General features: G+C 44.0%; 3 protein-coding genes across 26 annotated transcripts; 1 reads left to right on the forward strand and 2 right to left on the reverse strand.

Annotated features, from left to right (window-relative positions):
• Positions 1-1,439: 1,439 nt before the first annotated feature.
• CEP70 (centrosomal protein 70) lies at positions 1,440-115,636 on the forward strand. Of its 11 annotated transcripts, none has more exons than XM_073023569.1 (19): positions 1,440-1,578; positions 3,846-3,948; positions 28,012-28,137; positions 29,320-29,410; positions 29,530-29,653; positions 30,486-30,666; positions 69,501-69,670; positions 74,341-74,397; positions 77,460-77,547; positions 77,635-77,723; positions 87,058-87,132; positions 96,394-96,499; positions 99,502-99,672; positions 101,156-101,215; positions 104,086-104,232; positions 104,403-104,571; positions 105,051-105,165; positions 107,160-107,239; positions 110,197-115,636. In XM_073023569.1, the coding sequence occupies exons 3-19, from the start codon at positions 28,069-28,071 to the stop codon at positions 110,256-110,258; spliced, it is 1,854 nt and encodes a 617-aa protein (XP_072879670.1). In that variant the 5' UTR covers positions 1,440-1,578; positions 3,846-3,948; positions 28,012-28,068; the 3' UTR covers positions 110,259-115,636. The 11 variants fall into 11 exon arrangements, with proteins under 11 accessions (XP_072879670.1, XP_072879672.1, XP_072879675.1 ...); XM_073023571.1 differs by having other exon boundaries at positions 28,064-28,137; XM_073023574.1 differs by lacking the exon at positions 28,012-28,137.
• A 10,284-nt stretch (positions 115,637-125,920) lies between these two features.
• On the reverse strand, positions 125,921-170,238 carry ESYT3 (extended synaptotagmin 3). Of its 7 annotated transcripts, XM_008008964.3 has the most exons (23): positions 168,362-170,235; positions 151,093-151,134; positions 147,580-147,714; positions 145,258-145,334; positions 143,687-143,753; positions 142,905-142,994; positions 142,273-142,328; positions 140,714-140,834; positions 138,411-138,581; positions 137,496-137,578; positions 135,297-135,345; positions 134,691-134,780; positions 134,165-134,227; positions 134,001-134,063; positions 133,373-133,441; positions 132,736-132,822; positions 131,841-131,990; positions 130,008-130,504; positions 129,216-129,314; positions 128,540-128,671; positions 126,571-126,676; positions 126,407-126,456; positions 125,921-126,083 (listed from the first exon to the last, which is right to left on the reverse strand). In XM_008008964.3, the coding sequence occupies exons 1-23, from the start codon at positions 168,668-168,670 to the stop codon at positions 126,047-126,049; spliced, it is 2,643 nt and encodes an 880-aa protein (XP_008007155.2). In that variant the 5' UTR covers positions 168,671-170,235; the 3' UTR covers positions 125,921-126,046. The 7 variants fall into 7 exon arrangements, with proteins under 7 accessions (XP_008007155.2, XP_072879667.1, XP_008007158.2 ...); XM_073023566.1 differs by lacking the exons at positions 125,921-126,083; positions 126,407-126,456 and having other exon boundaries at positions 126,575-126,676; positions 128,540-128,609; positions 130,421-130,504; positions 168,362-170,238; XM_008008967.3 differs by lacking the exons at positions 125,921-126,083; positions 126,407-126,456 and having other exon boundaries at positions 126,575-126,676; positions 128,540-128,609; positions 168,362-170,237.
• A 31,189-nt stretch (positions 170,239-201,427) lies between these two features.
• Positions 201,428-259,573, reverse strand: MRAS (muscle RAS oncogene homolog). Of its 8 annotated transcripts, none has more exons than XM_073023579.1 (7): positions 258,895-259,264; positions 257,835-257,986; positions 233,829-234,039; positions 209,451-209,604; positions 208,365-208,464; positions 206,319-206,398; positions 201,428-204,755 (listed from the first exon to the last, which is right to left on the reverse strand). In XM_073023579.1, the coding sequence occupies exons 3-7, from the start codon at positions 234,019-234,021 to the stop codon at positions 204,656-204,658; spliced, it is 627 nt and encodes a 208-aa protein (XP_072879680.1). In that variant the 5' UTR covers positions 234,022-234,039; positions 257,835-257,986; positions 258,895-259,264; the 3' UTR covers positions 201,428-204,655. The 8 variants fall into 8 exon arrangements, with proteins under 8 accessions (XP_072879680.1, XP_008007163.1, XP_037858735.1 ...); XM_008008972.3 differs by lacking the exon at positions 258,895-259,264 and adding an exon at positions 258,451-258,605; XM_038002807.2 differs by lacking the exon at positions 258,895-259,264 and adding an exon at positions 258,187-258,369.
• Positions 259,574-269,593: the final 10,020 nt, after the last annotated feature.

A 269,593-nucleotide genomic window follows, 5' to 3' on the forward strand; every position in this document is an offset into this window, starting at 1 on the left:
CTCTTCTCCTTTACAGGTCTCCACCTTGCAACTCATGTGACCCTAAGAGCACTGACACCATTGCCAATTCCAATTGTCATAGCTCCCTTTCACTTCTGGAACCCAGGCTTAAACTGTCTGTACATTTCCCAGGCAGTTACTGGTAAAGAGGAAGAGTGTGTACCTGTGTGACCTAATTGGCTCAAAAAACCAGAAGGAAAGGTTTTGGATGAAAAAGAAAGCATGTGGTCCTGATTTCTCCAAGTAGACATCTGGAAAATCACGTTAGTATGAATTTGAAGTCTACCTTTTTTTTTTTTTTTTTTTTTTTTTTTTTTTACAACAGAGCAGAGACTAATAGCAACTGGGTCCTTGTTAACTTGCTGAGCCACTGAATTAAAGCCTCCCTTGCTTCTGGGCTTTCTGTTATGCGAGATAAGCAACTTCCTCATTTATTAGGAAGACAATTTAACTCAGATTTCATATCACATGCATCCAAAATAATCACAACTGACCCAAAGATGTTTGGCCTCTACAGTTAGGGCAGCCATGCTCAGAAGAGTATGCAAGGGTACCCTATTGTCTTGGAAAAGGGAAGCACTGAGACTATTTGCGATTTGAGAATTGAAAATGCAAATCTGCTAACCATCGTTAGAGTCAATATCCAGGTATAGAAAGCACAGTGGGTGGGCGTAGGTTGTGGTAGGGACATGTTTGTATGGGGCAAAAACAGAGATTAAACTTAAGTGTAGTCCCAGCTGCCTAGAAGAAGGCTAAGAAGGGTCTGAAAGTATTGAGCTCCAAGAGCCCTTGGACCTTCTGATGAGAGACCGTTGGCTGATGCCCTCGATGGGACATCCCTGCTGGCTCCTGTGGGATCTGCATCTACGCACACCTACATCATTTGACTGATTTGAAAAGACAGGTTGTCAACAGCGACACCATGTGGCTATAAGATACAATCACAATGGTGGACATTTACAGCCTGAGGTAGGGCCTGAAGCTTCGTCGAGATGTGGAAAATGCTGAATGGGAAGATGAAATGTCATCAACAAACATTTATTGGGGTCCTCCAAATGTCAGCTGCTACAGTGGTCAGCCAGGTCTGGAACATCGAGAACATGCTGACCCGTACCCCAGCAAGAGCTCGTAGTCGCGGCGGGGTAGGAGGCGAGAGAGAGGGCAGTCTCTGGTGGCCAGGTAACCCAGGCTTCACTTTCACCCACGGCCACAAGTATGTTTGACATCTTCCAGGCAAATAAGGCTCCATGTAAGTGACAGGGTACTTAAAGAGAGCGATGGAAACGCCAGCTTGCCCACGACTAGCATGTCGCACCGACGCCTGCGTTTGCGATAAGCCCCGCCCCCAGTAGCTGAGCCAACCGGAGGGCGCGGGGCGGACCCAGCTTCCGGGTGAGGCTGGAGAGAATCGTTTGGGGGCATTCGCAGGCTAAAGAGGGGCTGGCCCTCGACGCGCTCGGGCTTGATTGGCCGCCCTTCCCCGGCGGCGGTAACGGTCGCGGAGGCGGGGCCTGATGTAGTAATCCCAGCCTAGCCAGGGCCGGGCTGGCTGCTGGTGGGAGGCGGCGACTGAGGAAGGTGAGTGGCGCTCGGGGCTCTCAGAGGCGTAGTCGTGAGCCCCTTCTCGGAGCACCCCGGACTTGACCTCACCTGGGCCTAACAGTGGTCAGACTGACCCTTGTCAGGGAGGAGCCGCCTGGGATAGGGTCGCGCCAATTAAAAATCCCTGCGTAAGGGTTTGGGGATGGGACAAACCTGCGTGCAGTCCCAGCTCCCCAGGCTTTGTGTTCTTTGGCTTCTCCTTTAATGTTTCAGCGCCTCGGATTCTTTATTTGTATACTAAAGCTGGTAATTCTCGCCTTACAAGGTGGTTGTGTGGGTTAAATGAGGCAGTAAGAGTAAAGCTTAGAATCACAGCGGGCACAGATTCGATTTAAGCTGTAGGTAATTACTCCATCCCCCAAAATCGACCCGGACTGAAGCGCCCGTTTTGTGTCAAACAACCGCGAAGGTTGTTTGGGGAGTGAGGACTCGGAGCAGAAGGGGGCGGTTAGGCGAATAGCACAGGTGAATATCTCTTTCTCCGGTTTATTAACCTCATTCCGGATTCAGGAGACCTCTGACTTTATACAGGGCCTAATAGGAGTTTTTCAAGGTGAAAAATGTCGGAAGGCTAAGACACCTGTAACAGAGAGACCTGAGTTTCCTTTTTTACTGCCACTGTTTTTCAATCAGTGTTTCAATCACTGTTAATATTAAACAGGCCGGGCGCAGTGGCTCACGCCTGTAATCTCAGCACTTTGGGAGGCCGAGGTGAGCGGATCACCTGAGGTCAGGAGTTGGAGACCACCCTGGCCAACATGGTGAAACCACCATGTCTCTACTAAAAATACAAAAATTAGCCGGGCGTGGTGGTGCGCGCCTGTAATCCAGCAACTCGGGAGGCTGAGGCAGGACAATCGCTTGAACTCGGGAGGCGGAGGTTGCTGGGAGCTGAGATTGTGCCACTGCACTCCAGCCTGGGGAGCGAGGTTCCGTATCAAAAAAAAAAAAAATATATATATATATATATATATGTATGTATATTATATTAAACACTCTGCAGGCATTATCCATATTGGTTTCAAGCCTCTGCAATGCGTTTTGTACTTTAAATATTGCCAAGTAGACTCTGGCCTCCCCTAACCCTGCCTTTTGGGGAAGAGGTGGCTGACTTGGAGTTTTCCCTACAGCTTTTGCTTCAAAGCAAGGTTCTGCCCCTTCATGTCACCTCTCGCGAGACAGAATGATTTGGTTGAGATGACATTCCATTTTAACTCTTTCCTATTTGGGGTAGGTTCAGCTCTTTCTTAGGAACATTAAACAGCAAGTTGCCATATTTTCAGAATAGAGCTTTTGCATTTAATAAGGAATAGAGACTTCGAAAGGGTTACATGTTCATTTATTGCAGTAATTTGAAGTATATGCTTTTGAAGACGCTTACAGATTTTGGTGTGATTCAGTTGAGAAGGAACAGTTACTGGACATGGTTTATTGTCAGCTCCCCTCCCCGACCCCAAATGGTGAAAAGATAATTAAATTTTAAGGTATGGAGCATGTTACAAGGGACTTCAGACCTATAAAGGGCAATTTGGCTGAAACACTCGGGAAACCTAGAAAGTGTCAGAAGATACAATTATGTTTTTGCTTTTCTATGCCTGGCTTACTATGCCATGTACAAGACAACTCCTACCCTCTGACTCCTACCCCCACCATCTTATTTTAAGTGTATTATGACACTAATTAAAGCTGTAGCTTCTGTTTTGGCCCTAGAAGGCATTTGGTCTCTTCCTGTGACTTTAAAAGTTCCAGACCTTTGTCCTGGAAGTGGGGACAGCCTGTAGTGGGGAAAAGGCTGCTGCAAACTATTGGCCTGTTAATTTCATAGAATGGACCTCTGAAAAGGAGGGTTTGGTCACAGCTGCAAATGAGGAGTAGTTTTGTTCCTGTGTTTGCTTTTGTGATCAGTTGTAGTTTGTCTGAGGATGCTTCATTTTAGTATCCTTGCAAATGAGAATATCCTACCTGTGGAGCCGGAAGTCAGAATTGATGATAGATGATGATAGATTTGGATACCCAGCTAAATGTCTTAACAAGGTAGGGAGAGGAAAGATAAGGGGAGAGAAGAGAAGGGAAGAGGTGTATGGTGGTGAGCTGGGAAGGGCGTTAGCAATTATTTCAGTTGTGCCTGGTTTATCTGTGATTACCAGTACCATGGATGCCTGCTCTGGGAGTAACACAAGACCATTCTTACTAGGAAGTTGAACATTTCAAGATTTTCTTCTTTTTGTCTTTTTGAAACCTAGATGAAGATCCAGTTTCAGACATGAGACTTGTTGGGTGATCATTTCATTGAGATCAACCTGAATGACCAGGTGTAAAGTGCAAGAGTAGTATGCTATGACTGAGGTATGTCTAATGTAACGGATGACTCCAGATGTTGGGAGACCACGGAAAAGTATGTAATCTGTTGAGTACTATACTAGGTTCATTACATATATTTCCTTTTGACTTCCTGATAATCCTATCAGGTAGATATTTTACAACGTAGCAAAGAAGCTGAAGCTCAGAGAGGTTAAGTACCTACTTAAGATAACACAGAAAGCTGATCACCAACTCTAATCACTGTCTCCATCCTGCTGTGTGCCAGGCAATGCTTTATGTTCTTTCTGTATTAACTCTCCTAATCTTTAACTTGTGAGCTGAGTACTTTTATTATCCTCATTTTATGATGAGGAAATTGAAGCACACAGAGATTAGTACTGTACTCTCCTGGCTGTGTGGCAGAATCCATGATTTGAACCCAGGCAGTCTGGCTACAGAGCTCTCCAGGTTACTATCCCTTATCTGCACTGCTTGGAACTATGTTTTGGACTTTTGGATTAAAAAAAAAAATTGGAATATTTGTATATACATGAGTTATCTTGTTTAGAGTTGGGTAACTCTAAACACAAAATTCATTTATTGTTTCATGTACGCCTTATACACATAGCCTGAAGCTAATTTTATATGTTTTTAATAGTTTTATGCATGAAACCAAGTTTTGACCGTGACCTGTTACATAAGGTCAGGTGTGGAATTTTCTACTTGTGGTGTCAAGTTGGTGCTCAAAAAGTTTTCGATTTTGGAGCATTTTGGATTTCAAATATTCATATTAGGAATGTTCAACCTGTACCAGCTTTCTTTTGATTAGCATTTCCTTTACTTTACTGTTTTTGTTATTTAACAAAATCTTTTTATTGTAAAATGAAATTTTTATTATAAATCACATACCAAATGTATAGCTTAATAAATTATTACAAGACCATACCATTCAGCTATGCCAGATCCCCTCTGTTACCCTATCCCAGTCACAACTCCTGTGTTCCCATTTAGTCACCATTCTTCTGGGTTTTATAGTTTTGTAGTAATCACTTCTCTGTTTCTTGTGGTTTTTTTGTGAGATGGAGTCTCACTCTGTTGTCCAGGTTGGAGTGCAGTGGCGCAATCTCAGCTCTCTGCAACCTCCATCTTCTGGGTTCAAGTGATTCTCCTGCCTCAGCCTCCTAAGTAGCTGGGATTACAGGCACACACCACGAGGACCGGCTATTTTTTCGTGTGTGTATTTTTAGTAGAAACGGGGTATCACCATGTTGGCCAAGCCGCACCGTGAGCCTGGCCTCCTAGTTTTTGATAGCTTCCTTGTTATACAATATATTGAACAATTCGTATCGCAGATATGAAATCAGCCATTTCTTTAAAATGCCCTGGTTTTTTTTTAGAAGGAAATGATATTTCAGTTACAGTCTGAATGCTAAAGATCCTGAGTTAGTCACTGTTTCAGGTATTTCAGTAGACAGAGCTAGGATACCTATATATATCTATAGACATACATGTTAAAAGATACCTAATGTGTTCTGCTGCCAGTCTTCAGATTGAGACTACAGAGCTTTTACTTAACAACTTCTCTATCACAACTGTAACTCCTTTTTTCCATACTGAGAATCATGATTCTCAAGAATATAGGAGATAATTGAATATTCCATATTTACTCATTATTCTGTATTATACATATGACCGTATCAGAACTGTATTTCTAAAATCACCATCAGTATGATTACTGAAAACATTAAACCTTTTTTTTTTACTTATGTTCTTCCAATTTTTTCTTCTCTAACAGTTGTGCTCTATCTGCATTGTCAGAGTATATAGCCATTTCATGTTCTGCTTTTTCCCTCTTAGCCTATTAGTTCTATTCATAATTTAATGTTTACCACCAGTGTTTATGCTGAGGTCTCTGTAGGCATTTTGGCTACCTGACGCTAATACATTGTTTAGATTCCTCAGGAAGGAATATTGTCTGAGTTCTTATATATTGATAAAAGTTTGTTCTTTTTATACTTGAAAGTCAATTTTGCAGATATAAAGTCTTGGGCTCACACTTCTTTTCCTTGATTTTCTTAAATACATTACTCCTTTTTCTTCTGGAATAAAGTATTGGTATCAAAGTCAGATTATTATCTAATTTTTCTTCTTCTTGTAAGTCATGTGGGGTTTTTTTTTGTAGATGACCAAATAATTTATTTATTTTTTTTCTTTTTGAGATACAGTCTTACTCTATCACCCTGGCTGTAGTGCAGTACTATGAACTTGGCTCACTGCAGCCTCCACCTCCTGGGTTCAAGCAGTCCTCCCACCTCAGCCTCCTGAGTAGCTAGGACTACAGATGTATGCTGCCACGCCCAGCTAATTTTTTTTTTTTTTTTTTTTTTTTTGAGAGACAGAGTTTTGCCATGTTGCCCAGGCTGGTCATGAACCCAGGCTCAAGTGATCCACCTGCCTCAGCCTCCCGAAGTGCTGGGATTACAGGCATGAGCCACTACGCCTAGCCAAATTTTTTCTTTTTCATTGAAGTCTGGTAATATTAGAATGTATCACTGTGTCGGTTGTTTTCGGTCAGTATTCTCAGGTACTTGATATTTTCTTTACATTTGTAGTTTCAAATCTTTTTTTAAATTTCAGGAAAACTTTATTTTTAAGACAGCTTTATTGAGATATATTTAATATACAACAAGCTGCACATATGTAGTATAAAATATAAGTTTTGACATACATATACACCTATGAAACCATCACCCCAATCAGGATTATCAATATATCCATCATCCCCCCAAACTCCCTTGTTCTCGTTAGTAGTCTCTGTGTCTAGCCTCCAATTATCTCAGCAACTACTGATCTGCTTTCTGTCACCACAAGTTGGTTTTCATTTTCTAGAGTTTTATATAAATGGAATGTTGTAGTATGTACTATTTTATGGCTGGCTTTCAGCATAATTATTTTGATGTTTATCCATATTGCACATATTCTTTTTTATTGTTGAGGGGTATTACATCCAATGGGTATACCACAGTTTGTTCACCTGCTGCTGGACATTTGAGTTGTTTCCAGTTTCTGGCTATTATAGATAAAGCTCTTATGAACATTTGTGTACAGTCTTTGCATGGACATAATGCTCTCATTTCTCTTGGGTGAATTCTAGGAATTGCATGGCTGGGTCTTATGGTAAGTGCTTAACCTTTTAAGAAATAGCCAAAGTGATTTACAAAGTGGTTGTACTAGTTAAATTCCCATCAGCAGTATATGAGAGTTCTAGTTCCCTCACATCCTCGAAAACACTTGGTATAGTCATTCTTAGCCATTCTAATATGTGTAGTGGTGTCACATCGTGTGTTTTAATGTGCATTTCCCTCCTGACTAACAATGTTTAGCATCTTTTTGTGTGCCTACTTGCCATCTGTATGTCTTCTTTTGTGAAATGTCTATTGAAATTTTTTGACCATTGTTTACTTTTTGTTGATGTTAACTTCCTTACTGAGTTTTGAGAGTTCCTTATATATTCTGGATATGAACCTTTTCTGATTCCTGATTATTTTCTCTGAGTATGTGGTTTCTTTTTTCATTCTCAGAATGGTACCTTTTAAAGAGCAGACATTATTTTTGTGAAGCCCCGTTTGTTCTTGAATTGTATCATGCTTTTGGTGTCATATCATAGACATGTTTGCCTAACTCAAGGTCATACAGTTTTTCTGTGTTTTTCTAGACATGTTGTGATTTTAAGTTTTAGATTTATGTCATTCATTTTAATTTTTGGTATATGGTGTGAGATATGGCTGAAAGTCCTTTTTCTTTCTTTCTTTTTTTTTTTTTTTTGTATATGGCTATCCCATTGTTCTAGCATCATTTATTGAAAAACAAAACTGATTTTTTCTGCTAAATTACCTTCATATCTTTGGTGAAAATTAGTTGTCCATATATGTATGAGTCTGTTTCTGGACTCTATTTTGTTTCATTAATCTGTTTGTCTACCTTGATATCAATGCTACATTGTCTTGATTACTGTAACTTTATAAACCTTGAAATGATGTAGTATTAGTCCTTCAACTTTGTTCTTCTTTTTCATTCATTCATTTATTAATTTAGAGATAGGGTCTTACTTTGTCACCCAGCCTAGTGTGCAGTGGCACAATCATAGCTCACTGATTAAACTCCTGGGTTCAAGTTGTCTTCCCACCTCAGGCTCATAAGTAGCTAGGACTACAGGTTCATGCCACGATGCCTGGCTAATCTTTATTTTTTTGTAGAGATGGGGTCTTGCTGTATTTCCCAGTCTAGTCTTGAACTCCTGGACCTCAAACCATCCTCCTGCCTCAGTCTCCCAAAGTGCTGGGATTACAGGTGTGAACCACCATGGACAGCCTGTTCTTTTTCAAAGTTATTTTGGCTATTATAAGTCTTTTGCAGCTCTGTATGAATTTTAAAATCAGGAAAGTTTCCTGAATTATAGTTTTTTTTTTATTGGTTCTGTTGTTTTAGTTTTCTTTTCCAATTACCACTATTATATGTATGTTTGAGCTTCTTTGCCTATCTTTGTCATTTTCATATTTCTTCATTTCTTTTTAATTTTTAAAATTGTTTTCCTTTTAATCTCTATTTCTCTTAAGGCATTGTCTGTAGTCTTTACTCATTCATTTTCCTTCTTTAATCTTCATTTCAGAAATAGTTTTTAAAAGTTACTAATTTCTAGATTCTATCAACTCATTTCCAAGTTTTTCTTATTTCTAATTATGTTGTTCATATATTACAGAGTTTTCCATGTATTTTAGTTTGTTTTAATATAGAGGTTATAGTTACTATCTTTTTTGTGAGCATGTCTTTCTAGTACATTTTTCTTGTCTGTAGAGGTATTAGTCTCTTTTTTAATATGAACTTTTACAATTAAAAAATTTTTTAATTTCATAGGTGCATAGATGTGTATATTTATGGGTTACATGGGATATTTTGATACAGGCATATAATATATAGTAATCATATCAGGGCAAGTGAGGTATCCACCATCTTAAGCATTTATCCTTTGTGTTATAAACAATCCAATTACTGTCTTTTAGTTACTTAAAAGTGTGCAATTATATTATTATTGAATATAGTTAACCCGTTGTACTAGCAAATACTAGATCTTATTCTATTTTTTTGTACCCATTGAACATCCACTCTTCCTCTCAGCCCACCTGTTACTCTTCCCAGCCTTTGTAACCATTCTTCTAGTCTCTGTCTTCGTGAGTTCAATTGTTTGGATTTTTGGATCCCACAAATAAATGAGAACATGCGATGTTTGTCTTTCTGTGCCTGGCTTATTTCACTTAACATAATGACTTCCAGTTACATCCATGTTGTTGCAAAGGACAGGATCTCATTCTTTTTTTATGGCTGAGTAGTACTCTATTATGCATATGTACCAGATTTTTTTTTTTTTTTTTTTTGAGACGGAGTCTGACTCTGTCACCCAGGCTGGAGTGCAGTGGCTGGATCTCAGCTCACTGCAAGCTCCGCCTCCCGGGTTTACGCCATTCTCCTGCCTCAGCCTCCCCAGTGGCTGGGACTACAGGCACCGGCCACCTCGCCTGGCTAGTTTTTTGTATTTTTTTAGTAGAGACGGGGTTTCACCGTGTTAGCCAGGATGGTCTTGATCTCCTGACCTCGTGATCCGCCCGTCTTGGCCTCCCAAAGTGCTGGGATTACAGCCTTGAGCCACTGCGCCCGGCCAGATTTTCTTTATCCATTTGTCTGTCGAGGGACACTTAGGTTGCTTCCAAATCTTGGCTGTTGTGAATAATGTTGCAGTAAACATGAGAGTGCAGATATCTCTTTAATATGCTGATTTCCTACCAAAAATATAAAAAATTGGCCGGGTGTGGTGGCATGTGCCTGTAATCTCAGCTACTCAGGAGGCCGAGGCAAGAGAATCGCTTGAACCCAGGAGGCGGAGGTTGCATTGTGCCGAGATTGTGCCACTGCACTCCAGCCTGGGCGACAGAGTGAGACTCAAAAAAAAAAAAAAAAAAGTTGTCTGAGATCCTTATACATCCTGGTTATTAACACTCGTCAGAAGGGTAGTTTACAAATATTTTCTCCCATTCTGTGGGCCGTCTCTTCACTCTGTTGTTTCCTTTGCTGTGCAGAAGCTGTTTAACTCAATGTGATCCCACTTGTCTATTTTTGCTTTGGTTGCCTGTGCTTGTGGTCTATTACTCAAGAAATCTTTGCCCAATCCAATGTCCTGGAGAGTTTCCTCCATTTTTTTGTAGTACTTTCATAGTTTGAGGGCTTAGATTTAAGTCTTGATTCATTTTTATTTGATTTTTGTATATGGTGAGAGATAGGGGTCTAGTTCCATTCTTCTGCATATCGATACCCAGTTTCCCAGCACCATTCATTGAAGAGACTTTCCTTTCCCCAGTGTATGTTCTTGGCACCTTTGTCAGTAATGAGTTCACTGTCAGTATGTGGATTTGTTTCTGGGTTTTCTGTTCCGTTCCATTGGTCTATATGTCTGTTTTTGTGGCAGTAGTATGCTGTTTTGGTTAATGTAACTCTGTAATATAATTTGAAATCAGTTAATGTGATTCCTCCAGTTTTATTCTTTTTGCTCAGGATAGCTTTGGCTATTCTGGGTCTTTTGTGGTTCCATATAAATTTTAGGATTATTTTGTCTATTTCTGTGAAGAATGTTACTGGTATTTTGCTAGGCATTTGCATTGAATCAGTAGATTGCTTTGAGTAGTATAGATATTTTAACAATATTGATTGTTTCAATCTATGCACATGGAATATCTTTTCATTTTTTGTGGCCTCTTCAACTTCTGTCATCAGTATTTTATAATTTTCATTGTAGAGATGTTTTACTTGATTGGTTCAATTAATTCCTAGGTGTTTAATTTTCTTTGAGGCTATTGTAAATGGGGATTACTGTTTTGATTTCTTTTTCAGATTGTCATTGTTATTTTATAGAAATGCTACTGATTTTTGTAAGCTGATTTTGTATCTTGCAGCTTTACTGAATTTATCAGTTCAAATAGCTTTTTGGTGGAGTCTTCAGGTTTTTCCAAATATAAGATCATACCGCCTGCAGACAAGGGTAATTTGACTTATTTCAAATTTTGATGCCCTTTTTTTCCTTTCTCTTGTCTAACTGCTAGCTAGAGCAATTCCAGTCCTTTTTCATCTCTAGCTAGAGCAATTCCAGTCCTAGCTAGAGCAATTCCAGTCCTTTTTCATCTCTGATATTGTTTGAATCTTTTTTCCTTCATTAGTCTGGCTAAAGGTTTGTCAATTTTTTATCCTTATTCTGTTCCAGATCTTAGAGGAAAGGCTTTCAGTTTTTCCCGATTCAGTATGATACTGCCTGTGGGTCTGTCATATATGGCTTTTATTATGTGGAGGTATGTTCCTTTTATACTCAGTTTTCTTAAGTTTTTTTTTTTTTTTTTTTTTTAATCATGAAGGGATGTTGAATTTTATCGAGTGCTTTTTCAGCATCAATTGAAATGATCATATGGTTTTTGCCTTTCATTCTGTTGATATGATGTATTACATTGATTGATTTGCATATGTTGAATCATCCTTGCAATCCCTGGGATAAATCCCACTTAGTCATGGTGAATGATCTTTTTAATGTGTTGTTGAATTTGGTTTGCTAGTATTTTGTTGAGGATTTTTGCATCAATATTAATCAGGGATATTGGCCTGTAGGTTTTTTTTTTTTCCTCTCTCTTTTTTTGATATGTCTTTGTCTGGTTTTGGTATCAGGGTAATACTGGCCTCAGATAATGAGTTTGGATGTATTCCCTCCTCTTCCATTCTTCAGAATGGTTTGAGTAGGGTTGGTATTAGTTCTTTAAATGTTTGGTAGAATTCAGCAGTGAAGCCATCGAGTCCCAGGCTTTTCTTTGCTGGAGGACTTTTTATTATAGCTTCAATGTTGTTATTGTTATTGATCTGTTCAGGTTTTGGATTCTTTGTGGTTCAATCTTAGTAGGTTGTATGTGTCTAGGAATTTATCCATTTCTTCTAGATTTTCTAGTTTATTGGCATGTAGTTGCTCCTAGTAGGCTCTAATGATCCTTTGTATTTCTGCAATATTGATTGTAATGTCTCCTTTGTCATCTCTGATTTTATTTGAGTCTTTTCTCTTTTTTCATCATTAGTCTGGCTAAGAGTTTGTCAGTTTTCTACATCTTTTCAAAAAACCAACTTTTTGTTTCATCGTCCTTATGTCTTGTTTTATTTGTTTCAATTTCATTTATTTTTCCTGTAACCTTTATTATTTTTTCTACTTTCAGTTTGGTTTGCTCTTGCTTTTCTAGTTCTTTAACATGCATTATTAGGTTGTTTATTTGAAGTTTTTCTTTTTCATATAGGCACTTACAGCTATAAATTTCTCTCAGTACTGTTTTCACTATATCCCATAGGTTTTGGTATGTTCTGTTTCCATTCTCATTTGTTTTAAGAAATTTTTCAGTTTCCTTCTTAATCTCTTCATTGACCCACTGATGATTCAGGAGCCTATTGATTAATTTCCATATGTTTGAATAGTTTCCCAAATTCCTCTTGTTACTGATTTCTAGTTTTATTCCATTGTGGTCAGAGAAGATACTTTATGTTATTCCAGTTTGTTTTTAATGTTTTAACACTTGTTTTGTGGCCTAACCTATGGTCCATACTTGAGACTGATCCATGTACTGAGGAGAAGAATGTGTATTCTTCAGCCATTGGATGAAACATCTGTAAGTATCTATTAGGTCCATTTGTTCTATAGTGCAGATTAAGTCAGATGATTCTTTTTTGATTTTATGTCTGGATGATCTGTCTGATGAAACTGTGGTGTTGAAGTCTTCAACTATTATTGTATTGGGAATTATCTCTCTCGAGCCCTGGTAATATTTGCTTTATATATCTGGGTACTCCAGTGTTGGGTGTATAATATTTACAGTTGTTACATACTCTTGCTCAATTGACCGTTTATCATTATATAATGACCTTGTTTGTCTCTTCTTACAGTTTTTGTCTTAAAATCGCTTTTGTCTGATGTAAGAATAGCTACTCCTGATATACTGGATTCCATTGGCATGTAATATCCTTTTCCATTTCTTAATTTTCAGTCTATATGTGTCTTTATAGGTGAAGTATATTTCAGTTCGGCCACTCTAGTGTTTTGATTGTAGAGTTTAGTCCATTTATGTTCAATGTTATTGACAAATAGGGACTTACTACTGTCATTTTGTTGTTTTCTGGTTGTTTTGTGGTCTTTTTCTTTCTTTCCTACCTTCCTTTAGTGAAGGTGATTTTTCTCAGATGGTATGTTTTAATTTCTTGCTTCTTATTTTTTGTGTATCCATTGTATGTTTTTGGATGTAAGGTCACCATGAGGCTTGAAAATAGTATCTTATAATCCATTATTTTACCTATTTATTTATTTGTATTTATTTTTTTTTGAGATGGAGTCTAGTTCTGTCACCCAAGCTGGAATGCAGTGGCATGATTATGGCTCACTGAAACCTCCGTCTTCTGGGTTCAAGTGATTCTCCTGCCCCAGCCTCCCAAGTAGCTGGTACTACAGGCACGCGCCACCATGCCCAGAGAATTTTTGTATTTTTAGTAGAGTCGAGGTTTCACTATGTTGGCCAGGCTGGTCTTGAGCTTGACCTTGTGATCTGCCCACCTCAGCCTCCCAAAGTGCTGGGATTAAAGGCCACCGTGCCCAGCTCATTATTTTATTTTTTATTTTTTAATTTTTTGAGATGGAGTCTCGCTCTGTCATCCAGACTGGAGTGCAGTGGCACTATCTTGGCCACAAAACAAGATATCTTGGCTATTGCTCCACCTCCTAGGTTCAAGCGATTCTCCTGCCTCAGCCTCCCGAGTAGCTGTGACTATGGGCATGTGTCACCATACCTGGCTAATTTTTGTATTTTTCGTGGAGATGGGGTTTCACCATGTTGGCCAGGGTGGTCTCGAACTCCTGACCTCAGGTGATCCACCCATCTTGGCCTCCAAAAGTGCTGGGATTACAGGCGTGAGCCACCGCACCTGGCCTATTCCATTATTTTAAACAACACTGATTGCATAAACAAACTAACAGGCAAAAGGAAAACTAATAAAAACTCTACACTTTAATTTCGTCTCCCTGCATTTTTAACTTAGTCGTTTCTCTTTATGTCTTATTGTACTATCTTGAAAAGTTGTTGTAGTTATTTTTATTGTTTTATATTTTTATCTTTCTACTCAAGATCTGAGTAGTTTACACACAATTACAGTATTATAATATTCCATTTTTCTGTTTTTTTTTTTTTTTTAAGATGAAGTCTCGCTCTGTCACTCAGGCTGTAGTGCAGCGGCACGATCTCGGCTCACTGCAACTTCCGCCTCCCGGGTTCAATCTATTCTCTGCCTCAACCTCCCGACTAGCTGGGATTACAGGCACCCACCACCAAGCCTGGCTAATTTTTTTGTATTTTTAGTAGAGACAGGGTTTCACCACATCGGCCAGGCTGGTCTTGAACTCCTGACCTCATGATCCACCCACCTCGGCGTCCCAAAGTGTTGAGATTACAGGCGTGAGCCACCGTGCCTGGCCTCTGTTATGTTTTATTACCAGTGAGTTTTGTACCTTCAAATAATTTCTGCTCATTAACGTCCTTTTCTTTCGGATTAAAAAAATTCCCTTTAGTGTTTCTTGTAGGACAGGTCCGGTGTTGAAATTCCTCAACTTTTGTTTGTCTGGTAACAAACTTATTGCTTCTAGGGTAAAATTTTTTTTTTGCGTCAGCATTTTAAATATGTCATGCCACTCGTGGCCTATACAGTTTACACTGAGATGTCTTCTGCCAGATGTATTGGAGCTCCATTGTATATTATTTGTTTCTTTTCTCTTGCTGCTTATAGAATTTTTTTTCCTTGACCTTGGGAGTTTATTAAATGCCTTGAGGTAGTCTCCTTGGGTTAAATCGGCTTGGTTTTCTGCAACCGTTTTGTACTTGAATATTGATATCTTTCTCTGGGTTTAGGAAGTTCTCTGTTATTCCTTTGAATAAACTTTCCTTCTTTTCTTTTTCTTTTTTTTTTTTTTTTGAGACAGAGTTTCACTCTTGTCACCCTGACTAGAGTGCAATGGCGCGATCTCGGGTCACTGCAACCTTTACCTCCTGGGTTCAGGTGATTCTCGTGCCTCAGTCTCCCGCATACCTGGGATTACAGGTGTATGCCACCACACCTGGCTAATTTTGTATTTTTAGTAGAGACAGGGTTTCACCACGTTGGCCAGGCTGGTCTCGAACTCCTGACTGCAGGTGATCCACCCGCCTTCGCCTCCCAAAGTGCTGGGATTACACGCGTGAGCTACTGCGCCCAGGCTGAATAAACTTTCTACCCTTATCTCTCTCTACTTCCTCTTTAAGGCCAATAACGCTTAGATTTGCCCTTTCGAAACTATTGTCTAGATCTTATAGGCATGATTCATTCTTCCTTCTTTTCTTTTCTTTTCTTTTTTTTTTTTTTTTTTGAGATGGAGTCTCGCTCTATTGCCCAGGCTGGAGTGCAGTGGCGGGATCTCGGCTCAATGACCTCCACCCCCCGGGTTCAAGTGATTCTGCCTCAGCCTCCTGAGTAGCTGGGATTACTGGCACATGCCACCACGCCCAGCTAATTTTTGTATTTTTAGTAGAGATGGGGTTTCACCATATTGGTCAGCCTGGTCTCGAACTCCTGACTTTAGGTGATCCACCCTCCTCGGCCTCCCAAAGTGTTGGGATTATAGGCATGAGCCACCGGGCCCAGCCTCTTTTTTATTCTTTGTTTCTCTTGTCTCCTCTGACCATGTATTTTCAAATAGCCTGTGTTCAGGCTCACTGATTCTTCTGCTTGATCAATTATGCTATGAAGACGCTCTGATGTATTCTTCATTATGTCAGTTGCATTTTTCACACTCAGAATTTCTGCTTGAGTTTAAAAAATTATTTCAGTTTCTTTGTTAAATTTGTCTAATAGGATCCTGAATTCCTTCTCTGTGTCATCTTGAATTTCTTTGAGTTTCTTCAAAACAGCTATTTTGAATTCTGTCTGAAATGTCACATATCTCTGTCTGTCTAGGATTGGTCCCTGGTATCTTATTTAGTTTGTTTGGTGAGGTCATGTTCTCCTGGATGGTCTTGATACTTGTGGATGTTTGTTGGTGTCTGGGCATTGAAGAATTAGGTATGTATTGTAGTCTTTGTAGTCTGTGCTTGTTTGTACCCATCCTTCTTGGGAAGACTTTCCAGAGACTTGAGTGCTGTGATCTGAGGTTTTGGTCACTGCAGCTATATCTGAGTTAGGGGATACCCCAAGCTCAGTAATGCTGTGGTTCTTGCAGACTTATAAAGTTACCACCTTGCTGGTCTTGGACGAGATCTGGAAGAATTCTGTGGATTACCAGGCAGAGACTCTTGTCTTCCCTTGCTTTCTCTGAAACAAATGGAGTCTCTCTGTGCTGAGCTGCCTGGAACTGGGGGAGGGGAGGGACACAGGCATCCCTGTGGGCAGCCCCACTGGGACTGTACTTGGTCTGACCAGGGCCTGGAATCAGAATTCTTAGAAGCCTACGTGGTGCTCTGTTTTACTGAGGCTGTGCTGGCGCCACAACCATGAGAAAAGGTTCTTCCCATTTTTCCCTCCCCTTTCCCGAGGCAGAGAAGTCTCCTCTTGTCTGCTGCCACCACAGACCCATGGGGAGTATGCCAGGATACTGCCTGTGTTCACTTAAGGCCCAAGGCTCTTTAGTCAGCTGGTGAATGCTACCAGACCTGGGACTCATCTTTCAGGGCAGTGGCTTCCCCTCTGGTCCAGAGTGGGGTCCAGAGAAGCTAAGAGCCAAAACCTGGAATTGAGAACCGCGAGAGCTTTCTTAGTGCTCTTCTCCACTTTGGCCAAGCTGGTATTTAAGCTCAGGAAAGTCTTCTTTACTCTTCCATCTACTTTTCTTAAGCAGAAGGGGTCTGTCCTCATAGCCACCACAGCTGTGAATGTGCTGGATCACACCTGAAGCCAGCATGTCTGAGTCTCACTCAGTACCCATGGCGTATACCACCTGGTTCCTGCTGCTGATTATTCAGGGCCCAAGGGCTCTTTAATCAGCAGATGATGAATCCTGCCAGGAGTGGGTCCTTCTCTTCAAGGCAGTGGGCTCCTTTCTGGCCAAGGATGTGTCTAGAAATGTTGTTTGGGAGCTAGGGTCTGGAATGGGGGCCTCATAACTCTGCCCAGTGCCCTGTTCTACTGTGGCTGAGCTGGTATCCAGGTTGCAAGACAAAGTTCTCTTTACTCTTCCCTCTTGTCTCCTCAAGCGGAAGGAAAGGTTTACTTTTGGAACTGCAAGCTGCACTGCCTGGGGTTGGGGGAGGGGTGATGCAAGCGCTCCTTTAGTTGCCCTGGCTGTTGTCTCACTGGGTCACATGCCCCTCAAGAGCACTAGCTCTGAGCCCAGCATAGCACTAGGACTTTCCTTGGAGTTGCAGTTCTTGTGGCCTAGATAGCATTTCAAGTTTATTTAGGACCCCAGAGCCCTTTAACTCAGGTTGGCGAGGCTTGCTGAAACTCAGGTTCTGACTACTGGGGTGGGTGATTCCCCTCTGGCTAGGACTGGTCTAAATGATCCCTCCAGTGGATGCCAGTTGACTTCTTCCTGGTGGTGTTGGTACTGCCTTTCAAAATGCAAAGTTCCACAGTCATTGCACTCTACTTTCCCTGAGTGCACAGATTCTCTGTCTGCGCCACATGGCTGGCCGTTACTGGGGGATTGGGGGAGAATGGTATTGGCAATTTATAAATGTCTTTCTTACCCTCTTTGGTGCCTCTTTCAGCCATATGAAGTTAAAACCAGTTACTGTGATTGCTCACCTGATTTTTGGTTCTTATGAAGGTGGTTTTTGGAAAGATAGTTCTTAAATTTAGTGTTCCTATTGGAGGACAATTGGTGGAGGCTTCTTTTTGGTCATCTTGCTCTGCCTTCAATATTAACTTTTGATGGGGTTAGACCTCAGTGCTTTTCTTTGCTCACTTTTATGTAAAATTAGTTTTTCTGAACTTTTATGATGGTTGAGAGTTCAGGAAAGCTTTTCTAACATCTTAGACTTCTATTATTTTTGTGTAGTGTTTGAAAATATGACAGTTTGTTTTCTGAGACTTCCTGCTTCTATTATCTTCCCTATTTTGGTGTGAATCTTCCCTTCTCTCATCCCTATGTTGCTCAATTTTGATTCTATTCCCAGAAGTTTCTTCTCATCACGGGTTCTGTCATGGAACTGTAACATGTCCATTTTGAGTTTTTACAGGGTTCCAGCATGTTCTGTTTTTCTTCTAGGAAAGGGTAAAACCGCTTCTGGTTTCACCTCCTGTTTCATGTTAGTGCCATAGTGAATATTAGTGATACCAATGAATTCGGAAGTTCTCTCATTCTCATAACCTGTAGCTGCCTGTAGCTGTTTTTGATTCCTGCACAGATGCTGGTACCATGCAGCTTTTATGGCTGTTAGTGGTTTGCCCTCCTCCACTTATATTTTAGTGTTTGTAAGAATAACTTTTCACCAGCTTTTGATATAAATACAGTTAGCTCTCTATATCTGCCAGTTTTGTATCCACAGATTCAACCGACTGCAGATTGAAACCTGCAGATAAGGAAGGCCAACACCATTTAATAGAAGGAACTTGAGCATCCATAGATTTTGGTACTTGCAGGTGGTTCTGAAACGAATCCCCAATGTATAGGGAAGACCCGCCGTATTGCTTCTGGGTTTTTAACTTTGCTCTCTAGTTGCTTCTGTTTTAATGTGGGATGCAGAGATGAAAAAACTATGCTGTGGCCATGCCATCGTCCCAGAATTGTTTCTTTATTCTCTTTTAACTGCTTTAATGTTTTTATTTTAAATGGCTTTTTAGTATTTTAGATGTCTTTTTTCCCTTCAAGAGCATATAGCTTGATTTTTAAAAATCTAGTTTGACAGTCTTTCTCTTAACTGGAGCCATTCATGATTAATGTAATTACTGATGTGGATTTAAATCTACCATATTGTCAAGTACCATGTGCTTTTCTCTCTGTTTTATCTCTTCTCTGCTTATGTTTCTCTTCTTTTGGGTTTATTTTTAGTTTTATTTATTTTTTATTTTTTCCGAGGCAGAGTCTCTCTCTGTCGCCCAGGCTGGAGTGCAGTGGCACGATATTGTCTCACCGCAACTTCCATCTCCCAGGTTCAAGTGATTCTCCTGTCTCAGCCTCTCAAGTAGCTGGGATTACAGGCGTGAGCCGCCACACCTGGCTAATTTTTTCTATTTTTAGTAAAGATGGGGTTTCACCATGTTGGCCAGGCTAGTCTCGATCTCCTGACCTCATGATCTGCCTGCCTTGGCCTCCCAAAGTGCAGGGATTACAGGTGCGAGCCACTGCACCCGGCCCTTGGGTTTATTTATACATGTATTTATTATACTTTAAGTTCTAGGGTACACGTGCACAGTGTGCAGGTTTGTTACATATGTATACATGTGCCATGTTGGTGTGCTGCACTCATTAACTCGTCATTTACATTAGGTATTTCTCCTAATGCTATCCCTCCCCCATCCCCCCATCCCATGACAGGCCCCGGTGTGTGATGTTCCCCACCCTGTGCCTAAGTGTTCTCATTGTTCAGTTCCCACCTATGAGTGAGAACATGTGGTGTTTGGTTTTCTATCCTTGCGATAGTTTGCTCAGAATGATGGTTTCCAGCTTCATCCATGTCCCTACAAAGGACATGAAGTATTCTTTTTTTATGACTGAATAGTATTCCATGATGTATATGTGCCACATTTTCTTAATCCAGTCTATCATTGATGGACATTTGGGTTGATTCCAAGACTTTGCTATTGTGAATAGTGCTGCAATAAACATACCTGTGCATGTGTCTTTATAGTAGCATGATTTATAATCCTTTGGGTATATCCCCGGTAATGGGATGACTGGGTCAAATGGTATTTCTAGTTCTAGATCCTTGAGGAACCACCACACCGTCTTCCACAATGGTTGAACTAGTTTACAGTCCTACCAACAGTGTAAAACCTTTCTATTTCTCCATATCCTCTCCAGCACCTGTTGTTTCCTGACTTTTTAATGACCGCCATTCTAACTGGTATGAGATGGTATCTCATTGTGATTTTGATTTGCATTTCTCTGGTGACCGGTGATAATGAGCATTTTTTCATGTGTCTGTTGGCTGCATAAATGTCTTCTTTTGAAAAGTGTCTGTTCATATCCTTCACCCATTTTTTGATGGGATTGTTTGATTTTTTCTTGTAAATTTGTTTAAGTTCTTTGTAGATTCTGGATATTAGCCCTTTGTCAGATGGTTAGATTGCAAAAATTTTCTCCCATTCTATAGGTTGCCTGTTCACTCTGATGGTAGTGTGTTCAGAATTGGTGGGTTCTTGATCTCACTGACTTCAAGAATGAAGCCGTGAACCCTCGCGGTGAGTGTTAACAGTTCTTAAAGATGGTGTGTCTGGAGTTTGTTCCTTCAGATGTTCAGATGTGTCTGGAGTTTTTTCCTTCTGGTGGGTTCGTGGTCTCACTGATTTCAGGTGTGAAGCTGCAGAACTTCGTGGTGAGTGTTACAGCTCATAAAGGCGGTGCGTCTGGAGTTGTTCGTCCTTCCCGGTGGGTTCGTGGTCTCGCTGGCTTCAGGAGTGAAGCTGCAGACCTTTGCAGTGAGTGTTACAGCTCATAAAGGTGGCGTGGACCCAAAGACTGAGCAGCAGTAAGATTCATTGTAAAGAGCAAAAGAACAAAACTTCCACAGCACGGAAGGGGACCTGAGCAGGTTGCCGCTGCTGGCTTGTGCAGCCTGCTTTTATTCTCTTATTTGACCCCACCCACATCCTGCTGATTGGTCCATTTTAACAGATATTTGATTGGTCCATTTTACAGAGAGTTAATTGGTCTGTTTTGACAGGGTGATGATTGGTACGTTTACAAACCTTGAGCTAGACAGAGTGCTGATTGGTGCATTTACAATCCTTTAACTAGACACAAAGTGCTGATTGGTGTGTTTACAATCCTTTAGCTAGACATAAAAGTTATCCAAGTCCCCACCAGATGAGCTAGATACAGAGTGCTCATTGGTGCAGGCACAAACCCCAGGCTAGAGGCAGAGTGCTGATTGTTGCATTTACAATCCTGTAGCTAGACATAAAAGTTCTGGAAGTACCCGCGCTGCTGCGCCTCAGGAGCTCAGCTGGCTTTGCTTAGTGCTGGCACTCCTCAGCCCTTGGGCGGTGGATGGGACCAGGCGCCACAGAGCAGGGGGCGGCGCCCGTGGTGGGAACCCATGGGGGAGGGGGCTTGGGCATGGCAGGCTGCAGGTCCCGAGCCCTGCCCCCTGGGGAGGTGGCTGAGGCCTGGCGAGAATTCGAGTGCGGCGTGGGTGGGCCAGCAGTGCTGGGGGACCTGGTGCACCCTCCACAGCTGCTGGCCTGGGTGGTAAGCCCCTTATTGCCTGGGGCCAGCATGCCAGCCAGCCGCTCTGAGCAAGGGGCCACAGAGCCTGCACCCACCTGGAACTCGCGCGGGCCTGTGAGTGCTGGGGACATTCCTGTTTCCCTCCCGTGCCTCTCCCTCCACACCTCCCTGCAAACAGGGAGCCGGATCTGGCCTCAGCCAGCCTAGAGAGGGGCTCCCACAGTTCAGTGGTGGGATGAAGGGCTCCTCAAGCACTGCTAGAGTGGACGCTGAGGCCGAGGAAGCGCCCAGAGTGAGGGCTGCTAGCACGTTGTCCCCTCTCAGTAGTTTCTTTTGCTGTGTAGAAGCTCTTTAGTTTAATTAAATCCCATTTGTCTATTTCGGTTTTTGTTGCCATTGCTTTTGGTGTTTTAGTCATGAAGTCCTTGCCCATACCTATGTTCTGAATGGTATTGCCTAGGTTTTCTTGTAGGGTTTTTATGATTTTAGGTCTAACATTTAAATCTTTAATCCGTTTTGAATTAATTATTGTACAAGGTGTAAGGAAGGGATCCCAGTTTCAGCTTTTTACGTATGGCTAGCCAGTTTTCCCAGCAGCATTTGTAAATAGGAAATCCTTTCCCTATTTCTTGTTTTTGTCAGGTTTGTCAAAGATCAGATGGTTGTAGATGTATGGTGTTATTTCTGAGGCCTCTGTTCTGTTCCATTGGTCTGTATTTCAGTTTTGGTACCAGTACCATGCTGGTTTGGTTACTGTAGCATTGTAGTATAGTTTGAAGTCAGGTAGCGTGATGCCTCCAGCTTTGTTCTTTTTGCTTAGGATTGTCTTGGCTATGAGGGCTCTTTTTTGGTTCCATATGAACTTTAAAGTATTTTTTCCAATTCTGTGAAGAAAGTAATTGGTAGCTTGATGGGGATGGCATTAAATCTATAAATTACCTTGGACGGTATGGCCATTTTCACGATATTGATTCTTCCTATCCATGAGCATAGAATGTTCTTCCATTTGTTTGAGTCCTCTTTTGTTTCATTAAGCAGTGGTTTGTAGTTCTCCTTGAAGAGGTCCTTCACATCCCTTGTAAGCTGGATTCTTAGGTATTTTATTCTCTTTGTAGCAATTGTGAATGGGAGTTCACTCATGATTTGGCTTTCTGTTTGTCTGTTACTGGTGTACAGGAATGCTTGTGATTTTTCTTTGATTTTGTATCCTGAGACTTTGCTGAAGGTGCTTATCAGCTCGAGGACATTTTGGGCTGAGACAGTGGGGTTTGCTAAATATACGATCAATGTCATCTGCAAACAGGGACAATTTGACTTCCTCTTTTCCTAATTGAATGCCCTTTTTTTTCTTTTTCTTGCCCGATTGCCCTGGGCAGAACTTCCAACACTATGTTGAATAGGAGTGGTGAGAGAGGGCATCCCTCTCTTGTGCCAGTTTTCAAAGGGAATGCTTCCAGTTTTTGCCCATTCAGTATGATATTGGCTGTGGGTTTGTCATAAATAGCTCTTATTATTTTGAGATACGTTCCATCGATACCTAGTTTATTGAGAGTTTTTAGCATGAAGCGCTGTTGAATTTTGTCAAAGGCCTTTTCTGCATCTATTGAGATAATCATGTGGTTTTTGCCTTTGGTTCTGTTTACGTGATGGATTACGTTTATTGATTTGCATGTGTTGAACCAGCCTTGCATCCCAGGGATGAAGCCAACTTGATCTTGGTGGATAAGCTTTTTGATGTGCTGCTGGATTCGGTTTGCCAGTATTTTATTTAGGATTTTCACATCGATGTTCATCAGGGATATTGGCCCGAAATTTTCTTTTTTTGTTGTATCTCTGCCAGGCTTTGGTATCAGGATGATGCTGGCCTCATAAAATGAGTTAGGGAGGATTCTCTCTTCTTCTATCGATTGGAATAGTTTCAGAAGGAATGGTACCAGCTCCTCTTTATACCTCTGGTAGAATTCGGCTGTAAATCCATCTGGTCCTGGACTTTTTTTGGTGGTAGGCTGTTAATTATTGAGCCTGTTATTGATCTATTCAGGGATTCCAACTTCTTCCTGGTTTAGACTTGGGAGGGTGTATGTGTCCAGGAATTTATCCATCTCTTCTGGATTTTCTAGTTTATTTGTGTAGTGGTGTTTATAGTATTCTCTGATGGTAGTTTGTATTTCTGTGGGGTCGGTGGTGATATCCCCTTTATCATTTTTTATTGCATCTATTTGATTCTTCTCTCTTTTCTTCTTTATTAGTTTTGCTAGCAGTCTATTTTGTTGATCTTTTCAAAAAACTAGCTCCTGGATTCATTGATTTTTTTTTTTTTTTTTTGAAGGGTTTTTTGTGTCTCTATCTCCTTCAGTTCTGCTGTGATCTTAGTTATTTCTTGTCTTCTGCTAGCTTTTGAATTTGTTTGCTCTTGCTTCTCTAGTTCTTTTAATTGTGATGTTAGGGTATCTATGTTAGATCTTTCCTGCTTTCTCTTGTGGGCATTTGGTGCTATAAATTTCCCTGTACACATTACTTTAAATGTGTCCCAGATATTCTGGTACATTGTGTCTTTGTTCTTATTGTTTTCAAAGAACATCTTTATTTCTGTCTTCATTTTGTTATTTACCCAGTAGTCATTCAGGAGCAGATTGTTCAGTTTCCATGTAGTTGTGCAGTTTTGAGTGAGTTTCTTAATCCTGAGTTCTAATTTGATTGCACTGTGGTCTGAGAGACAGTTCGTTGTCATTTCTGTTCTTTTGCATTTGCTGAGGAGTGCTTTACTTCCAACTATGTGGTCAATTTTTGAATAAGTGTGATGTGGTGCTGAGAAGAATGTATATTCTGTTGATTTGGGGTGGAGAGTTCTGTAGATGTCTATTAGGTCTGCTTGGTGCAGACCTGAGTTCAAGTCCTGGATATCCTTGTTAACTTTCTGTCTCGTTGATCTGTCTAATATTGACATTGGGATGTTAAAGTCTCCCATTATTATTGTGTGGGAGTCTAAGTCTCTTTGTAGGTCTCTAAGGACTTGCTTTATGAATCTAGCTGCTCCTGTTTTGGGTACATATATATTTAGGATAGCTAGCTCTTCTTGTTGAATTGATCCCTTTACCATTATGTAATAGCCTTCTTTGTCTCTTTTGATCTTTGTTAGTTTAAAGTCTCTTTTATCAGAGACTAGGGTTGCAACCCCTGCTTTTTTTTTTTTTTTTTTTTTTTTGCTTTCCATTTGCTTGGTAGATCTTCCTTCATCCCTTTATTTTGAGCCTGTGTGTGTCTCTGCACGTGAGATGGGTCTCCTGAATACAGAACACTGATGAGTCTTGACTCTTTATCCAGTTTGCCAGTCTGTCTTTTAATTGACACATTTATCCCATTTATATTTAAGGTTAATATTGTTATGTGTGAATTTGATCCTGTCATTTTGATGATAGCTGGTTATTTTGCCTGTTAGTTGATGCAGTTTCTTCCTAGCATTGTTGATCTTTACAATTTGGCATGTTTTTGCAGTGGCTGGTACTGGTTGTTCCTTTCCATGTTTAGTGCTACCTTCAGGAGCTGTTGTAAGGCAGGCCTGGTGGTGACAAAATCTCTCAGCATTTGCTTGTCTGTAAAGGATTTTATTTCTCCTTCATGTATGAAGCTTAGTTTGGCTGATATGAAATTCTGGATTGAAAATTCTTTTCTTTAAGAATGTTGAATATTGGCCCTCACTCTCTTCTGGCTTGTAGGGTTTCTACCGAGAGATCTGCTGTTAGTCTGATGGACTTCCCTTTGTGGTTAACCTGACCTTTCTCTCTGGCTGCCCTTGACATTTTTTACTTCATTTCAACCTTGGTGAATCTGACAATTATGTGTCTTGGGGTTGCTCTTCTCAAGAAGTATCTTTGTGGTGGTCTCGGTATTTCCTGAATTTGAATGTTGGCCTGTCTTGCTAGGTTGCAGTAGTTCTCCTGGATAATATCCTGAGGAGTGTTTTCCAGCTTGGTTCCATTCTCCCTGTCACTTTTGGGTACACCAATCAAATGTAGATTTGGTCTTTTCATATAGTCCCATATTTCTTGGAAGCTTTGTTCGTTCCTTTTCACTCTTTTCTCTAAACTTATTATCTCGCTTCATTTTATTAATTTTATCATCAATCACTGTTATCCTTTCTGCCACTTGATCAAATCGGCTACTGAAGCTTGTGGTGCATGCGTCACCTAGTTCTCATGTCATGGTTTTCAGCTCCATCAGGTCATTTGAGGTCTTCTCTACACTGTTTTTTCTAGTAAGCCATTTGTCTAATCTTTTTTCAAGGTTTTTAGCTTCCTTGTGATGGGTTTGAATATCCTCCTTTAGCTTGGAGAAGTTTGTTATTACTGATCTTTTGAAGCCTACTTCTGTCGACTCATCAAAGTCATTCTCCATCCAGCCTTGTTCCGTTGCTGATGAGGAGCTGCGATCCTTTGGAGGAGAAGAGGCGCTCTGATTTTTAGAATTTTCAGCTTTTCTGCTGTGGTTTCTCCCCATCTTTTTGGTTTTATCTACCTTTGGTCTTTGATGATGGTGACTTACAGATGGGATTTTGGTATGGATGTCCTTTTTGTTGACGTTGATGCTATTCCTTTCTGTTTGTTAGTTTTCTTTCTAACAGTTAGGTCCCTCAGCTGCAGGTCTATGGGAGTTTGCTGGAGGTCCACTCCAGAACCTGTTTGCCTCGGTATCACCAGCGGAGGCTGCAGAACAACAAATATTGTAGAACAGCAAATGTTGCTGCCTGATCCTTCCTCTGAAAGGTTCGTCTCAGAGGGGCACCCGGCTGTATGAGGTGTCAGTTGGGTCCTACTGGGAGGTGTCTCCCAGTTAGGCTACATGGAGGTCAGGGACCCACTTGAGGCAGTCTGTCCGTTCTCAGAGCTCAAAGACCGTGCTGGGAGAACCACTGCTGTCTTTAGAGCTGTCAGACAGGGATGTTTCAGTCTGCAGAAGTTTCTGCTGCCTTTGTTCAGGTATGCCCTGCCCCCAGAGGTGGAGTCCACAGAGGCAGGCAGGCTTCGTTGAGCTGTGATGGGCTCCACCCAGTTCGAGTTTCCTGGCTGCTTTGTTAACCTACTCAAGCCTCAGCAATAGTGGATGCCCCTCCCTCAACCAGGCTACCACCTTGCAGTTCAATCTCGGACTGCTGCACTAGCAGTGAGCAAGGCTCTGTGGACGTGGGACCCGCTGAGCCAGGCATGGGATATAATCTCCTGGTTTGCAGTTTGCTAAGACCATTGGAAAAGTGCCGTATTTGGGTAGCAGTGTCTCGATTTTCCTGGTACAGTCTGTCATGGCTTCCTTTGGCTACGAAAGGGAAGTACCCTGACTCCTTGTGCTTCCTGGGTGAGGTGATGCCCCGCCCTGCTTTGGCTCGCCCTCTGTGGTCTGCACCTGCTTTCCAGCCAGTCCCAATGAGAAGAACCAGGTACCTCAGTTGGAAATGCAGAAATCACCCGTCTTCTGCATCAATCACACTGGGAGCTGCAGACTAGAGCTGTTCATATTTGGCCATCTTGGACTTGGGTATATTTTTTAAAATCCATCATTATAGTCTTGTTTTTCCCCTTTACTAGTTAGAAAATTATATGCTTCTGTTTGATTCTTCAGTTGATGTCCTAGAAATTCTCAAGCATCCTTAACTTATTCAAAAGCCCAATGTTATCAGATACCTTTACCAGTGTCCACCTGGATTGTAAACAAACTTAGAACACTGTTACTCCATTTGCCGTACTCTCAGCTAATATATTTCTGTTATTGTGTACTTTAATTGTATATTTTAAACTTCACAAGATCTCGTTATGTAGTCTGTGTTTAGACTCATTTTTTTGCTCTATTTTTTTCTATATCTCTGCTTTTCTATCAGGGAGTCTTCTGCATGAAGCATCTTCTTTAGAATTTTTTTACAGAGCAGATTTGATGAACTCTCAGATTTATTTTGTGTCATGTATTTGAAAATATATTACTTTTGCCTTTATTATTCATTAATGAATGTTTTCACTGGCTTTAGAATTAGATCAGCAATTATTTTCTTTCAGCACATTAAAGATATGTCTAGGTATGACTGACTTTTTTTTTCTTTTTTCTTTTTTACTTTATCCCAGTTGCAGTATGTTGGGTTTCTAGAATGTGTGGATTTGTGTCTTTCATTGATTCTCAAATTTTTCTTAGCCATTAGCTCTTCAAATGCTGCTTCCACTCCATTCTTTCCTTTGTTCTTGGGTACCAGTTATGCATTATACTTCATCAGTGTATCCTCTATTTGGAGGAGTATGTCTTCTGTATTTTTCTGAATGCAGCATAAAGAACTGAAAGAAGCATCTTCCAAAAGTTAACAGTTTATTAATGTCACATGCTTTTCACATTATACAGTTAGATATTTCCTTCATTCTGTGGTGGGGGGTGGGACAGGACAGAGTATGTGTGTGTGTGGTATATGTGTAAAATCCCAGAATGCTTTATTTCCAGAGGAGAACATTATAAGATAGGGTTTATTCAAATGAGTCTTACAATCTGCTATCTAAGAAGTCATGAAGTTTTGACGCAGGAATGACCTGAATTGCCCTGCAAGAGAAGTGGATTCTTTTAAATATACTTTTCTTTAACTCCTATTGCACTTTTTGTCTTTTTTCATTCAGGCAACTCAAATTTTTTAATTGCCAATTTCTGTTTCTTTTGATTCTACAAAAGAAACTATGTTTCCGGTAGCCCCTAAACCTCAGGATTCCAATCAACCGTCAGATAGACTCATGACTGAAAAACAGGTAAACTTAAAATAGTTAAGACATTGCTTCTCAAAATATGTGCCAAAGAATGCTACATCTGCAAACAGGAAAATTTGACTTTAAAAGGATGCTTTTCTCATAATTTTGGGAAATGCTGGGTTAAAGACTATGAAATGGTTTAATTACTCTAAGACTTCACAATATTAGTCTCCAAAGGGAGGATTTAGTATACAACATTTCATACCTACTTAACACTAGTTTGATGAACATTTCATTAGACTAGTGTTCTGTAGCATGTACTTTGGAAAATGCCATTCCCAGCTATTTTCAGAATTTACAATTACTTTACCTTAAAGTGTAAGAGGTATCAGGGAACAATATGTATAAGTTAATCATTCAAAATATGTGACTTTATTATGTATAGAGCATTTTATTTTTATGAGTTACAGTAGATGTTCTGAGACACTAACTCAGAGCTTTTGGTTCCTAAAACAAACCTCAGTGATAATTTTAGTTGTGTCTACCACGTAGTTAAACTCTGTGATCAGAAAGACTAAAGCATAAATGAGGGAAAAGTTATGAATGGGAGGAGGTGTCAAAAAAAAGGAGGAAAAAGTCAACAGTCAAAAAGAAAGATTTATTTGACTTTGAGAGCATCTTTCAGTATGATTCTGTTAGAGTCAGTTATCCAGATGGACAGGCTCCTTTTTATAGTTAGACCTTGTCCATTTGACAAGGAGCTGTCTGAAATATTGGCTCCAACTAGTCAGGTATGTTTTGATTTTTTTGTGACCCTAGTCATTATGAAATTGATACTTAGAAGTGACTCACCTTTTCTTTACTATTCAGTTATTATAGCCTAGTGTGCAGATGTTTATTCTGAGCAGGGCGTGGTTTGGCTTATTAAATCTAAAACCTTAGAGTTGTTTGATTCACTGAAATTACAAGGTGTTTTTATTGTTGTTGGTTTTGTCCATTGAGGCCTACATGTGAGTATTCTGTATAATGCAATAATTTGTGCTTATTTACATACTTCTAGTCTATTGCTAATTTTGCTAGAAACAATAAATGTGTTTTTTGGATATTGTATATGCATAAACATTTATACTTAAAACTTTTGAAGAAAATGTTCTATTCTGAAAATGCAGGAAATTATGTATGAGAGAATTTCTTCACTTTATATCTTAAAGTTGACCCTTTTTCCTTTCTTTGTAATTGTAGCAGGAAGAAGCAGAATGGGAAAGCATAAATGTGCTATTGATGATGCATGGCTTAAAACCTTTGTCTCTAGTCAAAAGAACAGATCTCAAAGGTAATTAGATCCTATTCTTGCTGCTTAAGGTAAAAAGTATTTTTCCTTAAAAATTTTTTTATCTTAAATCTTTTGCCTTTTATTTTTACTATCTGTATTACATACTTTTTAAAATGTAGATCTCATCATTTTTGACAAGCAGTCATCACAAAGGATGAGACAGAATTTGAAATTGTTGGTGGAAGAAACATCACGTCAACAGAACATGATACAGGAGCTTATAGAAACTAATCAGCAGCTTAGGTAAGAAAATGGAAAATATTTCTTTTGAATTGTTTGTATGCATTCTAAAAATAACTGCATTGAAAACAATCTTGAAATTTAATTTCCCATTTTGATTAAATATTAAACTAAAAAATATTTTTGGCTGGGCGCGGTGGCTCAAGCCTGTAATCCCAGCACTTTGGGAGGCTGAGACGGGCGGATCACGAGGTCGGGAGATCGAGACCATCCTGGCTAACACGGTGAAACCCCGTCTCTACTAAAAAAAAAAAAATACAAAACACGAGCCGGGCGAGGTGGCAGGCGCCTGTAGTCCCAGCTATGTGGGAGGCTGAGGCAGGAGAATGGCATGAACCCGGGAGGCGGAGCTTGCAGTGAGCTGAGATCCGGCCACTGCACTCCAGCCTGGGTCACAGAGCGAGACTCCATCTCAAAAAAAAAAAAAAAAAAATTTTGTAGGTAAAATTTTAATAGGTAAATCTTTTGGTAATAGCTTAGCATGTATGTTTAATGGTACCCTGTATTTCTTCTATTAGTTTCTGTTGCAGGATGAGCATCTCAAATCTGAAATTTTGAAAGGCTCCAAAATTTGAAACTTTTTGAGCACCAACATGATGCTTAAAGGAAATGCTTATTGGAGCATTTTGGATTTTGGATTTTCAGATTTGAGATACTTAACTAGTAAGTACGATGCAAATATTCCCAAATCTGAAATATGAATCACTTCTGATTCCAAGCATTTTGGATAAAGAGAATGCAAAGAAACTTTAGAAAGTCAATATGTTGTTATATGGATATGTTTGGTAATTTGATTTTAATACTAAGGGAAGAAATTGTATGTCTATTAACTTAGAAATGAACTTCAGCTAGAGCACAGCCGAGCAACCAATCAAGAACAACGAGCTAATGACTTGGAACAAATTATGGAGAGTGTGAAATCCAAAATTGGTGAATTGGAGGATGAATCACTAAATAGGGCTTGCCAGCAACAGAATAAAATAAAAGATCTTCAAAAGGAGCAGAAAACTTTACAGGTACTGAGTTATGAATTCCTAGATGATAGTTAGTTAGTACTAAAACAGCTTATTATGGTCCCAGGTGACTTCCATGTTGTTTGATTCAGTGGTTTTTACCTTTTTTGGCCTATCACTGCTACCTTGAAATTTTCTTCACTTGATTTCCAGAATGTCCTCTTTATTTCCCTCTGACCTTACTGATCATTCTCTAATTTCTTTTGCTGTTTTTTTTCCCTCATCTCCCTAGCCTCTTAGTGTTGGAATTCCCCAGTGCTCAGGCTTTGGATCTTTTCTCTTTCCTATATACTTTGATTCCCTTGGTAATCTCAATCTAATATAGGATCCAAAATTTATATCTGTAGCCCTGTCCTCTCCCCGAATTCCAGACTCATATCCAGTTGCCTACTTGATATCTCTACTGGATATCTAATAGGCATCTACAACTTTATTTATTTACTTTTTTGAGTCAGCGTCTGGCTCTGTCACCCACGTTGGAGTGCAGTGGCGCAATCACGGCCCAGTGCAACCTCTGCCTCCTGAGCTCAGGTGATCCTTCCACCTCAGCCTCTAGAGTAGCTGGGACTACAGGCACATGCCACCATGCCTGGTTAATTTTTATATTTTTTATAGAGACAGGCTTTTGCCGTGTTACCTAGGCTGGTCTCAAACTCCTGAGCTCAAGCGATGCGCCTGCCTCGGCCTCCCAAAGTGCTGGGATTACAGGTGTGGGGCACTGCACCTGGCTGGCATCTACAACTTTTTATGTCTAAAACAGAAATGGCAATTTTATGACATTAAATAATTAACTTTCTAATTTTAAAAACTTAAAACTTGGGTGTTTATTGTGATTAAAGGAAATGAATCTTGTGCTGGTAACTAATGTTTAGTTGTGTGAGATGTTTCTGATCTTTACCAACATTATATCATTATAAACATTAAGTTCTTATTTTAGTGGTTTTGCTGACACAACACTATATATACCTTTGCATATGTGAGTTCAGGCTATCTAAAAGGGAGCAGTATTCATCAGGCAGGGTCTGGAAGTCCCCTCAGTGTATTCTGGCAGTATTGGAAGGATCAGATGAGTTAGTATAAATTCCATGGAGTCCGAGAGAATTAACCAGAGATACTAGGGAGCTCTAGTATGAGGATAGAGGCAGTTGGTGCTCTGACCTTGTTTATGTGCCAGCTTGGGGCAGGCAGTACTAGAGCTGCTGATATTGATCATAGTTTCAGAGAAGACATTGTTTGACAAACTCCTCTACTATTAGAATGCTATATTTTTAGGTTGGCTTTTTTTTTTTTTTTTTTTTGAGACAGAGTTCAGCTGTGTCGCCCAGGCTGGAGTGCAGTGGCATGATCTAGCCTCACTGCAATCTCCGCCTCCCAGGTTCAAGTGATTCTCCTGCCTCAGCCTCCCAAGTAGCTGAGACTACAGGCATGCACCACCATGCCTGGCTAATTTTTTGTGTTTTAGTAGAGACGGAGTTTCACTATCTTGGCCAGGCTGCTCTTGAACTCCTGACTTCATGATCCACCCGCCTCAGCCTCCCAAAGTGCTGAGATTATAGGCGTGAGCCACTGCGCCCGGCCTAGGTTGGCTTTGTTAACAAGGTTGCTTTCCTCATCGATAATATATTTATAACATCTCTCTGAAAGGAGGGGTATTTTGGAAATATTTTCTGTATGCATTGGTTTTGACCTTGCTCTTATAGAGCAAGTAGAAATCTGAAGCTCTTTAAATCATTGACTTATTGGTGTGAAAAAGCAGCCATCAGAAGCTGTAAAGGTGCTGTGCTGGGTCTTTGGCTGAGTGAACAAGTTCAGAGCAGGGAAGACCAGTGGTCTTTGTTGGGGAAGATATCTATTTATCTTTCAGAGAGGTTGCGATATAATTAATAACAAAATTAAATTATTAGAAATACAAGGCTTACAAATTTACCAGGGTTTTAAGCACTTCAAAGAACAGATACATGAGAGTTCATTGGTAAGGGGTGACTTGAATGTAATGCCATGTATTTTCTATCAAATGGTTTCATCTATCATAAATGATTTATCATGCCTTTAGCTCTTTGTTCCACATCCCAAAGATTTGTCCTGTAGCTTATAAATTGATACAGAGGAGGTTTCATGTTTCAGTCATCCATAGAAGGGGAAAGGCAAATAGGATTGAGGAGTGGATACCTGGGGTTGGGGAAGGCTATCTGTCCTAATAGGATCAACTGAAATTAGTTGTTTGTTTTTTTAAGTCTCTGATGGGTACTTTATAGAGTGTCAACAGAAATCACAAACCCAAGGAATTGCTGTCCCTGAATGTTGCTAGGTTGCCTCATTTCATACTAGTCAAACATCTCATTCTATTATAGAGAAGGAAAAAATATTTCTACTTCTATCCTTTCAGATTCTCAATCAGGGCTCTATAACAAAAGCCTAACAAGTGAAAAACAAACAAGTTTATGAATATGTTTGTATCATATATACATGGGAGAAACCCATGGATGTTGGGCTCAAAGAGATTGCTAGAACTTGGACTTCTATAGCATCTTAACAACAGCCACCACCAGTAAATTTTCAGAGAAGTGGCAAGACAAAGGAAAAAGACTTTGAGTCTCTAGGGAAGCAAATTGTGGGAAGGTAAATATATCAGGGACTAATGGAAGATAAGGGCTAGTCAGTAAAGTTGGTTATGTAGAATCCTCTAGTGCCACCTCTGGGCTAATAAGGATCCAGGGTTGTCACTGGATTAATTTCTGTACAAATTTATGTACTCCTTTAGGCTAATAAAGGAAGGGCAGAGAGCTTTTCTCGTGTTATTGTTTTAGTTGCCTTCAACTCAGAATAATCCTTATACCAAAGTGGCATGTTTTGAGGTGTCAGCTTCTATTCTTGACCATACTAATCAATCTTTGCTTTCTTGAGAAGATGAAAGTGCCTGTGGAGAATAATTATTTCATAGTTTAAGACACATTCTTCTATTTTTGGTATACAGTTGCTTCCAATTTTAGAATGGTTTAGTGCTGCATGTTTTGTAGTTGGGAGAAAGGAAACATTGGTTTTGTATGTATATGCAAAGAGGTCAAGGAAATTTGCAAATGTTTGAGGTATATTGAAAGACTTTTGGGAAAAGACAATTCAGATGGCATGGGCTATTGATATAATTGATATTCAGTTTTTTTCATTCAGCATAATTATTTCAAGATTCACCCATGTAGTTGCACATATCCATAGTTTATTCCTTTTTATTGCTGAGAAGTACTCCATTGTATGGATATACCACAGTTTGTGTATCCATTCATCTGTTGATGGACATTTTAGTTGTTTCTAGTTTTTGGCTATTACAGAGAAAGCTCTTGTAAACTGTATGTTCAAATATTTGTGTGGACATATGCTTTCAGTTTTCTTGGGTAGATACCTAGAATTGGAATTCCTGAGTTATATGGTAAGTATACATTTTTTTTTTTTTTTTTTTTTTAATACTTTAAGTTCTGGGGTACATGTGCAGAACGTTCAGGTTTGTTACATAAGTATACACTTGCCATGGTGGTTTGCTGCACCCATCAACCCATCATCTACATTAGGTATTTCTCCTAATGCTATCCCTCCCCTAACCCCCCACCCCCCGACAGGCCCCAGTGTGTGATGTTCCCCTTGCTGTGTCCATGTGTTCTCATTGTTCAACTCCCACTTATAAGTGAGAACATGCAGTGTTTGGTTTTCCATTCTTGTGTTAGTTTGCTGAGAATGATGGTTTCCAGCTTCAAAGGACATGCACTCATCCTTTTTCACAGCTGCGTAGTATTCCATGATGTATATGTGCCACATTATCTTTATCCAGTCTATCACTGATGGGCATTTGAGTTAGCTCCAAGTCTTTGCTGTCATAAATAGTGTTGCAATAAACGTGTGCATGTGTCTTTATAGTAGAATTATTTATAATACTTTGGATATATACTCAGTAATGGGATTGCTGGGTCAAATGGTATTTCTTCTGGTTCTAGATCCTTGAGGAATTGCCACACTGTCTTCCACAATGATTGAACTAATTTACACCCCCACCAACAGTGTAAAAGTGTTCCTATTTCTACACATCCTCTCCAGCATCTGTTGTTTTCTGACTTTTTAATGATCACCATTCTAACTGGTGTGAGATAGTATCTTGTGGTTTTAATTTGCATTTCTCTAATGACCAGTGATGATGAGCTTTTTTTCACATGTTTATTGGCCATATAAATGTCTTCTTTTGAGAAGTGTCTGTTCATATCCTTCACCCACTTTTCCAGGGGGTTGTTTTTTTCTTGCAAAATTGTTTAAGTTCTTTATAGATTCTGGATATTAGCCCTTTGTCAGGTAGATAGATTGCAAAAATTTTCTCCCATTCTGTAGGTTGCCTGTTCACTCTGATGGTAGTTTCTTTTGCTGTGCAGAAGCTCTTTAGTTTAATTAGATCTCACTGGTCTATTTTGGCTTTTGTTGCCTTTGCTTTTGGTGTTTTAGCCATGAAGTCTTTGCCTATGCCTATGTCCTCAATAGTATTGCCTAGGTTTTCTTCTAGGGATTTTATGGTTTTAGGTCTTACGTTTAAGTGTTTATTCGATCTTGAGTTAATTTTTTGTGTAAGGTATAAGAAAGGAGTCTAGTTTCAGTTTTCTACATATGGCTAGCCAGTTTTCCCAACACAATTTATTAAATAGGGAATCTGTTCCCCATTGCTTATTTTTGTCAGGTTTGTCAAAGATCAGATGGTTGTAGATGTGTGGTGTTATTTCTATGGCCTCTGTTCTGTCCCATTGATCTATATATCTGTTTTGGTACCAGTACCATGCTATTTTGGTTACTGTAGCCTTGTACTATAGTTTGAAGTCAGGTAGTGTGTTGCCTCCAGCCTTTTGCTTAGGATTGTCTTGGCTATGCAGACTCTTTTGTGGTTCCATGTGAAATTTAAAGTAGTTTTTTCTGATTCTGTGAAGAAAGTCAATGGTAACTTGATGGGGATAGCACTGAATCTATAAATTACTTTGGGCAGTATGGCCATTTTCACGATATCGATTTTTCCTATCCATGAGCATGGAATATTTTTCCATTTGTTTGTATCCTCTCTTATTTCCTTGAGCAGTAGTTTGTAGTTCTCCTTGAAGAAGTCCTTCATATCTCTTGTAAGTTGTATTCCTAGGTATTTAATTCTCCTTGTAGCAATTGTGAATGGGAGTTCACTCATGATTTGGCCTTGTTTGTCTCTTATTGGTATATAGGAATGCCTGTGAGTTTTGCACATTGATTTTGTATCCTGAGACTTTGCTGAAGGTGCTTATCCGCTTAAGGAGATTTTGGGCTTTTCTAAATATACAATTATGTCATCTGCAAACAGAGACAATTTGACTTCCTCTTTTCCTCTTTGTAATACCCTTTATTTCTTTCTCTTGCCTGATTGCCCTGGCCAGAACTTCCAATACTGTGTTGAATAGGAGTGGTGCGAAAGGGCATTCTTGTGCCAGTTTTCAAAGGGAATGCTTCCAGTTTTTGCCCATTCAGTATGATATTGGCTGTGGGTTTGTCATAAATAGCTCTTATTATTTTGAGATACGTTCCATCGATACCTAGTTTATTGAGAGTTTTTAGCATGAAGCGCTGTTGAATTTTGTCAAAGGCCTTTTCTGCATCTATTGAGATAATCATGTGGTTTTTGCCTTTGGTTCTGTTTACGTGATGGATTACGTTTATTGATTTGCATGTGTTGAACCAGCCTTGCATCCCAGGGATGAAGCCAACTTGATCTTGGTGGATAAGCTTTTTGATGTGCTGCTGGATTCGGTTTGCCAGTATTTTATTTAGGATTTTCACATCGATGTTCATCAGGGATATTGGCCCGAAATTTTCTTTTTTTGTTGTATCTCTGCCAGGCTTTGGTATCAGGATGATGCTGGCCTCATAAAATGAGTTAGGGAGGATTCTCTCTTCTTCTATCGATTGGAATAGTTTCAGAAGGAATGGTACCAGCTCCTCTTTATACCTCTGGTAGAATTCGGCTGTAAATCCATCTGGTCCTGGACTTTTTTTGGTGGTAGGCTGTTAATTATTGAGCCTGTTATTGATCTATTCAGGGATTCCAACTTCTTCCTGGTTTAGACTTGGGAGGGTGTATGTGTCCAGGAATTTATCCATCTCTTCTGGATTTTCTAGTTTATTTGTGTAGTGGTGTTTATAGTATTCTCTGATGGTAGTTTGTATTTCTGTGGGGTCGGTGGTGATATCCCCTTTATCATTTTTTATTGCATCTATTTGATTCTTCTCTCTTTTCTTCTTTATTAGTTTTGCTAGCAGTCTATTTTGTTGATCTTTTCAAAAAACTAGCTCCTGGATTCATTGATTTTTTTTTTTTTTGAAGGGTTTTTTGTGTCTCTATCTCCTTCAGTTCTGCTGTGATCTTAGTTATTTCTTGTCTTCTGCTAGTTTTTGAGTTTGTTTGTGCTTGCTTCTCCAGTTCTTTTAATTGTGATGTTTGGGTGTCTATTTTAGATCTTTCCTGCTTTCTCTTGTGGGCACTTAGTGTTATAAATTTCCCTGTACACACTGCTTTAAATGTGTCCCAGAGATTCTGGTACGTTGTGTCTTTGTTCTCATTGGTTTCAAAGAACATCTTTTTTCTGCCTTCGTTTTGTTATTTACCCAGTAGTCATTCAGGAGCAGGTTGTTCAGTTTCTATGTAGTTGTGCGGTTTTGAGTGAGTTTCTTAATCCTGAGTTCTAATTTGATTGCACTGTGGTCTGAGAGACTGTTACGATTTCTGTTTTTTTTTTTTTTTGCATTTGCTGAAGAGTGTTTTACTTCCAATTATGTGGTCAGTTTTAGAATAAGTGTGATGTGGTGCTGAGAATGTATATTCTGTTGATTTGGGGTGGAGAGTTCTGTAGATGTCTATGAGGTCCGCATGGTCCAGAGCTGAGTTCAAGTCCTAAATATCCTTGTTAATTTTCTTTCTCATTGATCTGTCTAATATTGACAGTGGGGTGTTAAAGTCTGTCACTATTACTGTGTGGGAGCCTGAGTCTCCTTGTAGGTCTCTTTAAGAACTTAACTTTATGAATCTGGGTGCTCCTGTATTGGGTGCATATATATTTAGGATCGTTAGCTCTTGTTGCACTGATCCCTTTACCATTAGGCAATGCCCTTCTTTGTCTCTTTTGATCTTTGTTGGTTTAAAGTCTGTTTTATGAGAGAATAGGATTGCAACCCCTGCCTTTTTTTTTTTTTTTCTTTCCATTTGCTTGGTAAATATTCCTCCATCCCTTTATTTTGAGCCTATGTGCGTCTTTGCAAGTGAGATGGGTCTCCTGAACATAACACACCAATGGGTCTTGAGTATCTAATTTGCCAGTCTGTGTCTTTTAAATAGGGCATTTAGCCCGTTTACATTTAAAGTTAATATTGTTATGTGTGAATTTGATCATGTCATTGTGATAGTAGCTGGTTATTTTGCCTGTTCGTTGATGCAGTTTCTTCGTCAGGACTGTGGTCTTTACAGTTTGGTATGATTTTGTGATGACTGGAACCAGTCGTTCCTTTCCATGTTTAGTGCTTCCTTCAGGAGCTCTTTAAGGCAGTCCTGGTGGTGACAAAATCTCTCAGCGTTTGCTTGTCTGTAAAGGATTTTATTTCTCCTTTACTTATGAAGCTTAGTTTGGCTAGATATGAAATTCTGGGTTGAAAATTATTTAAGAATGTTGAATATTGGCCCCCACTCTTCTCTGGCTTGTAGGGTTTCTGGAGAGAGATCTGGTGTTAGTCTGATGGGCTTCCATTTGTGGGTAACCCCGACCTTTTCTCCCTGGCTGCCCTTAACATTTTTTCCTTCATTTCAATCTTGGTGAATTGGACGATTATGTGTCTTAGGGTTGCTCTTCTTGAGGAGTATCTTTGTGGTGGTCTCTGTATTTCCTGAATGTGAATGTTGGCCTGTCTTGCTAGGTTGGGGAAGTTCTACTGTATAATATCATGAAGAGTGTTTTCCAACTTGGTTCCATTCTCCCCATCACTTTCAGGGACACCAATCCAACGCAGATTTGGACTTTTCACATAGTGGCATATTTCTTGGAGGCTTTGTTCATTCCTTTTCATTCCTTTTTCTCTATCTTGTCTTCTTGCTTTATTTCATTAAGTTGATCTTCAATCTCTGATATCCTTTCTTCTGCTTGATCAGTTCGGCTGTTGATACTTGTGTATGCTTCACGAAGTTCTTATTTATTTATTTATTTATTTATTTATTTATTTATTTATTTATTGAGACTGTGTCTTGCACTGTTGCCCAGGCTGGAGTGCAGTGGTACGATCTCGGCTCACTGCAAGCTCCATCTCCCAGGTTCACACCATTCTCCTGCCTCAGCCTCCCAAGTAGCTGGGACTACAGCTGCCTGCCACCATGTCTGGCTAATCTTTTGTATTTTTAGTTGAGACTGGGTTTCACTGTGTTAGCCAGGATGGTCTTGATCTCCTGACCTTGTGATCTTCCTGCCTCGGCCTCCCAAAGTGCTGGGATTACAGGGGTGAGCCACCGCGCCTGACCAGCTTCACGAAGTTCTTATGCTGTGTTTTTCAGCTCCATCAGGTTATTTATGTTCTTCTCTAAACCGGTTATTCTCGTTAGCAATTCGTCTAACCTTTTTTCAAGGTTCTTAGCTTCCTTGCATTGGGTTAGAACATGCTCCTTTAGCTTAGAGGAGTTTGTTATTACCTACCTTCTGAAGCCTACTTCTGTGAGTTTGTCAAACTCATTCTCCATTTGGTTTTGTTTCCTTGGTGGCGAGGAGTTGTGATCCTTCGGAGAAGAGGTGTTCTGGTTTTTGGAATTTTCAGCCTTTTTGTGCTGGTTTCTCCCCATCTTCGTAGATTTATCTACCTTTTGTCTTTGACGTTGATGACCTTATGATGGGGGTCTCTGAGTGGACGTCTTTTTTGCTGATGTTGATGCTACTCCTTTCCGTTCGTTAGTTTTCCTTCTAACAGTCAGGCCCCTCTGCTTCAAGTCTGCTGGAGTTTGCTGGAGGCCCACTCCCGACCCTGTTTGCCTGGGTATCACCAGCAGAGGTTGCAGAACAGCAAAGATTGGTGTCTGTTCCTTCCTCTGGAAGCTTTGTTCCAGAGGGGCACCCGCCAGATGCCAGCTGGAGCTCTCCTGTATGAAGTGTCTGTCGGCTCCTACTGGGAGGTGTCTCCCAATCAGGAGACCCGGGGTTCAGTGATCCACTTGAGGAGGTAGTTTGACCCTTAGCGGAGCTTGAATGCTGTGTTGGGAGATCTACTGCTCTCTTCAGAGCCATCAGGCAGGGACGTTTAAGTCTGCTGAAGCTGTGCCGACAGCTGCCCCTTCCCCCAGGTGCTCTGTCCCAGGGAGATGGGGGTTTTATCTATAAGCCGCTGACTGGGGCTGCTGCCTTTTTTTCAGAGATGCCCTGCCCACAGAGGAGCACTCTAGAGAGGCAGTCTGGCCACAGTGGCCTTGCTGAGCGGCGGTGGGCTCTGCCTAGTTTGAACTTCCAGGCGGCTCTGTTTATTCTCTGAGGGTAAAACTGCCTACTCAAGCCTCAGCAATGGCAGATACCCCTCACCCCACCAAGCTCAAGCATCCCAGGTTTACCTCAGACTGCTGTGCTGGCAGCGAGAATTTCAAGCCAGCAGATCTTAGCTTGCTGGGCTTCATGGGGATGGGACCCGCCTACCCAGACCACTTGGGTCCCTGGCTTCAGTCCCCTTTCCAGGGGAGTGAACGATTCTGTCTCACTGGAATTCCAGGTGCCACTGGGGTATGAAAAAAAAAAAAAAAATTCCTGCAGCTAGCTCAGTGTCTGTCCAAATGGCCACCCAGTTTTGTGATTGAAACCCAGGGTCCTAGTGGTGTAGGCACTAAAGGGAATCTCCTGGTCTTCGGGTTGTGAAGACTGGGAAAAGTGCAGTATCTGGGCTGGAGTGCACTGTTCCTCACTGCATAGTCCCTCCCAGCTTCCCTTGGCTAGTAGAGTGAGTTCTCTGACCCCTTGTGTTTCCCGGGTGAGGCAACACCCCACCCTGCTTCAGTTCGCCCTCTGTGGGCTGTACCCACTGTCCAACCAGTCCCAATGAGATGAACTTGGTACCTCAGTTTGGAAACACAGAAATCAATCGCCTTCTGTGTCGATCTCACTGGGAGCTGCAGACCGGAGCTATTCCTTTTCAGCCATCTTGGCAGCAATCCTCACATTTAAGTTTTTAAGAAACTGTCAGACTTTTTCAAAGTAGTTCTATCATTTTACATTCTGACCAGTGTATGAGATTTCTAGTTTCTTTTTGTTCTTATCAACCCTTGGTATTTCTCACCTTAATTTTGATGAATATTTTCACTGGGTATAGAATTATACTTTCTTTAGTTACTTTCTTTCAGCATTTGAAATATTCCATTATCTCTTAGATTCCATTGTTTCTGCTGAGAATTCAATTGTCAATCTATTTGCTGCTCCTTTGAAGGCAATTTATAATATCTCTGACTACCTTTACTATTTTTATCCTTGTTTTTGGTTGTTTGTTTGTTTTTTGTTTTTGGTGCAGAGTCTTGCTCTGTTGTCCAGGCTAGAGTGCAGTGGTGCAATCTTGGCTCACTGCACCCTCCGCCTCCTGGGATCAAGTGATCCTCTCACCTCAGTCACCTGAGTAGCTGGGATTACAGGTGTGTGCCCAGCTAAATTTTGTATGTTTAGGTAGAGATGGGGTTTCACCATGTTGGCCCGGCTGGTCTTGAACTCCTGGACTCAAGTGATCTGCCCGCCCTGGCCACCCAAAGTGCAGGGATTACAGGCATGAGCCACCATACACAGCTTGTTTTTGTCTTAAAGCATTTTTACTTTGTGCCTAGGCAAGTTTTCTTTTGATTTATCTTCCTTTGATTTTGCAGCATTTCTTGAATGTGTAGCTTGATGTCTTTTATCAGTTTGGGTACATTCTTAGCTATTATGTCTTCAAATATTGTTTCTGCCCCATTTTCTCTTTTCAATTTCCCCAGGAGTGCAATTCCATTAGTATTTATCATTGACTACCCTATGTCTTTCATGTTTATTCTTTTTTGTGTTTTTGTTACTCAAAGCTCATTTTGGAGTGAAACTTTCCAGCTTTTTTTTTTTTTTTTAATACTTTAAGTTCTAGGGTACATGTGCACAATGTGCAGGTTTGCTACATATGTATACATGTGCCATGTTGGTGTGCTGCACCCATTAACTCGTCATTTACATTAGGTATATCTCCTAATGCTATCTACCCCTCTCCCCACAATAGGACCCGGTGTGTGATGTTCCCCTTCCTGTGTCCAAGTGATCTCATTGTTCAGTTCCCACCCATGAGTGAGAACATGCAGTATTTGGTTTTCTCTTCTTGTGATAGTTTACTGAGAATGATGGTTTCCAGCTGCATCCATGTCCCTACAAAGGACACGAACTCATCCTTTTTTATGGCTGCATAGTATTCCATGGTGTATATGTGCCACATTGTCTTAATCCAGTCTGTCACTGATGGACATTTGGGTTGATTCCAAGTCTTTGCTATTGTGAACAGTACTGCAATAAACATACGTGTGCATGTGTCTTTATAGCAGCATGACTTATAAGCCTTTTGGTATATCCCCAGTAATGGGATGGCTTGGTCAAATGGTATTTCTAGTTCTAGATCCTTGAGGAATCGCCACACTGTTTTCCACAATGGTTGAACTAGTTTACAGTCCCACCAACAGTGTAAAAGTGTTCCTGTTTCTCCACATCCTCTCCAGCACCTGTTGTTTCCTGATTTTTTAATGATTGCCATTCTAACTGGTGTGAGATGGTATCTCGTTGTGGTTTTGATTTGCATTTCTCTGATGGCGAGTGATGATGAGCAGTTCTTCATGTGTCTGTTGGCTGTATGAATGTCTTCTTTTGAGAAGTGTCTGTTCATATCCTTTGCCCACTTTTTGATGGGGTGGTTTGTTTTTTTCTTGTAAATTTGATTGAGTTCTTTATAGGTTCTGGATATTAGCCCTTTGTCAGATGAGTAGATTGCAAAAATTTTCTCCTATTCTGTAGGTTGCCTGTTTACTCTGATGGTAGTTTCTTTTGCTGTGCAGAAGCGCTTTAGTTTAATTAGATCCCATTTGTCAATTTTGGCTTTTGTTGCCTTTGCTTTTGGTGTTTTAGACGTGAAGTCCTTGCCCATGCCTGTGTCCTGAATGGTATTACCCAGGTTTTCTTCTAGGCTTTTATGGTTTTAGGTCTAACATTTAAGTCTCTAATCCATCTTGAATTAATTTTCATATAAGGAGTAAGGAAAGGATCCAGTTTCAGCTTTCTACTTATGGCTAGCCAATTTTCCCAGCACCATTTATTAAATAGGAAATCCTTTCCACATTTCTTGTTTTTGTCAGGTTTGTCAAAGATCAGATGGCTTTAGATGTGTGGTGTTATTTCTTAGGGCTTTGTTCTGTTCCATTGGTCTAGATCTCTGTTTTGGTACCAATACCATGCGGTTTTGGTTACTGTAGCCTTGTAGTATAGTTTGAAGTCAGGTAGCATGATGCCTCCAGCTTTGTTCTTTTGGCTTAGGATTGTCTTGGCAATGCGGTGTCTTTTTTGGTTCCATATGAACTTTAAAGCAGTTTTTTCCAATTCTGTGAAGAAAGTCATTGGTAGCTTAATGGGGATGGCATTGAATTTATAAATTACCTTGGGCAGTATGGCCATTTTCACAATATTGATTCTCGCTATCCATGAGCATGGTATGTTCTTCCATTTGTTTGTGTCCTCTTTTATTTCACTGAGTGGTGGTTTGTAGTTCTCCTTGAAGAGGTCCTTTACATCCCTTGTAAGTTGGATTCTTAGGTATTTTATTCTCTTTGAAGCAATTGTGAATGGAAGTTCATTCATGATTTGGCTCTCTGTTTGTTATTGGTGTATAAGAATGCTTGTGATTTTTGCACATTGATTTTGTATCCTGAGACTTTGCTGAAGTTGCTTATCAGCTTAAGGAGATTTTGGGCTGAGATGATGGGGTTTTCTAAATATACAATCATGTCATCTGCAAACAGGGACAATTTGACTTCTTCTTTTCCTAACAGAATACCCTTTATTTCTTTCTCTTGCCTGATTGCCCTAGCCAGAACTTCCAACACTATGTTGAATAGGAGTGGTGAGAAACGGCATCCCTGTCTTGTGCCAGTTTTCAAAGGGAATGCTTCCAGTTTTTGCCCATTCAGTATGATATTGGCTGTGGGTTTGTCATGAATAGCTATTATTTTGAGGTGCGTTCCATCAATACCGAATTTATTGAGAGTTTTTAGCATGAAGCGCTGTTGAATTTTGTCAAAGACCTTTTCTACATCTGTTGAGATAATCATGTGGTTTTTGTCTTTGGTTCTGTTTATATGCTGGATTACGTTTATTGATTTGCGTATGTTGAACCAGCCTTGCATCCCAGGATGAAGCCCACTTGATCATGGTGGATAAGCTTTTTGATGTGCTGCTGGATTCGGTTTGCCAGTATTTTACTGAGGATTTTTACATTGATGTTCATCAGGGATATTGGTCTAAAATTCTCTTTTTTTGTTGTATCTCTGGGCAGGCTTTGGTATCAGGATGATGTTGGCCTCATAAAATGAGTTAGGGAAGATTCATCTCTTTCTGTTGGTTGGATTAGTTTCAGAAGGAATGGTGTTAACTCCTCCTTGTACCTCTGGTAGAATTCAGTTGTGAATCTGTCTGGTCCTGGGCTTTTTTGGTTGGTAGGCTATTAATTATTGCCTCAATTTCAGAGCCTGCTGTTGGTCTGTTCAGGGACTCAACTTCTTGGTTTAGTCTTCGGAGAGTCTAAGTGTCCAGGAAATTATCCATTTCTTCTAGGTTTTCTAGTTTATTTGCATAGAGGTGTTTGTAGTGTTCTCTGATGGTAGTTTGTATTTCTGTGGGTTGGTGGTGATATCCCGTTTATCATTTTTTATTGCGTTTATTTCATTCTTCTCTCTTTTCTTCTTCATTAGTCTTGCTAGCAGTCTATCAACTTTGTTGATCTTTTCAAAATACCAGCTCCTGGATTCATTGATTTTTTTGGAGGGTTTTTTGTGTCTCTATCTCCTTCAGTTCTGCTCTGATCTTAGTTATTTCTTGCCTTCTGCTAGCTTTTGAATGTGTTTGCTCTTGCTTCTCTAGTTCTTTTAATTGTGATGTTAGGGTGTCAATTTTAGATCTTTCCTGCTTTCTCTTGTGGGCATTTAGTGCTATAAATCTCCCTGTACACATTGCTTTAAATGTGTCCCAGAGATTCTGGTATGTTGTATCTTTGTTCTCATTGGTTTCAAAGAACATCTTTATTTCTGCCTTCATTTCGTTATGTACCCAGTAGTCATTCAGGAACAGGTTGTTTAGTTTCCATGTAATTGAGCGTTTTTGATTGAGTTTCTTAGTCCTGAGTTCTAGTCTGATTGCACTGTGGTCTGAGAGACAGTTTGTTATAATTTCTGTTCTTTTACATTTACTGAGGAGTGCTTTACTTCCAACTATGTGGTCAATTTTGGAATAAATGTGACGTGGTGCTGAGAAGAATGTATATTCTGTTGATTTGGGGTGGAGAGTTCTGTAGATGTCTATTAGGTCCACTTGGTGCAGAGTTGAGTTCAATTCCTGGATATCTTTGTTAACTTTTTGTCTCGTTGATCTGTCTAATGTTGACAGTGGGGTGTTAAAGTCTCCCATTATTATTGTATGGGAGTCTAAGTCTCTTTGTAAGTCTCTAAGGACTTGCTTTATGAATCTGGTTGCTCCTGTATTGGGTGCATATATATTTAGGATAGTTAGCTCTTCCTGATGAGTTGATCCCTTTACCATATTGTAATGGCCTTCTTTGTCTCTTTTGATCTTTGATGGTTTAAAGTCTGTTTTTTCAGAGACTAGGATTGCAACCCCTGCTTTTTTTTGTTTTCCATTTGCTTGGTAGATTTTGCCTTATTTTGAACCTATGTGTGTCTCTGCATGTGAGATGGGTCTCCTGAATACAGCAAACTTGACTCTTTATCCAATTTGCCAGTCTGTGTCTTTTAATTGGACCATTTAGTCCATTTACATTTAAGGTTAATATTGTTTTGTGTGAACTTGATCCTGTCATTATGATATTAGCTGGTTATTTTGCTCACTAGTTGATGCAGTTTCTTCCTAGCATCGATGGATGTTACATTTTGACATGTTTTTGCAATGGCTGGTACCGGTTGTTCCTTTCCATGTTTAGTGCTTCCTTCAGGATCTCTTGTAGGGCAGGCCTGGTGGTGACAAAATCTCTAAGAATTTGCTTGTCTGTAAAGGATTTTGTTTCTCCTTTACTTATGAAACTTTGTTTGGCCGGATATGAAATTCTGGGTTGAAAATTCTTTTCTTTAAGAATGTTGAATATTGGCCCCCACTCTCTTCTGGCTTGGAGAGTTTCTGCTGAGAGATCCGCTGTTAGTCTGATGGGCTTCCCTTTGTGGGTAACCCAACCTTTCTCTCTGGCTGCCCTTAACATTTTTTACTTCATTTCAACTTTGGTGAATCTGACAATTATGTGTCTTGGAGTTGCTCTTCTCGAGGAGTATCTTTGTGGCGTTCTCTGTATTTCCTGAATTTGAATGTTGGCCTGCCTTATTAGGTTGGGGAAGTTCTCCTGGATGATATTCTGAAGAGTGTTTTCCAACTTGGTTCCATATTCCCCGTCACTTTCAGGCACACCAATCAGATGTAGATTTCGTCTTTTCACATAATCCCATATTTCTTGGAGGCTTTGTTCATTTGTTTTTACTCTTTTTTCTCTACACTTCTCTTCTCACTTCATTTCATTCATTTAATCTTCAATTGCTGATACTCTTTCTTCCAGTTGATTGAGTCGGTTACTGAAGCTTGTGCATTTGTTATGTAGTTCTCATGTAACGGTTTTCATCTCTATCAGTTCTTTTAGGGTTTTCTCTGCATTGATTATTCTAGTTATCCATTCATCCATTCTTTTTTCAAGGTTTTTAGTTTCTTTGCGCTGGTTACGTGGTTCCTCCTTTAGCTCTGAAAGTTTGATCGACTGAAGCCTTCTTCTCTCGACTCGTCAAAGTCATTCTCCGTCCAGCTTTGTTCCGTTGTTGGCGATGAGTTACGTTCCTTTGGAGGGGGAGATGCGCTCTGATTTTTTGAATTTCCAACTTTTCTGCACTGCTTTTTCCCTATCTTTGTGGTTTTATCCGCCTTTGGTCTTTGATGATGGTGATGTACTGATGGGGTTTTGGTGTGGGTGTCCTTTGTGTTTGTTAGCTTTCCTTCTAACAGTCAGGACCCTCAGCTATAGATCTGTTGGAGTTTGCTTGAGGTCCACTCCAGACCCTGTTTGCCTGGGTATCAGCAGTGGAGGCTGCAGAAGATAGAATATTGCTGAACAGCAAGTGTTGCTGTCTGATTCTTGCTCTGGAAGCTTCATCTCAGGGGTGTACCCTGCCATGTGAGGTGTTGGTCTGCACCTAGTGGGGGATGTCTCCCAGTTAGGCTACTCAGGGCTCAGGGACCCACCTGAGCAGGCAGTCTGTTCGTTCTCAGATATCAACCTCCATGCTGGGAGATCCAATGCTCTCTTCAAAGTTGTCAGACAGGGGCATTTACCTCTGCTGAGGTTTCTGCTGCTTTTTGTTTAGCTATGCCCTGTCCACAGAGGAGGAGTCTACAGAGGCAGGCCGGCCTTCTTGAGCTGTGGTGAGCTCCACCCAATTCGAGCTTCCCTGTGGCTTTGTTTACCTACTTAAGCCTCAGCAATGGCATGCGCCCCTCCCCCAGCCTTGCTGCTGCCTTGCAGTTAGATCTCAGACTGCTGTGCTAGCAATGAGGAAGGCTCCGTGGGCGTGGGACCCTCTGGGCCAGGTGTGGGATATAATTTGGTGTGCCGTTTGCTAAGACCCTTGGTAAAGCACAGTATTAGGGTGGGAGTTACCCAATTTTCCAGGTGTTGTGTGTCTCAATTCGGTTGGCTAGGAAAAGGAATCCCCTTCCCCCTTGTGCTTCCCAGGTGAGGCGATGCCTCGCCCTGCTTCAGCTCTCGCTGGTCCACTGCAGACCAGCGCCAACTGTCCGACACGCCCCAGTGAGATGAACCTGGTACCTCAGTTGAAAATGCAGAAATCACCCGTCTTCTGGGTCGCTGATGCTGGGAGCTGGAGGCTGGAGCTGTTCCTATTTGGCCATCTTGGGCGCGCTCGTGTTTATTCTTTATGTTTCTTCCTTTTGTCTTTTGATACTTTATTCTGGATATTTTCTTTTGGTTATTGTGTTTTTTAGTTTTAGAATTTCTAGTGTCTTTGCTTTGGTTTCCAGCTTTCTGCTGAAATTCTCTGTTTTGTGTCTCTGAATATATTAAGTGTACTTATTTTTAAAATCTGTGTCTGATTTTGGGAACAAGATAGAGGTGGTAGCTGCATAATATTGTGAATGCCCTAGATGCTACTGAATTGTTCACTTTAAAATGGTTAATTTTATGTTATGTGAACTTCACCTCAATTTTTAAAAGTCAGTATGTCTGATAATTTGACTCTGGTTCTCAGTGGATTATTTTTTATAGCCTCTTGTTTTTGTAGGTTTCCTTTTATGTTGTTTTTACTCCTGGTGTGCCTGGTTGTTTTTTACTGAGCGCTGAGCTTTGTATAGGAACTGCTGTAGAAATAAGTTGAGGTCTGCTGTGGTGTTATTTTACCCTAGAGGTAATCATGATTGCTTCTGGTAGACATCTAGGTGTACTAGTAACCTGGGATCATCTTAATCCAGCTTTAGAGATTGTGATGATTTGAAATATACCTCAGTCCCAAAGAAAACTAGTATATTTCTAGTTCATCATTATTCCTAGGGTGTAGTGTGAAAAGTTTCCTAGGACCTTCCCTTCTGTTAGGCCTTTGTGTCTAATTTTTCTTTCATATCCCTGCCAGGCATAAGTGAAAATATCTCTGGTCACCTTCTTAGCTTCTGACACCTTTTCAGGTGTCTGAAAACACACTTGTGGGAAATGTGACTCCAAAAGCTAGACTCACTACTTTGGGTTTCCTTTTTCTTTTCTTTTCTTTCTTTTTTCTTTTTTCTTTTTTTGTTTTGAGACGGTGTCTTGCTCCGTCTCTCAGCCTGGAGTGCAGTGGTGCGATCTCAGCTCACTGCAACCTCCACCTCCCAGGTTCACACGATTTGCCCACTTCAGCCTCCTGAGTAGCTGAAATTACAGGCATGCACCAGCATACCCAGTTAATTTTTGTACTTTTAGTGGAAACAGGGTTTCACCATGTTGGCCAGGCTGGTCTCGAACTCCTGACCTCAGGTGATCCACCTGCCTCAGCCTCCCAAAATGCTGGGATTACAGGCATGAGCCACCGCACCTGGCTGATTTTCCTTTTTCTCCAGAATCATGGCCCTGTAATTTTCATTTCCTTGTTAGCACTTTCAAACGGATTTACAAATTTTTTGATCATCTTTTTGAAGTTTTTCTCAATAGGAGAATTGGTCTGAATTACCTAGTCTATTATTTACAGAACAGGAATTCTCTTTTACTTCCTTAAGAGCTAGAGTGCAGTGGTGCACTCCTGGGATCCCTCCTGGGATCAAGTGATCCTCTCACCTCAGTCACCTGAGTAGCTGGGATTACAGGTGTGTGCCCAACTAATTTTTGTATATTTAGCTGGGCACTAAATTGTCTGTGTCTGATAATTCTAATGTTGGATGTTCTTTGTGGGCTTGATCTGTTATGTCTTGTTTCTTTTTTCTTTTTTTTAAAATTTTCATAGGCTTTGGGGGAACAGGTAGTTTTTGGTTACATTTATAATGTCTTTAGTGGTGATTTGTGAGATTTTGGTGCATCCATCACACAAGTAGTATATACTGAACCCAATTTGTAGTCTTTTATTCCTTACCCCCTTTTCACCCTTTCCCCCCTGAATTCCCAAAGTCCATTGTATCTTTTTTATTTATTTTATTTTATTTTTTTTTGCGACAAAGTCTCACTCTGTCACCCAGGCTGGAGTGCAGTGGCATGATCTCAGCTTACTGCAACCTCTGCCTCTCGGGTTCAAGCAATTCTCCTGCCTCAGCCTCCTGAGTACCTGGGACTACAGGCTCCTGCCACAATGTCCAGCTAATTTTTGTATTTTTAGTAGAGATGGAGTTTCACCATGTTGGCCAGGATTGTCTTGATCTCCTGACCTCATGATCTACCCACGTTGGCCTCCCAAAGTGTTGGGATTACAGGTGTGAGCCACCGCGCCTGGCCCGTTGTATAATTCTCATGCCTTTTCATTCTCATAGCTTAGCTCCCACTTATGAGTGAGAACATATGTTCAGTTTTCCATCCCTGAGCTACTTCACTTAGAATAATAGTCTACAATCCTGTCCAGATTGCTGCGAATGCCATTCATTCATTCATTTTTATGGCTGAGTAATATTCCATTGTGTATGCATACCACAGTTTCTTTATCTACTTGTTGATTGATGGGTGTTTTGGCTGGTTCCACATTTTTGCAATTGTGAATTGTGCTTTTGTATAATGTTATACATTATATGAATTGCGTGTTTGTATAATGACTGCTTTTCCTCTGGGTAGATGCCCAGTAGTGGGATTGCTGTATCAAATGGTAGTTCTACTTTTAGTTCTTTAATGAATCTCCAGACTGTTTTCCATAGTGGTTGTACTAGTTTACATTCCAACCAGTAGTGTAGAAGTTTTCCCTTTTCACCACATCCACATCAACATTGATTGTTTTTTGATTTTTTGATAATGGCCATTCTTGTGGGAGTGAGGTGGTATCACATTGTGGTTTTGATTTGCATTTCACTTTTGCATTGGTGATGTTGAGCGTGTTTTCATGTGTTTGTTGGCCATTTGTATATCTTCTTTTGAGAATTCACTATTCATATCCTTAGCTCACTTTTTGATGGGATTGTTTTTTCTTGCTAATTTGTTTGAGTTTCTTGTAGATTTTGGATATTAGTCCTTTGTCAGATGTATAGATTGTGACCATTTTTTCTCACTCTGTGGGTTGTCTGTTTACTCTGCTGACTGTTTCTTTTCCCGTGCAAAAACTCTTTAGTTTAATTAAGTCCCACCTACTTACCTTTGTGTTTCATTTGCTTTTGGGTCTTTGGTCATGAAATCTTTGCCTAATCCAGTGTCTAGAAGGGTTTTTCCAATACTATTTTCTAGAATTTTTATAATTCAGGTCTTAGATTTAAGTCATTTAAGTTCTTGATCCATCTTGAGTTGATTTTTTTTTTTGAAATGGAGTCTCAATCTGTCACCCAGACTGGAGTGCAATGGTGCAGTCTTGGTTCACTGCAACCTCCACCTACTGGGTAGAAGTGATTCTCCTGCCTCAACCTCCCAGGTAGGTGGGATTACAGGTGCCTGCCACCATGACCAGCTAATCTGTGTATTTTTAGTAGAGACGCAGTTTTGCAGTGTTCGCCAGGCTGGTCTTGAACTCTTGACTTCAGATGATCCACCCACCTCCGCCTCGTAAAGTGCTGGGATTACAGGCATGAACCACTGCGTAAGGCCTTGAGTTGATTTTTTCATAAGGTCAGAGATGAGGATCCAGTTTTATTCCTCTTCATATGGCTTGCCAATTATCTCAGCACCATTTGCTGAATAGGATGTCCTTTGCTTACGTTATGTTTTTGTTTGCTTTCGTTATGTTTTTGTTTGCTTTGTTGAAGATCAGTTGGCTATAAGTATTTGGCTTTATTTCTGAGTTCTCTGTTCTGTTCCATTGGTCTTTGTGCCTATTTTTATACCATGACCATGCTGTTTTGGTGACTATAGCATTATAGTATAGTTTGAAGTCAGATAATGTGATGCTCCAGATTTCTTTTTGCTTAGTCTTGCTTTGGCTACGCGGGCTCTTTTTTGGTTTCATGTGAATTTTAGGATTGTTTTTTCTAATTATGTGAAGAATGATGGTGGTAGTTTGATGAGAATTGCATTGTATTTGTAGATTGCTTTTGGCAGTGTGGTAATTTTCACAATATTGATTCTACCCATCCATGAGCATAGGAGGTGTTTCCATTTGTTTGTGTTGTCAGTGATCTTTTTTCAGCTGTGTTTTGTAGTTTTCCTTGTAGAGGTCTTTCACCTCCTTGGTTAGGTATATTCTTAAGTACTTTATTTTAGTTTAGTTTTGCAGCTGTTGTAAAAGGGGTTATTGATTTGATGCTCAGCTTGGTCACTCTTGGTGTAGAGCAGAGATACTGATTTGTGTACATTAATTTTGTATCCTGAAACTTTGCTGAATTCATTTATCAGTTCTGGGAGCTTTTTGGAAAAGTCTTTAGAGTTTTCTAGGTGTACAATCATACTGTCAGTGAACAGCAACAGTTCGACTTTCTGTTTACTGATTTGGGTGCCCTTTATTTCTTTCTCTTGTCTGATTGCTCTGACTAGAACTTCCAGTAGTATTATTGAATAGAAGTGGTAAGAGTAGGCATCTTTGTCATGTTCCAGTTCTCAACGGAAGTGGTGAGAGTAGGCATCTTTGTCTTGTTCCAGTTCCCAAAGGGAATGCTTTCATTATACTTTTCCCGTATTATGTTGGCTGTGGGTTTATCATAGATGACTTTTATTACTTTAAGGTATGTCCCTTGTATGCTGATTCTGCTGAGGGGTTTAATCACAAAGGGATGCTGGATGTTTTTTTTCTTCATATGGAGTCTCACTCTGTTGTCCAGGCTAGAGTGCAGTGGCATGATCTTGGCTCACTGAAATCCCCACCTCCCAGTTTCAAGTGATTCCCGTGCCTCAGCCTCCTGAGTAGCTGGGATTACAGGCATGCACCACCATGCCTGGCTATTTTTTGTATTTTTAGTAGAGACAGAGTTTCACCATGTTGGCCACGCTAGTCTTGAACTCCTGACCTCAGGTGATCCGCCCACCTCGGCCTCCCAAAGTGTTGGGATTATAGGTATGAGCCACCATGCCTGGCCTGGATTTTGTCAAATGCTTTTTCTGAGTTTATCAAGATGATCATGTGTGATTTTTATTTTTAATTCTGTTTATGTGGTATATCACATTTATTGACTTTTGTATGTTAAACTATCCCTGCATACCTGGTATAAAACCCACTTGATCATGGTGGATTATCTTTTTCATATCCTGTTGAATTCATTTAGCTCATATTTTGTTAACGATTTTTGCATCTTATGTTCATCAGGGATATTTGTCTGTAGTTTTCTTTTTTTGTTATATATTTTCCTAGTTTTGGTATTAGAGTGATACTGGATTTATAGAATGATTTAGGGAGGATTCCCTCTTTCTCTGTCTTTTGGAATAGTATCAATAGGATTGACACCAATTCTTCTTTGAATGTCTCGTAGAATTCAGCTGTGAATCTGTGTGGTCCTGTACTTTTTTTTTTTTCTTTTTGAGATGGAGTCTCGCTCTGTCGCCCAGGCTGGAGTGCAGTGGTATGATCTCAGCTCACTGCAAGCTCCACCTTCAGGGTTCACCCCACTCTCCTGCCTCAGCCTCCCAAGTAGCTGGGACTACAGGCGCCCACCGCCATGCCTGGCTAATTTTTTTGTATTTTTAGTAGAGATGGGGTTTCACCATGTTAGCCAGGATGGTCTCAATCTCCTGACCTTGTGATCTGCCTGCCTTGGCCTCCCAAAGTGCTGGGATTACAGGCATGAGCCACCGAGCCCGGCAGGTATTTTTTTAAATTAGTATTTCATTCTCACTTCTTGTTATTGGTCTGTCTAAGGTTTTGAATTCTTCCTGATTTAAACTAGAAGTTGTATCTTTCTAAGAATTTATCCATCTCCTCTAGGTTTTCTAGTTTATGTGCATGCAAGTTTTGATAGTAGCCTTGAATGATCTTTTGTATTTCTGTGGTGTCGGTTGTGATATTTCCCATTTCACTTCTAATTCAGCTTATTTGGATCTTCTCTCTTCTCTTGGTTAATCTTGCTAGTGGTCTATCAATTTTATTTATCTTTTCAAAGAATCAACTTTTTGTTTCCTTTATCTTTTGTATTTTTGTTTGTTTGTTTCAGTTTCATTTAGCTCTGCTCTGATCTTGGTTATTTCCTTTCTTCTGCTGGGTTTGGGTTAGGTTTGTTCTTGTTTCTCTAGTTCCTTGAGGTGTGACCTTAGATTGTCTATTTGTGTTCTTTCAGACTTTTTGGTGTAAGCATTTAAGGCTATGAGTTTTCCTCTTGGCACCACCTTTACCGTATCCCAGAGGTTTTGATAGGTTATGTCACTATATCACTCAGTTCAAAGAATTTTTTAATTTCCTTTATGATTTCATTGTTGACCCAATGATCATTCAGGAGCAGGTTATTTAATTTCCATGTATTTGTATGGCTTTTAAGGTCCTTTTTGGAGTTGATTTTCAGTTTTATTTCACTGTGGTCTGAGAGAGTACTTGATATAATTTCAATTTTCTTAAATTTTTTGAGACTTGTTTTGTGGCCTATCATATGGTCTGTCTTGGAGAAAGTTCCATATGCTGATGAATAGAATATATATTCTACAGTTGTTGGGTAGAATGTTTTGTAAATATCTGTTAAGTTTATTTGTTCCAGGGTGTAGTTTAAATCCATTGTTTCTTTGTTGATTTTCTGTCTTGATGACCTGTCTAGTGCTGTCAGTGGAGTATTGACGTCCCCCACTATTATTGTGTTGCTGACTATCTCATTACTTAGGTCTAGTAGTAGGTGTTTCATAAATTTGGGAGCACCAGGGTTAGGTGCATATATATTTAGGATTGTGATATTTTCCTGTTGGACAAGGCTTTCTATCATTATGTAATGTCCTTGTTTGTCTTTTTTAACTGCAGCTGTTACTTTAAAGTTTGTTTTGTTTGATATAAGAATAGCTACTCCTACTCACTTTTGGTGTCCATTTGCATGGAATGTCTTTTTTCACCCCTTTACCCAACATTTATGTGAATCCTTATATGTTAGGTGAGTGTCTTGAAGGCAGCAGATAATTGGTGAATTCTTATCCATTGTGCAATTCTGTATCTTTCAAGTGGAGTAGTTAGGCCATTTACATTCAACGTCAGTATCGAGATGTGAGATACTATTCCATTCATTGTGCTATTTGTTGCCTGTATACTTTGTGTGTTTTTGTTTGTTTGTTTGTTTTTGTTTTTGAGATGCAGTTTTGCTCTTGTCACCCAGGCTGTAGTGCAGTGGCATGATCTCGGCTCACTGCAACCTCTGCCTCCTGGGTTCAAGTGATTCTCCTGCCTCAGCCTCCTGAGTAGCTGGGACTACAGGCACATGCCACCACGCCCAGCAAATTTTTGTATATTTAGTAGAGATGGGGTTTCACTATGTTGGCCAGGCTGGTCTTGAACTCCTGACCTCAGGTGATCCACCTGCCTCATTCTCCCAAAGTGCTGGGATTACAGGCATGAACCACTGTGCCCAGCCACATTTTTTAATTGTATTTTTGTTTTATAGGTCCTGTGAGATTTATGCTTTGAAAAGGTTCTGTTTTGATGTGTTTTCAGGATTCGCTTAAAGATTTAGAGCTCTTTTAGCAGTTCTTGTATTGCTGGCTTGGTAGTGGTAAATTCTCTCAGCATGTGTTTGTTTGAAAAAGACTGTATCTTTCCTTTGTTAAGCTTACCTTCGCTGGATACAAAATTCTTGGCTGATAATTGTTTTGTTTAAGGAGGCTAAATATACGGCTCCAATCCCTTCTAGCTTATAGATTTTCAACTGAGAAATCTGCTGTTAATCTGATAGGTTTTCCTTTATAGGTTACCTAGTGCTTTTGCCTCACAGCTCTTAAGATTCTTTCCTTTGTCTTGACTTTAAATAACCTGATGACAGTGTGCCTAGGCGATGATCTTTTTGTGATGAATTTCTTTGAGCCTCTTGTATTTGAATGTCTACGTCTTTAGCAAGGCTGGGGAAGTTTTCCTGTATTATTCCCTCAGATATGCTTTCCAGACTTTTAGATTTCTCTTCTTCCTCAGGCATGACAACTATTCTTAGATTTGGTCGTTTAACATAATCCCAAACTTCTTGGAGACTTTGTTCATTTTCTTTTATTCTTTTTCTTTGTCATTGTTGGATTGGGTTAATTCAACCTTGTCTTATTCTTCTTATGTTCTTTTTTTCATTGTTGTTGTTGGACTGAGTTAATTCATAAACCTTGTCTTCAAGCCCTGAGGTTCTTTCTTCTGCTTGTTCGATTCTATTGCTGAGACTTTCCAGAACATTTTGCATTTCTCTTTGGCCTTTATTTCCTGAAGTTGTGATTGTTTTTTAATTTATTCAGTCGGCCAGGCATGGTGGCTCACGCCTGTAATCCCAGCACTTTGGGAGGCCGAGGCAGGTGGATCACCTGAGGTCGGGAGTTCGAGACCAGCCTGGCCAACATGGAGAAACCTCATCTCTACTAAAAATACAAAACTAGCCGGGTGTGGTGGCACATGCCTGTGATCCCAGCTACTCAGGATGCTGAGTCAGGAGAATCGCTTGAACCCAGGAGGCGGAGGTTGCAGTGGACTGAGATCATGCCATTGCACTCCAGCCTGGGCGACAAGAGTGAAACTCCATCTCAAAAAAAACACAAAAAACAAAAAATGTATGCAATCTGTTTCACTGAAGATTTCTCTCCTCATTTCTTGTATCATTTTTTGAATTTTTTAAAAGTTGGACTTCACCCTTCTCTGGTGCCTCCTTGATTAGCTTAATAATCACCCTTCTGAATTCTTTTCAGGTAAATCAGGAGTTTCTTCTTGGTTTGGATCCATTGCTGGTGAGCTAGTAATTTTGGGGGAGTGTTAAAGGGCCTTGTTTTGTCATATCAGAATTGTTTTTCTGGTTCCTTCTCATTTGGGTAGGCTATGTCAGTGGGAAGGTCTAGGGCTCAAGGCTGCTGTTCAGATTCTTTTGTACCACGGGGTGTTCCTTTGATGTAGTACTGTCTCCCTTTTCCCAGGGATGTGGCTTCCTGAGAGCTGAGCTGTAATGATTGTTATTTCTCTTCTGGATCCAACCACCCAGCAGGGCTACCAGGCTCCAGGCTGATACTGGGGGTTGTCTGCACGGAGTCCTGTAATGTGAACTGTCTTCATGTTTCTCAGCAGTGGATACCAGCACCTGCTCTGGTGGAACTGGCATGAGAGTGAAATGGACTCTGTGAGGATTTTTAGTTTTGGTTGTTTAATGCACTATTTTTATGCTGGTTGACCTCCTGCCAGGAGGTGGCACATTCAAGAGAGCATCAGCTGTGGTAACATACTGGGGATCAGGCAGTAGGCAGGGCCCTAGAACTCCCAGGATAATATGCCTTTTGCCTTCAGCTACCAGAGTGGATAGAGAAGGACCATCAGGTTGGGGCAGGGTTAGGCTGTCTGAGCTCAGATTCTCCTTGGGCGGAGCTTGCTGCAGCTGTTGTGGGGCATGGGGGTATGGTTCCTGGGTCAATGGAGTTCTGTTCCTAGGAGGATTATGGTTGCCTCTTCTGTGTCATGCAGATTGTCAGGGAAGTTGGGGAAAGCAGGCAGTTATAGGCCTCACCCAGCTCCCACACAACCCAAAAGGCCAGTCTTACTCCATCATGCCCACTCCCCTCAACCCAACAGCACCAAGTTTGTTTCCAGGCAGTGAGTGAGCAGAGCTGAGAATTTACCTCAGGCTACCAGCCTCCCAGCTGAGAAAGCAAGAAGGGCTTCCGTGCCTCCCCGCTTGTCAAATCTGCACACAAGATTCATGCCCTTCCCCGAGTTTGGCCAGGAAGTTTCATGTCTGGTTGGAGTTGTTAGGAAGTTCATCTGGAGGTTTCCATCTCTGTGTGGTCTACTACCAGTTCCTCTGTCAGCCCTCCCAAAGGACCCCTGTGAGACAAGCCAGAAATGGCTTCCCAGAGGACCCAGAGAGCCCACAGGGCTTTTCCCATTCCTTCCTCTACCCCTTTATTTTGCTCAGCTCTCTAATTTGACTCACCTCCAGGTAAAGTCAAATCCTGTCCCGTGAGCTAGACCTTCAGGTTCCCCAGTGAGGGTGTGGATTCATGTGTGGACAATCCTTCCTTTCCCACTTTCATAGCTCGGGCATTCACAATATTTGGGGTGTCTCCTAGGTCCTGCAGGAGCAGTCTGCTTCTTTCAGAGGATCTGTGGATTTTCTCTTCTTTTCTGGTGTATTCCTGTAGTAGTTTTGGAGCAAAAGTTCATGATGTGAGTCTCCACCCACTGCTTTGTTCATCTGAGTGGGAATTTCAATCTAGTCCTGCCTCCTATCTGCCATTTTCCCCTAGAATTTACATGTCTTGTTTCTTTAGGCTGTAGTTCATGGTGTCTTGTTTCCTTATGTGCCTGCTTATCTGCATATGCAGGGAATAGCATTTAAAAAAGTATTAATGGGAATTATTTGAAGCCTACGATTAAGGCATCTTATTCCAAAGAGTGAGCTGGGTTGCAACCTGGTTTCCAGTCTCCTGGATATAACCAGGGAAGCTCAAGCCAAAATCTTAGTTTAAGGAGTTGGAGAAATGATAGTTTATATATTGCATTTTACATAAAATCAAACTCCTATTTGGAGGAAGATGCTATGCACATACCATGATCTTAGAAAGGAAACCCAAAGAAGTGAGTTTAGCTTTGGGGACTAAAGTTCCCCCAAGGGTGTTTTCGGATTTTTGAAAATTGAGATGATTATACGGCTTTTTTCCTTTATTGTGCTAATGTGATGTATTACATTGATTGATTTTTTTGTATGTTGAGCCATCTTTGCATTAAGGATAAATTCTACTTGGTTGTGGTATATAATCCTTTTAATATGCTGTTGAATTTGGCCTGCTAATATTTTGTTGAGGATTTTTGCGTTCATATTCATAATAGATATTCATCTGCAGTTCTCTTCTTTTTGTAGTATCTCTGGCTTTGGTATCAGGATAATGTTGGCCTGGTATAATGAATTAGGAGACACCCAACTGATTTTTGTATACAGTAGTTCCCCCTCATCCATGATTTTGCTTTTTGTGGTTTCAGTTCCCTGTGGTTGGTAAATTGCAGTCTGAAAATATTAAATATAAAATTCCAGAAATAAATTTAAAATTGTACACTATTCTGAGTAGCGTGATGAAATCTCACACAATCTTGTTCAGTCCCTTTCAGGATGTGAATCATCCCTTTTCCACCTTATCCACACTGTACGTGCTACCTGCCCATTAGTCACTTGGTAACTGTCTTGGTTATCAGATCTACTGTTGCAATATCACAGTACTTGTATTCAGGTAACCCTTATCTTACTTAATAATAGGCCCAAGGTGCAAGAGGAGTGATGCTGGCAATTTGGATATGCCAAAGAGAAGCTGTGAAGTGCTTCCTTTAAGTGAAAAGGTGAAAGTTCTTGGCTTAATAAGGAAAGAAAAAAATTGCTGAGGTTGCTAAGATCTATGGTGAGAACGAATCTTCTATGTTATCCTGACAAAGGAAAAATAAATTAGTGCTAGTTTTGCTATCACACCTCAGACTGCAACTGTTATGGCCACAGTGAGTGATAGCGCACAGTTAAGATGGAAAAGGCCATTAATTTGTTGGTGGAAGTCATAAGCAGAAACTCATAAACTCGTAATTTCCAAATGATGGCAATTGGGTTCAGTACTATTTGAAGTTTTGCGCATCCACTGAGGGTCCTGGAATATATCCCCCATGGATAAGGAGGACTGCTGTATTGCTTTTCTATCCTACAGTTTTGCAAAACTCAATTTCTAGTTCTAGTTCATGGCTTAACCTGTAGAAACAGGTGGGAATGACACCCTCATCACTTGGCCACAGAGGCCCTGCCTGACTTCTAGGGAGGGCTGAGGCAGAGGATTCCTTCTGGATGTAACCCATGGTACTGGAGTAGCCACAGGTCACATCCATTTTTTTATTTCATTTCAGTTTCGTTATTTCATTTCAATTTCATTTCATTTCATTTTTCATCTTATAAGATGAAATAGTACCAGAAGCTGAGAACCCTTTTTCCTCTGAGGGTTGCTAAGTCTCAGCAAACATTACACCATGGGCACATGAACATGTGCTTAGACATGGGTGTCCTGTTCCGTAAGAGATTTGTGTTAGTATTGTACAGGCCGGGTAGGGAAAAGGGTTTTCAGTGACTCTTTTTCATTTATGAAAAGTATATTAATAAGGGTGATAGTGTTTTTTGTTTTTTGTTTGTTTATTTGTTTTGAGATGGAGACTTGCTTTGTCGCACAGGCTGGAATGCAGTGGCACCATCTCAGCTCACTGCAGCCTCCACCGCCTGCAATTCTTGTGCCTCAGCCTCCCGAGTAGCTGGGACTACAGGCACCCACCACCACGCCCAGCTAATTTTTGTATTTTCAGTAGAGACAGGGTTTCACCTTGTTGGCCAGGCTGATCTCGAACTCCTAACCTCAAGGGATCTGCCCGCCTCAGCCTCCCAAAGTGCTGGGATTACGGGCATGAGCCACCATGTCTGGCTATGATAGTGCTTTTTGATAATGAGCTTTAAAAGGATACTGAGGGATGGAAGCTAGAGAGTAAGGGGAAACCAGGCAAGTGATATCTTGCTGATGACAAGAGAATAAATTGTTGAAGATAAATATTCCTTTGTATAAATCTTAGGGTACATACTGACTTTTTTTTAATTGATACATATAGCTATACATATTTTCTATTGGGGGAACCTGCCCCCAATATTTCAACATAGGTTCTTTCTTTATCCCTAAGTGTCAGCTGGTCTGAGAAATAAAGAGAAAGAGTACCAAGAGAGGAATTTTACAGCTGGGCCTCCGGGGGTGACATCACATATCAGTAGGTCTGTGATGTCCCCTGAGCCGCAAAACCAGCAGATTTTTATTAAGTACTTTACAAGGGGAGGAGGTATATGAACAGGGAGTAAGTCACAAAGATCACATGCTTTAAAGGGCAATAAAGACCACAAGGCAAAGGGCAAAGCAAAGATCACAAGGCAAAGGGCAAAATTAGAATACTAATGAGGGTCTGTTTTCAGCTGTGCACATTTTGTCTTGATAAATACCTTAAACAACAGAAAACAGGATTCAAGAGCAGAGAACCAGTCTGACCTCAAATTTACCAGGCTGGAATTTCCCAATCCTAGTAAGCCTGAGGGTACTGCAGGAGACCAGGGCGTATTTCAGTCCTTATCTCAACTGCATAAGACAGACACTCCCAGAGCGTCCATTTATAGACCTCTCCCAAGGAATGCATTCCTTCCTCAGGGTATTAATTATTAATATTCCTTGCTGGGAAAATAATTCAGTGATATCTCTCCTACCTGCACGTCTATTTATAGGCTCTCTGCAAGAAGAAAAATATGGCTGTATTCTGCCCGACCCCGCAGGCAGTCAGACCTTACGGTTGTCCTTGTTCCCTGAAAATCATTGTTCTGTTCTTTTTCAAGGTGCACTGATTTCATATTGTTCAAACACACGTTTTACAATCAATTTGTATAATAGTGGCCCTGAGGTGACATACATTCTCAGCTTATGAAGATAACAGGATTAAGAGATTAAAGTAAAGACAGGCATAAGAAATTATAAGAGATTTGGGAACTGATAAATGTCCATGAAATCTTCACAATTTTTGTTCAGAGATTGCAGTAAAGACGTAAGAAATTATAAAAGTATTAATTTTGGAAACTGATAAATGTCCATGAAATCTTCACAGTTTATGTTCGTCTGCCACGGCTCCAGCTGATCCCTCTGTTTGGGGTCGCTGACTTCCCGCAACAATTTTCATGCTACATGAGATATTTTGACATATTCATATAATGTGTAATTATCAAAGGGTAAATGAGATGTCTATCACCTCAAATATTTATGTTTTTAATGTTGGAAACATTAGAATTCTTCTCTTCCAACTATTTTGAAATATATAATAGATTATTGTTAATATGGTCAACCTACTGTGCTATCATATACTACATCTTATTCCTTCTATGTATCTGTATTGTTGTACCCATTAATCAACCTCTCTTCATTTCCCCATTCCCTCCTACTTTTTGTAGCCTCTGTTAACCACTGTTTTGCTCTGTCTTTCTGAGATGTGCTTTTTTGGTTTCCACATTTGAGTGAGAATGTGCATGAGTTGTCTTTCAGGGCCTGGCTTATTTCATTTAACGTAACGACTTCCATTTTCATCCATGTAGCTGCACGTGACAGGATTTCATTCCTTTTTATGACTGAATAATATTCATTTGTGTACATATACCACATTTCCTTTTTCCAATCATCCATTGATGGATACCTAGGTTGAATCCATATTTTGGCTGTTGTGAATAGTGCTGTAATAAACAAGAGAGTACAGATCTCTCTTCAATATGTTTATATTATATATGTAATATGTGTGTATGCATACATACATACATACATACGTACATACATACATACACACTCAGTAGTGGGTTTGCTGGATCATATGGTTTAGTTTTTTGAGGAACCTCCATACTGTTTTCCATGGTAGTTGTACTAGTGTTCATTCCCACCTATAGTGTACAAGGATTCTTCTTTCTCCATATCCTCACCAGTATTTTTTTTTTTTTGTCTTTTGAGTAATAGCCATTCTAACTGGAGTGATACGATATCTCATTGTGTTTTCTTCCTTTTTTGTGGTCAAGTGATTTTCTTCTTTTTTAGTTGTTTTAATTTTTTTGCTTTTTTTTTTTTTAGTGTACCTGTTATATTTTTGCTTGGTAGTTAACCATGAGGTTTTAAAAAAGAAACATTTTATAGATGTAACAAGTTATATTTTAAGTTACAGAGTTTTTAAAAGAGATGGGGATCTCACTATGTTGGCCAGGTCGGTCTTTAACTCCTGGCCTCAAGCAGTTCTCCTGCTTTAGCCTCTCAAAGTGTGGAGACTACAGGCGTGAGCCTGTGCCTGGACAAGTTACTTTAAACAGATATCTTGCCTTGATCACAAATAATAGAAACAAACAAAGGAAAAACTAAAACATTCTACACTTCTACTCCATCACATTATGACTTTTTGTTGTCTCAGTTTACATCTTTTTATATTACCTATATCTTAAAAAGTTACTGTAGTTATTTTTTGGGAGGAGCTTTTTGTTTTTTGTTTTTTATGAGATGGGGTCTCTGTCACCCAGTTTGGAGTGCAGTGGTACAATCTCGGTTCACTGCAACCTCCACCTCCCAGGCCCAAGCTATCCTCTTGATAGAGGTGGCAGCAAATCTGAAGCAGCTGCTGTGAGGAAGCCAGCAGTGGAGGGGTGTGGCCAGGGCTGCGTGCTTCATGGAGCCATCAGGGGCTAGGAACAGGTGATCCCAGTGGGGACCCTGTGCTCCCAGGCATAGCTGCAGCTGCCTAACCACAGCTTTGGACTTGGGCATCCCTGCGCTCTTATGGGCCTGGAAAGCCCCCTGCCCCCTCAGACTTGGAAGTACTTGCTCCCACTCCCTGGCCTCCCTTCACTACCAGTACCCACTCTGGTGTAGAGCAAAGTTGTGGCTGAGCGCAGGTGCTGTCATGACCCAGTCAGGTGTGTGCACACTCAGGGCGGTACTGACCTGCCAGCCCCCTACTACCTTGGCTCCCCACAGAGTTTGGGCGCCAATGAGTGCAGAAGGGAGACGGGGAGGTTGTAGGCAGCTTCACGTGGGCCTGTGGGTACCCCTCAGTGCGGACAGCCTGGGTACCACAGATGGCATGTTGATGGCGGTGAAAGGCAGACAGGTTCCTAGGTGGAAGGGGCAGGTCCTCAGTGAAATCTCACCTTCAAGCCAAGGAAAGCCTGAAGCCTGGAGGCCAGGCTGCCAGTGCCAGGTGGAGTCTGCAACCTGGAGTGAGAACTTACTTGATGCCTTTTGGCCAATTGGATGATGCTTTTTCCAGGCCTTCCTATGGCTGCCCATGGAGCAGTCAGCACATACTTCCTCCCTTCTGAGCCTATAAAAATCCAAGGCTCAGCTAGACTCAGGGACTCATCAACTCATTGGGACTACCTAGCTGTGGATAGGAGCTGCCCACTCAGGGTCTCCTCTCTACTAAGAGCTGTTCTGTCACTCAATAAGGCTTCTCTCCACCTTATTCACCTTCCAGTTGTCTGTGTAACCTCATTCTTCCTGGACACAGGACAAGAACTTGGGACTTGCTGAATGGCGAGAGTGAAAGGAGCTATAACACATTCCTGGCCGACTTGCCAGGTTGTGGGTGGTGACACACACATACTGCATGAGTGAAGAGTGGTGACCTTTCTAGGGGCCCAGACCTCAGGATTCCTGAGCCAGAGCTGCTGTCACACCATAGGCCTCCCACCCTCCACTGGCACCTGGTGGCTGCCCCATGCAATGGGAAGCAGCTGTGGGGCCAGGCCAGTCCCAGAGCCACTGGCCAGAACAGGGCAGTGGGACTGAAACAGCGGTAACACAAATGGGCTGAAACATGTGCCACCTGAAACACATCCCCCAACTTCTTGTGCTGCAGATGACAAGGAGAGAAGAGTTGTGACTCTTCTGGGATCCCAGACCTCAGGACTCCCAGAGCCAGGGCTCTGACACACTGTAACACCCTCTTTGGGGCTTTGTGGTTCCTGGCATCTCTGAGCTTTCAGGTGCCACTGCATTCCCCTTTTCCAGACATTGGTGCCCACAGTGGAAGCCGCTTGTAGTACATCTGGTCCAGTCCACAGCCTTGCATGGAGCCAGTGCCTATGCTGGTGGCTGGAGCTGCCTGCCTCACTGCAACAGTCAGTGTGCCTGGCTGTGCACGTAGCCGGACCCCACACTTGCTCACTCACACACCCCTCACTACTCTGCACCTGGCTTGCCCTTGATAGGTGTGGGGTCTGGGCTGGTAGCACAAGCTGAGTACAGCCTGCTGGGCTGAGTGGGCAGAACAAGCCCAGCAGGTGTGAGCAAAACTCAAGCAGAGGTACCACTGGCCACAGGGGTTTCTGACTGGTGAAGTGACACCCTAAGGATCCTGACACTCCCACTTCAGCCTCTTAAGTAGCTGAGATCATAGGTGCGTGCTATGACACCCAGCTAACTTTTTGTATTTTTGGTGGAGACGGGGCTTTGCCATATTGCCCTGGCTGGTCTCAAATTTCTGAGCTCAAACAGTCTGCCTGCCTCTGCCTCCCAAAGTTCTGGGATTATAGGCATGAGCCACTATGCCCAGTCTATTGTTTTAAGTAGATTTGTCTTTTAGTATTCATACCAGAGATATGACTGGATTACATACCACAAGTATATTATTAGAGTATTCTGCATTTGTCTGTATACTCACTTTTACCAATGGGTTTTATACCTTCAAATTTTTTTTGTTTTTGCATGTGGTGTCCTTCTCTTTCGTAGTGAAGAACTCCCTTTAGCATTTCTTAATGAGTCCGTTTCAAGTGTTTGCTTGTCCTGGTAAAGGCTTTATCTCCTTCATATTTCAAAGATAGCTTTGTTGAGAATAATATTCTTGGTTGACAGGTGTTTCTTTTTCTTTTTCTTTCAGTACCGCTTTGAATGTCATTTCACTCCCTCCTGGTCTATATGCTTTCTGCTGAGGATTCTATTGCCAGATAAATCAGAGCTTCTTTATATGTTGTTTACTTGTTTTCTCTTGATGATTTTAGGATCTTCTCTTTGTGCTTGACTTTGAGAATGTACTTATTTATTAAAATTTTAGATTTGGGTAAATGTGAAGTTTTGTTACATAGGTAAACTTGTCCCATGGGGGTTTGTTGTACAGATTATTTCATCACCCAGGCATTAAGCCCAGTACCCAATAGTTATATTTTCTGCTTCTCTTCCTTCTCCCACCGTCCACCCCAGTGTCTGTTGTTACCTTCTTTGTGTTCACAAGTTCTCATCATTTAGTTCCCACTTATAAGTGAGAACAAGTAGTATTTGGTTTTCTGTTCTGCATTAGTTTGTTAAGGATAATGCCCTTCAGCTCCATCCATGTTCTTGCAAAAGACATGATCTTGTTCTTTTTTTATGGCTGTATAGTATTCCATGGTGTATATGTACCACTTTATCCAGTCTACCATTGATGAGTATTTCGGTTGATTCTATGTTTTTGCTGTTGTGAATAGTGCTGCAGTGAACATTCATGCATGTGTCTTTATGGTAGAATGATTTGTATTCCTCTGGGTATATACCCAGTAATGAGATTGCTGCATCAAATGGTAGTTCTGCTTTTAGCTCTTTGAGGAATTGCCATACTGCTTTCCACAATGGTTGAAATAATTTACACTCCCACCAACAGTGTATAAGTGTTCCCTTTCCTCTGCAACCTTGCCAGCATCTGTTATTTTTTGACTTTTTAATAATAGCCTTCTGACTGGTGTGAGATGGTATCTCATTGTGGTTTTGATTTGCATTTCTCTAATGATCAGTGATATTGAGCTTGTCTTTTTCTTTTTTCTTTTTTTTAAACATAGTCTTGCTCTGTTGCCCAGGTTGGAGTGCAGTGGTGTGGTCTCAGCTCACTGCAACCTTCTGGGTTCAAGCGATTCCCCTCCCTCAGCCTCCTGAGTAGCTGGAACTACAGGCGTGTGCCACCACATCTGAATAATTTTTAAATTTTTAGTAGAGAGTGGGTTTCACCATGTTGGCTGGGCTGGTCTCAAACTCCTGGCCTCAGGTGATCCACTCGCCTCAGCCTCCCAAAGTGTTGGAATTACAGGCATGAGCCACTGCACCCTGCCTAAGCTTTTTTTTTTTTTAATGCTTGTTGCCTGCATGTATGTCTTCTTTTGAAAAGTGTCTATTCATGTCCCTTGCCGACTTTTTAATGAATTTGTTTTTCTCTTGTAAATTTAGTTCCTTATAGATGCTGGCTGTTAGACCTTTGTCGGATGCATAATTTCAGATGTTTCCTCCCATTCTGTAGGTTGTCTGTTTGTTACTTTTGCTATGCAGAAGCTCTTAAGTTTAATTAGATCCCATTCGTCAATTTTTGCTTCTGTTGCAATTGCTTTTGGTGTCTTTGTCATGAAATCTTTACTCATTCCTATGTCCAGTATGGTATTGCCCAGGTGAGAATTTGTTCTATGCCTTGCGGTAGGCTTATTTGAATTGAATCTGTTTGGTGATCTTTGACCTTCCTGTTCATGGATGTTTACATCTCTGTGTAAATTTGGATAGTTTTCTGTTACTATTTCTTTGAATAAGTTTTCGACCCCTTGCTCTTTCTCAACTCCCTCTTGAAGGCCAATGATTCTTAGATTTGCTCTTTTGAGGTAATTTTCTATATTTTGTAGGTATTCTTTTTTCTTTTTCTTGTCTGTGTATTTTCAAGTAGCCTGTCTTCAGGCTCACTGATTCTTTCCTCTGCTTGATCCATTCTGCTATTAAAAGCCTCTAATGCATTTTTCAGTTCAAGGAATGTATTTCTCAGTCCCAGGATTTCTGTTTGATTTTTTTTTTAAAGTTATTATTTCAATGCCTTTTAAAAATTTCACTGATAGATTTCTCAATTGATTTCCTGTGTTATATTGGAGTTCACTGAGTTTTTGAATCCTGGGCAGACAGGGATTAGGAAGAAGCAATGATTAAGGGATATACAGATATAACATTAAAATTCTTTAACAGTGGGCCGGGCGCAGTGGCTCAAGCCTGTAATCCCAGCACTTTGGGAGGCCGAGACGGGCAGATCACGAGGTCAGGAGATCGAGACCATCCTGGCTAACACGGTGAAACCCTGTCTCTACTAAAAAATACAAAAAACTAGCTGGGCGAGGTGGTGGGCGCCTGTAGTCCCAGCTACTTGGGAGGCTGAGGCAGGAGAATGGCGTAAACCTGGGAGGCGGAGCTTGCAGTGAGCTGAGATCCCGCCACTGCACTCCAGCCTGGGCGACAGAGCGAGACTCCGTCTCAAAAAAATAAAAAAAAATTAATAAAAATAAAAATAAAATAAAATTCTTTGACAGTGATAGAAAGGGCTGGGCATGGTGACTCACGCCTATAATCCCAGCACTTTTGGAGGCCAAGGCAAGAGGATCACTTGAGGTCATACCAGCCTGGCCAACATGGTGAAACCCTGTCTCTACTAAAAATACAAAAATCCAGGTGTGATGGTACATGCCTATAATCCCAGCAACTCAGGTGAGGCAGGAGAATCACTTGAACCCAGGAGGTAGAAGATGCAGTAAGCCGAGATCATGCCACTGCACTCCAGCCTGGGCGACAGTGAGACTCTGTCTCAAACAAACAAAAACAATGATAGAAAAGATTTAACATCACTGAAAGTTGTAAGGTAGTAAACCCTAAACCTCCACCCCTCCATTAAAGCAATGATTGTAAGACTATACTTTGAACAATTATATGACAACAGATTAGCTAACTTAGATGAAATGGACAAATTTCTAGCAACACAGAAATTGCCAAAACTGATTTAAGAAGTAAAAAACTTTAGTAGATGTGTAACAATGGATTATGTCAATAATCAAAACCTCTGAACAAATAAAGGCCCAGAACCAGATGACTTAAAAAAGAAGAAGAAAAAGAATTCTTGATCTGAAGAATCTCACCTCACTGTCTCGTTAGGGTCAGTCACTGGCTTCTTTTTCCATCGTGGGGGGTCATGGTTCCTTGTTTGCTGTTGTTTCCTGTGGACATATATCTATGTCTTCTCATTGAAGGATTAGTTATTTCAGTTTTCACTGTCTGGCTTGTTTGGGTTTTTCTTGGATATGTTTACATAGAGGTTCTTTACAATTCACCTGTTGAATTTCCTTTATGCTAGGTCACTGCCTCCTCCTTGGTACTAGATGGCAGCTCATGTCCAGGTTTGCCACAGCTCTGGCAAGCGTTCAGAGTACTGATGGTCCTAGGTTGGGGAGATCCCAAATGGGATACTCCAGCTGTGTGGAAAAGCTGGCTAGGGTTTCATACCCAGCGAGCCTATAGAGTGTATCTCCTACAGTGAGATACACTGCTGCTGAACAGCCCTCTGATTTAGCATCTTCTTTGGCTGAGAAACCAAGCAGATTTTGCAAACTGGGGTTGCTGCTATTCCCACCTCCCATCTTTGTCTTTGGTTGCTCTCAGGAGTTTTTCTTCCTACAGGCACTTGTGATGCTTTCTGTGGGTTGAGGCAGGAACAGTTCTCCTGCAAGGAACCCAAGATGGTGGGGAAGTTGGTCTTGATCTCACTTTTTCCAGTGTAGAAACTGAGTCTGGGGAAAATTTTCCACAGGCAGTTCCTTGCAGATTAGGGGAGAGGCATCACAGTTACAGAAGTCCGATTCTCCTACCATCTGCTTGAAATTTTTTCACTTCTTTTTGTGGTTCTGGGGATTGTCCCATCCTTAGATTTGAGTTCTGGGATATTGCTGGTAATAATCTTGGCATTGGATATTGGCTTTTGGTTTTCTGTTGGGGGAAGTGAAGTCAGATTGCTTCAACTCTGCCATTTTGGTGATGTCGTTCTCCCTGATTATTTCTTGATGATAATTTCTTGATTATGGACTTGTGAGTTTGCAGTTGCCCACATTGCATGAATGCCTAAGTTGACTACACTATTTGCAATCCTGAATTAATATTCTTTCCTGATTATTGTTTTAATGTAAACTTAAACATAAAATTAATCCAGTTTTATGGAAATTCTTGAGTTCCTTACTTGGTAAGAAATGTCTTGAATGCATGCAATTATGAACTGTAGTTTCCCCATTTTATAGCTATTTGACTTGTATTTTTTCAGGTTTATGATATATTAATGTTCCTAGAGCTTATACTCACTTAAAAACAGCCTCAATACTGAAGTTCTTGAATGAAACAGCTCAATAGAAACTATGAAGATGCCTTTGTGTACAATATGGTTAGGATAGCATGTCCTAGATGTACATATCATAATTATGTTTTTAAAAAATATCTTATAGGTGAAGTGCCAGCATTATAAGAAAAAACGAACGGAGCAACAAGAAACTATTGCTTCTTTGCAAATGGAAGTCTGCAGATTAAGAAAGGAGGAAGAAGATCGCATTGTCACTCAAAACAGAGTGTTTGCCTATCTGTGCAAAAGAGTTCCTCATACCGTCTTGGATAGACAGTAATTTCGCTACATAAATTGATATGTAGCTAGATTCATGGTTTTGTTTGTTTGACCTGATTTTATCTTGGGAGTGGTTATAACTCTTATAAACTAGAAAAGCCTCTCTCTCCTCTTCTTCTGCATTGTTTTTCCGTGCTCATCCCTGTTTTTTGTTTGTTTGTTTGTTTGTTTGTTTGTTTGTTCTAGAGGTCCTTTGAGGAATGGAATTGAACATTTACTAAAAATAACACTAAACTTTTAAATAAATTTATAATTAGACATTTCTCAAAATAACTGATCCTTTTAGTGAAGAATAATATTTAGAGATCACTGTATGGGTTTTGGGGTTGCTTAGTTTTATTATGTTATTGATTTTAGGAGTTTTTAGTGGAAAGAACCAGGGACTAGATATTTTGGAGGGGACGATATATATTTAACCCAGCTGAAGTTAAGATAGTATTTTTATTTAAATTCTGATTTTACATTTGTAACTGTTGTCTTTTCTACTGAAAATCATTCTTAAGAACAATATTATAATTATTTGCTATATCTAATAATACATAAAAATAGTTTCAAAATATTAAAACTAGAATTACTAACAACAAGCCTACTGAATGAAATTTAAATTTCTGGCATTAGGAGATATACCTCATGTAAATGATGAGTTAATGGGTGCAGCACACCAACATGGCACATGTATACATATGTAACAAACCTGCACATTGTGCACATGTACCCTAGAACTTAAAATAATAAAAGAAATTTCTGGGCAGCTCTCTTGGACATTAATATATTCCACTATGTATGCAGTCAAGATGTATATTTCTAAAATATCTTGAAATACTTGTTTCTCTGTGTGTTTGCATCACCAAATGCAGTTAGATTTGTTTCAATTTCTTTTTAATTTTCAGGGATTGCTTTTTGAATTTTTACTTTTGAATGTATGAGCATTTATATAATTCCAAAATCAAAACTATTCGTTATTTATCTTTAGAGAAGTTGTGTTTTCATTCCTGTCCCCTTTATTCCATCCTATCCTTACCTCCCCTGTAGGTAATTGATTTTAAATGTTTAGTGTTATTTTTAGCAATATAAGTAGTATGGGTATTATGTTCATATTCTCTCTTGTTTACATGCTAGCACCTTCTTTTTTTCTCTTAACAGTTTAAACTGATTGCATTTTAAGCGGTATTATAGGCTTACTTAGTAGGACTGGAAATCTTGAATATTTAGATGTTTCTATTTTACTATAAAAATAAATGAGGTCAGATATAAAGTAAAAACAAGTTAAAACTATAGGTTTTTTTGATAATTATTTCAGAGATAATACACATATATACATATATAATTTTCATCCTCTTGAAGGAAAAGTAAGGACAAACATATAACAAAAACAACATAAAAATGTTAGTGAAAGATGTGAATAAAGAGAAGAGGGAGGCAAGGTAAGAAAAATAGGAGAGGTAAGGAAGAACAGAAAGGAGAGAGGCAGGGGAGAGAGAACTACAGTGGGAAGAAGAAGGAGAAGAGAGAAATTGGAAGGGAAGAATGAAAAAACAAAAAAACAGCTAAGATAACTGGGTACGAGGGTGAGAGAAGCACTGAGAGAACCTGCAGTGTAGCAGATGAAATCAGGCTAATTCAGGTATGAATTTGTCCAGTGGACCAGAGATTTTCCACTCTGTTTGATTTTTATCAATACAAACTTTCAGTTTGAGACACTGAAATAAAAAATTGTGAATTAAACCTATTGGAAATACATGAGTTGTAGCCACTACAGATATTATTAAAAGTTACATGGGTACAGGGCTGATTAATAGGGCACACACAGATGAATAAAGCCATGATTCCTGCATTCGGTGACCTGATAGTCTAGTTGGGTAGATAGATACATATGCAGGTAAGTAAAATATAAAGCAGTTAGTGGTATGTACTAAAAGGTGGGGGAGATAGGATGCTAAGTGGGTATGACATAGGGAGAAATTAGTGAAAGGTAGTACTGACTACATAGGCTTCATGAATGAGTTATCTTTTTAGCTGGACTACTAGGAACTATAGAATATTAATAGGCAGAGGTGAGAGAAACGGTGTTTCAATTAGAGGAATATGGTAACAGAAAAGTGAATGTGTTTGGGACGTTAAGAGTCCAAGAGGTCTGGAGCATAGGATACTTGAGATTCTGGGAAGAGTCTTAAGAGACAATATGACAATATGGAAAGTGTGCTGTAACTTTGAGAGACTTAAATTGGCCGAAGAGTTTGAGTTCTACTTTCTGTGTGACAGGAAACATACCCAAAGATTTCTGAGCAAGGAGATTAAACCCAGAGACAGAAAGACAAGTTAGTAATCAGTTGTAGTAGTCTAGGTGAAGGCTAATGAAGGTCTTAACTAGGACCAAAAAAAGGGAGAGACACTGCAAAGATGGACAGGAGTTGTCCAGATGAATTGGCTATAGATGTTGAAAGGAGTGGAGGAGTCAAAGATGGCCAGTTTTTAAGCTACATTTGAAGGAACGGGGAAGAAACCGATGAATTCATTTATGGATATATGCTTTGGCACCTTCAGTCATCCATGTAGACATATCAGGCCTATTGTTAAAAGGGCCAAACTCCAGAGAACTTCCAAATTCCATATACAGAAAGAAGAGGCAGAAGAGGAATTGTGTTTGGGTATCATGATAACCAAGGAACAAAAGTGTTTCGAGGAGAGGGTGATCAGCAGTGTTGCATGCTTCCTTATTGGTTAACTTGTTTACTTTTCCACTATTTTATTTGCTCAGAATTCCCAGTACTTAACATGTAATAAGTCTTCCCTAAAACTTTATTGAAGATAATTGGTTACAATCACTCAGAATGAATGAAGTTTGCTGTGAAGGAAAAGATTAGAAATAGAAGCGTAGCACAAGGGGGAAGTAGGTCAAGAGGATTTGTGTGGGATATAAAGATTAAAGCATATTTTCAGGAAAATAGAAAATGTGAAAGCTGGCGTTTGTCAAGATGGGGAAGGGTTGAAGAGAAAAAGAGTAATCTAGAAAGTTGTGACATTAAGAGCACAATTGGCTGAATTAGGTCTGAAAAGGGGGATGGGTTGGTAATGTTTTCCCAAGATAGGAGGGAAACAGTATAAATTGTTCCTTTAGAAAGAATAACACATGAAAGCATAGTATTATTTTGTTTTTCTCTCATTTTTTAAATCACAAAAGCAATAAGTGTTTATAAAAATTCAAACAATATAAAAGTGTATAGGGTAAAATGTAACAAATCTGCTTGCTTTCCTAATCCCCACATCTCAGAGATAACCTCCTCTCCTAACAGTTTGGTGTGTGTCCTTCCTACTGTTTCTCAAAAGGAGTGCTGTTGGCATTTTGAGTGAGACAGTTCTTCTTTGTGTATTGTTGTGTTGTTCACCGGTGAATTTTTAGCATTCTGCCCCCTCTCCAACTAGTCAATATGGCAACATTGCCCCTCCATACACCCACTAGGTTACAATTTATTCCCTGGTTAAGAACCCATAGAGTTCTTTTTCAATATATATACATATTCACATCTAACTTTTTTCTTTTCTTTTTAGACAAAGGTAAAAAATATACATTTGATTATGCAACATTAATTTTTTCCATCATCGTTCCTTGTTAAGGACATACAAATTTACATTATTTTTTCTACTTCTCCATTATTTCCTTTTTCTTTTTTTTTTTCTTTTTCTTTTTTTTTTGAGACGGAGTCTTGCCCTGTCACCAGGCTGTAGTGCAGTGGTGTGCTCTTGGCTCACTGCAACCTCCGTCTCCCAGGTTCAAGTGATTCTCCTGCCTCAGCCTCCCAAGTAGCTGGGACTACAGGCGCGCACCACGACGCCCAGCTAATTTTTTGTATTTTTTGTAGAGATGGGGTTTCGCCATGTTGGCCAGGATGGTCTCAAACTCCTGACCTCGTGATCCACCCACCTCAGCCTCCCAAAGTGCTGGGATTACAGGCTTGAGCCACTGTGCCCAGCCCATTATTTATTATTATTATTTTTTAATTTATTTATTATTATTATACTTTAAGTTGTAGGGTACATGTGCATAACGTGCAGGTTTGTTACATATGTATACTTGTGCCATGTTGGTGTGCTGCATCCATCAACTCGTCATTTACATCAGGTATAACTCCCAATGCAATCCCTCCCCCCTCCCCCCTGCCCATGATAGGCCCCGGTGTGTGATGTTCCCCTTCCCGAGTCCAAGTGATCTCATTGTTCAGTTCCCACCTATGAGTGAGAACATCCAGCCCATTATTTTCTATAGTATGGATGTGCCATTAACCTTTCTCCTGATGGAGAGTTAAATTATTTCTGGCTTTTCACTCTTATAAATAATGGTGCAGTGAACAACTTTGTTCATATTGAGTTGCATCCTTTGACATATTTGTGTGGGAGATATTGCTAGAGGTAGAACTGTTGGGACAAGGAGGATATGCATTTAATATGTTGAGATATAATGTTTATAGTTATTTTTAAATCTATAGTTTGAAATTAATATAACATATGGCTTAGTATAGTATTTGCTTTCTGGTAAGAATCACTTAAATTTTTTAAAGCCTGCCAGATAATCTGTACTTACTTTTACACTGTAATTTGAAATTATGTAGTGAAACTAGTAGTTGCTCTAATACTGCATTTTGAAAATAATTCAATATTCTGTTTTCTAGGTTGCTTTGTCTAATTGATTACTATGAATCTAAAATTAGAAAAATTCATACACAAAGGTACGAATAATCCTGTATTACAGTTTTTAAAGTTTTTAATCCAGTAATCACACCAGAAGTTTCTGTAGCTTTTGAAACTTTAAATATACTATGGAAATCCACCTAATATGTCACTGTGAAGTTCTTTTTTATAAAGATCTTGAAGACTGTATTTTACAACTTAAGTCAAGATGTTTTGTTGTATTTATGTTAAATTATGTATACTTATTTATCACCGAAGTATTGGTCACAATGGAAATGGTGTTACCCTTTATTTTCTTGAAGTATTACAATTTTTTCTACTGATGTGATCTAGCCCCTGGGTAGTTACTGAGTATATCCACAAAGTGCATAGAATTAGATTGGCTGCCTACCAAAGTGCAACCTAATTAGTATGCAGATTTATGTGAGATAAACATAAAATGTCAGTGAAAAATCAAGCTTATAGATTAAAACACACTTATCACATGATTAAATAAGCATAGAGATAAATGGTTTTTGGCTAAACTAAAATAGCTGAAGGATATCTAAGATATAATTTAAAATGCTTTAATGTCAGGTCACTAAAACAGTAGCTAATCTTTTTATTATTTATAGATGGAACAGTTCTTTTAACAAATATGTATTTGAGTACCTATTTTGTACCATGTTCTAAGTAATTAGGATCCCATAATACAGCAGATAATTCTTCATTTTAATGAAGCGTACGCTCGAGTAGTTTTGCCCCAAGAATAGTGACTTTCCAAAATCTTGGAGAGAACAATGGCAGAGCTCTGTGGGTTGCTGGTTGCTGATTATCTGTAGTACCATGGGGACTCCAAAAAAGAAAAAAAAAAAAGAAGAAAGGGAAAAGAAAAGGAAGAAGGAAAGAAGGGAGAAGAGAGCAACTAATTAAAAAGCAACTTCTTGCTTTATATTCTTTTCAGAAAGCAGCATTTTATCAAGTAGCATCAGGGACCTTCTGACTTCCAAATGAAACTGTCATTTAGATGGTAGAGATTCTACAAAGATAGGACAACTACTCAACTAGGCTGTTGTAGCACAAAATCAGACACAGATAATATGTAAATAAATTGGCACAGGTGTGTTACAATAATAATAGTTACAAAACCAACAGCCTGCTGAATATAGCCTGCAGATAGCAGTTTGCTGACCCCTGATCTAGATGATGAAGAGAGGGGATTTGGGGTTTTTGGTAAGAGTAGAATAGATTTAACATAACATAGCCATCAGGAAATTTTTCATGTAGAATATGATGTGAGAGGTACTTGTAGAGTTCTGCAAATGGGGTTCTCTGACTAAAGGTGACAAAAGGATTGAGGCCATTGGAGTGGTGGTATTGAATTTAGTTGTCATGAATTTGTAATGAAAATCTGGGGTTGAGGAACGAGCGACTTGGAGAAGAATCACTTTTTAGCTTAAAAAGCTTTTCATTAGTTGTCTAGCTGAAGTAAAGTATTTTGGCCTATGCAGATTATCCTTGGGTCAGATATTTGGATTGAATGTCTTATTGAGGGAAGTGGAGGATAGGAAGAAAATATGAGATACATTAATAAATAATATTCTACAAATGAGAAAATTTGCAGCAACAAAAAGAGTCTCCTAAGGAGGGGGTTTTTCAGGATTCATTGACTGACCGGAGTTTATATTATAAACTCAGTCTCCTTTCTAAGAGTGAGTACTAACTTGAAAGTGAGATTCTGGCAATTTCAGGATAGATTTTGAGATCTACCAATAGGATATAAGTATCATCTAAAGAAGTAGGAGTACTGTAAAAAGGGGATGTAACAATTCATTGACAAGTATTACATTAGTAAAGAAGATGAAAGAGGAGAGAGGGGAAGACAGGCTAAGATTTGGAGGCCTAAGTAGGATGAACAGGAAGCACAGGAGAAGAGCTATGAACCTGTAGAACTGAAGCAGCAAGACCAAAGGAAGAAGACAGGTGGGACATGGGCCTCTTGCAGTGGCAAAAGCTTCTCTGCTTATCCATTTTTTTAAGGCCAGTGTTGTCCAAAGTTTTTTGTTGTTGTTGTTGTTGTTTTTATCATCAGACTATATGCACATGCATAAAATAAACACATTGGGAATAAATAAATCATTTGAACTGAATCAATCCATTGACAACTTACTAGACTGGTGATATGTTTATGTGTAATACTAGAAATCATGCATATACCCAGTGCACACTAGGCTACAATACTAATACTTTATGCAACAGTTAAAGCGAAATGTAGTCCTTAAATAATAAAGTTGTATTGAACAGAAAAGTATTTTATACTGCTTCAATTTTTAAATTTAAGATTTAATGAAATTCAAAGTTTATTTCTTTGGTGGCATTACCCATATTTCGAGTGTTAAGTGGTAGCCACTAGCTCATGTAGCTGTTGGTTACCATATAGGACATCACAGTGATAGTTAATCAAGATTGCTAAAAATAATCATATGTATTTGCTAGCACTTTGCATTTCACAGAGTCCTTCAGTATCTTTCGTTTGCTTTTTACATCAGTCCTGTAAAGTAGATGTGACAGATACTGTTTTACAGATGAGAAAATAAATTCTGAGAGATTGACTTATTCAAATAATACAACTCGTTAGTGGTGTTATCAAGGCTTGAACCAAGACTATTAAATCTGTTGCTTTTTCCACTTATGATCCGCATTTTTTCATATAGGTTTTTTGGTTACCTAAAAGTACTAGAAGGAAAAAATAGTATGTGAATGCATTTTTTGAAAGAACCTGGATGTTCCACCTATGTTTCGTTTTGTTTATTCAGCAGTGCTTTTTCACCTCTTATAGTCCATAGTTTTTCTAGGCAGTGAGATACAGTGGTGAATAAGACAAAGTTCTGGTCCTCATGGATCATATATTCTAAATAAAAAGAGAGTAAACGGATATTGTATGTCCTATAATAATAGATAGTAGTAGTGTTCTAATACCATTCTCTATGAGAACAAGTAGGAAATTTGAATTAATTTTAATTCATGTTTAGATGATTAAACCCTCATTACATTGGTTTAATTAGATTTTTTTCTTTGAAGATAGATTTTTCATAAGTATACTGCATGCATATTTTCATAGGCAATATAAAGAAGATGAAAGTCAGTCAGAAGAAGAAAACGACTACAGAAGTCTGGATGCCTCACCAACTTATAAAGGCCTTTTAATGGTATGGGGACTGTATAACCAATAAATACTTTTTAATAAAGTAAGTAATCTAAGAAAGTTAATTATTTTTCTATGAAATGTGTTGCAGTCATTACAGAATCAACTCAAGGAGTCAAACTCTCAGATTGATGCACTTTTAAGTGAAAAGCTGAACCTCCAAAAAGATTTGGAAACCAGGTGAGAGAAACTTAAGTATTTTTTTTTTTTTCTGAGACAGGGTTTCACTCTGTCACCCAGGCCAAGTGCAGTGGTGTGATCATGTCTCACTGCAGCCTTGACCTCTACTGCTCAAGACTAATCAAGTCCCTTAGCTGGGACTATAGGTGCAAGCCACCACACCCAGCTACTTTTTAAAATTATTTATTTTTAATTGAGACAGAGTCTCACTCTGTCCCCCAGGCTGGAGTGCAGTGGCGCGATCTCGACTCACTGCAACATCTGCCTCCCAGGTTCAAGTGACTCTCCTGCCTCAGCCTCCCGAGTAGCTGGGATTACAGGTGCGCGCCACGACGGCTGGCTATTTTTTGTATTTTTAGTAGAGATGAGGTTTCGCCATGTTGGTCAGGCTGGTCTTGGACTTCTGACCTCAAGTGATCCTTTCTCCTTGGCCTCCCAAAGTGCTGGGATTACAGGCATGAGCCACCACGCTCGGCCTCTTATTTTTTAATTTTTTGTTTGGTAGAGATGGGGTCTCCCTGTGTTGCCTAGGCTGATCTTGAACTCCTAGGCTCAGTGCCGGAATTCCCAAAGTACTGGAATTACAGGCATGAACCACTGCATCCCGGTCAATTTTTCTTCATCCTTTGAAAAGTAAACATATACTGGAATTTGGAATATTAAATGCACCATTCTATCTCCTTTGCTTTAAAGCTAATCATGAGTACATAATATTCTTATACTTACTTTAGTAAGTTCTCTCCCACGATAACTTATGAAAGGAACAAGAACACAGGGGTAGGCAAGGGAAATGAGAAAATAGGAGTCCACATGGAAGAAGTTAAAACTAGCTAAGAACTTCAAATAAGCTGGGCACAGTGGGTTTCGCCTGTAATCTCAGCACTTTGGGAGGCAGAGGCAGGCGGATTGCTTGAGGCAGGAATTCAAGACCAGAGTGGGCAACATGGCAAAACCCTCTTCTCTACAAAAAATATAAAAATTAGCCGGGTGTGGTGGTCTGTGGCTGTAGTCCCAGCTACTCAGGAGACTGAGGTGGAAGGATCACTTGACCCCAGGAGGTCAAGGCTGTAGTGAGCCATGATCATGTCACTGTACTCCAGCCTGGGTGACAGAGCGAGACCCTGTGTCAAAAAAAAAACAAACAAAAAACTTCAAATAGATCCAGTCTTTTTTTTTTTTTTTTTAAAAATAGCTTTAATGAGTTACAATTGGTGTACAGTACACTGCATATATGTAAAGTACACAATTTATTGAATTATGTGTATACACCTGCGAAACAGTTATAATCCACCTTGGAGGCTAGGTGCAGTGGCTCATGCCTATAATACCAGCACTTTGGGAAGCCCAGGTAGGAGGATTGTTTGAGGCCAGGAGTTCAAGACCAGCCTGAGCAACACGTGAGACCTCGTCTCTAGAAAAAAATTTAAAAAATTAGCCAGGCATGGTAGTGTACTCCTGCAGTCCCAGCTATAAAGGAAGCTGAGGTGAGAAGATCGCTTGAGCCCCAGAGGGAGGTCAAGGCTGTAGTGAGCTGTGTTCATACCACTACACTCCAACCTGGGCAACAGAGACCCTGTCTCTTAAAAACAAAAAAAAAAAACACCCTAAAAGTTATCTCTTGCCCATTTTATAATCCCTGTTGCCTCTCTTTGCCTTTGCCTCAGGTAACCACTGATTTGCTTTTAGTCAATATGCATTAGTTTATATTTCCGAGACTTCATATAAGTGGAGCTATACAATATTTACTTTTTTTTGTCTATTGTCTTTCACTCAGCATGATTATTATCTTAAATTTTTATTTTAATTGCTAATTGACAAATTACAGCTGTATATATTTATGAGGCACAAAGTGATGTTACGATTCATGAATACAATGCAGAATAATTAAATCAAGCTAATTAACATATCCATCATCTAATACCTTTTGTGGTTGAAAACATTTGAAATTTACTCTTAGTGATTTTGAAATGTACAATACATTAATATTTACTATATTAGATTCAGTCTTATACCAGCAGAGTTCTCATTCTCAAATTATACTGGAATGCCTTGTTGTTCTTATTCCTGTGCTGTGGGATGAGAAGAAAAGTAAAATTTATAATGGCACACAACAGAAAGTTATATCCAGCATAGCTACAAAAGGATGACACTCTCTATGTTGACAGTAATAAAGAATGAACATTTTTGAGCCTTGTTTTCATTCAACAAGTATTTGAATACCTATTGTAAGTTAGACATTGTCCCAAACTCTGGAATGAAGAAGAGACCAAAACAAATTTCCTGTTCTCAATAAGCTTATACTTTAATGGCTGGGCACGGTGGCTCCCGCCTGTAATCCCAGCACTTTAGGAGGCTGAGGTGGGCCTCCTGAGGTCAGGAGTTTGAGACCAGCCTGGCCAACTTGGTGAAACCCTGTCTCTACCAAAAAAATACAAAAATTAGCCAGGGGTGGTGGTGCACATCTATAGTCCCAGCTATTCAAGAGGTCAAGGTGGGAGAATAGCTTGAACCTGGGAGGCGGAGGTTGCAGTGAACTGAACTCGTGCCACTGCACTCCAGCCTAGGCAACAGTGTGAGACCCTGTCTCAAAAGAAACAAACAACAACAACAACAAAAACTTACACCTTAATAAAGAGAGGGACCTGATACCTAGCATAAGTCATTTATATAAAATGTGAAAACCTTGAACACAATAATATGAAAATTTATGACTAAATAGTAAAAATTTAAAAACATACATGGGAATAATGAACAGTGAATTAAGGATAGTGGTTATCTATGGTATGGGAAGGAGAAGAATGACATTAATGAGGGACATGTGGAATTTTAAGTATATGAATAAAGTTTAAGATTTGAATTGGGGGGCGGAGCAAGATGGCCGAATAGGAACAGCTCCAGTCTCCAACTCCCAGCGCAAGCGACACAGAAGACCGGTGATTTCTGCATTTTCAACTGAGGTACTGGGTTCATCTCACTAGGGAGTGCTGGACAGTCGGTGCTGGTCAGCTGCTGCAGCCCGACCAGCGAGAGCTGAAGCAGGGCGAGGCATCCCCTCACCTGGGAAGCGCAAGGGGGAAGGGAATCCCTTTTCCTAGCCAGGGGAACTGAGACACACAACACCTGGAAAATCGGGTAACTCCCACCCCAATACTGCGCACGTGGACACACCAGGAGATTATATCCCACACCTGGCCGGGAGGGTCCCACGCCCACGGAGCCTCCCTCATTGCTAGCACAGCAGTCTGCGATCTAACCGCAAGGCAGCAGCGAGGCTGGGGGAGGGGCGCCCGCCATTGCTGAGGCTTAAGTAGGTAAACAAAGCCGCTGGGAAGCTCGAACTGGGTGGAGCTCACAGCAGCTCAAGGAAACCTGCCTGTCTCTGTAGACTCCACCTCTGGGGACAGGGCACAGATAAACAAAAGCAGCAGAAACCTCTGCAGACACAAACGACTCTGTCTGACAGCTTTGAAGAGAGCAGTGGATCTCCCAACACGGAGGTTGAGATCTGAGAAGGGACAGACTGCCTGCTCAAGTGGGTCCCTGACCCCTGAGTAGCCTAACAGGGAGACATCCCCCACTAGGGGCAGTCTGACACCCCACACCTCACAGGGTGGAGTACACCCCTGAGAGGAAGCTTCCAAAGCAAGAATCAGACAGGTACACTCGCTGTTCAGCAATATTCTAGCTTCTGCAGCCTCTGCTGCTGATACCCAGGCAAACGGTCTGGAGTGGACCTCAAGCAATCTCCAACAGACCTACAGCTGAGGGTCCTGACTGTTAGAAGGAAAACTATCAAACAGGAAGGACACCTACACCAAAACCCCATCAGTACGTCACCATCATCAAAGACCAGAGGCAGATAAAACCACAAAGATGGGGAAAAAGCAGGGCAGAAAAGCTGGAAATTCAAAAAATAAGAGTGCCTCTCTCCCGGCAAAGGAGCGCAGCTCATCGCCAGCAACAGATCAAAGCTGGACAGAGAATGACTTTGACGAGATGAGAGAAGAAGGCTTCAGTCCATCAAACTTCTCAGAGCTAAAGGAGGAATTACGTACCCAGCGCAAAGAAACTAAAAATCTTGAAAAAAAGGTGGAAGAATTGATGGCTAGAGTAATTAATGCAGAGAAGGTCATAAACGAAATGAAAGAGATGAAAACAATGACACGAGAAATACGTGACAAATGCACAAGCTTCAGTAACCGACTCGATCAACTGGAAGAAAGAGTACCAGCGATTGAGGATCAAATGAATGAAATGAAGCGAGAAGAGAAACCAAAAGAAAAAAGAAGAAAAAGAAATGAACAAAGCCTGCAAGAAGTATGGGATTATGTAAAAAGACCAAATCTACGTCTGATTGGGGTGCCTGAAAGTGAGGGGGAAAATGGAACCAAGTTGGAAAACACTTTTCAGGATATCATCCAGGAGAACTTCCCCAACCTAGTAGGGCAGGCCAACATTCAAATCCAGGAAATACAGAGAACGCCACAAAGATACTCCTCGAGAAGAGCAACTCCAAGACACATAATTGCCAGATTCACCAAAGTTGAAATGAAGGAAAAAATCTTAAGGGCAGCCAGAGAGAAAGGTCGGGTTACCCACAAAGGGAAGCCCATCAGACTAACAGCAGATCTCTCAGCAGAAACTACAAGCCAGAAGAGAGTGGGGGCCAATATTCAACATTCTTAAAGAAAAGAATTTTAAACCTAGAATTTCATATCCAGCCAAACTAAGTTTCATAAGCGAAGGAGAAATAAAATCCTTTACAGATAAGCAAATGCTTAGAGATTTTGTCACCACTAGGCCTGCCTTACAAGAGACCCTGAAGGAAGCACTAAACATGGAAAGGAACAACCGGTACCAGCCATTGCAAAAACATGCCAAAATGTAAAGACCATCGAGGCTAGGAAGAAACTGTATCAACTAACGAGCAAAACAACCAGTTAATATCATAATGGCAGGATCAAGTTCGCACATAACAATATTAACCTTAAATGTAAATGGACTAAATGCTCCAATTAAAAGACACAGACTGGCAAAATGGATAAAGAGTCAAGACCCATCAGTCTGCTGTATTCAGGAGACCCATCTCACATGCAGGGACACACATAGGCCCAAAATAAAGGGATGGAGGAAGATTTACCAAGCAAATGGAGAACAAAAAAAACCAGGGGTTGCAATACTAGTCTCTGATAAAACAGACTTTAAACCATCAAAGGTCAAAAGAGACAAAGAAGGCCATTACATAATGGTAAAGGGATCAATTCAACAGGAAGAGCTAACTATCCTAAATATATATGCACCCAATACAGGAGCACCCAGATTCATAAAGCAAGTCCTTAGAGACTTACAAAGAGACTTAGAGTCCCATACAATAATAATGGGAGACTTCAACACTCCACTGTCAACATCAGACAGATCAACGAGACAGAAAGTTAACAAGGATATCCAGGAATTCAACTCATCTCTGCAGCAAGCAGACCTAATAGACATCTATAGAACTCTCCACCCCAAATCAACAGAATATATATTCTTCTCAGCACCACATCGCACTTACTCCAAAATTGACCACATAATTGGAAGTAAAGCACTCCTCAGCAAATGTAAAAGAACAGAAATTATAACAAACTGTTTCTCAGAACACAGTGCAATCAAACTAGAACTCAGGACTAAGAAACTCAATCAAAACCACTCAACTACATGGAAACTGAACAACCTGCTCCTGAATGACTACTGGGTACATAACAAAATGAAGGCAGAAATAAAGATGTTCTTTGAAACCAATGAGAACAAAGATACAACATACCAGAATCTCTGGGACACATTTAAAGCAGTGTGTAGAGGGAAATTTATAGCACTAAATGCCCACAAGAGAAGGCAGAAAAGATCTAAAATTGACACTCTAACATCACAATTAAAAGAACTAGAGAAGCAAGAGCAAACACATTCGAAAGCTAGCAGAAGGCAAGAAATAACTAAGATCAGAGCAGAACTGAAGGAGATAGAGACACAAAAAGCCCTCCAAAAAATTTTGAAAAGATCAACAAAATAGACCGCTAGCGAGACTAATAAAGAAGAAAAGAGAGAAGAATCAAATCGACGCAATTAAAAATGATAAAGGGGATATCACCACCGACCCCACAGAAATACAAACTACCATCAGAGAATACTATAAACACCTCTACGCAAATAAACTAGAAAATCTAGAAGAAATGGATAATTTCCTGGACACTTACACTCTTCCAAGACTAAACCAGGAAGAAGTTGAATCCCTGAATAGACCAATAGCAGGCTCTGAAATTGAGGCAATAATTAATAGCCTACCAACCAAAAAAAGTCCAGGACCAGATGGATTCACAGCTGAATTCTACCAGAGGTACAAGGAGGAGCTGGTACCATTCCTTCTGAAACTATTCCAATCAATAGAAAAAGAGGGAATCCTCCCTAACTCATTTTATGAGGCCAACATCATCATGATACCAAAGCCTGGCAGAGACACAACAAAAAAAGAGAATTTTAGACCAATATCCCTGATGAACATCGATTCAAAAATCCTCAATAAAATACTGGCAAACCGGATTCAGCAGCACATCAAAAAGCTTATCCACCATGATCAAGTGGGCTTCATCCCTGGGATGCAAGGCTGGTTCAACATTCGCAAATCAATAAACATAATCCAGCATATAAACAGAACCAAAGACAAGAACCACATCATTATCTCAATAGATGCAGAAAAGGCTTTTGACAAAATTCAACAGCCCTTCATGCTAAAAACGCTCAATAAATTCGGTATTGATGGAACGTACCTCAAAATAATAAGAGCTATTTATGACAAGCCCACAGCCAATATCATACTGAATGGGCAAAAACTGGAAAAATTCCCTTTGAAAGCTGGCACAAGAGAGGGATGCCCTCTCTCACCACTCCTATTCAACATAGTGTTGGAAGTTCTGGCTAGGGCAATCAGGCAAGAGAAAGAAATCAAGGGGATTCAGTTAGGAAAAGAAGAAGTCAAATTGTCCCTCTTTGCAGATGACATGATTGTATATTTAGAAAACCCCATTGTCTCAGCCCAAAATCTCCTTAAGCTGATAAGCAACTTCAGCAAAGTCTCAGGATACAAAATTAATGTGCAAAACTCACAAGCATTCTTATACACCAGTAACAGACAAACAGAGAGCCAAATCATGAATGAACTTCCATTCACAATTGCTTCAAAGAGAATAAAATACCTAGGAATCCAACTTACAAGGGATGTAAAGGACCTCTTCAAGGAGAACTACAAACCACTGCTCAGTGAAATAAAAGAGGACACAACAAATGGAAGAACATACCATGCTCATGGATAGGGAGAATCAATATCGTGAAAATGGCCATACTGCCCAAGGTAATTTATAGATTCAATGCCATCCCCATCAAGCTACCAATGACTTTCTTCACAGAATTGGAAAAAACTGCTTTAAAGTTCATATGGAACCAAAAAAGAGCCCACATCTCCAAGACAATCCTAAGTCAAAAGAACAAAGCTGGAGGCATCACGCTACCTGACTTTAAACTATACTACAAGGCTACAGTAACCAAAACAGCATGGTACTGGTACCAAAACAGAGATATAGACCAATGGAACAGAACAGAGTCCTCAGAAATAATACCACACATCTACAGCCATCTGATCTTTGACAAACCTGAGAGAAACAAGAAATGGGGAAAAGATTCCCTATTTAATAAATGGTGCTGGGAAAATTGGCTAGCCATAAGTAGAAAGCTGAAACTGGATCCTTTCCTTACTCCTTATACGAAAATTAATTCAAGATGGATTAGAGACTTAAATGTCAGACCTAATACCATAAAAACCCTAGAGGAAAACCTAGGTAGTACCATTCAGGACATAGGCATGGGCAAATACTTCATGTCTAAAACACCAAAAGCAACAGCAGCAAAAGCCAAAATTGGCAAATGGGATCTCATTAAACTAAAGAGCTTCTGCACAGCAAAAGAAACTACCATCAGAGTGAACAGGCAACCTACAGAATGGGAGAAAATTTTTGCAATCTACTCATCTGACAAAGGGCTAATATCCAGAACCTACAAGGAACTCAAACAAATTTACGGGAAAAAAACAAACCACCCCATCAAAAAGTGGGCAAAGGATATGAACAGACATTTCTCAAAAGAAGACATTCATACAGGCAACAGACACATGAAAAAATGCTCATCATCACTGGCCATCAGAGAAATGCAAATCAAAACCACAATGAGATACCATCTCACACCAGTTAGAATGGCGATCATTCAAAAGTCAGGAAACAACAGATGCTGGAGAGGATGTGGAGAAATAGGAACTCTATTACACTGTTGGTGGGATTGTAAACTAGTTCAACCATTATGGAAAACAGTATGGCGATTCCTCAAGGATCTAGAACTAGATGTACCATATGACCCAGCCATCCCATTACTGGGTATATACCCAAAGGATTATAAATCATGCTGCTGTAAAGACACATGCACACGTATGTTTATTGCGGCACTATTCACAATAGCAAAGACTTGGAATCAACCCCAATGTCTATCAGTGACAGACTGGATTAAGAAAATGTGGCACATATACACCATGGAATACTATGCAGCCATAAAAAAGGATGAGTTTGTGTCCTTTGTAGGGACATGGATGCAGCTGGAAACCATCATTCTTAGCAAACTATCACAAGAATAGAAAACCAAGCACCGCATGTTCTCACTCATAGGTGGGAACTGAACAATGAGATCACTTGGACTCAGGAAGGGGAACATCACACACAGGGGCCTATCATGGGGAGGGGCGAGGGGGGAGGGATTGCATTGGGAGTTATACCTGATGTAAATGACGAATTGATGGGTGCTGACGAGTTGATGGGTGCAGCACACCAACATGGCACAAGTATACATATGTAACAAACCTGCACGCTATGCACATGTACCCTAGAACTTAAAAGTATAATAAATAAATAAAGATTTGAATCATAATCTGTTAATATTCAAATTTGATAAAGCTAGGTGGTGGATACACCAGGATTTGTTATAACGTTCTCTGTTTTTGTCTGTATACTTGAAATATTTCACTATAAAAACAAGTAATAGATTAGCAGCAAAAAATAACTAAAAGGCTTTGAATAAGGGATAACAGAGAAGAAGAAATCTAAATAGCTGGTAAACACCAAATTAGCAATCATGAAATATTTTCAGAAGTTTAATAAGTATATTTGTGACGAGTAACAAAGTATTGTATGTCGTTTATTTAAGTACCTTTATGGTTTTATTCAGTAAATTGAATTAATTTATCATTATTTATTTTCCACAGGCCCACACAGCATGAATTAAGACTTTATAAACAGCAGGTGAAGAAGCTGGAAAAAGCCCTTAAGAAAAGTGTCAAGTAATTATATTTTTATCGAAATTACTGCTTTTATTAGGATTTTTAATTTTATTTATTTATTTATTTATTGAGATGGAGTCTTGCTCTGTCGCCCAGGCTGGAGTGCAGTGGTGCAATCTGGGCTCACTGCAAGCTCCACCTGCCAGGTTCACACCATTCTCCTACCTCAGCCTCCCAAGTAGCTGGGACTACAGGAGCCTGCCACCACCCCTAGCTAATTTTTTTTTTTTTTGTATTTTAAGTAGAGACGAGGTTTCACCATGTTAGCCAGGATGGTCTCGATCTCCTGACCTCGTGATTCGCCTGCCTCGGCCTCCCAAAGTGCTGGGATTACAGGCGTGAGCCACTGTGCTCGGCCTTATTTTATTTTTATTACATGTCAGCTTATGCTACCTCCTAGTGGCTTTGACTTGGACCTACCAGGCTGATGGGGAAAATGACATTAAAAGGGGGTATTTCTGGTTTCACAGTTTAAGAGCAATTTCCACTATGCCGGATTTGGCTATATATTTATCTTAAGTGAGAACAAAAAAAGGTAGTTGCCTGAAGTATTAAAGGACAAAGATTTTAAACAGAAAATTGTCTTTGGAAGTAATGGAAGAATTGCAAGAGAATCAATGAAATTAGAAGTGACAAGCCTCCAATTTTTGTTGTTGGTAGTTATGATCTGAATGTTTTAAAGTGAGCCTTATCACACTTTAAAAGTACCAGAGGGAATGCAGTGAGCCATTTATATCTACTGCTTGTACCCTTCCTGACTTTGGAAAGCAAGTGCTCAGTGTTTCAAAGAGTTGATCTCAAACAGTGATTGTGTTTTCTGAAGATTATCTATGTGTACTCTTTGATTCAAGGAAATGGGATTTGAGAAAGTAGTTTGGGGAGTGTTGGGATGAAATATTTTGAAAGCTATGAGTTAATATATGCATTAAATGTATTAAGTCAGTTGTATTAGCATATATCATTCAGTTCAGTGACAGCTGTGTTTCCTCCTTCCTGTGGCAACACATAACACAGTGACAGGCAAGTATCATGAGTAACGAGTAATTACATACTGGGTTAAAATAATAGGAGCCAGGTGCAGTGGCTCACACCTGTAATCCCAGCACTTTGGGAGACTAAGGCAGGAGGACTGCTTGAGTCCAGGAGTTTAAGACCAGCCTGGGCAATGTAGTGAGTCCTTGTCTCTACAAAGAATTTAAAAATTAGCCAGGTGTGGTGGTGCTTACCTGTAGCCCCAGTTACTGAGGAGGCTGAGGTAGGAGAATTGCTTGAGCTCAGGAGGTCAAGGCTGTAGTGAGCTGTGATCACACCACTGTACTCCAGCCTGGGCAACAGAGCAAGACCCTGTCCCTCCGCCCCTCCTCTCCCCAAAAAAAAGATAATAGAGGAGGAAAACTAAAAAAGAAAAGAGAAGTGGCAGGTTCAGAAAGGATGCATGCATATTCAATGAACAATTATTCCCTTCCTACTATTCCTTGATATTTTGTGTACTTCCAATTCTTCTTACATCTGTTTGGCATTCTAGGCACTGGTTGCAGTGGTAAACAAAATAGAAAAGGCCCCCAACCTCATAGAGATTACATGCAGGGAGAAAGATAATGAAAAAATAAATAAGACAATTTCAATATACTATAAGTACTAAACGTACACTACTGGGTGAGTAGCCATTATATGAGTTTGGAGAAGAGATGGTAGTGACATGGTCAAAGGTGGCAGTAGTGGAGGTGATGAGAAGTATTTGGAATTGGAGAATGGAGGTAGAACCAATAGGACTTCATGATGGGTTGAATATAGGGAGTTGTGGGGAAAAAGGAAGAATCAGAAGTCTTCCAAGTTTTAACCTTGAATAACAAGGTGGTTGTCGGTGCCATTAATGAGATAGGAGATTGAGAGAGAAGCAACTGGGAGGAGGAGGATGTAGGGAAGTAAAAAGAGAAGGAAACCTGTTGACTCTAAAGCAAGTATATAAGATACACACACACACGTACACACATGCATGCACTTATGCATACATAGAGATAGTCTTCATTATTCATAGATTCCATATTTATGAATTTGCCTACCTGCTAAAATTTATTTATAATCACAAAATCCGTACAGCACCTGCAGTCATTCATGGACATGTACGGGGCGGAAAATAATTTGGGTCACCCAACACACACATGCTTAGTTTTCAAACCAGATGATGCCCTGCCCTGTTGTTTGAGCTGTCACACTGTAAACAAATGTCCTTTTCTCCTATCTATTTAGTGATACTTTTTTTTTTTTTGCATTTCTATGCTTTTTGTTGGTGATTTCTTTAAGATGGCCCCTGAGTTAGTGCTGAAGCGCTGTTTGGTGTTCTTATCCACAAGAAGGCTATAATATGCCTTGTGGAAAAAATATACCTATTAGATAAGCTTTATCAGGTATGACTTATAGAGTACTGTTGTCCATGGGTTTAATGTTAATGAATCAACTATATATATATTTTAAAGGTGTCTTTAAATAGAAACATACATACAACAAGGTTATATATTGATTATTTAAGGAAAATGTGACCAGACTTGCAGGAACCTGACCCTGTATTTCCCCTAGGAGCAAGTGGTTCAGTATTTGCTAATTCAGCATTCATGGTGATTTTATAGAACATAACTACCATGAATAATGAGAATTGACTGCATATAGATATATATTGTTGTTGTTTATTTGAGCTCTGGTCTTTAGAGTGACTTTTATTATCATCCTTTAAAATTATGATTCAGACCCAATTTCTGCTATATTTTTCCTCTAAATTTTGAAGAAATGATGTGTTTTTGTTTTTAAATCTCTTTTTAAAGTTTAAAACTTTGGTAGTATCTAGACATGGAAACATGGAAACAAATTTGGGAGTGTTATATAATTTAGCCAAGTTATACAAGTTACTCGTATATGGAAGAACTTGAATAGAAATCAGATCCTTATCCAATCATTCTGACTCCAAAACTTATACTCTTAGATACCATACAGTTAGAAGTAAACAGAACACTCAATGAAACAAAAATTTTTAAGGTAAAACTTACAAAATTTTTACTTTGCAAGGTAAAACTTAAAAAACAGAAAATATTTTTAAAACTTAAGAAATTTAAAATTAAAGAAACTTAAAAAACTTAAAAAATTTTACTTTTCAAGGTAAAACTTAAAAAAATTTATTTCTGTAGTGCCAGAGGTAGAATATTTTTTCAGAGTACTACTGATGCTGGGGAAATAATTAAAACTAAAATCTCCTGTCCATCCAGTGAATTCTCTTTACAAATGTAGGAAAAAAAAAAAGAAACAGTTTTATTACTGAATTCAGTCAGATTCAATCAGATTGTGACGCACATTACAGGCAATCTGTTAGAGATATTGCAAGGACAGAAAGAAATGTCACCTTTTTGTATAGCCAGGCAGATACAATCCATTATATACATGTTAATTATCTGTATTAAAGGAAAAATAAAAACTTCTATTGTTTTTTGATAAGTAAGAGGTTACAGCTTGGGGCCAGGAGCCTAGACAAAATTCCAACAGAGTCAGGGAAACAAGGTACCATCTTCCGAGATGTTCACATTTCAAAGAAATTATTCCAAAGCCCCCAAGAAGGACATTGCTGAAATTCAAAACTGGCAAGAGCCTTATTTAGCTCTTAATAAGATTTATGTACATCTTAAAGAGAGTAAAGGATTTATAGTTACAGATTTTCCAAAGGAAATGCTACAAGAAATGGAAGAGGGTATAGTCTCTTTTCTTTTTGGAACCAAAGAAAATTGAGTTAGTTTGTGTTTTTTTTTTAGATTTGTAGTTAACAAACTTTCAATGTCAAATAAGGCTATTAATAATTTAATGTGGGAGAACATGGACTCTTCTTGAGTTATTATTACAAACAGGCTGATTATAAAATTACCTTGTTAGGAAGTGATTAAATAAGTCTGCCTCTGTAAGATAAACAAAGGTACTACACTAATTTCATTTAATTTTTCAATAGTATTTATGTTTTGCTAGGGGAAAAACAAAATCTTACAGCCACTCTGTATTGAGCTGACAGTCCTTGAAGTGGTTAGGCCAATGAGCCAAAGTGAAATTAACAGTCAAACTGTTAACTTACTGCTATAGGATAAACAAGAGGCCAAAATGAAAAGGGCTGACTCCTCGATGTTGCATTTTTCCCTATTGGAATAGCACCAGGCGAGGAACAGTCTGACATACACCCAGATGGGGGGAACCATCTCACTGCCTAGGAGCCCTGCACAAAAGATTCCTACTGTTTTAAGGTGTAGGGAGAAGAAAGGCTAGGAGTGGAAAAGTACTGAGTCAGAGTGGAGAAAAGTATTTTAATTAAGGCTTCTCCACCAATGAGATGATCTTGGATAGAGGTACTTGACACATGACTCAGTCTAAGCTCCAAGAGGCCCCTAATGGAGGTGCCTAGGGTAGGAATGCAGAAATGCTTGTGGCAAGGCACTAGAATAACAGTAGTAGTAGTATAGCTTTCAGGAAGGAAAGGAGGTGGTGTGTCCTTGACTGCAACTGTCTCCAGAGATTGCAGTGCACAGGCTGTGCATCATGTCTGGTGTGGAGAGGACAGCTTTCCCCGCAAGAGATCTTCTAGGCAAAGCCTTTGTAATTACCTATGGCTGTGCCTGAAATATAACACATTGGATTTTAGCCAGGAGCTGGACTTTTCAACTAGAAAAACACTTGCCTTCAGAGTTTGGCACTGGTGCTGGGTTGAAGTGAACCACCCCTCTTTTCATCACTAACTGTCTTAGGAAGTCCTAAGATTGTAGGGCAAAAGACTCGGCGAACAATATAGCTTTGAAAAGCTCACACTGATGCACCTATGTGTTTTGCATTAATGTAGCTAAATTAGTGGAATTTTTAAAAACAAAATTGGCAGTCCTTTTTTTAACTTGTTCCTCATCTCCAGCATGGATCTTATTCCACTGTGATATCACAGAAAAGCTCCAACAGAACACAGTTAAAAGCTGTAAAGTTTCTGCACATGGAAAGTTATCTTATGGAGATGGCTATACAAAATAGATAACATAGCATATTTTAAGTTGGAGGTACAGTTTTCTGTTTTCTCAGTGTCCACAAAAAAACATAATTGCTGCTGCTGAATACATGGAGTAAGAGTCTGCAAAGCATGCAGAGTACCCCTTAGCCACTCCTAGGGGATTTTTATTATCTTTCAGGCCCTTCCTGACTACTCCGGATACTGTAGAACAACTCTACCATATTTCTGAGTACAGCCCAGGCAGCTACAACACAGGTTTCTAAAATGACAATTAAGTCATGCAGATAGAAAATGAGGAAATCATCAGCAATATAACATGGAAGTTATATCGTACATGTATCGTTTTTCCTAGACTCGAGGCACTATAATAACAGCAGTAATAGTTATAGCCTTCAGGAAGGGTGCAAACTTTGCTAGTACATAGACAAGTGCCCTTTTAGCTCTCATTTAAGAAAATTTAGAATGAGCCAACAGTACCCTGGGCTTCTTCCCTGACCCCCAGCATTAGACAGACTGTAGGCTGGAAGCAAGTTGTACTTCCTCCCTTGCCCATTTTAACCTCAGCTTCTTTGGCCCAGGGCTTCACTTCAGTCTTCTTGTGTTGGCATGGGTAAGCCAACATTTCTTCTTTGTTGTCTGTGCATTTTTAATATATCCTGAGGCAACCTCCAGACATGCTTGATCTGTCCAACTTAACTCCTGAGGCACCAATTATTGTTTTTATTCTCCAGTTCTAAAGCTACATCAGTTGTAAATAGTTTGGTTTCTAATACTGTTTTCTCCTGAGCCCTGTTAATTACTTGCATGATTTTGCAGAATGTGAAGTTTTTCAGTAGTACTGTTAATGGCAGATATTTTCTGTGAGACTAAGTGAAACAGTTTCCTGAGTTCCCAGCTTTTACTAATCATTGTCTTATATAAACTTAGAAAAACAATGGGACTAAATGAGTTAATATATGTACAGTGCTTAGAATTCCTGCATAGAGAAGGCTCTCAGTACCTACTAGTTACCATCATTAGGCTCCCAGTAAATTTTAGTTACTGTAATTATTAAGTGAGGATGTATCTCTTTATTCATCTGGTTAATAGAATTACATTTCATTTCCCAGAGTAACTAATCAGTACATGCAATTATATATTTAGATTATTGCACTGACAGCAAAAATGTTGTATATCTACAGTGTAACATTTATTAATCAGATTTGCAAACAATTCATTGATAAGTTGAACATTTTCACCTAAGTGAAAGGAACTAACATTTAAATTCAGATGTATCACTTTTCTTCTAGTCCTTCTAGAGGCCACATCAGCTTTTCTGTGTCCTTTTTTGTTCTGGATAATATGCTCTTGGCACTGCCTTTAGGCAAAACTGAAGAATGTGAATGTAGTAAATAGATAGAAAGTAATTTATAATTTGGCTTGGGCCAAATATATATATACTCACTAGAAAGCAGAGAATAGCAATTGAGTGAATATAAGGGGAACATATGTAACTGGAGTGGGTAATTGTAGGGAAGTAGTAGAATCAAGTAAGAAAGGAGTCAGGAGAAATACTGTGTTAGGACTGGCCGGGCGCGGTGGCTCACTCTTGTAATCCCAGCATTTTGGGAGGCTGAGGCGGGTGGGTCACCTGAGGTCAGGAGATTGAGACCAGCCTGGGCAACATGGTGAAACCCCCTCTCCACTAAAAACAAACAAACAAAAATACAAAAATTAGCTGGGTATGGTGACGCATGCCTGTAGTCGCAGCTACACTTTGGGAGGCTGAGGCAGAAGAATCGCTTAAACCTGGGAGGCAGGAGTTGCAGTGAGGCGAGGTCATGCCACTGCATGACCCAATTAGCTTGGGTGACAGAGTGAGACTCCATCTCCAAAAAAAAAGAAAGAAATACTCTGTTAGGACTAACAGCATGGAGAGTTTTGAATGCTAGCCCAAGGAAATTAGATTTAGCACATAAAGGAATGGGAAATCATTGATTGTTTTTCAACAGGAAAATGACATGATAGAGTTTTACTATTCTGTTTTTACAAACAGCAGGCAGAGCGCATCATTAATGAGTCATAGGAGTCAGTTTAGTGGGTTGAAAGTCCCAGCAGGAAACTGATGGCATACTCAAATTGAAGAGGGGTAATTTGAAGGACTATTAAGAGACTACAGTAGTCCCCCCTTATCAATGGGGGATACATTCCAGGACCTCCAGTAGATACCTGAGATCTCAGAACCAAACCCAATTGCCATCAATTGGAACATATTTATGTCTATGTATTCCACCCACAAATTTAATGCTTTTTCCATCTTTTTTTTTTTTCCTCGAGATGGAGTCTCGCCCTGTTGCCCAGGCTAGAGTGCAATGGCATGATCTCAGCTCACTGCAACCTCTGCCTCCTCCCGGGTTCAAACAATTCTCCTGCCTCAGCCTCCTGAGTGGCTGGGATTACAGGCACACACCACTATGCTTGGTTTTTGTTTGTTTGTTTGTTTGTTTGTTTTTAATGGAAACGGTGTTTTACCATGTTGGCCAGGCTGGTCTCCAACTCCTGACCTCATGATCCTCCCGCCTCGGCCTCCCAAAGTGCTGCGATTATAGGCGTGAGCCACCGTGCCCAGCCACTTTTTCCATCTTAACTAAGCATGTATCACACACTGTGGCTGTAACTTTTGCAGTTTGAGGTCCAACAGCAAAACTAGCCCGGATTTCTTATTCCTTCTTCACAATTTCACAGGTAGAAGATTCATTCATACTGTATATCTTAGCAAGCTCAGCATCCAATTTTTTTCTTAAGTGGAGAACTTTCACCTTTTCACTTAAAGGATGCGCTTTATGATTTCTCTTTGGCATATCCAAATTGCCAGCATTGCTGCTGTTGCATTTTGGGGCCATTATTAAGTTAAATAAGGGTTGTTACTTGAACATAAGCACTGTGATACCCAACAGTTGATCTGATAACCAAGATGGCTACTAAGTGACTAATTGGTAGGTAGTGTATACAGTTACAGCATGGATAAGTTGGACAAAGGGATGAATCACATCCTAGGTGGGATGGAGTGGGACAGTATGAGATTTCATCACACTACTCAGAGTAGTGCGCATTAAAAAATAATAATAAATTTTAAAACTTATTTCTGGAATTTCCCATTTAGTATTTTTGGACCCTGGTTTACCTTGCATAACTAAAACCATGGAAAGTGAAACTATGGATCAGCATGTACTACGGTACTGTTTTCAAAGGCATGAGGAGGGAGGAGAAAGATTATTACAAGCTGTCTTCTAGATATTTGGAGAAGGACAAGTGTTTGCTACTAGGTAGATACTCTTATACATAGTTGTATTTCTGGGTAAAGAGACTCTCCTTTCCCCCAGCATTCTAGCAGCCACCTGGAATAATGGTCTCTTGGATCTCCATGCCCTCTTGACTGGCCCAGGCATCACCGTTGTCTGTTCTTTGCTGTTAGTAGAATACAAAGAGAGAGGGACCAAATGTCTAGCTGTTCCTGCTATAGTACCCAAACCAGTGGCCCTTCCCACGCTTCCTGCTCCCTTTATCTATAGTCTGTAAGCTTGGAGCACCTTGGATGGAAGTCGCTTCCATCCTTTGTTGTATTTCTCTCTTGTGCTGTCTTTTGTGGGTGTTAGGGGCTGGTTAGAACTTTCTTCTTCAATCCGATCTCTTCTGTCTTCAGAGATTCCTTCAGGTTTGCTATTTATTGAGAGGGCCTTCTTGTTTTCCAGTGACAATATGATTTAAAATTTTTTAAACTCTGGTCGGGCTCAGTGGCTCACGCCTGTAATCCCAACACTTTGGGAGGCGGAGGCGGGCAGATCACGAGGTCGGGAGATCGAGACCATCCTAGTTAACATGGGGAAACCCCGCCTCTACTAAAAACACAAAAAATTAGCCGGGCATGGTGGTGGGCTCCTGTAGTCCCAGCTACTCGGGAGGCTGAGGCAGAAGAATGGTGTAAACCCGGGAGGCGGAGATTGCAGTGAGCCAAGATCGCGCCACTGCACTCCAGCCTGGGTGACAGAGCGAGACTCCGTCTCAAAAAAAAATTTTTTTAAACTCTATATAGGCATATATGTATATGTTTATAAATATACACACATATATGTGTGCACACATACATATAAGTGAACTGATATAAGGCTGTTGGGAGGGTGACTGGATCATTTACTTAGTTTATCATCTTGGTCCAGTGTCTAGGAAATAATTTTGCATTATCTTGATTTTTTTCTCCCTTTTAGATTACAGGAGCTTATGAGTCCTAAGAAGCCTGAGGACACAGAGAAAAAAGATGAGCCCAGCAAATATAATCAGCAACAGGCCCTAATTGACCAGAGATACTTTCAGGTATTGAATTGATTTTTCATGACAAAAAGACTGATGTTCGTCATGAATCTTGGTTATCAGTTGCAGTGTAATAAATTATCAGTTGGTAAGGAATACTTGCACCTCATATTTATGTATACTTATTCTGTTTTGTCTTTCTGTGATATAACTAACTGTTTGACTAAAAACATTGTAGACTTCATCTTACTACTTAAAGGAGACTCTGGGCCTAGTTCAAAGCAGGTTAGTAAAGAGCTTTAAGATTTTTAAAAGATTTTATAATCCTTTTCCTTCCTTCCCCCTGTAAGCCATTTTCCCTCTTCTTGTTTCTTTTGTTGCTATTATTATTATATAAGTAAATCTATTTTCTTAGGGTCCTTGTATGGCTTTTGTTTTTGTGTAGAGACCTTAGTTCATCTGAAATTAATTTTCTATATGGTGTGATATAGGGAATCTCACCTTCCTAGTTTTACAGATCATTTATTGAATAGCTGAGCAGTTAAACCTAGTAGTTTAGTGACTGAACTGGACTTTCACTCATATTTTATTGGGTACACATAAGATTTTTAAATTTTAGATTATTCATTTTTAAAAAAATTAAGATATTTTATTTTTTCTAGGCTGCTATTTCTAATTTCTCTTAAAAAGTCAGAAGATCTGGCAACAAATTCCTGCATGGTTATTATCACAGCAGAATTAGGCCTTTACCTTGTCAGATATGAGCATGTGTTCTGTAGTTAGCCAGTTGCTATTCATCCTTACTTCACTCATTTATACTCGTACCTGGATTCTCTGGGTGTCTGTGTTTGCAGTCTCTAATACGCTACTTTTTTCTCTACTTTATTGAAATAACATTTTATCATAGATCATATTCCTTTGTATGCACAGATTTGTTTTTAGATTCTCTAGTCTGCTGCATTTCTCAACTGTTTCCATATTTTAATTTCTATAGTTACAAGTTTTAATAGCCTTTGAGGCAAGTATCCTGTCATTTAAAAAAAAATTTTATTGGCTATATTTTTAGCACATTTATTCTTCTGGATGAACAGTTTTCAAATTAAAAACTAAATCCCATTGAGATGAACTAAAACTGAATTGACTTTATGGATTAATATTTGGAGAAATGACACCTTAACCTTTTTGAATCATCACATTCAGAGAAATATGTACTTTCATCAGGGTCATCTTTTGTAGTCTTCAATAAAGTGTTGTGTATTTTTAAATTTAGCTCTTGCATATTTCTTGTTAGGAAATACTTTGCTATTTCCTAGGTATTTTATAACTTTTATTGCTATTGTAAATGGGAACCAAGCACCTTTCTGAAAACTGTTTTGTTTTAGACTTTCTTGTACCAATATGTAACTGGATTTCATTTTGTTTCTGAGACTCAATTTGAGAGACTTTGTCCTTTAAAGGGGGAATTCAGGCCGGGTATGGTGGCTCACGCCTGTAATCTTAACACTTTGGATGACCGAGGCAGGAGGATTGCTAGAGGCCAGGAGTCTGAGATCAGCCTGGGCAATATAGTGAGACCACATCTCTAGAAAAAAAAATTAATTAGTTGGGCATGGTGGCGTGCGCCTGTAGTCCTAGCACTTGAGAGGCTGACATGGGAGGATCACTTGAGCCCAGGAATTCAACACTGCAGTGAGCTCTGTTCACACCACTGCACTCCATCTTAGGCCACAGAGTGAGACTCTGTCAAATAAATAAGTAAAACATATATACATACATCAATCTGAAGTGAAATATTGAATTACACTAATTTGGACTTAAAAAGCTTCTAAATAAACATCTGAAGTAATATAATAAACATATTAAGTCATATTACCAGGAGGCCTATTAGTTATATCTTGAAGTATGACCAGGGACGAAGATTCAGGAGCAAAATGCTATCTTTATATTGTGAAACTTTTTATTAAATAGGCTGAACTTGATGGTGGTAATAGGAAATGGCTTTATTCTTCTCTCTTTAAACATGCTTTTTGGGGTCTCCCTTTTTTTCCTTGGATGATATGTAAGGTAGAACTCATCACTTATGGGGAGAGGGTTATAGTCAAATAGTATACTATCTTAATATATTAAGATATTTAAAATTCAATCCGGGCATCAATGATATTATTTTTGGAGACAGGGTCTTGCTCTGTTGCCCAGGCTGGAATGCATTATCATAGCTCACTGCAGCCTTGAATTCCTGGGCTCAAGTGATCTTCCTGCCTCAACCTGGGATTACAGGCATGAGCCACCATACTCAGCCTGGGGATTACTGTTAATTTCCTTAAATAGTCTGATAACGGTCTTGTAGGTTTGTAGGAGAATATGCCTACTTTTAAAAGATGCACGCTTTATTATTTCAGGGTGCAGAGTTTCTTCAAATGGTTCACCTAAAAATATAGATAGTGAGCAAATATGGCACAATACTAACAATTGTTGAACCTAGGTAGTGATTATATGGGTGTTTGTAATAGTTAATTTTGTTTCAACTTTACTGTGGCATAGGATGCCCAATATTTGGTTAAACATTATTCTGGATGTGTCTGGGAAGATGCTTCTGGATGAGATTGACATCTGAATCAGTAGACTTAGTGAAGCAAACTGCCTTTCCTAATGGGGTAGGCCTCATCCAATCATTTGAAGGCCTGAGTAGAATAAAAGGCTGAATAAGAGGGAACTCCTTCCCGCTGACTGCTTTCAAGATGGGACACTATTTTTTTCCTGCCTTCAGACTCAAACTGAAACATTAGCACTTGCAGGGGTCTCAGTATGCCTGTGTTTGGACTGCAAATATCCATTAGCTTTTCTGGGTCTTCACTTAACTCACTGCAAATCTTGAGACTTGTCAGTCTTCATAATTGCATGAACCAATTCCTTGTGATAATTCTTTGTATATTTAATGAAATGCATGTATATAATATATATAGACATAAAGCACTCCTTTAAAATATATAACTTTGTAAACGATCAATAACTATCCATTAATGTGATTCTTCCCTTTGTCTTCTTCACTATGTTTTTTTTTAAAGGTGCTGTGTAGCATCAATTCAATTATCCACAATCCAAGAGCTCCAGTAATAATTTATAAACAGAGCAAAGGGGGAGCCCAAAATTTTAATAAAGATCTTATTCAAGATTGTGGATTTGAGCATCTTGTTCCTATAATAGAAATGTGGGCAGATCAACTGACATCCTTAAAGGTAAGGGGTTGACTATTCTTTATATGCTTTGAACATCTATTGGACTCTATGTGCTTTATTTATAGGACTTAATTTAGGGCTAAAAATTAAATAGGGTTTAATTTTTTTGTTTGTTAACTGTAAAGCTAAAAAAACTTATCTAAAACTGAAATCTTCCTACTTACATATCTATTTTACGTACTGTTTTGATATTGTCATTACTGTAAGCTTTACTTCCTCTAAGGCTCTACCAAACAAGAAATTTTTGGGTTAATTTCCTTATTGAAAATCGATAGTGGATCCACTTTGTACTTCTAGGCTTTTCCCTGTTCTACCTTCATCTGCCTCCTTTTGGTATGTCCATGCTACGATTTTCCTGGCCCTTATTCCTCTTCAGATATAATGTCTTATCCTTCATTTCGTTATAATTGGGGATATTTTCTCTCTCTTCACACTTTATTTTCTGTCTCTCAGAACTGAGCTTGTCTCCATTTCTGCTTATTCTCTAGAACAGATAGTAAGCTAGCAGCCAACCCTACCCTTCCCTATCCTATCTATTCATGGAAGACTACATTTTATTTACTTTATACAGTTATTGCGTATTGCATGGTTTCAGGTTTCTTCAGTTTTAACTAGTTTGCTGAAAGGTAAATAGTTGAAATCAGTAGTATTTAACTTCTTTGCTCTTTAAACTTTAGATTTCTGAGTAACTAATATAATACATAGCATACACCTGTTAATGAAAATGTGATTCAATAATAGTGTTTGCAACAGAAGTCTTATTACATGAAGTACAAGTGATGCAGAAGATATCTGTTAAGAATGTATAAGCTCCCTGAAGACAGTGTTTTTATTTGTTCTGATATGTCCCCAAGATCCTTCTGATGAACGAGTGCTCAATTAATATTTGTTAAAGGAATGAAGCAGAATAATATATTCCAAGACAACAAAATTGGGGGTGGTGATGTTAATTTTTAAAAAATTTCTACTTGCCTTTTTATATAGGGCTCAGACAGAGCTACATAATACACAAACATTTTGATTGAGTGACAGTGCTGGATTAATATACTTACTTTATAGGCCGGAGTTCCTCCAGTCTGTATCTCAGAAGAGTGTAAAATAATTAGTAATCATGTAAATCATGGTATTTCCTCAACATTGCCTGTCAGAGGGTTCTCCCAGCAGGAGGGAACAGTGCTGACTCCACCTTTCTCCTTCTCAGAAGGGAAGGACTAGAAAAAGCCCTAACCTTCCTAGAAGAAAAGACTAGAAGAGGAAGAAGACAAAGGGAAGAATCACATTAATGGATAGTTATTGATCGTTTATCATGCTAAGCCATTATGGGATGAACACAAGATTCACACTAATTAGAGAGACAAAATATACTTAAAAATATGAAACAAAATGTAATCATTTATGATATCATTAAAATAAATGAGTGACATAAAAATAGATTACCTGTGATGAAGTTCTGAGTGAATGATGCAGATAACTTGTGTTCTAGAGTCTGGAGGAGAAAGAGAACACTCTGATTATAGTCCCCAAGAAAGGCTTTGCCGTGGTGGTGAGTTCTTGCTATTGTACAGTTTTCTGAGTAGGAGGAGGCAAGGAATTCACTTTATAATTAGAATATTCTGAGGACACCCAAGAGGAAATTATTAAGAATTAGTTACTTCTGCCGTTGGAGTAAGTCATGGGTTTTGAGCAGTGCTTCAGATATTAATACTACAGTTTCAGGGTCCGAATTAAGAAACTGCATGAGATTCTCTAAGGCCTCATATTAAAGGTTATTTGATATGTAACAACCTCTAAGTTTGGGACAACCATCTTCCCTTATTAGTTTTTTTGCTCAGTTTAATTTGGCTTTAAAGAGTAGGATAGGTTTGAGGAATGAGTGGATAGGCAAAATGTGGTATATACATCTATTGCAATATTATTCAGCCATTAAAAGAAAAGAAATTCTGACCCATGCAACATGGGTGAACATTAGGAGGACATTATGCTAAGTGAAATAAGTCACAAGAAGATTCCACTTATATAATTCCACTTATATGAGATACTTAGTGAAAATCATAGAGACAAAGTAGAGTGGTGATTGCTAGAGGGAGGAGGGAAATGGGAAGTTATTGTTTAATGGGTATAAAGTTTCAGTGTTACAAGATGAAAAGAGTTATGGAGATGGATGGTGGTGTTGGTTGCACAACATTATGAACATATTTAATAACACTGAACTTACATTTAAAAATGGTTAAGATGGTAAATTTTATGTGTATTTTATTAGTTTTAAAAATTGGAAGAAAAGAAGGCTGGGAAAGACATGGAGCCAGCCACCTCCATCCTTGTGTCTTTTCCCTCCTGCCTTTCCAAGAAAGGTGAACTACAGATGTTGTAGCTTTCCCCAACCCGGTACACTCTTGAATACTTTCGCTTTCCTATTCTCCAGTGCTTCAGAGGCCAGACATACACGGTAGGCTGGCCCATGGTAGTACTTCTACATCTCCACAACTGGGCAATGTAAAGAACCTAGGAGACTCTCTTATATTTTTCAGAGCTTACTTGTTAGACTGTGCTACAACCATCCTGTCACTGCTTAGGAGACCAGAACATCTTTTCTTCTCAGCTTTGTAATACTCTTTTATTCTGAAGCAAAAATGTATTAGATTGGGTGTGCTTTTTACCATAGATTACTTTATTAAATGTGCCTTGTTGCTGGAGCATTGGTTAATAAAGGTATCATTATGCTGTTATTTGCTGACTTTTTTTTTTTTTTTTCAAATTCTAGTGGCACTGATGGTAAAACATTCATTTGACATGAAATTTATTGCTATGAATTACTATAATAGTAACTGCCTTCCTACCAATTGAAAGGTTAAAGATACCAATATGTGAAGTGTGAGCCTTAAGTGGAGAATGCCAAGTGAAGTACTAAAATAAGTTAGAAAAAGAAGGAACTTCTTGTACTTCTTTCTGTTCTCTAGAGCTATGCTGTCTAGTATGGTAGCCTCTAGCTGCATGTGGTTATTGATCACTTGAAAGGTGGCTAGTCCTGATTGACATGTGTTATAAGTGTAAAATATACACTGGATTTAAAAGACTTTGTATGGAAAAAAATAAAATATTGCTTTTATATTGAAATGATAATATTTTGGATATATTGGGTTAAATAAAATATACTATTATAGTTAATATCACATGTTTCTTTTCACTTTCCATACTATGGCCCTAGACAACTTAAAATTCCTGTGGCTCACATTACATTTCTTTTGAACAGCGTTGTTCTGAAGGACCAAGCACTGTGCCATACACATATGGATTGAGTATCGCTTATCCACAATGCTTGGGCCTAGAAGTGTTTTAAGAATTTTTTCAGATTTTGGAGTATTTGCAGAATATATGCCATTTGAGCATCCCTGATCCAAAACTCCGAAATTCAAAACACTCCAATGAGCATTTCTTTTGAGTGTCATGTTGTTGCTCAAAGTTTCAGATTTTAGAGCATTTCAGATTTTTGGATTAGGGATTCTCAACCTGTAGTAGATGTTCAGTAAATATTTGTCAGTTGATCAGTTTAGAGCTCTAAACTTTCAGTAGCCTTGCCCATTGTGCACAGTTTAAAATCAATTAGGGCACCACAACTAGGCCAAGAAAACTGAGTATTATAATGTAGAATAAATTTGGGGAACCTTTCACACTGAAAACTTGCCTGGAGATACATGTTATAACATGGATAAATCTCAAAAACATTATGCTAAGTGAGAGAAGCCATTCATCAAAGACTACTTATTGTATAATTCCATTTATGCAAAATGCCCAGAATAGGCAAATCCTTAGAAATATAATATAGTTTAGAAATCAACCCTAGGAACTGCAGGGAAGGGAAAATGGGGAAGGAGGGACTGTGAGTGGGTCTGAGATTTCTTTTTGGAGTAATGGATATGTTCTGAAATTAGATAGTGCTGATGTTTGTACATGTGTGAAAATATTAAAACTACTGAATTGTATACTTAATGAGGGTAAATTTTATGGTATATGAATTACATCTCAATAAAGCTGTTATATAACATACTCAAAACCAAAATACAAAGGCAGGTTTATTCTTTGTGTATCAACAATTCAAAATAATGAAATAATATGGAACAATAATAAATAACATAAAATTACTTAGAGCACCCAGATTCAGAATAATCAGTGTATAATGTTTTCTGTCAAGCCTGTGTTTACCTGGAGAAACCTAATTTTAACTGACTTGTTCTAAATCGGTAATCGTGTTTTTATTAAACAATACTGATGGTTATATATATATAATTTAACCTGTGTAATTGTTTTATTAATTTTATAAAACATATATAAAACTTATAATTTTGTTATGTTCTATTATGTTACTATTGAAATTATTTAAATCAGTAATACCATATAGTTTCTTCTGTTATAAAGGATTTGTATAAGTCCTTGAAAACACTATCTGCAGAACTGGTACCTTGGCATAATTTGAAGAAGCAGGATGAAAATGAAGGTATCAAAGTTGAAGATTTGTTGTTTATAGTAGATACTATGTTGGAAGAAGTTGAAAATAAGGAAAAGGTAATACTTACATAAATGGTCACATTCTAATGTTCTCTTATCTCAAAAATGGATCATTTGATGTGGATATTAATATTTGTTCTACTAGAGTTCTGTTTGTCTTTTAAAAGTTTTTATTTGGGATTATTTTAAGATATGAACTCTTTATTTTTTACCTCTCTTTTGGACAGGACAGCAATATGCCAAACTTTCAAACTTTGCAAGCTATTGTCTCTCACTTCCAAAAGTTATTTGATGTGCCTTCTTTAAATGGAGTCTATCCCCGAATGAATGAAGTTTATACTAGGCTTGGAGAAATGAACAATGCTGTGAGAAACCTCCAAGAACTCTTAGAATTAGGTGATGACCTAGTTTGTCATTTTTGGCCCCCATTTAAGAATTTTTAGTAAATTAACAAAAAGTAGATAATTTTTTTTTTTTTTTTTTTTTTTGATATGGGGTTTTGCAGTTTTTGCCCAGGCTGGAGTGCAATGGCACAATCTCGGCTCACCGCAACCTCCGCCTCCCGGGTTCAAGCGATTCTCCTGCCTCAGCCTCCCGAGTAGCTGGGATTACAGGCATGTGCCACCATGCCTGGCTAATTTTGTATAGAGATGGGGTTTCTCCATGTTGGTCAGGCTGGTCTTGAACTCCCGATCTCAGGTGATCCACCCGCCTCAGCCTCCCAAAGTGCTGGGATTACAGGTGTGAGCCACCGCACCTGGCCGATAAAAAAATTTTTAAGTGAAAAAAATTGAGGATAACTGAAGCATAAAATGTTTGATGTATGTAATTTTGAAAATTCTCTGTTAAAATATCCTTTTATTTCTCTTTTGCAGATAGTTCATCTTCATTGTGTGTGCTGGTAAGCACTGTTGGAAAACTCTGTAGGCTGATTAATGAAGATGTGAATGAGCAGATTATGCAGGTATTAGGACCTGAAGACCTCCAGAGGTATTTGTTTTAAAAGTTTACAAAGTATCATCCAGAATGGCCGGGTGTGGTGGCACACGCCTGTAGTCCCAGCGACTTGGGAGGCTGATGTGGGAGGATCACTTGAGCCTAGGAGTTTAAGTCCAGTCTGAGCAATGCAGTGAGACCCTGTCTCTAAACAATAAAAATAAAAATAAATATTATCCAGAATTCATGGAGGAGTGAAATTAAAGACTTTTAAAACTTATTTACCTTCCCTGTTTGGAATAGCATCTTTTCTGTGTGTGTGTGACTATAGGCACACACCACCACGCCCAGCTAATTTGTGTGTGTGTGTGGGTGTGTGTGTGTGTGTGTATGTGTAGAGAGAGAGAGAGACAAGGTTGCACCATGTTGCCCAGACCAGTCTCAAACTCCTGGGCTCAAGTGATCCACCTGCCTTGGCCTCCCAAAGTGCTGGGATTACAGGTGTAAGCTACCGTGCCCAGCCTTGGAATAGCATCTTTTAAATAACTTGACAATCTAAGATAATCTCAAACCCTTAGGGCTGGAGGAAATGCCAAGTATTTTCAAGATAAAAATAGATTGTAAAGCCTATAAAGAAGGTCAGGAACTCTTCAGCATAAGCCTGTTCTCAGGGAATATTATATATGGAGAAATTCAAACTTTGTTAGCAACATCATATAAGTTCTGATCGTATCAATAAGTCCTATTTTTAGGACACTACCATAGACCACTGAATAATCATTAATAGCATATTTATTTGATTAGAAGATAAATGCTAAGGATTTTTTTAAAAGACTAGGCATCTCTAACATAAAACCTGGTATTTTTAGAAAATTATCAAAACATTGTAGCTATAGTTAAAGCAACTTTCCCCACACCTGACCCCCAGTTTTATATTACAGCGTATGTGAAGGGAAACACACAATGTATACCACATAAACCACGTTTTGCAAGTTTTCCTAGAAGAACCCTTACATAATCTGACAGTTGGTGCTTTTAAAAGGAACATATATCTTATTACTGGCCTATTTCCTCTGTCCCGCAGTTTTACTGACTACTGATTTTTTTTTTTTTTTGAGACAGAGTCTCACTCAGTTGCCCAGGCTGGGGTGCAGTGGCTCAGTCTCAGCTCACTGCAACCTCTGCCTCCCAGGTTCAAGCAATTCTCATGCCTCAGCCTCCCAAGTGGCTGGGGTTACAGGCGTGCGCCACCACGCCCAGCTAATTTTTGTATTTTAGTAGACATGGGGTTTCACCATGTTGGCCAGGCTGGTCTTGAACTCCTGACCTCAAGTGATCCTCCTGCTTTGGCCTCCAAAGTGTTGGGATTGCAGGCGTGAGCCACCACGCCTGGCCTGATATTTTTCCTTAATGTTTAATAGGATACTGGGTGTAAAAGCCAATTATTTTTAGAAAATGCTGTAAAAGCATGGTCTCTCTAAGAAGCCTTGAGCTTAATGGAAAGTTTGCCATATTAAGAATGTTATATATTGGCTGGGTGCAGTGGCTCACGCCTGTAATCCCAGCACTTTGGGAGGCCCAGGTGGGCGGATCACAGGTCAGGAGATCGAAACCATCCTGGCTAAACACGGTGAAACCCTGTCTCTACTAAAAATACAAAAATTAGCCGGGCGTGGTAGCAGGCACCTATAGTCCCAGCTACTTGGGAGGCTGAGGCAGAAGAATGGCGTGAACCCAGGAGGTGGAGCTTGCAGTGAGCCGAGATCGCACCACTGCACTCCAGCCTGGGCAACACAGTGAGACTCCGTCTCAAAAAAAAAAAAAGTTATATATGAATTTAACAAATTTTACATTGATATTTAAATGCTTTTTAAAGAAAGGCCATATTAGATTAACAAAAAGCTCAGAAAGGAAGGACTGTAGTAAATGATCATTGAGTTTATATTTAAATTAGGAGCATAGTTTCTATTTTGAAAATGTTCTGTTTGCAATCAGATGCAAGAACTCTAAGTTAGAAATTAGGTTTAAATTGTGCATTTTTTAAACAGCATTATCTACAAATTGGAAGAACACGAGGAATTTTTCCCAGCATTTCAGGCATTTACTAATGATCTACTTGAAATCTTAGGTAAGATTTCTGGCGGTGATGGTTAAATTTTGAGTCTTAAAATGTCAGTGCATTTAAGAAAAGGGTGTTCCTTAGTCACTGGATTAGTATTTTTATCTAGTGGTTGGAAGCCACTAACAGTTCTGGAAACACATTCCTTACAAGCAGTTAGAGTTTGTTGGGATTAGTCCACAGAACAGAAACACAGACCCTTAACAGTGATAGGAACTGCCTTTGTTGGAGGACCTTATCATGAGAGATGGCATTACTCTGGCCATGCCTAGTTTAACCCTGGCTCTGTCATTGTCTACTGAGAAATATTCATTGGATTTATGATCTTAGAAGATCCTTCCTTCCTCTTTTTTTTTTCTTAAGATACCACCTGTCTACAAAATGTTTTAAATGTACAAATAACATTTCCTCTCTGGTGATATGAAGTAACATAAAGTCATAAATATCTATGGAAAGCAAAAGATGAAATATTACACTCATACCAAGGGTCAGATTGAGGGCTTCATTAGTAGTAGTGTCTCCTAAAAGGAAAAAAATTGCTTAGGACTCATAAGGCAAAATAGAGACCTTATCTAGTTTAAATATAATTATATATGGCTATAAAATTACTTATCTTACTGTTAAGAATAATGTTTAAAGTGACTGATGCACTAGTGAATTCTTTTTTTCTGTATAGCTCATTCGAAAGATTTTTTTTTTTTAAAGAATGGCTTTTGCTTTTAGAAGAGGAGATGAAGCTTGGTAATGAAGATAAGGGAATGAGTCAATGAAAACTTGATAAGAAGAATAAGTGAAAGAAGTATCTAATTAGAATATATAGCCTAGTGAACATAAAGGAAGTTTTGTGACCAGTTTTATGTGCACTGGGGAAGCAAGGGAGACAATGAGTGAGCATGCTTTAGGCTTGTCCTCATATTTAAAAAGATCATGGCAAGTGAAAATGTAATTTGAAAGTTAAACTTGAGATGAGGTATGAAATTGTGTAAGTGTGTTGTCTGATATCCTGAAGAGCCTGGTTTCATAGAATAATATGATTCTACTTGCTTTGGGATTGCTATTAACTTAAGCAGTGATGTTCTCATCATTCATAAATATTTGACACATTAATAAACATATTTTAATAGGGTGTGCTGGTAACACTTATTTCAGAATGCTTCTATAGAAACTTCCTTTCAGATATTATGACATTCAGCATGGTTCATAAAGATCATTTGCTTCAGAAAGCCAAGTTTCTCTGGAGATGAATTCTGTATTTTGGTCAAAGTTGAAATTCTGAGATTAAACATTATATTTAACATTGGGAAAGTTAAATCTGGCAAACATGACTTTTTTTAATTAATAGGTGTCACTCAGCATGTAGGTGCAGGGTGGTAGACTGAATAACAGATATGGAGAGTACCTTTAGCGAGTAAAAAAAAAAAATCCATTCTTTTTCTCATGTAAGTGGTGTGATTGACTGAGGAAATTCCCATATCAGCCAAGGTCCTTTGCTGTGAGGTTCATTTGTAAGGCAGGTTTCTCACTTAATGAGAAAACAGGTAATTTCAGAATGGGCAGAGGGCGGAGTCAAGGAATAACTTGATCTTGTACCTTACCACAATGTAAGCGACTAAACAAATTCTATGTTGTAGGTTTGCTTATATTGTTTCCGTTCCCATATCTTGATGCTTGGTTAGTGGATTCAGACTGGTATTCTGACTGAAGTTGGGAGCTTAAAAAACTAAATGAATAGTAGGAGAGTATGGGCTATGTGTGTAGGCTAAATGAAGAGCGACCAATATCACCAATATCCAGCTAAACAGTGGAGAGAGCTGGAATCCAAGAAAGCATGTTTTATGTAAAGGAATGTGTTTATTAATGATGGCTTAATAGAACAAGCTAGAAAAATGTAGTGGGTATCTAGAGAACCTGCCATTGTGGCTTACCTTAAGTAGGCCTGGGATCTGGATAATGAGAAAAAGGATTTTGCTCCCTTGGTGGCCAGGAGCTTCAGAGAGTGAATTCTAACTTAGGCTGGTTGGAATAAGATAGTCTTAGAAAGAAAAATCATTCAGAAAGAGCCTGTCAAAGAAGAGCCTGGATTGGTTTATCTGGTAAGCTGGACCAGGCTAAGCTCTATAATACATTGTACTTGAGGTTTGTATTCTTGATGAGGCTCTCTTTTTGATTAGGCAGATAATTGTTTTTTTGAGACATAGTCTTGCTCTCTGTCACCCAGGTCAGAGTACAGTGATGCAATCTCAGCTCACTGCAACCTCCGCCTCCCAGGTTCAAGCAATTCTCCTGCCTCAGCCTCCCAAGTAGCTGGGATTACAGGTGCCCACTACCACACCCAGATAATTTTTGTATTTTTAGTAGAGATGGGTTTTCACCGTGTTGGCCAGGCTGGTCTTGAACTCCTGACTGCAAATGATCTTCCCATCTCGGCCTCCCAAAGTGCTGGGATTACAGGCATGAGCCACTGCACCCAGCCGGCAGATACCTTTCATCTTAGAGTGATCCGCTACTAAGAAATCTTCCCAAGAAAATTAAAGAGGACAAGACTGTTCTATGAGTAGAAATTCCTAAGTCCTCACATGGAGACCCAGGGAGGAGATGCCTCTACCTGGGATTTCATCATGTAGGTACACCCATGTAGTGATACAGATCTAATGAGACACTAACATACCACACACATGGGCAGTTGGATCTGTTAATAAGGGCATGCTGCTAATGAAGTTAATACTAGAATCAGAGAATACTTGTAGGTATGTGGTAACCTTTATAAACAGAGCCCCTGTGAAGCATCTGTATCCAAATCAGTGATAATCTGTCATCACTATTGGAGAAAAACTTCATGTGCACAAAAGCACCAGTATTGTTGCCTTTATGTTTGCGGTTTGCCTTTACATATAGGTTCTTGTTTCATGTGAGTTTACCACTAGAAAAAGTTACTCTCTTTTATTATTACTGTTTTTGTATTACAGAAATTGATGACTTGGATGCCATTGTACCTGCAGTAAAGAAATTAAAAGTACTTTCATACTGAAAACAAATCAAATCATTTTTACTGTGTAAATTGTATTCTTAACATTTTGTATTTTGTAGGATTGATCTTATTTTGAGACAAGGGTTGTAAAATGTATTTGCTCTCAGAATTCATCCCCTTCTTAGTATTAGGTCATTCTTCATCTCTATAATTTTTATTAACTTTGAGATTCTTATACAGAAAATAGTTGCGAGGGTAAAGTAGTTAATTAACTTTAGATCTCTTCATTTATTAAGCAATTATTGAGTGCTTAAAATTTAAGGTTGTTTTAGAGTGGAGTTTGTGAGTAAAAGAGGAGGCCAGGGAGACAGATTACAAGTAGTAGGTTGCAATCTTTTAGATTCAGGTTGTAGTAATCTTTGAGCCACGACAAAAGGAATGCCAAGAGCTCTCTAAATTTAGCTAGTAGGAAGCTACTGCTCTCCTGGCAAGGATTAATTGGCATATTCTGTTAAGATACCCCTCATGGGTATCTTTCAAATAGGAAGAAGCAGGAAGAAGAAAAGGAAGAAAGAAAAACTGTTTAATCATTTCTGTTAGGGTAGGAAATGAATCATAGGGTAAAATGGATGAGTAGATAGATGTCTCTCATTTAAAAAGTGTCTTTTGCAATCTTGATGTAATGCACTTTTTATAAGGACTTGAGATCTCAAATAAAATTTCTGTAAAGAATTTCCAAATGTAAGTGTCCTCAGTGATGTGCTTGTATATTACTGACAAATAATGAGTCATATTCTCTTCCTAGGCTGAACCTTCCTTGGGCAACTTGTACATCCTTGCTGCATTTTATGTAAGAGTACTTTACTTGCTGCCTTCTATTTATTCTGTATTCTCAATATTCAGTCACATTTTCTTAAGGGTCAGTGTTCTGCCTCATACCCATGAGAACAAGCCACTTTGGACTATTCTTCCCCACTTTTATAAGTAGCAGGTCTAGGAAGATTTCTCTGTCATTCTTGTTGGTGGGCATATAGAATATTATAACACATTTCCAGGAAGCAGCATGGTGGAATGGTGAGTAAACGTCAGCAAACAAGCATCCACATCCTTGGTGTTATGACCTTAGGGATCAGACATAAGATAATAGGCTCCTTCTAGGTTTAAAATTCTTTGTCATGATAGCCTGCAGTTATATTTCTAAACACTAACTTACAATTTGTGGAAGAACTGTGTCTTGAGGGTTGGGTACAAAAAATATTTGGATACTCAATAATATAACTACTAAATATTGATTAAATTATTCCAAGAAATTGAAGGCAGGGCAAGATGGCAGAATAGAAGCCTACACTATTGATCCCCATTGCAGGAACACCAAATTTTAACAACCATTTACACACAGAAAAGCACCATCACAAGAACCAAAAATCAGGTGAGCAATCACAGTATTGGTTTTAACTTCATATTGCTGAAAGAGGCATTGAAGAGGGTTAGAGAGATAGCTTTGAATCACTGATGCCACTCCTCCCTGACCCCCTGGCAGTGGCTGCACTGTGGGGTCTGAGTCTGTGCAGTTGGGGGAGGGAGAGCACAGAAACTGGGGGACTTCACATTGAACTCAGTGCTGCCTTGTCATAGTGGAGAGTAAAGCCATGCTAGGCTAAGCGAGAGCAAATGCACGGAGGGAGCATTTGGACCAGACCTAGCCAGAGTGGAATTCTCCATTTCAGCTACCAGAACTTGAGTTTCTTGGCAAGTCTTGCCACCGTGGGCCAAAGTGCTCTGGGGTCCTAGGTAAACTTGAAAGGCAGTCTAGGACACAAAGATTGCAGTTAATTCCTAGGCAACTCCTACTGCTGGATGGGCTCAGAGCCAGAGGACTAGGGTGACAGATGACCTAGGTAGACAACAGCCAGTGCAGCTAAGGGAGTTCTTGCACCACTCCTCCCCCAAGCCCAGGCAGGCCGCAATGAAAGTGACTCCTTGCTTCTGCTTAAGGAAAGGAAAGCAAAGAGTAAAGAGGACTTTGCCTTGCATCTTGGATACCAGCTTAGCCACAGTAGGGTAGAGCACTGGGTAGAGTCGCAAGGCCTTCATTCCAGCCCCTAGCTCATGGACATTTCTAGGCACACCTTGGGTCAATAGGGAAGCCACTGTCTTGAAGGGCAGGACCTTGTTCTGGCAGGATTCATCACCTGCTGACTAAAGAGTCCTTGGGCTGTGAACTACCAGCAGCAATACCCAGATAGTATGCTGTGGGCCTTGGGCTCTGAGACGTGCTGACTTCAGGTGTGACCTAGCACATTCCCAACTGTAGTGGCTATGATGAAAAACTCCTCTTGTTTGAAAAAAGCAGAGGGAAAAGTAAAGAGGACTTTGTCTTGTCACTTTAGGTACCAGCTCAGCCACAATAGAGCTTTTGGGGTCCCTGAGGCTTTTGGGGTCCTGAATCCAAGCCTAGGCTCTTGCATTTCTGGACCCTGCCCTGGGCGCCCACTGCCCTTCAGGGTGAGTCCCAGGCCTGGCAGCATTCACCACAAGCTGGCTGAGAAGCCCTTGGGCTTTAAGTGAACATTGGTGGTGGCCTAGCAGAACCCTCTGTGTGCCAGTGGTGGTGGCCACAGGGAGAAGCCCCTCTGCCAATGGAAAGGGGAAGGAAGAGCAGGAAGGACTTCATATTGTGATTTGAGTGCCAGCTTGGCCACAGTACAATAGAACATCAGGCAAAATTTTGTGGTTTTTGACTTTAATCCCTGGCTCCCAGACAGCATCTCTGTACCTGCCCAGGGCCTGGGGATACTTGACACCCTGAAGGGAAAGACACAAACCTAGTTGGCTTCACCACCTGCTGATTGTAGAACTCTTGGGCCTTGAGTGAATATAGGTGGTCAAGTAGTGGTTACAGCAGACCTTGGGCAAGACCCAGTGCTGTGCTGGCTTCAGGTCTGATCCAATGCAGTCCCAGTGGTGGTGGCCACAGTGGGAGAGAGAGAGAGGTAGGTGATGGTCAGGTAGTGGTTACAGCAGGTCTTTGGCAAGACCTGGTGCTGTGCTGGCTTCAGGTCTGATCCAGTACAGTGCCAGTGGTGGTGGCCACAGTGTGAGAGAGAAAGGGGTAGGTGATGGTCAGGCAGTGGTTACAGCGGGCCTTTGGCAAGACCTGGTGTTGTGCTGGCTTCAGGTTTGATCCAATGCAGTCCCAGTGGTGGTGGCCATGGGAGAGGGAGGGCGGAGGGTGAGGGGGGAGAGAGGTTTTTTTTATTTTATTTTTGCTTGTTTATGCAATCAGTGTTGTCAGTTTAAAATAATGAATTATAACTTGCAGTAAGCCTTTCAGTAACCTCAAATCTAAAAATATGCAATGGATTTAAAAAACAAGAAATTAAATCATACCACCAGAGAAAACCACCTTCACTAAAAGGAAGACAGGGAGGAAGGCAAGAAGGAAAACACTACAAAACAACCAGAAAACAACAAAATGGCAGGAGTAAGTCCCTACTTATCTATAATAACATTGAAGGTAAATGGACTAAACTCTACAATCAAAGCACAGTGGCTGAATGGATGAGGAAACAAGACCCAATGATCTATTGCTTGCAAGAAACACATTTAGCCTATAAAGATACACCTAGACTGAAAACAAAGGGATAGAAAAAGATATTCCATGCCATTAGAAACTAATAAAGAGCAGTAGTAGCTATAATTATATTAGACAAAATAGATTTCAAGGCAAACACTGTAAGAGACAAAAAGGTCATTATATAATGATAAAGGGGTCAATCCAGCATACAGGATATGCTTGTAAATACATATGCTAATACTGGAGCATGCAGATATGTAAACTAAATATTACTAGAGCTAAAGAGAGAGCTCCCAATACAATAGTAGCTGGCGTCTTCACCACACCACTTTCAGCATTGGACAGATCTTCCAGGCAGAAACTCAACAAAGAAACATCAGATTTAATCTGTGGGACAAATGAATCTAATAGATATTTACCAAACATTTCATCCAAAGGCTGAAGAATACTGAAAATTATTCTCCCCAGCACATGAATCATTATCAAGGATAGAGCATATGTTATGTCACAAAACAAGTCTTAAAACATTCAAAACATTGAAATAATAAGCATCTTCTCTGACCACAATGGATTAAAAGTAGAAATCAATAGTGAGAATCTTGGAAACTATACAAACACATAGAAATTAAACAGTATGTCCCTGAATGACCAGTGGGTGAATGAAGAAACTAAGAAGGAAATTGAAAATTTTCTTGAAACACATCTCAAAACCTATGAGATACAGCAAAAATAGTAGTATGTATGATGGGAATTTATAGCTATACGTACCTACATCAAAAAAGAAGAAAAACTTCAAATAACCTAATGATGCATCGTCACTCTTTTCCCATTTGCCCCAAGAATACTTGCCAGGGGTCCTTACGACTGCAGTGTTTACCTTAAGATAACTTTGCGATGAAATAGCTCATTTTTATTATTTTCACATTGCTGTAGTGTATTTACTTTGGAAACAAAACACATCCTTCTATTTGTAACATTGTTTTTAGTAGTGGTATTTCTATTTACAAAATGCAGTAATTCTCGATTGCTGAAATTGTCAAAGCCTAGAAAATGTAGCATTCCTACGGGTGATGTTTAAGATCATTCTCAAGCAGTTGTTGACTGAAGATTTGTTTGGCGAATCTAATTTTTCTGAAATAGTTGATTCTGATGATTCCAATGATTCTGATGTTAGTTTTGTTTAGAAATAACTCCAAGAACAGTTTGTATATTTTATTATCACATTGAAAATCAGTCAGATTTGCCTCAGCCTCAGAGAACATGTTTATGTAAAATTGAGCACTGGCAGCAAGCTGCACTTTTTTTTCTAAACAGGAAAGGGTTAAAGAACTAGAAAAGGAAGAGCAAACTGAACCCAAAATTAGTAGAAAAATAATAAACAGGAATATATGAATTAGAAATGAAGAAAATAATACAAAAGATCAATGAAACAAAAGTTGGTTTTGTGAAAACATAAAATTGACAAAACCTTTAGTCAGACTTACAAAGGAAGACTCAAATAAAATCAGAGATGGTAGGAGACATTACAACTGATATTGCAGAAATTTAAAGGATTATTAGTGGCTACTGTGAGCAACTATATGCCAATAAATTGGAAAATCTAGAGCAAATGGATAAATTCCTAGACTCATACAACTTCCCAAGATTGACCCATGAAATTGAAATCCAAAACCTGAACAAACCAGTACAAGTAATGAGATCTGAGCTGTAATAAGTTTCCCAGTAAAGCCTGAGACCCGATGGCTTCACTGCTGAATTCTACCAAACATTTAAATAACTAATACCAATTCTCAAATTATTCTGAAGAATGGAGGAGGAGGGAATACTTCCATACTCATTCTGTGAGGCCAGTATTACTCTGATAGCAAAACCAAAGACACATCAAAAGGAGACTAGCCCAGGTGTGGTGGCTTCACACCTGTAATCCCAGCACTTTAGGAGGCTGAGGCAAGTGGATCACTTGAGGTCAGGAATTTGAGACTAGCCTGGCCATAATGAGGAAACCCTGTCTCTACAAAAAATGCAAAAATTAGCCAGGCATGGTGGTGTGCACCTGCCAGGCCCAGCTACTCGGGAGGCTTGTGTGGCAAAAAAAACAAAACAAACTACAGGCCAGTATCTCTGATGAATATTGATGGAAAAATCCTCAGCAAAATCTAGCAAACTAAATTTAACACATTAAAAAGATCATTCATCATGGTGAAGTAGGATTTATCCCAGGGATGCAAGGAAGATTCAACATAAGAAAATCAATCCATGTGATACATAGCAACAGAATGAAGGGCAAAAACCATATGATCATTTCAATTGATACTGAAAAAGCATTTGATAAAGTTCAAAATCCCTGCATGATTAAAAAGAAAACCCTCAAAAAATTGCATGTAGAAGGAACATACCTCAACATAATAAAAGCCATATATGACAGACTCACAGCTAGTATCATACTGAAAGGGGAAAAACTGAAAGCCATTCCTCTAAGATCTGGAACACAACGAGGATGCCCACTGTTTTTAAAAATAGTAGTAGAAGTCCCAGCTAGAGCAATTAGATGAGAAAGAAAGGGCATCCAAATTGGAAAGGAAGAAGTCAAATTATCCTTATTTGCAGATGAATATGATATTTGGAAAAACCTAAAGACTCCACCAAAAAACTAGAACCAATACATTCAGTAAAATTGCAGGATACAAAATCAGCATACAAATATAAGTAGACTCTCCCTCTACTGCTCCCCGTCCCCCTCTTCTTGATGGAGTTTTGCTCTTGTTGCCCAGACTGGAGTGTAATGGCACAGTCTCGGCTCACTGCAACCTCCGCCTCCCAGGTTCAAGTGATTCTCCTGCCTCAGCCTCCTGAGTAGCTGGGATTACAGGCGCCTACCACCATGCCCAGCTAATTTTTGTGTTTTTTTTTTTTACTAAAGACTGGGTTTCACCATGTTGGCCAGACTGGTCTTGAATGCCTGACCTCAGGTGATCCACGCACCTCGGCCTTCCAGAGTGCTGGCATTACAGGAATGAGCCACTGTGCCAGGCCAGAAAATAAGTAGACTTTCTATATGCCAACACTGAACTATCTGAGAAAGAAATTGGAAATTTACTCTTGTAAATCCCATTTACAGGAGTCACAAATACAATTAAATAGGGATTAACTGAACCAAAGATGTGAAACATCTCTACAATGAAAACTATAAAACACCAAAAAACACTGATGACAGAAATCGAAAAGGACACCAGAAAATGGAAAGATATTCCATGTTCATGGATTGGAACAATTAATACTGTTAAAATACATACTGCCCAAAGCAATCTACAGATTCAATGCAATCCCTATGAAAATATCAGTGACATTCTTCACAGAAATAGAAAAAACAATGCTAAAATGTATTATGGAACCATAGAAGACCCAGAATAGCCAAAGCTATGCTGAGCAGAAAGAACAAAACTGGAGGAGTCACATTTCCTGACTTCAGATTATATTACAGAGCTACAGTCACCAAAACAGCATGGTACTGGCATAAAAGCAGACACATAGACCAATGGTGCAGAATAGAAATCACAAAAACAAATCCACACACCTATAGTGAACTCATTTTTGACAAAGTTGCCAAGAAGATACACTAGGAAAAGACAGTCTCTTCAATAAATTGTGCTCAGAAAACTGGATATCCATATGCAAAAGAAGGAAACTAAACCCCAAACTCTCTCTCGCCTTATACAGAAATGAAATAAAAATGAATCAAAGACTTAAATCTAAGACCTCAAAACTATGAAACTACTACAAGAAAACATTGGGGAAAATCTCAAATACATTGGTCTGGGCAAAGATTTCTTAAGTAATACCCCACAAGCAGAAGCAACCAAAGCAAACGTGGACAAGTGAGGTCACATCAAGTTAAAAAGCTGCTCCACGGCAAAGGATACAATCAACAAAGTGAACAACAACTCACAGAATGGGAGAAAATATTTGCAAACTCCCCTGTTGCGTGAAGGCAGGGACCCTGAATGGAGGGACCAGCTGGAGCCGTGGCAGAGGAACATAAAATGTGAAGATTTCATGAATATTTACCAGTTCTCAAATAATACTTTCATAATTTCTTATGCCTGTCTTACTTTAATCTCTTAATCCTGTTATCTTCATAAGCTGAGGATGTACCTCACCTCAGGGCCACTATGATAATTGTGTTAACTGTACAAATTGATTGTAAAACGTGTTTGAACAACATGAAATCAGTGCACCTTGAAAAAGAACAGTAACAGCAATTTTCAGGGAACAAGGGAAGACAACCATAAGGTCTGACTGCCTGTGGGGTCAGGCAAAATAGAGCCATATTTTTCTTCTTGCAGAGAGCCTCTAAACAGATGTGCAAGTAGGGAAGATATCGCTAAATTCTTTTCCTAGCAAGGAATATTAATAATAACCTGAGAAAGGAATGCATTCCTGGGGGGAGGTCTATAAACGGCCACTCTGGGAGTGTCTGTCTTATGTGGTTGAGATAAGGACTGAAATATGCCCTGGTCTCCTGTAGTACCCTCAGGCTTACTACCCTCAGGCTTACTAGGGTGGTGAAAAACCCTGCCCTGGTACATTTGAGGTCAGACCGGTTCTCTGCTCTCTGTTTTCTGTTGTTTAAGATGTTTATCAAGACAATATATGCACCACTGAACATAGACCCTTATCAGTAATTCTGCTTTTGCCCTTTGCCTTGTGATCTTTGCTTTTTCCCTTTGTCTTGTGATCTTTGTTGGACCCTTATCAGGAGTTTTTGATTTTGTCCTTAGAAGCATGTGATCTTTGTTTTCCTTTTTGCCCTTTGAAGCATGTGATCTTTGTGACCTACTCCCTGTTCTTGCACCCCCTCCCCTTTTGAAATCCTTAATAAAACTTTCTGGCTTTAAGGCTCAGGTGGGCATCACAGTCCTACGATATGTGATGTCACCCCCAGAGGCCCAGCTGTAAAATTACTCTCTGTACTCTTTCTCTTTATTTCTCAGCTGGCCAACACTTACGGAAAATAGAACCTACATTGAAATATTAGGGGTGGGTTCCCCTGATACTACCCATCTGACAAGGGATTAATAACCAGAATATATAAGCTGTATGTTCAAACACCTCTATAGGAAAAAATCTAATCCAATTAAAAATGGGCAAAAGATTTGAATAGACATTTGTCAAAAAAGAAGAGATAAATGGCAAACAGGCATATGAAAATGTGTTCAACATCACTGATCATCAGAGAAATGCAGATCAAAACTACAATGAGATATCATCTTAACCTAGTTAGAATGGCTTTTATCCAAAAGACAGGCAATAATAAATGCTGGTGAGGATGTGGAGAAAACAGAACCCTTGTACACTGCTGGTGGAAATTTAAATTAGTACAACCACTATGGAGAACAGTTTAGAGGTTCCCCCAGAAACTGAAAATAGAGCTGCTGTAAAATCCAGCAATCCCACTGCTACGTATCTACCCAAAAGAAAGGAAATCAGTATATCAAAGAGATACCCACACTCCCATGTTTGTTCACAATAGCTAAGATTTGGAAGCAACTTAAGTATCCATCAACAGATGAGTGGATAAAGAAAATGTGGTACTCATACACAATGGAATACTATTCAGCCTTAAAGAGAATGAGATCTTGTCATTTGCAAAAACATGGATGGAACTCGAAGATCATTATGTTAATTGAAACAAGCCAGGCACAGAAAGACAAACATCGCATGTTCTCATTTATTTGTGGGATCCAAAATCAAAACGATTAAATTCATGGATGGTTACCAGAGGCTGGAAAGGGTAGTGAGGGTGAGGGTGGAGGGTAGGTGGGGATGGTTGATGGTATTAAAAAAAAATAGAATGAATAAGACCTACTGTTTGATAGCCCAACAGGGTGACTATAGTCAAAATAATTCAGTTATACATTTTAATATAACAAAGTATAATTCGATTGTGTGTAAAACAAAGGATAAATGCTTGAGGAGATGGCTACCTTCATTTTCCATGATGTGATTGTTACACATTGCATGCCTGTATAAAAATATCTCATGTACTCCATAAATATGTATACCTATGTACCCACAAAAATTGAAAATTAAAAACTATTGGCAGTATCAAAGTTTGCATGTATCTCCAAAAAAATTATTACAGGAAATTGCTGTGAGACAATTTGGAAAGAAATGTAATTTAAAAATTAAATTTTGTCAGCTGGCTTAAGAGCCTGTGGTTAAGACTTAGTTTAAAACAGAAGTTTTCAAACTCTTCTTCAGAGGCTTTATTGAAGGTGCCTCAAGGGCCACTGAGAAGGATAGTGCCACTAATAGAAATAGCTTTAAGCTTTCCCTATCAGATCCACTTTTATCCAATTTTTATTAAAAATATAAATAAGAATAGTGCAGTTATTGTTTAACAATATTTAAAATGTAAAATGTTGATTTAAAAAATTTTATTGATATATCCTTGACATATAATAAACTATACATATTCAAAGTATACATACAATTTGGTAAGTTCTGATATATACCTGTGAAATAATCAGCACAATCTAATAGACATACCCATCATTCCAAAAGTTTTCTTTGCCCCTAGTAATCCTTTCCCACCTTCTCCCCTCCCTCCTGTTATCCTGACTTTCATCACTTCCTTGGTTTTTTTCCTAAATAGCTCTGCCACTTTTGTGTGTGTGTATATGCCTAAACCAATGTAGTTGCGACTGTTTTTATAAAACTGGAATCATTGTGTATATTCAGAATATTTCTTTTGTTCAGTATTATGTTTGTACTGTACATCAATGTTGTTTTTGTTAGGTCCAGATAATTCGTTTTCATTGCTATATGGTATTCCATCTATGAATATTCCACAATTCATTTGTTCTAGAAGTTGGCATTTGGGTCATTTTCAGTTCTTGGCTACTGTAAATAGTACTGCTATCAATGTGCATCATCATATGCTTGTATGCAAGTTTTCTAGAGTATATATCCAGAACTGAGATATACACAACTGGGTCATAGGGGAAACAAAGGGGAAATGTGTATAGCCATACAGGCCATGTACTACTGTACAAGTTGAAGCAGTAGCATTTCTATAGATAACAATGTGAATGAAGCTTCTGGAGGTGTACAGAGTGGTGACTTTGGTAGGGAATGTGTATCTTCAACTTTAGGAGAAAATGCAAAACTATTTTCCAAAGTGGTTGTACCCATTTATACTCCTCCCACAGCAATGTATGAAATCTCCCACTTTTCCACATCCTTTTGCCAATGTATAGAGCTACTATTGTAGTTTTAATATTTATTTCCCTGATCACTAATGAAGTTAAGCAACTTTTCCATTGTTTATTGGACTTTTGTATGTCATTTTTGAAGTGCTTCTGTGGCTTTCGCCCATTTTTCTATTGGATTGACTTAGTAATTTGTAAAAGTTACTTATATATTCTGGACATGAACCCTTTGACAGTTATATGTGTTACAAATGTCTTCTTCCATTCTGTGACCTATCTTTCCATTTTCCCATAGTGTTTTTGTTTTTTTGTTTTGTTTTGTTTTGAGATGTGCAGTGGCGGGATCTCGGCTCACTGCAGCCTCTGCCTCCCAGGTCCAAGCAGTTCTCCTGCCTCAGCCTCCTGAGTAGCTGGGACTGCAGGCGTGTGCCACGATGCCTGGCTAATTTTTTATATTTTTGGCAGAGGCGGGGTTTCACTGTGTTAGCCAGGATGGTCTCGATCTCCTGACCTTGTGATCCACCTGCCTCGGTCTCCCAAAGTGCTGGGATTGTAGGTGTGAGCCACCGCGCCTGGCCATCCCATAGTGTTTTTTTTTTGTTTGTTTTGGTTTTGTTTGTTTTTTTTAAGAGATGGGGTCTCGGTCGGGCATGGTGGCTCATGCCTGTAATCCCAGCACTTTGGGAGGCCGAGGCGGGCAGATCACGAGGTCAGGAGATCGAGAACATCTTGGCTAACACAGTGAAACCCCATCTCTGCTAAAAATACAAAAAATTAGACTGGCATGGTGGCACGCACCTGTAGTCCCAGCTACTCAGGAGGCTCAGACAGGAGAATCGCTTGAACCTGGGAAGCAGAGGTTGCAGTGAGCCAAGATCATGGCACTGCACTCCAGCCTGGGTGACAGAGCGAGACTCCATCTCAAAAAAAAAAAAAAAAAGAGATGGGATCTCACTGTGTTAACCAGGCGGGCCTTGAACACCTGGGCTCAAGTGATGCCTCCCACCTCAGCCTTCCAAGTAGTTGGGACTACAAGTGTGTGCCACCACACCAGCCTATAGTTTATTTTTATGAACAGAAGTACCTAATTTTCATGGAGAGATGTGTGGTCTTTTAGTTGGTGCTCTTTGCATATTACGAAATCTTGCCTTAGTCACTTGTAAAATTATTCTCCTATATTATCTTACAGCTGTATAGTTTTTGCTTTACACACTTAGTCTAATACATCTGGAGTTGACTGATTTTTTAATGTGGTATGAGTAAAGGACCATTTCATATTTTCTCACATGAATATCCAGTTGTCCCAGCACCTTTTATTGCAAAGTCTATCTTTTCCCTTTGTTCACAGTGCTTCCTCTGTCATAAATTGAGTATCTATATGTGAATGGGTTTGTTTCTGGGCTCTTTTGGCCCAGTTGTCTCCCTGCACTGGTAACCTTCTGTCATAGTTATTACACCTTGAAAATGAACCTTAGCGTTGAGTAGGCGGCTTTCTACCCTTTGTAGTTCCATGTACATTGAATCTGCTTATCAAGTTACACACACATACAACCTGTTGACTTATTGGGCTTTCATTAAACATATAGATTAGTTTGGAGAGAAGTGGCATTTGTTGGGTTTTCCAACATCAAACGTGGCATAGCTCTCCATTTTAGGTTTACTTTAACATTTCTTTAAAAAGTTTTAGTTTTCTTATAGGGGTTGTTGAATGTATTCATATAGTTTGATATTTTTACGCACTTATTTTCTCTTAGGGAAGAGAACTACCTGAAGACTTTTTTGTTAATTGTAGCAATTTAGATTATCTTGGATTTCATGCTCATGATATCATATGCACATAGAAGTTTTGGTTAGATATACCTATTTTTGCCCTGTTACTCAGGCTGCGAATTGTTGAATAGAAGTGGCAATAGGAAGCATCTGTTTCTTAATATGTTTGCTGCCATTAATATAAACAGAAATCTAAACGATTCTTCGATGGATCTTTTAATCTTTTTACTTTCAATATTTCTGTGTTTGATGTGAACCTCTTATAAACAGCACATAACTGCTTTTTACTTTTATTCCATTTAACATTCTAGATTTTAATAGTGTTTATTGTAATTACAAATACATTTAGAAGTCTTTTGACCATCTTTTGTATTGTCTAATTATTTCTTTGCTTTCCTCTCCTACTTTCTGCAGGGTTGATTTTTCCTAATAACCTTTTCTCCTTCACTGCTAATTTGGAAGTTTTATATATCAACTTTATTGGCTTTCTGCTATTACTCTATTTTCATAGTCATCTTGCAATTCTGAATACATACTTAGGAGACAGAAGCCACATTGCACAGGTAACCAAACATGAAAATCTTAACCACCTTTTACTAGTTAGCAATTCTTGTGGTGTTTACTACTAAACGGGGTAGAAGTGGGACTCTAGGGGATACAGAATATCAACTTCGGGATGCAGATCCTTCCCCCCAGGGGTAAGGGAGAATGAACAAGAAAGGAGGTTAGAAACTAAGTGCCTCCCTACCAGGCTGAGATTTAGATTTCCTCTGGCAGCCATAGGACCATGCAACCCACTTGTGGCTAAGAAACTTGCCAAAAGGTGTTGCCTGCTGATAAAACATGAAGGCCATGGTTCTTAGGGCATTAGCCAAGGGTTAACTGGGGGGTACGTAGGTGATTGAGAACAGCTCTATACACCAGTTAGCTAGCAGCCATGGAAAACATCAGAAGAAAAGCCCCTTCTTCCTGCTGTAGCCCTGCAGTGCCCTTCCGTCACCCTGTATTGGCAAAGCCAAATATCAAGCCCGCCGGGAAAGAGGCAAAGGAGACAGACGTCAATTTGAAGCTGAGAGGTAATGAATTCGTTACTGACTGACTCACAGTTATATTTTTAAGATAAGTATCTTTAGCTTCCTAAATAAGGTATGGTCTTGAATAGTTTCTTCTGAATCAGCCTAGCTGCCCCTTCTTAGTTGTTAGTACTAGCATTTTAGTTCTACTGTGTTTCTGAACCCTTGTAAAAATCTTTGGTTATTTGTTTATATCTTGTGAACAATCAAAACTTGCTTAGGTTTGCCAACGTATTTTACAGGTTTCTTTGCTCTCCACTGCTTCTCACGTGCTATTTCTGCCTTACTGGTACATTTTCCTTCTTGCTGAAATATTATCTATGGCTATTTTTCAGTTTGATATTCCTGTGCACTTTATATTTTTTTTAAAGTCTGTTTTTGTTTTGTTTCATAAGTTTTGCCCGTGAGTTTCCCTTTAGTGACAGTTATCTGCTGCAGTTGTCACACATATACCCTGGATATATTCAATTGACCATGTTTAAAATAAATGTTTGTGGTTTAAGTTTGGAAGAAGAGGGGTAGGTTTTCACTTATCTGCCATTTTGATTAGCTGTTTTAGGGTGGCTAATGTTTCAGATGTACATATGATACATTCCCTTATTTCTCTGGTGCTTCTCCATTTTCAAGGCACTTATCTATTTAGGGAGCAATTAGAATGCCATCATGAGGTAGACGGGATAGGCATCAATGCTCCATTTTATAATGAGAATTTGCCATTTAAAATAGAAACCTCAGCAGAAACAGATTTCACCATGCATCTTCTATGTACTTAACACGGTCTAGGGTGGTGAGGGTGGAAAACAATTCAGGTAGCTTGAATTTTGTTCCCTACTGTTCAGTTGGAGAGTAAACAAATATTAAATACCAAATACAATATAAGTAGCTGCTTAGCATGTAACCTTAGCAGGTGCCTAACCAACATTTCTTAAAACTTAGTGTTATAAAGGCTGGGAACTATTAAAATGGAAAATACTCAGTATCAACAGTAAATGCTACAGGCGGTGGGAAGAGGCCATTTCACTATTGATTGACTTAATAGAGGAAATAGGTTTGAGACAGGACTTGAGTCGGCAGAGCATAGTATTTGGACTATTCTGGAATAGAACATCTGCATGTGAATAAGGTGGCAGAAAACTGGAATAAGAGTAACATGACAAAAGCTTTGTTTTTGAATGTTGCCCTGCTTCAGAAAAGTGGCAGTGAAGGCAGTGGCAGAGACAGAAAACTGATGGCAGGTAGTGTTGTCTGAGTCGGTAAGAGAGAAGAGGAGGTCCAGGAATGTTAGAGGGAATGAGAAGTATATTTGGTCTTGTAAAGTCTGAAATGTAAAAGAGGCACTTGTTTAAGTATATAATTTATATATTTTGCTTTTAACATGTCATTTAGGTGAACTAACCATCTCTTTAGAAAAGCTGAATAGCCTAAACTTATCTGAAAGCTTCCTTTTCTCTGACGGTGAAACTCTTCAGCAGTCTCCAGTGCTTTGCTATGAGAGTCAGACATAGACCTGGGTTTGGAAGTTGGTTTGCATTTTCCTAGGGAAATAATGCTACATGCTGGAATTTGGCCCTTAGACTACACAAGAGTATTTAACTCAAGGTATTTAAGTATATCAGTATAACATTTTTGCCAGTAGGGAAATAACATTTTTAGCTCCAGGTCAAATAAAAGAACAAATCTCCAGGCATACAAGTACCACAGGTGGCAGCCAGAAGAGCTTTGGCAGTGTTAGCTCTTGGCAGTTTTGAGTTGGGTCACTTTCTGTTTCCATAAAAAAGTGACTTCCCTTTGGCCAGTCACTGCCCAGGAATGCTGGTAGTGGCTCCAGAAACAGATCTCCCCCATCCCCTATGCCAGGGGCAGGACACTTTCTGGTACATACATTCAGATAAGTCCTAAATCAGATGGTATACAATTACCTACTAAAAGTGAAAAATAACCACTGAGGTTTGGATAATTTAGTAGGCACAAATATATCATTTCTTGCTGGACTTGAACAAAAAAATCCAACCAAAAAAAGTAGTTCTTGCTTTTAAGTAACCTCTTCCTTATGCTATTCAGTCATGCAGTTAAATTCCACACAAGAATGTATAATTTCAAGTGGTTCTGATTTAAATGACAAACTATACATATATTTGATGTAAGTGATCCAAAGGAAAAATATATATACATATATACACATTTTAATATAAAGGTGAGTGATAAGGATTCTCATCATCAGCTTCTGGGCTGTCCATTTGGAGTCAGCTCATACCTGTAAGACAGTTAGGTTTGGACTTAACGTTAGTAATGACAGTGTGTTGTGGTAACAGGACAAACTGCCTAGTCCTGCCTGCCTGGGCCTCTGTAAGACCAACAGAACCTGTCTCTGTAAGTTGGCCAGCCAGGGTTCAGGGTTAAGGCTAGAGTTTACAGGTGTCTTTTAGGGTATCAGTGAGATCTGCAGGCAGTAAAGCCTTAAATAAAGGTATTCATCTCTCTCCCTTCTTGATAACCAAAGTAGCTGAAATAGTACTGAAAAGGGAAAACTGTCTTGAATAGCAGGGTAACAGTAATAAAATGAAAGGGCACACTTACCATTGTGAAAAGCCCTTAATCAGATCTTCTTTTGATAAGTCAATCAGTACCTAAATAATCACAAATAATTAGTTTCCCTCCAAAACACTGCATTAAGGAAAGAAATTGGGATAAAGCAAGTTGATCATAATCTCCTTGGTATATCAAATCTCTCTTGTACTTACTTTTCCTAACTCCTTTCTTCTGTGTGAGCCAAGTGGCCTACTATTTTTCACTGCAACATCTAGTGACCTCTTCTTTACTTCTTCCATGGGAACAAAAAATTCAAATCTTTAGGAAGCAAAAAGTCAGGAAGTGAGAATTACGCATTTCATTCAGTTTTCTTGAAAATCTAAAGTGCTTCATCCATTTCCCTACTAAAACACAAGATACAGACTATTAGGAGCACCTAGAGCAGGACTGGCTCGTAAACTACTCACAATGTTTCATTATTACAGATAATCACTGTCCAGTGTTGTTCACAAAACCCAGAAGTATTAAGAGGCTGTTTGCCTAGAAGTGCCTCAGACTGCTGTGGCTTAGTTTGCATCTATCTTTCTCCAATTCTACCCTTGCTACCCTTCTGTTCTTTTTTGTTTTGTTTTTGTTTTTTTTGAGATGGAGTTTCACTCTGTCACCCAGGCTGGAGTGCAGTGGCATGATCTTGGCTCACCACAACCTCCGCCTCCTGGGTTCAATCAATTCTTCTGCCTCAGCCTCCTGAGTAGCTGGGATTACAGGCATGCGCCACCACACCTGGCTAATTTTTTGTGTTTTTAGTAGAGACAGGGTTTCACCATGTTGGTCAGGCAGGTCTTGAACTCCCAACCTCAGATAATCCACCTGCCGTGGCCTCCCAAAGTGCTGTGATTACAGACGTGAGCCACCATGCCCGGCCCTGGCTACCACTCTTTTAGCTGGCCCTCCTCACCCTGAACAGTACTTATTCATAGGACCACCTCAACCCCCTTCTCAGTTTTTTCTCACCAGCTAAGGGCTAGAACACTGAACAGTTAGGTTTGCTGCAGTTGCGTGGAAAATAGTGGCCACCTCCTGTGGAGTAAGGCGGAGGAAACCTCTTACTTTTAGGTTTTAGGGTGGAGGTTGCCAGCTCTGCCTTCCAGATAGTCCAGGGTTATCTTGCTGTCATACTTCTGAGAATTATTAACAGGTTTAGGTTTGTCAGAAAAGTCAAATGTTAAACCTCTCCTATATTCCCACATAATTTTTTTTAATCCCTTAGCCATGTAGTAGCCACCACACCACAATTTTGACATCTTTTTATAATTATGTCAGCTTCCTTTGAGGGCAAAGTATCTTACTTGTGTGGCTCTAGAGTATAGGATGGTGCCTGGCATAAAGCATTCAGTAAATGTTGAATGAATAGTCTCTCTCTTCCTCATACCCTTTTCTTGATACTGATGAACTCAAAGTGTAGCTGTTAAAGGAACATAATAGTTCTTAGACATGGCCCAAAGAGGACTCAGTGTAACCCTTTTTGAAAAAGTTATTGGCCAGGAAAATTATGAGATGTAATATTTTCCTAAGCTGGCTAGAAATGTCTTTAGAACCCTGAAGCAGAAGGTACACACTGGTAAGATTCAGACTTCTAAGAATAAAAATATTTGGGATAAGATTTGCTACCACTGGCCCATCAAAAGCAATTAATATGATCAGAGTCACCTTTGTCCCCAAGGACACAGGTGGACAAGCCTTTGTGGAGAAGGGGAGGGTATCTTCTCCACTTGTCACCTATGTTTTGTTGCAGGAGGGAAGACAGGCCAAAGAGCTTCAAGCTTTAAAGGAAATTTTAGGTCCTTAGGCTCAAGGAATGTTTAACTGCTGGAATTAAAACAGATCAAAAAAATATTTGAATAGATTCAAATCTTTTTACTACCAGAGAGACCTCATTTAAACAGAAAGAACAGGGAACATTCCATATTCAAGAACACTTTAGCCTCTATGAGCAGTAAATGTAGGTAGCCATTTTGATAAACTTCTCTGGCACTCCATTTTTCCCACTAAAGTACAGAAGCTTCATGAAGTCATAGACTATGTTGTCTTGTTCAGCCATAGGCTGCCAGGCAACGTAACAGGTACTTGGCAAATACCTGAATCGATGAGGCATTCTAGGCAGGCTAGCAGCCCACTTACGTCTCATCAAACAGAGGTTCCAAGGTCTTCCGCTTCACTGAAGTCTTCTTACGACATGCCCACTTCCTTTCTGGCAACAAGTAGACACGGACGTAGGGATCAGCTCCACTGCTGGTACATGGTGTCAGGTTTCTGATTTGGTGTCAAAGACATTAGGAAAAAAAAAGGCCCCTGGTTTTCAAACACTGAAAATACTCATTTGAGAGAAGGCTGTATTCGCCATTCAGCATTAGATACGCTTGAGGATAAAAATGCTTAGTGGTCCTGATGATCAAAAGTAATAGTCTGTAGAATTTAGAGGACAAAATATCAGGCGCATGATTTTGAAAACATGCATCTTTATAAAGCTTGGAGTAGAGCAAGTACTTTCCTTCTAAGGGAAGTTGGAGATTTTCACTTGGAAAATGTACTGGCTACCAGCCACTCCAGACAGTCTTGCAGTGGTTGCATCTGAGCAAAGCCCTTGGCTCTTGAGCCCATCAGCACCACTAAAGAATGATGGCCAGAGTGCCTCTTTGAGGACTTGATTACAGTGTTCAGGCCTTCAAATCTCATTTTTTTCCCCAAAGTGTTATCTTGGGACTATGTGCCCTGTTCATTGCTCTGAGTGTCCCTACTCTGATTTATAGTCACCTGATGCTCCCAAAGGACCTCCCTGGCCCTAGAATCCCTTTACCTGCAGCCATTGATTAGCACGCTGAGGCAGCGCCGCAGACACACGTAGCGCACTGTGAGTTGAATCTCGCCCAGCTGCTGTCGCCTGAGGTCTCCGCCTCTGTAAAGAAAGAGCCCGTCACTTCTCTTGCTATAACAGGCATTGGCCCTCTTCCCCCACCCCAAAAGACAAAGCATTCCTGCTTGAGGAGCATAGAGCCATGTGGGATAATAATTTGCAGTGAGTTTACTTTCAGTTGGAACTGGAATTCAGTTCCATCCAGCATTCATGTATAATTATCCTACTTCGCAGTAGGAAGAACGGGAACCCTGAAGTGGGATCTGCCTTTGTATCATGATTCCTTTTGGGGCCTTGAATGAATTTATTAAACTTTTATGATAGTTCCATCTTGTAGGGTTATTGTGAAGGTTGAATTAAATCAGATAACATGCTAAGCCCATAGTAAACCCTTCATAAATGTCAGCCATTTATTATGTAATTCTACATATTAAGCTTTCCATGTCATCCCAGTATAACTCTTTAGAATTCAGGAAATGGTTCTGCTGGAAGGGACCTTACCAACCAGAGTCCAGCATCTATTTTATAGTCAGTGTACAGCTAGAGCCATAACCAGCCTGTTTGGCTCTCTCTCCCTCGTCCTGTGTTCTTTCTACCACACCATGCTGCCTCTTAGGAAGATATTTTGTGAAAAAACAACTTGCACAGAAATGTAAGTTCATATCTACTTTTCCATCCAGTGAGGTATTTTTCATACAGACCATTTTAGAAAAGATTAAGCAGAGAGGTGCATACTCAATGTTGAGGCTGCTATCTGCCAGGTCAAAGCAAGAAGAGGCCAAGGAGTTGAGCGAGGACATGCTGGGAGGCAGCCTCTTGGGCGGCCATGCGAATGGGGAGGCAGGGCATTTCATGGGTCTGGGTGACTTGATGGGCCCTGGAGAGTGGGGACCCGGGACAGTCAGGAAGATGGTGGCTGAACTCTTCTTCTCCCCCATGGGCTCACAGAACCTTTTGGCACTGTCCTTGCCTTTAGGCTCTGGGCCTGTCTCTTGGGGTGTGGGCTCAGTGGCAACGGTGGTAGCACTGGTGGTGGTTGTGGTACTCTTGGATGTGTCCTTAGTACCATACGCAGGGTCTGGGGGACAAGGCAAATCTGTAGGGCCTTCTTCCTGAGGTGGGGCTTTGGGATCCTGGTTGGTAGCCACCTTCTTGATGAGCAGAGGGCCTTTCTTTAGGGCTTCAGGTCCTGTGTATGGGCTCCCCAGCTCTCGTTCCTCCACTCGCAGGAACTGCAAGCAGATAAGATAGATAACAGGGTGGCTTATGAGCTGGGTCACCACTTCCACAACCTCAGCCATTGTTTCTCATTCTCCCTTTCCCCTCAGTTGTGAATTATAAAGACCCTTCCTAGGGAACGTCCATTTCCAGTAACATATGGTATTCCAAACATTCTGAAAAACTTGTTAGAAATGCCAAATAAAATGAAGCAAACATCCTTTGAAATGCATAGCCAAATTCACAAGAAAATAAGGATAATTCCGTTTAAAAAAGAAAAAAAATCTAAAAAATAAAAGTTAAGCTTTGCTAGGGTTGTATATCAACCTTGGAATTCAGGGAGTTAGGAGAAGAGAGGCTGTGAGGCTAGGAGCTGAAGGGAAGATCCATGAAGGTGGGATCTCTTTAGTTAAAAAAGTAGTTTAGGATAAAAATTATTCTGCCTACCGGCAAAGACTGATGACAAGAACATGTGTTTGTCACAGCCTGTACTCTGGTTGAGGGGACAAAGTCTTCCCTAATAACATGACACCTCATAGGCCTGTCCTCATAGGAATTTTGAGTATAAATATGAGCTACCTATGGCATCTTGAAATCCAAAGTTAAGAAATGTACATAAAAATGGACTCAGGTTTGTAATGCACCTGAGGTACTGCGCTGCAGCAAAAGCAGAAACTCCTTGGAAGAAAACAACCTCAATCCAGGTCATAAAGGAACACTGAACATATGTTTGCAATCCAAGTTATGAAACAGAAATGAGTCACCATCAAAAAGCATCAACAGACAAAACAAACATCAAAATTCCCAAGATCTTCAAATAATAGTACATATTAATACATTGTAACATATTTTCAAATGACCAAAGATGGAATATAAACATGAGAAGATAATAAAATGCTATGAGAAAATATCAAATAGATTTGGAAAAGATAAAAATAGAAATGAAAAATCACCAATGAAAAAACCATGAACAGGTTAAACAGCAAACGAGGCATAGCCAAAGAAAGAATTAGTGGCCTGGAAGATAGCTCTGAGGGAATTAGAATGTACCACCATGAATACAGAGATGGGAAATATTTAGGTGAGGTCAAGAGACATGAAGAATAGATGAGAAGGTACATTACAGAAAATTCTAGAAAGAAGAATTTGAAAAGAATGGAAGAGAGGCAATACTTGAAGAGCCACTCTCTCTTCAAATACTGATTCAGTATTTCAAAATTGATGAAAAACATGAATCCATCTCCTGGCTTCTTACAGGCATAGAGCAGGTGCTTAGTGCTGGGACAGTTCACCCTGCTCCACTGCCAGAGCTCTATTCCTTCCCTCCCCCAGGGGACAGGAGAGATTTACCCGAAGCACCAGCCTCATGGAGATGAGGCTATCCAGGCCTGAGTGGTCCAGCTGAAAGCGCTGCTCAAGAGTGAGGTCAGCATAGGGGAGGATCTGGCACAGGGGGACGTCCAGCGTTCCCAGAGCACACTCCTGGTCATCATCAAGCACCTGGGCAGTGGGCCAGTTACAAAACAAGAGAATAACCAAGCCCCAACCACACCACACCACTACTAGTATCTGGGCCCCAGCCAAGTTTGGGTTTACTTCAGTCTGTACTGTGCTTCTATGGGCATCTGGTCCTATTCTGAAAACTAGAATGGGATCAGGCCAGACCTGATCCTTGTCTTCTGTCAGGGAAGATACTGACTCAGAGTAAGAGGCAATTATGATCTGTATGAGCTAGTCTGTTAAATGCCCAGAGCCAGGGGGCTTTGGGGACTGATGAGCTGTGCTGCTCTCCAGGCAGGGCTCAGGACCCCAAAAGATCCCAGCTCCACCACTTGTTGGTCAGGAGATCTTGGACAAGATATTGTTTTTGCCTCTCTCTGCTCGCTCTACAGATCTTTTGTGAGGATTAAATGAAATATATGTTTTTTAAAGTGTACCATTATTAATGTCTTGTGTAGATTCCAGCACAGGCTTCTCTGGATGCTGTGTAGCAAATATAAAGACCCTTTTGCAGGGAAAGTCGAGGGACTTGAGGATTTATCCTCCCACATCCCCCTATACAATGACCTCAGGCACTAGCCTCAAGGAGATGAGGCCTTATGGGGCCTCAGTGTCCTCTCTCACATAAAAGGGCCTGACTTTAAACACTGCCAGGAGAACCTGCTCAAGGTGCACTTCAAGCTTCCCACCCCGCCTGGCTTAGAAACCTCTTAACTCTGTTTCAAGAGCCCATCGTCCAGCAAACCTTCAGATGGAGCTGCTCAGTGGCCACATTGTGCACAAAGAAGGAGAAAACCTGGCTCCAGACAGGGTCCTTGTTGTGGGGACAAGTCTGGGAACAGAAGAGGGAGAGTTCATTGAAGGGTTAGGTTGGGCAGAGCTGGATACCGGCACCCTCTGCTACCACTCTGGCCACCATTGGGAACCTTACCTATTTGCCCTGAGATCAGACCCAAACACACTACAGCTAGTGGGGGGCACTAGGACAGGACAACCACACTCAAAGGCAGGGAGTGGTCTGCCAGGAAGTTTTACAGGGGAGCTGAAAATCATATTGGCCTTAGAGCTCACTTCAGGAGAGGAGAGGCCAACAGAATTTCGGCTGCTGGACTGGGAAAATTCATGATTGGTGGAAAGGACACAGGCTTCAGAACCATGCCCACACTTGAACCCTAGTTCCATGTCCTTGGTCAAGCCATTTATCTCTGATCCTCAGATTCTTGAATTATAAAACTATTCTGTGAGGTTATTCTGAAGACTAAATAACATCAAGTGCCGCCTAGGCATTCACCATAAGTTAATTCCCGTCCCTTTTGCCTCTCTCCCTGAGAAGGGCTGGGTCCTTGTTTCCTTACCCCAGGGCTACCACCAAGCTGTCTTACCTTACTTGTATGTGTCTTCTTGCCTACAGATAGTTTGACATAGGAAGAAGGGTCTTTGCTGACCTTGTTCTGTGAGGAATCAAATCCATAACAGTGAAAGTGGCATAGTCAGAATCAGCTTGAGACAGTCCTACCCCCAACCCCCAGGAGCATTTGGGGGAACTGGGACCACCCAATTACTTCTCTTTGAGAGAAAGCTACTCTAATGCCCCAGTCCCCTGGGCTGTCATTACTGTGTAAGCCCCAGGACAGGACCAACCCCAGAAAGCAGTTCCAAGTTAAAAGACCAGAAGCCAGAGCTGGGCCTGGCCAGGCACAGCCTCTTGTTCCCTGGGGCTATGAAAACAGAGTAGAATCAAGTTTTGGCTCCTCCTCTTAGCTGTGCGACTCAAAAAATTGTAATAAAAATGAATGACACAGTCATCATGAGACTCGGGGATAACAAATGTGGGGGATGAGTTGCCAAGCCTAGTGCCTGGCACACAGTAGACTCCATAATCAGCACCTCTTGTTATCCCTAGGCTGTGTGTGCACAGACTGTGGCCCAGAAGACACGGGGTTGTGGTTACTCTGGGGAGAGAAGCTGTGATACGCCCTCCCTGGAGTTTTTAGCCACATACTCACTCACTCTGGCAAACCTGGAGAGTTTTTTGGCTCGATATTCACCATTCAGGTAGTCAAAAGGGTTTCTCTGAAGCACAGGAATAACGGGGTTAAAGCAACACAGGACAATTTGAAAGTGATGGGCACTTTGTTGTGTATGTGTGACACTCTGGACATGTCACTACTCACCGGCAAGTTGCAGGCGCTCTCCAAGAAGACCACGAGAATGGCAGTGGAAAGGCCACCATGGTCCTGCAAACAGACACAGACCCTCACTGGGTACTCCCAGCAGCAGGAGAGAAAGACTGGTTTTGGAGAAGCCTACTCATGGCAGAAGAAAGTCAGCTAGCCTTCACACTCCAGACTAGCTGCCAGAGGACATCTCACAACCTAGCCTTTTGTTGAGGTTAGGAATATAACTGGTGCGTGACAGATTCAAGTTAGACACTGAGTGGATTTCCCTGTGAACTGGGAGGACAGGCATTGTCACAGAGTTCTGAGGACCCCATCATCTAAAGATGATGGAGATGCTCAGAGGACATTTGCTGAGAGCCATCAGGAGCTGCCCTGTGTGGAGACGGGCTGAGTGACATGTTCTTCAGGAGGTGAGCAAGAACAGGGGGCATCATCTCCCTCCCTTCCTTCCACCTGCACACAGCTCGCACGTGTGCGCCTCCACCTTTCTGCTAGGGAGCCCTTGACACCCCACACTCACCTCGGTCAGAGCTTCCTGGTCGGTAAGCAATGAAAGCCACTCCAGCCGCAGGTGCAGCTGCCCGCTGGTTGTGTCATTCAGGACAAACCACTGTGGGGCAGGGGCGGAAAGCTCAGGGCAAGGGCCAGGGAGATGCTACTGATGCTCTCTGGGCAGCCCAGTCCTGGGACCTGGTATCCTAGTAGGGACAGGGAAACCCAGTCCTAGTATGGGAAAAGGAGGACCAGCCCAGACAGGGTATGCTCTGGGCTCAGAGGGACTGGGAGATGTGGTTATAGGAAGACAGAAGTGCTATGCTGTGGGATTAAAAAAAACCCAGGCCCAGCCTGCCCTCCCCTATAATGTGACTGTCCCCTGCTGGGGTCCTTAGTCTGTGGGTATTTCCCAGGGAAACTTCTTCCAGCCGGGGCCCTGGAGAATACCCTGGGGAGTTTCCTGGAGCCATCAGTGCCTCACCCAGCTCTTGCCCTGAGGAGGGACATGTGTGCAGCCCAGCACAGAGGGGGCCACAGCATAGGAATAGCTGGGCTGAAGCAACCTGCTAGAGATGTCCACAGGAAAGGGCTACCTTGAAACTCCCCCGAGGGTTGCAAGCACCAACTGTACCTCATCCACCACTCTGTTGGTCATGACATCTCCAAGGCAGATCTGCAGGCTGGAATATATAGGGAGAGGAGAATGGGTCAGTTCTGAGGAAGAAAGCAGCAGAGGGCATGGAGGCCCACACTGGACTCGGTTTTCAGATATCTGAGTGCGGCCATTAAGACAAAATCTTACTCACCCCAAGGAACCAATGGGAGACCAGCATCAGCTTGAGTGAAGGAAAGACTACCTACCATCAGGGCTGCTCCCATTGGGTGTGCTACCCGGGGAGGAAAGGAGCTCCCATACCGAGAGGGGATAAGCAGAGGCTGCTGGACACATCACCTCTGGATTTCTCAATGACAGTGCAACTAGCATTTTGAGTGAGATGATTCTTCATTGTGCAAAACTACCCATGCATTGCAGGAATTTGGCCTCCTGGTCCTATGCCCTTTAAATGCCAGAGCACTACCCCTCACAGCCATGTTAATAACCCCAAATGCCCCTTCATTTCCAAAACCACCCCAGGTGCCCTACAAGGGATAAGTATAGTTGGCATGTGATGTAGTTTGGATGTCTGTCCCCTCCAAATCTCATGTTGAAATGTGATCCCCAACGTTAAAGGTGGGCGGGGCCTAGTGAGAGGCGTTTGGGTCACGGGGGCAGATCCCTCATGAATGGCTTGGTGCCCTCCCCACAGTAATGAGCTCATGCAAGATCTGGTTGTTAAAAATAAGCTGGGACATTCTCACTCTCACTCCTCTTGCGCTCTCTCTCTCTCGCCATGTGACATACCTGATCCCCCTTCACTTTCTGCCCTGAGTAAATGCTGGCACTGTGCTTCATGTACAGCCTGCAGAACCATGAGCCAGATAACCCTATTTTCTTTATAAATTACCTGGCCTCGGGTATCCTTTATAGCAACAAAATATGGACAAACACAGCATGTGTGTGTGAGAGGAGGTAACACTCTCACCACAGCTTGCCCCTAACTCACCCTGAGCCAAGCCCAACCAGAAGGTCCTGATAGCCAGAGGGGAAAATGTAATTCTATATAACTGTAAGAAATGTGCTTAAGCTCAAAACACACCTGAAATCAGTTATTAATACATAAAGCATGACCCACAAGCCACACTTCTAATCTGCAACATTACAAAAATTGCAACTGTTTCAAGATAAAAATACAAAATGATAAGCAACATCTAGTGGTGAATCTATGTGTGTTAACATCCAGGCTAATACACACAGATTCTGCGTGTTTCTTAAACTGTCAGATTGTGTCCCTCCCAGTTTGGTTTCCACTTTTCAAAATTACATGATCATGGAAACAAGCTAAACAACACAGGAATCTGAAAATGTGGGTGAAACTGCCTTTTCTGCTTCCTCATCTGATAAGCGGTGTTAACAGCCTGCCTTTCTCTGCTAACATGAACACATGCAGAAATACGCATTCAAGGTTCCTCTCCCATTTGAGGATGACTCAAATGACATGTTATGCCCAGCTGCTCTCCCCCACTTCGTAATGGGTGTCCTCCGGGTTAAGACACAGAGATTCTACTTGTTTTTCAGAGCTGCAGAATATTCTGTAGTTTGGCAATGGAAAATTTATTCAAACATTCAGCCAATGTCCTCTGAGGTTAGATATTCATTTCGGGGATGGGGGTGTTGGTTTTCTTCTATGGATAGTTCTGTAATAAACATTTCAGATACTAGGGCTTTTATTTTATAGGAGATCCTGGAAGTGGGACTGCTGGATCAAAATATATGTAAGTTTTAAGTTTTGATAGCCAGCCCCACCCTGATCATTTTAGTTCTCCCATACCCCTGAAGGGCTGAGTTCTACCCCCTAAAGCATGGCCCAGGGTTCCTTAGAACTGGGCATCTGGCCATCCGTGCCAGCCTTGTCCACTACTCCAAATGGGGACTTCATACATTATCAAGAAGGCAGAAAGCAGAGCCATAATATACAAATCTTGGGGTCCTCTCTGTACCTCCCAGGGCCTAGGTCAGGGCTGGGCACTTGGGAGACATCTGGGAAGGTTTGTGGTAGGAATGTAGAATGGTGAGGCAGGTTGCCTGGCACAGTCACCATGTCAGGGTGACCAGAGAGGATTGCTAGTCATTAAGAGGTAGGAGCAGGGTATTTATGTCCCAAGGCCCAGCCCAGCACCCTACAGGGAGGGAAGGCTGCCTCCAGGCCCAGCTGTGCGCCCTCCTCCTCACCTGCCCAGGAAGTCATCCCTGTCGGTATCCTCATCATACAGGTCTACCTCCAGGTCCTGCCCAGGGACTTCGTACACCATGAACTGGAAGGAAAAAGAGGTGTCGTGACCTGCAGGCAACAGCTGACCTTATGTATGACCCAAGGGGAGCCAAATCGTGGCTCAGAATGCTAGCAGGGTCCTGATCTCCTCAGTGCCTCGAGAACCCCACCCATAAGGGAGTGAAGTCCCTCCCCTGTGGGGGGAAGAGAAGATTAGAGAAAACATGTGTAAGCCATGGCAGAGCAGGTGCCCAGGAGACAGTGGCTGTTTGTTCTGCATGGGCTCTGTGGTGTCCAGAGCACCTCTTCATGACATTCTCGTGCCCCTCTGTGGGTCTGCAATACCAGGAAGCTCCAAGCTGCCTTTTAGTACCCCTGCTTTCACTGCCTCACCCCAAATGTAACAGAGCATCCAGATGGTGTATTAGGAGGGGAAGTTCAGAGGGGTCACCTAGGATGTGTAATCTGGGGGCCTTAACAGGCTGTGGGTCCCACCCTTCAAACAGTAGGGATTGTGGTTGAACTTAAGGAAGAACTTCAGGATCCTGATGTTTGACTGACAGGGGAGGTTGAGAGGAGTGGAGCAGAAATGCCTCTAAGGCTCTTTCTCTTTGATTTGGAAACTTCTTACAAAATTGGAAGGGGAAAGGAGGTAGGAATTTACCTTCAGGCTGGCCCTTTAGTCGGGCCAGAGTAACCTACTCTGGAAGCCTGGTAGATATGGGAGCGGGAATCCCACAGACCTGCCTGTCTCCAAGGCCTACTCCCTGCCTAGTGTTGCCCCTGGATTGCCTCTGCCCAGCATGACTCAGAGTGAAGGCTGGAGGGTATCAAGGGATTCAAGGGATTCCAGGAGCAGCCAAGAAGACCCTTACCTCAAACACCTCGTTCCAGGTGGGGTTCAGGTTCCTGTAGATGGTTCTACTCCGGAAATGCTGCAGGCCAATGCTCACCTTGGCGTAGGGATCTGACTTGCCTCGGAGCCCCAGGAAGTTGTCCTTCTGGGCCAGCTTCTCTGCCTCCAGCAAGTGCACTCTGATCACCCCCTGGAAAATGTCCAAGCCCAGGGCTCACAGCTGCTTCCTGGGGCCTCCAAGTCCTGGAGTATCAGAGCTAAAGCCATCAGAGATCACTGCTTCCCCCACATTGCCCCCTCCATGGTCTGGACCGGGAGATAGAAGCCAGATACGGCAGTGACCTGGCCAAGGCCACACAGCAAGTGATGGCAGGGCTCTCTCCATCAGTATGCCCTGCCCACAGCCCTGGCCTCCCCACTCCCTACCTCCAAACTGCCACATGAATGGCTTACACAACTGCAGCTGTTCATCTCCCTCCTGTGCCAACAATCATGACACCTAAGGAAGCTTCCTCCTTTACTCTAGTCCCCTCTGTTGTGTGTCCTACATGTAGACTTCTACAAGGGAGTTCTAGCATCCCTTCTCCTGGCCCCTGTGGGCAATGCCGGCTGCTGACAGGAGGTCCCTGCACTCCTAAAGGCCCCAACACTGCGCCTCATCCCCACCACACTCTGGACTGTGCTATAGGGCAGACCTTCCCCCAACACTTGCATGGACAGATGTTTAAAAGGAAATGAAAGAGATATAACTCTGTTAAAAATAAAGACAGGAGCACAGGAATTAGGAAAGGCATAGTTCATGGGCTTTGAGGTATATCTCCTTCCTAGAATTTTTTTTTAATATTAGTAAATACATATGCATTTACTCTTTGACCCAGAAATCCCACTTCTAGGAATCTGTCCCAAGGGCATACTAGCAAAAATATAAAGACATGTATGCAAGGCTATTTATTATACTACTATTTGTAATAGTGAAAGACCCAACACAACATAATGGTCCATCAATAGGAACTGTGTTGAATAAACTTCAGTACATTCCCATAGTGAAGTACTTTGGAGCTCTTAAAAAGAATGTGGAAGATCTCTACACTATCGTGGCATGATCCCCATGACACACTCAGTGTTAGAAGCACACTGAGGGCCAGGTGCAGTGCTTACACCTGTAATCCCAGCACTTTGGGAGGCCGAAATGGGCGGATCACCTGAGGTCAGGAGTTTGAGACCAGCCTCGCCAACATGGTGAAACCCAGTCTCTACTAAAAATACAAAAATTAGCCAGGCTCGGTGGCGTGTGCCTGTAGTCCCAGCTACTCAGAAGGCTGAGGCTGGAGAATCACTTGAACCTGGGAGGTAGAGGTTGCAGTGAGCCAAGATCGTGCCACTGCATTCCAGCCTGGGTCACAGAGCAAGACTCCCCACCACCACCTCCCCCCAATCCCCCCCTCAAAAAAAGCACACTGGGGAAAACTGTACTATGCTGCCACCTATCGAAGAAAGGGGGAATTTGAATATAAGCAAATATGTGTCATATGACCATATATATTTGTTCATATTAAGTAACAATGGCCAGGTGTGGTGGCTCATGCCTGTAATCCCAGCACTTTGGGAGGCTGAGGCAGGCAGATCACTTGAGCCCAGGACTTTGAGATCAGCCTGGCCAACGTGGCAAAACCCTGTCTCTACAAAAAATACAAAAATTAGCCAGGCGTGGTAGTGCACACCTGTAGTCCCAGCTACTCGGAAGGCTGAGGCAGGAGGATTGCTTGAGCCCAAGAGGTGGAGGCTGCAGTGAGCTGTGATTGTGCCACTGCACTCCAGCCTAGCTAGGCAACAAAGCAAGACTCAATCAATCAATCAATAAAATGGAAGGATAAACTATTACTTATAAGTGAAGGGTGGGGAGTAGGTGGAGGGAACAAGGGATAGAAGCCAGACTCCTTAAAATGTAATTTGTTTTTTAGTTGAACTTTGTAAGCGTACAACTACTTTACATACTTGTAAAAGGAAGTTAAGGTAAAAAACCCTAAAAATGGAGAATAGAATGAAACAAGTCAATGTAAATATTCATGGCCAGTTGTCACAAACAGGAAATATTCCAAGTAAGTTTAAAATGCAATAAATTTGACACCACCTCCCAACTGGGATACACCCCAAGGACAAAATGTCTTTAGTAATTATGACGTGGGCAATGGGGTTTGTACCGTTATTCTGGGACTGTCAAGCATTAGTGTGAAATAAAGCCAATGCACCACATGTGAAGGCTGGGAGGATATTTGCGCTGCCTCCCAGCAGGCTGGTCTGTGGCCAGTACTGGCTACTCACGCAGGGCAGAGGGAAGCGCAGGTTGGTCAGATCCAGCCCCTTCTTCACAGGCACAGTCACACGGTTAGGCAGCACCAGGTGGGCAGCAATGAGGTCCTCCAGCAGGCTGTCTGACACCTCACTGGACACAAGGCAGGACCAGCTGTGGAGGGGTGCCACTGCCTCCCCCATGCCACCTGCCACTCCATCCCTAGCAGAAACCAGGAGCCCAGCCTGGTAGGGTGGGCCCCACCTACAGAACAGCCCTGACCCCACTTGCCTGAGTAGGGGTGGGTGTGCCTATATATCGTGACAGCCCCTGACATTCTATCTCAACAGCAGTCCTCCCACCTACATATGCCCGACTCCCTCTGCCTCCAGGCTACTTTGTTTTTGGAGGTCACACAGCACGGTGGCTAAGAACAAGGCCGGTGCCTGTGTTAGAATCTCAGCTCCACCACCGACTAGCTGTGTGGCCTTGGCAAGTCGCTAACCTCTCTGGACCTCAGCATCCTCACCTCTAATCTGGGGCTAAAAATGCATGTTCCTGGGGTTGTTTGTTGCCTGACTCCACCTCCTGGTACTGGGGGTCAGGGATGGTGCCTGGAACAGGGCTGGCACGGTGTAAATGCTCAGTAAATACTTTTAGAATAAAGGAACGCATGCCTGGATTCCCTTTGTCCAGTGTGGGTGAGATCCATGCAGATGTCAGTGAATGAGTGAGTCAGCGGCCCTCCCGAGCCTGACGAGCCAGCCGGTGCCAGCCCTGGCCAGTCCAACTGTCCCTTCCTCCTCGGGAGGTGTGTCCAATAGGGCTGGTGCCCTTCTCTGCTCCTCTTATGGGGCCTGGGGCTCTGAGAGGAGCCTTCACTTGCCCCCCGATGGTGAACTCTCTAGGACCAGCTGCTCCTCACTGGCCTCTGCTGTGACAGTGCCCCTTCCATGCCTATGTTTGTGACCACGGTCAGGGGAAGTCACATAGGCTTCTCACCACACATTTGGTTTGGGAGGGGTACAGTGAGGAAAAAAGGAGGACACTCGTGTGTCCACACCCAATGTGCCGCCACCGCACAGCTGAGTGTCCTCCGAGGGACCCCAGGCAGAGGAACCAGGCTCCCCTTTTACTGAGGAAGAGCCCAGAGAGGTGAAGCAACTTCTCCACATTCACTCAGTTGCTAAGTGACAGAGCCAGGAGCTGGCTGCCTCTGGTTCTACAGCCACCACACAGCCTCCCCTCGGACCACATCTCAGCAGACACAGCCACTCTCCCCGGCACCAGGACGGGGACCTGAACGTCAGCCCAACATTCAGCAAAGGACTTCTTGCCTACTACATGGGGGTGTGTGTGTGTGTGTGTGTGGTGTGGGCGGGGGGTGCGCTGGCACAGTGCACACCCACAGAGGCCACACAACACCGTTAGCCTCCCACTCCCACTCGCACTTCAAACAGACCAATGCTTCTCCCTCCGCAGGGAGCACCAGGAGGCAAGGCACCACCATCACACAGCTCCTGTCACTGGCTGCAGAGCCCTGGAGGCCCCCACACTTACGATCTCCCTCGAGGCTCTCTCAGGCACCTACTTGATTCCCGGTGCATCCAGCAGGTTGGTCAGGCCAGTCCAGTTGATCTGTAGGTGCTTCAGGGGCAGAGGGAAGCTATTAGTCTGGAAAGGGCTGGTAGCCCAGGGCTGAGAACCCCCTGCCAAGAGCCTCACACCCACGTGCATGGAGAACCCAGCCTGTCTGGGTGGGGGTTCTGGGGAAAGCAGGCAGAGCACCCTCTGCCAGGGTGTCAGGCAGGCGAGGCCACCTTCCAGCCCAGCTCAGGCATCTAGCGGTATTGAGGGCCCAGGCCTCAGCTCAGGATGGGGCAGGGGTTGTGGAACCTGCTGCTTCCTGGGCAGAACCCCCACAGGAGTGGGACCGTCCACATGGCCACAGGCTGGCCTGGACTTTGAAAACTCTGAGTGTGAGCCTTGGCTCCAATTCAGACCGTCTGTGTGACCTTCTCTGAGCTCAGCTGCCTCATCTTGGGGAGGGCAGAGTCTAGCTCAAGCTGCCTTAAGGATTAAATGAGATAAGGAGTGCGACTGCCCAGGTCTCGGTGGGCTTGGACAATGTCCATTCTTGAGCTCCAACCCAATGTCTAGGGCCCAGCAGACCAGTGCCTACTCCCGGGGAGCAGCAGGCTTACCGCAGTCCCTGGGACTCACCGGCTTCTGAAGGAAGAACACAGTCACGGCTCCCACGAAGGGCTTGTCCACTAGGAGGGGCTCCAGGATGACCCGCAGGGTGCCCTGCAACTGGATAGGCACAGAGGGCCCGTGAGGGGCCCAGGCCTCCTTTCTCCCCATGCCTGCTGGGCTTAGCTGAGGCCATCTGCTGCCTCATTTCATGCCCATGCTGCCCCACATGTCAGGACCACCCGCCCCAGGCTGCCTGCGCTCACAGCAGGAACCATACTTAAGGTGCCGAGGCCTGGACACAGCTGCCACCTCTTGCCAGCTACCAAGGGGCCCTGAGCTGGCCCCACTGCCCTCCACACGTGTGCTGGCCTGAGAGACCTATAGCCTTTGCCAAGTTTTGGGCTGGCCCAGTCAGCAAGGACCCAGGAATGATTTCCAGGCCCAAATCAGCTCCTCTACTCCCGCCGAGAGTTATTTTCACCTCCTGGGTCCACCTCAGTCTGTAAGCAATGGCTTTCCATCGCTCCATGAACAGCACCTCTCTCCTCACCAGGCAGCCAAAGCCTCTCCAGGGCCTCTGCAGTCAGATGAGGCTGGGGGTCTCTAGAGCACAGTAGTGGGTTGGTGAAGCCCCGCCACCACTTCCTGGCCGTGTGACCCTCAGGCCTACAGCTCCTCTGTAGTCACCATCCTCTGTGTTTAGTGTCGCCACCGCCTTCTGCAGCCTACTCTGGCATGACCCGGCTTCCCCTTCCCTGATCCCCACCCTGAGGGCTGAAACAGAGGCGGCCCCACCGGACTCCACCCACCTGGATCCCGTTCACACCAGCCTGAATCTTCTGCAGCTCCACACTGATCTCACAGTCCCCGATGTAGCTGAAATGGGGGGTGGAGAAGGAAGGTGGGGAGGAGGGACAGGTCCACCTGCTCAGAGAGGTTGGGAAACTTGCCCAGTGTCACACAGCCTGAGCCCAGGCAGCCAGCTGCCAGCCCTGAGCTCTGTGTACTGGGCACATGGCCTAGTAGCCTCAGCCTTTCTCTGCTCTGCTCAGACCTGACCCAGACCCTGATCCAAGCCCAGACCCCAGGAGGCAGCCCCTGTGCGCCCCTGCATTCAGGTATCCCAGGTGTATCCTCATCTCTGACCATGACAGCAGGGACTCTAGGCACTCACCTCACCCCACGATACCCTGAAGATGAAAAGGAGGGGCTCTTGATAAACACACTGCCCACCTTTCCACCCCTGTTGTCCCCCTGTCCCATCTCTGCCCAGGTGTCTTTCATGGGGACACAGAAGCAGCCCCCACTGCATACATCCCAGGTGCTGCTGGGGCTGGTGGAGGTGGGCAAAGGTAACAAGGCCTCAGGCTTCAGCACAGAAGCCCGAGTCCATCCAGTGGCTCTTGCCAGGTGATGGGCACAGGGAGCCCAGAATGGGTGCCCTTGAGGGTAAAGATCAGCAGATCCTGTGAAAGCACTGAAGGAGACTCGGGAGGGAGAGGGCAGCCAGCACACATGCGCAGGGCACAGGCAGAGGAGCCCAATGTCACAAGTTGTGCAAAAACTGAGTGCCTCTTGAAAGGGCAGGAGTGAGCCAGACAGGGGAAATGGGGACCGCGGGAGCTGCCTGGGCAGCTGAGGGGCCACACAACCTCGATGTGCCCTATTTCTACAAGGATCTCGTGGCACAGCCCCAGGGGCTGGGAGCATCTCATAGCCTGTCACCATCCCAACACACTTGGGACCAGCCCCCAAATGGGGATGGGTGGTCCGAAGAACTGGCTCCTATCTTCCCAACATGCTGTCTAGGCTAAGGACAGAATGAGACATGGGAAAGGAATGGCAACACTCTGGATCCTCAGAAGTTCGTCCTTTGTCTTTTTAGTGCAAATCTTGCCACTTCCAGGAAGGCTTCCTGGACTGAATCTCCCTTCTTCCTGACTCACTCCTATTATGAACCTCATTTCAAAGAGATACCCTTGCCCAACCCCCTGAATTAGTCACTTATGTGTCTTTGCATTCTCTATTTTCCTGAGGTGCTGCAGAGCCCAGGTCTCCAGCTGACCTCTCACAGCCTGTGCTTAGAGCTCCCTGGGCCTCACCATGAGTCCTCACATCTTCTTGTCACACTTGCTCCCACCAGACACATCCTCTCTGAGGCAGCTGGTCTGACCCTCCAAGCGACCCAGCCCTGGCTTCCAAGAAAGCTCTGCTGCCAGGCCTTGGAACCCAGAGTATGCCAGGGGATGGGAGAAGCTGGGAGGAGGGGAGCGTCCTGTGAGGGGTTCTACATCCCAAGTCAGAGTGTATATAAACTGGCTGTTCCCACAGAGTGTCCCCTTCATCCCCTGAAACCTGTACCCGGCCCGATAGAGCTCACCAGATCTGCAGGTCCACAGTCACACGCCTTCGGTTGCACTTGTTAGTATGTGCCTTGACACCGTTGACCCTGGGGCACTGGAAGAAATGCCAACAGGGCTAGGTCAGATGCTTCTTGCAGCAGGGGACAACTGCCAGCCCTTCCCCCAGCACTGGGCTTTATCAGCAACAAGTATGACCACCACGATAAGGCACAGACATGTAAATCTATCCTGCAGCCCAGAGACTTCCCTCCCTAGAATGTGCCCCCTCCTTTCTCTCCCTTCCTGCCACGACTCACACAACCACAGAGTGGCCCTGAGGCCAGGCCTGTTGTTCATGCCTGATAGCAAACTCTGGAAGTGGGTCCTTTCCCTTTACACGTGAGGAAACTGGAGCTTAGAGAAGTCAAGTCACTGGCCCCACAGCACAGGGTGGAGCTGGGCATAGGCATGGGAACTGGAGGAAGCTGGCAGTACTCACGGGTGTGAATGAACGCTTATGGCAGCTGAAAAAAATAATGTTTATGGGTGTGTGAAGAAAGGGGGTGTGGTGAGTGCACTGGGTCCTGGCCAAGCCCAGGAGGGTCATGTGAGGAGTCCTCTGTGACCCCACAATGGAGAGGAGGGGACATGTGGGGAATGGAAGAGCAGAGGGGAGGAGGGAGGGGCCAGGACATGAGAGCGCTGAATGCCAGCATCAGGAGGCAGGTGTTTCTCCTGCAGGGCTGGGACGTCTGTTCAGCCTACAGCTTTCCCCTCCAGGTGCTTCTGATGTGGTAAATATCACTTCTTAGGATTGCTTGCCAGCAGTGCCGCATCCCATAGACCAAAGGTCCGCAATCTTTTTGGCACCAGGGACCAGTTTCTTGGAAGACAATTTTTCCACAGACTGGGGGTGGGGTGGGAAATGGTTTTGGGATGAAACTGTTCCACCTCAGATCATCAGGCATTCGAGTCTCATAAGGAGTGCGTGACCTAGATCGTTCACATGCACAGTTCACAGTAGGGTTTGTGCTCCTATGAGAATATAATGCTGCTGCTGATCTGATGGGAGGCGGAGCTCAGGCGGCAATGCTCGTCCTGGCTGCTGACCTCCTGGTGTGTAGCCTGGTACTGAGAGCTGGGGATCCCTGCCATAGATACAACCACCAGAGGAGCAGCCTGGCTGAGCAGGCTCTGCTGTGAACACAGCACTCTGCAAGCTTCTTGGCTCTTAGCCTGCTGAATTCTTCAAAACCCAACTGAGCCATCACCGTTTCCTGGAAGTCTTCCCTGACTCCCACAGCCCCTCCACCCCTCCATTTCTGAGCTCGCATTCCTCTGCCATCATGCACGCGTATACTGCCGTGTCGTAATCCACAGGTTGATGTGTCCCGCCCACAGAAGGGGTGCAGCCACACCCAGCTCTATAATGCCCAGCACACAGCACGTGCTCAGTAAGTCACAGGTGAATGAAACAAGAAATGAATGCATGAACCAACAGATGCTGGCACAAGCCAGTTTGAGTGGCAGAAATCCCAATCTCCAGGGCTCAGGCCTGCCTAATCCACCCCTGCCCAGGGGCTAGCCAGGCAGGGCTGGCAGACAGCTCTCAGCAGGCTGGCCTGTACTTGGACACCTGCTCGTTGCTGGGAAGACCAGATGCCAATGCCTCTCATTTACTAGGTCACAGTGGTCTCTGGCTGGGGGATACATTTTGGATGATCAAAAGAATCAAGTCACTGGGGGCACTTCGAGGCAGGAGGAGTAGGGCACCAAGGCTGAAACACGAAGCCCAGTCTAGACAGGGACCGTGACATTAGGTGTGCTGACACAAACTTCGTTGGCCACAGACCATTTCGTCCTGGGACACCTGCTGATCTTCACAGAACTAGCATGGACTTGTGACACTGAGTGACATAACAGCCAATTAGTGGAGAATATAAAGCGCTTGGCGGCACTGACTACCCAAACCGTGAGCATGTGGTCACCGGCACTGAGGTTAGCAACTATGATTTCCATCTTTCTATCTGTCTGGCTACCACCATAGCATGTCTTCAAAGTTTTCCTTAAGAAAAGTGGAAATACCTCCCACCTCTCCTTTCTGTTCCCTCTGAGCCAGGCTTCCTTGGAACCTGGGGAGATGGTGGTACAGGGATGTGGGGGAAGGGTGTCCACTGAGGCTGACAGGCTAGGAAATGCAGGTGGTGGTGGTGGTGGGGGGCGGGGGGGTGTCACCCTGTAAGGTCCAGTGGGATCTTTGCAGTCATATGACTGACCTGGATGGGGGAAAGGTGGGAGGAGAGGGGACAGAGAAAAGACTGCACAGTCAGCCCAGGCTGACCCTCCCGAGACACACCCACCTTCTGTCCAAAGTAGAGCTTGGTAAAGGTAAAGGTCCTCAGGTGGATGCTCTTCTCCCGGATCTTGGGCTCAAGTTTCTCCCGGAACTTGCTTTCCATGATCATGCTCAGGTAGGGCCAGGTCTGAGAGATGATCTGTGAAGATGGGAAGAGGCCCTTGGTAGTCAGGTCTATACTCCCACCGCAGACCCAGAGCTGCATGGGACAAGGTCCTGATTCTCTGCAGCCTGGTCTTGGGGTGGGGGTTCCTATGCTGCAGCACTCACCTGCCTGCCTGCCCACCCATCTGCTCACCTGTTCACCTGTCTGTCCTTCAAACATCTGATAACTACAGCCGTGGTTCCCACTGTCATGCAGGCAGCAGGACCCCAAGATTTGGTGCTATTCTGCAGAGCACCATGAAATACTCATTCACTACATTTAATATTAGGAAGCCCTTTAGTTCTCTGCTAAGACATGATCTCATTCTACGCTGTAGTTTAAACAAAAAGTAGTAGATGCAAGAAGTTTAAGAACAAAATTACAGAAAGAAAGTTAAATTGTTTCCTGTGGATTTAGTTTTCTAACAATCAGAAAAGGCAGCCTTTGCCCAATTTCTGCAGCAGAATGACTCACTGTGCTGGTTTGGGAACCAAGTGCAGGACCTGAGGAGAAGGAAGATGGCAGAGACAGAGGAGAATGGTGGAAATCAGAGGGGAATGGAGGGAGGGCCAGCCAGCAGGTACATTCTGTTTGGGGCAAGGCTTCTCCATCTTCTTTTCTTAAATGGAGTTTTGCCCTTGTTGCCCAGGCTGGAGTGCAGTGGCACAACCTCGGCTCACTGCAACCTCCAACTCCTGGTTCAAGTGATTCTCCTGCCTCAGCCTCCCAAGTAGTTGAGATTACAGATGCCTCCCACCACATCTGGTGATTTTTTTTTTTTTTTTTTTTTTTGAGACGGAGTCTCGCTCTGTCGCCCAGGCTGGAGTGCAGTGGCCGGATCTCAGCTCACTACAAGCTCCGCCTCCCGGGTTCCAGCCATTCTCCTGCTTCAGCCTCCCGAGTAGCTGGGACTACAGGCGCCCACCACCTCGCCCGGCTAGTTTTTTGTATTTTTTAGTAGAGACGGGGTTTCACCGTGTTAGCCAGGATGGTCTTGATCTCCTGACCTCGTGATCTGCCCATCTCGGCCTCCCAAAGTGCTGGGATTACAGGCTTGAGCCACTGCGCCCAGCCTTTTTTTTTTTTTTTTTTTTTTTTTTAAGTAGAGTTGGGGTTTCACCATGTTGCCCAGACTGGTCTTAAACTCCTGGCCTCAAGTGATCTGTCCACCTCGGCCTCTCAAAGTGCTGGGATTACAGGCGTGAGCCACGGCGCCTGGCCTTTTTTCTTTTAAGACAAGGTCTCACTCTATCGTCCAGGCTGGAGTGCAGTGGCATGATTACAGCTCACTGCAGCCTCGACTTCCCCGGATTAGGTGATCTCCCACCACAGCCTCCTGGGTGGCTGGGACTACAAGCGTGCACCACCACACCTGCTTTTTAATGTCTTTGTAGAGATAGGGTTTCCCTATGTTACCCGAGCTGATGGATGTTGATCCAAGATTGCTATTTTCACATTACCAGAAGTATCGCTGCTGAGTGCATCAAAAAGCATTCCCTAGCCGGGCATGGTAGCACACACCAGGGTGCCAACTTCCTTGGGAGGCTGAGGCAGGAGGATCGCTTCAGCCCGGGGGTTCAAGGCCAGCTTGGGCAACATAGCAAGACTCCATCTCAAAAACAACAGTAACAAAAATAAAACAGAGAACATTCTCAGCCTCTGGGTAAATTCGGAAGAAGCAGGTTGCTGCTTTAAGAGAAGTGACTGGGTTTCTAGGGATTCATGCAGGACCCAGTGCCTCTGGGGCAAACCTTGTAGAGTTCCTTCTGTACTGTGTTAGCTGGTCCATGGATCTCTGCCTGCGTTACATCTTTCTTTCAGTAATACACAGAGGCCTACACAAGGCATGGAGATACAAGACTGTATCTTTCCTGTGGGCTTGGGCTTCAGTTTAAATATGCATGTCCTTCCTCCATGTGCCCCTTCCAAAGCCATCACTGGAGGAGCCTAAAGGCTGTGAGATTCTAGGGCTCATTGTTCCCATCTCTCTCAAAGGCCTCTCCAAACCCCAGGTTCTACTTCCTCGGGTCTGATCTCATCTTCCTGTCTCGCTGGTTTGTCACTGGCCAAGGGCCTCCTGAGTATAAAGCTCGTTAGGACACACTCGGCGCCCTAGTATGTAGTTTTCCTACACAACTGTCTCTGTCTCCCCATCCAAGACGAAGGTGGGAGCCTCATATCCCAACAGTCTTATATCTCCAATGCCTTGTGTAGGCCTCTGTGTATTACTGAAAGAAAGACGTAACGCAGGCAGAGATCCACGGACCAGCTAACACGGTACAGAAGGAACTCTACAAGGTTTGCCCCAGAGGCACTGGGTCCTGCATGAATCCCTAGAAACCCAGTCACTTCTCTTAAAGCAGCAACCTGCTTCTTCCAAATTTACCCAGAGGCTGAGAATGTTCTCTGTTCTTTTTTTGTTGCTGTTTTTGAGATGGAGTCTTGCTATGTTGCCCAAGCTGGCCTTGAACCCCCGGGCTGAAGCGATCCTCCTGCCTCAGCCTCCCAAGGAAGTTGGTACCCTGGTGTGTGCTACCATGGCCTGCTAGGGAATGCTTTTTGATGCACACAGCAGCAATACTTCTGGTAATGTGAAAATAGCAATCTTGGATCAACATCCATCAGGAAGTCCTTTCGTATACCTAACCTAAGTCATTCCTGCTACGGGCTAAGCCTCCTCCCAGAGGCAAGGTTTGTATTAGAAAAATTCCTCAGTCAGGAGGCTTGAGCTGGGGGCTGCCATGGAGCCCGCAGTTAGGGACAGGTCTGGGCAGATCAGGGAGGGGAAGGCCTCCGGTCTGTCCTCTGTGAAGTCGGGATTCCTGCTGGGGAGGGCTCGGCCAGGGGTCATCATCTAGCAGGGGCCTCCTTGGGACATCTGGCAGCAGAGCCCAAGGGGAGTTCCCAGGGGTGACCTAACAGCAATTATAGTAGTGACGTCAGTGAATCGAGCCAGGGCGAGGACTCTAATTATTCCCATTTTACGGATAAGGAAACCAGCTCAGAGGCGTTAGGCAGTCTGCCCAAGATTGCGCAGCAATGGCGTTGGATCTAGGCAGGAAACCAGGTGGTCTCCAGAAGCTGTTGTCCAATGTCTTCCTCTCCCTAGGAAAGTACAGCTCCACGACCTGGCGGGCCAGTGGGGATTGTACTTTTCTCTATACTTCTCTGTATTTTCTAACTTCTTCTGGTGTGACCACATATTAATTTAAATTTATTGTTGTTGTTAACAAAAGCAAGTCATTCTGGTGAAAGAAGAGGGAAAGGGAGCATCCCTGCCTGCATCAGGCAAGGGAACTGCCGCCAGGCCCCCAGTAGGCTGCTGGAGGCTGGTGTGCGTCCGGCCCTGCTAGGCCCTGCCAGCGGCCTTACCTTGTTGGCCCACTCGACCCGCTCCACGTCCGGGAAGTGGATCTAGGAAAGAAACCCCGAGGGGAAGTCAGACTTGAAGCTGCATACCCCCTGGGAACCAAGCAAGCCAGCCTGGCGGGTTCCCCATTCCGCCCACGCGCTGCGCCTCACCCCTTCCTCCCCGCTGCCTCCAAGTGTGCTCTCAGCACCCACTCGGCCCCCAGCCGTGGCAACTCAGATCCGGTCCTGCCCTCAAATAGTGCATCATCCAGTGGAGCAGGCAGCAAATCAACAGACAACGAGCTGGCACTGATTCCACAGTGCAGCCCAGCTCCAAGGCTCGCGTGGGCGTTTCTGGGCATGTGGTGGCAGGCAGGACAGGACTTCACACGGTTTCACCCCTCCCCTCCGCCCCAGCTCCACACCTAGACCGAGGTGGGAGAGCACATGGAAGGCGAGGAGGAAAGGGAGGGCTGGAAACTGCTGGTTTGCACACGCAAGTAATTCCCCACTGCTGGGGAAGCACAGGACCCCCGACATGGATGCCCCCAGGATAACACTCTGGTTGCTCCTTGCAAATTCCATCCCCCTTACTCGTTTCAATGACACAAACAATATGCAGTCTCCGTAGAAAAATTAGAAAATGCAAAAATCAGTTAAACAAAAACAAAAAACATTAGGGAAATCTACCACCCAATGATAGTACTTAACAGATTGATGTTTTCATGGACAACTCGGGAGCAGGGTGCTGTGTGGCGCCCCTCCCACCTCTGCCCACCTTGGCTCCCAGAAGCCCCTCCCAAACCTCCTCCCTTCCCCTTAGGCCCTTCCTATAGTCACACAGCTTCCAACTAAGGGCTCACAACCCCTAGCTACTCCAGCTCCACTTGCTGGGTGAACCCCAGTGTGGGAAGGGGGAACAGTGGAAGGTGAGTGGAGGGGCAGTCCTGTTGGCTGACCTGTGCATGACATAATTCTGAGAGTGCTTAATCCCCCTCCAAGATGTACAGGGTACCTGCACAAAACACTGACACCAAAACAGCAGCCACAGCCATCACTGTGGCCACTCCCCAAGTCCCCTGAGCATGAGGCTAGTTTGGGGTCAGATTCAGAGTGGGCCTGGGACCACCCACGGTGGGGAAAGGGCCTGCCCCCTCTATCTGGGAGCTCAGAAGGGCCTTGTCCTGGGACTAAGTAGAGGTGTCCCTGCAGTTCACACACCTACTGCGCACCTACCAAGTGCCAGGTCCTCAGCCAGTTTTGGGGTTGCCCTAAAGATTCAAACACATGCCCTGGCCTGCAACACTCGCCCAGGATCACAGCCATTCCCAAAGTGGGGGACAGAGAAATTCAATTCTCCTGGAACAGTTAAATAGCCTTGATTGGTCAGAGGAGTCCAGTGCTTCTGAGACTCTTGGGACACCATTCTCCCATTCTCTCTTGGGATACTATTCTCCCAGCCTCAGTTTCCCTTGCTCTGGGCAGTGGCCTATACTAATTCAGAAAAGTTTATATTCCCAGGCATGGAAGAGAAAACGTGGCCTGATTCCCAGAGGTGCAGCTGGCCCAGCCCACAGAAACACAAGAGATCGATGCAGGAAGGAATTGTGGGGAGCGTGGGCAGGAGCTCGGTTCAGTGGGGGTGACGCCGCCTGCTCAGCACACATTCGCTGCAGCTACCCTGGGTCAGGTCTCAGCTGGGAACCAGGCAAATGGGAGGCAAGACGTTTCCGTTGCTTCCTACTACACTGTCCAGTACTAAAGAAGAAACTCCTGCACATGGGCCTAGAGAGGAGACCCCGCTCATGTCATGGCCTCATCGCCTCCTCCCACTAGTCCCTTTCAATCCAACCACCTTTACCTTTTCTGTTCCTACCAAAGACCTGCATGTGCCATATTGTGTGTCTGAAACAGTCCTCCCTGCTCCCCTTTGATTGATTCGCTCGTCACTATCTTAGACTTCACTTGCAGGAAGCCTCTCTGGGTCTCCCAAGTTGGGGATAAGTGAGGTCCCTGCTGGTTCTCCATTGCAGCATTTGATACACTTTACTACAGCTGCCTGGTCTTGCTGCCTACCTCCCTACACACTGGAGGCTCTAGGAGGGCTTCAAAAACAAAAACAAACAAAAAAGAGCAACAGAATGACCAAGACCCACACTGATTAAGCTGTCATGGTTTCTCTCAATTACCCACACCTGTATTTGCGGCTCCTACATGCTGGAAGCTGTAAGAGGGCTGACTGGGCCTCACCCCTATTAAGGCCTGTGTCTAACATATGAAGGTCTTAATAAATATTTGTGGAATGAATGAATGAGGCATGGTTCTTGCCCTCAAGGAACTCACAGGCAGGCGACTAATAGATCACTCTGATACAGAATCATTACTAAGGTGGGAAGAGGGAACATCCTCAGAGGAACCTGCTGACCTCACCAGTAGCTGTCCTCCTTCCAGCCCAAGCATCACACTTCCCATCCCACACCCTTGGCCCAGATTGTTTTGTGACTTCAGGAGCTGAGTAGTTCTGATCTCTGGACCCCAAAAGGTGATCCTGCTTGGTGGGTCTAACCCTGGCCACTCTTGGGAGTTGGTCAAATGAAGATTCCTGAGCTGCCTCATGCCACTGAATCAGAGTATATCAGGGTGGGGCTCACCAACTTATTTTTCACAAGCTCCTGGTATGATGCTGGAGTTCAGTCAGGGTTGGGATCAATGACCAGCCGACCCCTTGCGTCAGGGTGACCCACATGCATCCTGAAAATGTAGGAAGCAAGGCCAGGAATTGTGTCTCATGCCTATAATCCCAGCACTTTGGGAGGCCAAGGCAGTTGGATCACTTGATTCCAGGAGTTTGAGACCAGCCTGGCCAACGTGGCGAAACACCATCTCTACTAAAAAATATAAAAATTAGGTGTGCATGGTGGCACACACCTGTAATCCCAGCTACTCAGGAAGCTGAGGCAGAAGAATTGCTTGAACCCTGGAGGCACCGGTTGCAGTGAGTCGAGATCACACCACTGCACTCCAGCCTGAGCCACAGAGTGAGACTCCATCTCAAAAAAAAAAAAAAAAAAAGAGTAACAGAATGACCAAGGCCCACACTGATTAAGCTGTCATAGTTTCTCTTGATTACCCACACCTGTATTTGAGGCTTCTCACCAAGAGGCTCCTTCATGGATGAGTCTGAACCCCTTGAAGAGAGCAACAATTCAGTCCAAGAAAGTAAGAGACCACAAGTCCCCTACCCTGCCTAGGGACCTGAAGGCCCTCCCTCAGCCTGAATCTCAGCACCTGCCTTCCTCCCAGTAAGCCGAGGTGCAAGAGCCAGACCACATTCCTTGTGACTGCCCCTCAGTTTGGAGCAGGGGATGAAATCATAGAGACTAATTCTTGGGGAGCAATGACTCAGCCTCAGTGCTTTTCCATTTTGACATCGACGGATCAATCTATTTTTCCATTATAATTCGTCATTTTTGGAACTTGAAGAAATCTTTTCCCACCCCACATTCTCAAAGTTACTCTGGATTTTTTATCTATTGGCTTTCACGTTGAGGTCTATAATCTCTCTGGATTTTTTTACATAGGGTGAGACAAAGATACAATTTTTTCTCCCTCCATACTTTCACTAAGGCAATTTTCAACCAACATATAAAAAAAAAATTCCATCTTTTTCCTTGACTTGTGAATCTACTTCACTCAAAAACTACCTCCTCATATGTACTTTGGGGTGTTTCTGGACTTGCCATTCAACTCTATCAGTCTGCCTGTTCCAGCACCACATGGTTTTCATCACTGTGTTTTTGCCAAATGACCTGGGGTAGGGTGAATCCCCTCCCCTGCATCTTTTTTTTCTTTTTTTTTTTTTTGAGATGGAGTTTCATTTTTGTTGCCCAGGCTGGAGTGCAATGGTGCAATCTCGGCTCACTGCAACCTCCACCTCCCGGGTTCAAGTGATTCTCCAGCCTCAGCCTCCCGAGTGGCTGCGATTACAGGCACCTGCCACCATGCCTGGCTAATTTTTTGTATTTTTGGCAGAGACCATGTTGGCCAAGCTGGTCTCAAACTCCTGAACTCCTGATCTACCAGTCTCGGCCTCCCAAAGTGTTGGGATTACAGGCATGAGTCACCGCACCCGGCCGGCGATTCCCCATTTTTTTTTTTCACACTGATTTAGATAATAGTAGGTATTTATTGTTCTGTATGAATTTTAGAATCAGCTTGTCAATCTACAAAAAAAAAATCCTTCTGAGATTTCGATTGTTATGTTTTTTAAATTATAAGTTAACTTGTGGGATAACCGACACAGTTAAATATTGCATCGTGAACACCCTTTATTTATTCACATTTTCTATTCACATTTAGGATCAAACTTCAACTCTTTTTCTATAAAAGTCCTGTATATATATATTTTTTAGATTATTGTGTGGAATTTCATTTTCTGGGCAACTTTGCTGAAATTTGTTAATTGTTCTAATTGTTCATTGATTCTCCCAGAACTCTTTTTCTTTGATTTAAATCTATTGCTTTTATGTTTTTAGAGTTGAACTTCATGAGTTTGGGGAATATCATTTATTTCCCATTTTTGTTTTGTAATAAATGAATTCAAAGGTATAAATTTCTCTAGTTTCTGACACAATATTTTCATTGCTATTCTGCTCTTTTTCTATTCCCATTATGACTTCCTCTTAATGAGTTTTTAAAATAGTAATGTTTTAAAATATCTACACATGTGACATTTCAATAGATACCTATTTTTGTTGTTTTCTAATAATAATTTTATTTCTTTGTGGCCTGAACAGTCTGTAGGACTGTCAATTCACTGGAATATGTTGATAATTCCTTGTGGCCTAGTACATGATTAATTTCCCTGACTATTCCATGTATAATCAGGTTATTAATCATGTCCTTCTAATATGCCTTATCCTTGCTTAGTCTTTGCCTGCTTCATTTATCATTTTCAGAAAGGGATGTATTAAAAGTTTCCAAGCCCAACTGCTGATTTATCTACTTCCTCATGTCGGTTGTTGATTCATATTTCAAGTTTATATTATATAATACATATATGTCTGTGATTATCATCATTATTCAGACAAGGTCTCACTGTGTCAGTCAGGCAAGAGTGCAGTGGTGTGATTTTGGCCTACTGCAGCCTTGACCTCCCAGGCTTAAGCAATCCTCCCACCTTAGCCTCCCGAGTAGCTAGGACTAAGAGCATGCACCACCACGCCTGGCTAATTTTTTTTTTTTTTTTTTTGGTAGAGACGGGGTTAGGTCATGTTACACAGGCTGGTCTCAAACTCCTGGGTTCAAGCTATCTGCCTGCCTTGGCCTCCCGAGTAGCTGAGACTATAGGTACATGCCACCATGTCTAGCTAATTTTCTAAATTTTCTGTAGAGATGGCACTTTGCCATGTTGCCCATGCTGGTTATCAACTCCTGGGCTCAAGCCATCCACCCACCTCAGCCTCTCAAACTGTTGGGATTACAGGTGTGAGCCAACATGCCCAGGTATATAATTACTGTCCTTTACAAGCATATAACAACCTTCTTTGCTTTGAATTCTATTTTGTCTAATATGACAATTGCTACCTCAGCTTTCTTTTGTTTCAGACTTGGCCAGTTGCGTATTTTCCATCCTATTTTCAACCTTTTTGAGTTCATGTCATCTCATGTCATTTAATACTCACCTAATCCCTTGTTTGCCCCATTTTACAGATAAAGAAACTAAAGTTCAGAGAGGTTACATGACATAATTTCCAGTAGTGGTGTGCTAGAACGGAGACCCAAGCCTGGGTCTGTCTGACCACAGAGTCTGTGCTTTTCCACTCCAACCACTCACTCCTCCTAAGAAAACCTCACACAGCATCACATAAGGTTTTATAGAAACCTCTTTTATAAAGTGTGGGATTTAGCAGGCGACTGCCCTTATGGGGCTTCAACCCTGATTGGCGGAGGCCACGCCTTATGACTTACAAAGGGCATTCCATAAACACTTGGCATTTGATGCTCCCAACACTCTGTAAAGTGAACAGAAAATATATCATTATTCCCATTTTACAAATGAGGAGAGGCTCGGAGACTAGTTAGTACTTGCCAAGATTACTCATGTGATCAGAACCCAGCTCTCACCTGCATATGATTGGAGCCCAAGCTTCAAATATTCTTCTTATCCACTTCCTCTCCCCATCTTCCACCTGAAATGTCAGCATTTGAAGTCCATTCCTTAGTGTTTTTCTAACCTACTCCTTGTGTGTTTGAAATTCCACCTCCGTAAGTCTCAGCTTTCTCATCTGCGAGATGGGTACAATATTGCCAACTTCACAGTTCCTGAGAAGACTAAATGCATGGATGATGCTTGCTATCTTTCCTGGCTCAGAATAAGCATTCTGGAAGTGGTAACTCTTGCTGGAAGTTGTACAGACCCGGGAGGCGCGGGCATTCTGACCCCTTTGACCTCAAGTACATGCAAGAACAAGGTCACTTGAGCTATGTGTCCAGTTCTGACTCACCCAGAGCCCAGCAAATTCTCTGATGAGTTTCCTAATGCCTCTGGCCACCACTGCAAGGGGAGAACAGAATGAGAAGGATTTACAACACAGTGCAAGTGGTGAAGATGGAAGGAGGAACACTGTTGGTGTTTCCCTGGCCTCGCTGATTGGCCCAGGGATCTGTGGCTCAGAGAAAGACAGCCACAGAGAGCTGGGCCCAGTGCCTCTCAGGCACCCGTGTGAAACTCTGCCCAGTGGGGGCACTGCATAGTGAAGCTTGGCAAACGCACCCAATCTGAGCCTCTGCCTTGTGTCTTTCCTCACTAGGGAAACAAAGAGAGGGCTGAAAAATAAGATGGGTGGCTCACACTGAACTGAGCCCTAAAATCACTGAGCTTTTGTTGCAGTTCCCCATGAGGCTGGGAGTCTCTGGGACCAGCTAGTGGGGAGTCACCTGTACCACCTGGCAGTGCAAAGAGCTCTGCAGCAATTCTCAGACTTCTGTGTTCAACAGTCCCACCTGGAGAGCTCGCTCCAGTCCAGCTGCTCGGTCAGGGCCCACAGAGATTTTGATTCCAGAGGACTGGGGCAGGGCCTGGAAACCTGCGTCTTTAACAAGCTCCTGGTGGTTCTGATCTTAGTGGCGGGTGTGGAAGAATGAGTGGCCAGGGCTCCCCAGGCTGGAGGGCTTACTCCGGCCCTGGAAGAAGGTGGCTGGTCTGCCTCCGGGGGTTCCTAACTAAGCTCGAAAGTCACAGCCTGGGTTTCCAGCTGTCACTCCTAGGAGAACACTGCTGTGTCACCAAATGCTTACCAGCAGCCTACAGACCTCAACTCCTTCATAAAGGGAATTCTTCCACAAACAGCAAGGGGAGGCCAGAGCCAAAAGGCAAAAAACAGAATATTATGATTTCCCTGGCTTTGGGCCTGCTCTGCCCTCTAAAAGGTGAGCCACCCCCACCTCATACTTGCTCTCTGTAGCCAGGCAGGAGGAAGAGAAGGAAGTGCGCCCAGGGACTTAGAGCACAGGGTTTTGGTCTTAACTCCCTTCAGCCTCAGGCTTCTTGCTGATTAATAAGTGGGGCCGTTAATTCCTGTTCTTCCCAGATCCACAGTCAAGCAAAACAGTGGACATAAATCTACTTCTAAATGGTTTGGTGTTAGAGACAAATCCAGCGCTCCAGCAAGCTTCATCTCCATAAAACTTGTACACTATCCTCACTGACGTATTACAGGTGAGAACATCTCCCCAAAGCAGGCCTGGAAAATTCCAAAGATGCCCAGACGCGTGGTCAAATCACCAGGATGTCGGACGTCCACTGTCCTCCCTGCACTACCTGTCAGAGAAGTTTAAATAGTTCACAAGCCTCCACCCTCCCCATCTGAGGCCTCCCTAAACTAACATACCTCTTGATGCTGTTAGTGTACTTGAGCCGAAGCATTCCAGGCAAAATGAGCTAATATTTTAATGACGTTGTTTTTAGGCATTGTCAAGGGAGTGATGGTGAAGAGAATTTAGAGAGAAGAAGGTAAAGCAAATTCAAGTCTAACTAGAATTCCATGCTAGACAGGCCACCAAAGAGGCCCCCATTAATACTCCATCTTTAGGTGGTGATGTCTGTGCATTATTTCTTAACCCACTTAGGAAAAATGATTCCACAGAAGTGAGGAAATGGAGTCAGAATGACAGCTGCCTCCTATCGGAGCCAAGGGTTTTGGTGGGGTCCACACAGATGGGTCTGGGCCTGGGGTGGGAGGCCTTGACAAGAGCTTGGGCCACCAGACCCTCTTGGGAGGCAGAGGGACTAAGGAGCCTCACTTAAAGGGCCTCCCTGTCATTCAGTGAATTCTGCCAGCTCCCTTGCACGGGGTGGCGGCTCGCCCACGGAGCAGCCATGTAGTCACACAGAGAGATGCACAAACACAGATATGTGGACACACAGGCAGACACACACACACAACTACACAGACACATCCGCAGACTCACATGTGCAAAGACACACACTGATTCCTAAAAAAAGCCTCATGGCTCTTCCCTACTCCAAAGGACATTCTTACAGACAATACACCCCTGCCAACTAGCTGCTCGGAGGAGAGGAGACCCACTCATTCTGAGTGTCCTACAGAGATGTCCTACAAAAGGAGTGGCCATTGGACTTCAGATTGGCTCCTGTCTTCCCAAGATCGGCTGCTGCTCTGTGGCCGCCTGTTCAGTTGTTCCTGCTTTCACAAGCAAAGTGGTCCTTCGATTTTGCTTTTCTCCTGATGCACAGCCTTTGTCCTTTTTTCCCTCTGTTCTTGGAGGACAAATACTTAACCGTTAAAACTACTTTTAAATCTTCCAACTCTTCTGCTTTAAATTACCCAGCTTAAGTACTTTGAGGGAAACAGTTGCTTTGCCAACTTGAAAATCTGTCTGGCACTGTTCTGTAATCCACAGCTCCTTAACACATGCAGCCAGCAAACTGGCCTAAATCAGCTGAATCCAGCAGAACTGAGCAGATGAAATCCACTAGTCACAGGAATGAGAACACTGACACTGAACACGGGCACTCTTTGCTAAGGAAGAAGGGCTCATAGCAGAGGGGGGTGGCCCTGAGCTGTCCACAGAGTAGTTTTTTAAAGAGGACCTAAGCGATGATAGTAAGCTCAGAGAGTTCAATGATCCAGTTACAGGGCTGGTAATTCCTAGAAGTTAAAAAAACTTATCCTCTTGCTTATTAAACTAGCACAGGCCCCAAAAGATAATATTCAATGGTGATAAGACCACAGTGAATGGGCAAAAGTGTCTTTAAAAATCTTCATAAACTTCTAGGAATCCATACTAATTAAATTGAGAAGTGTGGACTAAGATTTACACAGCAGGCATTCACCGTAGCATTCATTCAGCAGATTTCTATTGAGTCCTTACCATGAACTGAGCATTGAGCTAGCAGCTGAAGCTACAGATATGTACAAGACATATGCCTTATCTTAAAAGAACTTTCAGCCTGGAGGAAAAGTTAGCCATAAAAATAGGTAGGTTACGAATCAGTCTGGTAAGCAGAGTGACAGACACATGCTCGGAGCTCTTAAGAGCCCAAGGAGAAGAGTCCTGGGGGTGGGGACTGAGTTTGGACTTGAAGGATGAGTCACAGAATCTAGATGCACAAATCAGAGGGAGAAACTGCAGACAGACAGAGGAACCACCACCCACCTCCGCTAGCCATGTGACCAGGAAAGCTTCGAAGTAACCAATGTAATCAAGGTTGGAGAAACAATTACACAGCTTGTGGTATATTCACATGAAGGATATGATCGTCCTTAGAAGTGTTTTTGGAGAATGTTGGTAATATCATGTTAAGAACATGAAAAAATAAGAAAAGAAAAAGGTACAAGTTTTTAAGAAACTGTTTTCATATATTTTCTATATAAAGGAAGTACACCTAAACATACTGTATCTCTGGGTGGAGGGATTGTAAAATGCCTAATTTTTTTTTTTTTTTTTTTTTTTTTTTTTTTGAGACGGGGTCTAGCTCTGTCTCCCAGGCTGAAGTGCAGTGGCGTGATCTCGGCTCACTGCAAGCTCCGCCTCCCAGGTTCACACCATTCTCCTGCCTCAGCCTCACAAGTAGCTGGGACTATAGACGCCCGCCACCACGCCTGGCTAATTTTTTTATATTTTTAGTAGAGACGGGTTTTCACCATGTTAGCCAGGATGGTCTAGATCTCCTGACCTCGTGATCTGCCCGCCTCGGCCTCCCAAAGTGCTGGGACTACAGGCGTGAGCCACCGTGCCTGGCCGCTTATCCTAATTTTAACTTTTATGCCATTTCCAAATATTCTCCAATAAGAATGTTTACTTTCATGACCAGAAAAAAATACATTTTTAGACAGTTTATAACCAGTTATGTTAAAAAGTGAATACAACATGGGCAAAGGAATAGAGTGGGTGATTCTGGGATCCTGAAACATCCTATAGCCTAGAGAATTTCCTTGGCTTTTTACTCTGAGATTTCCAAGGCTCATGACTCATGACACACTGGCACGGGGCTTCTTGGTCTGCCCCCCGCAGAGATAGGGCTTACGGAACCTGGGCTCTACATCCCTCTGTGGCCTGAGGAAATCAAGTCCTATATCCTTAGCTTGAAATACACAGCACCTTTAAAAAAAAAAAAAAAAAAAAAAGTGCTTTGTCTCTTTAATAATTCTCAATGGGGCAGAAAAACATCTTAAATCCGTCTTCAATATAGAAGGAAAAGGAAATCACTTGCCTCAAGCACATGTGAGCACTTTTGTGCTACAAGCTCTAGGTTCCCAGAGATTTAGAAATCCCTGAACTCTGCCGGGAGGAGTAGGAGGGGCAGGCGAAGGAGCAGGGCAGGCCAGGTCTCGGCTCCGCTCCCTGAGGTAGTTGGGTTGTGGCCCTCCCAGGTCTTCAGGGGGCAGCTCACACCTCCCACAGCCCCCTCCCCAAAGTCACCGGAGACATTCCCACGGAAGTGCCCTCTCTGCCTGCTACCGAGACTCTGGCCAGGACGCAGTGGAAGCGGGTGACCATCTCTCCCCACCTTCCTGCCCACTGCAGAGGGGGCTGCAACACAGGAGAACAGGGCCTGCCCCTACTGGTGGCCCTGATCCTCGTCCACCACGTGACCTCTCAGTTACTCAGGCCCTCAGGCCCTGGCTGAGAAAAGGTTGCCTGGACATTCCTGTCCCAGAAAGATTCAGCCCCTTGTAAGTGAAGCGGTGAGCAGTCTCATGTGAGTTCAGGTACCACACATTGCTGTCCCAGAATCTGCTCACCCCAAGATGCAATAATGAGCTCAGCTGACCTAACCTGTGAAAGACTGTGGGCCGAGTCCCCAACTCCCTACCACAGCCAGCAATACCATAGTGCCTCTTCCTCCAAGAAGGCTTCCTGGGCCACTTCCAGCCCAGGATACTGCCCCTCCCCCATGCTTTCTCGGAGCCTCAGACTTGGAGTCACCTCAGAGGACTGATCATGCTCCATCAGAAGAGGCTGCCCTCGCACGTCTGAATCTCCATCTAGCTCATGGGTTCCTCAAAGGCAGGGCCGTGTGTCACTCATGCTGCCCCACCTGCAGCTCTGTGCCTGACACACGGCAAGTTCTCAGTAAATGCTTGCTGAGTGAGTACAGGAATGAACACATGGATGCCTAGGATCCCTCTGTTGGGCTTGGAGGAAAGAAGGCCCATACTCTGTCACTCCTATTGCCCAATCCTGGCCCAGGAACCATCATTAAGACATGGGGCAGAAACCCCAAAGGCATGACTAAAATCCATCTGCCTCTTCCTTCCTGACGACAGGCCTGATTCCAAGTCATCTGAATAATTTCACAGGGCTTCAGGGACCTCAAAGGTAAGAAGTCTCCCTAATTCCAAGCAGCGCCCAATCAGTCCTGATGTTTAAAATCAGGTTCCGTGGCCCTGACTCCAAGCATCAGGCCTTGTGATCTAATCTAAGAGTGCCCAGGCTAGCTCAGAGCTGTCACTGCATTTACTTCCTCTAATGAACTGAAGTATCTCAGGACAGACCCTGAGAGCCTGGGTCCTGGAACGACTGCTGCTCCAGCCACAGAAAGAGTGTCAAGCTCTCAGCACTAGGTAAGCAAAGCACTCAGCCCTTGGCTGTCTGCCTAAGTGGCTGGCAGGGAAGCTTGGAAGGGGTAATCCCAGGGACACGGCTCTGTGCCTCGGAATGCCCATCGCTTTGTGTGAAATGCTCACCTTTTTCCTCTGGTGCTTGCTTCTGCCCGCAGCCCCAGAGCGCACCCAGTTAGATGGGGACAGGCATGAAAGGCAGCAAGTGGGGTCCTGTGGGGTATGTGTCGCCAGAGAAAAGCTGACTCGGGACTGGTTAATGATGGCAGACCCTACAGCTATGAAGACTCTATAGAACATCTCCTAAAATGTCATGAGTTTCAGAGAAATCAGAGGCCCGAGAGAACAAGGGGCTTCTCAAGATCCCTCCATGAATGACCCCAATGACTGCCACCACTTCACATCGCAACCACCTCACCAGCAGACACACACGAGTTAACTGCCCCTCACAAAGCTGCCAACTGATGTAACTGATTGCTACCAGCTGAAAGGACAGCCAGCCTGGCTAGAAACCGCAGATAGACAAAATGCCACGTTTTCTCACAGCTCTTTCTCCCCTCTACACTGCCTCAGGCTATTTTCCTACTACCAGCTCTCATTTCCCCAACCTAGAGTGAGGTGAGGATTTCGAACTTCCTTCCTCAGGGGGGCCCAGTCATGGCAGGGGCAAATCAATATCTGATAAGCAACCCGATCATCCAGTTGAAGCACTGATCAATGGCTGAATAGCTGGAAATTTACGGGTCAGTGAAGGGCTGATTCATGCACAAATCCAAGAGTGAAGGCTGCAGAGCTCCACACAGAGGCCCCTACCAGGGGAGGTGGGCAGGGAAGCAAAGCAGCAAAGGTCACCCCGAGAAGGGTCTCAGGAGCCCGGAGCATGAAGGACGGGCTCTGAAGATCAGAAGGCAGCTCTCGCGTGAGCAGCACAGCTGGGACTCCGAGAACCCACAGGAGCAGGCTCCGCGAAGAGCCAGGTTGCAGGGGGTTCCACACAAGTGCTCTGCGTGTCCCTTCCGCTCTCTCCACCCCTTGACAGTCATCCAGATGCTGGAAAGACGAGCTTGCCACTGGGACACTTGGGCATTCATTTCATATTAGGAAAAGGTAGTTAGGAAGCCCGGGAATTGGAGGAACATAAAAGGACAGCCCCCACTGGGCATTTGCTTGTGTCTGGCTCTGTGCAAGCAGCTTTTCAAACAGTCGACTCACCATAACCATGTGTGGCAAGAAAGCTTTTGTGACTTGCCAAGGCCTACAATTAAATGAGTAATATTAAGGGCTCCGTACTTGTCACTGTGCTATACACAGTCCCTACCCGACAAGGACAGCGGACTGAGGAGGCTCTTAATTCCTTCAAAAGTACACATAAACACTGTCAGAGGAGCATCCCCATGTAAACATGCAGCCTCTTGAACCCTCTGTTCAAGGGTGAGCTGCGGGGGCCACCCTGCCTTCTTCCCCACGTGGTCAGGCCACATTCACAAGACAAAGGGGATCCACAGGTTCTTCCTTCACTGCCTCTTCCAGTAAAGCGAATTCTTCCTTCCAGCTATATCTCCCATGGCTGGAGACCTGGAGGAGCAGCAGGACTATCTGAAGTTTGACTAGAAATCAGACATCAGGACCAAAATGACTGTGAAAGACCATCCAATACAACTTCCTTTTACAGGTGGGGAAACAGGTTCAGCCAGGGAAAGCAATTTCTATGATCACCTGGAGGCAGCATCTTGGAGCAAAATGTTGAGGAGTCTAAGACCAGGCAGGAAAGCCATGCACGACAGAGGACTGGCTGACAACGGCTGCCTTGGATGGCAGTGGGGAGGGATGGCATCCCCGCCTCAGCTCAGCCAGGCCTTAGCCTCCACCCCTTCACAGGGAGTTGGTGCACATTAGAAAAAGGTGCCCCTTCTAGGCAGCGTACAGCTTGACAAGCAGCAGGTGGGCCGGATATCCATCCCTCCCCATTGGGGGCTAGAGTACAGGGCCAGCTCACACAACATGCAACACAGGCCTGAGCGTGGTGCCCTTGAGTTATTCAACTTTTCTTCAGTCCAACTATTGATTTGCCATCTGTTAACCTGTAGAAATATTTCTTGATACCAAAGGAGGTCATAAGCCATCATCCTCTCTTTCAGGCAGAGAAATCAGTTCTCAAGAGGCAAGGTATGCTAAAAGGTCACCATGTGATGATGAAGAGATCCATTCATCCATGCCCAAAATCTTGTGCAAGGGGTCGTACTGCCCCCACCATGCCCAGAGCACCGTCTCTCTTTGCCTTCACAGTTTGTGTTCCTAAAAAGGCAGAGATAAGAATATTCAACCGGGTAGACTCCAGGTTTTCCACATCATCCCTGGGCGTGGAAACCTTCATGAGGTGGGTGAAAAGCTCACACCTGCATCTATTTGTATCTTCTTCACAGGTGTTCATACAGGCAACCAACTTCCCCAGAACTGTTTCTCATCCTGGAATCCCAATCACAGTAATGGTCAACCAGCTCCCTAAACCAGAAAGTGCCCTGGAAGACCCCTGCATCCTCCTGCACCCCCACTCTAGAGGCCACCACACATATAAAGCCCCACTCCCAAGCATCTCCCTCCCTCCTCCCTCACTATTACCGTCTTGGCTGAAATCACTTTCCCAACTGGCCTGTCTCCTCCAGCCTCCCTTGTCCCACCATGCTGCTTTCTGAGCATCCAAGGGTCCTTCCAGCCTTCAGAACAGGGCCAGCCTCCATCAAGTCTGCCTAAACTTGACCCTGTCCATCAACCCCTACCACACACTTCAGCCAGGCCCAGCACATAGTGCTCCCTCATGCAGTGGCCATGTCACATCTCCATGCTGTGCTCACTGCCTCCCTGGGCCAGAATGCCCTGTGCCGCACCAGTGGCTCAATCCAACAGGTTATCCAGGCCCTTGTCCTCCAACCTAGCCAGACAAGTCAGCCAAGTGACTTGTCTGTCAGCCAGGTGCCGAATGCAGGCAGAGGCCAGCCTTTCCCAGGTCCTTGTCAAGGAGAAAGGGGGCTGTGATTCGGGGACAATATGCTATGGAAACCTGGTAGGGTGTCCTTCATACCAGGCCTTCTACCTGACTAGACCCTGTTCCGACTCCTGGCTCCAATTCCCCTCGATGGCAATGACCTGTTATGCATCTGTTCCCCACCTGAGACTGCCCTCTTGGTAGGAGAGAGAGCATCACCTTCCTGTGAGTGTCCCTCTACCCAGCTGGGTCAAGCCTGGGATATGGGTTGCAGGGTGAAAACCCAGGAGGTGTCTTCAGGAGTTCAGGCTGAGTTCCCTGTTGGCTAGGTCCATGTTGCTCCTGGGGTCCGTATCCCCAACAGAGGCCAGAATTGTCTCTGTGGTGTATGTGGGGGAGAGGCAGGGAGGGTGTCAATGCCCCTACATGATCTGATTTTTGACCCAATTTCAGAAATAGAAATACTGCCTTTACATATGACTAAGTGCCTAGAGGCTTCCCAGATACAGAAGGGGAGATAAGAAGGGGTGTTACTTGGTGAAGACTCACAGGCCCACCCTCATGGCCTAAGGCCACCAAGGGGGACAAAACAGAAATCTGACAGGTGGCCTGGACTCCCTCAACAGTGAGCAAGGGGTGTGGACAGGTCGAGCCTGCTTGCTGGGTCCACACCTTTCAGAATCACAAGCCCCACAGAACCATCAGGATGACCAAAGTCTGTGGGAGTCAGGCCCCATGCACTACCCCTATGGCTACTACCATCGAAAAGTGTGCACCCTTATCAGGAAGAGTCTTTGGCCCCTCATCCCCCATATATGTAAGCTATTTACAAAGCTTTACCATCAAATCGTACATTAAATATTAAGTGTTATGAAGTGTATGCCCACTTTCAAGTGCTAATTCTCAGTCCCTCAGAATGTGATTCTATTTGCAGGTGGGGTTTTTAAAGAGGTAATTAAGTTAAAATGAGTTCATCAGGGTGAGCCTTAATCCAGTATGACTGATGTCCTTCTAAGAAGAGATTAGGATACAGAAAAGACGGTGTGAAGAAGCAGGAAGACAGCCAGCTGCGGGCCAGCTGCACTTTGATCTTGGGTTTCGAGGCTCTAGAAATGAAAGGAAAAAAGTGTCTGCCCTTTAAGCCATGCAGCCTGTGGTACTCAGTTATGGCAGACTGATACAATAAGACTTCACTGCTCTTATAAGATAAACTAAATGGGCCTTATATTTTTTCACACACCCCACTTTGGAGACTACTGTCAGGAGGAACCTATGGCCCTGCTGGACTTTATAGGCCACAGGCTAGAGACAATGAGGGGTCTGGCGGCCTCCCCCGTGGGCCTGAGAGTATCTGGAAGACATCTAAGAACGCAGAGCTGCCAGCACCGGAGGAACCGTAAGGGTTTTGCGCAGACCAACCCTTGGATGGAACACCCCTCTTGCCAGTGTTTCCCAAGCTCATCTAATCATAAGAATCACCCAGGATAACTCTGTGTCACCCTGGGAGTTATTCGATGGGGCGCAGAACTTGGGTTTTGTTAGGTAAGCCAGCACCAGAAGCGTTTGAGGAATCCTAGTGCCGCCCATGCCACCCCAGGAGATGGGTTTGTCGGGGCAGTATGAGTGCGCCGGCATCCCTATCTGGCGGAGGGAGGGAGGGAAGGAGGCCCGGGGCCGGCGCCGTCGGTCTCCCAGGCGTACCCGCCACTCCACCTCCAGCCCCGCGGAGCCCTCCCCCTCCTGCAGTCCCGGCCTCTGCGAAAGCAACTGGGCCCGCCGTTTCTGTCACTGCGGTATTTGCCCATCTACGTTTGGCGTCCGGCCTTGGTTCTCTGAATCAACAGGCGGGTGGAAGAAATGCCTTCTGATTCCAACGCGAGTTAAGTGTGCGAAGTCCCAGACGCCCTTGTTTTTCTCCTGGGTGTGGCCTGCCCGTGACTCTTCTCTCGGGCTCTGGGGCCTTAACTGAAACCCCGGTTCTCCGCTCCCACCGCAGTCGGACCAGAGGTGGAGGTGAGGGTGCTGCGCGCCGCGGGAGGGGACGGCTACCGCCCCCAGGGTCTGTGCGCCGGCAGCGGTGGGGAACGGGGTGTGCGGGTCACCGTGGTCCCGGGAGCCCTCCCTCGGGTTTGCGCGCACCAGCGCCCCACTGACCGCAAGTTCCTCCGAACGTCGAAAGGCATCTCCCCACCTCAGACCCCCGCCCCGTTCAGCTCACCCAGGCTGGCAGGTGCTGGCCTCGCAGCTCGCGGCTGATGAACTCGCGTTCATTGTCAAGGAATTCGAAGGCGGCGGCCAGGCGCCCGAGCTTCCCGCGGCGGTTCCTGCGCCACCACATCCACAGCAGGGCGCCGAGCAGCAACCAGGTTATGCTGAGCCCCAGGTAGCCAGCTAGGTAGACAGGCCCCAGGTAGAAAAGGACGCGCACCACGAAGGTACAGAGCTCGGGCAGCAGCTGGCTGGACAGGCGCAGCTCGGGGCCCGGCGCGCGCTGGCCTCCCGGGACGCCGGGCTCTTCTGCTCGCATCTCGTCGCAGCCGTCTTGCCCTTCCCGAGAGCTTCACCCGAGCTTAGGTCCGCATGCCCCGACGCCCAGGCGCATCTGTCTCCCAAGCGCGAGGACCAGGACGCCGCGCCCCCTTGCCCTGCTGGGACTCTCAGCGCTCCGAGTTCAGGGTTCTCTACTGCGCACTGGAGCGCGGCGCCTGGAAATGCACCGAGCCGCGCCGCGCCGCGCCGCCCCAGCGCTCTGCTCCAGTGAGCCCGCAGCTCCGGAAGTCTCCGCCCTAGTGGGGCGGACCGCTCGCCCGGCTCCTGCTGGCTCTAAAGAGCAACCAGCCGGTAAGCTCAGCCTCCGACCCCAGCACGTGGCGCAGGCGTCACCCGGAGGTGCGCACTCGCTAGTCTGGGTGGACCAAGTGCTGCCCTAGGTGGTTGATGACTCACCGAGGCCTGTGTACAAACTGGCTTAGCATGGATAAACATCACCTAAAACCTGTTTCCTACACGCAGTCTATAATACACAGTATAGTCTGGATTCAGCTGGCATTCGAGGCCCTCCCTGGACAGGCTCAGCCAAGCCTCCTCAGCCTCAGGTCCTGTGTCCCCGCCCTCCAACTGGATCCTAGAGCCTGCAACGCTGCCAGCTCTTCTGGCATCTGTAAAGCTTAGACCTAGCCCCCAGCCTCATCGAGCCTAGCTCAGGGCCCCTCCTGCGCGCCACAAAACCCTCTGCCCTGCTCTCCCCACCCTCTCTTATAGGTGTCAGTTTGGATCGTTATTCCCTGCATCATCAGACCGGGAGCTTCCGGGGGCCGGCCTGTCCTGGCCATCTGTGGGGTACCCAGCAAGGGAAAGTGACTGGCGAATAAAAGGAAAGATGAAGAGGAAGCCCCTAGGTGCCTGAGAGTCAATGGTGAAGCCCATGGTTTGTAACCCTTTAATGATCAGAGCAGGTGGATCTCCGAATCTCTTAAGTTCGGATAGTAAATCGTCTTGTGGATAGTATATATTTCAGGTGGCCAGATGAAAGGGCTCACATCAATTACTGGAATGTGATTTTGGAACTGACAAATGTACCGGAATGATTTGGAATGACTCTATACTCTTTCAACAGGTTTATCAAAAGGCTGGAGCCAATGGATAGCAATCAAAAGATTCTCTTCTCTTTCCTTTTCTCTCTGTCTCTCTCTCCCTCTCCCCCCTACCACCCTCCCTCTCTCGTTCTCATTCTCTCTGACTCTTGCTCTCTCACTCTCTTTTTCTTTCTCTGGCTTTATCCTTCTCTCTTGGATAAAATTACTTACTGCAATGAGTTTTTTCAACAATGGGTGAGTTCCTGGTGGTCAGAATACCTGGACTCTTCTCTATTGTTCTTGACTTTCTAGGACTCAGCCAAAACAGAGGCTGAAAGTCCCCCAACTTAACATTCTGTTACACTGGCATCTCCCAGTGTAGCCTAGGAAATCAACGGAAGAAATGCTGCTCACTGGAGTTCCTTCTTGAGAGTTGCATGTACACAGTCCTATTAAAGGCTCTGAGAAGTCCTTCAGACAAAAAGCTATTAAATTCTATTTAACCCAGTGTTTCCCAGATTATTTGACCACAGAATTCTTTCCTCAAAATATTTTTCTACTGGTTAACCCAGGTCTGCTGAAGCAAAAGACAGTGTACGATAGGGATACTGGGAATTCTCCTGGAAGCTGAGGCAGAGTGTGGCTGGCTGTCAGGATGGACGGACCAGGAAGCTAACTGCCAGAACTGCACTCCTCATCCTTGTGTCCCTCCCTGTTGACCTGCCTGTCTGACTGAAGTGCAGAACACAGCACTTTCCCCCCAGCATCCAGAGATGGAGGACACAGTCTCACCAATCCAGAGAGACTGCCTTGACCTTTACCCTGTCCCAATTCCAAATCCCTTGGAGACAGGATCCAACTGAATCTATCATCCCCTTCATCCTTGACACACAGCAGGTCCACACCTCAACCTGGGTTACTTTGGGAGGGGGTGTGGAAGGTAGTGAGTTTGTGGGGAGTTTACTAGAGAAATGAAGATTGTTGGTTTGTGAACTGGATGGACACCCACTGAGACAGATGCCCAGTCTGAGACCTGTGGGACATTGCCATCCCCAGCTGCATTGCCCTTCTGTTCCTTGAACACATCAAGTTCATTTATGCTGCAAGGCCTTTCTACTTGCTGTTCCCTCTGCCTGGAATGTTCCTCTTCTAAAACTTCTCCAAAGTACGTTAGGGTGATGGGATTATGATTTCACCCTCCCTTTTAAAATTTATTTTGTTTATTTTTTATTTTATTTTATTTTATTTATTTTTTGAGATGGAATCTCGCTCTGGTGCCTAGTCTGGAGTGCAGCGATGCAGTCTCAGTTCATCGCAACCTCTGCCTCCCAGATTCAAGCGAATCTTCTGCCTTAGCCTCCCGAGTAGCTAGGATTACAGACACCTGCCACCATGCCCAGATAATTTCTGTATTTTTAGTAGAGATGGGGTTTCGCCATGTTGGCCAGGCTGGTCTCAAATTCCTGACCTCAGTCCACCCACCTCAGCCGCCCAAAGTGCTGAGATTACAGGTGTGAGCTACCGTGCCTGCCCCCCATTTTTAAAACCTTATTTATGTCATTAAATTACTCTCACAAATTAAATATAATAGAACATTGAGAATATGGCATTGAAAACTCTATATCCTACCTGGGAAGGAATCTATGCCTGAACATTGGAGCCTTTATTTCCCTTGATCTGGACATCTAGTGATTACCACCAGCAAAAAAAAAAAAAAAAAAAAATGTCATGGGTGGTTTGATCACAGCAAAACCTGGGGAGAATAATGCCTTCCAGAGTCTTTACCTGAACACATTAGAGGGTGCATCCTATTACATACCAACCATTCAAAGAACAGTAGCTCAAATAAATGTAAGTTGGTCACTAGTGTGGACTGAATTGTGTCTATGTTGAAGTCCTAACCCTTGGCACCTGTGAATGTAATCTTATTTCAAATAGAGTCTCTGCAGATGTAACCAACTTAACATGAGATCATACTCAATTAGGGTGGGCCGTAAATCCAATGACTGGTGTCCTTATAAGAAAAGAGAGATTCGGAGATAGGGACACAGAGGACACACAGGAAGGGAAGGCCATGTGAAGACACACACAGAAACCAGAGTGGTACAGTTACAGGGGAGGAATGCCAAGGATTGCTGGCACCCACCAGGAGCTGGACAGAAACAAGGAAGGATTTTTCCCTGGAGCCTTGGGAGAGAGCTCAGCCCTGCTGGCCTCCAGAACTGTGAGAGAATAAATTCCTGTTGTTTTAAACCCTCCAGTTTGTGGCACTTCGTTACTGCAGCCCTAGGAAATGAATACAGCCTTCTACTGAGTGCCAGGCACTGTTCCAGGCATAAGAGATTCAGGGTGAACAGAACCGACAGGCTCACTGCTCTCAGGCAGCTGACATTCTAGTGCAGGAAGACAGACACCAACATTTAAACCAAGTACAAGAAAACAGCAGGTAAGGAAAGGTGCTCTGCAGATAGTGCAGTGAGTGGGCTCAGAGACAGTGGCTGGCGTAGCGGGGAGGGCTGTTTTAGCCAGGTTGAGACCTAAATTAAAAAGAAGACTGAAAATGTACATACAATTTTATTATTATTATTATTATTTTGAGACAGAGTCTTGCTCTGTCACCCAGACTGGATTGCAGTGGCATGATCTCAGCTCACTGCAAGCTCTGCTTCCCAGGTTCATGCCATTCTCCTGCCTTAGCCTCCCAAGTAGCTGGGACTACAGGCACCCGCCACCACACCCAGATAATTTTTTGTATTTTTAGTAGAGACAGGGTTTCACTGTGTTAGCCAGGATGGTCTTGATCTCCTGACCTTGTGATCCACCCACCTCAGCCTCCCAAAGTGCTGGGATTACAGGCATGAGCCACCGCACCTGGCCATTTTTTTTTCTTTCTTTCTTTTTTTTTTTTTTTGAGATGGAGTTTCCCTGTCCCATTGCGCCTAGGCTGGAGTGCAATGGGACAATCTTGGCTCACTGCAACCTCTGCCTCCTGAGTTCAAGTGATTCTCCTGCCTCAGCCTCCTGAGTAGCTGGGATTATAGGCATTTACCACTATGCCCGGGTAATTTTTTTGTATTTTTTGTGAGCCGGTTTCACCATTTTGGCCAGGCTGGTCTTGAACTCCTGACCTCAGCTGATCCACCCTCCTCAGCCTCCCAAAGTGCTGGGATTACAGGTGTGAGCCACAGTGCCCAGCCTAATTTTATTATTTTTAAAAACTTAGTATCTCACAAAATCATCTTTCCTTTGGAACAGAAAAATAAATGTCCTCTGCTATGTAGGTGTCATTAGTTTTTTGTTTTTGTTTTTGTTTTTAGATGGGGTCTTATTCTGTTGCCCAGGCTGGAATGCAGTGGCGTGATCTCAGCTCACTGCAGCCTCCACCTCCCAGGTTCAAGCAATTCTCCTGCCTCAGCCTCCCAAGTAGCTGGGATTACAGGCATGCACCACCATGCCCAGCTAATTTTTTTGTATTTTTAGTAGAACAGGGCTTCACCATGTTGGCCAGGTTGGTCTCAACCTCCTGACCTCAAATGATCCGCCTACTTTGACCTCCCGAAGTGCTGGGATTTTAGGTGTGAGCCTCCATGCCCAGCGGTGTCATTAGTTTTACTTTTGTATTTTCATACAGAGCTAGAGTAATTTTCTGTGTTTGTTCCCTCTGTTAGACTGGGGAATTCTTTGAGGGCAGCAGCTGTATCTGATACATCTTTCTGCCTCTGTGTCAACGTTTGAGCCTGACCTACAGGAGGAGGCTAGGGAGCAAAGGGTAAAATCAGAATCTCTAGCATTTGTTTGGGTTTAAATAGAGACTCAAGCACTTACTGACTCTGGAACTAGAGAATCTGCAGTTCTATTTCCTTATCTGTAAAATGCAGATCATAATATTTAAGTTATAGAGTGGTCATGAGGATTGGGTCAGACACAATGTGTGTAAGGCTGTATATCCCACACATGGGGAAGTTGTCAAGGAAGAACTAGGGTTTTGTTTGTATTGTTTGACTTTTTTTTTTTTTGAGATGGAGTCTTGCTCTGTCACCCGGTTGGAGTGCAGTGGCATGATCTTGGCTCACTGCAACCTTCAATTCCCTGATTCAAGTGATTCTCCTGCCTCGGCCTCCTGAGTAGCTGAGATTACCGGCGCCCGCCACCACGCCTGGCTAATTTTTGTATTTTTAGTAGAGACAAGGTTTCACCATGTTGGCCAGGATGGTCTTGATTTCCTGACCTCGTGATCCACCCACCTCGGCCTCCCAAAGTGCTGGGATTACAGGTGTGAATCACCGCGCCCAGCCTTGTTTGACTTTTTCCAACAAGAATGTGTTTGTGTTTTATCTGTATAATTTAAAAAGTTTTTTTATTGTTGCAAAATACATATAATATTTACTATCCTAACCATTCTTAAGGGTCAGCTCAGTGGTATTAAGTACACTCGTATTATTGTGTAACCATCATCACCATCTCCAGAATTCTTTTTCTTGCAAAACCAAAACTTTACAGCCATTAAACAATAACTTCCCATTCCCCTCCACACCCTCCAACTACCCGCAACCACCATTCTATTTTCTGTCGCTATGATTTTGACTACTCTAGATCCTCACATAAGTGGAATCTTACATTCTGTAATTCCATATGCTTATATGGAATTATAAACATAATTCCATATGTTTGTCTTTTTTGTGACTGGCTTTTTTTTTTTTAGCATAAATGTCTCCAAGGTTCATCCATGTTGTGGCATGTGTCAGAATTTCCTTCCTTTCCAAAGCTAATCTTTCACTGTAGGTATTTACCACACTGTGTCTTTGCAGTCAGCTGTCATTGTCACTTGGGTTGCTTCCACATTTTAACGATTGTGAGTAATGCTGCTGTGAACATGGGTGTACAAATATCTCTTTAACCTTGTTTTCAATTCTTTTGGGTAATACTCAGAAGTGGAATTGCTAGATCAATGGTAATTCTATGTTTAATTTTTGAAGACCTGCCATGCTGCTTTCCCCAGCAGCTGAACCATTTTATATTTCCATCAACAGTGCACAAAGTTCCAGTTTCTCCCCATCCTTGCCAACACTTATTATTTTCTAGGTTTTTTTTATATAGTAACCATTCTAATGGCTGTGAGGTGATATCTCATTATGGTTTTGATTTGCATTCTCTGATGATTAGTGATGTTGAGCATCTTTTTATGTGCTTTTTGACCATTTAAATAGGATCTCATTTTTAAAAACACAAAACCAATGATTTTCTGTATGAATGTAGGCAAATCCCACTCCCACTCTGGACTTTGGCAAGCTGTTGGGTCAAATGAAGGAGTTAACCAGAGTGTCTGTGAGGTCTTACCCTGCAAAAGGCATTCAATTCTCTGAGTGTATCTTGATAATTTTCTGGTTTACCAAACTTAGTGCCTATCGGAGTGCCTGGAATGCAGTAGGTGCTCAATGTTTGTGAAGGAACACACACATGAATGAATACATGAATGTGTTTGAGCCACAAACGGGATAGTCCTTCTCACATCGCCTGGTAAACAGCTGGAGAGGAAGCTGCAGCCCCTTAGGCTGCTCACCCTATCATCTTTTTGGGCTGTGCCTGGAACCAAGTCAACAGCCAGTGAAATTGACCACATTTAGAGTACTGTTTGGGGCCCCGGGGGTGACAGCAGATTCAGAGACTGCACCTAAGAAGTTGATTATTTTACACTCTTATCATGAAAACTTGGTGGAAGTGGGTGTGTGGTGGAGCAGCAGGAAGACATCGGGAGTGGGAGGGTAGCGATGTCTCTGCAATGTCCTACGTGATCTGGCCCCTGCCTACTGCCCAAGATCACCTCTTGAGGGATCCAGCCTGCACCTGGGTCTCCAGCCCCACCACACTTCTCACACACCTCACACCCTAAGTGTGAAGCAGGTGGCCTGGTTGGTGTTCACCGTTCGGGAGAAGGTAGAGTTGCTGTCCTCTTGGACAGTCAAGCTCTGATTGCTTCTCTTCCTTTAACATGGTATGAGATGGAGGCCAGGAGGACAACCACCTTGTTGAGACCTCAGCCAGGCCCCGCTTGAGACCACAGTCAGAATCTGTGACCTCATGTCCCTCCACATACCTGCCCTTTCCACCTGCCAACAGGTGTGCATGGTTCCATGACTTCTTAGACAGGGCCTGGAAGCTGCAATTTGGGAAATCCTGCCTCACCCCTTCCCACAGTACTCTGCCTACCCTGCCCCCTCTTCTCAGCTCTGCTCCACTCCTGCAAGTCTTTTTTATTTTTTTTAAGAGACAGGTCTCACTCTGTCACCCAGGCTGTAGTGCTAAGTAGTGTGAACATATCTTGACCTCTTGGGCTCAAGTGATCCTCCTGCCTCAGCCTCCTGAGTAGCTGGGACTACAGGCACATACCACCGCACCCAGCTAATTTTTGTATTTTTGTAGACAGAGTCCTGCTACGTTGCCCAGGCTAGTCATGACCTTCTGGCCTCAAGCAATCCTCCCTCCTCAGCCTGCCAAAGTGCTGAGATTATAGGCGTGAACCACAGTGCCAGGCCTAACATACATGATTGTTAACATATATGATTATTCTGGCATTTTGTATATTCTTATGTCAGGTTTAGGTTCAAGATGTTATCATTTCCTTATTTGTTTTGTTTAAAAGTATTCTATTTTCCTTTGTGATTTTCTCTTTGAGTTATTCATTATTTAGAAGTCTCTTGTCTAATTGTTAAATAGGTGGGGATTTTTCTAGTTTATTTGTTATTAACTCTTTATTTAATTTTTTGTGGTTAGAAAATATACTTTGTATGACTTAAAGCCTCAGAAATGTGTTGAGTCTTGTTTTATGGCCCAGCATAGAGTCTATCTTGGTTCCATGTATGCTTGAAAATAGGTATAATCTGTAGTTATTCTATAAATGTCACTTAGATCAAGAGGATTGATAATATTGCTTAGAACTTTTATATCCTTACTAACTTTTCATCTAGCTATCCTCTAAATTACTAAGAGGAGCTTTAAACTTTCCAGTTGTGCTTGTTGGTTTATTTCATCTTCAGATTCTGTCAAATATTGTTTCATGTATTTTGAAGCTCTGTTATTAGGCACATACACATTTTCATAATTATGTCTTCCTAATAGACTCACCATTTTATTATTATAAAATATCCCCATTTATCTTTGATAGTTCTTCTTGTCTTGAAGTCTATTTTGCCTGATATGAATACATGTACCCAAGCTTTTTCATGCTCACTGTATGTATGATACATATGTCTCTTTTCATCTTTTGACTTTCAACCTATGTTCTTACGTTTAAAGTGTGTCTCACATACATAAAGTTGGGTCATTATCTAATTACTAGTCAGATAATCTCTGTCTTTAATTTCAGTGTTAAAGTCCTTCTGGATTTGATGTAATAACGGATATATTTGGTCTCAAACGTGCCGTGTTGTTCTTTGTTTTCTCTTAGCTCTACTGGTGTCTGTTCCCCTTTCCTACCTGTATTAGTCCGTTCTCTCAAAGACATAAAGAAATGTCTAAGACTGGGTAATTTACACAGAAAAGAGGCTTCATTGGCTCACAGTTCTGTAGGCGGTGCAGGAAGCATGGCTGAGGAGGCCTCTGGAAACTAACAATCATGTTAGAGGGTGAAGGGTAAGCAGGCATGTACATGGCTGGAGCAGGAGGAGGTGCCACACACTTTTAAACAGCCAGATCTCATGAGAACTCTGTCATGAGAACAGCACCCAAGGCGTGGCGCTAAACTGCTCATGGAGGATCCACCCCCATGATCCAATCACCATCTACCAGAACCCATTGCCAACACTGAGAATTCCAACTGAACATGAGATTTGGGTGGGGACACAGATCCAAACCATATCACTACCATTGAAATATTAACTAAAGAGAAAATTGACAATTCTTAACCAAAATGGAAAGTTTTAACACCCCTCCCTCAGCAATTATCAGACAAAAAAAACAACAAAGATACAGATCTGAAAAAGACTATCAAATCTTGACTTACTTGCTATTTGAAGGACCCTGTACAACAAAATGGCCAACTACCTTCTTTTCGAGGGTATATGATATACCTTATAATAGTGCAGATAATTAAAGGGTCTGAAACTAATGTTGGGCAGCGGGGGGGTCCTTGCTCCCAGAGCTCCCGAGATGGTGGGGGGCTGCTTCCAAAATGGCGGTGGGTCACTTCCAAGATGGTGGCAAGCCTTGTGTTCTCTGACCTGGGGTTCTTGGCCTCACGGATTCCAAGGAACGGAATCTTGGGCCATGTGGTGAGTGTTATAGCTCTATTAGAAGCCATGAGTCACGGAAGAGAACCCTGGAACCCAGTGACTAGTGTTCCGCTCGATTAGGACAAACCCAGGCACTTAGCCGTGCAGGAACAATGGCAAGCCTTTAGCCCCATTGGGAGTGGCAGTGGGCGCCTAGCTGGATCAGGAGCACAGCGGACACCCTGCCCGATCCAGAGGGATGGAAGTCAGCGGCGGGTCTGCGACGATGGCAGACAACAGTGGTGGACAGCAAGTGAAAGCTCAGCTCAAGCTGTAACAAACACGTACCAGAAGAGTGTGCAGTTGCAAGATTTAATAGAGTGAAAACAGAGCTCCCATACAAAGGGAGGGGACCCAAAGAGGGGAGCCGTTGCTGGCTCGAATGCCTGGGTTTATATTCTGATCATTGTCCCTCCCACTGTGCTCTCAGGCGATATATGATTGGCTATTTCTTTACCTCCTGTTTTTGTCTAATTAGCATTTTAGTGAGCTCTCTTTACTACCTGATTGGTCGGGTGTGAGCTAAGTTGCAAGCCCCATGTTTAAAGGTGGATAAAGTCACCTTCCCAGATAGGCTTAGGGATTCTTAGTCGGCCTAGGAAATCCAGCTAGTCCTGTCTCTGACTATGGAGAGTATATTCTCTGATCACAGTGGAATCACGTTAGAGTTTAAGAAAAATCAGATAATTACAAAAACCCAAAATATCTGGAAATTAAACAACACATTCCATATAATCCATAGGTCAAAAGAGAAATCACAAAGGAAATTGGAAAATATTTTAATCTCATGATAACAACATATTAAATTCTATCAGATGCAGCTAAAGCAGTGCTAAGAAAAAAATGTATAGCTTTAAATGTTTGTTTATATTAGAATGAAGAAAAGTCTAAAACCAGTGATCTGCATTCCTACCTCAATAAATTGGAAAAAGAAGTGTAAATTAAACCTAAAGTAGAGGAAAGAAAATCATAAAGACAAGTACAGTAATTAATTAAATAAAACTTAGATCAACAGTAGAGAAAATCAATGAAATAAAAAACTGGGTCTTTGAAAATATCAACAAAATTGATAACCTTTTAGCTAAACGAAGCAAGGAAAAAAGAGAAAAGGCAAAGTATTAATATCAGGAATGAAAGAAGGGACATAACTATGGCCTCCACAGATATTAAAAGGATGATAAGGGAATAGAATATGAACAACTTCATGCAAATTAATGGAACAACCTAGATGAAATAGAAAAATTTCTTCAGGGACACAAACTACCAAAGAAGAAACAGAAAATTTGAATATCCTTACATTAATTCCAAATATTGAACTTGTAATTTAAAATGTCCCACAGAAGAAACTCCAGGCCCAGAAGGCTTTACTCATGAATTCTATGAAACTTTTTTTTTAACAACAGGAATACTATGCAAACTTTTTAAAATATGGAAGTATAGAACACTTCCCAAATTCATTTTATGAGGCCAGTATTACCTTAATATGAAAACCAGATGAAGACACTACAGGAAGAGAGAATTACAGACCAGTATTCGTCACAAACACAGATGCAAATTTAAGTAAAATTAAATGCATGTATCCATGTATCTCTGTCCATCTGTAAATATGTATGGAAAGATACCTGAAATGATGTTTACCTGATATTAATGATGACTGTTTCTTTCTTTCTTTTTTTATGAGATGGAGACTGGCTCTGTCACCCAGGCTGGAGTGCAGTGGCGTGATCTCAGCTCACTGCAACCTCAGCCTCCCAGTTTCAAATAATCCTCCCACCTCAGCCTCCTGAGAGCTGGGACCACAGACCTGCACCACCACGGCCAGCTAATTTTTGGAGTGTTGCCCTGTTGCCCAGGCTGGAGTGCAGTGGTGCCATCTCTGCTCACTGCAACCTCTACCTCCCTGGTTCAAGCGATTCTCCTGTGTCAGCCTCCCAAGTAGCTGGAATTACAGGCACCAGCCACAATGCCCAGCTAGTTTTTATATTTTTAGTAGAAGACAGGGTTTCACCATGTTGGCCAGGCTGGTCTCGAACTCCTGACCTCAAGTAATCTGCCCGCCTTAGCCTCGCAAAGTGCTGGGATTACAAATGTGAGCCACTGCGCCCGGCCAATTATGATGGTTTCTGGTTGGTGATTTTTTTAAACTTTATTGTTGTACTTTTTTATAGTTTAATTACTTTTAATAAACGTGTATTATGCAGCATAATAATTTTTATTTAAAAAGCCATAAGCGAATAGCCAAATTATTAGTTCCAGGTGATGAAAATATGAGAGAGTTTTGTTTTTCTTTGTACTTTTCTGCATTTAAAAAAAATAGACATGGTCAGCTTGGTGGCTCGCGCCTGTAATCCCAGCACTTTGGGAGGCTGAGGTGAGCAGATCACGAAGTCAAGAGATCGAGACCATCCTGGCCAACGTGGTGAAACCCCGTCTCTACTAAAAATATGAAAAATTAGCTGGGCGTGGTGGCACGTGCCTGTAGTCCCAGCTACTCGGGAGGCTGAGGCAGGAGAATCGCTTGAACCCGGAAGGCAGAGGTTGCTGTGAGCCGAGATCACACCACTGCACTCCAAGCTGGGCAACAAGAGCAAAACTCTGTCTCAAAATAAATAAATAAATAAATAATTAATTAATTAAATAAAATAAAAATAAAATTTAAAAAAAGACATGAGTTGCTGGTTTCAAGTACACAGTCTTTAACATGTTAGGTAGTTTCTTTTGATTCCTATTTTATTTTATTTTATTTTTGAGATAAGGTCTCACTTTGACCCCAGGCTGGAGTGCAGTGGCGTGATCTCTCACCACAGCCTCAACCTCCTGGGTTCAAGTGATCCCTGCACCTCAGCCTCCTGAGTAGCTGGGACTACAGGTGTGCCCCACCACACCCAGCTAATTTTTGTGTTTTTTTGCAGAGATGGAGGTTTTGCCACATCCCAGGCTAGTCTCAAACTCCTGAGCTCCAGCGATCCACCTGCCTTGGCCTGCCAAAGTGCTAGGGTTACAGCCATGAGCCACTGTGCCTGGCCTATTTCCTATTTTATACAGTGTTTTCTATTAGGAATGTATACTGAATTTTATCAGATGTCTTCCCAACATCTATAGGTATGATCAAATGGTTTTAAGATTATCCTAATACTGAACCACACTTGCATTCCTGGTGGAACCAGTTTGTTGCACAAATGTCTACTCAGTAAGGTGCAAGGAGAAAGTAAACTTTTCCCATTGCCTTCCAAGCCCACTGGGGTGTGCTCTTCCTCCACGGGATGAAAACATGGGCCACTTTCAGAATTTTTCCAATCATTTGTTATCTAAGAACAGTTTCATTTTAGTATAAAAAGCCCTGCTTGATCCAACATTAAACAATATTAAAACTCCAGTCTTTTATCTAACTTAAACTTCTCCTCTCCCTTAGCACTGCTTTCAGCTGGGAAATCTGTGATGGGGACAGCAGCTTTACCTCTTTCTTTTTTGAGATGGCGTCTCACTCTGTCACCCAGCCTGAAGTGCAGTAGTGCAGTGGCACGATCTCGGCTCACTGCAATCTCCACCTCCTGGGTTCAAGGGATTCTCCCAGCTCAGCCTCCCAAGTAGCTGGGATTACAGGTGTGAGGCCACCATGCCTGGCTCTTATTTATTTTATTTTATTTTTTTAGTAGAAACGGGGTTCCCCCATGTTGACCAGGCTGGTCTCGAACCCCTGTTCAAGTCATCTGTCTGCCTCAGCCTCCCAAAGTGCTGGGATTACAGGTATGATCCACTGCGCCTGACCACACCTCTTTCCTAAATGCTATTTTGGGGGCTGGATTAGTCAGGGTTCTCCAGAAAAACAGAATCATTGAATGCACAGAGAGAGAGAGACAGAAATTTTAATAAGGAAGTGGTTCATGTGATTATATCAGAGGTGTTTGAACCAGAGCAACTCCATCTTGAATAGGGGTTGGATAAAATGAGGCTGAGGCCTACCGGGCTGCATTCCCAGATGGTTAAGGCATTCTAAGTCACAGGATGAGACAGGAGGTCAGCACAAGATACAGGTCATAAAGACCTTGCTGATAAAACAGCTTGCAGTAAAGAAGCCAGCCAAATCCCACCAAAACCAAGATGGCCACGAGAGTGACCTCTGGTTGTTGTCACTGCTACATTCCCACCAGCGCCATGACAGTTTACAAATGCCACAGCAACATCAGGAGGTTACCCTATATGGTCTAAAAGGGGAGGCATGAATAATCCACCCCTTGTTTAGCATATAATCAAGAAATAACCATAAAAATGGGCATCCAGCAGCCATGAGGCTGCTCTATGGAGTAGTCATTCTTTTATACCTCTACTTTTTAAATAAACTTACTTTCACTTTACCCTATGGACTCACCCTGAATTCTTTCTTACGCAAGATCCAAGAGCCCTCTCTTGGGGTCTGGGTCGGGACCTCTTTCCTGTAACAATTATGGAGGCTGAGAAGTCTCGCGGCGTGCCATCTGCAATCTAGAGACCCGAGAGAGCTGATGGTATCATTCAGTCCAAGTTTGCAAACCCAAGAACCAGGGGAGACAGTGGTGTAAATCCCAGGCCCAAGGCAGGAAACTGATGTCCCAGCTCAGCAGTCAGGCAGAGAGAGTGAATTCTCCCTTCCTCTGATCTTTGTCCTGCTCAGACCTGAATAGATTGGATGATGCCCCACTGCAGTGGGGAGGGTCATTTGCTTTACTCAGTCTACCAATGCAAATGCTAATCTCTTCCTGAAACTCCCTCACAGATACACTAAAAAAAAGTGCTACAAACTATCTGGGCACCCCATGACCTAGTCAAGTTGACACATGGAATTAACCATCACAGGGGCCCTCTAGGAGAGAGCAGAGATGAGGAGCAGGAAGTCCCTACTAGTTTGGTGCCACTGTTAGTTGGTGCTGGCATCCTCAGTGGGTGTTGCACTTATAGTTACTGAGGGGAGCCCACTCCCCAACACTGAGGCTCCCTCTCTTACAGAACCTTTGATCCAGGCAACACCCCCTCAAGTTGGCAGTGTAGACTTCTCCCTCAGCCTCCTTTGGCCAAGTGTGGGGATCCCTACTAAATACCACTCCCTTCCATGGCGCCCACAGGAAATATGCACATGCTGTTACCCAGTGAAGGCTGGAAATGCAGGCCTTCCTTCAGACAGTCCTCACCCACGATCTGCCATCACAGAGGGGCAGCTCCAGCCACAGCCTCTTACCTTGAGTTTGTATCAGTTCTTCTGTCCCTCAGGTCTCAGGAGACCCTCTTTTGACTTGAGATGGGAGGGGAGGCAGAAGGCCAGATGGAGTATGCTCACTAACAACGCTATCCAAAGACGTCCTCACTCCCACTCTTCAGCGTCTGAAGGAAACCTCAGGGTCTGGAGGGCCCTCTTGGGCTGGCACAGAGGCCAGCTGTCTCCCTCAAGAATAGGAGGGCTTGACAAGCTGGCTTTTGTTCTTGGTCTTTGGGGTGTTGAACTAAAAAAAAAAAAAAAAAAAAAAAAACTGAGGCAAATTTTATATAAGTAGAGAGTTATTTGGGCTAAAATTGGGGACTGCAACCCAGGAACATAGATTCAAGTTGCCCTGAATATACGCTCTGATTAGCAGCAGTGACTACTGGGTTTTATTTTATTTTATTTTATTTTATTTTATTTTATTTTATTTTACTTTACTTTATTCTATTTTATTTTACTTTACTTTATTTTATTTTTGAGACAGAGTCTCGCTCTGTCACCCAGGCTGGAGTGCAGTGGCATGATCTTGGCTCACTGCAACCTCCACCTCCCAGGTTCACGCCATTCTCCTGCCTCAGCCTCCCAAGTAGCTGGGACTACAGGTGCCCGCCACCACACCCAGCTAATTTTTTGTATTTTTAGTAGAAACGGGGTTTCACTGTGCTAGCCAAGATGCTCTCAATCTCCTGACCTCATGATCTGCCCGCCTGGACCTCCCAAAGTGCTGGGATTACAGGCATAAGCCACCCCGCCCAGCCGACTAGTAGGTTTTTAAAGGAAAAGAAGAGGCAGTTCCTAACTTGTTCATCAAGAATTTACATTAAAATAACATAAGCTACTGATTGGCTGCTATACACTCACAGTTCTTCGTTATCACAAATTCCAAGAACATGAAAATTAATGGATGAGGCAGCTAGTTAGGAACAAAATGCCTTTAAACAATCGCCCCGGCGGCGTGGAGGCACACACCCACCCGCTCTGTGTGACTGAAGCCCCCTACTCATGTTTCACTGGGCCTAGTGAATTTTGCAAACCTCACATAGCTCACACTGCTCAGAGTTATTTTTCTTTCCTCAGGGGCTTCAGCCAAAACTCAGATATGAGGAAGAACTGCTTTTGATGTGGCAGATTATTCCTTTCATATGCTGTCAGATTTACTACTATTATATTTTAATGTTTACATCTATTTTTATAAGTGAAATTTCTCATTTGTTTTCTCGGCTTGCTTTACCAGACTTTGATGCTAAGATATTTCTAGTCTTATGAAATGACTTTGGGACTTTTCTTTCTAGTCTTTTATAGTTTGAATAGTAAGAGAATTGTTTCTTTGGGGAAGTTAAGTAAAATTTAGCTGTAAAATAATCTCAGCTTGGTACTTTATGAAGTGATAAATCTTTAACACATTTTCCAGGTTTTCCTATTGTTGCTGAACTGTTCAAGTTTTCTACCTCTTTCTGAGTCATGTTTGGCAATATAAAATGCTATCAGAGAATCATCTATTTTCTTTCTAGACTTTCAAATTTTGAAACCACCTTTGCAAAAATTATAAGAGTGAGAAAAATTATAACAGTGAGCTGAGTTAACCCCCCCAACCCCCCGCCCCCTGGCACCCATCTTGCCCTTCCCTAATTGTTCCTGGGCTTTGGGGCCCAGCTAACTTTGAGATATGTTTAGGTTATAGTTTAAATGATGATAGCCTTTCCTCAAAACTCAACCACCTTTGTAAATCTAATGAAAGACCATCAGACTAGGGGGCAGAGAGGAGGCTGATTCTGCTAAGGTGTAGACATAGATCATCAGCCATTCCTGCAGATCACACCACTATTGTAGATTTGCCTTTTGCGATACCTTGTCAGGTTTTTTGCATGTCTGATACCCATGGCTCCATCTGGAACCGCCAAGTCTGCTCCTATGCCCCCACCCAGAAGTGATTCAGTGCCCAGGAGGACAGCTTTGACCCCCTATAATTTCATCTCTACTGCAACCAATCAGCAGCAAGCCTAGCCACCCCCACCCCTTCCCCTGGACTGCCTTTGAGAAAGGAGCTTTGGATGAGATTGACTTGAGTACTAACTCCATCTCCCACATGGTATGGCCAGCCTCATGTCTACTAAACTGTTTCTTTACTGCAATGCTGTGGTCTTTCTTTGTGCAGCAGGCTGGAAGAACCCCTCAGGTTACAATTTGTTGCCAAAAAAATACCACATCATGTTCTTGGGTTAGTTTCCTGGGATTGTTGTAACAAATTACTGCAAACTGGGTGGTTTAAAACAACAGAAATTTATTCTGTTTTGGAGACCAGATGTCCAAAATCAAGGTGTTGGCAGCATGGATCCTTCTGGAGGCTCTGAGGGAGAACCCACTCCATGCATCTCTCCTGGCTTCTGTGGCTTGGCAATCCTTGACATTTCTTGGCTTGTAGACGCATCACTGCCACACCTGCCTTTGTCTTCACAAGGCATTCTGCTCTATGTGTTTTCAATTTCTCTCTTCTTTCTCTTATAAGAACACCAGTCATTGGATCTGCGGCCCACCACAAATCCAGGATGATCTCATCTTGAGATCCTTAATTCTATCTGCAAAGACTCTATTTCCACATAAGGTCACATTCCAAGGTACTGCAGGTTAGGACCTGGGCATATTTTTGAGGAAAGAAAAGGACTATCAGCTAAGGAATGTGAGCTCTGAAATTATTAGGCCCAGGGAAGCATTAAAATAAGACAGCAATCACTCCCTATTCCCCACTTTGAGCTATGTATGTGTAAACCAAAAATAAAATTCTAAGCTACCAAACCAACTGAATGGATCCCTCTTCTCAGCCAAAGGCATTCCAAAGTCAGCCTGAAAAACTAGTTCAAGCCATGATGGGAAGGATGGGTCGGACATGCCTCACTATACCCTCCTCTCTTTGGAATTCAGGCACAGCCAACCAGCATTAACCTTAAAATGGAGATATTAAGAGTGACAAAACAGACTCTTTGTAGCAATAAGGTACCAAATTCCAAACTGACTCTAGTACAGCATCACATGACAGATAAAAGCCCTGAAAGAAATCGAAGTATTTTACCCCAAAAGGTATTTCTTTGACATATTTTTTTTTTTTTTTTTTTTTTTTGAGACAGTTTCTCTCTTGTTGCCCAGGCTGGAGTGCAATGGCATGATCTCTCCTCACTGCAACCTCCACCTCCTGGTTCAAGTGATTCTCCTGCCTCAGCCTCCCAGGTAACTGAGATTACAGGTGCCCACCACCACACCCAGCTAATTTTTGTATTTTTGGTAGAGATGGGGTTTTGCCATGTTGGTCAGGTGGCTCTCAAACTCCTGACCTCAGGTAATCCACCTGCCTTGGCCTCCCAAAGTGCTGGGATTACAGGCGCAAGCCACCATGCCCAGATTCTTTCATATATTTTGAAATGATCCTGCAAAGCTGTCTCTTGTGGGGAAAATCTACATTCTATAGAATCCTCTTTCCTTTCTAGGTCTTTTCCTGATCCAGGAGTGATTAACTAACAGTCTGGCACCTTTTTAGTTCTGATTAGAGACATTTACCAGCTATTCTCTCTGAAACCTGCTACTTGGAGGCTTTGTCTGCATAATAAGAACCTTGCTCTCCACAATCCCTTCTCTTAGTCCAGTTACTTCCTGCGATTAAATGCAGGTTTTTAGATAATAACTCTTTCAACCAGTTGTCAATCAGAAAATCTTTGAATCCATCTGTGACCCGTAAGCTTTCTCCTTTCAAGTTGTTCCACCTTTCCAGACCAAACCAATGCATACCTTACATGTATTGATTGATGTCTTATGCCTCCCTAAAACATCTAAAACCAGGCTGCAGCCTGACCACATTGGGCACATGTTCTCAGGACCTCCTGGGGCTGTGTCATGGGCCTTGGTCACTGATATCTGGCTCAGAATAAATCTCTTTAAATATTTTACAGAGTTTGGCTCTTTTCACTGACATTCATCTCTTGAAACTTGCTACAGCCACAAGTAGCTATAAATTAACCTATAACCTGCACTCCATAGCTTAACAATGCATAACCAATCCCATTAATCAATGTTATTTCTGTAAGCCAGTGAGAATTCCTGTCATCACCCAATGGGTTCTTTCTGCCCATTACACAGACAAAACCAATTCACTGAGACTATGGAATTGCAATAAAGAAAGAGTTTAATTGACATGAGTCCAGCCACACAATACGGGAGATGGAGTTATTACTCAAATCAATTTTCTAAACATTTGGAGGCTAGTATATTTCAAAGATAGTTTGGCAGGCCAGGGAATGGGTGCTGCTGATAGGTTGGGGATGCAATCATCAGGGTGTGGAAAGTGGTCTTTGTGCATGCTCAGTCAGCTTCTGGGGGGTGTGGTGGGTACAGGACCAGTTGGAGGGTCTAGGTGGAGCCATCAGTTGTCAGAAATGCAAAAACCTGAAAAGACATCTCAAAAGGCCAATCTTAGGTTCTATAAGAGTGATGTTATCTGCAGGAGTAACTGGGGAAGTTGCAAATCTTGTCACCTGTAGAAAAATGGCTAGTAATTGTTTACATCTACACCTTAGCAGAAATCAGGTTCCCCTCATCCTCCTAACCTGGTGGTCTTTCATTAGTTTTACTAAAGTGGTTTAGTTTTGGGCAAAGGCTGTTATAATCTAAACTAGAAATGAAATGTCTTCCGAAGTTAGCTTAGTCCAAGTCCAGGAATGATTAAGGGCAGTTTGGAGGTAAAAGGGAAAAATGGAGGTTGGTTAGGTCAGATCTCTTTCACAGTCGTAATTTTCTTACTGCTATAATTTTTGCAAAGGTGGTTTCATTCCTGAAAAACAACTTTGTACAGTCCACTCTCTGTATCCTATTTTGCCTTTAAAAATCCACTTGTAATTGCTGCTAATTGGAGTGTGTATTCAGGGCAACTTGAATCTATGCTTCCATGTTGCAATCCTCAAGCTGGGCCCAAATACACTCTCTACTTATATTAATTTTGCCTCAGCTTCTTCCTTTTAGGTCAACATCTTCTTGGGGCCACTATTCAATCCACTACACTTCTGTTTATAGAATCATGACAATTTGATTGACAGTTTCTGAGAAACATACAAGTTTACTTGTAATTACAAAAAATTTATTTTCCAGCAGCTTCCAGCATCAAAAGAGACTTGTTTACATGATGCCACCAGATCCATTTTCACAGGAAATAAGTCTGTCTTTTCTCCCTTACTCTGCATATTGGGGAGTAATTCTGAGTTCCATGAAACTCTTTTCTTGGAGGGGAGTGGCAGGGAAGGTAATTAACTGTTCACACTTTCTGCCAAAAACATATCTGTCCATTCGAGATTGTGAGCTTCCTAAAGTATAGGCTGTACCTCTCAATCCTCCAGGTACCACAGCTGCTCCCATCCCAGGCCTGGTCCATCCTCAGAGCAGGGGCTCTCAGTGACATTGCTTGTGTGTGCATGCATGTGTGCATGCATATGGATGTGTGTGTGGAGATCTGCATTTCTTCCCCTCCCCTCTATAACAGGATCAACTCAATGTCTCCTCTTGCCTTGGAGGAGAAAAATATTACAGTTGTTGGAAACACGATGGCTCATGTAACTTGATATTTTTTGGAGTCAGCTGTCACAAGTCAGGGTTCTATTTGCTAAGCAACTGTAATGAAAACATTACATATTTTCATCGAGATTAAAAACTAAGACCACAAGAGCTTTGAGCACCATCATATTGGAAAAATATGGACCACAACTGTGTCAGGTGGTGCACTACATCACTCACCAACCACACCACTCTTGGAGATGATGAGTTAGACCCACCGGAGTGCTGGAAGGAGATATTTGGCACCATCTGCGGAGATGAATCCTGCAGCCACAGAAGAAGAGGGCAGGCCAGTGGGTCTTGTACTTTCCTGCGCAGCAGCTTCACCTAGAGGGGGTATTAATGCACAGCTTGCTCTAACCCAACCCAGGGTTTCGGATTTAGTGGGAGTGTGGGGATAATTTGCATTTCCTATAAGTTCCCATGAGATGTGTTGCCCTTGTCCTGGAACAGCACTTTGAGGACAACTGACCCTAGGTGAGGCTTTGGAATCCATCCTTTTAATAAGCTCCATCTGTGATCTAAGGCAGCAGGCCCGCACATGACATGGCCAATGCCAGGTGCAAGTGAGCAGGCCAGAGGCCAGAAGTCAGGGTTTGGGGTCTCCCAAGGTAGAGGCCGCGGTAGGACTGTGTGTGTGTGTATGGATCCTGTGAAAATGGAACCAAGAGAGCCTTTCTGAAAGCCCTTCCTGGAGACCCCACAGTCCTTGTGTCTACATGGAAGGCCGGAAGCAGATGGAGCAGCCAACCCCTGGAAGGCATTGGAGGTCAGCTGGGAGGGGTTTGGGGTGGCTTTCAGCAGGAAGCACCCAGAAAGAGCTGGGCCTTCGTTGGGCAAGTTTAGACCCAGAGAGTTCATCAGACAGTTCTTGAGAAGGTTCCTCGGCCTGCTGCTGTGCGAAGCATGTGGCAAATACAAATGGGGAACTTCCCGAGATCCAGACCCTGGGCCCCCAAGATGCACATTTATTTGCGTATGGGCAGTCCTAGGGCAGGAAGTCCTAGAGAGCTGGGCCGAGAACAGGGGCCGGTGGGTGAAGGAGCCTGACCTTTGATATCCTGCTTTGGAGGAGGTGCTGGTTCTCTCCCGGGCCTCTGGGGAAGCTGGAGGACTTCCCTACAAATCGTGCGCGCAGAGGCAGCTAGAAAGGGCCCGTCTGTTCTGCGATGCTGCCATCTGGTGGACAAGAGGGGCACTGCTCCTGCTTCCCAGGTGTTGGGTTGGCAGGGAAACCTCAGCGGGGATAATTGCTGCTGCTGCTGCTGCTGCTGCAGTAATAATGCTGATAATGCTTAAATATTTTCTTTAAAGCAACTGTGAAGGAGCGAGCACAGCTACTATTCTAAGCTCTTTGAATGTGTTAACTCATTTAATCTTCACAACCCAAAAGGTAGGTAGGATGTCCATTTTTCAGAAGAGGGAACCCAGGCCAACAGAATTGGAATAACTCGCCCAAGGCCACATGGTGAGGAAATGTCCTCTGATCCTTGTCTAGGGTTGGCATGGAATGGATCAGACACACTTGGGTCCGAGTCCTCGACTTGAAGCTCAGCTTCTTCCTCTGAAGAATTTTACTGTCCCCATCGGGATGCAGTGAGGATTCTCAGCATGTACCTTGGCTGCTGTGAGGACCAGCAGGTGCCCCTCACACAAATGTCATGACAACAGTTCCCCCCCAGGCTGTGCAGTCACCTAGCCCTGCCCAGCACATAGTGAGCCCTCACTCAAAAAGGTGCATTTCAGCTCTTTGCCTAAGGAAAAGAGGCATCATCCATCTCCTTTCCTAATCTTTGATACTATGCCTCTCGCAAAAATGTGTGTTATGTCTGAAGAACTTCCTTGCAGAGGTGGGTGTTAGGAAGGGAGAGGCATTAACACTGCTTGAGCTTCAGATGGAGGTTTCGCCCTTACTTGGGAAGACAAGTAAGTTTGGCGGACAATGGTGAGAAAGCCTGGCTGGATGTTTCCCAAAGGGAAGGGAGCACCCTACCCCCGTCACCACCACCCAGTGCAGGATGGAGGCACTGTTTTCCTCTTGGCTCCTACCTGGGCATGCTGACCTGGCCTGGGGGTTGCAGGGGAGTTCGTTGTTGACCTTGACTCAGCAGATTCCGTGGGCTGTGGCACCAGGGTGGTTAGAGAAAATGGGATCTCAGTAGCCCCAGGGGAGAAAGTGAAAGAAAAAGGAGGAGGGTTTGTGGAAGGACTGAGGATAAAAAAACTCTTGTGAAAATTGGTCGTACAAATTGTATCGTTCTTGTCGTACCCAACTAAATCAGAGTAGAGAGTCTGGGGGAAAACACACCCAGGGAATATAACGTTGCTCCAAAAATGTAATTCTCTGCAAGCCTGGCTGCTGAAACTGCCTGTTTTTGTAAACGGAAACCAGTTTTGTCTAATGGCTACCAAAACAGCCTGCTGTTATTCTAAGACTAGTTTTAACCACTGCCACCACTCACCAATCAGAACTTCCCCCTGAGACAGGGTCTCACTCTGTTTCCCAGGCTGGAGTGCAGTGGCATGATCATGGCTCACTGTAGCCTCAACCTCCTGGGGCTCAGGCGATCCTCCCACCTCAGCCTTTCAAGTAGCTGGGACTATAGGTGTGTACCACCACACCCAGCTAATTGTTAAATTTTTTGTAGAGATGGGGTTTCACCATGTTGCCCAGGCTGGTCTGGAACTCCTGTGCTCAAGCAATCTGCCGGCCTTGGCCTCCCAAAGTGCTGGGATTACAAGTGTGAGCCAACACATCCAGCCATTTCTCCTTTTTATAAAATCTCTAACCTTCTCTTTGTTCTTCTGAAGTACTGAAGATCATGGGGTCTGTGCATATGCCCTGAATTGCAACTCTTGCTTCCCAAATAAAATGTTAAATTTAGAGATTTATCTCTATCCTTTTATTTTGACTTTGACACCCTGAACTTGGGCTGGGAAAGGAGAGAACAGTCAGGCTGAGTGTGTTTGGCTCCACACTCTATCCTTAGGAAATCCATGGTGAACTTAGCATAGGGGAGAGTACTAGTGAGAGGATGAGCAGGGAATTTGGGAATAGCCTCCTCCCCAGCTCAGAGCTCTGTAAAGGGAATTCCCCATGCGGCTCAGAATCAGCAAAAAGATTGCATTCCAGCCACAGGCTTTTTGATGAGGTCAGGACATATTATTGAAAAAGTGGTGTTGGGACAACTGGCTTAACACAAAGTTAAAACATCCTTCACACCTCACTCCAGAATAAATTTCCAGTGAATTAAAGTTACATTAATACTAGGCTAACAATGACAGAGAAACGATGATGTGCCAGTTATTGTTTCTAAAGCTTTCCATAAGTTAGTTTACTTAATCTTCAATATAATGACATGAGGTATAGACAATTCCATTCCCTTATTTTATGAATAGAAAGTCATCTGGGTCAGGCATGGTGGCTCATGCCTGTAACCCCAGCACTGTGAACAGCTGAGGTGGGAGGATCCCTTGAGGCCAAGAGCTGGAGACCACCCTGGGCAACATAGTGAGACCCGTCTTTAAGAAAAAAAAAAAAATAGCTGGGTGTGGTGGCACATGTCTGTAGTACCAGCTACTAGGGAGGCTAAGGCAGGAGGATTGCTTGAGCCCAGGGGTTCAAGGCTGCAGTGAGCTATGATCACCACTAGACTCTAGCCTGAGTAACAGAGTGAGACCTGGTCTCTAAAAGAAACATTAAAAAAAATTTTTAAAGTGTAACCCTAAAGGTATTCGAAGGGAATAATAATAATATTTGGACGAGAAAGGCTCATTTAGCATTGTACCAAAGAAAAAACCATAAAGGAGTAAATGATAGCTTCGGACATTTACAATTTTAAACATCTATAGTATAAAAATAAATCAGTAATATAATGAAAGAGGAAACTACATTCTAAGGGAACTTTTTGCAATAAATATGACATATATGTGGTCAATAAACTGAATACATAAAACCAATAAATAAGAAAAATGAAATTAACAGAAAATTGAAGAGGGCATAAATTGGCAGTTTCTATAAGAAATAAAAATTGACAAGTCTTCAAAAGTCCACTGGGGGTCAAAGAAATAAAAATAAAATAGAAACTAGATGCCCATCTTTTGTGTTTCCATTAAGCAAAGATTTTTGAAAAGACACTATCTAGGGATGATGAAAACGCAGGAACAAACATTTCTTCTGCTGTTCACATTTGTGGTATAATCCTTCATGGGTACAGCATCGTTTAATCATTCTCCAATTATTGCTCACTTAGATCTTTTAACGTTTTGTATCTTATGAATGTGAAGATCACCTTCGTTCATCATTCTTTGCATCTTTGATTACTTCTTTAGGAGAGGGTCCTAGGAGTGGCATTTTTAGGAAAGAGGATTTTAAGCCTCTTGATACCAGATGCCAAATTGCTTCCTGTGAAGGCTGAATCTGTTTTGATTAACAAGGGGAGCTGGGCAAGAGCAGAGCTCAGAGTAGTCCTGGGACCCAGGAGAGGAAAGGGCAACAGGAGGCTGTTTTTTGGGTAAGGACCATCTGAGGGAAGGGGAAGTGAGGCAGGCAGGGGAGAGGTGGCAGGGCAGGGGCTATGGTCAGAGGATGGGGGAGGTTAAGCCTCCTTGCTGAATGCCCAGCTCAGGGCCTGCCCCACAAGGGAGGCAGAGGGGGTACCGCTGGCTTGGCCTAGGAGACAAACACCCCACTAACTAAGCGGGGTGTGCTTGGGCAAGTCACCTAGCTCCTCCAAGCCTTAAATGACGTGACGCATGCAAAGCACAACGACTGGTACGTGCTGTTTGAGTCAATGGTGGCTGGAGTCACTAGCAGGCACTCCAGAAGCATTTACGGATTTGATTTTGGAATCCTGGTTAACATTTAAATAGAGTTTCGATGTGTCAGCCACTATTTTGAAAGTATATGCAGTCATGTGTTGTTTGATGATGGATATATGTTCTGAGAAATGCATCCTTAGGTGATTTCATCATTGTGTGAACATCATAGAGTGCACCTACACAACCCTGGAGAGTAGAGCCTACTATACACCACGGTTCTATGGCTTTGAACATTTAAAAAGAATTTAAATTAAATGTAATTTTTAAATTTACATTTTAAATTGTAGCCTACTCCTTCTAGGCTACAAACCTGGACAACTGGACTGAATACTGTAGGCAAGTGTAAGACAATGGCAAGTATTTGTGTATCTAAACATAGAAAAATGACAGTAAAAATAGGGTACTTTAATCCATGGAACTGCCTTTGAATATGTGGTCTGCCTTTGACCAAAACATCCTTATGTGGCACATGACTGTATCTAATTCAACAATAGCTCAATATCCCTAAAATAAGTACGTTATCATCAACCCAATTTGACAAATGAGGCAATCAAGGCATAGAGAGCTTGGACAAGTTACCGAAGGTCATCAGCTAGCAGCATTGCTGGGCCAGACCTAGGCAGCCTGTGTTCTTACTGCACTCCACACATCCTCTGCACCAATAACACCAGAAATCTCAGCAATGCCAGCCACAAAGAAGGAATGAAAAGTCTGGATGGTTTGGAGGAGGAGGGGTGGTGGGGAAGAACTGTTATATTAACAAGAAAGTCAGGGTTATGCCTTGCATCACACGGTCCATTTCCAGCAGCCTCAGCCACCAGGCTGACTCCAAGGGAGCAGGGCCAAGGTCAGGGCCGAGGGGGCTCCTGGCTGTGGGTGCTCTCCTGGGCTGCAGTCCAGAGGACCCCAGACTACACAGGAGGCCTTCTGGGTCTCATTCACTGGGCTAACTGCTGGGTTGTCCCAGCCTCGACTTCTCAGATGGAGCTGGGAAAGGCAGCTGGAGGAACAGAACTGGAGGTGGTGTCCAAGGCCACAGCTCAGGCTGCCCCTGGAGGAGGCCCAGAGCAGACACTCTGGAAAATGACTGTCACTGAAGTTCAAAATGCTGCTGTTGAGTCATGTGGAGGAAGCTGATCTGCATTCAGCTCACTTGGAAGAAGGCAGGGATGTGGGAGATGCATTGAGAGATTTTCCTCAAACAAAGTTAAAATTAAAAAGGGGTGGGGCAGCTACCTGGGACTAGCTCAGTCCTCAGTGTGGCGGCGTTGCTGGTGAATGGAGCATGGGCTTCCAAGTCAGAATTCGGTGCACATGCAGGCTCAGTCACTTCTGGCTGTCCCTGGACCTCAGTTTCCCTTTCTGTAAAACAAACATCACATCACCTACCTCACAGGGAAGCCATAAGGTAATATGCAGAAATAGCAGGGTGCCTGGTTTAAAGTACTCAACAAAATGTTAGCTGATAACTAGTTATTGTTGTGCATTTATTTACTGTATGCCAAGTCCTCTGTTGAATGTGTAATGTGGGTTACCTAATTCAGGGTTCTTGAAGTGTGGTCCCAGGCTAGTACTATCACATCAACTGGAAACTTGTAAGAAATGCAATTTCTCAGGCCCCAGACCTGCTAAATCATAAAAGCCTATGTTTTAACTCCCAGGTAATTATGATGATGATGATTGCTAGGTTGAGAACCACCAGCTAATTTATAGTTCTTAGTACCATTATTATAGAACAAGGTGAAAATTTTATTCTTGCCACTAAGGTGACCAATGGTCCTGGTTTGCTGGGGACTGTCCTGGATTTAGCAATGAATGACCAGTGTTTCAGGAAACTCCTCAGTCCTCAGCAAACTGAAGGTTTTGGCCATCCTATTAAGAGCTGAAACCAAATTTCATTCTAGGAAGAGATTATGGGATTATGGCTAAAGAAAGCAAATGAGGTTTAGAAAATCTAAAGGGATGGGTGTTTAGCCCATTGGGTGGCTGGTGCTGGAGAAGACAGGTTGGTAGAGGGTCTGGTATGGGGTGAAGGCCAATTGAGAGGCCCTGACAGCAGAGGGACCATCCCTGGGACCCCCAAGTCCCCCAGCAAAACTCAGGAATGGTTATTTATTTTTTCAAGGGACAGGGTATTGCTAGGTTGCCCAAGCTGGTCTCCTGGGCTCAAGCAGTCCTCCTGCCTCAGCCTCCCTAGGAGCCGGGATTAGAGGTGCAAGCCACTGCACCTGGCTAGGAATGTTTATTGAGAGTTTTCTTTGTAGAAACTGAGGCAGGGGGTGAACGTCAGACTGAAATGGACAGAAGTGGAGGTCCCTGTGAGAACCTGACTTTCAAGAACTGTGTGAAGTCTTCAGTGGGCCTTGGGACGGCCACAAACCATAGGCTTGGGAATGGAGAAGGATAGTTTGAGCCAACCTTATTTAGGTTTTAAGGCATGGAGGCCCCTGCTGAGATCTGTAATACTTATTATTCATTTGATAAACGTTCAGTATTAACTTTGTATCACCAGGCCCTTCCCTGAGTCATAGATATAAAAATGGAAGAGATGTGGACAAATGAGATATCACAGTAGACTGTGACCAGAAAACCAACAAATCAAGCCAGGCTCTGATGGGTCCCACTTTAATGAAAACATAAGAATCCACTATGGTCAAGTGTCCATTTACACATCAAGGGCTGGGAAACTGATCCTTTATAGGAGTGGCTTTATAGACAGTGGCTCCTCCAGGCAGCTGTTTTTTGATGAACCCGTGATCACTGAAAGGCATGGTATTCAGGAAATGAGATGAAAATGCAGCCCAGCTAGTGGTCTCAGCTCTGGCTGCACAGCAGAATCACCTGGGAAGCCTTAAAGTCTTGATGTCCGGGCCCCAACCTAGACCAATGGCACCAGACTCTTTGAAGGAGTGGTCCGGGCAGCAGAATTATTTTCCAGGCTCCCTGAGTGATTCTGTTATACAGTCTGAGTTGCGAACCACTGGTCTAGGTGGTTACAAATTCAAATTCGAGTCGGTGGCATTTGCCTTTAAGTGCTTTTTTGACATCCCTCCCGTCTCTCCTCTGCTCCCATTGCCCAGCTGGCCTCCCATCCTAGCGATGGGTTTCCAAGTAGTCCTGGAGCTGCCACAGCACCCTGAATTTTCTCTGCTCTTCGCTGGTTTTGTACCAGTGTGCTGAGGGCCAGAGAGGCAGGGGGTGTTAACCACAGCAAGGGTGGAGAAGAGGGAGTCATGTGGGTTACACATTTAGTCATAACCATAAAAATGGGCAAGCAGCAGCCCTTGCGGCTGCTCTGCCTATGGAGTAGACATTCTTTTATTCCTTTACTCTCTTATTTAACTAGCTTTCACTTTACTCTATGGACTTGCCCTGAATTCTTGTGCAAGATCCAAGAACCCTCTTCTGGAGTCTGGATCGGAACCCCTTTCCGATAACAGTTCCAGACCTTGAGGGGTCCTCATGAATCAGATGAAGGAAGGAAGAAGCACCCGGACAACTTTGCCCAGAGAGCCAGCAGCTGTCTTGTAGATAAGAACAAGCCCAGCCGCAATTTACCTTCCTGTGGTAAGAACTTTTATTTTTACCTAAATTTATCTAATTAAGTGGTTCTCAAACTTTAAGGTGCAACAGAGTCTCCCGGGAAGTTTGTTCAACACAGATTGCTGTGCCTCACCTCAGAATTTCTGATTCATTAGGTCTGGGGTGGGACCAGATAACTTGCATTTCTAGCAAACTCCTCGGATACAGAAGCTGCTGGTCTGAGGGTCATATTTTGAGAGCCACTTATCCAGTGATTTCACCTCTGCTCATTAGCCCAGGCGCAGAGCTGATGACAGACTAGGAAGCTGGATTTGAGTCACAGCTAATGGTTTAGCACATAATTGCCAGGATGTACATTCCACTGAAAGCATCTGTCAGTTCTTCCCTTGGTATAAACCCAGCTTTCCTTTTTTATATTTAAATTTCCATATTAGCATGGTAATGAGCTATTTGGGATGATGCGGAAGCCCAGCAGCTATGCTAACTGAAAATCCAGCTTGCACAGATTAGCCCACCTTTCCGAGTGCTTAGGGACTCAGAGTCCCTAAGAGTTCTCGGCAGTTAGATTTTTTCTTGTTCTTTACATTTACCATAGTTGTGCACATTTTAACCAAAATGCAAGTGTTGGAGAAGCACACTGGGAGCCCACTTGCCTCTGTGTGAAAACTTCCCATAATTAAGGGAAGCTGACCGTGGGCGGGCACTTGGAGTTCACTGCCTCCTCCTCGCTGGGCAGACTCTTGCAGCTGTTAAAGGCAGAGGAGTGAACTTTTTAGTCAACAAATGAATGCAGATGAAGCTTCCTCTGGTTGGATGAAGCTGAACCAGATCTTGAGGAACAGTGAGTCCAGGGCTGGATTTCATTTCGATTCCAGGCCTGATGTTCTGGGCCAGTGGCTACTCAGTCTTCATTGTGCCCGCAACTCTCCTGGGATCTTGTTAAGATGCAGATCCTGACTCAGCAGGTTGGGACAGGGCCCAAAAGTCTGCATTTCCAGAAAGCTCCTGGGTGATGACAATGCTGACATCTGTGACATCTGGGAACTTCGGTTCACAGCCTCTTTAGAAGTGTGCGGAGATGAAAGAGGACTTTAAAATAGTCCTGGTATGGATCTGGGAATCTGGGATCCTTGAGAAAGGGAAACCTTCAATCTTCAAAAGTGATGGAAGTAGTGGACCCAAAATGTGGCTAAAATCTTCATCTGGTCAATGAACACCCTCTTCATCTACTGAGTACAAGGATTATAAGGGACCAAGATTTATGGGAGCTCCTCCAGGTCAGAGCATTCCTCTTAATGCACAGATCCCCACAGCTCATCATCCTCATGAGGCTGGGAACCCCTGTGTGGCACAGGTTTTAATGTTCTCTGCAGTCCTGATGTGGGGCTCGGGGCTCAGGGCTCAGTGAGTATATGCTGCCTGAACGAACGGACATGTTCGACCATCCTTTTTTTGTGGCTAATAAACATCAGCCCATTACTAAGTGTTCAGTGGCATAGCCCACTCTTACACATCTTAAAAATTAGATGGAGGAGCCACCGGGGTGTGAGGTTTGAGCAGAGCAGAGACATAATTTGACTTCCATTTTACCAAAAATTTCCTGGTTGCTGTGTTGAGAATGAACTGCAAAAAGACAAGAATGAAATAGGCATGAAAGATGGCAGCTCAGGGTAGAATGTTAGCAGTGGAGGTGACAAGAAATGGGCAGATTCTGGATCTATTTTGGAGTCAACAGAGATTTGTTGAGCGTGAGATGCAGGAGAAAGAGAGGAACGAAGGATAACTCCAAAGTTTTTGGCCTGAGTAACAGGAAGCATGGAGTTGCCATGAGCTGAGCTGGGGAAGGCTACATGTGATGCAGGTATGGGAGGGTGAAAATGAGGAATTCCGTTTTGGACTTGTTAACTTTGAGACTGGGTACCTGACACATCCAAGTGAGATATCAATTTGGCAGCTGGATATATGAGTGGGACTTGTGAGAGTTTCAAGTTGGAGAAGTACAACTGGAAGCCCACAGCAGATAAAGGCATCTGAGCCTCAAGACTGGATGAGGTCATCAAGAAAGTGAGTGTAGGTAGAGAAGAGGACCAAGGGCTAAGCTCTGGGGTGTTCCAAAGTTAACAGATTAGGTGGAAGATAAGGACTAAGAAGGAAGTGACCAGTGAAGGAGAAAAACTAAAAGACGGCAGCATCCTAGAAGCCAATGGAAGTCTCACGAGGAAGAACGGGTGTTCCACTGTGTTACTACTGCAGAGAGCTCAAGTATGAAAAGGCTGAGAACCAGTCTTTGAATTTAGCCATATGGAGGCCATTGGTGACTTTGAGAATGGTGGTGGTGATGTAGTGGCAGGTGAAAGCTTACCTGGAGCAGTTTAAAGAGAAAGAAATGAGAGGAATGCATGACAGTGAGCACAGATTGCTTTTAAGATGGTTTCTTGCTGGGCTGGGTGCAATGGCTCACGCCTGTAATCCCAGCACTTTGGGAGGCAGAGGTGGGTGGATCATTTGAGGTCAGGAGTTCGAGACCAGCCTGGCCAACATGGTGAAACCCCGCATCTTTACTAAAAATACAAAAATTAGCTGGGTGTGGTGGTGTATGCGTGTAGTCCCAGCTACTTGGGAGGCTGAGGCAGGAGAATTGCTTGAACCTGGGAGATGGAGGTTGCAGTGAGCTGAGATCATCACACTGCATTCCAGACTGGGCGACAGAGCAAGACTCTGTCTCAAAAAAAAAAAAATAAAATAAAAAAAATAAGAGATGGTTTCTTACAAAAGAGAGCAGAGAATCAAGTGGTATCTGGCTGAAGAAGTGGGTCAAAAGAAGGTTTTGTTTTTCTTTAAGATGAAAAAGATCCAGTAGAGGGGAAAATTGGTGTTACAGAGGAGGGGTGAGGGGCCAGGATAATGACTGGTATGTGCTAGTGCTCAAGGACGGGGCTTGGCTTCAGCCAGGAGCATGGAGGGTTCATCACTAAGAAGGCAGAGCAGGTGGGTGCAGATGCTGCAGAGGGGGCAGAGGGGGTGAAAGAAGTCTGTGGAAATTCTGTTCAGCTGTTTTCAACCGTCTCAGTGACGGAAGAAGTATCAACTGAGAGTGAGGGAGATGTGACACACACAGAGAAGGCAATGTGAAGATGGAGAAGTAAAAGATACGGAGGTGCTGGCCTCCAAAACTGGAGTGATGGAGCCACATGCCAAGGAATTTTAGCAGCTACCAGAAACTGGGAGAGGTAAGGAGCGAAGGCCCTCCTGGCACCTTCATTTCAGGGCAGTGATACTGAGTTTTGATTTCTGGTCTCCAGAACTGTGAGAGAATACATTTCTCTTTTAAGCCACTAAGTTTGTGGTAATTTGTTACAATAGCCACATGAAACTAATATAGAACTAGAGGAGAAAGAACTGACTTATCAGTTCTTAAGACTCACTGCCTTGTTCACTACCATATACCCAGCACCCAGCCCAACGCGTAGCATACAGTAGTGCCCAATAAATATTTGTGGAAAGAACGAATGGGCAGGAAGACAGGCCTGAGTGGTCCACTACATCGCCTCTCCCCCCAGTCTGCAGTCTAGCCTTCTCTGCCTCCAGCCCAGAGGGCATGAGAAGCATCCTCCAGCACCCAGGTTTACATGTTTCAGCTAGAGTTGCCCACAAGAGCTACCAAGAGAGAGTTTTGGCTTGTATTCCCTGGAAAACGGAGCCTGAGAGGTTCAAGTTGGTCAAGTACCCGCCATATTTAATCAACAAAGAAGTGAAATCACATTGTGCCAAAGACTGTAACCCCAAGGATGGGGGAAGAGGGCAGTTTCCATGAAAAGGAATGTCAGGCAGATAATCCAATAGGTGTCCTGGACAAAGAGCACCATTTCTGGGCTCCTCACCACAGTCCTAGGTTAGCTTTAGTCCTCCAGCTACTTCGAGGTACACATTATTGTCCCATTCACAGGCAGGGCAGCTCAAGACTAAGGCAGGTCATTTGCCCAAAGGCACACAAAAGTCGGGAGTAGGGCTAAAATCCAGATCTGCCCAGCATCAAGAGGCAGTGCCTCTAAATGCTGTGCTAGCCTGCCTTCATCCTTCGGCTCTGCGCAGGAAGGAGACACCCCATGGCCACCAGTGGGCTCCTCCTTACTTTAGATCTGGTTAGGACCAAGGTCATGCTCTGTAAGAGGTGGATGTTCCGGGCAAAACACCAACAACTCACAATGTTCTCAGCAAAACTTCAGGAATATTGGAGTAAAAGGAAATAAGACAGGTACGTGTTTCTCTTCTTTATTAATCAGTCGAGATATACAAAGACTTAATAGAAAGTTACATAAAAGGCTCAAACATCATTGAGATCTTCAGGCATCACTCTCGTTTCACGACAATGGCCACCTGTTAAGACTATGAAACAGAAGCTGGGCACTCCTGGGCACACGATAATTCAAGTATCTTTCATTCCATGTAAACTCGACATGGAATTTCAAACACGATGGGCTACCAACGGAGGGAACCTGTCTGTGGCTCTGGATTTGCTGTAACGTCTGAGGGGCCTTTGGGTTAGAGTTACCACATTAGTGGGTCATGTCTCCTGGCAAAGCGAGACAGGCCCCAGGAGGCCCAGCCAGGCATTCTCCACAGCAAATGTCATGAGAAGGAGGTGGGAAAAGTCCTAAGAGAAACCATCCAGGTGTCCCCTGTGTGGCAAAGTGCACGGGTAGTAAGTGGCCATAGCCCAAGTGGAGAGGATGGCTAGGATTATCTCCGGAAAAAAAAAGCAGCCCTCTAAAGAGGGTGTCAAATAGTGGAGGAAATCTGAGAGCACACAATGGCAAAGGCATGGGGTGAGGACATTTCAGGAAGGCTGTGCTCCAGGAGATGTGAGGCTAGCACTATTCTCCGGAAGACCAATGGGAACATGAGGATGTCAAACAGCCACAAGTCCCAGTTGGCTCCTCGGTCATGGTGTGGTGTGGCCAACCAGGTTTCCCAGTCTGATCCTGGTAGATGATGATGGAGAAGATGATGGAGGGATGCCACGGGACACACTCTACACTTTACTCTGGCCTATCTGGAAGCTACCTCAGTCATGAGGGCCCACTTCTACAAATGGGGCATTATTTACTCATTTCAGTTATGGGGAAATGAGTTCATGGGAGATGAAAGCTTACCAGAGGCTCAACAGCAGAGGCTACGGAAGACCAACCCTTAACTAGTCTCTCTCAGGCACTATGGAGTTCAACTGTGAGCCAAGAGCAGGATGGATGAACAGATGCACTGTCCCTTCTGTCCCAACCATGTGGTTGAAATGCCTGTCTTCTCACCTTTATGGCCAAGGTCTCTCTTCTGTGTCAGCTGATCTGCTTCCAGTGAGACTACCCCACTCAGTGCCATCGAGGAGTTGCAGCCCCATGGTGGGTATGGGTTATGCTCATAGTGGTTGGTGCCCAGCAGGAGTTTTCTGGCCGTGGACACCGCCCTGTGTGCAGGGCTGCTTCTCCTACTCCGCCATGCTCTCGGTTCTGAGCATCTCCATCCTCACTTCTTCCTGCCTGCCTTTCCTCCGCCTCACCTCCAGTTTGCAGCTGCCATCAAACTACACACGTACCACTTAGGGAAGCATAGGATTGGGAAGAGCTTTGTCCTTTTAGTGTTTAAAATACTTCTTAACATTATAGGATCTAAGGAAACTCTGAAGTGCCTCATCTGGAATGTTCTCTCTTATCTTTCCTTTTAGGAACAGAAAAAGGGGCAATTTAGTCAAATAAGAAGTTTGATTTCCAACAAACAAAAGTCTCAACTATCTCCTTTTGTAGCAGAATCACTCTCCAGCTGGGCCCCTCAGTGCTGGTGATCTTGCCGAGGTAGGAACACAGCGCATTTTCAGAACCCAGGTGTCCTGGCATCCGGTTGGGTGCTCACTTTCCTTGGGTTTCTTTCTCCAGAGTGGCTAGGCCACCTGCTGAGGATATTCTAGTTTGCATAGTGACCTGATTTGTAACATCTAGAAAATAAGGTCACCAGCTGTGCTGCCTTATATTCTGACCTTTTCTTTGGTGCACCATTGTTCCTGTTGTCACTCCACTCCTACCCCAGCTGGAAAAACTCCAGTCTTTGGCTCACACCAGCAGCACCTGAGCGGGTGGGGGTGAGCATCATCAGGGAGCTGGGGAGACTGCCCCCTTGTGGAAGGTGTATGAGAGCCACACATCAGCCCAGCCTTCCTTACTTGTCAGATCATATTATAGTCAAGATTCAACAGGTCAATAAAAATTACCAAAAAGGCAACCAGTACTACTTTTACAAATACTGGAAGGGGTCTGCTCATTGACTGGGCTTACAGAAGTGGTAGTCAGTTAACGCCAAGGGAAGATGGCTTCAGGTCTTGGTGCTGTTTTAGTGATAACAGTATGAATCGTTTTTGGTTGAGATCCAGCATGAACTGGAGTTTTCTGCATGGTGTCCACATTAGGTTACTTTGACGTGTCAGTGTGTTCATATCAGAGAGGCACCAAGCAGCACAGCCAATGTGAAAAAGCAGCAAGAGGCAGATCTGAGAAACCCAGAGCCTCCTCAGACCCCTGGGGAGGGCAGAGAACTTAACCCATATTGTCTGAAAAACAAATGAACATGTTTGCAAAGCCAATCAGCTTACTTTAGTTATACATTTCCAGGATAATGAAAACCCCTTTTAGAACTGACATGCTCATGACAGCCACTCCCTTCAGCAAAATACAATCTGTTTTCTAATATTTGCATCCCCAACCATAGGAAAACCCTCTGGGTAAATACCTCTCTCTTCTCTCATTTCTAGGCCATGAGGAGGGTCTCTTTCCCTCCCAGGTTTGACCCATGGCCTGAGGCTTCCAGCTACAGTTCCCATTCACTTCTGTCCTCTCAGTCACTCTACTTTCAGATTGAGTTGACTTTTGGCACTGATGGGAAAACTCAGTTAAAAAACAACAATATTCCAGATATGTTACCAGAGAGGTCTGCTGAACACTTGAAACTTCACCAGGCAGTGAGCCCAGACCCCTTTAATAAAATAACAATCACTAAAATAATTTAAAAATCTATAAAAGACATCCAAGCTCAGACACTGTGGATGGGGGATAAGGGGAAGAAGCTTGTTCATGGCTTGTTTTGTACTTTGTATGTGGATAAACACTTCCACATCAAACCAACACTAAGTAGTTACAATAAACACACCCACCCAGAGAGGGGCAGGAACCGGGTTGAATCAACACACGGGGAGGCCAGGGGCACCGGGATGCTGCTTCTGCTTACAGGCGGCTTCCTTGCCTCTTGTGAGAGGTGGGAAAGCCCGTGCCCTCTGGGCAAAGCCAGACCCTGTCTGCTCCCTGCCCACTCACCCTTCTCCCTTCCTGTACCAGGTCCTTGGGCCAAAGGTTGTGGTTAGAAATGGTTTCAGTGCAGTTAGGTGGGGAGGGGCCCCGAGGGATGGCCAGGCCACAGTCACTGTGCCCAGGGCCTCAGGCCCGTCACAAGATCACACATTGCAGTTTGTGGGTGCCTGTGGCCCGGTCTCCCCGCCATTTGGTTTTCTTCTTCTTCTTCTGGCTTTTTTCCGGAATCTGTTGCCTTTTGAAATAATGAAGGACAGAAAGACAAAGTCAGAATGGGCTTTGCTTCTCCTCTGCCCCTCTCCTCCCTAGCCCCAGATCTGAGGCAGAGGAGGCCTGTGGTGGCAGGGTTAGTGGGTAAGGGGATAGGGATGCCATGCCTCACCCAGTGATTGTCCTGGCCACTGGAGTAGGGCCTGGCAGGATAGCTTCTCTTGAGGCAATGAAACAGGGAGACAGGGGAGGGGATAACCTAAATCGCCCTACTGATGGGAATGACTGACACTATGTTGTGGCTACATTTACATAAATCATAAGCTACATCACGATTTGTCTTATAGAGTGCTGGTTTCTATTTCTGTGTTTCATAGTTTAAATAAAATGATGGGTCAACTAAGCATAAAAGCCATTTCATGTTTTCTGTTAACTTTTCCTATGTCTAAAACCTGACCTTGGCACTACTGGTTCACAACCAAGACATCACCATAGGCTACCTGATGGCAGCACGTCCTAATTGGAGGCAAAATGCCTAAGATAAAATAGTTTCTTTCTTTCTTTTGTAAAGATGGCATTTCACTATGTTGCCCAGGCTGGTCTTGAACTCCTAGCCTCAAGCAATCCTCTTTCCTCCACCTCCACCTTTGCCTCTGAGTGCTGGGATTACAGAAATGAGCCACCACACCTGGATGAGAAAATCATCTTGAGAGGGCAAAACTGCCAGCAAGAACATAAAGTGAAGACTGTAATATTTCCTCATTATGCTGGGGAATAATGAGAAGATGAGCTTTTTAAGCATGTTGGGGGATGTGTGTATAGTGGGGCTTACAGCCCCGGGGCTGATCTCACAGCTCACCAGCAGCCCTTGGAGGCGCCAGCATACAGGCCACAAACTCAACGCACAGTGTCTGAGACCCACTGGTTAGGCTGCTGTGCATGTTGAAGATTTGGGAAATGCGATAGATTGGTGACAGGAGATGCAGCCAGGAGGCTGTTTTAGTCATGAGTGCATGAGGTGATTAAGATCTGGACCCTGACCATGCAAAGGAATATACAAGAAACTTTCATTAGGATTATTAGGATTACTGACAATACTTGGAGATTGACAGCTGGTGGGGTCAGGAAAGGAGATACGTGTGCAATGCCTCTGAAATTTGAACCTTGGAATCAGAATATTGGTTGTTCAGGGGAAGTATCAAAGGGTGCTCTGATATCAGGACATGGAAGAGGAGAGAGACCTAGTTTGTACGGTGTTGAAAGCTTTGGCGTGAGGAGAACACTGAAGCCAGGCTGGAGGGAGCTGCCTTCCAGGGAGCCTGAGCTGCTGCCTCAGACAGGAAGGCATTTCCACTTAGCACGTGCAGCAGACTTCACCCACAAACCCGTTAGCAGCTGTGGGGAGGGCAGAGGTGGGTGGAAAGAGCAAAAGAAAGAAACGGAAGGAGGGACAAGAAATCCAAACATAGGCCCAGAATTCTACAGCCTCATGGCCTCAGAAGAGGCGCTGCTTCCTCAAGCTCCCAGCTGCCTCCAGGAGGCAACCCATGCTGTGGAGGCCCGCTTCTAGGGAGGGGGCAGTGCTCACCTAATTACTCTCACGAGGTCATGGAAGGCTTTGTCGACATTGAGAGGTGGGTCCTTGGCACTGGTTTCTATGTACGGAATCTGGAAGGCAAAGCTCAACTTGGTCAAAGTGGCACAGAGATCCTCAAAGCCCTGTTCCACCCTTAAAAATGCTCAGAGGTTCTGAGGAACCCAGGTGCTTTCAAAACACGCCACAGAAGCCCCAGCCCCCACCAGCCTCAGGCATCATTTGGGGCTTCTCACTCTTTCAGGTTGGAAAGTGTTACTAATGGCTTTTCCAAATCCCTCTTGTTCTCTAGGCACAGAGATACTTAATAGCTCCCTAAAAATAGAATAAAGTGATCTTTTTACATACTTGAAGATGAAAGACTGTTTCATTTATTAAACTAAAATACATTCTGATTCTACCCATTTTTTTTTCTGAGGTCTGTTTCTCCACCTTGGGATGACTTCTGCCCCTCTTTCTGGGCCCCTCCAGAGTGGACGCTGGTAGAAAAGGCTGAAGAGAGACTGGGCCATGACCAGGACTCTGGGCCCAGGTGACCCTGGCCCATCTGTGCTGGCCCCCACCCCGGCCCAGCTCTTGTTTGGTCTGTATCTATGAGCCTGGGAGCTCAGCCATGTTTATAGAAGGTTTTTGTCTGCACGTTCAATGCTGAGAAATCATCACCCGGCTGAAAGGGTGCAGACAGCAGGAGATGTGACTGTGGTGGCCCCACAGAGCAGGTTTCCAGGGCCAGATCTGCACCAAGCCTCGGGCTGGCAGAGGGAAGAGAAAAAAGACTCTATGAGGTCAGGACACACTCACTCCTGAGCGCTCACCTTCTCCTATAGCAGGGACCCCACCAAGGCAGGAAGTGTTCATTCCCCAAAGGCGGGGAGCAGGGTGGGGAACACACAGGCCTCGCTTGATGAGACAGATGGAAGTAAACTGAGTGTGATTAGACTGAATAACTTGGTTATTTTTCATAAGTTTTTTCTGATTACAAAATTAATGCCTTTCATTATAATATGCTGGAAAAAGAAAAGCACAGTGGGGAAAAGAAAAATAACACTTCAAATGCATGGAGGAGGGCGACAGGGTAAGCTGTTGTTTTAGAGGAGTAGATTGTAAATCATTGCCCAGAACACAAACCAGTCAGTATCTTCCCATCCATCATCATCACGTGAGGTCAGATGTGCACACTTCTGCTGTAGCCAACAGACACACAAAGGGCAGAGCACAAAAGGCAGAGCTTAAGCCTTTGAAATATTCATTGGACAAATATTTGAGCCTCTGATAACACTAAATGGAAACTGCTCTTCATTGTGGGCTGTTTGGCTTTCCAGGTCTCACTATCCCTGACCTCATTCAGTCCTCACATTAACCCTCTGAGGTAAGCAAGTATCTCCATTCTGCAGCTCAGGAGACTGAGCTCAGAGTGACGCACTTGCTCAAGGTCAACAGCGGCCAGCAGAGACTCAGGGTTTGAACCGGGCACACTTTCCACTTTCTCCTGGACCTGGTAAGGGGTGCTGAGGTCTGCTTTGGAGCCTCTTCCGGCTGGACACCAAATCCGGCCAAGGCAAGTGTCCCTGATAAGTGGCCAGTAGAGTCCTATCGGGCCCTTGTGAGTCAGGACAACGTGCTTCCCTGCACACACCCAGGGGAGGCAGAAAGGCACTGCAGCTTGAGCTGGGACCTACCTGGAGCCCCTTCACATCCTGTACTCCTGCCGGCTCAGTAATGGCCCAGGCTCCAGGGCCTCAGACCACTGCCACCTGTGGTCCCACCCCATCGCTCAGAAGTCCCTGAGTTGTATGATCCCCCCAGGTCCCAGACACCTTCTACTTTCTTTCTAGGGAGCCTGCCTCTACCACTGAAGAAACACTGATGTGCATTACCTGGATTCCTGGAATTGCAGGATTTCAGCAGCAACAAGACTTAAACTAAGGGGAGCCCTTCAATAAACAATAGTTTCATTTCCAAAGACCAGGACTGCAGGGGTGACCAGGCAACAGCTTTTACACATCTCCTGACCCCCTCTACACACATGCACACACCTACATTGTGTTTGGTCGCCATTTCTTTTCCTTGCTCCCTGGTGATTTTCCTTAAGTGCATCAAATCGACCTTGTTGGCCACGAGGATCATCGGGAATGACTCCCTGGGAAATAAAGGAATAGCAGCTCTGTGAGGTTTCCACCACCCCTCACACCTAGTTAAGGTGGCGCAGCCACACCTCAGGCATAGCACAGTCAGCCTACAGCACCTCCCCAGTCAGCCCGGACTGCAGTCCCTTCCCTCCTCCTTTCCAGAGAGAGGTTAGGGTTAGGGGAAAGGGCCTGGGGGCGCTGGCTGTCTTATCTTGAAGCCTCAGGTCCACTGCAAGGCCAATGGTGAGGCCTCGAGGGGCTGCTGGTCAGTGGCTGGCTCCCCAGACCTGGTTCCCATCTCTTGGGTCACTCAGATGTACCAACCACACAACCAGCTGCACAATTAGGGTGGCTCCCAGTAGAGGGCATCAAGAGGCATGGTCACCGTAAAGATTCTTATTGACATGGGCCAAATTTTGTCCAAAACTGAATGAAATGACAATCTTACCGCATCTTTGGCAGCATTGGGTATTTCCATTTTTAAAAATTATAATTTGACAGGTGAAAAATGGTACTTTACTATCTTCCTTATATTTATTTGATTAGCAAGAAAGTTGAATATTTTCCCACATCTGAGCCATTTTTGTTTTTTCTTTTGCAATTCATGTATTCAGAGTAAAACCCACATTCATCTGTGGGAGCTTTATGTGTATGTATGTGTGGCCCTTTACCTGGTAAACTGATTAACACTTTCTCTTTGGAATACATGTTAGCTAGATTTTTTTCTGTCTTTAATGGAATTCACTCAAATATTGTTCTTTTCCTATTAGTTTGTGCTTTTATTTTCATTACATAGCCTCTTTGAGACTCAACAAGACCAAATGAATATAAGCCAAATTTCAAATTATTTAATTACTCCACATAAGGCTTAAAAAAATCCAAGCCTTTAATTAGGGGTGAGATAGAGAGAGAGAGAGAGAGAGCGCAAAAGCGAGCGCGCCCTAGGAGGCAGGCGCAGGCCTCTTCCCGGTACTCTCACCTGTGTTTTGATGCTCACCTGTCTTTGACGCGCAGGATAAGCTGGTGGAAACGGTCCACGTGCTCGAAGCTGGCCTTGTCGGTGACGGAGTAGACGATGAGGAAGCCATCCCCCGTGCGCATGTACTGCTCCCGCATGGCGCTGAATTCCTCCTGCCCGGCTGTGTCCAGAACTGGGGTGGGATGAGGCCACTCAGGGGCTGTCCTCACCCACCCTGCAGCCCCCACAGCCTGCAGACTCCCACACTGCTGCTGCTGTCCCTACCGTGGCTCAGTCCAAGCTGTCCCATGGGAGGCTACACAAGCTCTTTCCCTGGGGCTGCTCGAAGGGTCCCAGCTGAAGCCCCCGCCAACCTTAAAGCCTGCTTCAGGGTGAGGCTCTGACTTATTGTGGACCCACCAAACCCTTCTCCTCCAATTTCACCCCATGTGCTTACTGGGCCTAAGTTCTCTGATCTACAGACACGCCTCATGAAGTCAATGATGAACTGTGCTACATAATCCCTCTGGCCAGACCTGGGCTTGGATCCCTGCTGCAAGGCCTATAAACTGTGACTCTTTGGAAGATTGCCTGACTCTCTGAGCCTCCCCTTTCCTCCTCTATAGATGAAAACAGTGCCTCTACCTTGTACGCCCTAGGGCAGGAGAGCTTATTTATGGACATGCCTTGGGGAACGCCCTGAAGAGGCCATCTGGGCAGGAAGGGCGTCTCAGCCCCCAAGGGGACAGATACCAGGGAGACCCTTGGGGAGGAGTGGCCCCTCACAGCCAGGGCATTTCCTCCCAGGCTGGGACTGGAAGCTCTTCCTCCTAACCCATCCATTCCCTCAACTACTCCTGCCCAAGTGCTCGCGCTCCTCGCCCCCACCTTCCTCCAGCCTCCTTCCTGCAGAGGGAAAGTCTCATCCTTCTGCTCACAGCCACAGCTCAGTAGGCAGGTGGGGTTCCTTTTAGCAGTGCAGGCCTGACCCCTTCCTGCCCTCCGGGAGAATGAAGTCTGAACCTGCAGCATCCTCCAAGCACCTGCTCATGGCTTAGCCTCCCCTGCATCTTCCCAGTCCCCCTACTGTCTGACCAGATCCACTTTCCCCTCTCCCGGGAGGCAGGGGAGCGGGTGGTTACAGATTTTGGAGTCAGCCCACTGGGCAGTCTGGCTCCTCATGCCTGGGTGTGACCCCAGGCAAGCTACACTCTCTGTGTCACCATTTCCTAAAATGGGGATGGTCAAGGTAGTTTTCGGTTAATAGATGTAATGCCCTCTGTGCAGTGCCTGGCACAAAAGCCCTATGGGTCTGCTGTGAGCGTGCCATCCTCACCAGGGTCTTCCCTCCCGCTCTGGCTACCCTTGCAGCCCAGGATACTTTCCTCCAACTCCCGCTTCCCTCCCCTTCTCCATTGGCTTTGGTGAGTGGACTCTGACTTGGCTGTTGCTGGAGCCCCAGGACTGACGCCAGCCCCATGCCAACGCCTCCGGGAACACTTCTGGCCACCCGTGTAGCTGTCCCCAGCAGGACTGTTAGCTCCCAAGGGTAATGGCAGGTCTGTGCCAGTCACCTGTCTACTCAAGGCCTGGCCAAAAAGTAGCCCCGAATAGTACCTGAATGAAAAATAAATGTGAAGTCTGTCCAATCTTGTTCATTCATTTAAGGAATGTCTGAGTGCCTGCTGGGTGGCAGGAAGTGTTCTAGGCCCTATGGACAGAAGGCGAATGAGACCAAATCCTTGCTTTTATGGGACTCACCATCTAGTAGTGAGACAGATCAACAAATGAATGGCTGTTATTTGAGTGGAGATAGATACACAGTGTGAAGAATGATGTAGTCGGCTGAGGGTCACTGGCAGAAGTTGGTGTCATTTTGGATAGGGAAGGAGGACCATTATCAGGAGGCGACGCACCTGATCCACTGAAGATGCAGGATTAGCCTCTAATTCCAGCGCTTTGGGAGGCCGAGGCAGGTGGATCACCTGAGGTCAGGAGTTTAAGACCAGCCTCGCCAAATGGAGAAACTCTGTCTCTACTAAAAATACGAAAATTAGCCAGGCATGGTGGCAAGCGCCCATAATCCCAGCTACTCACGAGGCTGAGGCAGGAGAATCACTTGAACCCAGGAGGCGGAGGTTGCAGTGAACCGAGATAGCGCCACTGCACTCCAGCCTGGGAGACAAGAGTGAAACTCTATCTCGAAAATACTTTTAAAAATGAAAAAGAAAGAAAAAGAACAGCATGCTCTGGAGGACATCTTGAAAAGTTCATTCTGGCTGCTGAGGAAAACAGAGCAAGAGTGGAAGCAGGGACCCAGTGAGGAGGCCAGCACAAGAATCCAGGCAACACGTGCTGGTAGAGCCGAGGGCGGGGAGTGGGTGCTGGGGGAAGTGACCAGACCGAGGCCACTTTCCAAGACAGAGTAAACAGGAGCAGAGCTTTCTGGAGGAAAGTGTGGGGATAGAGAGGTGAGCGAAAGAGGCACTGAGGACGATGCCTGTTTCTGGCCTGAGTGCCTGGGGGAATAGTGATGTCAGATGCTGAGGCGGGGAAGTCTGGGTGAGAAACAGGGTTTGGGGGACTCAGTTTTTGACACAGGCTTCAGAGCCTATTAGACACCATGTTTGACTTCTAAAAGGTGTCTGGGGACTTAAGTCAGACATAGAGAAGAGAAGAGGGGGCAAGAGATACAGATGTGGGAGTTGCCAGTGTATAGATGGCAAGGAAAGCCACAGGACAAGCTATCTGGGGACGCCTGGGAATCCACATCTCCTTAGGCAGGCAGGCACCTTTACACAGTACCCAAGAAAGTAGCCTGTCCCCACAGCCCATCATTGCTGGACATCCCCTGGAGTCATTCGGCACTTCAGAGGGGCCAGTGATGGACACGAGGACCCAAGAGGTGCCCAGGGCATAAAAGCAGCTCATGGCTACTTCTGCTCCTTCCCTGGGCCTCAGTCTCATGTAGGAAATGAGGGGCGGGGCTCCGGGACCAGTAGATCCTTACAGCTCTGATATCCTAGAACTACTTCATCTGGACGTGAAATGAAGAGGTCAGAAGACAGGACCTACAGCCAAGGACCAGGCAGTTTCCCCAGTATTTCAGGAGGGAGCAGGAAGACCACACCTTCAACTGGAGGGACTGCAGCCTTTTTTTCTTAGAAAAAAAAAAGAATTCCACTCAGAACTGCAATTAATAAAAGAGATGGAAACAGCATGCATTTGGCTGAAGTGTGGATGGAAAGGCCTGAATTGAAAAGCAGAAGATGGCTGGGCTCGGTGGCTCACACCTGTAATCCCAGCACTTTGGGAGGCCAAGGTGAGTGGATTATTTGAGGTCAGGAGTTGAAGACCAGCCTGGCCAACATGGTGAAACCCCATCTCTACTAAAAATACAAAAAATTAGCTGGGCGTGGTGGTGGACGCCTGTAATCCCAGTTACTCGGGATGCTGAGGCAGGAGAGTTGCTTGAACCCGGGAGGCGGAGGTTGCAGTAAGCTAAGATCGCATCATTGCACTCCAGCCTAGGCAACAAGAGCGAAACTCTTTGTCTATAAATAAATAAATAAATAAATAAATAAATAAATAAAAAAGAAAAAGCAGAAGACATTAAGGCAATATCATAATTCACATATTTACAGATTTTGAAGGTATATATTATCTAAACAAAAACTAGAGATCAAGGATATTTTAAAATATGCTCAAATTAAAAAAAATTAATAGGGAGTTGAAAATCAAAATGGGCCCTATGGAAAGGAAAAATAGTCATCTCAGACATTGAAGGTCTTAGAAATTATATCACGCAGGCTTTCTGAAAGAATTCTTACAAAGTAAAAAATAAATCCATGAAAGAGAAAGATGAGTGATACTACAAACAGTGGTAAGAGAAGGAAACAGCAAAACATAAGAGTTAAGGTTAAGGCCAGTGCAGTAAGTTCAAGCCTATAATCCCAGAACTTTGAGAGGCTGAGGTAGGAGGATAGTCTGAGGCTGGGAGTTCGAGATCAGCCTGGGCAACATAGTGAGACCCCATCTCTACACATTTTTTAAAAGAACAGGCAAGTTTAACTAAATGTTGTTGCATAATTTGAAGAGAATAGATGATAATGTGGAACTAAAATCTATGATGATCCAATGTGTAAGCGTAGGAGCCAGGAAAAAAGTAAGTACTAAAGTTCTTGCCTCATTTGTCAAGAGGCTAATGATCCTGATTACATCTAGATGCTGACAGAAAAATATGAGTATACATACACATACATATATAGCATAACCACTAGAAGAACAGAAGTAAAACCTCAAACTTCCTAAGCAACAGAGGAAAAACAGGACAAAGTAAGTGAAACCAATCCAACAAAGGGCAAAAATAAACTTAACAAAAATAAGCAAATACAATAAAAAGTAGGCATGAAATAAGATAGCTGAAATAAATCTATGATTCACCACAATAAATGCAAATGGATTAAATTCACCTATTAAAAGCAGATACTAAATACAAAATCCATTTGCCTGCTTTCTTACAAAGACACATATAAAGCAAAATGACAGAAAGGATGAAAAATGGAAGGATAAAAAGACAATGCCAGTCACATGGTAACCAAAATAAAAGAAGTGCATCTACAAATCGGAAAGGTACAAGCATCAAGAAGTGCCACAGTCATCAATCATAAGCATCTAGGCATGTTGCTTAAATATGCATGTGGACAAAAAAAATGGATTTTTAAAAACAGCAGGAATTGACAAATTCCATAATCATTATGAGAGAGACTTGAAGAGGCTTCTCTTAAATATAGAACAAATGATCTCCAGAAGCAATGTCCTATCATTAAATAACAAAATTGAAGTACTTGGCTGGGCAAGGTAGTTCATCCCTGTAATCCCAGCACTTTGGGAGGATAAAGTGGAGGATCACTTGAGCCCAAGAGTTTGAGGTTTCAGTGAGCTACATTCTTGCCACAGAACTGCAGCCTCTGGGGCAGAATGAGAACCTGTTTCTAAAAACAAAACAAAATTTAAGCTTATTCTGAGAGACAGAGAGAACAAACTTTACACTCAAATAGTAAACAAACATTTTTTTTATTTTTTTATTTAATTTTTTAATTTTTTAAATTTTTTTGAGATGGAGTCTCGCTCTGTCGCCAGACTGGAGTGCAGCGGTGCAATTTTGGCTCACTGCAACTTCCGCCTGCCAGGTTCCAGCAATTCTCCTGCCTCAGCCTCCCAAGTAGCTAGGATTACAGGCATGCGCCACCACGCTCGCTAATTTTCGTATTTACTTTAGTAGAGATGGAGTTCCACCATGTTGGCCAGGATGGTCTTAAACTCCTGACCTCGTGATCCACCTGCCTTGGCCTCCCAAAGTGCTGGGATTACAGGTGTGAGCCACTGTGCCCCGCCGTGAAGTATTTTAAAACACACATCAAATTTGGCCATATATTAGGTCATAAATAAAAATTTCAACAAATTCCAAAAGGCAGAAATCCTATAGGCTAAGTTTTGTCCTTTATCTGAAATGCTTGGGACCAGAGGTGTTTCAGATTTTTTATTTTTAGAAGATTCTGGAATATTTGCATATACATAATGAGCTCTCTTGGGGATGGGACTTAAGTCTAAATACAAGATTCATTTATATTTATACACATAGACTGAAAATAATTTTATACAATATGTCCAAGAATTCTGTGTATAAAACAAAGTTCATGTTAAGTACTTATATGTGGACTATTCACTGTGGCGTCACATAAGTGCTCAAAAAGTTTCAGATTTTGAATCATTTCAGATTTCAGATTTTTGGACTGCAGATGCTCAACCTGTACTGTAACAGGATCAGAAATGAACAGAAACAAGAGTATAAGAGAATCTAGCCACCTGAAAATGTTAAAAGCCATACTCCTCTATAACTCTCTAGTTAAAAAGCAGAAATCACAGTTTAGAATTCAAGGACAATCAACAGTAATAAAACCTCTGATTTAAGGCCAAAGTGGTACTTAGAGAGGAAAATTATAGCTTTAAATGCATTTCAGAAACTAAAACTGAAAATTAACTAAACACTTAAATCAAGAGGCTAGAAAAGGAAAAATAAATAAAATAAGAGAGAAAGAAAAAGGTATCAATAAAAGTAAAAACTGCCAGAGTAGGAGGAGGGGAAAGTAGCTGATATCTAAAAATCAAAAGCAGATTCTTTCAAAGGACCAATTTTTAAAAACCCGACTTTTAGCAATTCTTATCAGAGAAAAAAAGACAAGCATTTGGAATGAGAAAAGGCCTCTGACTATGGATACAGCTATATATTTAATTATGGAGAAAAACATACACAGTTTGATAATAATAAATTTCCAATTCTCAACGAAATGGATGGTTCAAGAAATATAAATGATCAAAATTGGCTCCAGAAAACATATAAAACCTGAATACACTAATAATTGCAGATGAAACAAAAGGGACAAAATCTACCCCAGGAATGGTATGAAGCTATCCATTGGTCTGGGAGGGCTAGCAGGCGAGAGGGGTGTGTGGCTGAGTTGGGCCTGCTCCCAAGTAGCACTAGCCCACCCCTTGTCTAGCCCACCCCTCCACACACATACACCTGGAAATGCCTGGCCACAGGCCCCTTGTCAGCAGTTCTGATTCCAAGGCTTCCTGCAGGAGGGTGAAGATAATGGGCAGCTACACTTTTAAGAAATTATGATCCTGCCTCCATTCCACATGCCTGATGTCATGAAGGTAGGAGGATTCCAGAGACAGAAAGTATTAGTCACTGTGGAGAAGAGGTATGCTGCCAATGTGTGTGTGCGTGTGCGTTTGTGAGAGACAGACAGACAGATAGACAGAGACAGAGAGGCAGCCAGACCGGGGGAGGAGGAAGGGGAAAGATAAATGGAGAGACAGGGTCAGTGTTGTGCACAACTGTCTGCGATGCTCCAATCCTCCCACTTGAGGATCAAGGGATCAAGGGGCCCAGCAGCTTTGCAAAGGAGGATTTAACTGGAGACCCTGGAACTGCTGGGAGCTTAGGGACTTCAGATGCCAAGGCAAGCCCCACACGCTGGCAAGGCATGCAGTCCCAGGCAGGAGGGCAGCCAGCATGGAGGGGCACCAGCCTGGGGCCCTGATGTAATGGTTAAGACCTTCTCCTCCTCCGCTTCACCTCTCCCCCTTTTCTCTGCTTCTCCTCCTCCCTTGTCCCCTTCCTGCTCCCTCCTGGGAAATACTAGGGAAACTGCCCACGCCTGGGATTACAGGCGTGAGCCACCTTCTCTCTCCCTCCTCCACCCAGGCTTCCAGAGGGAGAAAAGTCACAGCATGAGCTCTAGGGGCTCCGACATTGGCCCACAGCCCAGGGTACGGTCAAGATCTTTGGCTAAAAGTGGTACCACCCACTGTGCTCCTGCTGGCAGCCAGCACTGTGCCAAAGGCTTTATACACACCCGCTCTCTCAGTCCTCTTCACAGCCTTGGAAGGAAGATATTACCATCCTCCTAGTATAGATGGGGACACTGAGGTCCAGGAGTTAAAGGAACCCACGAAAGGCCACACACCAGGAAGAAAGGTGTTCCTATTTCCCTAAGGCCCAAGCGTCCCAGCCTGTCCAGTCATTTTTCTTCAACCAGAACCACCACTGTCTGGCCATCCTAGAACCGGCTGGGCTGTATCTCCATTCCAAGCCTTTGCCCAAGCCATGACCTCCATCTAGAATGCCCTTTCCCCTCCTCTCCACTGGCCGTCCCAGCCGCCCACCAGCTGGGATGCAGTCCATCTCCCCTCCTCCTCACAAGAGCGCCCAGCCTCTGACCTCCATCTTTGAACCCTTCCTGTTGCATGTGTCATCGATTCCTCCAAGTTTGGGCCTCTGGGCCTGGCTCAGCTCCTCACCATGGGATAGAGTCCCAGAATGTAGGAGCCTGGCTTTCATTTCCCTGAGCCCACAAAAGCTTCGGCACCCAAGGAAGGCTCAAAAAATACTTGCAGAACGACTAGACGAATCACCTGCACTCTACAGGAAATGCCATCACTGGGTTAAAACAGCCCACTCTGGCTTTAGGGGAAATCACTAAAAACTGACTTTTAAACTGTTATGACACACGGCAGGGAGCGGTGGCTCACACCTGTAATCCCAGCACTTTGGGAGGCCGAGGCAGGTGGATCATGAGGTCAGGAGTTTGAGACTAGACTGGACAACAAGGTGAAACCCCATCTCTACTAAAAATACAAAAATGAGCCGGGCATGGTGGCAGGTGCCTGTAATCCCAGCACCTCGGGAGGCTGAGGCAAGAGAATCACTTGAACCTGGGAGGGGGAGGTTGCAGTGAGCCAAGATCGCGCCACTGCACTCCAGTCTGGGCAACAAGAGTGAAACTCTGTCTCAAAAAAACAAAAACAAAAACTTTTATGACACCCCTTCAGAGTGAAATAAGGGTCATGGAATATCAAGCAATAGAGAAAACAATTTCTAGAGATAATATACCTCCAAGGGCCATACCTAAAGTTTTCTTTTTTCTTTTCTTTTTCTTTTTTTTTTTAGACAGAGTCTCATTCCATCACCCAGGCTGGAGGGCAGTGGTACAATCTCAGCTCACTGCAACCTCTGCCTCCTGGGTTCAAGTGATTCTCGTTCCTCAGCCTCCCAAGTAGCTGGAATTACAGGTGCATGTCCCCACTCCCCGCTAATGTTTGTATTTTTAGTAAAGATGGGGTTTTGCCATGTTGGCCAGGCTGGTCTTGAACTCCTGGCCTCAAGTGATCCGCCTGCCTTGGCCTCCCAAAGTGCTAGGATTACAGGCATGAGCCACCGTGCCCAGCCCCATGCCTAGAGTATCTCTAATTCACAAACCCGTCATGGGAGGCAGGAATGATTATGCCCATTTTACAGAAGAATAAGGTAAGGAAGCTTAAGAATAGATTCGAAAAAATAATGTCACTTAGTTGTACATACATAGTGATGAAGGGCATTTACTATTTTAATTTGTGCTCCCCTTTCTGGGTAATGGGTGTGTATGGAGTGGGGTTGGGTGCTGGGCAAAAGGGCTGATGCACTCACCATGCACTGTTCCTAGAAAAACGGCTGCTTTCTTGAACTTCTCCAAAATGCTGGCAGGGTGCAGACAGCCAGGACACCTGGGACTCCCCAAGGGGAAGGGGGCTAAAGTCCTGTAGTGGGCACCAACTGGCTCCCTGGTGACAGGGAAGAGTCCCTTTGCCAGTGGCCCCAACCTCCCTCAACACCCTGGCTTAAGGATAACATCAGGGGAGAAGTGCCAGCCACCAGCTTTGGGGGTTGCTCATGCTGGAGGCCACATTCCTGTAGCTGTGGGGAATGGAGTGAGGGGGTCTTGGGATAAGTTTTCACAAGGCCCATGATCCCCAGAATTGGTGTACAAACTGCATATGTGGGTACACATTCTGGGGAGATGGTCTATGGTTCTGTGGGATTCTTAGAGGAACGTAGACTCCTCAATGCTGCTCTCAGGGAAGGAAGAGAAGAAAGGGGAAAGGACAGCAGGGGTCTCAGCTGTGTAACTAGAGGCCAGGAATATCACGCGAACAGATGGGGGCCTGGCAGTGCAGAGAAACAGGGAGGCAACTGGGAGCACTGGCCTATAATCCCACTCCACTTTGCAGTCCCTCTGGGAGGCTGGCATTTGACAGGTGAAGAAACAGAGGCAGGGCAAGGCTAGTGATTTGCTTAGGTTCATATGGCTAATGAGCAGTAGAGGCAGGATTTGAACCCACGCCCGTCTGATTCCAAGCCTTGCTCTGCTTCTCACACCAGCCTGTCTTTGGGCAGGGAGTCAGCAGTGGCATCCCCACAGCCTGTGAAGAACAGCAGGTCTCAAAGGAGGGGTGAGGACAGAGATGGAGGACAGAAGCCTGGAGGCTGCTTCCTGCATTCACTCCACTTGCTTACACCAAACTCTCCACCTACTCCGCACCTGCGCCTGGGCAGCCAAGGGTAGCAGGGAAGCGAAAATTCATGAGTGCACTGGCTTCTCCCCCTTTAAAGGCCTGAGCATCAACTTCCAGGGCCTTCAGAGTGTCCGCCATCCTTCTCCATCATTCTCCCACTGCCTGGGTGACCACCACCCGCCCCTCCTCTTCTGCCAAAGTTTGCACTCTCAGCTCAGGAACTGAAACAGGGATCCAACAGGAGATAAATTCCACATGCTTGTACCCCACATCACCCACCTGAGAGGCACGGGGCCCCTCACACACTGCTGGGAGGAATGTGAAACAGTGAAGCCACTTTGGAAAACAGTTTGGTAATTCCTCAAAGTGTTAAACATAGAGTTACCAAATGACCCCCAGCAATTCCACTTCTAGGTATACACCCAAGAGAATTGAAAGCAAGTTTTGACATGAAAACTTGCACATGAACAGTCACAGCAATATTACTCACAATGGCCAAAAGCAGAAACAACCCAAATGTCCACTGATTGATGAAAGAATAAACAAAATGTAGTATATGGCCGAATGCAGTGGCTCACACCTGTAATCCCAGCACTTCAGGAGGCCAAGGCAGGCAGATCACCTGAAGTCAGGAGTTCGAAACCAGCCTGGCCAACATGGTGAAACCCCCTCGCTAATAAAAATACAAAAATTAGCTGGGTGTGGTGGCACACACCTGTAATCCCAGATACTCAGGAGGCTGAGGCAGGAGAATTGTTTGACCCCAGAAGGCAGAGGTTGCAGTGAGCCAAGATCACGCCATTGCACTCCAGTCAGGGCAATAAGAGTGAAACTCCATCTCAAAAACAAAAAACAAAATGTAGTATATCCGTACACTAGAATATCATAAAAAAGAATGGAATTCTGATACACATTGCAGCAGGATGAACCTGGAAAACACTGTGCTAAGTGAAAGCAGCCAGGCACAAGAGACCATGTGCCATCGTGTTCCATTTCCATGAAACATCCGAAGTAGGCAAATCCATAAAGGCAGGAAGTAGATTAATGGTTTCAGGGACTGAGGAGGGGGGACAATAGCGAGTGAGTGCTCATGGGTAAGGGGAGTTTTGAGCAAGGTTGGGGATGGATACTTTCAGGAATGAGTGGCAGTGATTACAATGATTACTGATTTGTTAATCAATCAGCAATATGTGGTTGTACAACTCTGTGAATACACTAAAAACCACTGAACTGTACATATGAATTTCGCATGTGAATTTTATCTCAATAAAAAAAGTTATATGAGAATAAATCAACCCACCTCCCTTCCTGTAAAACACATGCCCTCTCGCTAGGGTGGATGACCCAGCCCTGCTCCTAAGACCACCCTCTCCAGCTGGGCACTGGCTCCAGGTCCCTGCCACCTGTGCGAGGACACTGCTGCAACTGTTGTTCCTTCATCATCCTATTCTCTATTGGTTTATTTCCACCAGCAGGTAAACATACTCTAATTTCTCTCATCTTAAAACAAAAATACATTGGCCGCGAACAGTGGCTCACGTCTGTAACCCCAGCACTTTGGGAGGTCAAGGCAGGTGGATCACCTGAGGTCAGGAGTTCGAGACCAGCCTAGCCGACATGGTGAAACCCCGTCTCTACTAAAAATACAAAAATTAGCTGTGTGTGGTGGCAGGCACCTGTAGTCCCAGCTACTCAGGAGGCTGAGGCAGGAGAATCGCTTGAACCTGGGAAGCAGAGGTTACAGTGAGCTAAGGTTGTGCCACTGCACTCCAGCCTGGGTGACAGAGTGAGGCTCTGTCTCAAAAAATAATAAATAAATAAATATTTTTTAAAAACTCAAAAATACAAAAAAATGAAACACAAAAATTTACAAATAAAGCTGGGTACAGTGGTTCATTCCCGTAATCCTAACACTTTGGGAAGCTGAGCTGGGAGGATCACTTGAGCCCTGGAGTTTGAGAGCAGCCTGGGCAACAAAGTGAGACTCCGTCTCTACAAAAAATACAAAAATTTGCCAGGCCTGTGGTCCCACCTACTGGGGAGACTGAGGTGGGAGGATTGCGGGAGGTCAAGGCTGCAGTGGGTCGTGATCATGCCATTGAACTCCAGCCTGGGTGACAGAGCAAGACCCTGTCTTAAAAACAAACAAAAAAATTACAAATTAAAACCCCGTCCCTAGGCCTCACCTCTCCCTCCCACTACTGTTCATTTCTGTCTTCCTCCTTACAGAAACACTTCTTGCCTATCCTTGCGACCTGCTCCTCCTCTCCACCACTCTTTCTTGAACCCACTCTGATTAGACTTTCATTTCCAACCATTCCATCAAAACTGATCTTGTCAAGTCTCAAATGACCTCCATGTCACTAAATCCAATGGGTGCTTCTCAGTTCCTCACCCTGCTGGGCTCCTGGCCGGCCTCTCATGCAGTTGATGGTCCCTGCCTTTGTGAAGCACCTTCTTTACTTGGCTGCAGGATGCCACTCTGGCCTTGGTCTTTATCCAACTGCAGTGACTGGTCCTGCCCTGTCTCCTCTTCTCCCCAGCCTCTAAACATTGGTGGGTCCTTCTCTAACCACAGTCACGTTTTTGGTGATCTCTCATCCTGCAGCTTTATATGTCACCACCCAGATTTCCATCCAGCCCATACGTCTCCCCTCCTACGGGCTTAGATATCCAGCTGCCACCTTGACTTCTACTTGTATGTGTGAAAGGCATCCTGGATTTAACATGTCCAAAATTAGACTCTTGATTTCCCCCCAAAACTTGTTTTTCACTGTTCTTCCTAATCTTGATAAATGTAACTCTATTCTACTGGTTCTTCAGGCCAAAGACGCTTCCCTCTCTAATAACCTCATATACTCCATCGACAAATCCTGTCGTCTCCTCCTTCAAAACACATCCAGAATCTACCCTTCTTACCACCTCCTCCACCAATGCCCAAGCCCACCATCAGGAGTTTCTTTACTGGTCTCTCCAATTCTATCATGGTTCCTCTGTGTTCCATTCACACCAGAGCCAGAGTGAGCTCTTCTCACTCGCCGGGCCAGGAGGGCAGAGGGATAAGGAACTGAGAAGTACCCATGTTTTAAACACGTTAGATTATGTCCTTCCTCTGCTCAAAATCCTCCAACGGCTTCTCATTTACCTACAAAACCCCACGAGATCAATCCCTTCCAGCTACCTACCTGACCTCTCTCCTACTAGCCGTGCTCTCACTTGCTCCCCACGCTAGCTTCCTAGCTATTCCCCACACAGGCCAGGCACACCCCTGCCTTAGGGCCCTTGCACCTGATACTCCCACTGACTGAGATTCTCTTCCAGATACAGGTGCAGCTTTCTCTTTTAGGTCTCTGCTCCAACATTCCCTTATCAGGAAGGCCCTCCTTGACCAGCCAAAACAAGAGAGCAACCCCTGCCTCACTGTGATTCCCTTACCTTGTCTTATTCTTCATTGCAGCACTTATCACCACCTGACACCATATATATTTGTTTATGCTCTGTCCCCTCACCCCACTGAAACATAAGCTTCATGAGAGCAGGGACTTCAATTTGCCAATTGCTACGTCCTCAGAGCCCAAAAGAGAGATGGATACATTAGCAATTATTTGCAGAATGAATTAGTGAACATATCCAGGTACATAGGACTCAGGGTTCAATTCACACAACTCTGGGTGGAGAGGTATATCCCTAAGTCAGGGGCTCAAGCCTCACTCCTGGACCTCCCTAGACACAGGGACACATGTCAGTGGCCCCTCATCCATACAGGTGACGGGACCTATTCTTGAAACCATCAAGCCACCTCATAAATAATATAAACCAGACACAGTGGCTCACATCTGTAATTCTCGTGCTTAGGAGGCCAAGGTGGCAGGATCACTTAAACCCAGGAGTTTGAGGCTGTAGTAAGCTATGATCATGTCACTGCACTCCAGCCTAGGTGGCATAGTGAGACCCTGTCTCTAAAAATAACAATATAAACAACAATAATATACATCATATTAAAGCGATCACTGCAACAATAGCATCTACTGAGGTCTGCTATGTGCCAAGCCCCTTGCAAGGTGACTTGTTTCCCCCCTCACTCAATAAATAATAATTAAACACCTAATAGATGCCAGGTCTGGGCTGACATCAGAGATACAATGGTAGGTGCAGTCCTTTTCCTCCAGGAACTCACAATTTGTATTTTGTTCATTTATCCTTTGCAACAACTATGGGGTGTATCTCATTTGGATACAGATCCCACTGATGAGGGTGCAAGGTCTTCGTCCAGAGGCAGCCCAAAGGGAGGAGGAGCCCCAGTCACCAGAGCCAGGGCGTGGGGAGCACAGGCCGACAGAGGCAACACTGAGGCCCGGGGAAGGTGGCATCACCCTATACAATGGCAGACAGGGGAGGTCTCAGATCTATTGGTCGGGCTGGTGTGCTTGGCCCAAACTGGTCACATGACCTCTAACAGTGACCAACATGAAGTTCTGAAACTCAGGCAAAACGCCACATTAACTGCCATATATGACCTGATTGTCAGCAAGGGAAGTGGAAAAACACTTGGATTTTGGGATGCTGACAAATTTGGAATGAGCCCGGGCTGTGCAAAGAGTTGGGTGTGGGGAGTTGCATATTCCACTCACACCTTCACCACTGAGTCCAAGCCTCATTGAGCTAACTCTAGGTCCGTGGCTGGAGGGGGGCTCCCTCAGCTCCAAGTCTGGCTAGTGGGTCTGGGAAGGGCCCTGGGCGCAGGGCAGCAGCGGCAGCAGCAATTTTCCAGTGGTAGAGAGTACTTCACTATTTTACCAACTAGAGCAGCAGTACTGAGGTACACTGGCTGCAGAGCAGCTGTGCTCACCTGGAAAGTGATTTACTCTCACTTCACTAATCTCAATTTCACAGAATTATCACAAGGATGAAATAAGGCATCCTTGTAAAAGCCCTTAGTAGGAGGCCTTCAAGAAAAGTCTGGTCGGTAGTAACTGCTATCACCGCTCTGAGGACAGACAGCAAGAGAAGATCTGGGAAGAGATCTGTCAGCAATGTGAGGAAGGCCTTTGTACCAGCGAGCACTGAGCACTGCCCTGGGCACAGTGGAGATCAGTGAGGCATTTCAGCAGCGTGGCTGATGCAGCAGGGACAAAGGGTCAGGCCCAGGCCTGCAGGGCTGGATTGCATCATCTCAGGCCAGCAGCCATGCTTCCCCATGAAGGGAAAGAGGGAAATTCCTCCCACATCACTGCTGGCAGGGGAAGGGCAGCTTTCCCTTGGTGGGGGACAGGCCAGCTCTGCCTGCACCCCATTCTTAGTTGGGGCCTATGGACAGTGCCCACTCTAAAGCCGGCCTAAGGCCTGCTGAGCAAAAAGCACCCTGGTAAAGCTCCTGGCCCAGGAAAAAAACAAAACTCTCAATAAATGTTCCTCTTCCTCTGCCTGTCCTTCCAATGTCCTCCTCTCCTCCCCATCCCCAGAAAGAATGTGGATTCAAGTGTGCGGGGAAAAGCCAGGTTCAGGCCCCTCTGAGAAGACAACAGCACTTGTGTCTGAGGTTTGGGCAGAAGCCAGGGTGGAAATGTCCCAGCTTCTGAGGGTGCAGGAGAAGAGCCAGGCTTTTGCTCTTTGAAAACACTGGGCCCTTGCTGAGGAGACGGAGACAGAGAGGTTGTGGAGCTGGGCCCGAGAGCCCCAAGGTGGGAAGCGGTGTCTGGAGACCCAGGGCCCACTGCTGTTCTCCACTGATGGAAGAAAGATGCGAAGTTCCAGAGGCTGGCTGGGCAGAGGGCAGGGCTGGGAGACAGAGGGTGGGGAGGCCCAGAGGCATCTGCCCTGTTGTGAGTGGGCAGAGGATTTGGTCAGCATCCCACCCTAGAGGCCCAAGGCCTGGGCCAAAGCAGGAGGTAGTGGGACAGGGTGGAGGACACGCTCAGCAGGGTCAAGAAGCCCAAGATCCGGCTCTCCAGCTAGCTAGGTCTCACCCTAGGCTAGTGACCTCTCCATCTGTACCTCAGTTTCCACAATTGTAAACTGAGGGGCTTAGCAGCCTTCTATCCCTAACCAACAGAAAAAATAGGCACACAAGAACTCTAAGACAAAAGAAGGAAAGCAGGGACCTGAACAGATATTTACATGCCATGCTCATAGCAGCATTATTCATAATAGCAAAAAGGTGAAAACCACCCAAGTGTCCATCCACAGATGAAGAGATAATGAAAACATGGTACATCCATACAGTGGAATGTCATCGAGCTTTAAAATGGAGAGAAGGCCGGGTGCGGTGGCTCATGCCTGTAATCCCAAAGTGGATCACGAGGTCAAGAGATTGAGAACACGCTGGCCAACACGGTGAAAATACTACCCGTCTCTACTAAAAATACAAAAATTAGCTGGGCGTGGTGGCGCGCGCCTACGGTCCCAGCTACTCGGAAGGCTGAGGCAGAAGAATCACTTCAGCCCAGGAGGCAGAGGCTGCAGTGAGCTGAGACCATGCCACTGTACTCTAGCCTGACAACCGAGCAAGACTCCATCTCAAAAAAAAAAAAAAGGAAAGAAATTCAGAACATGCAGCAACATGGATGAACCTTGAACAGATTGTGCTAATTAAAATATGCCAGCCACACAAAAGGACAAATATTACTCTACTTACCATAGCACTTAAATGAGGTATCTAGATTAGTCAAATTCAGAGACAGAAAGTAGAAGCCAGGCGCGGTGGCTCACGCCTATAATCCCAGCACTTTGGGAGGCTGAGGTGGGTGGATCACCTAAGGCCAGGAGTTTGAGACCAGCCTGGCCAACACGGTGAAACCCCATCCCTACTAAAAATACAAAAATTAGCCAGGTGTGGTGGTGCATGCCTGTAATCCCAGCTACTCAGAAGGCTGAGGCAGGATAATCACTTGAACTCAGAAAGTGGAGGTTGCAGTGAGGCGAGATCACGCCACTGCATTCCAGCCTGGGTGACAGAGTGAGACTTCATTTTAGAAAAAATAAAGAAAGAAAGTAGAATGGTGGTTGCCAAGGACTGAGGAGAGGGGAAAAAGGGGAGTTAGTGTTTAAAGGGCAAAGGATTAATAACCCGAATATATAAGAAACTCAAACAACTCACTAGCAAGAGAAAATAAAATAAAATTCTGATTCAAAGGGCAAAAGACCTGAATAGGCATTTCTCAAAAGAAGACAAACAAATGAACAGCAGGTATATGAAAACATTATCAACATCGCTAATCATCAGAGAAATGCAAATTAAAACTACGATGAGATAACATCTCACCCCCGTTACAATGGCTATTATCAAAAAGACAAAAAATAACAAATGCTAGGAAAGATGTGGAGAAAAGAGAATGTTTGGATATTGCTGGTAGGAATATAAACTAGTACAGCCACTATGGAAAATGGTATGGAAATTCCTCAAAAAACTAAAAGTTGAGCTGCCATATGGTCCGGCAATCCCACTGCTGAGTACATACTCAAAGGAAAGGAAATCAGTATATTGAAGTGATACCTGAACTCCCATGTTTATTGTAGCGCTAGTCACAATAGCCAAGAGTAAGGAAGCAACCTAAGTGCCTTTCAATGGATGAACGATAAAGAAAATGTAGCATATATACACAATGGAATGTTATTCATCCGTAAAAAACAATGAGGCTGGGCACAGTGGCTCATGCCTGTAATGCCAGCACTTTGGGAGGCTGAGGTGGGCAGATCACCTGAGGTCAGGAGTTCGAGACCAACCTGGCCAACATGGTGAAACCCCATCTCTACTAAAAATATAAAAATTAGCTGGGCATGTTGGCAGGTGCCTGTAATTTCAGCTACTTGAGAGGCTGAGGCAGGAGAATTGCTTGAACCCAGGAGGGGGAGGTTGCAGTGATCACACCACTGAACTCTAGTCTGCCCGACAAGTGCGAGACTCCGTGTCAGGAAAAAAAAAAAAAAAAAGAAAGAAAAGAAAAGAAATCCTGTCATTTGCAGCAACATGGAGGGAAGTGGAGGTCATTATGTTAAGTGAAATAAGCCAGGTATGGACAAATATCGCATGTTCTCACTCATATGTGGGAGCTAAAACAGTAGATTTCATGGAGGTAGAGAGTGGAATGATTGACACCAAAGGCTGGGAAGGGTGTGTGGGTGGGGGGATGAAGAGAAGTTAGTTAATGGGTACAGAAATACAAAGAGATAGAAGGAATAAGTTCTAGTATTTGATAGCACAGTAGGGAAATTATAGTTAACAATAATTCATTGCAAATTTCAAAATAGCTAGAAGAGAAGAACTGTAATGTTCCCAATACAAAGAAAGAATGTTTGAGGTGATGGATATGCTAATTACCTGGATTTGATTATTACCGTGTCCTCAAAACATACAAAAATATGATATCAATAAAAGAAAAGGAAGCAAGCAGAACAGTGGTTGCCAGGGACTGAGGAGAGGGGAGAATGGGGAGTCGGTGTTTAATAGGTACAGAGTTTCAGTCGGGGAAGGTGAAAAAGTTCTGGAGATGAACGGGAGGGATGGTTCTAGAACAAAGTGAATACACTATACACTTAAAGATGGTTAACATGGTAACTTTTATGTTATGTACACTTTATCACCATAAAACAAACACAAAACTCCATGGCTCTGGCTAAGGTTTGGGGCTTCCTGATTCATGACAAGAGAAAATTGGGGTGAGGGGAGTCACACAGCTGAAAGCCGAGGTGAGGTGGGGTTCCAACGTCACAGACGGGAGTAGAGGGCTGAGAGCATGGAGATGGTACAGCCGGAGGGAACCCCACAGTGGAGAAGCGGGGACCAGCCGGGGAGGAAGAGAGGCTCCCAGGGTTGGGCCCTTGACAATGTAAACTGAGATGAGGATCCCAAACCCCTGCGGGAAAGAACTCAGAGCAGGCTTGCTCCAAAGCCTGGGGGTCCCGCAGCCACAGGAGAGCCTGGCTGCTGGCCCCTGAGGCCAGCCAGCTCCTGCCTCTTAGGTTCTGGGAGGACACAGGCAATGTGACTTCTTGGAAGAAAACAAGAAACAGGTTTGCAAGAAAGCAGGCAGCCTGTGAGAAAAATCAGTGTGGAAGTCACAGAGAAGGCTTCCTTAAGCAGCTTGCAAATCTCCCAAGTGAGATTGAGATCACAACCGGAGCACCTAGCTCTCTGAAGGACCCTGGGTGAGGAGTAAGAAGGGGAGGGGAGGTATGACAGTCCAGTCACACCCACTTCTTCCTGGGATTTCAGCTCCCCTTCCCAGAGGCACAAGGATCCACTGTGCTGTCGGGGAGGATTTTCCTACACAACGAGACTGACAGTGAATAGGAGTCAACAGGTAGCTCAAACTGTTGCTGGTTGTGTGAAACTTTGCTGTATTTTCTTCATCTATAAAACAGAAATAACAGCAGCAACTACCACGATAGCATTTGTAAGGATTCAAAGACAGCAAATGCAACGTGCTTAGCACGGGCCTTCCATACAATTTCTGCCCATTCAGTACCCCGTCATCAAAATTATCATTCTCTTCCTTCTCATCATCATGCTACCACGTTTTTACTCTTTCTGAGTTTGGAAGAAGAGAAACTGCAGAGTTGAGAGTCCCTGGAGTTCAGTGGGGTACAGGGTAACTGAAGGCACCTCCAACTTAGCACCTCCTTGAAGATGGCATGGCCTCAGGGGAGCAGGACCTCTGGGATCCAGATGCCTAGGGAAGTCCTGGCCATCCCAGGGGTGTAGACCACTCCAGAAAAGTTCAGCTCCAGAAAGGTTCAGAGTTACTCACTGCAACCTCCGCCTCCAGGGTTCAAGCGATTCTCCCGCCTCAGTCTCCCGAGTAGCTGAGATTAAAGGTGCCACCACGCCTGGCTAAATTTTTTGTATTTTTAGTAGAGGTGGGGTTTCACTATGTTGGTCAGGGTGGTCTCAAACTCCTGACCTCCACCACCCTCGGCCTCCCAAAGTGCTGGGATTACAGGCGTGAGCCACCACACCTGGCCAAGTCTTCCTTTTCTTAATAGCAGATCTAATGGAGTGGAGAAGTATCTAATCTGGGAATCTGGTGTCTATTCCTGAGGAAAGCCTGGGTGGGCAATGCCCTCAATCGGGCCTGACTCTGGTGGCAGAATTAGAGGTTTAACAAATTCATTCTTCTAAAGTAACGCCATGGAGAGCCCAGGCGCTTCAGAACACAGGCTTTGCATATGCATGCTTCTAATATAAGGCTGCGACCATGTTGCCCTCTCCCTGCTGCTCCGGCTATGTTATCACAAAATCTTCCTAAAAATCAATCTTGAGGAAAACATTTTTCCTCAGAAACCAATTTCACATCCAAAGTTACTCAGAAAAAAGTTATAGAAGTTTATATGGCTGTAGAGAGAAATACTGATTGAGTTCCAATGATGTACCAGGCATGGTGTTACTTTCTTACACGCATCATGCAATGTGTTTCAGAATATTTTCTATGGAATGTAGTTCAATAGTTCAGAATCACATGCAAAAAATGACCCCTGTGGGAAGCCCTAAGGACAATGTATCCTATCACTACACCTCTAATGTGTTTGCATATTAAAGGTTCCATCGTTTTTTTCGGTTTTTTTTGAGACGGAGTCTCACTCTGTCGCCCAGGCTGGAGTGCGGTGGTGCGATCTCGGCTCACTGCCTCCCAGGTTCACACCATTCTCCTGCCTCAGCCTCCAGAGTAGCTGGTACTACAGGTGCCCGCTCCCACACCTGGCTAATTTTTTTGTATTTTTAGTAGAGACGAGGTTTCACCGTGATAGCCAGGATAGTCTCGATCTCCTGACCCCGTGATCCGCCTGCCTCGGCCTCCAAAGTGCTGGGATTATAGGCGTGAGCCACCGCACCCGGCATATTAAAGGTTCTTATAAGTCCTGCAGTGAAGAAACTTGTTTACATTTATTTAACTCAGTATATCCCAAGTGTGTCATATATTCCAATAGGTGATACATGAAATGAGTTTAGAAAGTGCACAGATGTAAGTTTTAATTTTAATAGTTATATATACATATTATTGTGAGTTAGAAAAAAATAATATAGCTAGCACATCAAACCTGTCACTACACATATATTGTTCAAGGTTTATTCATTCATTTGGTCATTCCACAAATGTTTACTGGGGACCTACTATGAGCCAAGCAGTATTCTAGATGCTAGGAATAATGCAGTCAATAAATAAAGTCCCCGCTCTCAGACATTTATATTCTAGTCAGCAGAGACAAAAACACCAACAAAGATAAAATATGTTCAACCATAAAAGGCAGAATAAAGAAAAACAGAGCTGGGCATAGAAATGACAGGGGTGGGGTGGATACTAGTGTCAATGGTTTGGTCAGGGAAGACCTCTTAGATAAAGTGACATTTGAGCTGAGACCTAAATGAAATCAGTGTTTCTGCAGGAAGAATGTTCTAGGCAGAGAGAAGACAAAATGCAAAGTCCCAAGATGGGAAAGTGCTTGGTACCTGGTCCAACTGTTCAAAGTCCCAGGGCTGCAGACAAACCCTTGGAGGATGGTGCTTTTTAAAATTGAGATACAATCTACATGCCATAATATTAATACTCTAAAAGTACATAATTCAGTGCTTTCAAAATATATTTACAAAGTTTTTTGTTTTGTTTTGTTTTGTTTTTTGAGAAGGGATCTCACTCTGTTGCCCAGGCTGGAGTGAGGTGGCACAGTCTTGGCTCCTGAGCTCAAGTGATTCTCCCACCTCAGCCACCCGAGGCTAATTTTTATATTTTTAGTTGAGATGGGGTTTCACCATGTTGCCCAGGCAAGTCTCAAACTCCTGAGCTTGAGCAGATTGCTTGAGCAATCTGCCCACCTCAGCCTCCCAAAGTGTTGGGATTCACAGGCCTCGTGAGCCACAGCGCCCGGCCACAAAGCTGTATTTTTTTGAAGTCATGATTTGGTTCTGCTTCTGGCCAAGACGGAGTAACAGGAACCAGATTTACCTTCTCAGCTGAAACAACCAAAAGACAGACAAAATATGTGGGAGGATTGCTTCAGCCCAGAAGGTCTAGGCTGTGGTGAGCCTGGATCACGCCATTGCACTCCAGCCTGGGTAACAGAGCGAGACCCTGTATCAAAACAAAAACAAAAACATCGTCCCACAAAGAAAACTCCAGGGCCAGATGGCCTTGTTTGTGAATTCTACTAAACAGTTAGGGAAGAAATACGAATTTAACTCAAACTCTTCCAAAAAATTGAATAAAACTTGTTCTATAAGGCCAACGTTACTCTGATACCAAAACTAGACACAGACATTACAAGAAAACTATAAACCAATATTTCACAAGAACACAGATACGAGAATTGTAAACAAAAGTTTAGCAAATCAAAGCCAACCATATTAAAGGATAATATATAATGACCAAGTGGGGTTTATTCCAGGGATGCAATGTCAGTTTAATACCGGAAAAAAGAAAAATCAAGGACCAGGGATGGTGGCTTACACCTGTAATCCCAGCACTTTGGGAAGCTGAAGTGGAAGGATTGTTTGAAGCCAGGAGTTCGAGACCAGCCTGGGCAACGAAGGGAGATTCCCCCCAATCTCCACAAAAACGTAAAATATTAGCCGGCACAGTGGTGTGTGCCTACAGTCCTAGCTACTGGGGAAGTTGAGGCAAGAAGATCTCTTGAGCCCAGGAGTTTGTGGTTGCAGTGAGCTAAGATCGTGCCACTGCACTCCAGCCTAGGTGACAGTACAAGACTCTGTCACAAAAACAAAACAAAACAATCAATGTAATTTACCATATTAACAAACTAAAAAAGGAAAACCATATGGTTATCTCAGTAGACACAGAAAAAGCACTGGACAAAATCCAACATCCATTCCTGATAAAAACTCTCAGAAAAAGGAATAGAAAGGAACTTCCATGACCTGATAAAGGCCATCCATAAAAAGCCTGCAACTAACATTATACTTAATGCTAAAGACCAAACACTTACCCTTTAAGATCAAGAACAAGACAAGGATGTCTGTTCTTGTCACCTCTTTTCAACAGGGTGCCAGAGATTTTAATCAACGAGATAAGGCAAGAAAAAGAAATAAGAGCCATCCAGATTGGAAAAGAAGTAAAACTGTCTTTACTTGCAGTCACTATGGTCTATTCAGAAAAATCCAGCAGAATCTACAAAAAAGACACTAGAAGTAATAAGTGAGTTTAGCAAAGTTGCAGGTTACAAGATTAATATACAGAAACCTATTGTTTTTATATATACTAGCAACAAATAACTGAAAATGGAAATAAAAAACCAAAAATAACAATTTACAATAGCATCAATACAGATGCAGGTATAAATCTGACAAAACATGTAGAAGACCTATGCACTCAAAACTACAAATAAGCCGGGGCGCGGTGGCTCACGCCTGTAATCCCAGCACTTTGCGAGGCTGAGGTGGGTGGATCATGAGGTCAGAAGATCAAGACCATCCTGGCCAACATGGCGAAAGCCCGTCTCTACTAAAAATACAAAAAAAAATTAGCTGGGTGTGGTGATGTGTGCCTGTAATCCCAGCTACTTGGGAGGCTGAGGCAGGAGAATTGCTTGAACCCAGGAGGCAGAGGTTGCAGTGATCCGAGATTGCACCACTGCACTCCACTAGCCTGGTGATAGTGAGACTCTGTCTCAAAAAAACACAAAAAACCAAGACAAAAAAAACCTACAAATAAAATTGACAAGAGAAATTAAAGAAGACCTAAATAAATAAATAAACAAATGGAAAGAGATACTGTGTTCATGGGTTAGAAGCCTCAACATTGTTAAAATATCAATTCTCCTCAAACAGATCTACAGATTCAACACAATCCCAAACAAAATCTAGGATTTTAGAATTTAACTGATTCTAAAACTCACAAAGAAATACCTTAGGACCTAGACTAGTTAAAACAACTTTGAAAAATAACAAAGTTGGAGATGTAATGCTACCTGATTTCAAGCATCTCCTAGAGGGTGTGTTAAAACACAGGCTGTTGGGCCCACCCTCAGAATTTCCAAATCAGTATGGGCCTGAGAATGTGCATTTCTAATTAGTTTCCTGATGCTGTGGCTGCTGCTGGCCTGGTTGCCACACTTAGAACTAGTAATCCAGACTAATTCACACTCAGCTAGAAACAAAATGTCAGATGCAAGAGATTCCCCCCAAAGGAATATATATACAAGTACCAAGTAAACTATGTTCATTAAGAAACAATTTGCTTTTCCCTCTTTTATTAGCTAAAGACATCCATAACTGTTAATCAGAGATTCTGATCAGCAAGAGAAAACAATCATGTCATTGCTGAGCTGGCATGATTCTAGCCTCCCCTCTTTGTTGAATGCACGTTTTGGTTTCCACGAAACCTTGCAAGTCCTCTACGCAGGCCTTCCCTGTTCAGAATTCACCCTGAAAATGACACAGGGCTTTATACCAACCATCCGTAACAGCAACATTAAGGAAACCACCTTGCCCCACTGAAACCTGTCAAATGTCCCCGATCCTCCCCATCTACTATCCCACCCAATGCAGGGCTGCCACCCAGGTCTCACCGTCCAAGATGGCCCACTGATTGTCAATCTCTGTATGTTTCAGGTAGGAGTCTTCGATGGTGGGGTCATAGTCAGGCACAAAGATCTTTTGGAAAAACTGGATGGTGAGGGCACTTTTGCCCACGCCCCCATCCCCCACCACCACCAGCTTGTATGTGGGGAGGTTGTCACTGGGGACGGCGCTGGTTGCCATGTTTCTCGAAGGTCAGACCTGCGGAAGGAAGCAAGACGTGTGGAATGAGACAGAGGGCTTTTTAACTTAGGGGAAGATATTCATGTGTCTTCCTCCTTTATAAAGTAATAAATACTCTCACTTATAAAGAGGTTTGAAAATGAAGAAATGCGAAAGAAAATAAAAGCATTACACCTGGTCTCACTACCCAGAGACAGTCACTGTTAAAGTGATTTATTCAACCATCATTTATTCAACACCAATTATGTGCCAGGCCCAGTGTTGAGGACACAGTACCACTGGTCTTGTTTAGCAAGTACAGCCAAAAGCCATGTCAAAGAAGCTTTCTGGCCACTAAACTCTACTTGTACAGGTTAACACGAGGGCAGTGGTCTGAGCAGGGCTGGCATGGAGGTTCGTCTTTCATATCCCCTCTTATTAACTGGGTGCTGTGCTGAGAAGGATTTGAAGCCGTGTCTTAGCTTAGAAAGCGGGGCATGATAGCTTAGCACACCTGAGTTCTGGGATTCTGAGGCTCCTTCAAAGTTTCAGAGTTCTAGATTCTGGCTCCTTTCTCTCTGCTTCTTGCCCTGTATTATACACAAAGTCATGCTGGAATCTTACGGCTTCTGTTCAACCTCATTTTATTTGGGGAGGAGGCAGGTAGGAGCAGGTCGAAGTTTTGTTTTCATGCTGTTGAGGCCAGCTAAGGCAGTGGTTCTCAATCAGGGGAACTTTGCTCCCCGGGCATATTGGCAACGTCTAGAGATATTGTTTGTTGTTGTCATAATGGAGTGGGTACCACTGGCATCTGTTCAGCAGAGGCCAGGGCTCGTACAATGCACAGGGCAGTCCCCTCCAATGAAGAATTAGCCATCCTAAAATGTCAATAGTGCTGAGGTTGAGGAACCCTGAGCTAAGGTGACCAGGAGGCAGCTGGAAGTGGGACCAGGACTCTAAAGAATAATGGGGCCTTAACAGAAGTGAAGAGTGACCTTTGTAAATAGTGTCCCAAAGTGACAAGGAGGAGAGGCAGGAGGGAGCCTCCTGGAGGTACTCAGAAGGAAAGGAAGGAAACCAGGATCCGTGGTCATGATGGAAGCGAAGAGTTTCCAGAAGGAGGCTGACAGCACCAAATGTTAAACACGGGTGCAGCTAGGGGGATCCCCTAAAGAACAATTTGGGGTTGTAGCCAGGAACCTAAACTGCTAACTAACTGTGGACCCTGCCAGGAAGAAGCAATACTGCCTCCTGGTGGGGCATTCCTGGGTGGCACAAAAATGGACCTTGAATCGAGGGAGGGAAAGCTTGATCCTACTGCTGTGTAGAAGAAAAGAAAGAATCCCTGTGCAAGCTGGGAGGGAAAACAGCATGGTGTATGTGTGACCAGGAAACTGATGGTCTCCCAGAGAGGAGGGTGGCAGCATGGCCGGGAGGACAAAGAACTGGGTGCCCTGTGTGCTCCGCCACCACTTGGGAAGGCCACTGACCTCTCTGAGCCATAGTTTCCTTATCTATGAATTTAAAGGGCTGGATTAGATTACTTTTGTAATTATTTCCAGCTCTAAAATAGTCTTCAGTTCCAGATTTTGACAGAAAGGGGGCTAAATACAAATGTGGGTTATGTGGCCACACTGATTTGCATGGGGCTGCAGGCGAGAGTCACTGCAGAACACTTTGTAGTTACTGAAGCCTGATGTTGACATTTAGGACTTCCCCAAAGTCTCAGGGAAGTACAAGCTTTGCTACACTGCAGTGAAAGTGCAAATCTGCCTAGGCTGTACTGAAAATACACTTGCATAAATACATTCATACCCTCTCCTGCAGCTCTACCCCATGTGAGAATTTCTTCTAAGGAGATAATCAGAGAAGTGAAGAAAGATGTTAAGAATGAGGGAAAATAGAAATAACTTAATGTTGGCGGAAAAAGTTAAAGAAAAAGTTTATTCATATAATGGAGTACTATGCAGTCATTTAAAAGGAAGATATTCAGTAACCTAGAAAAAGTGCATTGTTATGTATGAAAAAAGCCAGGCTGCAAACAGCTAGTAAGTACACCTGATCCACCTTCCACGAAGAGGCCCACCATGAATCTGCGCGGTCGGGTGTGGATCTGGGCATTAAGAGGTTTAGCAGTTGGTTGTCTCTGAGGCACATTTCAGGGCATTTTCATTTTCTTAATGTTTCCGTTTTCTACAACAAGCATGCATTATATTTGTGTACTAGAAAAGTTTAACACTATTAAAATGCTCCCAGGAAAATAAAATGTTCAAGCCACCTGAAAATGTTTGATTTCCTCTCATTCGAGTGGGGATCTCAGCTCTTTTGGGGCAGGATAGGACCAGGCACCGGCTGTGGCCCCGGGATCTGGTTCCAGCATCTTCCTACAACATGGGACAGGCTGAGGCTTCACTTAACTGAGCTCTTCCATGGCCAAATCCACGACGGTAAAGGCAGGCCAAGGAGAGAGGGCGGAGGGGAGTTGCAGGGTGACAGAAATGGGGAGGAAGGGGTGGCCCAGTGGCCTATCTCCTTTGCCCTGAGCGTGGGGTTCACTCCTCACTGCCCCTCAGCAACTGCCGCCCTGTCCTGGGCAATGGCGCTGGGCTGTGGGTGAAAGGTGTTTGCTGGTGTTTGGCTGGTTTTTGGTCTTTTTGAGACAGTCTCACTGTCACCCAGGCTGGAGTGCAGTGGCGCAATCCCAGCTCACTGCAGCCTCCGCCTCCCGAGTTCAAGAGATTCTCCTGCCTCAGCCTCCCGAGTAGCTGGGACTACAGGTGCCCACCACCCACGCCCGGCTAATTTTCTTGTATTTTCGGTTGAGATGGGTTTCACCATGTTTGCCAAGATGGTTTTGCTCTCCTGACCTTGTGATCCACCTGCCTCGGCCTTGCAAAGTGCTGGGATTACAGGCGTGAGCCATCATGCCCAGTCGGTGTTTGGCTGTTTTTACAGCTTCCATTCTCTGCTGGCAGCGACATAACTAAAAAAATACTAAGTGGGTGGGAAGGTATTGAAAAGGAAAACCGTTTGTCTTTATTTTCTTCTCAAAAGAAAACAAGATAAGAAATACACTAGTAAATATGCTGGAGGACATGAATGAAGCTTTGAGTCGGCACTCAGACCACCCACAGCCGAATCACCTGGGGACTCCTTAAAAAAATGCCCTCTGCTTGCCAAGGCAGTGGGCAGGAAATGGCCAGTGGGGGCCCCTCCTTTTGACAGCACCCTGCTCTCAGAGGTTGAACCCTGAGAGACCACAGGGAGCCAAGCCAGGGTTCCCTTCTAATGTGGACGCAATGGAACAGGGCTAGACTACTCATTTCACACAAACATCAGACTGGGTCCCCTGTGAAAACCCTTTCTGTGCCCCTCAACGCTGAGGAGGAAAGTCCAGGCCCCCTCACAGGACAGTCAATGCCTGTCGCTGGCTGCCACTGCTGACCTCTCCAGTCACACACGTGCCACAGCCCCTCACACTCTACTCTCACCCCCAACCAGCTCTGTGGTCTCCCAGTGTGCCCTGTGGTCACGCTGCAGCCTCTGTGCACACCTAAGACCCCCAGGAGAGCACATACTTCCTCATGGGTCAGCACTAGGCACTGCCTCCACCTGTGCTTTGAGCCCTGAAGTTCCTGCCACAGACGCCACAATGATGCCTAGAATTTTCTATGTATTTACTGTGCACAAAAGGGCAGGGACAGCATCTTGTTCTTCTCTATATCCCAGAGCCTGGCACAGCACTGGCACAGGGCAGACACTTACTGAATGAACTAGAGGTTCAACGCGCACTTCTGAACAATGGTCAGACAACCTACGTACCACAGAGCTGGCTTCCCATTGGTAAAGCTAAGGGACAACTCTCTCAGCCAGGGCTTGGGACTGTCTCTCTCCTACTAAGAGATCAGACTAATGGCACAGACAGGGCCCTCTGGAATCAAGTGTGAGCCAGGAACAAAGAAGGGGTTTCCAAAGCTGGAGAATGAGTCCAGAGAACCCCCCAATTCCTAAAGGTGCTATCTCCTTTTGATAGACCTGTTTCTCCATCCCCCCAGAAAACACTGATCAAATGGTGTCTTTGCAGTTGGGGAGGTCAAGATGCCAAGAACCATGAGCCACACTCCTACAAAACAAGCTGGTCTCATGCGGTACAGAGAAAGATTTTTTAAAAACCACTCACAGGCTATGATGAAAGTCACCACAGAATGAAAAGTTGGTTGGTTGGTGGTTAAGAAGCAAACTGCTTACATTCACAACACACCTCTCCTTTCCAGCCTTCTCAACTCAAAAGCACCTCAGAGATCATTCCAGGATGTTGGGTCTTCACTTTGGGGGATGATGGGTGTGCCCCTCTGTGGTGGGAAGGTGACAGAAGGTAGACTTGGGGTTCTCCTTAAAATTTCCCCACTATTTTCTGTGCTGAATACTCTCCTACTGACCAGTTGAGTGACCTTGGGCAAATTACCTTCCATGGCCTCAGTATCTTATTAGTAAAGTGGGTTAGCTGGAGACTCATACTTTGCAGGATTGCTCTAAGCATGAAATAAAATGTATGAGACATGCCAAGCTCTGAGAAGATGCCCAAATGCTTGTTTTGTCACCTTGTTTACTTTGTTCCCAAGAAGAAGGAGGACACACACACATATACACACTCACACATACACACACACACACACACACATACACACTCTCATCCCCAGCCTCCTCTCAGCATGAGAAGCCTTACCACCATCTCTGCTCTGTTAACAGCCAGACAAAATAGGCCTGTGTGGGAACATCACCCACCATTTAGAGCATTGTTTCCATGGGAAATGGCTCCAAGGTTCCAGGCAGCCCCATCCACGCAGAAACCAACTTTGGGAATAGCAGCCACTTGGCCATGGGGGTGGCTGGGCTGGTTCCCATGGCAACCACTGCTCCCAGGGCCCCGCCCAGGCCACAGGCTTCACGGCAACCCAAACCGTTGTTCATACTGGAAACTTCTGCCTAAAAGGCAACATCGCTTCCTCAATAATTTTAATAACGTGTGTACAAAAACCTCAGGCATCTGTAAATAGAAAAATAAGCTCTCTTGGCTGTTGTCTGCCTCTTGCTCCCTTTCTTTCCCCATGGGTAGAACCTTCGTGCATGGTTTGAAGTCGTTTCCCCGAATACCAGATTTACCTTGTCAAACAGATTGTAAGCTCCACGAGGACAAGAGCCACATCCTCTCATTCCTTTGCCCCTCACAGGGCCAGGCAGAGCCTAACACATGGGAAGCTCAGTCTCTACTCACACTGCCCTCATCACTTCCCCAGTGCAGCCTTCTACCCACACAGGCCTCCCTCGTGCTAAGAAGCAGGGGGTCACACCCATCCTTCTGAAAGGGGCCGGCTCATACCCCTAGGAAGTGGGTGGCTGGGTGGACTGATCACCCCAGTATAACCTTTTCACTCAGCAATCTTCAAAGTTAGCATGGGTGTGTCTAAGACCTCCCGGGAATAGTCTTGTGTAACAGCCCAACGGTTCTCAGTGGGACAGCTTGGGAGGTCAGACACAGCCTCAACTCCACAGCCAGGCAGCCGGAGTTCCAGTGCGGCATCCAATACAGACTCCCTGTGTGACCCGGGGCAAGTTTCTTAACTTCCCGGTGCCCAGTTTCCCCATCTATAAGACAAGAGAACAGGGCCCCCAGGAAGATGTAAGGCCCTAGTGTAAAGAGGGTCCCTCAGCAAGGGCATATTTACATCGATAAAGTAGTTGGGCCCCTGCTTTCCCTTCAACCTGGTAGGCTTCAGTGATTTAAACCATTTCCTTGCCCCATCCACAGCCCTAGGGAAGGGCATCCACACTGCATAGGGCTTCAGGAGGACCTGATGCGGTGACAGATAGAAATGTCCAAGACAGCAGCAGGCCCTCACAGCCCCCACAAAATGGCAAAATGGCAGGGCTCAGTGGTTCTTATCCCTCATGAAATTTGCCTCTTCTCCTCAGGTTTCCAGGTTCTAGGGCTTCTACGGAGCTTGTTGCCCAAAACAACAGCCTAAAACCACTGCACCCATTGTTCTAAGTGAGCAGCACATGTTAAATGAATGGCTTCAGCTACAGATACTGCCAAGAGGTCCACAGGCCCCCTGGCCTCTCCATGCACCCCACCCCACCCACCATCACTTCCAAAGCAGTGTCCTATGTCCTGGCCAGGAAAAATGGTGCCCAGAAGGAGCTGCATAGCAGCAACAATGCCCACCCTTAGTGGACAACTGCTGTGGACTGGTTAGACGCCAAAGGTCATGTTACAGCGGTCATGCCACACTGCCTCCAATTCTTTTGCCAATTCATTTTCCTGCATCACATGGCTTTTCTTTTCTCAGGGTAGTGTCTTCATGATTCACTATCCTACAGGGCACTCTTCATCACTGTTGCTGCCTCCCTTGGCCCTGACCTTGGGACCACAGATTCTCAGAGGCTAGGCCAGGGCCAATCCAGAGGCTCTCCCAAAGATGCTGCCAACTTTATTGAAGGTTTGGTATTTACTGTTTTTTGCTTCTGTATTTCTGTACTAATTATTTCAAACAGTCCCCCTAACCCCATCAATTGAATTGCAAGTATTTTAGGTAAATCAGGTTAGATAGAAGGACACATCCATTATTAATGGGGCTCTTAGGAAAGTGAATGGACTTTCACTCACACTGAGCTGAATTAGACCTGGGAAGCTAATCTCATCTCTATGATGTCTGGGTGTGCCCAACCCAGGGGGATGAGGACACGCTCTGGGGAGTGACCCAACCCATGTGGAGGAAATGGCTCTGCATTCCAGGAGCTGCCCTTCCCTTCTGCACAATTCCCAGAAATGGGCAGCTTCACCAGAGCACTGACCTGCAGGCTGTGCGTAAATGGCACGTGACCCCACAGGGGTCTAGGCCACTTGGCATCCCTTAAGGCTTCACTCTCCACTCCCTGAGACTTTGCTCCAGCCCCTTGTTTCATATCTTTGCTAAGCCAAGTGTGGCACTGTCATTGGGCCTCTCAACTCCTCGAGAAAGCTACCACTGCTTTTTAGCTCACTCCATTATTAAGCCCTAACCACCCACCCAACCATGTATGTGATTTCATGCCATAAACAGCAAGTCTCAATGGCAAGTAGGTGGCATGGGTGCTGCTCCTTCCCATTCCCAGAGCCATGGCAGACAACACTGATGGCTCACGGTCCCCTTCCTTGTCAACACAGTACTCTTGGCAGCAAAACACACTGACTGCTCCAGAGAGAAAATCTGTCTGCTGCCCCAGATCTAACCGACTACCCTTCTGGTTCCCTCCAAAACATCCCACTTAGTGGCCATCCTTTTCCATGGCAAGGGCTCAGGACCTTTAGGGGTAGCCCGCCTGGTGATCTCTGGAGATCTCTATTACCCAAGCCTTCTGTTAATCTACCAATCCCTGCTTTTCTTCTAATCTCCTCTGCCAGGATCACACCTGGACTGCTGTCAGCAGAGCAGAAATGATCAGACAGAAGTCCAGAGATCCAAGCAAAGGCCAAGGGTGAAGTCAGTCAGGGAGGGACACTGTTGTTGGGCTTACTCATGACCCCTAAGTACCACATGCTTCCACAGTTCCACATGGCAACTGTCAATACCTGGGTCTTTCCCACCAGTATACGGGCACCTCCCAAACAGGACTTAGGGTGTAGCCATCTGCGACCCAGCACTATGAGCCTCAGTAGGTGTGCAGAAACCACCTGCCACGACAGTTATAATTACAACAGTCATCATGTTAAAAGCAATAGGAACATTTAAGGTAAACAATGCGTCAGATGCTGTTGGAAGATTTTAATTCTCACGACAACCCTATGGGGTACAGATTCCCATTATCCGCATTTCACAGTTGAAGAAACTGAGACACAGAGTAGTAAAATAACGCTTTGAAGGTCACCAAGCTAGAAAGAGGCAGTGTCGGGATCTGAAACCACACAGTGTAGTTCCAGAGCCACTGTCAGCCTGTGGTGCTAGGCATCCTCTGCTGGCTAGGGGCTGGTGAGTATGTGCGTGCAGTCAGGCCAGGGCAGAGGCAGCTGATCCAGGAGTGCTGGAAAGAGGTCAGGACTGAGCTGCGAGGTGGTGTCAGAGTAGGAGACACCCCCAAGGTCAGACTGTTGCCCATGTGGGTGAAACAGCTGGGCAGGTCAGAGCTTCAGAGGCAACCAGGGCAAATACTAGTTATCAAAACTAGACACTTCCCACTCCAGCACCCCAGATCCAGGCTGGGACACCCTGCTGAGCAGGGCATAGATCTGGTACCAGCAGGTAGCCCTCAGCCCTGAGGACCTCCGCCCTGAGGACCAGCGAGGAAGCTGGGGGCACCAAGCTGCTGAGAAAGCCTTATTTTCTAGCACCTCTGTTTGGGACCCTATCCCCTATATGGGTCCCTGCCCCAGCCTCAGCCCATCTCCCTGTGGTCCCTACACTTGAGCTGTTCCCTGCCCAGCTCAGGACTGGCCCCTCAATTGGAACTCCTTGCCAAGGAGCTTGAGCTATGCAGACAGCCTGCAACCCTAGGCAAGTTACTTTCTATACCTTGGTTTTCTTTTCTGTAAAAGTAGGGACAGTGGCAGCATCTGCCTCATGGTGGCTGTGAAAAGCTGCATTTATTTGCTTGGCCCAGTATCTGGCACATAGTGACTGTTCAACAGACATCAAGTTGTTACCATCATCAACATCCTTCTTTGAAATCCATCCCAAGTCCCTCCTCCGGCTTCTCCAAAGCCTTTCTTGAGTTCCTTGAGCACCCTGCAAACTGGCAGGTTCCACAGGTGACAGTTCAACACAGCTCAGCCTCCTACCGCGCCCTCCTCTGAAAGCCAGCAGGACGATCTGTGTGTGGGGCTCAGCTCCCCGACTCTGCCTAGGAGGGCCGCAGGCATGTCTCAGCCGGCCACTGAATCACTACAGCGATGTCCCAGGAAAGCAAACCCTCGGAGGCTTGTTGAATGAACAGTGGATGAAAGGTAAGCTCCTCAGATGCCTTCTTTTGCATTTCTCCAGTATTCAGGAGTTGCTTGTCCACCAAAGAGAATGTGGAAGATCTCAAACTGCCAGCAAGTTCAGCATGAAACAAAGTTTTTCCCTCTGGTTTCGAAATCCGGAAGAGCTCTCCATCACAAAACCTAGCCACCCTCTCTGGGTACCCTGTAGTTTGGCGGGGTATATCCTCTAACAGGTCACATGACATGAGAAAGGTCATCGTGTTACCTGAGCCCAGAGAAGAATGAACAGGAGTAAACTGGGAGAGGAGCCAGTGTTGGCCACCCTCCTCTCAAGACACACACCTGCTCAGGCTCCTCGGGATCACACACATCCAGTCAATGCTCCCAGAGCACCTCCTGTGTGCTTGGTCCTGGGAACTGGAGATACCAAAATAAATGAGCCCAGCCCCAGACCATGGGGCACACAGTGTATATTTTGTGGGGGAGGCAGGCAGAGGATTATGGTACACTGGGTAAGTAATGCAGGAGCATAGGAGTGGGAGGCATCTTACCCAGCCTGGGGGCGCTGCGGAAGGCTTCCTGGTAGAAGTGACGCAGAACGGGATCTGAAAGGCCAAGTAGGTATTAGCCAGGTGAACAGTAAGGACGGCCAGGCACAGTGGCTCATGCCTGTAATCCCAGCACTTTGGAAGGCCGAGGCGGGTGAATCATGAGGTCAGGTGTTCGAGACCAGCCTGGCCAAGATGATGAAACCCCGTCTCTAATAAAAATACAAAAATTAGCCAGGCGTGGTGGCTACTCAAGAGGCTGAAGCAGGAGAATCGCTTGAACCGGGGAGGCGGAGGTTGCAGTGGGCCGATATCACGCCACTGCGCTCTAGCCTGGGCAACAGAGCAAGGCTCTGTCTCAAAAAAAAAGAACAAAAAACAGTAAGGACAAGCGTGTCCCAGGTAAAGAATAGAAGCGACAAAAGTATAACGCATGGCGGCATGAAAAGCCAAGGAGACGCTCGGTACTGCAGGCAACATGATATGACTGGAATGTGGAGTGTATATGTGTGCATGGCAGGGGTAATGGCTGTGGGGGGTAAGAGTGGCAGGGGAGGGGGTTACTGTTGGCTCCTGGAAACGGGATCTTCATTTTTGCATCCCTATGCCATGCACAGTGCCTGGCACACAGTGGCTGCTTAATAAGCACTGCATGATGAAGAAACAAGTGCCCAAGGCTGCAGGGCTAGGCAGGGGAGGGCGCTGGGCATGATGGGCCTCACATGTGCTGGAGGCCCCCGGACCCTGCCCTAGCCCCAAGTCCACACAGAAGTACAATATAGGCTTGCTGGATGGCTGCCTAGCCAAACAGGGCCCCTGCAACTCTTTTTGATGACTACACTGAGGTTCACCAGCAGAAAAAGCCCAGGAGAGAGTGGATGAATTACATAGGACAAACTCGAAGTGCTCCAGAATCTCAGAGGAGGGGAAGGGGATGGGAAAGGGGATGGGAATAGGGTAAGGGAGGAACAGGTAACCCAGGTTCAGCCACAAAGGCCTGAGGCAGAAAGCTGTGGGGGAGGGTTATTATCCCCATTTTACCAAGGGGAGAGAGGCATTCTACCAAAGGCACAGGCTAGTGAAAAGAGAATCTGGGATTTGGCACCTAGGCCTGGCAAGGTGCAAAATGAAAACACTGTCCCACTCACCCCCAGGCTTGTCCACCGAGCCTGGTGGGTCTAAGCGGCTTTCAGAACGAGGAGTTGGTAAGAGCCTCAGTGTCTAAGAGGTCACAGAACCTTCAGACCAGTATTCCCTGCTGGCATCCCCGGCTCACAGGAATGCCTGCTACTTGGCCACCTGGCCTCTTGGGTCCTACCCCAGTCCCCCACAGTGCCCCCTGCCCAGCAACCAACAACAGGGAGGGCGGGAAAGAACTCAGTCCAGGGGTGAGGGCAGGGCATGGGTTCTGTGAGGGCAGAGCTGCATCAAGCTCACAACTTCTTGGAGTGGCAGCTGAGGAAAGAGAGTAGGAAGTGGTTTTATTTTTCAATCCTTGTTCTCAGTCCCTGGGGGTCTATTAATATTTTCCTAGCGCCAGGGCAGTCTCACCCGCAGTGAAAGAGGAGGACTTCTGCAGCCTTCCATAGGAATCTGAGCGCAATTGGGAACGTCACGCTGGTGGTCACCCAACCAGGGAAGGCCAGCCTCTGCACACTCTGGGGTTCCCCTGACTGAGGGCCCTCGGCCTTCCCCGAGCCTGGCAGGCTGCTGTCCTCCCAGCCCCCACTCTGACTCCGCTTTGCCCTCTGCTCACAGAGCCCCACACCTCCTCACTGCTCTGCTCCGCTGCTCAGGCTCAACCCTGCACAAACTGGATTCAGCCAGCACCTCCCTCACCTGCCCAAGGGTGGGCCCCTTTGCCCACCTCTCTGCCCCAAACTCTCTTCCTCTTTCTCCCCTGGCAGTGCGAACAGCCCTTTACCCACATCCCAGGCCGAGGCCTAGCAAGGCTGCCCACTGCTGTGCCCATGTCTGCCCCCAGCCTGAGCCCCTACTACCAGCGTTGTCCCACCCACCACTCCAGCATTACCACTCCCCAACAAACCCGGGCACAGAGTCTCCTGGAATGCCACCTGTGGGTGCCCGAAGCTCTCCCCACCGACTACAACATTCCAGGCCTTTCTTGAGCTGCCCAAGTGCCCCCTTCCCCTTACTCGGCCTCTGCTCTGCTGATTCCTGGTCTGGTGTCCTCAAGGACAGGGATGGTACCCAAGTGTCAGGTCCCATCCTCCAGAAGCCATTCCTTCCTCTAAGGCCCTCTTCTATCCGCCAAGGTCTCCTTCCACTGAGCCACCTCGCCTCCATCTATGGAACGCCAGCCCCGTGGCAGGTGGCAGCACAAGTGCTCAGCCATCATTATTCCATGTGATGACTCAAGACACTTCACCAAGAGGCACTGTTTAGCCCCTTCATGAACTGTGAAGGTCAGAGAGGCTCTGTGGTTTCTCCAAGGCCATCTCTCCTACCACAAAGCTCGGCATGCCCCTCCTCATCTGCCCTCAAATCTAGGAGCTGGGTGTTACTTCACAGTCACGTTCCTCTGCTACAGTGGGACAGTGGACAGAGGGCCAGGCCTTGTCTTCTTTTTCTCTGGGCACCCCAGAGCCCTGGCACAGCTTTCTGCTCAGAGACACTCCAACGTGTCTGCTGTCTGCACTTCCAAATGCAGGAGTGATACTGGCAGCTGGCTGGGAGTCTGGCTTGGGTAGACAGCAGGGCAGAGGTGATGTGGGCACTATGCCATAGGCCACACAAGACCGAGAGGACTGCAGTGGCAGGTCTCGTGAAGGACATACCATGAGAGGAGTCCCACTGGACACCCGTGGGCACCAGCCCAGCAGGAGGAGTGCTGGCGAGGGGTCCTTCCTTGCTATCCAAATTCCCAAAGCACTGAGCCCTCACCAGCACCCAGGGTGTGGTCCCCTGACTGGCCCTGCCTTCTAAGATGGGGATGCCACACCCGGCCCCCACAGCACATCTAAGGTTGTTCCTTAACTCCTTAGCTGTTCCAGCCCAGAGCTGCTCATCTCATGGAATCACGGTGTTCCGCCAGTCCCCTCTGGTAAGCCCAGGAGAAGGGCAGGGTGGCGAAAGAGAGGCAAGGGAAGGCCCGGATCCCAGGGCCAGGCATCCCTCTGCATCTTACAGTCCCCTGCCTGAGAGACGGACGCTTCCTGACTGATCCCCCATCTCAACTGCTTTGCCCTGCAGTAGCAGCAAGAGGGAATCAAGAACCAAACGGACATCCCAAAGTCACGTGCCGGCAGAGGCTGTGTCAATAAGTGATAGAAGTGGGTAGGTACAGGCAACAGGGAGCAGTGGGGCCTGTGCAAACAGATGACTGACACCTCGCACCAGCTGACTGCTGCAACATAATATCTGCAATGAGCTTGCCACATAGTCTAAATTTTTAAATAGCCAGCAATCTGAGTCTATGAAAAAACTCAGATTTCTGGCTCTTTTATTATTTTAAATACTGGTCACTAATGAAAAAGTTTTACACATTGTATAACCCAAATAAATCAACACTCTGTACCCATTCTTCTTGAGCACACACACATCTGAGTGGTACGGCCGTTCCAAGGCAGACAACTCTTCGCACTGCCTTGGCTTGGCCTGGCTTTGGTGCAAGGAGGTGTGAGATCAAAGGAAATGATCTCACTGAAGAGAGCAGCCGCAGGCGTTACTTGGCCTGCAGGAGATGGGCCAGCCTGGCATTCTTCAGGGACAGGCACACAGCCCACCCCAGGAGTGTGCCAGAGCCCAGAGAGGTGGAGGCCAAAAAGGCACACTCAAAAAACGCTGCTGCTTCGCTTTGTTTTCATTATTTATATTTAAGATGTTAGACACCATTAATGAAGAATGTGAAAATGTTTATGCTTGCCCAAAAATGAGAAAGACATAGGGTCTAGGTTCTTCCTTAAGGTAGGGAGAGGCGATTCAATCTCCATTTTTAAAGAGTAACCAGACTGCAGAGAGACGGACTGAAGCCAAATAAAAGGGAAACTTCCTGAAAACGAGGCAGGCATGGCAATGAGTGTGGGATTTTCCTCTGCAAAGGTCTGTGAAGCAGACACGGAGGAAGGAGGACTGGCCACCTAGCTTTGGAGTGGTGAACCAGGCTGGAGGTGGGTGTGATGGCTTCTCAGGGACCCTTCCAATCCCAGAGTTTTAAGCCCACGTAGCAGAAGGCTACTTTTCACATCTCCCTCCCGAAGCCCTAAATGACTGCTGCATTTTTCTCCTCAGTATCCAGCCTGCTGCTCCATTCCTGCGGGGCAAGGCCTGTCCAAAGGTCGGTATTGGCTGGGGGGTTGAGGGAAGCTTCCCACCCCTCTGCTTTCTACATATAGCACTTCTATAAAAAGTCATGAATCAAAGCCCCTCTGCTAGCTGTATAACCTTGGCCTAATGAAAAACTTCTCTGTGCAAAACTATCGTTGGTGGGTGGTAGCGCCACCAGCTGGAGGTGGAACCAGGCTGGGCCCTGTGGCCAGGGATGGTCATTATAATAACAATTTATTAAGCCCTGACCACATGCTAAGCACCTTACATACACTTCCCTGACCCCTACTGCACCCCAGACTATATGAGATTACTATCGGGGTCTCCCAAAGCACCCAGCTGTCTGCCTTGACAGCATCTTGTATGCTGGCACTTAACTGCTTAGTTAGTTGTTTACAAGACGCAAACATGTAATGCATCTTCCCCACTAGACCATCACCTCCATGTGGGCAGGGCCCACCCTCTGTTCTCTTCACTGTATCTCCAGTGCCCCGCACATATCTGGCACAGAGAAAGTACTCAATAAATACTGTTAATCTACATCATCTCCAGTCCTTATGTTACAAAATGTTCTAACAGGAAAGGGAAAAAATTAACACCTGGCTTTGCCCTGATCAAGTTAGGAGAGGACTGACTTGATCTGGCTAGTAATAATGATAGCTTAATAATCCCAGCGTTTCTGCTGGTTCTTACTGTAGGCAAAGGTAGACGTCTAGAGTGTCTAATTCTTTCTTAGACGAGTTATTTAAAGGCCCCTTTTTATATATATATATATATATATTTTTTTTTTTTTTTTTTTTGAGACGGAGTCTCACTCTGTCACCCAGGCTGGAGTGCAGTGGTGCGATCTCGGCTCACTGCAAGCTCCGCCTCCTGGGTTCACACCATTCTCCTGCCTCAGCCTCCCGAGTAGCTGGGACTACAGGTGCCCGCCACCACGCCCGGCTAATTTTCTGTATTTTTAGTAGAGACAGGGTTTCATCATGTTGGCCAAGATGGTCTCGATCTCCTGACCTCGTGATCCGCCCGCCTTGGCCTCCCAAGTGCTGGGATTACAGGTGTGAGCCACCGCGCCCGGCCTATGTTTTTTTTTTTTTTTTTTTTTGAGACAGAGTCTTGTTCTGTCGCCCAGGCTGGAGTGCAGTGGCGTGATCTTGAATCAGTGCAGCCTCTGCCTCCTGGATTCAAGCGACTCTCCTGCCTCAGCCTTCCAAGTAGCTGGTACTACAGGTGCATGCCACCACGCTGGCTAATTTTTGTATTTTTTTAGTAGAGACGGGGTTTCACCATGTTGGCCAGGCTGGTTTCGAACTCCTGACCTCAAGTGATCCACCCACCCCAGCCTCCCAAAGTGTTGGGATTACAGGTCTGAGCCACCATGCCCAGGCCCCTTCACATCTGACAAGGGCAGCCCACAGTCTAGACTAAGACAGATTGTAATCTTTGTTCTGCAATCAAAAGTAATGAAAATTTGGAGTTTTCAGAAGGTCTGGGGGAAAGTGTCCAGGAAAGTTGGTCCCTAGAAAATAGCAGAAAACTAGGTTTGAGGAGACAGCCACAGAGACAGTCTCCAAGGGTGTGATGAAGAAGGGAAGGATGTCTGACATTCATTTTTAACTTCTGCCCTGATCTGGGCTGCAGAAAACCCCCTTTCTTAAAAGTCCTTGGTAAATGCCTGTTATATACAATAATAGTGGCTTAGCAGACGAAGAAGCCAACCTTACTGTATGCACATGGGGCAAACGGGAGTGGAGGCCAGGCGGCCAGTGGGCATGGCCCATACCCTGAAATCTTCAGAAATACTGCAAATTAGGAGGGTTTTCATCAATACTTGGGCAATTTTTAAAGAAAATAAATGATACCCTCAGAGAATTTCTATGAGGAGAAAATCCTTTGGAAGAATTAAGAAATACTGGGGGATGCAGCTCTCCATTTCCACATGTCAGGTGAGAGCCCGACCCAGTATGACTGGACTAGAGAAGAAAGGCCAGAGTGTGGCTGGGACATCCTCCCATTACAGATATGGAAGAGGAGGCTACAGAGGCGGAGAGTCACACAGACAAGTAGTGGGGCAGAAATTGGAGCAGAGGGTTCCTTCAGGAAGGGAGGACTGAAAGTCCCTGAGTCCCCAGGCTGCCAATTCTGCAGCCCAGCTGGGTGGCCTCAGACCCCTCCCTGCCTGAACACCAGGCACTGCCAGAGGCCTCGCCTGGGGCAAGAGCGGTCCCACTTTCTCCTTCCACACAAAGGGGCTCTCCCAGTCCTGCCATCTTTCCTATTTACCCACTCCAACCCTAAATAGAAAAAGTCCTTGTTAAATGCTCTATTAGAATGGTTATGTTGTTGAAGTGCCAAGTGACCTGCTCCTCCTGCTCCCCGCTTTCCATCCCTCCAGCCATCCCCAGTTGGGAGTCCAGAAATAAAACAAAGGCTTTGTTTCTTTATTTTGATTTCCTCCTAAAATCTCAAACATGCAGGAAACACCCACCCAGCCCCAGATTAGTGGATCAGGCAGCTGTCCACTGCGGGGGGGTGGGATGGGGTCAGTGAGTGGGGGTGGATGGGAAGGCTGTGATGCCAGCTGGCCTTAATTGCTGGGGAGTGCCAGGGCACCTGGCCTCTCCTGGGCTGGACTTCCTCAGCGGGAGTGGGAGACAGACTAGGACTTCCAGCTCTGCCCCAGGAACCTCAACCTGAGGAATGTGGGTGGGGAGGGAAGACTAAGGAGGCATAGCTCATAGAAGTTTTTAAAAATATATGCCCCCAAGGCTTTGGGACAGTGATCCCACCCTCCTTCCATCATCTCTGGTTATAATAAAGCAGACATTGAAAGAAGACCATGATAGACTGGTGAGAGCGGTGTTGGCCGAGAAAGACGGCTTTGCCTGTCTCCTCCTCGAGCCTCCATTTCCAATGGAGTGAAAATATAAAGAGATAAAATTGTGGGTTATCTAAAAAGGGAGAATTTTCAAGAAGGCATGTTGAAATTCTAAAGGATTAGGAAAAAAGAGCTAAACTGAACTAAAATTAATTTTGCTTTTGAAATGAATACATAACGCTTTTGAGGGGCAAGAATCTGTCACCAACACCCCCCATAAATAGTCAGCTCCTAAAGGGGTAGGGGAGTGTCCTGAATCCACTACACTCCAGAGATCTCCCCACAGATCCACATGCCCACAAATACTTTTACATTTAATCTGTGTACTTGGTATACTAAGGCCAGCCTAATATACAGTACGCCAAGTAGTTTCTTTTTTAACCCAAACTTGTCTTTATAAAGGTATGCCTGTAAGTATAACACATATGTGGATTTCCATATAATCACATAGGCAGTGGTTGTAGAATATGTTCAACTGCCTTCACTGGTACGGCTTCTACTGCAAGATAAGCCCCAGTAAAGCAGGGCCTTCTGAGGTCTCTCAGCACCCAGCCTTTGCTGGGTTTTGCAGCATCTCCATCAGAATGAGGGAAAAGGATCTGGTGGTGCTATTCTTTTTTATTTTTATTTTTTGAGACAGAGTCTCTGTGTCGCCAGGCTGAAGCACAGTGGTGCGACCTCAGCTCACTGCAACCTCCGCCTCCCAGGTTCAAGTGATTCTCCTGCCTCAGCCCCTGGAGGAGCTCAGACTACAGATGCCCGCCACCACACCCAGCTAAGGTTTATATTTTTAGTAGAGACGGGGTTTCACCATGTTGGCCAGGTTGGTCTCGAACTCCTGACCACAAGTGATCCTCCTGCCTCAGTCTCCCAAAGTGTTGGAATTACAGGCATGAGCCACTGCATCCAGCCTGGTGGTGTTATTCCTTAAGGGCAACTCAGGGAAGGGAAATGTTTCCAGACATTCTCAGCACTTAATGAAGAGGACTTGGGGTCCCCCACAGATCCCCACTATCTGTTATGAAACCAGATGAAATCTTGGTCTCCAACAGGAACTGACAAGAATCTGCCCTGGATAAGGAAGCCTTTCCAGAAATGTTTGAATCTTTCTGCACAGTTTTAAAAAGCAGTGCTTTACTCACTGTTCTAACTCATGGCAAACTACATGCAAACAGGATAACATCAGGCTTCAGCTCAGGAGTCAGTCGGTGGGTGGAAAGGAGAAGGCTGCAAACAGTTGGGTGAGAAGCTGTGTCCTGTCGTCATGGACAGCTTCCATCTGCAGCTGCAGGGCTGGCTCTGCCGCCTTGCTCCTGCTTGGCAGAGAGAAGGACCCAGTACCAGGTACCTGTTTTTTTCTGTGACAGCTGCAGGAAGGTAAAACTGTGAAGTTATGGATTAGAAAGTAAGCCATCATACTTTAGTTTCCTTCTCTTAAAGTAATCCTATACTTTAGAATATAAAATGTATTTTGTGTCCAGGTGTGGGGGCTCATGCCTATAATCCCAGCACTTTGGGAGGTTGAGGTGGGAGGATCGCTTGAGGCCAGGAGTTCGAGATGAACCTGAACAACAAAGGGAGATCCCATCTCTACAAAAACAATTTTTAAAAATTAGATGGGCCTGGTGGCACATACCTATAGTCTCAGCTACTCAGGAGGCTGAGGCAGGAGGATGGCTTGAGCCCAGGAGTTTGAGGCTGTGATAAGCTATGATTGCTCCACCGCACTCCAACCTAAGGAACAGAGTGAGACCTCACTACTAACAACAACAACAAAAAGTATTTTATCATTGTCATATAATTATAAAAAGAGAATTATGTTTTCTCTTTCTTCCAAATATACAAACCTACCATTAATATTACGGTTCAGTTTAGGCAGCTATGACTAAACCATGCTCTGCAGCCTGGCTAAACCCACAACAGTCAAGACAGGTGTTTGTGAGGGTAGATGAACTTCTCTGAAAAAGGTCACAGCCAAAAAAACACACACTCTCCCCAGAGTGGCTTCTCCCCAGTGTGGTCAGAAGTAGCAAAAGGCTCTTCAGTCAACAACTTCCAGGGAGGCCCACTGGCATCAACTGAGGACATGAAGCCCCCAGAGAGAACCAATACAGGAAAACTCAGGAGCAAGGCTCCCAAAAGCCCATTGCAGGCTGAGGATGGGCCCAAACCAGCCAGGGCAAAGGATGAGCGGTCTGGCTTTAAGTCCAGCCCTACTGTGAAAAGGATCAAGTACAGACAAAATGGTCACATCTGTTCATTTTGGGTAATGGGTATGTGGTATTTGTTATACTATCCTCTACACTTTCCTTTTTCAAAATTAAAAAAAAATAAAGTACACAAATGATTTAGGGGTTCATTTGTGACTGTAAGATTAGTATCAGTCAGGGAAGACTCCTGCCAGCTAGGCACCCACTGCCTCTCTTGCCAGCCAGCGTCTTCTGCACCTCTGCTGCCTCACCGCATCGTTGTGCACAGGCCGCTCCACCCCTGCTCCTCATGAGGCCTTTACCCACCGCACTGATTATGTGGAGCCACACCTCCATGGGATAGGTCCCCTAAGCACCAGGAGAGAAGGGATCATGACATTTTTGGTCATCCACTGCTGGGAACAGCATGGTCTAACAGAAGGAGTGTGCGCTTCAGGAAGAGGACAGACCACGGTCAGATTCCTTCCTGACTCTGCTTCTCTCAGGTTATGACTGCAGGTGACCTACTTAACCTCCTTGAGCCTCGGCTTCCACATCTATAAAAGGTTAACTGCATCTAACAAAATCGTTGTGAGGCTTAGAGATACCGAATATAAAGTATATAGTACAGGGTCCAGCCCACAAGTCTTTGCTGAATGAAAGATGGATGGAGAGATGGATCAATTAATGGATGGATGGGTGGGTGGGTGGGTGGCTGGAAGGATGGAGGGAAGAAAGGACAGACATACAGAGGGGCTGTTTTTAAACCATGACATTTAAAGAGCAGTTGAAGGAAGTAAAGCTGCTCACGCTGGAGAAAAGCAGGACTGTCAAAGGTTCATGTGGACAGGTTAAGGAAGAAGGGAAAGAACTTTCCAAGAATGAGAGAATCCCCAAAAGCAGTGGACTGACTCAAAGGGTAGCAAACATTGTGTCTCTAGAAGGGTCCAGGTGAAGTCAAAGACACACCCCTAATGGGCTGTCAAGGAGGGAAGGACTCCCCTTTGTTGAAAGTTTCTCAGCCTTTCTTCAAGGGCTCACTTTCCCATTTGGGTCATATTTGTCTACTATTGCACTATAACTAGCTTAATCTGAAAACCACCATACTTTAAAATTTTTTATCATTTTTTTTTACTTAAAATACTTCTTTAGCCTTAATCTGAGCAAAATATCCATTTAAAAAAACCCCGGTTTGTTGTGATGCCTGTGTTTGCATAATACATTGAAATAAACCAGTATATAACTATCAAAATGACAGATCATCTTCCTCGCCACTATGAGAAATGTGCCCTACGGGGTGTGACTTGACTTAATACACTCAGGGGGCTCCTTCTGGGTCTAGGATTCTGTCCTCTGAAGGTTGCTTGAATCCTGGTAATGCTCTTCATTCTTCCGGCCCTTTCTGGCCTCCCAAGCGTATTTTCATGTGTATATTTTATCTAATCCCTATGACAACACTGAGGGCTGGGCAGAGAAGTCACAGATGGAGCCTGGGCCCAGGCAGCACAGGACCCAAACATGGCCCTATAGATGGTCACAGAGGCCAGAACCAGAGCTCCCAACTCTCCACCCATCCTCCTTTGTTTGGCCATTACAAGCTGCACAGCCAAATTCATTCTTGGTGCTCTCCAAAATCTTACTAGCAATACAACCCATATATAAATCATATTGTTTTATCCATCAAGGTAGCCTGATGCCAGGACTATACCCCTCTGAGACTCAGAAAGTCACCTCAGCAACCAGTGATGACCCACATTGTCATGCAGCGGGCCCCACCTAGTGAAGCTACCAAGAATATGAAGGACAATGATAGCGACATTAAGAAGCAAAATATAAAAAATACATTTTTATATGTAATATATAGCCAAAAAATCAAATAATATGAATTGGGATAGAATATAACAAATATTTTTTAATATAACAACAAGAAAAAGAAGCAAAATACACATTGCTGCTTCATGACTCCTATGAGAGGAAGGCCTGCAGAAAGCTGTCTGAGATCATGCTGGCCAGCTTAATGGCCCTAGGGGCTCAGTGGTGGGAGCCAGGACAAGGAGGGCCAGGGTGGAGTCTCTGGGAATAGGTAGAACCAACTGCATCACACACGTAGCGGGAATGCCACCTAGAGAACAGGTGGTGCACCACTGAAAGTGTGGCGACTGCAACGTGGTCTCCACCTCAGCCTAAACCCCATCACCCCTGCTGAAGCATGAGGCAGCACCAGCACTGCCCTCTTGGTCAGACCCACCGACTGACTGCACAGAATTCAACTCACAGACTAGGCAATGAGAACTGTCCCACTTTGTTTGTACTCTTGGCCCCCATCTCTGCCCTCTCAGACTGCACTGGAGCGGCATGCTGACTTGGCTGCACAATGGGCTTACAGAATAGGTCTGCCATGAACATTAGAGAAGTCACGTGCCTTTAGACCAGAGACAGCTAAGCTGGGATCCGGGGCTGGTTTTCAGAGATCCATGAATCCCCTGAATTATATGTCCAGCTTTGTACATCAACGTTCCCCCGGCTTCTCATCAGCATATTAAAGAGACCATGACTCAAGAAGACAAAAGCTATTACTCTGAACTCCAGACCCTCAGTCTTTGTGGCTACCTGTCCCATGCAGGAATTGCTGGAAATGGTACTGATATCCCATTCCTGTGTACAGAGACCTTACAAGAGCAGAGAGCATCTTGGGGAGATCTGAGCTCTGCTTAATCTTACTGTTATTTGGGTTTTGTTACTTGTTGCCAAAAGCATCCCCATTGATTCAGTACTACAGGGCTCAGAGGCACGATCTAAGACTTATCAGGGCTGGCAGGGACTCAGAGTCCAGCAACAAAATTCCTCTTAAAGCTTGAATTCTCTGCTCAGTCCCTAGACAATAGGTACCTGCCAGGTGTCCCAGGTCTCAAGGAACTCCTCCAGCTCCTTTCTTTTTCCCATCTCCAGATAAAGGTGACTGTACCTTCTATGTCTGCCCAGGGCCTGGCAGGTAAGGAGCCTCTGGTACCCAATGCACATCCTCTGGACACTTGAGAACATTCCAGCATTGCACGAAAATGCATTCCCATTCAGTTCACATGAGTACGCTTGTACAAACTACACAACGCTCATGAGCAGCTATGTTTTTCAATTGCTTTCAGGGAGACACACTCTGTTTGGGGGCATTTCATTGGCAGAACAGATTACAATGATTAAATCAGATGTGAAATATATTATGGAAGCCACATTTCCCTGAGAACTCACTAGATCCAGGAGGCTGGTCAACATGTGATTCCAACTGAGGTTAGGACCAGTCATCCCAGGAGCCTAATTTATCAGAGGCCAATAGTCATTCCTTGTTCCAGGTGATCACTAGAGCTCAGCAACCAACCAACCCCAGGTGTAACTGACTTGTCACCTTTTTTTTTTTTCTTTTTTTGAGATAGAGTCTTGCTCTGTTACCCAGGCTGGAGTGCAGTGGCGTGATCGTGGCTCACTGCAACCTCTGCCTTCTGGGCTTAAGCAATCCTCCTGCCTCAGCCTCCCAAGTAGTTAGGCCTACAGGCACGTGCCCCCATGCCCAGCTAATTTTTGTAGAGACAGAGTTTCACCATGTTGCCCTGGCGGGACTTGTCACTTTATAAGTAGCTCAGATGAACTGAGTGTGAAATACCAGTGGCTAGAGCTAATAATAACATAAAAGTTAAACCTGTCACAAAATGTCTTATGTAGGTGAAAAGAGAGGTGTAAATTAGCAACTGTCTTATAAGGAGCGAAGCTGACAGCCCTGGAGACAATCACTTGCCTCACCAGAGGGCCTTGAGTACCGCCTACCCTTTCCCCCGCACCGACCCCCCACCAACTTTAGGAAATGCCGAGGTCACATCTGGGGGGTCAGTTTCCACCAGAGCAGGAGGCTTGCCCAACACCTCCCTCCCCAGAGGCTGGCAGACCTCAAAAACCCCAGAGCATGAAAGCCCCATGCCTCCCACACCGGCAGAAAAAGGACAAATTACACCATAAACTACACAGAGAAGCTAACTGGCGGCTGGGCAGTGTGAACAGACCTAAGGGTGAAAACCATTGCCCGAAACATTTTCAGCCCCAGTCAGCAGGGACATGTGATTTACAGGAAATTAGGAGGTTTACAAAATGTTAGCAGCTCAAGTTTCTTCCCCAGGAAAAGAAGCAGGAGAAGCTCTAAGAACTGTATCCGAGAAAGTGCTTTGTTCACTGCTAAGCTTCTGACACGAGTCAGTTATTAATACCCACAGCTCACTGCCTCACACTTCAACCCACCAGTGAATGTCTATAGTGAATAATTAAAAAACAATATATTACAAAACTCTAACACAGGCTGCACCAGAGCCTTCCCAAGCCCAGACAGCCACGTGGCCAAAAGCATAGACTTAAGATATCATCTTGGGCAAGCTGTTGGCTCTTTTTCACCCCAGTTCCCCCATCCTTTATAATAAACAAAATCTTTCTGGAGGTGTCTTGTCAAATGATGAGCAAATCCACTTCAAGTGCCGGTCTTTGTAAGTCCTGTTGGTGGTTGTTATTACAGTGGAGTTTCAGAGCTCTTAAAGTCATATCTCCATCTTACTCCTGCTGCCAGACAAACCTCTGGAAGCCACGTTTCCGAGCCGTGTCAGCCACCCTCTCTGGTCAGGTCCAGGACAGAGTGAGTCCTGGAGGAGCAAGGCCAGGGAGGTTCCATACCATCACGGGCCACTGGGGAGTAGGGGCAATGGCAGGGCTCTATGATCAAGGCCCCAGTGGCCTTGACGGACTTTGTCCACCTCTCCAGACTCCGCTTTGCCCCAGGCCAGAACAGACCTCAGCTCTAGCCAGAGTCTAACTGGGTGTCCTGTGTCCACGCTGCGGTCAGACATCATCTCCTCTAGGGGGCCTTCTCTCACCTCCCACTCTGGAGTAGGGACCCCCAGGGGCTCCCACAACCCCTGGGCTTACCGGATCTCAGCACTTACCACACTGGCTTGTCACTTTGTGCTCTTGTCTTCCCCGCAGGGCAGGACTGGCACCCTGTCTGATGCCCCAGCCAGGTCAGTTCAATGCATGAGCCCAGGCCCTGGTTGTGACCACAGCTCCAGCTCCCCAAACCTCCGGGAGCAGTGAAGCGCTGTTTATGAAGCAGTCTGCGTTTTATTATTCAGATGAATTTGTCAACTCCCTGGCAGATCCCTCCCCTCTTTAACGCCATCTTAAGGCGAGGGGGAGAGGGTAGATAAAGAGCCCCCCGCCCACTCCCCCGCCCCTTCATGCCACCCATCTACCCACCGGGTTCTCGCCCAGGCAGCCAAGGAACCCAAGTGTGATTACCCTGAAAGGGTCTCTTTGAGCGGCGCGCAGGCCCTCCCCACTGGGGTCTTGATCGTGGCCGATTTCCCGAACGCACACCGCTACGCGGGAGCCCGCGATGGGGGCAAAACGCCACGCACAGCCGGTCCCAGCGCGCACCCCGCGAGCGGAGAGCGCGGCCGAGCCCGGAGGGCGGCCACACCTCCCGCCCCGGAACAAAGCGAGGCCGGGGAGGGAGGCGGCGCGGCTGGGCCCCCTCCCCTCCAAGGCCTCCCGACCACTCACCGCGAGCTCCAGCCCCAGTTCGGCTACGGCACTCAGGCCGCCCCCTCTTAGCTTGCGCCGGTGAGGAGGCAGCGCCGCGCCCGCCGGGCCCCGCGGCCGCCGGACTGACGGCTCCCCGCCAGCCGGCCACTCCGGTCCGTCCCCGCCCCGGCGCCTCCTTAAAGCAACCGCGCCGCCAGCGTGCGCCCCGAGCGCCTAGCGCGCCGCGCATTCCTTATATTGCCACAGCGCCTGCTAAAAATAGAGCGCTGCGGCGGGCGCGCCAGTGGGGAGCCCGGGTCGGGTGCCTCGACCCCGTCGCCCCCTCGTGCACCCAGGCCCCCAGGACGCGCGCCCGCAAAGTCCAGCCCACCCGCGCCGAGTCCCCTGGGCCCGGCACCGCGCGCTAGAACGCCAGGGGCTGGGGTCCGCGCCGCCGCCTCTCCCACGGCCCAGCGCACTTACCCGGGTCGGATCCGTGGCGCCCGGGAGCTGGCTTTAATGTGGACGCCAAATGGGAATTCGACCCGGCCTCTTTAAGAGCCTCTGCGCTCCAACCTTTAAATCTCCTCTCCGGCCGGGCCAACTTCTGAGCCTACGGACGCCTCCCCAGTCCTAGACGAACATCCGCCGCCACCTTAGCCGCATTCCCTTCGAATCCTGAGACGTCTTTCTTCCTTACCCTGCCCCAGCGTCTCTCCCCACAGGCCTTCTTGGTGCACCGTTCCAGGGCCCAAACTTCGTTGGGATGGATGCGACGGGGACAGGCGACACTCGCGCACCATTTCATTGTTTCAGTTCCGCTAACTCCTCTCCAGCGGCGTCATTTTCCCCCCGTTAAAAAAATAAAGATATAATTCAACACCATAAAATTCCACCTTTTGAAGTGTACAATTCAAGCCGGGTGCGGTGGCTCACGCCTGTAATCCTAACACTTTGGGAGGTCGAGGCGAGTGAATCGCCTGAGGTCAGGAGTTCAAGACCAGCCTGGGCAACATGGTGAAACCCCGTCTCTACTAAAAATACAAAAATCAACCCGGCACGGCGGCACGTGCTTGTAATCCCAGCTACTCGGGAGGCTGAGGCAGGAGTATCACGTGAGCCCGGGAGGCAGAGGTTGTAGTAAGCCGAGATTGCGCCACTGCACTCTAGCCTGGGCAACAAAGTGAGCAGCTGTCTTTAAAAAAAAAAAAAAAAAAGGAAAGAAAAGAAATAAGAAAGAAAAAGTGTACAATTCAGTGGTGTTTAGCATATTCACAAAGTTTTGCAACCATCACCATGAACTAATTCCAGAACATTTTCACCACTTCCCACTCCCCCGCCCCTGCCGCCACAGAAAGAATGAAAGAACTACCTATTAGCAGTCATTCCTCATTCACCCCTTCCCCCCGCCCCCGCCGGGAACCACTAATCTACTTTCAATCTCTATGGATTTCCCTATTCAGGACATTTTCTGTACATGGAATCATACAACATGTGGCCTTTTGTGACTAGCTTAGCTTCTTTCAGTAAACAATGTTTAATGATCTATTCATGTTGTAACATGTAGCAGTACTTCATTCCTTTTCATGACTGAATAATATTTCACTGTATGTCTATACCTTTTGTTTATCCCTGCATCACTTGATGGATATTTAGGTTTCTACTTTGAGGCTACTGTGAATAAAGCTGCTGTGAATATTCATGTACAAGTTCATGTACATGTACTTTGTATGAACATATGTTTTTCTTTCTCTTGGGTGTATACCTAAGAGTGGAATTGCTGGATCATATGTTAACTCTATGTTTAACTTTTGGGGGAACTGCCAAACTGTTTTCCAAAGTAGCTGCACCAGTTTACATTCCCATCAACAACATATGAGGGTTCCAATATCTCCACATCCTTGCAAACACTTGTAATTTGTGTGTCTTTTTTTATTATAGCCATCCTATTGGGGGCAAAGTGGCATCTCATTGTGATTTTGATTGTCAGCATCATTTCTGAGGACATTCTTTTTGTGGGTGGACCTCAATGACTTAGAACCAGCTTTACATGTCCAGGGAAACTTGGACACTCCCTTTTCAGGTTTGCCCCAGGCCTAAGGGAGCCTCACAGCGCTGCTGGCTCTGCTTGCCATGCTGAGGTTCTCAATCTCATGCAGGCTTCCGTTGGCATCCCAGCCACCCATGCAGCCATTTGGTGAGAGTTGCTGTGCACCCCCTGTGCCTCCACTCCCACCTGCTGCTCCAAAGACCCTGTAGACCCCAAAAGTCCCCTGGGAAGGGGACAGCAGGTTGGGTGCCATCAAGAGTATGTCTCCTTGGCAGTAGGGAGTAAAAGACCTAGTTGGGGAGAAGGCTTGAGGGACAGTAGTTTACTTCGACTGGCTGGGTCTTGCCCTGGAACCTGACTCCCTCGATCCCTTCCATTTACCATAGAACTTGGGAAGGCGGGCAGGGATCTGTACATCCTGGTGGTCTGTCAGCCCCTCGTTGGCTCCCCATGTAAGACATATCTTCTCTTGGGCCCTGACTGGCACAGGACCCTGACCATGCCCTCAGCTTGAGCTGAGCCAACATCTACACAAGAGTCAAAGAGATGTGTTTGTACTGCTTTCATACATGTATCTGTAATAATACCTCTTCTCAGAAATGGAACTTAAACAGCTAATAGTCATACCCAGGTACCTGGGATTCTTTTCTTTTCTTTTCTTTTCTTTTCTTTTTTGAGACAGTCTCGCTCTGTCACCCAGGCTCTAATGCAGTGGCACGATCATAGCATCATAGCTCACTGAAGCCTCGACCTCCCGGGCTCAAGAGATCTTCTTGCCTCAGCCTCCTGAGTAGCTGGGACTATAGGTGTGCACCACCACGCCTGGCTACTTTTTGTACTTTTTGTAGAGATGGGATATCACCATATTGCCGAGGCTGATCTCGAACTCCTGGGACTCAAGCAATCCACCTACCTGGGGCTCCCAAAGTGCTGGGATTACAAGTGTGAGATACTGCGCTTGGCCTACCTGGGATTGCCTAATGGTGAGATTAAATCTTGCAGATTGTGATTGCGGATGGGCTGTTCCATTTGAGCTGCCTCCTTTGCTCTTTGAACCTTGAAATACAGTTGTGGCTCAGTTGCTGGCAAATGGGGGCTTAGAGAACAGAGCCACTGAACAGAAAAGCTTCATTCATCCAGTAAACACTGCCAGAGCATCTACCGAGTACCGGGCATTGGGACAGAGACCTGCCTTCAAACAAGCTGAATGCCAGCTGAGGAGCAAGAGGTGTGGAAGAGAGAAGCACAGGGCCTGTGGGAGACCAGAGGAAGGGCACCTAACCCAATATGGGGAGGAGGCAAGTACCAAGGGAAGGACCTCTGTGAGAGCTGATGACTGAGCCACATCTGGAAGGACAAATAACAATTAGCTAGGGCTGAGTGTGGTGGCTCACACCTGTAATCCCAGCACTTTGGGAGGCCAAGGTGGGCAGATCACAAGGTCAGGAGTTCAAGTCCAGCCTGGCCAATATGGTGAAACCTCATATCTACTAAAAATTCAAAAATTAGCCAGGTGTGGTGGCAGGTGCCTGTACTCCCAGCTACTAGGGAGACTGAGGCAGGAGAATCGCTTGAACCTGGGAGGTGAAGGTTGCAGTGAGCTGAGATCACACCACTGCACTCCAGCCTGGGGGACAGAGTGAAATTCCATCTCAAAAAAAAAAAAAAGGCTGAGAATGGAAGGAGAAAACCTTATATGCTGAAGCATGATTGAGCAGAAATCTTTCCAAAGTCTCTGGCAGATGTGCCTGGCTGATCAGGTGTATTTGAGGCATGGCAGAAGGCCCGACTCCTAGCCAAAAACCCAGGCAGGGCTCAGGCCCAAATTTAATCCACAGAGGTCCAAGGTCAGTCACAGGGCCAGGAGCCAATTTCTGGCTGAAGTTGGAGCCACTGTACTGACACAGAGCAGGACAAAGCAAACACACTTCATCCACTGCAACATGTCCTGCACTTGTCTCTCTGCCCTGAGGCTTGCTGACTGCCATGCCTCAGAGCTGATCCAAACTGGTGCCTAGTTCAGCAGCAAACATGGGGGCCTTGGACCTTGGGGCTGGAAGTCAACCAGGTCACTGTGGCCCAGCCTTCCTCTAGAACTCTTAGCTTCAGGCCAGGCTTGGTGGCTCACACCTCTAATCCCAGCACTTTGGGAGGCTGAGGCAGGTGGATCACCTGAGATCAGGAGTTTGAGACCAGCCTGACCAACATGGTGAAACCCTGTCCCTACTAAAAATACAAAATTAGCCGGGCATGGTGGCGCATACCTGTAATCCCAGCTACTTGGGAGGCTGAGGCAGGAGAATCACTTGAACCCAGGAGGCAGAGGTTGCAGTGGGCCAAGATCACGCCATTGCACTCCAGCCTGGGCAATAAGAGTGAAACTCTGTCTCAAAAACAAACAAACAGATGAACAAACAACAACAACAAAACTCCCAGCTTCAGTGTATTCCCTAAAGGTAAAATAAGCTGAGAGTTTCTGAGCACTCACAGTGTGCCTGACACAAGACATAGTGATGAGTCTGCCTGCCTCCCAGTGACCCTGTGCTGAAGGTCATCTGAGCCCTGTCTTAGATATAAGGAGACTGTGAGCCCAATCCCACACAGGCGGTAAACTAAGAGTCAGGCTTTTCTCACCACAAAGCCTACACTCTTCTCCCATGCCAGGTGGCCTTGATGGACAAGGGTGTGTTTGGTGTTGGTGGAGCAGGGATAAGGTGAATAGGAGATGAGTGCTCATTCTAGTTATTGGGCCTGTGGCTGGAATTAGATCTTTTGGTGACCCTGAAGCACCAACCATGGGCTAGCAAAAGAACCTTGCCTCCACCACCCATGCTTATTCATCCCCTCAGCTGACCCTTCTTCTGTGCCAAGTACAAGGCCTTTCTTCCCCTGGGCTGCCCATGATGTAATGCCAAGAACTTATACTCTGCTTTTGGAGTTTTCATGGACTTTACCAATCCAGGCCCAATTACTTCTCATCTTTACCCCTCCCTGCTACCCTGATGTGATTTGAATGTCTCCTCCAAAACTCATGTTGAAATTAATTGCTAGAGGTGGGGTCTTTCAGAGGTGATTAATGCCATTTTGTGGGAATGGGTAGTATCACAGGGAGTGGGTTCCTAACAGAAAAGATGAGTTTGGTCCAATTTTCTCTCTGTCTCACGCTAGCTTCTGCCTTCTGCCATGGGAGGGCCCTCACCAGATGCCTGTGCCATGCTCTTCAACTCCCCGGCCTCCAGAATTGTGAGCCAAATAAATCTCTTTTCTTTGTAAATTACTCAGTTTGTGTTACTGTGTTATAGCAGCAGAGGGGTATGGACTAAAAATACACCAGCAGAGGGGTATAGCCCTCCACACCTACCACCTCCTCCAGCCTCATTAGGAGCTAAGCCTCATAAACTTTTCTTCTCTGATACTTATAGTTCATTCCTCACACGGGCTTGCTCTTGCTATCTGGGGCCAAAAGAAAAGCTTCCAAACAATCTCCTTCCCATTAACGGCTAAACTTCTCCAAAAGTTGTCCAGACTCAGCTAATGTGTTGGTTTCTGATAATGTTTGTTTTTCTCCCCTTAGCTCTTATTCTGTTAAACTAAAGTCCAGCGTCTTTTAAACATTGTGGGCTCAATCCATAGCAAGAAATAGGTGTTACACTGCAAACCAGAACACACACACACACAAACACACATATGAAACAAAAGTTAATGCTAGCGTGACCTACTAAATCAATGTTTTGCCCCATTAATGGATTGTAACCTACAGTTTGAAAAACATTGTTCCATTTTTTTGACACCCAGAGCCTCAGGATAGTGATAGTGCAGCAATTTGTCAAGGAAAAAAAAGTCAACTCTAAAATATTGAAACACATGCTAGAGACAACAGTTCAAAAAGAAAAGTTTTGAGTTTCAAAAGCCTAGGCGATTTCCTCTTCTAGGTAGGATTTAGTAGGTGTGGCAGGCTAACACTCTTACTGCAACAAAATGAGATGAGGCTCCCCAGCTGTTCCCTCATCCCCAGGGCATCTGTCAGTTTGGGGCACTCGCTAATGATCAAGTTTGCCTAGCAGGAGGACCTGTAATGGAGGAAAGGGAAACCAGCAAAGCTTTTAATGGCCACAGGTGCTAGAATGACAAATTAGAACATGGGACCTTTAAATACAAAACCGTTTTTTGCACCTGACATTTGCTGAGTTCTGCACCTAGGAATGCATCTAAAAGCAGAATAGGGCCAGATGCTTGTAATCCCAGCACTTTGGGAGGCCAAGGTGGGAGGATCACTTGTGCCCAGGAGTTCAAGACCAACCTGGGCAACACAAGGAGACTCCATCTCTACAAAGAAAAAATAAAACTTAGCCAGAATAGTGGTGTGCACCTGTGGTCCTAGCTACTCGGGAGGCTGACATGAAATAATCACTTGGGCTGGGGAGGTCAAGGCTGCAGTGAGCTTTGATTGCACCACTGCACTCCAGCCGGGCCAACAGAGCAAGACCCTATTTCAAAAAAAAAAAAGGTTGAAATATTCTATAGTCCCACAGTGCTTAGAAAATGAAAGTTTCCCAAGAAGGAAGGGCCTTCCACAAACACAGAGCCAGTTCCCACCTCAAGACATTGGCCAGACCTTGAAGCTCCATGGAGACAAGAGTCTGGAAGCTGGACTGGGAACCTCTGAAAAGCAGAGCTGAATCTCCATAGTCTTTCATGGCTGAGGATCCAGAAACCTGGCAAGGCACTCACCCAAAATTCACATGTCAGGTATAGGGGCAAACCAGAGATGGACTTGAGATAGATAGATTCCAAAAACCAAAACCCAGTCCCAACCCACTTCAGTCCTTCACTGGACTGATGCGATCATTCCTTACTCCCATCTGCTTAACAGAAGAAAGAGGGAACACTGTGTGGCAAATTATATCATCTGGAGTCTCTATGCCTCTTACATATAACGTCTACATATAGAAAAAAATAAGTAGACTTGTGAAGAGGCATGAAAATATCATTGATAAACAAGAGAAAAAAACAGACAATAGAAGAAGACACACAGATCATCCAGATGTTGTGGTTGGTAGACAAAGGCTTTAAAATAATTGACTGTGGAGGAACTGGAGTTCTCACACATTGCAGGTAGAAGTATAAATTGGTATAGCCATGTATTGGTCAGGGTTTACTCAGGATACAGAAACCACACAATAATTTGGACAAGGAAATTTTAATATAAAAAAGTACTGTGTGTAAGAGGGGATTACCTAGTAAAGGGAAAATAAAATGCTAAAGAATACAATTATAGCAGATATAAGGGACAGCCTCTAGGGCTGAGGCAGAGCACCCAAGGAAGGAAGAAACCTGGATGAGGTCCTCATCTTCACATTCTACCACCAGGCTAAGATCCATACCTTGCCGAAGATGATGATGGATGATGGAGAAGTTCATTGCAGTTCTATGCAGATGCGATTCTGTATGAATCTACAATGGTAGGTACATGTCATTATACATTTGTCAAAACCCATAGAACTCCACAATACCAAGAGTGAACCTTAATATAAATTATTGACTTTGGGTGATTATGATGTGTCAATGTAAACTCAAATATAACATTCTCAAGGAAGACGTTGATAACCCAGGAGGCTATGTATGTATGTGGGCAGGAAGTATATAGAAAATCTCTGCACCTTCCTCTCAATTTTGCTCTTAAAACTGCTCTAAGGCCGGGCGCGGTGGCTCAAGTCTGTAATCCCAGCACTTTGGGAGGCCGAGACGGGTGGATCACGAGGTCAGGAGACCGAGACCATCCTGGCTAACACGGTGAAACCCCGTCTCTACTAAAAAAATACAAAACAAAACAAAAAACTGCTCTTAAAAATTGGAAAAAAAAAAAAAAAAAAAAAGGCCGGACACAGTGGTTCATGCCTGTAATCCCAGGACTTTGGGAAGTCAAGGTGAGTGGATCACCTGAGGTCAGGAACTCAAGATTAGCCTGGCCAACATGGTGAAACGCCGTCTCTACTAAAAAATACAAAAAAAAAAATGACTACTAAAAATACAAAAAAAAAAAAAAATTAGCTGGGTGTGGGGGCACATGCCTGCAATCCCAGATACTCAGGAAGCTGAGGCAGGAGAATCACTTGAACCAGGGAGGCAGAGGTTGCAGTGAGCCGAGGTCACGCCACTGTACTCCAGCCTGGGCAACAAAGTGAAACTCTGTCTCAGAAAAAAAAAAAAAGCCAGACGATCCTATGGATCTTACAGTTAGCCTGGAAAGAATTGTAGTAGCCATCTGCAGGGAGTGACAGCCTGATACCACCAGACTTGTACATCCCTGCAGATGCCAGAGTAGACAAGTAATCCTCCCACTGTGCACTGGCATTAGGTATATAACTGCAAGGTAACTCCAACAAAAGGGTGTGTTGGGGGTGGGTGGTGAGAAACAGTAATTAATTGAGAAATTTCTGAATTTACTGATAGGAAATGGAACTGGCCACGGCTTAATTTGGGAAACCAGGTGGAATGACAGTTTTTTTGTTTTTGTTTTTGTTTTTTTTTTTCCTGTCATCCAGGCTGGAGTGCAGGGGCGTGATCTCAGCTCACTGCAGCCTCCATCTCCCGGGTTCAAGAGATTCTCTTGCCTCAGTCTCCCAAGTAGCTGAGATTACAGGTATGTGCCACAATGCCTGGCTAATTTTTGTCTTTTTAGTAGAGACAGGTTTTCACCACGTTAGCCAGACTGGTCTTGAACTCCTGGCCTCAAGCTATCCACCCACCTCGGCCTCCCAAAGTGCTGGGATTACAGGCATGAGCCGCAGTGCATGGCTGAGAGTTTCAAATAATGTTTAAGCTGAATAGCATTGTTTGAGGTGGTAGATTTAGAAACAATCTTGATGTTTATCACTGGGGAGTGGATAGGGAAGATGTGGTGAGTGCTTGCCATGAAGTACCAGGTAGCACCTGGACCAAATGTTCACACATAGCAACATGTATGGATCTTAAAAACACTGGGATGGTTGAAAAAGAAAGAGAATGAGAAATAAAGTGTATAACACAATAACCCCTATGTACATTTTACATACAACACATACAACAAAAAATATTTTGCAAATATATATACAAACAAGGAAATACCTATTAGAAACATTAGAAGGTTTTCCTGTGGGGCATTAGTGCAGAATAAGAGCAGGAAAGGGGATTGTCTCAGCCTGGGTTCCTTAGAAAACGGCCTGTGCAAAGCGTATACACTAACACTTTATTGGAGGAAGGTACAATCCCAGGACAGCAAAAGTGAGAGGAAAAGGGAGGCGAGGCAGGAAAGGTGGGGAAGCAAATGAAAAATGGCGCACTAACTAGGTTGACCATAACCTTATCAAAAAATGCGTCCTTTTGGTCTGTCATGCAAGCCATCTGAAACCACTGAGCACTGCAGTAGTTTCATTAGGGAGAGGAGTTTATCTCTTTCCTGTCTTATGTCTCTCACGGGTCAAAGTCCTTCCCAGGATGCACTCACTCCACTTCCAGGTTGTATCATTAGCTTCTCCAGGCAGCCACAGAGGGACCCAGATCCTGTGCGGTGGTGCTTCGCCCGCCTTAGGAGGTGGTGGGAGTGCCCAGACGTTCATGGGTCTGATCAGCCAAGGCTTGTGGCAAGATCTGCTGTAACTCCTGCTTCAGCAAGAACAATGGAGGCCCTGCCAGGGCTAGGATCTCATCCTAGTGAAGGCTGGGACAGCTGGTGGTGTTAGGCGATGAGGCGTTGGTAGTAGCAGCTGTGGCTCAGTTGCATAAGTGGTTCAAGCCCTGGGGAGCAGATGGGCCCAATAAATTGGGTCTGAAACAATGCCTTTGCATGGATTCCATGCATAATTCTGCCCAAGGTCACGGAGTGATCAGGGCAGACTTCCAGTACAGTATGTTCATTCCCCTGAAGCCGCAGGCTAAACCTGCGTGTGGGCTAAGGTCCTAATTCTCAGACATCTTTGTCCAGATCCTACTCATGACTAGGCTTGGTTTTTCTCCGTCTGTCTGTTCTCAGGAGCAAGTCTTCTCTAGGATTGTATAACTTCGCCCTTCATGCTGGGAAATAAAGTTGAAAAGGGAAGAGGACCCAGGACCAGCCACTAAAGTGGACGCATATTCTAATACGGCTACTATGTTTGGAGTATTAATAAACTGGTCATTTTTTTCTGGTAACTAAATGACCTGGGGAGGCAGGAGCTGCAGTGGAGCAAAGAAGCCCCACGCCTCCTCCATGGTCTTAAGCACTGCACATGTCCAGACCAGGGCAGACCTCCCAGAGCCTGAGCTTGTCACATCCAGGTATGGCACATGTGTGAGCCTTCGGGGCCAATCACGGGCTATTTATTACTTGGCACATTTTCCTGGAGTGTTGTTTTTACTCAATGAATTAAAAGAATAAAGTTTTGAAATTTTATGCTCGTCAGGGTTTTGTTACATGCAGATACAAACCAAATCAAGCACCTCCTGTTTTTCTCTCAATCATTGTCATGTTTTTTTCATGAAATCCCAGAGTTAACATTCAGTGAGTGACATAAAGACTTGGTAATTTGGAGTACCCTGATGCTATGGTTTGGATGTGGTTTGTTTGGCCCCACCAAATCTATATTGAAATTTGATCCCCAGTGTTGAAGGTGAGGCCAGGTGAGAGGTGTTTGGATCACAGGGGCAGATTCCTGTGAATGGCCTAATGCCATTCTCAAGGGAATGAGTGAATTTTCACTCTTAGTTCCCATGATAACTGGTTGTTGGAAAGAGCTCAGTTCCTCCTCTGTACTCTTTCTTGCCTTCTCTCTCACCATGTGATCTGCATATACCAGCTTCATTCTGCCTTCTGCCATGAGTGGAAGCAGCCTCAGGCCCTCATTAGAAACAGATGCTGGCACCATTCTCCTTGCAGAGTCTGCAGAATTGTGAGCCAAATAAACCTCCTTTCTTTATAATTACTCAGCTTCAGGTATAAGCAACACAAAATGGACTAAGACTTCTGAGCACTTGCTGGTAGACATGCTCAAGTAAAAAGCCATGAATAGGGTGGGTGACTGCTAGAGAATGAGTTACTGCTGTTGTCTCTGGCCCACACAACTAGTACTGTGCCTGGCTGGGGGTGGGAGACAGTTAGCTTTTTGGATGGCAAAT

The sequence above is a fragment of the Chlorocebus sabaeus genome, chromosome 15 (genome assembly GCF_047675955.1).
Source record: "Chlorocebus sabaeus isolate Y175 chromosome 15, mChlSab1.0.hap1, whole genome shotgun sequence".
Classification (NCBI taxonomy): Eukaryota; Metazoa; Chordata; class Mammalia; order Primates; family Cercopithecidae; genus Chlorocebus; species Chlorocebus sabaeus.

Bases quoted from the DNA above. Each gene is read 5' to 3' on its own strand.
- MRAS (XM_008008973.3), bottom strand. From the start codon at position 234,021: ATGGCAACCAGCGCCGTCCCCAGTGACAACCTCCCCACATACAAGCTG. The intron at 209,605-233,828 runs GTGAGACCTGGG...ATCCCACCCCAG, and splicing joins TCAGTGGGCCATCTTGGACG to TTCTGGACACAGCCGGGCAG. The intron at 206,399-208,364 runs GTAGGTGTGTGC...TTTGCCTTCCAG, and splicing joins AAATGGCGACCAAACACAAT to ATTCCGTACATAGAAACCAG.
- CEP70 (XM_073023569.1), top strand. From the start codon at position 28,069: ATGTTTCCGGTAGCCCCTAAACCTCAGGATTCCAATCAACCGTCAGAT. The intron at 28,138-29,319 runs GTAAACTTAAAA...TTGTAATTGTAG, and splicing joins GACTCATGACTGAAAAACAG to CAGGAAGAAGCAGAATGGGA. The intron at 96,500-99,501 runs GTATTGAATTGA...TTTTTTTTAAAG, and splicing joins TTGACCAGAGATACTTTCAG to GTGCTGTGTAGCATCAATTC.
- ESYT3 (XM_008008964.3), bottom strand. From the start codon at position 168,670: ATGCGAGCAGAAGAGCCCGGCGTCCCGGGAGGCCAGCGCGCGCCGGGC. The intron at 134,228-134,690 runs GTGAGTGTGGGG...GTCTGTTTGCAG, and splicing joins ACCAGGAAGCTCTGACCGAG to GACCATGGTGGCCTTTCCAC. The intron at 128,672-129,215 runs GTAAAGGGATTC...ACACCAAATCAG, and splicing joins GTGCTAATCAATGGCTGCAG to AAACCTGACACCATGTACCA.